The sequence below is a fragment of the Sorex fumeus genome, unplaced genomic scaffold (genome assembly GCF_029834395.1).
Source record: "Sorex fumeus unplaced genomic scaffold, SorFum_2.1 ptg000002l, whole genome shotgun sequence".
Lineage (NCBI taxonomy): Eukaryota > Metazoa > Chordata > Mammalia > Eulipotyphla > Soricidae > Sorex > Sorex fumeus.
The window spans coordinates 60,938,298-61,182,090 of NW_026606059.1; the positions used below are offsets into that span (position 1 = coordinate 60,938,298).

Consider the following 243,793-nt stretch of genomic DNA (forward strand, 5'->3'; position numbering starts at 1 on the left):
AAATCAAGATATGAAAACATTTCCAACTACAGATTAATGGATCAAGAAGTTGTGGCATATATGGAAAACTATACGGTTCTAAGAAAGATCAAAATCACGCCATTTGCCACAATATGGCTGGACTAGAGGATATCATGCTGAGTGAAGTCAGTCAGAAGAAAAGGAATAGAGACAGAATGATCTCTCCCATATGTGGGATTTAAAGATACACAGCCAGCTAGCAACAAAGGGCTAAAGGCAACACAACGGAAAAACTGATCCACAAAACGAAGGCTGGGGTAGAATGGGAGTATTGAAAGATATAGGCCCTTGAGTCCTTTGAGAAGAGAGGTGGGTATACTGGAATGGAAGCATAAGGTGTTGGAATTATGTACATGGAGAACTATCATTAAAAATACTGTACATCACAGTATCTAGGTTGATATTTTTAAAAAAGGTAAAAATAATTGTAATTTTTTAATTATAAAACAATAATTTCAAAAATACTGAAAAAAGGGCTAGAGCAATAGTACAGTGGGGAGGGTGTTTGCCTTGTAGGCAGTCGACCTGGGTTCAATCCCCAGCATGTCCCCTGAACACCACTAGGAGTAATTTCTGAGTACAGAGCCAGGAGTAACCTGTGAGCATTGTGGGGTGTGACTTCCCCTCACACACATATAAAAAAGAGCCCCAAAAATCCTGAAAAAAAGAGGGGGAGGCGGTTGGTTCCACAGCAAAAGCAACCCACCCACTCACCATGCTGGATGATGCTGTGGTCCATGAGCCGGTGGCAAAGCTGCTCCCCTTCTTGCCTGGTGGTGGCTTCACCTTCCTGGACTAACCAATCCAGAAATTCAGATGCCATGAAGGTCCGCTCGTACTTGACTCCTTCCTCTTCTCGGGGCTGAAGAAGTGTGTTTTCAGGACTCATCAGCCTGGAAGGTGAAAGAGAAGAAATAAAGCCTACGCAAACAGGAAAACAGCTCATATTAAACCCAGTGTCATGCTTCTTTGGAGCGTCACAGCTAAGTTATCAGATAGATGTGGTTGTCACATGATGCTGAAGAGAAGGAAGTTCACTGTTTCAGATGTAAACAAAATGCATTTTGTCCTGGTAATGAGAAAAACTGGAAATGTAACCTGAAAGCTAAATCAGTTTAGCCATCTTGAAAAGGAGTTAACAATTTACTAAGCCCCACTTTGCCTTTTAGAAAGGTTACCATTTCAGGGTTGGGGGTAACAGCCCCAAGGGCTGAAGTGCATGTTTTGCATGCAGGAGCCCCAGGTTCTATCCCTGGTACCACATGGTCCCTTGATGACTGCTGGGAGTGCCCCCACCCCCCAGAGCTGTCAGATATGGCCACCAAACAAAAACAACTTAAAAGGCTACTATTTCTTTCTTCTTCTTCCTCTTCCTCCTCCTCCTCTTCTTCTCTTTTTGTTATGAGGTCACACCCAGTGGTTCTCAGAGCTCACTCCTAGCTGTATACTCAGGGATCATTCCTGCAGGGGCTATGGGGATCATGTGTGGCGCTTAGAATGAAAGGCAAGCTCCAGGTTCCTACCATTTCTTTCTTAAATATATTACTCCATTTATTAAATCACTGTGCTATTTAGAAAACTACTTCTATGGATGAACCTATCTTTCCAAACTCATGTGTTGAAATAGTAAAGCCCAGTATGATGTCCCGTCTCCAGATAGTGAGAACAAAGTGTTCAGTTGAAGACATCCAGTCTATGGCATTTCTGGTAAATCAGCTTCACTAAGACAACTCCATGAATCTCTTCTTGACACTCTTTTTCCTCAAAGCGCTTGTTTTTCACCACTACCTTCCGAGGCATTCTTCAACTTTTTTTCACTGTAATCTCACAACTCCTCACCACCTCCAAAATAGCTCCCACATGGAAGATGGGTGCTGAAAGTAAATGAAGGACTCACGATGGTCTCTCAGTATTGCCAACTATAAGGGCCAAAAGTAGAGAGAGAGTAAGAAGGAAATTATCTGCCATAGAGGCACAGGGTGGGGTGGGGTGGGGTGGGGTAGGGTGGGGGTGGCAGGAGGGACATTGGTGGTGGAAAATATACACTGGTGGAGGGATGGGTGTTTGATCATTGTAAGACTGAAACTCAATCTTGAAAGCTTTGTAACTGTATCTCATGGTGATTCAATAAAAAAAAAAATAGCTCCCACCAGGGTTCAGCAAGGACCAAGATAGGTATTTGGAATAACCTCATTCTGACTGACCTGAATGGCTTTAGACCCTATCGAGCACTTGTCTCTGATGTCATCCTCCCCGTGCTCTTGTTTAGCCAATCAGCATGAACCCTGAATGTTAGCATCCTCTGGCTCCCACGTGTCTAGTTCTTCCCGTCTCTACCACAGACCAGCATACCCACACCTCTAACTTATGCAGTTATACAGTTTTCTTTTCTCTTCATTTTTATTAATTTATTTTAATTGAATCACTGTGAGATAAACAGTTACAAGTTCATGATTGGGTTTCAGTCATTATAATGTTACAATATCTGTCCCTTCATACATTTCCCCCCACCAATGTCCCCAGTTTCCCTCCCCCATCACCATCCCTGTCTCTATGGCAGGCACTTCTCTTCTCTTCTCTTCTCTTCTCTTCTCTTCTCTTCTCTTCTCTTCTCTTCTCTTCTCTTCTCTTCTCTTCTCTCTCTATCTCTCTGTCTCCTTCTCTCTATCTCTCACTCTCTCTTCTTTTGGGCATTACGGTTTATAACACAGATACGAAAAGGTTATCAGGTATATCCCTATACCTACTTCAACCTTCAGTTCTTGTCCAGAGTGATCATTTCCAGCTATTATTGTCATACTGGTCCCTTCTCTATCCTAAGTGCCCTTCACCCCACAAACACCTGTGGCAAGCTTCCAACCACTGACCAGTTCTCCTGGCCCCTTGGATATTAGTCTCATATTAATTTTTATATCCCACAAATGAATGCAGTCATTCTATATCTGCCCCTCACTTCTGACTCACTTCATTCAGCAAGATACTCTCCACGTCCATCCATTTACAATAAAATTTCATACCTTTTTCACTAGACATTAAGACAATTTTCTTAATTAGACTACACCCACCACTTAACTCTTGTTCCCAAACTAATCACTAAATCTAAATTCAGACAAAGCAATTAAAAATCTTTTAAAATACTTACACCTAAAAGTATACCACCACTGTTCAAGGCGAACTTTAATGTCTTCTTATTGTTTATAGGCTGAATATAAAATTCTCTCTATGGCCTATAATAAATGCATGCACGACCATGCCTTCTGCCCCTTTTCAACCATTCACTCATCTGACCTTTATGTGCTCCAGAGATGCTGAACTTTAGCAGTAGCTCAAACATCTCATAACCCATCTACCACGGGGTCAGTGGAATTCTCCCTCACTTCTCCTTGCTTCTCTTTCTTTCATCTACCATCCTCTGTATCTTAGTCACTGTCAGTCACTATTAGACCATCCCATTGCTTCCTGTACAATGAGTTTTGATGTTTACAAAACCATAGACTACCTCCCCTCCTTAATCATAAGCACCAATACCATAGACTCCCTGTTCGTTCATAAAACAGATACTCACAAAATTCAACAATAACTAGGCTATCTTCCTCTCTAAAACTATTCCTTGGTAAGTTCCTGTTCTTTTTAAAATTTTTTAAATGTAGAAGTACTGCTTTTTATTCAGCCATTGATTAAGCTGATTGAATTGAGCATGAACTCTGCATTACTTTTTATTCAAAATGTTAATTTAATTTAATTTTTTAATTGTTATTATTTCTTAATCATCATGAGATATAGTTACAAAGCTTTCCTGTTTGAGTTTCAGTCATACAATGATCAATCACCCAACCCTCCACCAGTGCACATCTTCCACCACCAAGGTCCCGAGTATCTCCTGCCCACCCCACCCCTCCCCTGCCTCTATGGCAGACAATCTCCCCCATACTCTCTTTTGTATTATTTATTATGAATAGCATAAGATGTCGTGCAGCTGTCAGAGTGGCTGGGTGCTCTTGGAATTCTAAAATTTTAAATAGTTAGGGTTTGGAGAAATTTCTGCAGTGAGCTTCTCTATTCAGAGATTATTTTGTGTATCTCTTGATCATGGCCATTAAGGATCATAAGTTGAAGCCCAAGGCAGTTTGTGGGCATGACCTCCAGGGTCCCATGAGGTGGGGGGGATGAGAGGGACCAGCCCATCCCCTATCCCTGGAAGTTCCTGTTCTTTAAACTAAAGTTTGTTTCTCCCTTTTAAAATTCATTTCAGGGGCCGAAGCAATAGTAAAGCAGGTAGTGTGCTTGCCTTGCTCACTACTAAGCCAGGTTTGATCCTGGGCACTCCATAGGTCCCCCAACCCCGCCAGCAGTGATCACTAAGCACAGAGCCAGTAGTAAACCATGAACACCACCGGGTGTGGCCCTGGGACGAGGTTGTGTTGGGGGGACATCTCAGTTCAGGCTCTGGCACAGGGCTCAGTGGTTTAGAGCTCCACCTGCCTTGCAAGTCTTAAGGCTGAGAGTTTGAGAGTTCAATTTCCAGTATCACCACACACACAAAGCATGATGCTAGTAGATCCCGCACCACGAGTGATTCCTGGACACACCCCAGCCACTATGTGAAAGCACCACAATTGAAGGTGTGAAACCTCCAATAATCACCACAGTTAAAATTGTGTGAGCACCACAGTCAGGAAGTGTGAGTCATGGCAAGCCAGAATATGTGTGAGCACCACAACTAAAGGATGCCCTGGGGCTGGAGAGATGGTCCCATAGGACCATAAGATGGTCCCTGGAGCCAGCCTTGCATGCAGTCAACCCTGGACGAAGCCCCAGCACTACATAGGATCCCTCAAGCCCTGGGCACAGCTGAGTGCAGCTCCTAAACAGAAGAAAAATAAAATAAAATAAAAGAGTAGCCTGGCTAGGGCCGAGATCAAGAGTGTCTGAACCGTGAAAGAGAGGGACAGACATAAAAAGAGACTGCACTCATTTGTGGAATATAACAGAATGGGAGACCGACATTCAAGAATAGCAGAGATTAATACCACAAGGACTGCTCCATGGCTTGGAAGCCAGCCTCACATGCTAGGGAGAAAGGCAGCTTAGATAGAGAAGGGACAACCAGTATGGGATGCTTGGAGGGCCCGCTAGGGATGAGACGTGCGTGCTGGAAGTAGACTATGGACTAAACATGATGGCCACTCAATATCTCTATTGCAAACCACAACATTTATAAGGAGAGAGAGAGAGAGAGAGAGAGAGAGAGAGAGAGAGAGAGAGCGCAAAAGGGTATGCCCTGCCACAGAGGCGGGGTGGGGAGGAGAGGATGGGGTGGGGGTGGTGGGAGAGATACTGGGATCATTGGTGGTGAAGAATGGGCACTGGTGAAGGGATAGGTACTCGATCACTGTATGACTGAAACATAAGCATAAAAGTTTGTAAGTCTGTAGCTGTATCTCATGGTAATTCGTTAAAAAAGTAAAAACTGAACCAGAAAAAAAAATAAGATAAAAAATAAAAACATCTGACTAGCAAAAAAAAAAAAGGTGTCTTCACCTAAACCTGATGGTGTGACTCCCAAATGAGCATCACTGCCGAGAGGAGTGTGACCTGGTCATCACAACCAACAATGAAGGGAATAAATCAATACCTCTTTTCTTCTCAAATGAACAATAATTGGGATGAAAAAATTGATGATTTCCCTCCAGAGCAGGACAAAACCTTAGGGAACATTGTAATTCAACTTCCGCCACCACCTGAGAAAAATGTAACCCTTGTTGGAATGAGAAAAATTGAATCACAGAACTCAGTTGTGGGGCAGAAACCAAGTTGGGTCACATGAGATGTTAAACTGTTATTTGGGGAGGTTGGGGCCACAGCTGGAGATGCTCAGGGCTTACTTCTGGCTCTGCACTCAGGAATTACTCTGGATGGTGCTCAGGGGACCATATAGGATGCTGGGGACCGAACCTGGGTTGACTTTTTGCTAGGAAAATGCCCTACCCACCGTACTATCACTTCAGCATTTCTAAATAATTTCTTTTGGAGGAAACTGAATCTGCATACTTGAGTGCTTATTCATAGGTGGTCATTTTTTAAGTTGATTTGGAAGAGGTCATTTAAAATCTGCCAGATGTAAAGCAAGATCATTTTCTCTTTTTCTTAGCCTCTATTTCTTCCAGTAAAGTATCTTCACCCAGATGTCAAATATATATACATATAAATATATACAATGTATATACATACGTTATAAAATATATAAATATACAATGTATATACATACATTATACCAGCCTCATCTGTACGCATCATCAGGGTAGCATGAATTTGTTCCCAATTGCTGGGAACTGATGAAAATTAAGAGTCCTGAGTTTTTTCCACTCTTCCCAGTAGGACTTGCCCAGTGCATGCAGATTTATTCCATGGAGCCATCTTCTAGAGCTCCCAAACCTAGATGATGCTTATTGTATGTACTTACCTGGGGTATTACTATAAAAAATTTTGGGGAATCCCACCATCACCACTACCACCACCATCAACATTATTCTAAGTATCTTAAATCTATGTTTTTATTGTAAGAGTATTTACAAATCTACTTGTATTTTAAGAAACTCATTATAAACCTATTTTCATATCACAGTGGTACTCACTTTAAGTTTTTATTTCTGGATGAAGGTATGCACCTCATAGCACTTAGAGGTTGCTTCTGTGCACAGGTCAGGGTTACCCCAGTGAGCCTCAGAGAACCATGCCAGGCATGTCAGAGACAGAACCAGGGACTCCAGCATGCAAAGCATGTGCTCCAGTCCTTTGAGCTCTCTTCTTAGATCAAAAGAAAGAAAAAGAAAGAGAGAAAGAGAGAAGCGGGAGAAGAGAGGAGAAAAGAGGAGAGGGGAGCAGAGGAGAGCAGAGGAGAGGAGAGGAGAGGAGAGGAGAGGAGGGGAGAGGAGGGGAGGGGAGGGGAGGGGAGGGGAGGGGAGGGGAGGGGAGGGGAGGAGGGAAGAGGGAGAGGGAGAAGGGGAGGAGGGGAGGAGAGGAGGGAAGGGGACAGGGGAGGAGGAGGAGGGGAGAAGAGGAGAAGGAAGTAGAAGCTAGGGGAGGGGATCGGAAGGGAGGGGAGGGGAGGGGTGAATAGGAGAGGGGAGGGGTGGAGAGGAGAGGGGAGGGGAGGAGAGAGGAGGGGAGGAGAGGGGAGAAGTGAGGGGAGGAGAGGGGTGGGAACAGAAGCGGAGGGGAGGGGAGGAGAGGGAGAAAGCAAGCAAGCTCAATTTGGAGGCAAGAGGACTAATACAAGAACTCAAGCACCTGCCTTGCAAGCATATGGTCCTGAGCCCGAATCCCTGGTATTCCACACAGACTATGCACGATACTGGAAGCTCTGCTGTCAGTGAGCCCCAGGACTGCAAGAGATTTGCAGCTGTTCCACAGCCAGAAGTGTGTGATCACCACCAAAAGGGTTGTGACGCCCTCTCACCCCCCACAAACAGGACAGTTAGAGTGATGCTCGAGTGACATAACCAGGCAGCCAGCCTCTAGCAAGCACATGTGTGAGCACCCAACCATGATCTGTTTTCGGCCAAGAGTGCAGCCCCAGAGAACACATGTGCAAACACAGCTAAGTAGGATGGAGTCCTGGCTCATCATCAGGGCTGGGTGTGCGAGCATCACAGCCATGGACGCGCAAAGCCCAGTGACCGCAGCAACAGCATCAGTAACAATGAAGAGAAGGGGATGGCAGGCAGGAAGAGTCCTTTAAAAAAAAAAAACTTCTAAAAGGAAAAAAAAGTGAGGGGGCTGGAGCGATAGCACAGCGGGTAGGGCGTATGCCTTACACGCAGCCGACCCGGGTTCGATTCCCAGCATCCCATATGGTCCCCCGAGCACTGCCAGGAGTAATTCCTGAGTGCAGAGCCAGGAGTAACCCCTGTGCATCACCGGGTGTGACACCCCAAAAAAAGAAAAAAAAAAGAAAAAGAATAAGAAATGCTTACATGTGTGTGAAATGATTAGATGGTTCAGAGAAGGTTTTAAAAATCTTATTTAGACTTTTCCCCAAATAAATCCTCTTCTGTAATTTAATCTATCCTTCGAAATAGCTACTAGGCTGCTTTCCCAGGATTAGTAACGACTGAACTGGTCTGAGCAATAAAAGCTATTTTTAAGGCTGTAAAGCCCAGGCCCTTTGCAGGAGGTGGAGAAAACAGCTGCCACATATTCATCATCACGGTGACAGCACAGTCCGCGGGGAATCTGGCAGATGACCACAGCGGTTCCTCTCACGGGTCTCTCCAATGTCACTTCGCTGCTTTTGCCATCAGTAAGTTGAGCCCATGAACAACTAAAGGCAGTGGATGCGACTTTCTATGACACGCAAGGTGAAGTTCTTCAAAGATCTTCTGCCTTCATCCCTTGAAATGTCATAGTGCACTCTCCTTGTAACAAAGGCAATCTGCCCTACAGGAGCGCAAGAGGCTATCAGGAGAAGCAGGTCACTCTAGCAGCGGACAGCACCGCCCTCTCCGCGAGTGTGGGCAAGGCCATTCTGAATGCTTCTGCCCAGCTGGCCCTCCATCAAATGTGGGACTGAGACAAGGTGAAGCCATAGAGAGACCACTACATACCCATTGGATGGGAAGAAATGATACACTGTGTGCAGTGACTGAGCTTTGGAGGGGGGGGGGATCTGTTTTGCAGGACTTGGTAACTAGACTATGTCCACCTCCATGGACAGTGGCGAGATATGGATAATCACATCAAGAACAGCGATGCACAGTTTAGAAAGTACTGAAGGCGTGATGAAATTTGATGGTATTCTGGAAATGATCAGCATGAAATAAAGCCACGCAGAGTGTGCACTGTTTAGGGTTTCTTTCAGAGGGCACAACTCCCTAAATAACACTCTGGAGGGCTCAGGAGGCTCCGGGGGCTATTCAGCCAAGCAAGCCCACAGTACAGGACTCAGGGCTACCAGTGCTGGGTCCCATGAGGACCATGAACAGCAGGGTTGGAGGGGGGTGTTCCATCGAATGCTGGGGATTGAACCTTTGTTCCACAGGTGCAAGGATAAGCTGCTGGTCCCTGTGCTATCACCCTCACCTCAGGACTGCATTGTTGATGGAATTTTATTAAAAAGTGTCAAAGGTCCCCACACTTGTCCAAAGAAACCATGTCATAGTTTGTTTTAATAACATTGAAACCATAAAGTAGACGCATTCTTACAAACCACTGCTACCTCAATAAAAAGTAATAACAAAAGAATGCCACCATTTCCCCCCATTCATTTTGTTCTTCAGTTAAGGTATTTTGGAGCGAAAGAGAGGAATTCCAGGCTTCTCAGGTTTTAACATTGTTCCTCTAAGAAGTCATCTCTGATCCCACAAAGCCAGGCCAAGAGTCACTCGAAGAATTCTCCCAGTTTCCAACAAGGTGTTCATAGGACCCCAAGGGTTTTAAGAAGGAGTCACCTGCTCATAAAACTATCAGCACTTAGCATTCAAATGCTCTACTCCTCACTACTATAAATTAGTTGATGATAAACTCTTGGGAGCCTGGATCCCTGTTTATATATTTTATAGTTGTTTCCTGGTACAACAGGTCCTTGAAGAATAAGAATGAATAAATGAAACTTGGTTCTGAACTAAATTCCTTGCTACAAACACATTATTGTCCAAGCGTACGTCAAAAATTACCCTCTTGGAGATGCATGCCGAATGTCGACTATAGATCCAACACAATGGCCACTCAATGCCTCTATTGCAAACTACAACACCCAAAAGGAAAGAGAGAACAAAAGGGAATGCCCTGCCACAGAGGCAGGGTGGGGAGGGAAGGGATGGGGTGAGGATGGTGGGAGGGATACTGGGATCATTGATGGTGGAGAATGGGCACTGGTGGAGGGATGCGTACTCGATCACTGTGTGACTCAAACACAAGTACGAAAGTTTTAAAGTATATAACTGTACCTCACGGTGATTCACTAATAAAAAAAAATTACCCTCTTGGAGCCAGAGAGGTAGTCCAGTGGATAGGGTGTTTGCCTTGCACATGTCAGACTGGGATTTGGTTTCCAGTACCCCACATGGTTTCCTAAGCACATCAGGAGTGGTTCCAAGCACAGAACTAGAAGTAAATCCTGCTTCTGCTGGTGAAGCCCATAAACTAAATCAAAACAAACAAACTGCTGGGTGAAGCCCATAAACTAAATCAAAACAAACAAACAAACAAACAAAAGGACCCTGTTCAGAATGATGACGGTGGACTAGCGATAAGAAAATAGGGCCAAGGGTCTAGAAATTTTTGATGATGTAGAGGTGAGGAAACTGCACATCAAAAGTCAACATTAGTGTAAGCATGTGACTCAAATTCCAATAAGATATTTTTTTTTAAATAAGTAAGAAATGAGTTAGCTCCACAGAGCCAACACATTGTAAGCATGGGAACCAAGCTGTATCATTGTATCACTGTCATCCCGTTGTTCATCAATTTGCTCAAGCAGGTGCCAGTTACATCTCCATTCGTACCTGCCTCATGCTAGTGTAGCCCGATGGCCTATTGGGGGCTCTTTCAGGGTATCAGGGGAATAAAGACCGTCATTGTTACTGTTTTTTGGCATATCAAGTACACCACGGGTAGCTTGCCAGGTTCTGCTATGTGGGTGGAATACTCTCAGTAGCTTGCCGGGCTCTCTGAGAGGGACAGAGGCTTTTGGGGTGGCCTCTAATCGCTTTTACAGGTGTTCCCAGTCTACCGAATGCAAGCTTTTAGTCGACTGGCATGTTGTAATGATCTGTACACTGACAAACACACACCTGCCTGTTTGAAAATATGTATATAGGCATAAGTAAGTAAGTAAGTACATAAGTAAAGGCCCTCCCGTTGATCATCAATTTGCTCGAGCGGGCCCAGTAACGTCTCCATTGGAGACTTTGTTGTTACTGTGTCTGGAATATCGAATACTCTCGGTAGCTTGCCGGGCTCTCCGAGAGGGGCAGAGGAATCGAACTCAGGTCGGCCATGTTGGCCGCTTGTAAGGCGAACGCCCTACCCGCTGTGCTATGTGTATATATATATATATATATATATATACTTTGTTGCCTATTGTCTGAACCCCATCAAATATGGTGTGGTAATTATGGAAAATGAGTAGAGAGTGTCTTATGATGTGTCCAGGAATATGTTCATTCATGCTTGAGGCTTGGCCCAAGCATGTGGAAAGCGGCCTGGAGCATGGCAGTGGTTGGGTAGTGGAGGTCGGCTGCCAGGACTGGGTCCCTTGGGGCAGGGAGGGCTCTCACCCACCCGCTCTGGGGTACCCTGAGTGAAAACAGCCTGGCACGGAGTCCAGTGGCAGGGTTATGGAGGCCTCATTTTATGCTCCCTTCTGGGAGAAGCAGCTGTATATTCTGGAGGAGATTATCTGGCGCCAGCAGGAGGTGGCTTATGTGTGTGATCCCTGGGCCACCGGAGACTGGGGGAAGTAGGCAGAGGATCTCTGCTCCCGGGTTCTGTTGAGCCCAGAGTCCAAGGTCACAAAGTTCTGCATTACCTGGGGGGAACCAAACTACAATAACAAAACTTAAAAATGTCCACAGTAAGGAGACTGGCTGGTGGGTGGGACAGAAGCTGGAGCACTGGTGGAAGGAAGTTGATGCTGATGGTTGTACTGGTATTAGAACATTGTATGCCTGAAACTTTATTATCAGTAACTTTGTAAATCACAGGCCTTTGAAAAAAAAGTAACTTTTTTTTTTACAAGTAGGATTGTTTTCTGTTTTTTTTTTTTTTTGATTTGTGGGCCATACCAACTGGTATTCAAGGGACTAATCTTGACTCTGTATCCAGGACAGTTCCTGGACATGCAGTCCTAGGGTTCAAATCTGGACCTCATATGTGCAATCTCAACCTGAGGTCATTTTAGCTCTCTGCAATCCTGGAGTGTTTCCATTTATTATTTGAGTATTCTTTCTATAGTCTGTTTGCAATTCCTTCATCAGATAAACGACTTGCAAATATTATTCTCCCATTCCATGAAACCTTTTTTCTCACTTCTAGATGGTATTGCCTGTAGCCCCACAAGTTTTATTTTTAACAGTACAAGTTACTCATTTTTCTCTTTTGTCACTGCACTTTTGGTGTTCCATCTCAGAAATGATTACCTAACCCAAGCCCATAATGATTTGCTTCTGTTTTTGTCTAAGAGTTTTAGCATTTTAGTCCATACATTTATATCTATTTTGAATTCATTTTTCCATAAGGCATGAGGAAAGAATATAACCTTATTCTTTTGCAGGTGGCCAACCAAAACTTATTAATAGGGCTGGAGAGATAGTGTGGGAGGTAAGGAACTGTCTTGCATGCCACCAGTCACAGGTCAATCCCCAGCACCACATATGGTTCCCCGAGTACCACCCACATATGGTTCCCCGAGCACCACCAGGAGCACAGCACGAGTCTCCTCCCCAAACACGCATCATTCCACAAGGCAGGGATGTGATCCAGCAGAAGAGGACAAGCTTCACATGGGAGCAGTCTTAGATCCCCTGGGGAGCACTTTACACCAACACACACAATTCAATCAACCAGGCTGAGGATGGCAACTTCACTAAGTGTCTATAGCCCAGCTCTTTGTGGAAAGAGCAACATGCTCATGTGGGCTGTCACTGTCACTGTCCTCCCATTGTTCAATGATTTGCTCGAGCGGGTCCAGTAACGTCTCCATTTTGAGACTTATTGTTACCGTGTTTAGCATATCAAATATGTCACAGGTAGCTTTCCAGGCTTTGCCATGCGGGCAAGAAACTCTCGGTAGCTTGCGGGGCTCTCCGAGAGGGGCAGAGAAATTGAACCCAGGTCAGTAGACTGGCCACGTGCAAGGTAAACGCCCTACAGCTGTGCTATTACTCCAGCCCTGCTCATGTTGGAAAAGGTGAAAATGTTTGGACCATCTTTAGAGACCAGCCACCATACAACTTCATTTTCACTGGTCATCAGAAAGGCTTTTTGTATTTTTTGCTTTTTTGCTTTTGGAGTTGTAGGGGAGAGTGTAGTGTACCCAGCAGTGCTCAGGGCTTACTCCTGGCTCTGCACTCAGGGATCACTCCTGGTGGGACTCAGAAATTCATGTGGATTCCCGGGGACCAAACCTGGCTGAGTTGTTTGCAAGCAAGTGCCCTACTCACTGCTATTCCTCTGATCCCCAGAAAGGCAATTTTATTTAATTTCTATCTCATTCACAGTTTGTTGGTTTCATTATTTATTCAACTTTTTTTTATTGTTGTTGTGCTTGAAAGCTATTTCTTATAGCATGAGACTCAAAACCAAACAGAGCTTCCAATCCTAGCTCTGGACTTGTGTTGGCTACACGACTACTTCTCCAAGAGTAAACTGGCAATGTTAGTAGTGTTGACTTAGGAAGCTGCTGGGCTACTGGGATAATGTATAGAATGCTTTGACCTTCCTGCTAAGTACCCCAAATACACTGAATGTTTTAGCAATGATGAAGATGATGATGATGATAGCAATGACAAGAACGATCATGATGGAAAGTTAAATCAAATCCTGTTTTTCAGGGTAAAATTTATGAAGCACCTGCATGTATTTCTGCAGACATAAATAACCACTCCCTGAACTGTTCTGTAAGGGACTATCTCCCAGTGATTCAATTAAAAAAATTTTTTAAAACTCCATTTTATTTATTTATTTTTCTCCCCCTTTTTATTGAACCACCATGAGATAGAGTTACAAAGCTTTCATGTTTGAGCTTCAGTCATCAAGATCACGATCATCCTGCTGTTTGTCTATTGCCTCGAGCAGGCACCAGTAACATCTCCTTCGTCCTACCCTGAGAGTCTAAAAAGTGCCACATTCAAGGCTCTTTCAGGGTTAGGAGAATGAGACCCATCATTGTTACTGGTACACCACAGGGAGTTTGCCAGACTCTACCGTGTGAGCAGGTTACATTCGGTAGCCTGCCAGGTTGTCCAAAGCAACAATGAGATAATAAGATGTCCGGGAGCTGGGTTTTATAGTCTCTGGGTCTTGGCCGTTGATAGGATTACACAGCACTTGGGGGCAGTTGGTGGGTGTGACGCCCATCTACTGGAAGATGGAGGATCTGGGTGGAGGATGCTCAGCCCCGATCCGAACAGGCTTGGAGATCTCAGCCCCGGGACCTGCATGCCTTTGTTCCTCTGCCGGTATACCTTCATGTGTGTGGAGAGTGGTCTCAGCATGGTGGTGGCTGGTTCTGGAGCTTCAATCATACAATCATCAAACACCCATTCCTTCACCAGTGCACATTTTTTACTACCCAAATCCTCAGTATACCCCCATTCCACCCCTTCCTTTGCCTGTGTGGCAGACAATTTGCATAATGCTCTTTCTCTACTTTGGTTACATTCAATATTTCTACACCAGTCCCACCACTACTCAAACCTGCCGAAAAGGCAATGCTAGACAATTAGTTTTGTATTGCTTGTTATGAATAAAATATAATTTTTCACAGCCATGCACTCTAGGAATTCTAAAATTTTAATAATTAGAGTCTGGAGAGATCTCTGCAGGGAGCTGCTCGGTTCGGAGAATCGTGTGTGTGTCTCTGGATCATGGTCGTGTGGGAGTTTAAGGAGCCAGTGGCCGTAAAATCTCCATTTTAATTTGGTATGAAAAATGTGTTCAATGCTATGAAGTCCTTGCATTGTATGAAACAAGTTCATTTGCCGTCAAAATTGCCTCATGCTGGCACCTGTCACAATCTCCAGTTGCCCGTCCTAGAAGGTGATGAGCATCACAACTCTGGCCCCTGCAAGACCTTACTAGATTTTGATTGTGTGGGCGAGCTAGGCTCAATTTTTCCTGGCTATACATCTGAGTCAGATTTCCCAGACTCACTTTAATCCAGGGGAAGGGAGCTTCACAATAGAAGGAACTGCTACATTTAGGGGCTGGTACAGGAATAGAAATAAGCTGATAGTGATCTCCTTGCACATTGAAGGAAAATTCAAAAGAGCTGAGAAGGTTCTATAGAACGTGGGAACATGTGTGAATAGTACATCAGGCACAAGCTAGGGAGAGGGAGTCAAATGGCCCGTTTGGCTACTAGGCCAAAATGATGTTTTAAAATTGAGAGGAGAGCTTGAAAAATATTTTCTTTAAGAGCAAAATTTAATATATAATTTAGTATATATAATAAATATATAGGGTTAGAGCAATAGCACAGCGGTAGGGCGTTTGCCTTGCACGCAGCCAACATGGCCGACCCGAGTTCGATTCCTCCGCCCCTCTCGGAGAGCCCGGTAAGCTACCGAGAGTATCTCGCCCGCACGGCAGAGCCTGGCAAGCTCCCCGTGACGTATTCGATATGCCAAACACAGTAACAAAGAAGTCTCCAATGGAGACGTTACTGGGCCCGCTCGAGCAAATAGATGATCAACGGGAGGGCCTTTACTTTTTTTTACTTAATAACTATATATAGCACTGTAGCACTATAGCACTGTCCTCCCATTGTTCATCAATTTGCTTGAGCAGGCACCAGTAACATTGTGAGACTTGTTGTTACTGTTTTTGGCATATCGAATATGCCATGGGGAGCTTCCCAGGCTCTGCTGTGCAAGTGGGATACTCTCGGTAGCTTGCCAGGCTCTCAGAGAGGAACAGAGGAATTGAACCCAGGTCAGGTGCGTGCAAAGCAAATGCCCTACCCGCTGTGCTATCGCTCTAGCCCAAATACATATAATATAATAATAATTATATATAACATAATTTATAAAGAGAAAAACTTAAAACTCTTTATACACTGTAACTATGAAAAATGAAAAATTCATTTATCCAAATAGGGATACTTACCTCTGAGGGTAACTTATGAATTACTTTTATTCCTAAGATATCCTCTTTGGAGGGCTAGTCCAGCAAGCAGTGCACTTACTTTGCACATGGCCAACACAGGTTTGATCCCTGGCAGCCCATATGGTTCCCTGAGCTAACCAGGAGTGATTCCTGTCAGCAGAGCCAGGAGTAAGCCCTGAGCACCACCAGCTCCCCACCCCCCAAACACAAATTCTCTTTTGATCAAATTACTCCCCTAAAGGGATGTACTACATTTGCTACTTCAGAAAAATGATATCAGTAAAAAACTTGTAGAGGAAAGTGGTATGATTGGGTAGGTTTATATTTAATCTCATGACTTTTTCTGAAAAAAAAAAAAATCACAATAATACCCTATATGATAAATACAGCTATCAATGCATAAGCTTAAGCTTAAGGCCCTCCCGTTGATCATCTATTTGCTCGAGCGGGCCCAGTAACGTCTCCATTGGAGACTTTGTTGTTACTGTGTTTGGCATATCGAGTATGTCACGGGGAGCTTGCCAGGCTCTGCCGTGCGGGCGAGATACTCTCGGTAGCTTGCCGGGCTCTCCGAGAGGGGCGGAGGAATCGAACTCGGGTCGGCCATGTTGGCTGTGTGCAAGGCAAACACTCTACCGCTGTGCTATAATGCATAAAATGATATATTTATATCTATGCACCCAATAAATAGTTTAAATATATAAAACTGAATTGCATAATTAATAAGGAAAAATGTTCACATGAACATTTAGGGTAGGGATGAGAGACTGGGCTATACCCAGAGATCTTAGGGGCTACTCCCTGCTCTTTACCCAAAGGGTCACTCCCTGTGATGCTCAGGGAGCTATTTAGTGTTAAGAACTGAAGCCAAATCTCCAGCCCGCGAAGCATGCACAGAAGTCCTTTGAGATATTTACCTGACCCTCTCCTTTTTAGGATTTAAAATCACTAACATCATTGTATATGTATACTCTCTTTCTCTCTCTCTTTTTATAATTTTACAGCCATGCCTGGCTATCCTCGCCAGGGCCCCTTGGAGGGGAGCGGGTTGAGATTTCCTCCGGCAGCCGAAGACCTCCAGGACCAGCCACCACCATGCTGAGACCACTCTCCGCACACCCGAAGGTACCGGCAGAGGAACAAAGCCACGCGGGTTCCGGGGCCAAGATCTCCAAACCTACTAGGATCGGGGCTGAGCATCCTCCACCCAGATCCTCCAAATTCCAGTAGGTGGGGGGGGGGGGGGGCGGGAGGGGTGTCACACCCACCAACTGGCCCCCTGGCGCCGTGTAATCCCATCACCGGCCAAGATTCAGAGACTATAAAACCCAGCTCCGGGAAGCTTATCTTATCATCTCATTCCTACTTTATAGACAAACCGGCAGGCTACCGAATGTAACCTGCCCACACAGCAGAGTCTGGCAAACTCCCCGTGGCGTACCCAATATGCCAAATACCAGTAACAATGAAAGGTCTCATTCTCCTAACTCTGAAAGAGCCTTGAATATGGTACTTTTAAAAAAAATCTCAGGGCTAGGACGAAGGAGACATTATTGGGGCCTGCTTGAGGCAATTGACGAATAACAGGATGGTTGTGATTGTGATTTATAATTTTGGTTTTGAAACACCCCCAGTGATGCCTGCTCAGAGCTTACTCCTGTCTCTACCCTCAGGGATCACTCATGTCAGTACTTGGGGCATCATGTGATATGCACGGATTGAGCCTAGGTTGGCTACATGCAAGGCCAGTGTTCATCTCTTAATTTTCAATAAAGCATTTTAATTTGGAGGTTTTTTGGGCTGGGAAGTATTTTTGTTTGTTTGATTTTTGGTGTGGGGGCCACCCCCTAGTGATGCTCAGAGGTTATGCTTGGCTCTAGGCATAGGCTCCTTCTGGTGGTGCTCGAGGGACCATGCAGCTCAGGGCATCCAACACAGCACGCGAGCCTACAAGACATGTGCTCTAGGGCCTTGAGCCATCTCTCCAGCCCAGAAATAATCTTTGCTCCTTCAGTTAAAATGGAAGCTACTGATGGACAAACGTCATGTCTTAGAAGTTTTTGTTTCTTAGATAACTGAAATGCTACTCAATAAATATCTGCTGATCAACGGTCTGAAAATGAAGAAAACCTCGCACATTAATGGGAGTGTTACTTATCTTTAAAGGATAGAATAGGTTCCTCTTTGCTTGATACTTTAGAATCCACTGCAAGAAAAAAAATGAGTCTTTGTGCTTTGAAGAAACTGATAGTCTGAAGTCTAAGTTGTAAATTTCACATTCTTCAGAGTTCTTAATGTTGTTGTACTAAACAGTTAAGGAATTTGAATCAACACTAGAAGTCGAGTTCCAAGTTTCGTTTCCAAGACCACGGCCATTCTAAAGGGTAAAGCCATTTTACTATGGATTCATAATCTTAAAAATAGCAAAGAGAGAAAGCAAGCAATTTTTAAACCGAATTTAAAAAATAAACCACAGTGAACTTTTTCAATAACTATCAAGTCAGCTAGGCAAGGGATGGAACTGCAGATTGTATGCTTTTCTTGCATGCTTTTCTTGCATGCGCTGATCTGAGTTTGATCCCTGATATCCCACACAGTCCCTTGAGCACCACCAGAAATAATTTCTAAGCACAGAGCCAGGAATCAACCCTGAGCATCACCAGGTGAGGCGCCTAAACAAAAACAAAACAAACAAACAAAAGGAAGCCAGACTCTAAAACATACTGTGAGACCTCTTTTCAGGGTATGGTGATTTTGGATGCTTCCGTAACAACTAAAAAGGTAACAAGACTTGCTGCCAAAATCAAAGATAGTTGAGGGTGAAATAAAGAAATTTAAGACGGGTGAGATGCAATAATGATGAAAACTTGAAGATACTATCTAATAGAGAAAAATAAATGAATCTAATTCAAAGAGGTATGAGATAAAAGAGCTGAATACAATGACACGGACCATTTTGTTACAGTCTAATGGGCTGCTGACACACAGTGAGACTGATCTCCTGCCTAGTTATTGAAGTCACATGCAGAGGGAAGGAAAACATTTTTCAATCTGCGTCTTACACTGTACATAAACCTTCCACTCTTAAATGGATTTTAAAATCACTGCTTAGATACTCATGTGGTCAAAAGATTTCTGACACAGGTGCCAAAGCATCCAACTGGGAAAGGATTAGTCTTTCGACAAATGGAGCTGGGATAATTAGCCACAAGCAAAAGAATAAAAATAGTCCCTTACCTCACGCTTTATACAAAATATATTCAAAACTTACATGTAAGAGCTAAACTATAAAACTTTTACAAGAAAACACAATATCAATCTCTGTCGAATTTTACAAAAGATTCTTAGATTTGACTAAAAGTACAAATGACAAAAATAGGACTGTCTCAAAATTTAAGACTATTATGCTTTAAAAATACCAACAACAACAACAAAAAGAAAAGCTGACTTCTGAAACAGAAGGAAATATTTACACTATATCACTGTCATCCCGCTGTTCATCGATTTCCTTGAACAGGCACCACTAACATCTCTATTCGTCCTAGTCCTGAGATTTTAGCAAGTGCCACATTGGAGGCTCTTTCAGGGTCAGGGGAATGAGACCCATCATTATTTCTGGGTTTTGGCATATCGAATACACCACGGGGAGCTTGCCAGACTCTGCCGTGCGGGCAGGATACTCTTGGTAGCCTGCCAGGTTCTCCGAGAGCGAGAACTAGACAATAAGAGGTCGCGTGGCTGTGAATGCACTGTATATTTCTGATAATGAATAGCCTGACATCCAAGATACATGAAAACGGTTGAATAATAAAGAGACAAATAACACAATTAAAAACTGGACCAATAATCTCAGTATACCAGATAAGATACATGTGCATTTAATCATAAACATATCAAAAGCTGCTAACCATCACTGGTTATTGTGGAACAGTAAATCAAAACCACAATGACATATACTTTATATTTACTGGCTAGCTAGAATTCATAAGTTAGATAACCGAGCCTCAGCAGTTGTTTTTCTGCTGCCAAGGTTTCTGCCACAGATGCAAAAATAAATAAATAAATAAAAGTGCCCTTGAACTTTCAGTCCATCTGATTGTGGCAGCCCAGATAGAATAGGGGAATATAGGGGGAAAAACAGACAATGAATGCAACTCAGAAAACTTGTGAGCAGTAAGAGGTTGTTTTTTCCAAAAGAAGAACCTCAAGCTTCACTTTACCAAGGATATTGAGAAATTACTTTCCTGATCTTGCCTGATTGTACTTTAGAAAGCTAAGGAATTAAGACTAATACAAAGAAATTGAAGCAGAGAATAAGAACATATGGGAGGTAACAGAGGCAAAGGTGAAGAAATCTGGATTCATTGGTGGGCAGATACGTATATACCTAAACCACAGAACTAACAACAGGAAATCTACACCACAACCAAATTTTAAATGTTCCAGTCCAGAGTGATAGTACAGCAGGGAGGACATCTGCTTTGCATGAAGCCATCCCAGATTTGATCCCTGGCATCCCATATGGTCCCCTGAGCCCAAGGAGTGATACCTGAGTACAGAGCCAGGATTAAGCCCTGAGCACCACCAGGTGTGGGTCCCCGCCTCTCAATGCCTGTCAAAGAAGCAGGTATCAGAAAGGGGATGGCCTAGGGACAAAGGTGGAGAGATATTGACACTGGTGGTGGGACTGATGTTGAAACACTGAATGTCTCAAACTCAACTGTGTAAATCACTATGCCTTAATAAACTTTGTAGATCATTGTGCCTAAATAAAAAATAAATCTAAAAAAGTCAAGAATTCTTCCAAAAATAAAAGCCAAATAATAACAGACTGGCAAGGCATGAAGAAATGCAGGCTATACTATAAAAATGTAAAATGGAGCCATTACTTCCATTTTGCAAAACATTAAATGTAAGTTGCCATAGATTCAGTCATTCCATTCCTAGATATATGCCCAGGAGAAATGACAACAAATATTCAGAGGAAAACTTATAAGGAGATATTTATGGCAGCACTTTTCAAGATAGTCAAAGAGAATAAATAACCCAAATATCCATCAATGAAATTTAAAAAAAAAACCCTCATATATCCATATAACAGAAAATAACTAGACTATGAAAAGGAATGAAGGACTGAAACATGCTACGTGGATTGACCTTGAAAACTTTATACTAAATGAAAGAAGAGTCACGAAAGATTGCATAGTATACAAATCCATTCTCGGGCAATGTTCAGAATAGAGTGATGGCAGGGGTGCGGGAGCTGCAAAGTACAAAGAACAGAAGCATGGGCTGACAGCAGACAATAGGTGGGAAAGGCTTCAGGTCAGATAGGTGAGAATTGGAGAAATGCTGAGGTCAGCTATACAATGGAGATAATAAAGACACCAGTATAATAATCCCTGTGATGTGAAATGGCCTTTTTGATTTTTCAGTTATGTTTTCAACTCAATAAATGCACCAGCACTTACTGAATACCCAGCCCAGCTCTGGCGACTGGAAGAATAAGTGAGGCTCCTACTTTGGAGGACCAGGAGTAAACAAGGAACTAAGCTTCTTCAGAGCAGCTTACTCTTCTTTGATTTTGTTCCTCCCTGGAAGTCCTTGTCACTAGTATTAAAGGATCAATCTGGGGGAAACACAGTCTCAGTCAACTCAATATGGACAAGGGAAAGGAATTGGTCTGCAAAGGGAATATGTGCAAGAAAGGATAGACCACAAACTTTCTGAATTTGTCTCAGTGCAGAAAAAAATATATAGAATGAGTACAAAACAATCCCCCTGGAATTAGGGATGATCTAGTGGATTATCTTATTGGTTACTCTCTTCTCTCTTCTTGCCTTTTAACACGAAGGCTTCTGGAGCGGTAGTGCTGTGGGACGAAATATTGGGTTTTATTCTCTGATGTGTGGTTTTCAAGCAGCATCTGGGTTCCATGATGCCGAGTTTCACTCATAGGTAATGTAAATCATGGTGCTTATCACACACACACATACACATACACACATACATTTGTGTGTGTACAAATTCTAAAAATGAGACCCAATCTGTAGAAAGCATCTAACATATTACCGGGAACCATAAGGTAGTGACCAAATGATACATCAGGGCACACATATACCCTTAAGCGTTGGATAATTGGTTGGAAAACTGGTGGAGACAGGTGGCAGTCAGATTAAACAGAAAAGTCAAAAAAGAAGCTTAATTACTTTTTTTTCTTTTTGGGTCACATCCAGTGATGCACAGGGGTTACTCCTGGATTTGTACTCAGGAATCACTCCCGGCAGTGCTCAGGGGACCATATGGGATGCTGAGAATCCAACCGGGGTTGGCTATGTGCAAGGCAAACACCCTACCCGCTGTACTATCGCTCCAGCCCCAAAGCTTAATTACTTAAAAGGAACTTGGTATTCTAAAGGATGTGAACACTGGAGTGAAAGTTAATGTAATTAAGTAGATGGAACCAACATAGAATACAGAGGAGAACTTTTCCTGGAAATATTACTTGGAAGATGGTTCTATACATATGTTCAATTGGTGACAATGCATTGAGCGGCACTGTGAGCTCTCTCTCAATACACTAAATTCCACTCGACAGCTAAAATTTTCACTTTTGTACAGTTCCAAATGTTATCTGGCTTTTCTTTCTTTCTGATCTGAAAGACTCTTTTGTTAGAGACTCTGAAAATTAATAAATGCTTTCTGTCAATTTGGTATTCTTTCTCTTTGGTAGAACAATGAATTTGCTTTCACTCCCAAGCTCTATGTGAAGAGGTCCTAATTAAAAAGAAATGTTTGCATTTAGCAAAAACAAGCAAGAAAAATATCACAGCAACAACAACTACACCTCTTGGCATAGCCTCTGCATTTTAAGACAAAGCCACCTCCCCAGAGAGCGTCTATAAAAAGCCTCCAGTAATAAAAAACTAAGGTCCTTTGGGATGTTCCCAGAATTCCCAGTCATTCTGTCCACTGATATCCATCCCAAAGACCCACTTTTATTCTGCTCTAATACTCTTCACACCCAAAATCCTGCACCCTCTTCTTTGTTGCAGAAATGTTTGCCATAGTCTGTGGGCCCCACCTGCTTGAACCATTTACTCTATAATCTCATCACTTCAAAACAAACAAGATTTTTTTTTCCTCTAGAAAAGTCTTTGAGTTCTTAATCTCTTCCAGATGGAATAAACTGACAGCTGTGTGAGCTAATCGTTGGATTCAAAGCATGCTGGAGGTGATACTCAGTCTCCGAAGATACACTCACGAATTGAAGTTTTTAATTTTTAAATTGTAATGTCACATATTTAACTGAATCCTTTATTTACTTCTGCACAGGCAGAGCCTGGCAAGCTACCCATGGCATATTCGATATGCCAAACACAGTAATGACAATAGGTCTCATTCCCCTGACCCTGAAAGAGCCTCCAGTCGCTGGGAAAAGATGAGTAAGAAAAGGCTGCTATGGGGCTGGAGCAATAGCACAGCGGGTAGGGCGTCTGCCTTGCACGCAGCCAACATGGCCGACCCGGGTTCGATTCCCAGCATCCCATATGGTCCCCCGAGCACCGCCGGGAGTAATTCCTGAGTGCATGAGCCAGGAGTAACCCCTGAGCATCGCCGGGTGTGACCCAAAAAGCAATAAATAAATAAATAAATTTAAAAAAAAAAGAAAGAAAAGGCTGCTAAAATCTCAGGGCTGAGAGGAATGGAGACATTACTGGCGCCCATTCGAGTAATTTGATGATCAACGGGATGACAGTGATACAGTGGAGAGATTCTCACCGTCCATTTACAGGTAAAAAGTAAATTTTATATGACCTAAGTGAATGCTCTACATCTATATGTGCCAAAGTGTGATCTTATCTAAAAATTGCTTATAAGGCAGACTTTTACCTTCCCCACAACTGACTCACAATCAGAACCTACCTGAAAATATGAATAGTGATCACAGAATAGTAAATATCTATTCCTGGTTTTACTCAAGTTTGAAACCTTAGCAGGTTAGTGGACACTAAAGTAATTTCCAATGACTTTGCTTTTAAATAAGAATAACCATCCATTCATTTCTTTATCCATGTGTCTATCTATGGAGCACCCACTATCTGCTGGATGTTAATGGTTCCAAAGTTGCAACCAGCCTCCAAACTCCTGATCTCAAAGAGCCACTGGTCAAGCTGGAGAAATGGAATCATCAAATACAATCACCTTGAATAGATGGGTGTTATGCTAAAACACCAGGTGATAAGGGAGCAGAGAGGAAGGGGTCAAAATAATTCATTATAACCTAACCATACTCCCTATTCTTACAACAGTGGCATCCGTGAGTGTCTCGTGCCAGTTTCAACCATCACATCTTACAACATGTGTGCTTAGAAAAAAGCAGAACGAGCAGGTGAATTTTCCCCTGATAGAGTAGTGGCAGTTCTGCATGTCTATTCACACAGGGAACAGGAGACCAGTCCCTTCAGTTCCCAGGGTCTGTCAGCCACCAACCCAGCAGGAAACCACAAAGAGAGTTTATCAGGCAGCTATGAATCAGGAAAGTACCAATGTTCTGGGCAGGATTAAGGAATATTAGAAGGGAGGGGGGAAATACCAGACTAGCCAACTACCCTGATCCTTAACCTCTCAGGCCTGAAGATTGTTTCAGAGGTTTCCAAATGTATTTGATACACTTCTCCACTTCTTAGGAGAAAAAAAATGTACAGTGCCTCCCTAGAAATGTGCTTTCTTTAAGAGACCAAACTGAAAGCACAATCACCCCCCACACCTCAGTTGCGCCTGAGGCTACTACTGTACCCATTAGAGTTTTTGAAGTCAAAAGAGAGTAAATGGGCAAAAGGAGAGGGCAGTCCTATGGAACTGTCACCTTCAGCTGGAGGCAGCTGAGAAGTACTCTGACCTCACACTCCTCCCTCCCACCTACTTCCTATTAATGTCTTCCTTTTTATGAGCCAAGGTAGGGCAATGGAGCCTGTCGATATGGTGCATGTTAGTCAGCCTTCTGCACCCCACAGCAGGTTGAGAATAGATCTGAAGGGCAAACAGAAAAGTCCTCTATGCAGGTTTCGCATCTCATCACACTGAATATAATTCTACTATATAAAGTACGTCCTTTTTATGCATCTTGAATAATGCAAGGATACTTCGGCCTATATGCATTTCCCCTAAATGGCTGAAACCTACCACGTCCTGCCTCAGATGAAACTCCACGAAACTTCAACTCATCTGGTCCTCAAAACAAGAGGGACAGTCTGTGTTTTCTTACCTTTTTACAGAATTTTTTAAAAATAGACTCTAAAAAATTGAATGTCACAATAAGAAGCAAGAGAATTCCTCTGATGCATGCCTCTTCAACTCAAAATTTTTAATGTTTTTCCACTCTACCAAGTTGGAAAGTAACTGCCATGTCTGGCAAAATCGGCAAGACAGATGCTTGGTTTATAGCCCTGCAATTACTACAGGATTAGGAAACCTTGGCAGAAGTGACTATCAGAGTTAACTTCACCATCAGTGACTTCAGTCCACTGCTGAAGCAATGTATTTACCTGTAAAGCAAGTCATTACCAAATAATCAACAAGCTCAAAATCTATAAATGACAATTTAGGCTGATAACTTTTGACAAGCACAGCTGGCCTGCTTTCTCTTCTGCATATCAGCAAAGCTCTACTCAAGCACTGCCACATATTATAAATGATGAAGAGGTGGGCAGAGCCAAGAAAGAGTAGAGGGAATGTGATCTTCAGAAACCAGATGCAGCACTTAGTATGAGTCAAGAGAGGAATACTTTCTTCAGTTCCATTTAAAAATTCCAGGGCCAGAGAGATAGTATAGGGGTTCAGGTGCTGTTTTGCACAGAACTGACCCAGCTTACTCCCTGACAGCACCATTAAGAGCAGTCCCTGAGCATAGAGCCAGAAATATCCCCTAAGCACTATTGGTTATGGCACTTAAAACCCCAAGGGGAAAAACATATAGATTAAAGCCAGGAACATTTTTCCAAGAGCTGGAATGTATGTTCTGCATGTGACAATGAGAACCCCTAGTTCAATTCCCAACATACTATAGTCCTCTGAGTACCAAGAGGAGTGGTCTAGGGGCAATGCCAGCTATGCCCTCCACACATGAAAAAAAAGTCTATTAAAGTACATGGTGTTTACCATTATATAGTGATGCTCATTGATGCACCAATTTGGAGTAAAGTTGCAGAAGCTTTGGGAAGTACAAGTGGCATACTGAAAAATAGTGAAGATCGTGGGTTAGGGGGAAGATAGATAGTATAGGAGGTAAGGCACTTGACGAGCACACAGTATACATCAGTTTGATCTTTGGCATCCTATATGGTCCCCTCTTCTTGCCAGGAGTGGTCTCTGAGCACTGAGTCTGGAGTAAGCCCTGAGCATTGCCAGCTGTGGCTGGGTAGGACACCTGCCTTCCATCCAGATGACCTTGATTTGATTCCTGGCAAACCCCATTAGAAGTGAACCTTGAGCACAAAGCCATGAGTAATCACTGGGCATAGCTGTACATATCCCTAAAATCCAAAAAAAAAAAAACAACAACCAAAAACCCCTTTTAAAAATAAATGAATCAAAAGAGGACCAGAGTGGTAGTAAGGCAGACAGGAAATTTGCCAGCACATGTCTGACCCAGGTTCAATCCCCAGGATCATCTATGTTTCCCTAAGACCTGTTAAGAGTAATTCCTAAGTGCATAGTCAGGAGCAAGCCCTAATCACTGAAGAGGTGTGGCCTCTAAACCAAAAAATAAATTAAAAGAAAATAGTGAAAAGGGCCAGAGAGATTGCTCGAGAGTGTGGAGTACATGCTTTGCACAGGGGAGATCTAGGTTTAATTCCTGATATCACATTGTCCCTCAAGAACCACTGGTAGAGAGCCCCAAATTCAGAGCTGAAAGTAACCTTAAGTACTGGTGTGTGTATCCCAACACTCCCTAGAAAGAAAAAAAGTAAATAAGGAAGGAGATGATGAGGATTATTGAACAAGGATATAGTTCTATGCCCCAAATTTCCTCAGCATTCCTCATAGATAGAGCCTTAAATACAATCAAACTTTAACTTTTAACGTTTTGCTCTAAAATTATTAAGTGTGTGTATTTGGGGGGGGGTGAAACATACTTTGACAATACGGAGGGATATTCTCAGTTCGAGGGCTTCTGCCCAGCTTTGGGGTTACTTCCGATGGCACTCAGGAAATCATGCAGTATCAGGGATAAAACCTGGACCTCCCACATATTCGATCCTTTGAGATATTTCTCTGATCCTAAAGTTTCCAATTTTGCTGTAGAATTGTTAAATAACCAAGTGAGAAGAAAGGATGAGCCCTTAAAAATAACAGATTTATGCATGTGTACCACTTTAGTTTGACCCCTGCCTTTGCATATGGTTCCTCTGAGCACTAGGAGTAACTTCTGAGCACAGAGCTAGGAATAGCCCCTGAGTACCACTGGGACTGACCCAACTCCCACCCCAAATCTGCCGTTTTAGGAGCTGAAAAGATAGTACTGGAGTTAAGGAATTTGCCCGCATTCAGAGCACTCCAGTTCAATCCCTGGCATCATATGGCCAGTTCAATCCCTGAGCACCACCAGGAGTCAGCCCTGAGCAGAGAGGTGGGAGTAGCCCCTATTTATTACAACAAATGGGAGTAGCCCATTCATTACTCTCACTTATAGTCAGGGTATGGTCACTTTCTGGAATCAATTCCCCAAACATTAGTTTCTACAGAATAACACAAAGAAGGCCTGGATTGGCTACAGAAGAGTAACTCCAGGCTTGAGTAACCCCAAACTTCTATCACAATCTTCAAGCAAACCAACCTTTTTGACTTAGAGGGTGACACTGTCTTTCTTTCATTTATTATTTAATTTTGGAGGGCCTTCCAGGTAGTTCTCAAGGGGCCTCGGGCTTACTCCTCACTGATACTTGGCTGAGCAGGTCAGCACTTCCAATAGAGCGTCCAAGGATGTGTCTGCTCAGGCCCTGTAGCGCCAGGGATAGCGAGGCTACTGGGGTGGTGCTTGAGGCACTCCCGAGGGAGTCTCAAGGGTTCTTATGGTGCCAGGGATCTAACTCCTGTACTATCACTCTGGCCCTGATATTGTCTTTCTTATGCTTGACAGTAAGCAGTCTATCCTTTGCTCCAGTTCAAGCCTCTCTTCATCGTCCAACTCTGCTCATTACACACACATTTGGGAAGAGACTGTCATTGCTTCTGCTTGGAAGAGATGCAGAACTTCGAGAGATGCTAGAGAACTAACTGCCAGCAACAAAACACACAAAAAAAATTCATTGGTCACTGGGCGACCAACCGCTCTCCTCACCAACCCTCTTCCTTCTACATTTTGTATTATTCAAAATTACCTTATGGCTTTCATTTATGGGTTACTTTTATGAGCTAAAGTTGAGTTGTAAACATGATTATAAAAATGGAAATTTCCACAAGAAATTTGAGACTTGAGAAAAGAGGTTAGTTTCCAAAGTTTGAAAACGATGCTTTTTTTGGGGGGAGGGGAGTGTGGGGGGTTGTTGGAGACACCTGTTGGCAATCAATCAGCTTAATCAATGGCTGAACAAATAGCAGTACTCCTACATTATTTAAATAATAAAATACAAATAAAAAGTAAATTTTAAAAAATTTTAAAATTTGAAATAAATTTAAAAATTTTAAAAAAAAAAACCTGTTGGCAAGCTGAGTGAAAATCTCAAAAAATCTCAACTCTTTGTAGATAACTATGAACTATAACTATGAAATATAAGTATGTATGTTCACAATGCCAAAATCATTCCTTGTCCCCCACAAGAGACTGCAAATGTAACTTTCCCCCCACTTACAATGTAATCTCCAGTCACTCTTCAAATAAACCAGGGCAGAAAACATTGCTTGCAAGACTCTATGAAGTTAGTAATTAATTGAGCAACACAAGTAAACTATGAAGATTTGTACAGAATATAGTAGAAAGATCTTTTTTCAGCTTTTTAAAGTAACCACATATTTTGAACATATGGATCAATTTGTAGAACTCAAAATCTCCATTCAAAAAGTACTACTACTACAAATGAAATAAGATGAGCTCAAAGCTGAAGCCTTTTTAAACTCTGGTTCTGTGTTTTGGTTTAAGCCACTAAACCTCCTGCTGGCTTATTTTTCCTAACTCTACGTCAGGATTCATTGTGTCCAGTAGGCATCAGTCACAGAGCTGTTCGGAGGATCAAACAGGTTCATGCTTTGTAAACTCTAAAGAGGAATGATGAGGTAAACCTCTCCCTACTGCTGCTTGTCATTAAAAGCAAGTTCTCTGTGGGGTTTTTTTTCTTCGTGGAATGAGCTCAGCAGTTCATACCTATGGCAGTTTGCAGAATCCTTTGTTCATTCAACAAATATTTATTGTGCCAGGCTACCAGGGGGACAAATGGTAGAGAAGCCTCTGATAAGATAAATCTCATAAAAGGGCTTTGTCCCTTTGGATATAGTTTCTATATCTCCTTTGGCTATAGTTTCTCCTGTATATTTCTCTTCGGTCCTTCCAGAAGATAAAAGAGGCAGAAGGAACACAACAGAGATCTCGTGGCACACAGGCACTTTCAATCAATGCTTCTAAGCAGAATAAATAAGCTATGAGTAGTGGGAAAGAAAAATTCCTGCTGCTGAGAAAACCAACACTCGTTGACTGTTAAACTAAACTAATGATCCTTCATCTTTTTAAAAAAGTTTTACTCTTATTTTGGTTTGGGGGCCATGCCCAGGGGTGCTCAGGGCCTACTCCTGGCTCAGTGCTCAGGGTTCACTCCTGCAGTGCTCTGGGTACCATATGAGGGAGGAAAGATAAAACAAGGCAGGCTGTAAGTGCCTGATTCCTTGTAGTATGTGTCTGGCCCCTAGACTACTGTTTCTATGAAACAGATATAAAAGGGATAGAACTTCATACAAAAGTTGAGATGAAATTTGAATTGCGAAGTCTTTTATGCCTGAAGATAAAAATCATAGGGCTGGAGAGATATCACAGCAGGTAAGGGCACTTGCCTTGCACCAGGCCCATCCAGGTTCGATCCCCGGTGTCCCATATGGTCCCCTGAGTCCTCCAGGAATGATTCCTGAGCATAGAGCCAGGGGTGACTCCGAAGCGCTGGCAGGTGTGGCACAACCCCTCCCACCCACCTCCCCCCAAAAAATCAAGGTTAGTGCAAATATGTTTTCAGGGTTGGACAGCTAATTCAATAGGTTGAGCACTTGCTTTGCATGCAGGAGGTCCTGGTTTAATCCCCAGGAAAACAAGATTTCCTGGACACTGGCAGGAATATCCTAGCTGGGAGCAGCCACTGAGCAATGTCAGGTGTGACCGACAAAACAAAGGATAAATAAGTAAATAAAAATATGTGTTCCGATCGGACCCGGGCTACCATTTCCCCCGCACCTGTGCCCCAGGCGCTCCCTTGGACCCTGAGCCGCCAAACCTCCCTGAGCACCATCCTGTCCAACCCCAACACTGTGGTGAGTTTGTTCCCTCTCCCAGCACTATTTACAACAGCCAGAATCTGGAAAAAAAACCCGAGTGCCTGAGGACAAATAACTGGTTAAAGAAACATCTGTAGCACTGTAGCACTGTCCTGTTGTTCATCAATTTGCTTGAGCATCTCCATTGTGAGATTTGTTGTTACTGTTTTTGGCATATCGAATACATCACAGGCAGCTTGGTACATCTACACAATGGAATACTATGCAGCTGTTAGAAAAGATGAAGTCATGACATTTTCATATAGGTGGATCAACATAGAGAGTATGATGTTAAGTGAAATGAGTCAGAAAGAGAGGGACAGACATAGAAGGACTGCACTCACTTGTGGAATATAAAGTAACAGAATGGGAGACGAACACCCAAGAATAGTAGAGATAAGTACCAGGAGGATTACTCCACAGCTTAGAAGTCGGCCTCACATGCTGGGAGAAAAGGCAGCTCAGATAGAGAAGGGATCACCAAGTAAAGGGTGCTAGGAGGGCCAGCTCGGGATGGGAGATGCGGGCTGAAAGTAAGCTATAGACTGAACAAGATGGCTACTTAATAACTCTATTGCAAACCACAACACCCAAAAGGAGAGAGAGAGCAAAAGGGAATGCCCTGCCACGGTGGCGGGATGGGGTGAAGGGATGGGGTGGGTGTGATGGGAGGGAACCTGGGGACACTGGTGCTGGGAAATGTACTCTGGTGGAGGGATGGGTATTAGAATCCTGTATAACTGAAATCCAATCAGCTTTGTAAGGGTCTAAAATAAATAAATAAAAAAAAATGTGTTCCAGTGTCATATTAAACAGCTCCACAGTCCCCTGGACTGTATATGGTCCCCCAAGCACTACGGAGAGCAGTCCTTGAATCCAGAGACCAGAGCAGCCTCCGAGCACCTATGAGTATGTCCCCCAAGCCAAAATAAATAATTAGAATGAGTTTTTAAATGCATTTCAACTACTGGCTTCAGTTTAAGAAGTCCAATGTGCCCTTCATGCTTGTATTCTAATTTTTTTCATTATTTAATTTGAGGGGGTTTAGGGTTCAAACCAGGAAATTCTCAGGGACTCCTCTCTGATCATTTTTGTTTGTCTGGTTTGGTTTGGGCACAACATCCAGCTGTATTTAGAGCTGACTCCTGGCCCAGTGCTCAGGGATCACTCCTGGCTGTATCAGGAGTGTATCGGGGACATTGGTGGGGGGAAGTGTACACTGGTGAAGGGATGAGTGTTGGAACATTGTATGACTGAAACCCGATCATGATTTCAACTATGTGGTATTAGGGATTGAACTGAGGTTGGCCAGGTTCAAGGCAAGTACCTTAACCCTTATACTATATCTCCAGCTCCAAGTTCAACTTTTTTTCTTAAAGAGAACTGTAGTTTGTAGTTTGAAATATGCAACCAAAATACCGTCTACGATCTGAAGAGAGTGAATACTAATTGAGCGTTGCACTTTTTTTTAACCTTTTTATTGAATCACTGTGAGATAGACCCTTATAAACCTGTTCATGATTTGATATCAGTCATACAATATTCCAACACCCATCTTTCCACCAGTGCACATTTCCCAGCATCAGTGTCCCCAGGTTCCCTCCCATCACCCCCCAGTCCCCCACACCTGCCTGCTTTATAAAGAAAGAAAAGACCCAGGAGAGGTAAGAGAGTGGTAATAGGGCAGCTCCCGGCAGTGATGAGGGTCAAGCAGTGCTGAGGATGAAAGCCAGGGCCTCTGCCAGGCAAGGCATGTGCTCTACCAATTGAGTTATCCTCCTAGCACCTCAATCTTTGTGGGTGGGACATGGGTAATAATGGATACCACACCCAACAGAGATCCAGGCTCTGTGCTCCAGGGGATAGTGCTTTGGGGACCATATGCTACATCTGAGATCAAACTCGGGTCTAGCTATGTGCAAAGCAAGCACCTTATCCTCGGTACTATGTCACTGGCCCACCACTTCAATCTTGTTCTTTTAAGTTATGGATATTTATTCTGTTTACGAAGGTTTTGCTTGAAAACTGAAAATGACTTTGTTTGGCAGAAAGTGTGATGTTCATGTGTTGCTGTGTGGGCTGTTTGTGCTAGCACAAAATTAAGGGGAATGCTGAAGTCCCTCCTGGAAAGATGTGGTGCCCAATTCTCTGCATCTTCAATTTCCCTGCTGGTAACAGTGAAGGTGGATGCACTTCCTGTCGAGTGTGTGTAAATGAATTCCTCAGAGTAACAGTCAGCCTCTAGGTCTAAGAGCATGCGCACTCTTCCCACTCCCTCCAAGCTGAGGGCAGGAAAAAACTGTAACATGCATCCTCTGTATGTTTCTATATTACTCACCACCTGATCCCATCAGAGTGCATATTCCTCGCCCATTTCATCCCTACAACAGCTCTGTGCAGCTAATACAATCAATACTGTAAGGGCGAAACTGACGCCATGACAGGCAGCAGAAGTCAGCTAGGCCTCAGGTTTCTTTACATAACTAAAATAATTTCAGTTTCCCAGCAATGAAACAATGTGTAACTAGCCAACCTGAACCCACCTGGAAAGTTCCTGGGCCCAACAAGTGGGCTCAATCAATCATTATGCCTCAGTAAAAATGCCCCAGAATTTGTCTTTTGTTAACCCTAAAAGAAAAACTAGCATATGTAACCATAAACTGCTAGTGGAAACTATGCCTGACCACTGTTGCCCTAGACACTTGCCAAAGCACCTTTGTTTGGTAACTAAGTAGGATTCTTTTTGAAACAATAAGGCATGTGCTGCTTATGTAATCAAACCCTATATAAACTGCTTGCTGCCTGAAGTTGAGGTCGCTATCAAGAGATCACTCTGTGAGTGAGATAGTTGACCCCACTCTACTGGAATAAAACTCCTACTGCTTTTGCATTATCGAGTTTGTGTTTCTGCCAGTCTCGCCGCTTGGGAAACCAGAATCCTGGGCTTAACAGTACCTCTCAATATCGATCAGATTCATGACTAGAGGAGCAAATGGAGATCCAGATTGGTGAAGGCCCTTTCCCAGGATTCACATGTAGGTAGCCTGAATCTTAGCCACCTGGCAAGGCTATATAACAAAATAACAGGCTAACAAGAAGAATAGGAATGACTTCTGTTATGATTTACCCCTCTCATACTTGCAGGTAATATTTCTAGGGTTCTCATACTGTGCCAAGATCCGTACTTAACATCGAGCAGGTTGTATCTCATTTCATTCTCCCAATAGCCTCATCCTAGTGGGTCCCAGCCTTCTCACCATCTCCAGAGATGTGAAATGGTCTGTTCAAGATCACAGAACAAGCAAGTTGGGACTCTGGAATTGAAGATCAGAACTGTGCAGGGTCACTCACGAAGCAGGGAGACCCATGTCCCGGGCTCCCCTGTAACTTCTTACACTGAAGCAGTCCAGAAAACACTCTCATCCCCCATTAGTAGCTCTAAGCCAGGAGCCTGGAGTACTGCTGATACAAAGAAGAGCAGAGGTGGATGGAGTAACAGTATAGTAGGTAGGGCATTTTTCTGGCATGTGGCCAACCCAGGTTCAATCCCTGGAATCCCCTATGATTTCCCACGTCCACCAGGAGTGATCCCTGAGCCCAAGGTCAGGAGTAAGCCCTACGCATCACTGGTTGTGGCTGAAAAACAAAACAAAAAGCAAAGTCATTGAATTTTGGTTTTGAGACCTAGTTTTGTCCTGCAGAAAAGAAAACTATAAAACCACCGTCAGTTACAGAGCTTGGCTGCACCCACATCAGCGGCTGCAGCTAAACCCCAGTCAGAAACCACAGTTTCGCAAAGTCCTATTAATACCACAGAGCAAATAAGCAAGAGAAGAGACAGAAAGAAACATGGACAGTCTAGCCAGCCCCTCAGGGCTGACGGGGGGATGTGGGGAGCAGGGCCTCCACACCTGTCCCCCCCCCCCCAGTCTCCATCTGCACTCTGCCCCACCACCCACAGGCATGACTTAGCTGCTCCACATCCCAGGTGCCACTTCTGGGAAAATGAGGCAATGATATCACGCCCCATCTGTTTTACACTCTATTTTTTGTTGCATCTACTACACTTTCACTTGGTTGCTCTCCGAGCCACTGGCTGCTCAGGGGCTCCTCCTAGGAGTGCTGGGGAGGATGGTGAGCCTTGTGCTGCCAGGGATCACGTGACCTCCCACATGCAAAGCATACACCCTCACACTAATCCTCTGAGTTCTCTCCTCAGCCCCACTACTAGCATTATTCTTATGATCACCGCTATTCTTCACTCTTCTATTATTCTAACACGAGGTTCAGACAAATTTCGAAGGGACTACGAAATTTGCTTTGAAGACTTTAGTACATCAATCAAAGGCATGGCGGTCTCTTTTTGTATTTTTAATCACATTCAAAGAACATCATATATATTTTCCAAGAAAGAAAATCATTTTATTCTCTTTTTCCCATGTCTATTTTTAAATGTTGGAATACTAATTTGCCAATATGGGGGGCATAGTACTCTTGGCACAGTGCTCAGGGACTAATCCCAGCAGTGCTGGGAGAATTATGTAGTACTGAAAATTGAGCCCAGGAGCCCTTTTATCTATCTCCCTGGCTCTCTGGAGCATCTTTGGTGCAATTTTATAGAAGACACTATACCTAAATATTTACAAACAAGTGATGGCAGGGATCAAACCTAGGTGGATAGCATATAAGTTAAGTTCCCCACCCACTCTATTATTCTCTAGCCCCTATTACTGATTTTTATTTTCTTCAAAAGGAATATAATAGAATAAACAGTTTTTGTTGAGACCTTTCACAAAAGCTAGAAACACTTGAAGCACATGTTCTGACTAAAAGAATATAGGAAGGAAAACTTCAATACTAAAATCCTTGAAAAGATGATTTAGGAACAAAATAAACTATTCACTTCCTAATGTTCATTTTCTGAAAGCATCCCAAATTTACCAAAATAATAGTATATGCTTGAATCCATAGAAAAGATGGGCAGAAAATGGAGAAGAGTAAAGGGTTAGGGTATATCCCCATCCCTCGTTTGGTCCCCAGGATCACAGGTCTCCACCTCTACCCAAAGCAGTGCTGTGGGTGGTTCTGCAGGCCCTTGCATACTACCAAGGTAATGTGGGCAATCCCCTACTCAGTATGCCCTGAGTTGCACCATATGCCAGAGTTCTCACATTGAACCACCCATCTGGCCCAAGAATTGCTTGGGAACATCCCTGCTATCCCCTTTCCTTCAAATGATGGCCAGACAAAAAAGAAAATACTCAACAAATCATTAAGCATTTTTACGAAGCAAAACTGATCTCATCAGTAAAATGAAGTACCATGCCTGCTACAGTAATCAAAAGTGAAGACAAAATTTGAAGGTACTAGGTGGGCCATGCCAGGATAAAGATTGAAATTATTTTTCCTAGTACTAATTTCCCCAGCAGTCTGAAGACATAAATTGATTCAGAATGTATGGCACTGAAGACTCCTGACAGAAAATTAACAGGTCCATAGAAAAAATATTCAAGACTTATCAACTTGTCTGGGGATCAAAACTGCATTCACTGTTTCCAGTAAATATTTACCAGAGGCCAGACTCATGTGAAACCAAAAGAAATTCAAAAGTAAAGCATTCTCTGTACTTAACTTCCTCCAACTAGTCCAGTAAACACACAAAGATAAAACGTTGGTATGGCTCTTAGATAGAGTCAACAGGAAGTTGTAGCATCTAATTCAGTTCTAAACTGAAGCAAAGGGTTCCCAGATAAACTCATCTGAATCTTGATGCCAGGAAGAGTCAAAGGGAGCTAGGAATGGGCTACATCAGGCACAAACATGTCCCAGGTAGAGTATAAGCAAAAACTGCATTGGCTCACCACTTCCCAACTCTCTCCTTTCCACTGACTTTTCCTTAAATATAACACTCTCAAGTTCATTCATTGCCAAACTGGTCTTAAAGAACCTAGCCCTCACCCATTCCCTACTTCATTCCCCTTTACCTCCTATTCCCTGGACACCAAGGCCTCTATTGTCCTAAAATATGCCCAGCATATTCCCCATTCTAGGCCTTTCACTGCTGCCAGAGTTGTTCTTCCAGCAGATGTCTACAAGCCTCACTTGTTCAAATGACAAGCCTTCAAGGACATCTTCCTTGACTCTCAAAATGCTCCTTGACCTCCACGTAGTTTAATGTCCTCTCTAGTACTGAAGTCACCTATACTACTCCTTTCCTCTGCTTCAATGCCTGCCTCTTCTTCAAGCTGCATCAAAAGCAGAAGCTTTGCCTGTCTTTTGTGTCTATTTCCAAAGCCTAGTATTGTGCCTGGCATGTAGTACTGGCTCAATAAATATTTGTTGACTAATGAACTAATAAATGACATGAATGCAGAGAGGAGACTCAGATGGTCCCAAATGGAACAGTTCACAGTAAAGTAGACCATAAATTGAAGAGGAGAAGCAATAGATAGGGGAAATCTGAAGTCTGATTCTACAAGGTATGAGCAACTAAACTTTTCTTGTGTGTCTTACTGCCACACCCTTCCCATTAACAAAAAAAAAAAAAGAGAAATAAATGTGTAATCCCATCAATGGCCAAGACCCAGAGACTATAAAACCCAGCTCCCGAAAGAGAACAGCACAGAGTCTCCTGCCCCCGTGCCTGGCTGATCTCGCCAGGGCCCCTTGGAGGGGGCCGGGTTGAGTTTCCCTCCCTGCCCCGAACAGAGTTCCAGCAGCCGAAGACCTCCAGAACCAGCCACCACCATGCTGAGACCATTCTCCACACACATGAAGGTACCGGCAGAGGAACAAAGGCATGAGAATCCCGGGGCTGAGCTCTTCAAGCCTGCTCGGATCAGGGCTGAGCATCCTCCACCCAGATCTTCTATCTTTCAGTAGGCCGGGGTCACATCCACCATCTGACCCCCAGCGCTGTGTAATCCCATCAATGGCCAAGACCCAGAGACTAAAAAACCCAGCTCCTGGAAGAGAACAGCGCAGAGTCTCCTGCCCCCGTGCCTAGCTGTCCTTGCCGGGGCCCTTTGGAGGGGGCCAGGTTGAGTTTCCCTCCCTGCCCTGAACAGAGCTCCGGCAGCCGAAGACCTCTAGAACCAGCCACCACCATGCTGAGTTCTCAACAGACATTTAAAAATTATCATGATCACCCAGATACCAAGGGAGAACCTATTGGTAGAGAACGAATCCCCTGACTACTTTCCATGGCCAGTGACATGTTGACAACATAGAGTCTTCTGCTTTGATCATAATGAGGCAATCTCAGTAAATAACATGATGAAATTTCAATCATCTGCTCCCCAAAAGAGCTTAAAAAGTCAAGCCACAGACTATAACTGTTCACACAAATGAAGATGGTTATGGATCCTCCCTTTTCAAATTCAGATGAGTCAAGGAGATGAGATATTTTCTATATTTCAACACAGAAAACAAGTGATAAGAGAATCAGCACACTAGTTCTCATTAGTAAATATGCACATATCAGGCACTGTAGCGGTTGGATTGTGCTGATTCTAGAAACAAAATTGGAACAAGCAGAAAGAGAACCCAGGAGAGGCAAGTTCAGTGATGGACAGCAAAAGGTCCACAGCTGGGGCCTGACAACTTACCAGTGATGGAGCTAAGAAGCGAACACAGCTTAAGGGCTTAAACTTCTTTTCATCTCTCCTAGCAGCACTAGACATCAGGGAGGCAGGTATAACGACTGTTCTCATATCACAGAAGACACTGAAGGTTACAAAGCAAGGTGATGAATATGTTTTTCACCTTCCTAAAACCTGAGACAGCAGTTAGAGTTAAGGAGGAGGCTTCTGCATGCCATCCTCTGGGCTTCAACATGTCATTCTCTAATGGTTGGACTGGGAATAAAACAACGAAGGAAGGATGGGAAAGGGATTGTAGAAACAGAAACAGATTGGCTCAGTGACAGAACACTGGGGAGATTCAACACCCACCCACCATGGGTGGAAACTTTTAATGATGAACATAACCAGAGATAGAGAGATGTTTACATATAAGTCGACATACCTTGAACCTCTGTTCTTAATCAGTGTTAGTTCGTTTCTTAAAAATAAATTAATAAATGAAAGGGGAGGAAGATTCGTTAAACAATTCCCAGCTATCCGATGTTCATCTTGTCCCCAAGTTCTGAGAGATTATTTCTCTTAGACATCCTGATAGCTGAAAGTCTCTCACTACTCACCCCTTGACCTGAACTTGAACTTCCCCCTAGACTTGACACTACTTCTCTCACCATTTACAAAACTGAACCTCCAAGTTATACAACAGCGTTTTATAAGGAGAAAGAGCAACCACAGTGCTTGGTGGCAAACATCATGCTCAATTCTTTTGTTTTAACATCTGGAATTTGGTAAAAGTGACTAAAATCTAGGGAACATAATTTAAAATATTTTTTGTTAAGAATCTAGTTAAATCAACTGGATTTCTGGAAAGGAGCAACACAAATGAGTGATAAGAGTTTGTTCATATTAAAAGGAACAGTTATGTAACCATCCCACACAGAAGAGCCAGGCTAAAGTCAAAAGGATAAAAGACTTAAATAGCCCCACTTCTCTCTACAAGTCAGGATGACAAGGAAGATTTCAGATGAACAACATACTTCTCATACAGCCTCTGTCCTCTCATAAAGGCCTTGACTTCATTGTCCAAAGGGAAGGTGCCATCATCCTTTCTGAAGCGGTAGAACAGCTTGACATCCTTGAATTCTTTGTGTTCGTCACACACTGAAACACAAAATACACAGCGAGGCAAGTGAGAAAAAAAAAAAACAAGTAATCTGTTCATGAGTCAAATGTAGTAAGATGCTAAGAATTATTGCACTGTTTAATTTTGCAAGCACACAGATATCTACTCTATTGGTTAAAACATGTAGTTTTTAAACATAGTAACTAGAACAGACTAAATGTGCAGATTTAACAGCTATTGCTAGAGTCATCAGCATCTAGTAGAGGGCCCACAACACATGACTCAGAATTCATTCCACAAACACTTCTTGAATGGGTATTAGTTTCAAAGATAGTAAAGTCTAGTGAGATAAAAAAAAATAAATATTAACACTCGATTGAAATGAAGTGTGATAAGGCTATGAAAAAGGTGAAGGAATTGTGTATAGGAAGATAAAGAAACATCCAAGAACCTAGTGTTAGGGAACAAAAAATTCTTTAAAGCCTCCAAGTGGGGCTCTGAAAAATGGGCAGAAGTTGTTCTAGAAATGAAGTAAAAGGCCATGGTGGACCAAGAGAACAACAACATGTGAAAGGGCTCAGCCAAAGTTCAAGATTTCAAAGAAACAGGAATTGGAATGTTCACTGAGCCACTGAGAACAGCAACAAAAACTTGGAAATGGATTAATGTCCATCAGGAGAAGAATGGATCAGTGTATGATGCCCTAATTATACACAGTATAAGACAGAGCAGTGAAGATGATAAACACAAGAGCTATGCTTCCAACATGGGTGAATCTCACACTGTTGTGAGTTTCAAAAGAATAAACATGCCGGGGCTGGAAAAATAAGAAGGTAAAACACTTTCCTTGCACACAGCCACTTCAGCTGCTACCCTGGTTCAAAACCCCAGCATCACATGGAATTCTCCCGAGCACTGCCAAAGGGCACTCCTGTGCACAGAACCAGAAGTAACCCCTGCGCACTGCCAGCTGTGGTCCAAACCTCCCTGCTACTACGTGAATATTTAAATGACAAACATGCATCTCTAGAGTGATTTAAGACAATACAATATATTCCTAAGAAACACATAACAGAAAGAAAAGTTACAAACAAGTTCCTTGAAATAAACCTGCCTTCCTCAGAGGGAGGAAGGAAGTATAATTGGGGAGAACTATGCAGGAAACAATACAGGGTGAAATGTGTCATTTCGGATTTCTGCTGGTGTTGGGGAGGCAAACACACACACTCGGTACTGTTCAGGGCTTACTCTTGGCTCTGCACTAAGGGATCATTCTTGGCAGGGCTCAGGGGACCATACAGGGTACTGGGAATTGAACCCTGATCAGCTGTGTGCAAGCAAGTGGCCTAGCCGCTGTACTGGGCAGAAAAATTTCTGGTACAGAATCTCTAGTCCTTTGATGCCTCCCAGGGACCTTGACTATGGCCACCTACTCACCATGGTGAATAATGCCCCGGTCTGCTAATTTCTGCATAAGCTTAATTGCCGTCTCTCGGTCCGAAGCCTCCTTGTGTTCAATCAACCAGTCAATCAGTTCTTTGGCCACGAAACAGTTTGGGTAGGTCTTGAGATGATGCCGCCTATCCTTAATGACTTTCTCTTCATGCAGCCTGAGCCTGTAAAGAAAAATTGGCAGTCACTTTTGGAATTCTGATGGTAATGCAAAGTAGTAAACCACAAATCAGTAACAAAATGGAAGCTCTAAATACGTCTGAGCACCCTTCAAATATGTCCCTGGGGATGGATGATTTTCTTACTGTTGGAACCCAGAGACTTGGGACAGAGACTACCCTAAGCAGGAGAAATGAGAGAGGAAAATGGGTGGGAAGAGCAGATCTCCTGACACTCGGGAGAAAGGAAAGCTCCCCTACCCCCTGCTGTGCCCCACACCCCTCACTTCCTCCCTCCAGTACTGGTCTTATGGCTTCAACCAACCAACCAAAGTCTAGCCCCTTGCTGGATCAAGTTCTTCATTACCAACTGCTCTTGGTCCACTACACTCATTTTCATTCACTTATACAACAAAGAAGACAAACTTGATTCCATGTGCTGATTTGGACATATGACATAGATTAACTAAATGCTCATGGCTGGGGCTGGAGCAATAGCACAGCGGGTAGGACATTTGCCTTGCATGCGGCCGACCTGAGTTTGATTCCCAGCATCCCATATGGTTCCCCAAGCAACAGCCAGGAGTAATTCCTGAGTGCAGAGCCAGGAGTAAACCCCGAGCATCGCCAAGTGTGACCCGAAAAGAAAAAAAAAATTGCTCATGGCATTCTCATTGGATAATGCCATTGTTTTGTTTGTTTTATAGCAGAGAGAAAACAGGGACTTCAAAGAATTCTGAGTGACTAGCAGAAGATCACCAGGTGTCAAAAATGAGATTTGAAGCCTAATAATCTGAACTCAGAGGGCCGCTTTCCAATTGACATATTGTTCTGCCTCTAGTGAGGGAAGAATATACAAAGAGATAGATTACAACTCTAGGATAACCATAATTTATTCAGGAGGTGAGGGATTAGCATGGAGAAAAATAATTAACAAATATTTCCTTATTCCTTTCAGAACTGAGACTTTCCCCACAAATATCACAGATATGCCTTAATAAAAGAGGAAGGAGAGTTTCTTTCATTTGCTTTTGTTTTTGTGTTTTGTTTTGTTTTGTTTTGATCAGACCTCCATTTCCTTTTCACTTTGCAGTGAATGTTTTGAATCGATGGACCCTGAGGTCAGCTTTCTTCCTACTTCATCCACACAATGGCTGCAATTCTTTCTTCTGTCAAATTCTTCCTTATGGAGGAGTGAAGAGAGTGCCTTGGAGAACACCACCCATTACACCTCACCCGGCTAACCCTGAATGCCTTTAATTCTCTGTAAAACAAAGACATTTCTTTGGCCATATTGAGATTTGGGAAAATAAAAAGTATTAGTCCAGGAAGCCAGAGTGATAGTACATGTGGTCCCCCAAGCTCCACAGGAGTGATTCCTAAGTGCAGAGCCAGGAGTAACTCCCAAGCATCACTGGATTTGCTCCCCTCTCCCAAACAAAGTATTAAGCTCTAACATAGTGCCTGCCACCTAACAGGTCTACCTCCTTTCTTCTACCCACCAAGGAAGAAACAGCATCCTCTTGCCACCAAAACAGAGTCTAGCTGGGAAAGAGTTTGAATGTTCTTCCTTGATGGATCACTGTTTGGGCTGTATTTGTTGGTGGGGGGATTTCCAAGCAGTCCTTGGGAGGCCTGGGGACACTCCCAACAGCATTTAGCTCATGGGCCCCCTGGAATCAACACTAAATCTGAGAAATTGCCACTGCACAGGCTCCACAGTGCCAGGGGCCACAAGACCTGCCAGCGGCAATCAGAGCATCTACAGCCATACACTGCAGTGCTCCAGGGGTCGGGTGGTGTCTGGGTTCAAACCTAGCTCCTGGATCATAAAGCTATCTCTTCAGATGCTACACTAAAATTCCTTGAGGAACAGGGGAGGAACAGGCACATGCAGAAGAACTTGGAGAGAAGACTGTTCTCTTCTCTGTGCTCAGGGGCACTGCTGGTGGTGTTTAGGGGACCATGTGGTGCTGAGGATCAAACCTGGGTCTCTAGCTCCCTTTTCCTTCACTATCCTTCAGTCTCCTTCTGGTCCCTTCCACTTGCCTAGCCTCTCTTCCCTTCATTTCCCCCCTTCCTTTCCTCTTTGCCCTCCCTATGACATCTGGGGGTGTACACTTGGTTGCAATGCTTTCTGGGAGTACACAGACCACACATGATGAAGTGGGTGGCTCCAGGAACAGAACTGTGGCCTCATGCACACAAGGCCGTCACTCTACCACTGACCACATCCCCAGGCTCCAAAGACCATTCTCTTTTTATTTATTTGGTTTGGGGCCTACGAAGGCCATTCCTCTGTGGTGCTCAGAGTACATTCCTGGTGTGTTTCTCTGGGGTTGTTCCCTTAAGGTGCCTGGAGGACCACGAGAAGCCAAGGATCAAGCCCAGGTCTCACAAATGGAAAGCATGTCCTCAGTCCTTTGCACAGGGACCTCTCCCTGCAGTGCTCGGACAACCAGCGGTGCCAGGGGATCCAACTGGCCCAGTCATCTGCCTTGCACAGAAGGGCCATTTTAATTGAGTCCAATTATTCCCAGCTTTGTCCTGAGCATTTTCACACATTCTGACTTAACTAATAGCTATGATCAAAATGCTGCCAGCCTTCAAAATTCATACCCCCAAATACTGGACCTCCAAATTTCAGTTATGAGAACACGAAAACAGGATATGGAATATGAAGGCTTGATTTTTCATTTGGATGCCGCCCATTATTCCAGACCAACTTTGGAGCATCGGAAAGATGGGGAGATGGTGTCCACCAGATTTCCCGGTCAAGCTGTCACAAATCTCATTAAGAACAACACATGTGGCACTTGAGCCTCTTCGATGTGCTGGGCCCAGTTTGAGTCCTTTCTCAGCATTATTCCTCATGACATCTTCTGTGGCAGGTAATATTAAAACCGCAAATGGTGCTCATGGAGAGATATAATTATTAATATGAAATAAATGAGCCCTCATTAAAAACACATTCGCCTAGGCGTGCTTAAGTCTTCACATGAAACCTTCTAATTAATTCAGTGACAATGACACTGAGTAATTTGTTTAACATGCTCAAAGTGGCAGCACGCGAAACATTAATTCTTAGACGTGATGTCTGTCAGGAATCCAGGAATAAAGAAGACCAATTTATTTAGAAATCAAAATGTGGAACAAACTACTCTATAATTTGGTGGAGGAGGAATATATTATGAGCCAACCGGGGTGTTTCAGTTCCTGTAATCATTCCAACTTAAAAAAAATTATTAGGCAATGTTTATCTTTAAAACCTCTCAGTAACTATCCTTTTGTGAACTCTGGGCTTGGGGCTAATTCTTGAGCACACTGATTCCCGCCCTGCCTGGGGAGAAGCACTTGGACTCTGCTACTGTGGTCCACCAGACCCAGTATCTTTCCATGCTTACAACACTGCATAGCGGATAAGGCGTTTGCCTTGCACGTGGCTGACCTGGGTTCAATTCCCAGCATCCCATATGGTCCCCTGAGCACTGCCAGGGATAATTCCTGAGTGCAGAGCCGGGAGTAACCCCTGTGCTCAAAAAGGAAAAAAAAAACACTGGACAAGATGATCATGGCAGAGAAAGAACTGAGGTTTCAAGAAATGACCTAAAATTTGATCTTTTTAGACTTGTTCCCAGTGGTTGAAAATATTCAGTATGTCAATAACTATTATGTGTTCACCTTCTTTTTTTTTTCCTTTTTTAGCCAGGATTCTAAAACTGAGCACTATAATTAGAATACCAGAAGAACTATCCCAATAAAGAGACAAGAATGTTCATATTGCAAACACATTATCAAGGTTTTTTCCTGACCCTTGGGTACTTAATAAATATTTGATGATCAAACAAATGTACAAGGGCACTGATAAAAATGACACTGTTTACAGAGAAGCAAGGCCCCTGCCCTCTGCCTGTCGTCATGAAATGTATTTAACCTTTTTCAAATATAAAATGATTCCATTTCAATTTTAATCCATTTCCAAGGTTATAATCCCTATTGTATATGCATGGGTAAGTATAAGTAAAGTAAGTAAAGGCCCTCCCGTTGATCGTTGATTTGCTCGAGCGGGCCCAGTAACGTCTCCATTGGAGACTTTGTTGTTACTGTGGCTGGAGCGATAGCACAGCGGGTAGGGCGTTCGCCTTACAAGCGGCCAACATGGCCGACCCGAGTTCGATTCCTCCGCCCCTCTCTGAGAGCCCGGCAAGCTACCGAGAGTATTCGATATGGGTAAGTATATTTTTATTTAATTTGTATTGGGGTTGTTGGTTTATACAAATCAATATAGGTATATAGATGTTCAGGGGTCCAATTTGCATCTCTAAAATCTCTTAACCCCATGATGGAAGTAACAATTTCCACCACAGCCGACTGGACCCCTCTACACTTTGATCTCCTCCTTCCTACCTCCCCTCTGATAACCTCAGTTCTGTAGTCAGAGCCCAAGGATGGGTTTTTATCTGGCTTTGTCTGCTCCTTGTTCTGCTCTCTCACATATGGGGGAGATCATCTGATCTGTGTCTTTTCCATTTGAACTCTTCACTTAGCACAAGACTCTCCGATTCTGTCTACATTGTGGTAAAAGGCAAGATTTCATGTTTTCTTGCAGCTCTGCAGTAGGCCATCATGCACATAGGCCTCATCTTCTTTAAGCATCCATCTGTCACTGAGCCCTTGTGTTGTTTTCAGATCTCGGCTGTCATCAATAGTACCACAATGAACACAGTCACTGTCTGTGTGTTTATTTCTCAAAAAGCATTTCATTTTACTTGATTGTGCCTTGCCAGATTCACAGGTTCACTAGCCTGCGTGGAAAACTCCTAAAAGGGAATAAAGTTCAAGGTCTCGTGATTAAAGGAACAACCCATGGAGTTAGACCTCTTCTTAAAACATCTTCTAGAAAGTCGCATTCAAATTCTGGGAGAGGAGTTAAAGGCCACACGTATTAGTCAAGTTTGGGTTTGTTCTATTGTATTTGAGGAACACCTTAATAATTGATCAGAGCTCATTCTTGACAGTGTTTAGGGGACCACATGTAGTCTGTAGATCAAACCAGGATTGATCATGTGCAAGACAAGCACCTTAACCCATAAATTCTCTCTCCAGGCCAGGCCCACAGTTAACATGCTATATTGCCTGGACACATCTGTCACATTGTGATATACAATATCCTATTGGATTTCAAACTGCCTTCAGCACCCCACCCAGGCCCAGCAAGGTTCAAGACCCTGCTTGTTTACTCTGCCAGGGTGTTACCTACCTCAGAGAGCACTAACCTAAGGTGACCCCTGCACGCACCCACAGGGAGCAATGGGAGACCCACCCAAGACTGAAAACTCTGCTCCCTTCAAGTGATAGAGCAAACAAAAATGAGCAGGAGGGCTCCCTACAACCCTTCAACCTGAGTGCACACCATGGAACACTCTTCTCAAGTGGAAACGTACCCGGGTGCCATGGGAAGTAGAGTCTGTGGGTGTGCCGGGGCTCAGAGAGGGGAGCACCTCCAGATCCAAATATAGGCTGGTTTTTCCAGTTGGTTGCCCCTGTCCCCCCCGTCTTATATCCACATACTAACATGGAATCTCTTGCCCCTGTGTCAGGCTGTTTTCACCCGGGTCCCTCGGAGGGGGGGGGGGGGTTGAGTTTCCCTCCCCGCCCCAAGCAGAACCCTGGAAGCTGAAAACCTTCAGAACCCAGCCACAGCCATGTTCAAGGCCACTCTTCACATGCTCAGACAAGCCTCACGCAGGAAAGAACCAGCAGAGGAGCCCAGGTATGCGGAACCAGGGGCTGAGATCTTCAAGCCTGCTCGGATCAAGACTGGGCCTCCTCCACCCAGATCACCCATTTTCCAGTAGCTTGGCAGTCACACCCACAAACTGCCCCCGGCACCATGTAATCTCATCACGCAGCCACATTTGCGGCCTTAAGACCTCTTAGAGTCTAGCCCACTAATGTACCTAAAGCAGCACACGTGTTTGGTTTTAACATATTTGCTCGTTTTCTCTTATATACAATCTACGTCTCTCTTAGAAAGCCTGACAAGCTACCGAGTATCCCACCCGCAGAGCAGAGCCTGGCAAGCTCCCTGTGGTGTATTCAATACGCCAAAAACAGTAACAATAATGGGTCTCATTCCCCTGACCCTGAAAGAGCCTCCAATATGGAACAATTGGTAAGGACAAGTAAGGAGAGACTGCTAAAATCTCAGCGTTGGGATGAATGGAGATGATACTGGAGCCCACTCAAGCAAACTGATGAACAATGGGATGACAGTGACAGTGACAGTGAACATGGAACTCTTAGGACAATGGTTAGCAATCCCCAGACCAGTCAACTGAGAGTGAAAGGGGGAAGGACAGCAGGCCCAGAGAAGCAAGAGGAAGAAAACAAAGAACATACAATGTGTCCAAAGAGATGTCAAGATCCCTGGCACCCTGGAGCACCTTGGTTCTGCAGCTTGGTATTTCGCCAGCGCCATTTGGCTATGCCAAGGGTCCAACCACTGTACTTAGAGTTCATGGTTCAAGACGAGGGGTCAACTCGTAGAATGGAAATGTGGGAAACAAGCAAAGAAACAAGGTCACAAGGAGGCTATAACGGGAAAAGGTTGATAAATTCTGCTTTAGAATCTTCCAGTTCTTCCAGTTATCAACACCCTAATAACATCCAGATCAGTGACCAGTTCCTTCTGTTGTGCGGCTATGTAAGACACAATTCCTTGGCTCCAAGCTGCCTCATCTTCTCAGGCTGCATGGAGCCTTTCCTGGAAGAGCATTCTCTCCAAAGATCCTCCATCTCAACTAGGCCCCCTTCCAGGACCCCCATCTCTCCCCAACCTCCACACAAGCCGTCCTGCCTTGTTCTCAAACACACTGGCTCTGTTCACCCCCTGAGCCCGCCACCACTCTCCAAGCATCTCATCCAGGGCCCCCTCTGCTTCCAAGGTTCTCTCTGTCTTCAACTCTCTAAAAATTCAACTTTCTCTGTAGCCTGAAAGGCACCCCCTGGGGCAACAGTTTATCACTTTCCTGAGCCAGAGAAGAACGCTTTCTACTCTGTTCTACCATAAGTGGTTTAGTGCTGCTTGCAAAGTGTTCATCCCACTGTGATATTAAGGTAGATATTTGGTTTCTGTGATGCTTGGGCAGAGCATGGAGAAGGAGACTGGCCTGCCGATGGGATCTTCAGATTCAAGTTGTTCAAGTCAGTCCATGGACAGGAAGAAGCTGCTAGATTTTTCCTGCATTTTCATTCCCACTAGCTACAGAATTTGAATACAAAAACACCACCTTCCCATCGTTCAACTCAGACAGCTGATTCACAGGCTTTAGATTCAAGGTAATTCGGTAATGTTCTATTCCTGTCCTGCTAACCAGCAACTTGAAATTGCATCAGACAATTTCCTCTTCCAGCCCTAGGAGAACAAACACCACTGAGTGCACGGTTGTTAATAATCGCTACAAAATCACCGTCCATCTGATAAGAACGACACGTTGAAAATGTTTTCCAAAAAGAAATAAATAAATAACCTTGCAGAGAACTACAGCAGGTTGTGGAACTGAGAGAACAAAAGAGAGAGAAAAAACTACATATTCTCATTTAAAAACAGCGTTATAAATCCCAGCCAAAGTAAACAGTTTAATTTAAAAAAAAAAAAAAACAGGGCAAGGCAAACAGCAGGGCTGAATGAGTATGCCTTGTGATCTGGGCGATGGTGCTGACACCTGCGTGCTCTAAACCCTAGCTATGGCCTTTCCAGATGTTTAGCAAGAGCCTGCCCTGGGGGGCAGAGAACGCAGAGAAAATTGCTCTTAATTACCCACCTTCGAAAAGAACATGAAAAAGAATGAACAAATGAAATCAAATCAATTGTGTTTCCTTCCAGTGTTCATATTCATTTTATTTTCAAAAGATTCAATAATACTTGTGGTAGATAAAAATTTAAATATGTATACTACTACACTGGACATCTTTAAACTGGACTTGGGAGTACCTAGTCACTCTTATGATTCCTGCTTGTTTAGGAGGTTCAGCCAGTAGTCCTCACAGGCTACTCTGGTTGTGTTCTCAGGGGTCACTCTAGGGAGCCGCGGGGACCCTACCTGCCAGGATCACATCCAGGCCTCAAACTCACAAAGCATGTGCTCAGTCCATTGAACAGAAACTGATCATTCTGTTTATCTTTTTTTTTTCCTGTTTTGGTTTTTGTGGCCACACCCAGCAATTCTCGGGAGGTTATTCCTGACTCTAAATTCAAGAATTACTCCTGGAAGTGCTTGAGGGACCATATGGGAGGCTGGGGATCAAACCCGGGTCAGCCCCATGCAAGGCTATACTACTGCTCTGGCCCTAGAACTGATCATTCTTAAGCCTAGGACACAGATGTACATGGGGGTGAGGTGTGGGGAACAGTTCTGGTTTCATTAGTGCTTATGATGTTAGAAAGTTTTCTAAATCCCCACTTTCCAAAGGAGCCCAAAAAGAGTTGAGAGGGAGAGATAGTACAGGGAATCAGGCACTTGCCTTGCTATGCGGCTGATCTGGGTTCAAGCCCTGGCACTCCACATGGTGGCCTTGGGGACCACCAGATGTGATCCTCAAGCACAGAGTCAGGAGACAGCCCGGAGAAGTGCCATGAGTGACCAAGACAAAAGGAAGGAAGAGAGAGAGAAAGAAAGGAAGAAAGGGAGGGAGGGAGGGAGGGAGGGAGGGAGGGAAGGGAGAGAAAGGAGGGGAGGGAGAGGAAGGAGGGGAGGGAGGGAAGGAGGGGAGGGAGGGAAGGAGAGCAGATGGAGGGAAGGAGGGGAGGGAGGGAGAAAAGAAGAGAGGGAGGGAAGGCGAAGGGAGGGAGAGCGGGAGGAAGGAAGGAAGGAAGGAAGGAAGGAAGGAAGGAAGGAAGGAAGGGAGGGAGGGAGGGAGGGAGGGAGGAAGGGAGGAGGAAAAAGACGAAAAGAAAAAGAGGAATGGAGAAAGAAAGAGAAAAAGAAAGAGGAAGGAAGGAAAGAAAGAAAGAAAGAAAGAAAGAAAGAAAGAGAGAAAGAAAGAAAGAAAGAAAGAACAGAATTGGGGTCAGGGATGATGCTCAGGGAAAGAACACATGCTTTGCATGTGGTAAGTCTTGGATTCAGTCCCTGATACCAAAAGAAAATAAGTTAGAGAATATAATTAGTGAATGTAAATAAAGCATATGGAGCAGGTGACTTGTGACTCTGGAGCTGGGATACCCCAACCCCTCCCTCTCCCCCAGGCTCCCCTCCACACACACAATGCAGAAAACTGCAATAAATGTCAAATGTTCCACTTAGCAAGACCACCACCACTTAGCAAGACTCCTTCTCAGGGAGACTGCAAACAATGGTTCTGTTGAAAAGCAACAATGTATGAACCCTAAGTTCTATTCAAAAGCCTTCCAGGACTCAGGTCAAGTGAGTACAAAGCAAAGCCCATGTTCACTCTAAGTCATGTCACTGCAACAAACTGAGATGATAAACCTGCCCAGGAAGGAAGCACATTTGATTCCATGCTCCTCAATCATGCCCAGTCTCTGCAATCACGTGGAACATGGAATAGCTGCAATAATAACCATAACACCTCACAGCTGAACAGAGCCATAAGCAATCAGAGCTGAGCCTAACAATATCCCTGTGAAGCAGGAAAGCATTGTCAGGCTTATTTAACAATAAGAAAGTGACCTCAGAAAAATTAAAGTGACTTTTCAACTTAAGTGGTTTGGTGTGTGTGTGTGTGTGTGTGTGTGTGTGTGTGTGTGTGTGTGTGTGTGTATGGGGTCCAACCCAGGTCCTCACACCTGCAAGACAAATACTCTACCCTGGATCTAAATCCTCGACTCATGTACTTTAAGGAGCAGAGTCAGATCATGGACCCAGATTTCGTAGCACACTTTGGGTGAAATCCAACTGGAAAGGGCAAAAGAAATCACCTGCCTTCTATGCTATGCACTTAAGGCTAAAAAGAAAGAGAACATTCTAATTTGTGGAAGTGTCGTGGATAAAAATGAGAATTTCTTAGTTCACCCTTCACAAAGATACTGGTCCCAACATAACACAGGTGAGGGTGTCAAAGAAGCGCAAGCAGAGAAAGCCACCTAGTACCTCCATGTTTGCACTGGGTCTATGTTGTATGATTTATGAAGTGCCCGGGGCCAGGAAGTGGAGTCTGAGACTGACCTATCCCAGCATTAGTCCAGGAGGGCTGTAATAGGCACAGGTTAATGATGTGTGCACAGATCCTTTTGAGCCTCCCTCCTCTGCTTGTGAGATAAAAGGTAAATACAGGGCCAAGCCAGGAAGGTCCCCACGTATTCCTTCCCTCTCTCCGTAGACCTGGACCCGCATGCGTGACTCCTGCTGTGTGCTGCTAACATCTCTCTCATCTCTCTGAAGGACAACGAGCCACTCTCACCCCCACTCCAGCTTGGATCTCTGCAACGGTGAGTCAGATGAAAGGCACTCTGCCCCCTCACCAAGCCCTTTTTCAAGAAGTGCGGAGATTTTTTTTTTCAGCCAGGTCACTGTTTGTTTACACACCGTCCACACCCCAGCGTCCTGAGTCTCTAATTGCCATCTTCCAGGTGAAGAAACAAGTCCAAAATGGTCTGTGCAACTTGCTGAGGTCACAGTGACGCACGGGGCCCAGGGCTGGTTACCGTGGCAACCGGTCCTTGCAGCCCTTGTAGGAAGGGGCTGAGCGGTGCTCTGAGGGTTTGGTGGCGGCTTCCCTTCCGGGCCCCTGACCGACTGCACCCCTCCTCATGGGAGGATGCTGCCTCCTGTGTCCTTCCTTCAAAAACACTGACCACCCCCACCCCCACCCCCTCAGGGCCGAGCTCTGAGCCTCAGCCTGCACCATCAGACTTGACACATAGCTGGGAATGCTTCCTGGGCCCACTAAGAACGATTTGGGAGCCACGTACCCCCCACCAAAATGCCCCACAAGGGTTTACTTAAAAGAGCAGGTCTGCCAGAGAGGCGGTTCTTGCAGACAGGAAGCTTAGCCTCAACCCCCAACACCTTGGGGCACATGAGCAGGGAGTTATTCCTGAGCACCATTAGGTATGCCCTCACCTACCATGCCACCCTGACAAGAAGAAGCGTCTGTCTCAAGCTAGACATGCAGACATGCACCGGGCCCTCCCTTTACACCAGGATCCCCGCTAAGGCGCAGGCTCAGAAAGATCGGATGCTACACAGGTGGTAGCCAGGAGGAAGAGAGAGAGGATAACTTCCCGGAGGAGGCCCAACTCGGCTGGCTGAGTCGGGACATTCACTTCCCATCCTCTTCACTTGTGAGTCATCCCTTGCTCATGGCAGAACTGCAGAGCCAGACTGGGCGGGGTTTAAGGCCAACCTCCAAGTTCCAGCCATGATCTATGTACACTGTTGGGCCAGGCATCCAGTTGCTTGGCACCTAAATTTTCTCATCTGTAAAATGGAGATAATAAAGAATGTTTTATCTTGTTTTATCTTGGGGCTGGTCACGTAATGAGATTTAAAGACGACCGTTGGACTAGAGCTGTTACTGATTGGATTCCACGGGATGTCAAGAGACCGCGTGGCCGCCCACCTACCAGATGGTCAGACTTCTTCGTCAAGATCATGAACGATCGGTTTGAGGCCCTTCATGTTCCCGGAGCGAACAGATGCCATTGGGCTACACTAGCACACGACAGGGACAAATGGAGACGTTACTGGCACCCGCTCGAGCAATTCGACGACTAACGGGAAGTTAAGTGATTAAGTGATTAAGTTTTATCTTGTGCAAGATGAGAGAAATAAAGAAACTAAGTTCTATATGTGAAGTACACAGTACCTCAGATGTCCTCAATAAATGTCAAATCTTGCTGCTATTATTGATTGATTATTGTCTTTTATTGGCCTGCAGCGTAACGAAATTTCAGGGCTTAACTTTTGCATGTCTGCATGTGTAACATTCTCACCTACCACCAAAGCACCAGTCCCATCCCACCACCAAAATGAGCTGTCCAACCATTCTTTCTTCCCTCAACATTTCCCTCTATTATCACCAATAGCTTTCACTGAGCCTAGGAGTTAGTTAGACTGTTGGGTTTTGGCCAGTTTGTCTGTTTGATAATTCATATTCCACATGAGTGAAACTTTCACTCTTTTACTTCCTCAATTCTCATGGCATCATCTCAAGTTTTGTCAACTTTGTCCTTCAAGGTACGAGTTCATCTTTTCCACAGCAGCATTACTAATGGATTTAGCATATATATCACAGCTACTGTATCCGGTCACCTGTGAGTGGCCATTCAGGTTAACTCCATGACTTAGTTCTTGTGAAAAATGCTCCTAGGAAGTCAATGATGCAAATATTTCAAATTAGCGTGCTTCCCATCCTTTATTTTCTTTAGTAAAATTTTTATTTAGTTTTTAATTGAGTCTGTGGCTTACAATACAGTTAACAATTGTCACATCAGATAAATGCCTAGGAGAGATGTTGCTGGATCAAATATACTTTTTATTTATTTTGAGGTTATTGGTGGGAGCACATCGGGCTGTGATAAGGGGCTGCTCCTGGCCCAGTGTTTGAGGGTTGCACCAAGAGGGGTTCAGGACCCCTGCATAAAATCATGTGCTCCAGTTCTGTAAGCTATTTCCCAGGTCTGCCCCTCCCTCCCTCCCTCCCTCCCCCTTCCCTCCCTCTCTCTTCCTTCCTTCCTTCCTTCCTTCCTTCCTTCCTTCCTTCCTTCCCTTCATCTTTCTCTCTTTCTAAATTCAGTAGAGATTTTATTTGAAGAAAGGTAAAGGTAAGAAAGGTGGGAAACAGGGTATCCTTAAGTAGGAATCCCAGAAAATGTGCTATCTTCTTTTTACTGTGAGAATGGGTGCGATCTCTGCATAAGGCTTAAGACATGCAAAAAAAATTTTTTTTGTACGTACCATTGTTTATTTTTTAAATTTTATTTTATTTTTATAAAGTAGTTCACAATATTTGATTACATTTATTATTCAAACACCAATCCCACCACCATTGCACCTTCCTATCACCATATTTTGGATGTTTCCATCCTGAACCCCAACCCCTGCCCCAAAGCAAAACCAAAATAATTTATTTTGAATTGACAGTGTTATGAATAAATTGCTGAAAATGCTCCAAAATACTTTCCTTAGAGGAGAGTGTGTGAAGATATTTATGTTTCACCAGGGGCCATTAAGTCCTTCTTGTGTGCTTATCACTTGATCACTTGACATCTCATTACTCATCTATTTGCTCGAGCAGGCACCAGTAATGTCTCCATTTGTCCCTGTTGCGTGCCAGTGTAGCCCAGTGGCGTCTGCTCGTCCTAGAAACATGAAGAGCCTCAAACTGATCATTCAGGGTCTTGACGAAGAAGTCTGACCATCTTGTAGGTGGGCAGCCATGCAGTCTTTTGATGTCCCGTGGAATCCAGTTGGTAACGGCTCTAGTCCAGTGGTCATCTCCAAATCTCATTACGTGTCCAGCTCATTTGATTTTTGATGCCTTGGCAAACGAGACAGCGTCCCTGATTCTTGACCACCGACAGAGGTCAGAACTCCAGATTCTTTCTCTCATTTGAGTGAAGCGTGGTAAATACAATGGGTCTCATTCCCCAGTGTGCTTATATATAAAAAATATATTTCCCTCTAAGGTTGGTTGCCTCCTACCTTAAACCCCATCAAATGTGGTGCAGTACTCTTGGAGTACAAGTGGTGTGAGGTATGAGATGTTGTGCAATCCAAGGATAGGTTTACTTGTGGGGGTGGCTCGGCACCAGGGCGCCAGATAATCTCATCAAGGGCCAGGATCCAGAGACTCATTATCCTTCTGTCTCAGAAGAGAGCATAAAATGACACTGTCATAGCCATGCCACCGGACCCTGCGCCAGGCTGTTTCATTCTGGGTGCCCCGGAGTGGAGCGGGTAAGGCCCCTCCCTGCCCCAAAGGACCCAGCCCTAGTAGTCTAAAACTCCAGAACTCATCCACCGCCATGCTCACAACATACAAACATTTCTTAAAGAAATTCTATGCCATTTTTACCTAGAAACTATACCAATTTACACCCCCCACCAACAATGTACCAGAGTTCCTTGTTCTCTGCATCTTCACCAACACTGCATATCCTTTGATACAAACCATTCTCACTAGTGTGAAGTAATTTCACTGTGATTTTGATTTGCAGTTAGCTGAAATTAAATGGCAGTGAGCATTTCTTCAAGTATATGTGGACCATCTATCCTCCTTGGAGAAATGTCTATTTAAGACAAAGCTATTTGCCTATTTGTTATTGAGTTGCTTACTTTTCTGTTGTTGATTTGTGTGCATTTTTTTAATGTAGTTTAGACCCTTTTAAGATGTATGATAAGCAAATATCTTCTCCCAATTACTAAATTGCCTTGGAGGGGGGGCAAGGGGAGGGTTGTCTGGTTGTTTGTTTGTGGACCACACCCAGGAATGCTCAGGTTTTACTCAGGGTTTACTCAGGCTCTGCATTCAGTGGGGCCCAGGGGACATTTTGGTTTGCCAGGGATTAAGCCCAGGATGGCCACATGCAAGACAAGGGCCCTAACCTTTGTACTATAGTTCAGGTCCCACCATTTTGTTTGATGAGAGTTCCTTTTGTTATGTAAAATTTTTTTCTTGAATTTGACATGATACTATTTGTTTATCATTCATCTGGTTCCTGTGCCACAGTAGTTAAATCTAAATACATCTTTGATGCTGAAATTCTAGATAAATCATAATGTTTTCTTCTATGGATATTATGATTTTTGAATCAAATCCCCAAGTATCTAGTCCATCTTGAGTTCATTTTGATGTGTCCTGCTGAATAACAATTGGGTGTCATCTCTTTGCATGTGGCAGTTCGGTTTTCCCAGCACCATTTGGTAAAAATTTTTCTTTGCCCGCTGTGTGGTCTTGGTTTATCACAAAATACATTTCCACATCTGTCTGATTTATGTCTGGGTTCCCTATTCTTTCCCTTGGTCTGTATGTCTGTTTTGGATCCAATACCATGCCATTTTAATTACTATTACTTTATAACATGCGGCTTTCATTATACATCATGTATTTCGTAGTCATGTTTGGCCAGAAGCACTATCCAAAAGCCCATGAAATAGGCACCTTAGTCCCTTCATAAAAGACATGAAGAACTTGGTTACTGGCTACTGTTTTTTACCATAGATGCGGTATTTTGCTCTATATATCTTTCATGTGTCTAATGCTGAATCAAAAACTTTTGGGGTGGTCTGGCAATGACCAGAGAGACATGCCTGTTCTTTGCAAAAGGATGACAACGCCAGTACTGCAGCAAGAGCTGGAGAACTGAAGGCGAGAGAAAGCTCCAGTCCCTGAAGTCAGGCCTTGCTTCCTGTGAGGTTAGCTGTCTGAGAAACAGAAAGAGGCAGGGCAGAGAGATTGTACATTGGGGAGGGTACTTGCTGTGCTTGCAGCTGACCTGGTTTAACCCCCAGCACTGTGTATGGTCCCTAGAGTACCCCAAGCACTGAGCCAAAAGTAATGCCAGAATACTCCTGGGTGTGGCAAAAATAAATAAATAAATAAATAAATAAGAATGAGGGGCTGGAGAAGGAGCAGAGGAGGGAAGGCACATGGCTTCCAGGACTCCATCCCTGCTCTCACTGCCCAGTGCTGCACTGCCAGGAGTGATCCCTGAGCACCATCCCCTGAACACTGCCAGGAATGGCCCCTGAAGCAAAAGAGAAGGAAAATAAAGATAAAGCCCAAGATGGAGTCATTCATGATGGGCTCACACCCAGATTTAGTAGCTAATCTAAGGGAAGGCTCAACTTCTCCCCCAAAGTAGTGTGTGTGTGTGTGTGTGTGTGTGTGTTTGTGTGTGTGTGTGTGTGTGTGTAGTTTGGAGGCATCCAGTGGTTCTAGGGGGCTACTCCCTCCTCTGTGCTTAAGGATTGTTCCCAGACAGTGGTGCTGGAGAGCATCATGCAATGCTCTCGTGGCCTCCCACAGGCAAAGATGCACTCAGATCATTAAGCTATCTCTCTAGCTCCTCAAGAGTATAATCTTAAAACAACTAGAGTTCCCTCATGGATACCAGCAAAACTATCTGCATAAAATCACCCTGCCACCAAGAAGTTGGCTTTACCAGAAATAGTATTTTGGGCCAGAGAGATAGTACAATCAATCGGTCAGGCACTTGCCTTGCACACAGCAAACCCACCTTCAATCGCTGGCACCCCATCTGGAGACAGCCCTGTGCCCAGAGTCAAGAGGAGTAAGTCCTGAGCACCATTAGGTGTGGCCCCAAACCAAAAATACAAAAATTAAAAAGCAATCTTTTCCTTTTGTTAATCACCTTGTCCTATCCTTTCTCACATTCCATAAACCTTCCATTTGGCCTCACTCCTGTCCCCTCCTTTCTTCTTTCTAGACAGGATAACATCCTCCCATGAATCTTCTAATAAAGCCAATTCTATCCCTGCACTTGTGGCTTTTGGTTCTAACCATTAGAAACAATCTTATCCCCCTGCCACAAACACGATGCAGAAATTGCAGACTGTTTTTAACTGGAAAGAACCATCTATCTCTTTGACAATCTGGGTCAAGCCCTCCCTGACATCTGTTTTACAGAAAGGGCCCCTGAGGCTTAGAGACGTGACAGGTCCTGCCCACCTACTCTTGGTGCAACTCAGCCAGGCCTCCTGGCAGACCAGCCTGCAGGACAGTCTGGGATCTGACACCGCTGCCACACCAGGGCTTTCCCCAGGAGCCCCCTGGACTCTACCACCAGGAGTGTTCCCGGCCACGTCTGGAAACACTCAGATCTACTCCGCCTCCACGGCAGCAGTCTTCCAACCCATCATTAGTGCTGGAAACTACAAACTTTGTCTCTGAAAGGAACAGTTCTGGACCCATTTAAGATAAAATAAATAAATAAATAGATAAATAAATAAAAACAGCAAGAAAGATTAAGCACAAAAATAAAATAAATAATAACTAAAACAAGTACCCCAGTGAAATGTGAAAAATCCATGTTTAGGGGGACCCACAGACATAGGGATATGCTCAAGAAGGTGAGACACTGGTGCTGAGGGCCTGCATTAAGGTCAACTGGAGTGGGCTAGGGAAATGTTTCCAGGGCTGAGGACCACACTTGCTTGCATGCAGCAAACCCTAGTTCAAACTCCAGTACTGCATATGATTATTATCTCCAGAAGTCGCTCCACAGCTCTGAGCCAGGAATAGTACTTGAAAACTGCTGGGTGTGAGCCCCAAACTCTCCCCAAATAAAAAGATCATCTGAAAGGGGCAAGGATGCTAACTCAAGGTGCTTGAGCTCAGGTTTTTCATGCAGGAATCCGGCTTGATGCCCAGACATGGTCCTCTGAGCACTAGTCAGGAGTAACCTCAGGCACCAATGCATGTAGCTCCCAAACAAAACAAAGCAAGAGAACAAAAACAAGCCAGAGAAGTAGCTCGACTGGTTAAGCACAGGCTTTGCATGCAGGAGGCCTGAGTTCAATCCATAGTACTATATAAGGTCCCCCAATACTACCAGGAATGACCCTCAAGCACAGAGCTAATGTAGGCCCTGTGCACTGCAGGGTGTGGACCCCCCCAAAAAATCAGAACAAGAAAAAAAAAAACAAGATAACTTAAACAAAGCAAAACCAAAAAAGGCTCATCTGGAGGGTGGTTAAACCACAGATGGCAGGTTCCTTCCCCCAAAGTCTTAAACTCTGCAGCTCTGGGGCTTCCCAGGAATTTACATCTATACCGCATAATGGGATGAAATACAGCTCATCAGGGCACACACTTTGGGAGTCACTGGTTTGAAGTGAAACACAACCAACGTACGAATTAGGTTGAGAATAAAATGAAAAATATGGTGAAGGAAGAGACAGGCAGGAGAGGGGCCATAGCCCAGTGCTGGTCTAGCTGGCCAGAGGCTGGCTGGGGCGGAATCGCCAGGGCACTGTGGCACCCTCCGGGGAAGTCCATATCTTGCAAAAATCCTAAAAGAGTGACCTAAATCTAGAATCAGCTTTTTCTTAAAAGCAAACAAAACAAAACCAAAAAAAAAAAAAAAAAACCATATCCATTTGCACCAGAGAGAGTAGATAGGGGTTCAGGCACTTGTCTTGAACGACACACTGGGTTTGATCCCTGAACCCACATACAGTCACCTGAGCACTAGCAACAGTAATCTCTGAGCACAGAGTCATGAGTAAGCCCTGAGCACAGCTGGGTGTGGCCCAAAAAGCAAGCAAACAAACAAAAAAAGAACTGGGTCATAACTGACCCAGCATGCAAGACCAACAGACAACAGGTACCATAGTGTCTCTAAGAGGTGACAGAGCACCCAGCCGGAGAAATTTCTGTCTGGAACAGGAGGACCCAGGGGAGCTCTTTTACCAAATTAGAACCTCAGTTTCCTCACCTAGAAAGGAGGAAGTGGAAAAGATTTATTTCTTTAACTTCTGTTTTTATAGTTTCTCTTATGATCCAGCAGGGTAAATCCTCACTTGAGACCAAAATAGAAAAAAAAAAATAGAGCAGGCGGGTTTGGGGCACACTTTGTACTGAAAAGAACTACCACAAACCACAAAGCTAAGACACCCCAAACGGCAAATTTCATTTTCTTTGGGCTTCCAAGCAAGGATGAACATCTCGAAGCAATCCTGTGCTAAGCATGCTGTGCAATCCCCATCGAAGGTTACAATCCTCTATTTTCAGCAAATCCTCTAAAATCGAATCCGACCCCGGTTCAATCCTCAGCATCCCATATGGTGCCCCGAGTTCCACCAGGAGTAATTACGGAGTGCAGAGCCGGGAAATGGAGGATTGCAGAGCAGGACAGAGGCTGAAACTGCCTGAGCATCCCGGCCACTGGGGGGTCCAGGTCTCTAACAGCAGATTAAACCAGGTTCCTTTGGGTATCTTTTTTGATGCCAGAGAAGGAACCCAGGTCTCCTACAAGCAAAGCATATGCTCTACCACGGCACTAATCCCTGGCCAAAGTTTATTTGGCTTTAAAAATATCCCAAGTGGGACCAGAGCGATAGTACAGCAGGTAGGGCATTTGCCTTGCATGCGACGGACCTGGGTTCAATCCCCGGCATCTTTTATAGTCCCCCAAGCACCACCAGAGATAATTCCTGAGTGCAGATCCAGGAATCAGCCCTGAGCATTGCCCAGTGTGACTTAAATATATATATATATATATATATATATATATATATATCCAAGCATCCTCAAATGTGGTGTTAGGGGCTTGCTTTTTAAGCCTGTGCTCTCCCTTGAACATGCATCTTGCTTGCTTGTCTCTGTGTGTCTTTGCTTGCTTTTCCAATCTGGAGAAGCCCATGTTCTTTCCTGAACATGTATTTCTTCTCTTTCTCTCCCCTCACATCTTTTGAACTAAGTTTCATTAACTAAAAAACTATCTTGCTTTTTCATTTTTTCATTTCATTTCATCATCCTGTTAATCGTCGATTGCCTCGAGCAGGCCCCAGTAACGTCTCTTTCATCCTAGCCCTGAGATTATATTCACGGCTCTTTAGGAGAATGAGACCCATCATTGTTACTGGTATTTGGCATATTTGGTAGGCCACGGGGAGTTTGCCAGACTCTGCCCTGTGGGCAGGCTACATTCGATAGCCTGCAAGTTTGTCCAAAGTAGGAATGAGATAATAAGATGTCATAAAGAAAAGTTTTGATAAGATGTCGCGCGGCCGCGAATGCGGCCGCGCGGTTCCGGGATCTGGATTTTATAGTCTCTGAGTCTTGGCCGCTGATGGGATTACACGGCGCCAGGGGGCCAGGTGGTGGGTGTGACCCCGCCTACTGGAATTTGGAGGATCTGGGTGGAAGATGCTCGACTCCAATTCGAGTAGGCTTGGAGGTCTCGGCCCCGGAACCCACGTGGCTTTGTCCCTCTGCCAGTACCTTCAGGTGTGCGGAGAGTGGTCTCAGCATGGTGGTGGCTGGTCCTGGAGGTCTCCGGCTGCCGTAGCCCTGGTCGGGGCGGGGAGGAAAGCTCAACCCGCTCCCCTCCAAGGGACTCCGGGAAGGAACACCGAAGCGCGGGGGCAGAGACTGCACTGCTCTCGTCCGGGATCTGGATTTTATAGTCTCTGAGTCTTGGCCGCTGATGGGATTACACGGCGCCAGGGGGCCAGGTGGTGGGTGTGACCCCGCCTACTGGAATTTGGAGGATCTGGGTGGAAGATGCTCGACTCCAATTCGAGTAGGCTTGGAGGTCTCGGCCCCGGAACCCACGTGGCTTTGTCCCTCTGCCAGTACCTTCAGGTGTGCGGAGAGTGGTCTCAGCATGGTGGTGGCTGGTCCTGGAGGTCTCCGGCTGCCGTAGCCCTGGTCGGGGCGGGGAGGAAAGCTCAACCCGCTCCCCTCCAAGGGACTCCGGGAAGGAACACCGAAGCGCGGGGGCAGAGACTGCACTGCTCTCGTCCGGGATCTGGATTTTATAGTCTCTGAGTCTTGGCCGCTGATGGGATTACACGGCGCCAGGGGGCCAGGTGGTGGGTGTGACCCCGCCTACTGGAATTTGGAGGATCTGGGTGGAAGATCCTCGACTCCAATTCGAGTAGGCTTGGAGGTCTCGGCCCCGGAACCCGCGTGGCTTTGTCCCTCTGCCAGTACCTTCAGGTGTGCGGAGAGTGGTCTCAGCATGGTGGTGGCTGGTCCTGGAGGTCTCCGGCTGCCGTAGCCCTGGTCGGGGCGGGGAGGAAAGCTCAACCCGCTCCCCTCCAAGGGACTCCGGGAAGGAACACCGAAGCGCGGGGGCAGAGACTGCACTGCTCTCGTCCGGGATCTGGATTTTATAGTCTCTGAGTCTTGGCCGCTGATGGGATTACACGGCGCCAGGGGGCCAGGTGGTGGGTGTGACCCCGCCTACTGGAATTTGGAGGATCTGGGTGGAAGATGCTCGACTCCAATTCGAGTAGGCTTGGAGGTCTCGGCCCCGGAACCCGCGTGGCTTTGTCCCTCTGCCAGTACCTTCAGGTGTGCGGAGAGTGGTCTCAGCATGGTGGTGGCTGGTCCTGGAGGTCTCCGGCTGCCGTAGCCCTGGTCGGGGCGGGGAGGAAAGCTCAACCCGCTCCCCTCCAAGGGACTCCGGGAAGGAACACCGAAGCGCGGGGGCAGAGACTATCTTGCTTACTTAAAACTATCTTGCTTACTTAAAAACTATCTTGCTTACTTAAAAAAAATAAGACAAAATAAAATTAAAAACTAAAACAAAAAGTGATAAAAGGACAGCGATAGCTAGCATTGTGGCTCCTTTCCACTACAGGGCTTGTAAAAGATTTCTCAACCTACAGACAATTATGGAGCACCAACTGAATGCCAAGTATGACAAATTACTACTGGGGTGGGGGGGAAATCCTAGGACAATTCTAGGACAGTGTCACTGAAAGGAGCATTGTTTCTTCAAATGATAATATTATAGTCCATGTATATAGGATACAGACGTACACCAATACACATGTGCATGTACCTCTCAGGCAAGGTATACACAATGCGTTAAAATGAAATCCATCTAGGTGCATAGAAGCAGATCAGCAGTTAAGGTGCTTGTCTTGCATGTGGCTGACCCTGGTTCAACCCCTGTACAGTATATGTCCCTTGAGCAATGACCCAGGATGAGGAGTAAGTTCTGAGCAATTCCAAGTATGGCCCAAACAACAAGAAAACTGAGTCCACCCAACATTTCCCTCTTCTTTTATTTGTTTGTTTGTTTGTTTGTTTTGGGGCCACACCAAGCTGTGCTCAGGACTGTGAGTAAGGTGGTGCCCTACCAGCTGCTCCAGCCCTCTTCTTCTATCATCTTTGTTTTAGCTAGATGTATCACCTTTCTTTTTGCCATTTTCCCTCAATATGCGCTATTCTTTTCACAGAATATGCTTCTCCCTCTTTTTCCCTATCCATCTGCTAAAGTATAACTCCACTCAGTCTTCAGAATGTCTTTTCTTTTCCAACTAGGTAAGATCTAGCTTCTCTGACTCCCTCCATGTGTTTTTATTATTTGACCTCTTATGTGTAGCATTTTCTAAAGTTCATGCTTACCCATACTTTTTGGTCCTGCTTTACTCTGGTGGGTACTGATCTTTCTCTTCAATAATAATGCAAATTCCACAAGTAAAGAACTTTCCCTCGGGGCTGGACCGATAGCACAGCGGGTCGGGCGTTTGCCTTGCACGTGGCCGACCCAGGTTTGATTCCCAGCATCCCATATGGTCCCCTGAGCACCGCCAGGAATAATTCCTGAGTGCAGAGCCAGGAGTTAACCCCTGTGCATCGCTGGGTATGACCCAAAAAAGCAAAAAGAAAAAAGAACTGTCCCACTTTCACCCACACCTCACCACCCCTGCCATGGATGCTCATCCATTGGCCCCACTTTAGAGACTCACAAATAAATCTCAGAAGAGATCAACTAACTGCAAAAAATCATGGGTACACCAAGTTTCCTGGCTGAAAACTCTGGGGCACCTAGGAAAGGGTGGCCTTGTAGAAGCGCTGTCAGCTGCACTCACCCCCCACAGCTGCTGCAATGTCAATGGCCTGACTCCATTACCCCACAACTAAGCTCTGCAGAGATGCCAAACTGCTGAAAATTCAAGTTACACTTGGATTCAGGCTGAGAATTCTGGTTTTTTTTTCAAAGTAGGGGTGAGGAGCCTCTGCCCTGAACTCTCGTGCTTTGGAAGTCCCAAGCTGGCACACTCGCGTCCCACAACTGCCGCCATGTAAACTGACCCAGTAAAATATGCTAGAGTTTCTGGATCATGTGATCACATTTGTGACAACACGACACCTCCCAATTCTACAATACTGACACCCCAGTAGGAACACACCAAGTCGGATGGGAAAGTAACATAGAAGCCAACTAATCTCAACAAACAAAAACATTAGCACAGAAGGTTCAACTAGCAACAACAGCTTAGTAAATCCTCAGATAGGGATGTAATGACCCCATGGTGAGATATAACAATTTTCACAAATTTTCTTTTACTGAAGTAACTTTTAATCATTCCATTAGCCATTTAACTATAACAAGCAATAGAAAACAAATTACTTCATGCCTGCTAGTGAGCAGGCTTTGGGGTGGGAGTGGGGGGTTGGGATAATGGGAACAATATTGGTGGGATTGGTGTTGGGAAATGGAATGCCCATAGTAAATGGGCATTCCATTTAATAGTAAATCATGAATAATTTTGTAAACCACTGTGTTTAAATAAAGGGGAAAAATAGAGAAGAAAAAAAGAGACTTTAATTTTTTTTTTTAAAGTTGTTCTTTCTTATTTCCCAGTGTCTGTGGCAGACATAAAGATAAGTGTTATTTAATATAACTGTTTTGGATTTCAGCTGGACAGAAATTTTAGCACAGAACAGAAAGCGAAACTTGAGTCTAATATTGGACCGTTCAATGGCTTGCTACCCGTACAGGTTTAACACAACCAGTAGTCTTCATTTTTTTTGCCAATGCCTTCCTATTAATAGGAAGGAATACTTGAACCACTTGTGTGTGTTGGGTTCCCCTGGAAAAAAAATATTAAATACATATAGTTGATTCTTGAGCAACACATATTTGGGTGACTTGGGCATATTTATCCCAGATTTTTTTTCTATGCACAAGTTTCCCATTCTTCAACCAACCACAGATGTTGACAGACTCCTCTGATGTGAAACCTGTGTAGACCAAGAACTGATTACAATTATCCTGAATTTTGACAGTGTTGGTCTCAGTACTCCTCACCCTCCACGCAAGGCAAGAGTCAACTGTATTTCTGTCTTCAGGAAGAACTCACTATATTCTTCACAGAATGTAACATGAGGGTAGGAGTTAACTCAAAGGACTGGGGCACAGGCTTTGCACACAGGAGTTGGGTTTGATCTCCTGCTCTGCCTTGGTTCCCTAAAGCATTTTTGGGAGTGATCTCCTGAGCATCACCAGCTGTGCCTCCTACCAAATGTACAGACAGCAGGGCTCTGAATTTCAGCTCCAAATCTGTCCACTGTCACAGCCAGCAGTTTGGAGCAAACGTAAGCAGCAAAAATTTGCCCTGTCACATTTGCTTTTGGCAAAAGACTAATTTCATAGGAGGAACCCTGAAGACAGAATCCAGGATTTTTCTAAGAAAAAACACCTTGGAACAGATGACTGGATAAATAAACTATGGTACAGCTACACAATGGAATACAACGTAACCATCAGGAATAATGAAGTCATGAAATTTGCTTATAAATGAATGGACATGGAGAGCATCATGCTGAGTGAAATGATAAGAAGTAGAGGGACAGGTATAGAATAAAGGGCTGGAGCGATAGCACAGTGGGTAGGGCGTCTGCCTTGCACGCAGCCAACATGGCCGACCCGAGTTCGATTCCTCCGCCCCTCTCGGAGAGCCCGGCAAGCTAACCGAGAGTATTAGATATGCCAGACACAGTAACAACAAAGTCTCCAATGGAGACGTTACTGGGCCCGCTCGAGCAAATCGATGGTCAACGGGAGGGCATTTATATATGTAAATATATATGTATATGTAAATATATATGTAAATATATATATATATATATATATATATAGAGAGAGAGAGAGAGAGAGAGAGAGAGAGAGACTAATATCCAAGACCAGAGAAAACAGGGGCCAGGAGGACTGGTCAATGGTTGGAAGCTTGCCACAAGAGTGTCTGGGGGACGAAGGGCATTTAGGATAGACAAGGAACCAGTATGACAACAATAGTTGGAATTGATCATTTTGAACAGGAACCGAGTGTTAAAAGTCAGTAAGGGATATGCCTGATAACCTTTCAGTATCTGTTTTGTAGATCATGATGCCCAAAAGGAGAGACAGAGAGGGAGGGAGGGAGGGAGGGAGGGAGGGAGGAAGAGAAAGAGAGGGAGGGAGAGAGGGAGAGAGAGGGGGGAGGGGGAGAGAGACTGAGAGTGAGAGCAAGCCAGAGAGAAAGAGCAGCTGAAAGGGCAGGGGCACATGAGTTCATCCCCCGAACTGCCAGGAAAGACATGAGAACTGGGAGGAGCTCCTGAGCAGCCAGGTGTGGCCCCCAAATAAACAAACAGGATATCACATGTAATGTCTCAGAAGCACCCTCTTTATCTTTTCCTTGGAGAAGCAGTTCTGAAATCTCCAGGCCTCAGTTTCTAGTCCCGGTTCCCTGATAACCTCTTTCCTGACCCTCCCCTTTGTGCCAATGCCTTTCTGGTCTTGGTGAAGGTATTTGAAATCATGTGATGACACTGTGCAGCTTTGCCTGGCCTCTCCCTTGTGTCTGGGAGTTTAATAAACTCTTTTTTCGCTTTTTTCTCATCAATCTGGTTGATGCATCTTTGATTATTTATCTCGTCTGGGGAAATCCCGAGAGTTAAGGGATGAGAGCATTTACTAGTGCCCTGGCAGTGTGTACTCAGGCTGGTGGATATCTTCCACGGGTCCACTGGGAGCTCAGGGCAGAGCAGAGATCAGGGGAGGGACCCTGGGAAGGGGCCCCCATGTCTGGTCAATTCCAAGGACCAGGAAACAAAGCCAACAGTGCTAGCCTGTGGGGCACCAGGCTAATAAACTACTCTTTCTCTTATCTGACACACCCTTGGGAAAGTCCTTATGAACCCAACTGTTAAGAGATCCGGAGTGAGAAGAAACTCACATAATTTAAATTTCACTTACATTTTCTTTTTCGTAGTCTGACCTTTATAGCTGTTCTGTGCACTTAGAGCTAAAATGTTGTGGGTCCCTGAATACACTTAGTGGACTGATTATATTTGATGCGACTTTGATACAGATGACTTTCCTAACTCTAGACACACCTTACCTGGACCCACCCAGGTCACTTAAGCTATTGGAGACTCAGGTGAAGTCTCTTCGATTAGTCAAAGATTAGGTGAAGTCTCTTCACTATTAGAGGTGAAGATAGCACAGAGGACATACGCCTGGCACACTTCTGACCCAGGTGTGGTTCCTGGTGCACAGCTTCACCGGATCCAATCTTGGAGGCCCTCAAGCACCTGTCCATGTGGCCTAGGTATGCTGAGCACTCCAAAACCCAAGGAGCACTGCTTCCTTTAGGCCTTGCATTCAGCCACAGGTTGGGTTGGCTGAAAATTGCCACTGGGGTCCCAGGGCCATTAGCAAAAAACAAAAAACAAAACAAACAAACAAAAAGACCCTAGGTGGTAGGAACCTTAGAGTGTCAAGTTTTCTCTATGTCTGAGTCTCTATGTTAGGTTCTACCTAACACCAAGGCCATACACTTGCTGCTTAGTGCGCTCTGGCTTATCATTCCATCCTTGAAGGGCAAGCCGCCAGATGCCCTGGCAGTGGCTTTCTTGGGAAGCAAGAGGAATTTGCCTTGTCACCCCTCCTGAAGTAGCCCAAAAGCATGAAGGAAGGCCGCAGCCCCTCCAGGGGAGAAAATGAACCACCTCTCACTGGGAGAAGAGAGTAGAGCCCCTCAGAGAAGGAGAAGCTCTAGGGCTTTCCACAGGCTGTGATAAAAATGTGATGACCAACACAAATTCAAAGTTCTTTTCACATGACAACAATGCCCAGGATTAACCTTTATATATTCAGAACTGGAGTCCAAGGCAATTTGGAAAATATCCATATAAACCCCTCCCCCATGGGGCTGGAGCAATAGCACAGCAGGTAGGGCATTTGCCATGCCCAGCATCCCATATGGTCCCCTGAGCACCACCATGAGTAATTCCTGAGTGCAGAGCCAGGACTAACCCCTGTGCATTGCCAGGTGTGACCCAAAAAGCAAAAACAAAACCAAAAACAAAAAACACCCTCCCCTAAAGCCTCTCTTGAGCTCCTCTCGATCTGATTCTTGAATCTCTAACTCTCCCCTGCCCCCATGTTCCATAAATCAAACTATTTTACTGCCTACTATGTCCTCCTTGAATTCTTCACAAAGCCCCTGGAACCCTGGAGGCGGACTGCTTTTCCTTTCTCCTGGAGTCCACTCTCAGTGCCTCTGGTAGTTTGGTTAATATTGTGACTTTGAAACTGTCTCCAAGTGCCACTAAAATACATGACAGCTGTCAGGAGAATGTGGCCAAGGATTGCTTTTCCTTTCTCCTGCAATCCCTTCATCCAGCCTTGGGCCACGGCTTGTGAGATCTCGGGTGTCAGGGAGCAGCTTCCGAGCTATGTCAGTTCCCCTGCCATGATGATAGAGTGGACTCCAGGTCCAGCTTTATGGCTGCCCCATGGACCTGGTACAATGCTGCATACACTCCACACAGGTGGTCTGGGCATTTTTTCTTTGTATTTTGTTTTTTTCTGGGTCATAGCCAGTAATGCACATGAGGTTACTCCTGGCTCTGCACTCAGGAATTACTCCTGGTGATGCTTGGGGACCATAGGAGATTTCAAGGATCGAACCCAGTCAGCCACATGCGAGGCAAATGCCCTACCCTCTGTAATATTCCTCTGACCCTCCAGGCATCATTTTACCAGTCCTAGTTCCCAGGCACTTCCCCCAGGAGACTGAGATAGGTCAAACAGAAGGGGTAGCATCTCTGTCTCTGTCTCTCTCCCTCCCTCCCTCCCTCTCTCTCTCTCTCTCTCCCTCCCTCCCTCTCTCTCTCTCCCCTCTCTCCCTCTCTTTCACCCTCTCTCTCCCCTCCCTCCCTTCCTCTCTTTTTTCTTTCTCCCTCTCTCCCTCCTTCTCACTTTCCATGCCTCCCCGTCCACCCACTCCCTCTCCACTGCTACCTTGCTACCTTTCTCATTCCCCACTTTGCCCACTGACATCAATTGGGGAACCCCAGGAGACCTACATTTGAGGGGGTAACCATCAAAACGCTAGACTGATTCAATTTCACTAGCAAGAATGGGGGCTGTAGGTGGTGCTACTACTGCTTGCATCTTTGTAATACTATTTATATAATTATGTTTTCCGTAATTCTTTCCCTTTGTTTTTCATGCCATATCTGGCGGTTCAGGGCTTACTCCTGACTATGTGCTCAGGGACCACTCCCTAGCAGTGCCCAGGGGACCAGATGGGGTGTCAGGGATCAAACCCAGGTCTGCCGCATGCAAGGCAAGTGCCTTCCCTGCTGAACTATTACTCCAGCCCCATCCTCCATTATTTTTTGTTTCCTCCATTATTTTATGAATACCCTAAAGATTTTGTTGTTTCCCCATTTTGCTCTGGTGGATGGACAGGTATTTGAACCCCACTAATTTACAGCCCCTTGAGTCTAGCATGGTCCCAAACACCTGTGAATACCTTTGAAACATAGCACTTACTAAACCAAAGCCAACCTCCTCTAAAGATAGCAAGATAACTAAACCTCTTGTCAGCTCTCAGCCACATTCTCCTGACAGCTGTCATGTGTATTTTAGTGGCACTTGGAGGCAGTTTCAAAGTCACAGTATTAACCAAACTACTAGAGGCACTGAGAGTGGACTCCAGAAATCAGTAAGATTCTAGGGACCTTTGAGAGACTTTCCTCAATTTAATGTCACCATCCTTCCATGCCGGACTCTGGGGTCTTTCCACTTGAGCATTTGTTTTACTGTGTGGAAGATGTTAGGAAGCAAAACCAACATAACAAACTCTCACTCAGAGGTGCCAAGAAATAAATGATACTTGTGTTCTGTGATTGTGTGGGCTGTCCATCACAGATTTTAAATGAGTCCCAAGCATCTGTTTAAGTCAAGCTGAGCAGTCGGTGGCTGGTAACTGATTTACATCACAATTACAGCTGCCCGGGGGAGCCTATCTGTCTGGTTGTTTTCTAGAGAAAACTTCATGCTCTGGGAATCAATCCCACCCCCCTACCCCAACCTCCACCTCATTTTCAAACTTGTAATTTCCCACTGATTATACAAGGGACAAATATTTGATTTGATTTGACTACCATTTGATTCAATAGCAAGTCAAGTTTTCACTTTCTTTGTTTTAAGGAAGGAGTTACAGACAGAAGGTGAAACCAGTCCCCGATTAAAAAAAAATGTCGCTCTCTGGAAAGAAAGATGGCGGCCGCACGGGAGCCTTGTGGAAAGCGGGTTTGAGCCGGGCTCGGGGAAGCGGCGGGGACCTCATGGGAAGGGGGGCTTTGTGGGCCGTCCCCCACGCCCCACCGAGGTCGCCAGCTGCCCCCCACGAGCGGCTCTCCGGCACGGCCACGGCCCCAGAGGCACAAGGACTTAGCACAGAGAACCAGCCGCTTGGAGCAGAAAAGCAAATGGACTTGTGTTGATCCGCGCCACCAAGCCTGCCCAGAGGGGGAAGGGCGTTGACCGGCCCGCCCGCTCCTCTCTGGAAAGAAAGATGGCGGCCGCACGGGAGCCTTGTGGAAAGCGGGTTTGAGCCGGGCTCGGGGAAGCGGCGGGGACCTCATGGGAAGGGGGGCTTTGTGGGCCGTCCCCCACGCCCCACCGAGGTCGCCAGCTGCCCCCCACGAGCGGCTCTCCGGCACGGCCACGGCCCCAGAGGCACAAGGACTTAGCACAGAGAACCAGCCGCTTGGAGCAGAAAAGCAAATGGACTTGTGTTGATCCGCGCCACCAAGCCTGCCCAGAGGGGGAAGGGCGTTGACCGGCCCGCCCGCTCCTCTCTGGAAAGAAAGATGGCGGCCGCACGGGAGCCTTGTGGAAAGCGGGTTTGAGCCGGGCTCGGGGAAGCGGCGGGGACCTCATGGGAAGGGGGGCTTTGTGGGCCGTCCCCCACGCCCCACCGAGGTCGCCAGCTGCCCCCCACGAGCGGCTCTCCGGCACGGCCACGGCCCCAGAGGCACAAGGACTTAGCACAGAGAACCAGCCGCTTGGAGCAGAAAAGCAAATGGACTTGTGTTGATCCGCGCCACCAAGCCTGCCCAGAGGGGGAAGGGCGTTGACCGGCCCGCCCGCTCCTCTCTGGAAAGAAAGATGGCGGCCGCACGGGAGCCTTGTGGAAAGCGGGTTTGAGCCGGGCTCGGGGAAGCGGCGGGGACCTCATGGGAAGGGGGGCTTTGTGGGCCGTCCCCCACGCCCCACCGAGGTCGCCAGCTGCCCCCCACGAGCGGCTCTCCGGCACGGCCACGACTCCAGGGCACAGAAATCAATCTCTTAACTAGCTAACTTTTAATAGAAATTCTTCCAGGGTCAATAAGTAAAATAGCAGAAATTCAAAACCGCGCGGCCGCTATCGCGGCCGCGCGACATCATTTTATTCTTAAACCAAGTTGTAGAAAGCAAATCATTTCACGACGCTGTTTCAGCATGTCTGATTGGGGGGCGGGGTGGGTCGTAAACTCTAAACAATAATTGTGCATCTTCTATCGAAATAATCTATCTAGTCAAAGTAGATAGAGTATTAACTAGAACTCATCTGCCTCATAAGAATTGGGAGGGGTGGGAGGTGGGGGTCTATTGGGGTTCGGGGTTAAAAATGAGTATTGGTAAAGGGAAATGTGTTCGGTATCTACATGACTGAGACCTAAACCCGAAAGCTCTGTAACTTTTCCCACAGTGATTCAATAAATAAATAAATTATTAAAAAAAAAAAATGTCAAAGTATGCATATTCATAAGGGAACATCAAATAAACCCCCAAAGCAGAGGTTTGGTTAGTGTGATAATAGAAAAAGAAAATGGTGCAAATGCAATCAAGACAGTAAGCTGATGCCATAGCTATTGAGCAAATAAAATCAAATGACACGTCTATGTTCAGAAAATTACAATACTTTAGAGTCCTTTCCTGGATTGTCATGGCTATTTTTTAAACTTTTGCATGTGGAAAAAAGTCTTTCTTTCTCCATAGAGTCTTTCTCCCATTTTCTTCATTTCTTTTCTGGGGGCATTGGGAGTTGGATGACACTGGTGGTATTCAGGGATCACTCGAGGAAGTGTTCAGGGGACCCCGTGGAGAGGAGGGAATCAAACAGTGCTTTGCTGGTGAAAGGCAAGTGCAGAGCTGGGAGTAAGTTCTGGGTACCGTGGGATGTGGCATTCAAAACAAACAAACAAACAAAAAGAAATGCAGAGTAAACATAATATTCATTTAAGTAGAATTCAACAGACCCATGACAACATAAAGCTTAAATATAAGTGAAACATAAAAAAATGGAATTTATTTATTTATTTGTGAAACACCATGAGGTACAGCTATAGACTTACAAATTTTTGTGCTTGGGTTTCAGTTATACAGTGATCAAGTACCCATCCCTCCACCAGCGCCCATCCTCCACCACCACGGGTCCCAGCATCCCTCCCACCCCCTGTCCCCCCATCCCATCCTTAACCTCTATAGGATCTTTAGGGCTCCTCTCCCAATTTTTCTTTTTAATTTTATTTTTTATTTGCTTCAATGACCACATCAATCTAGTTCACTGAAACTTCTCTAACCATTTAATATGGAGGATGGGGAAGCTTTTACCTGATCAAATGCATCCACTGGGATGTTCTCCAGCGTATCATGTACCAATATGTAAAGTCAAGGGACCATCCCGGATGTGTTTATGATGGAACTAACATGACTTAAAAATAAATTCCATTTTTAGTAACCGAGATTAGTACCAGGAATTTTGCTCCATGACTTGAAGGCCAGCCACACGTGCTAGGGGAAAAGGAAGCTCAGATAGAGAAGAGAGTACGAAATAAAGGGTGTTGGGAGGATCCTCCCAGGGTGGGAGAAGCATGTTGAAAGCAGACTATAGACCAAACATGATTGCCACTCAATGCCTCTCTTGCAAAACACAGGACCCAAAAGGAGAGAGAGAGAACAAAAGGGAATGCCCTGCCACAGAGGCAGGGTGGGATGGGGGGCAGGGGGTGGGAAGGATGCTGGGACCCGTGGTGGTGGAGGATGGGCACAGGTGGAGGGATGGGTACTTGATCATTGTATAACTGAAACCCAAGCACAAAAATTTGTAAGTCTATAACTGTACCTCATGGCGTTTCACAAATAAATAAAATTCCATTTTTTTAATGTTTCACTGATATTTAAGCTTTATGTTGTCATGGATCTGTTGAATTTTACTTAAATGAATATTATGTTTACTCTGCATTTCTTTTGGTTTGTTTGTTTGTTTTGAATGCCACATCCCACGGTACCCAGAACTTACTCCCAGCTCTGCATTCAGGGGTCACTCCTAGTAGGCTCAGAGTGCCGAAGGTTGAACCTGGGTATGCCACATGCAAGACAAACACCCTACCCACTGTCTTATGACCTATTCTGCTTTTCTTAAACACAAGAGCTGAATGTCATTAAAAGAATGCCGTGTGGCTTTGTTGTAGAGTGTAAACCTTGCACATATAAAGTTTTGATATCTGCCCCTCTCGGAGAGCCCGGCAAGCTATCGAGAGTATCCCCCCCCACACGGCAGAGCCTGGCAAGCTACCCGTGGCATATTCGATATGCCAAAAACAGTAACAACAAGTCTCACGATGGAGACGTTACTGGTGCTGGTCAAGCAAATCAATGAGCAACAGGATGACAGTGATACAGTGATATAGTGATGCCTGCCAAGGGGGCAAGCTATGGGGTGGCAGGGGATATTGGTGGTGGGTTTGGCATAAGAACAGTGGATGCCTGAAACAAGTCTATCAGCAACAACTTTGTAAACCATGGTGTCTTAATCTTTAAAAATAGGGGCTGGAGTGATAGCACAGCAGGTAGGGTGTTTCCCTTGCATGCGGCCCGACCCGGGTTCAATTCCCAGCATCCCATATGGTCCCCCAAGCACAGCCAGGAGTAATTCCTGAGCACATGAACCAGGAGTAACCCCTGTGCATCGCAGGGTGTGACCCAAAAAGCAATATATATATATGTGTGTATATATATATATATATATATATATATATATATATATATAGTAACTGGCTGAGCGAAAGCACAGCAAGTAGGGCATTTGCCTTCCACGTGGCCGACCCGGGTTCGATTCCTCCATCCCTCTCAGAGAGCCCAGCAAGTTGCTGAGAATATCCCGCCCACACAGCAGAGCCTGGCAAGCTACCCGTTGCAAGTTACCCGTGGTGTATTCAATATGCCCAAAACAGTAACTAACAAGTCTCACAATGGAGATGTTACTGGTGCCCGCTCAAGCAAATCCATGAACAAGGGGAGGACAGTGCTATAGTAACTGACATGTTTTACAATAAAACAAAAAGATTTTTTTTAAAAAAAAGGTCAAAGTCTTGCATTGAGAAATCAGTAGTGAAACATTCAAATCCAGAGAGTTCAACATGAATTGCCCTTGAGGCTAATATTCTTCTAAACTTCCTAACAGCATCACCTGGTTGAGTCCACTGCAATCACAGGTGTTTCTGATCCATTTTCTCACCCCATCCCGGGAAAATTATCTGTCTAGCCCTGGTATTCTGAAAGCCAAGCCCTGCTCCCCAACTCAACCAACTATGATAGACACAAGCCAATATTATGTTAGAGCTCCCGCCTTCCTCTGTACCCTTCTTTCTTCTACACTTCCCCCCATAAGCACAGACGCCTTCTTTATCATTATCTATCAATTCCCCACATTCTAACCACGCAGGCAAGAAGTCTTGCACTGAAAGCTCCTGAAAGACAAAACTGAGAACTTGGTCCCTCTCTCCATATCACGGGCACTCCAGATAGTGTTGATTGAAGTGCAGTAACCCATTTCCCATGCTCGATTTCCTTTCATCCCCTGTAAGTTTAACTTGTCATCAAGTTCTGTTGTGGACACTAGAACTATCCCTGCCTGTTCCCTGATGCTCCACGGTCCAGAGTATCCTCATTTAGTCTCTGAACTCTTACATACTTGTGCCCTGAGTCAGCTCTTCTATGTGGGGACACAGTCTCCCTTTTCAGTTTGCTCTACCATGGGCCCTGAGCCCTTTGGGCAGCAACAGAAGCTCTCAGAAAGTTTTCCTGGTCTCCCTGTTGTCCACCGTGTGGACCCCATTGTCTCAGCTCTTATGTCAATGGAGTGGGGGCACATTCCATGTTATTTCTGTGTCTCTGTCCCTAGAAATCCCACTGTTGGAATTCACCCTCTCCCACTGCTGAAAATTGGCTCATTTTCTCTCATGTCCCACTTTACCAAAAAATCTTTTTCAGGGTCGTGAGGATTTCTTTTCCCGAAACTGCTGCTTCAATGCTGGAGGGTTCTTCACAATATTTTCTTTTCCATTTCCCTCCTTTTATTTACACATTCTTCTATTATTTTTCTGCATAAAATGTCATCTTTCCAGGGGTCAGAGAGATAGCTCAGTAAGCTGGGCCTATGCCTAGCATGCAGAAAGCTTAAGTCAAATCCTGGCACTGAATATGGTCCCCAAGACACTGCCAAGAATGATCCCCAGCACAGCCAGAAGTAGACCTGTAAACAACATGAGTTGTGCTCCGAAACACACAAAAAACTAAAACAGTCATCTTTCTGAGGGAGCTGTCTTGCAATCTATCTTGTCCAATCCACATAAAAATCAGCTCTCTAGACTCCGGATAAATACCTATGGGCAGCTTCACTAAAGATAAAATACTATCAGCATGCACATGGGAAAATTCTCTGGGAGGAAAGAAGCACAAGAATCTGTCCAGGTTTCTCTAGAAATCTGTATGGTATGTAAAAGTATATCATTTAAACTAATCTATTAGAAAATATTCATGGTACTTTAAAGCTCACACGCAGAGTCCTATCATGTGTGTACCCATCTATCAATTGCAGTGTGCTAGACAGAACTTATTTTGGGTGCTGCTCTGTGAAAAAAAGATGGTTCTTAGCTACAACATCCTCGATCTGTGGACTCAAATGCTGAACAGAAAAATGTGCTTTTGGTCTTGTTATCATTACCACTGAGAGCCACGTAGGAGGAAGAATGGGGCTCATTCTCTTGGCCTGCCCAGACAAGGGCTATTTACCATGCTGATAGGCCTTTCGTCAGAGCCAAGTACTTCACAATATCACTTCTATTCATCACTGGCCATCAAGCCCATGTGATGCACAAGAATATTATCGTCCCTTCAGAGCAGCATGTTTGCCCTCAGGAGATAGAGAAATTCTGTGACGAATTTGTCTGTCTTGTGGTGTACAGAGAGAGTCAGAGGCTGAGCTCAAAGAGATGGTGTCCTGCCTCGTCAAAGGCCTGAGAAAAAGTCTCCCCCTGCCAATGAATCTGTTTTGTTTGTTTGGGGTTCATACCCAGCGATGCTCAGGAATTACTCTTGGTGGTGTGCTTGGGGGACCATATAGAATGTGGAGCTTGAACCCGGGTCAGCTGCATACAAGGCAAACGCCCTACCGACGGTACTCTTCCTCCAGCCCCCTGCCAATGAATCCGAGAAACGCTTGTTGCCAGTTCATTATTGAAGGCAGACTCTACTAAAAAATCAACTCAAGGGTGAAGAGGCAGTTCAACAGGCTAAGTGCATGCTTTGTATATAGAAAGGCTTCTGTTCTATCTCCGGGACCACAAAAGCACCACCGAGAGTGACCCCAGCTCCCACAAGCCACAGAGCTTGGAATAGCCCCTGAGAACCACAGGGTGTGACCCCCAATTAAAAGTAAACAAAAATTGAAGACAAACTAAAGATAGATGTCTTAAAAGGTAAAATGATAAATAAATAAACTCAAGGCAACAAACATGTCTTGAGTGCCTACTAATTCTAGTACTGTACCAGACGTGGGAGATACAGCCAAGATTCAGACAGACCTAGCTTCTCAGAAACACCAAGTCTTGAGGTCAGAGAGATATTACAGTGGATAATTCACTTGGTTTGCACATGCTGACTTGGGTTCAATTCCTGGCACCATATATGTCCCACCCAGACAGCATCAGGTGTGACCCCTGCACAATGAGACAGGTGTGGACCCTGAGCATAGCCAAGTATGACCCATCAGAAAGTAAATCCAAACAAAGACTCAGTCTTGAGAGTGACGTGAAAGACCATCCCTTGGGGTAGAGCTAGGACATGTCAGAACACTATCTCTCTAGCTCTTATCTTACCTTTAAAAGGACTTAAATCTCCTATTTCCTGTGTTTATTGTGTATGTGTATGTATATGTATAGTATTATATATACATAATACACTCTGGAAGTTAATATCTCACATCAGGAATCTCTCTGTGCTCCAGATATTTTTGCAGATAGAGATGAGTGAGCAGAAACACTTGAAACCAATGGACTGCGTGGTGGTGGGGATGGGGGGGCATAGTGGGGGTGCTACGGACTTTCTTGAGGGGCCATGACGTTCCAGCTCTCCGAGCCTTTCTACTTGCTCTTTTCTCGAGCTCACCCTGTGCTCACTGTATCCAGAATAGACTCCTTCAAAGCCCAGCTCAGCTGTCACCTGCTCCTGGAAAGCTCCTGGATATCTTCAGCATCCCCTCCCCACTGTCCACCCCAGCTGTCAATCCCTTCCGTCCTGTGCTCCCTAGCACTCATGACAGCCTGCTAGCGAAGAACTCCCAGCGCTCCATGAGAATCCACTGCAGTCCCAGCTCTAACACCAGCCGCCCAGAACCCCCAAAGTAACAGCAGACCAGAGGTCCCAGCTGGGTCTCCTACATGCAGGCATGCCTTACCACGGGCTCACACCCCGCCTGGACCTAGGAAATGTTTATTCCACTGTGCACATGTCTTTGTGCTGAGCAGTGGAAGCCAAGGGAAGAGGGCTGGGAAGGGAACTCTGACAGTACAGCACATACCTCAGACAGGAAAGACCCTGAGTTCCTTCACTGGCACCATATGGACCCCCAGTTACTGCCATCACTGGGAGTGAACAAGCAAGTGTGATAGAACTTCATGTATAGTATTTTTGATTAGAAATCAAGCAAGAAGGAACTAGGAGAGGTGAAGAACTACTGGCACTCTAGAGGTGGGTGTGGTGCAGTAACATTGCATGCACAAAACAGTCACCAATACATTGTGATTAATTAATACTCTTGAAATCTCCACTCATAATCTTCTGAATTTACAGGCTAATGATGGCACATGAAGCATACATAATTTCTAAAAGGTAATATGCTGTTTAAGTGTTAGTTGTTTATTACTTAAATCACAAACATGTTTCATAAAGCCAAGATAAAGGAAAAAAAATTTACGACAGAGTGAAATTTCTTTATATTTTCAACTCACCCCGCAAGTGTTCGCTGTGATCCATGATCTCGCAGATACTGTATGACCTATTTCCATGTTTTTCTGAAGACAGTTCAGCCTCTGATAGTTGCTGTGAATCTGCGAGGCTGACATTATGTTATCTCTTCAACAGCATCAGTGAAAGCTAAAAATACGAATGTTTATGTATCTTCTTACCTGTGACTACATAACGAGCTGACTTTAAAGTAGGATTTTATATTTGTACCAAAATATTTAGCAATTGCAATGGCGTATTTAAGTGAAAGACTAAAATATAAAAAGACCAAAAATGTTACAGGCTCATGATATAATTGCCTGAGTGTCCTTATTCATGGAAGAAAATGAAAATCTTAAACTGCAACCGAATTGAAGTCAATTAAATACAGTACTCTCTGCTTCTCACTCCCGACATAAACTTCAAAGCATAGAGAAATTTAGTTACTAAAAATTTCAGATTGTGTGTGTGTGTGCGTGTGTGCATGCGTGCATGTGCACACAGTGGTGGTTGGGGGATGGGTGTGCAGTGGGAGTGAAATGCCAGGCAGGACTGCCTTTGTTTTTTGTTTTGGAACGACACCTGGTGGTGCTCCTGGCTTATTCCTGTCTCTGTGCTCAGCAGGTTAAAGGAACCAAACAGGGTTGACTGGGAATTGAACCTGGGTCAGTCACATGCAAGGGAAATGCCTTACCCACTGTACTAGCTCTCTGGCCCCAAGAATGCCTATTTTTTGTTTATTTTTGGACTGCATCCAACAATGCTCAGGGCTTACTCCTGGCTCTATGCTTAGGAATCTCTCTGGTGGGCTCAGGGGACCATATGAAGTACCAGGGATCGAATCCAGGTGGGCTGTGTGCAAGGCAAATGCCCTACCCACTGTGCTATTGCTCCAGCCCCAAGTCTGCCTAGTTTTAGAGGAAAGAGGAAAATAAAATTGTTACTGAGACTAAAATCAATTTTATTTTCCACAGGGATCAATAAATAAATATTCATTTCTATCGACCTTAGTCTTAGACATAGACAATGCCATGAGAATTCCAAAATAGAATAACACATGGCCATCTATTGAACAAACTTGGTTAGAACACAAAATTTTCACGTATTAAGGCTCATACAACTATCAGTGATCCTAAGAATGACTATTCTTTTTTTTGCTTTTTGGGTCATACCCGGCATTGCACACGGGTTACTCCTGGCTTTGCACTCAGGAATTACTCCTGGAAGTTCTCGGGGATCATATGGGATGCTGGGAATCGAACCCAGGTTGGCCGCGTGCAAGGCAAATGCCCTATGTGCTGGTGCTATCGTTCCAGCCCCAAGAATGACTATTCTGAGTATAAAATTTATCATAGAGGCTGAATAAATATGTGATGACTGGGCACTGGCCTTGCACACAGCTGCAATAACTGAACCCTGATTGATTCTCCACACCACATATGGGCCCTCGAACACCACCAGGGGTCACTCCTGTGCGCAGAGCCAGGAAAGCCTCTGAGCACCATTAATGTGGCCTTAAAACCAAAAACTAAAACAAATTTACTTTACACCAAGTCTTTGTTTACATTTTTTAAACAGGTAATAATTTTCCCCTCATACTGCAGATTTTTCATCTATATTTAAGTACTGTGATTTATAATATTTTAATGATGGTTTCATGCACACTTGTTCCAACACCACAGCCATCAGAGATACATAATAATTTTATATAAATATCTCTATGTTCTTTTAGCAAAAAAAAAAAAAGAATATGAGGCATGATTTTCACCACATAGGATTTATATGGGTCTGGACTAATAGTATAGCAGTAGGGCATTTGCCTTGCACGTGGTTGGCCCTGCGGACCCGGGTTCAATTCCTCTGTCTCTCTCAGAGAGCCCGGCAAGCTACCGAGAGTTTCCCGCCTGCATGGCAAAGCCTGGCAAGCTACCCGTGACATATTCTATATGCCAAAAACAGTAACAACAAGTGTCACAATGGAGACGTTCCTGGACCTGTTTAAGCAAATCAATGAACAACAGGAAGACAGTGACAGGATTTATAAACCTCATTGGTCGTGCTACTTTCTGTGTCAACAATGGTTATAAGAAACAGAAATTATTTCAAGTTAACTTAAACAAAAAGGGATTTTACGGAAAAGGTAAAGATATTACACATTCAAGAGAAAGCTAAAGAAGGAAGAAGGAAAACACAAGAACTGTGAACTTCTGTGAATGTTCTCGAGAGTATCATTAAGAAACCAGGCGGCACTGCTAAAAAGGATTACAATTAGGTAGGCAAGAAATTTTTAGAGACTTCTAAGATGAAAGCTGCAAGATCCCGAAAGAGGCTAGCAAACGTTTCTGGGCTACATAGTGATTCAAATTATGGTTGCTTCATAATAGATGCGTGATTTAATACTTTTGTTCAAGTTTTACAAAATGTGAGTCATTTCTAGTGCCAATGACAGGAAACTCATTTCTAAAGGCCAGTTCTTTACGAACTGAAATTCTTATTTGTTTGGCTTTACTGGTCCTGTTTCTTCTGCGGGGAGGAGCAGGGGTCTGGGAGGGAAGAGAAATTGCACTCAGCAGTGCTCAGGGCTTCCTCCTGGCACTGTGCTCAGGTGTCAGGTGTCACTTCTGGCAGTGCTCTGGGGAACATATGCGATGCATTGGATCAAACCTGGGTTTGCTGCATTCAAGGCAAGCATTTAACTTCCGTTCTCTGGGGCCAGAGCAATAGTACAGCTTTTCACCCCATATGGATCCCAAGCACCTCCAGGAGTGACTCCAGAGTGCTGAGTACATGCCTGAGAACCACTGGGTATGGCCCCAAACCAAAAACAAACAAAACATTAACCCCTGTTCTCTCTCTCCATTCCACCAACAAATTTGTGATGAACAATCAAAATATATGCAAATTATTGAAGATTTTAAACATTAACTCTTGTTGGCCTGGATTTGGCATCTAAACAAATGCATGCCTTCTGAGTCCAACTGATGGACATTTTTCCCCATGACAAAGACACTGAAGAGAATAAAGGTACTTAATTCCTTCTCATGTCCTGGCACTAACAGCAAGAACTAACAGGGATAGGAAAAGTCTCCTCTACAAGTAGTGAATGAAATAACCAGTCAACAGGTAATATATTTATATATAACGTGATTTTTGGTCTTCTGATGTGAAGTAGTTTGAAATCATAAAAACAAATAAAATAGAGAGGGCCAAGGACCTTGGGTACATCAGAAATGTGAGGAAATGATCTAGCTGTTTATCCAAACCAGTCAACAACACTGGTTTAAGATTCTATACCACTAAACATTTAAGTAAGCATCCTTGATCAAAATGATCAGATCCTTTCCAAGCTCCTTTTTTATATTTTACTATAAAATGTCATTTAAAATGGAAACAATCAACCGGAAGTCCCAGATGGGGTAGGTACCGCATCCCGCCTCCCCCAGATGGAAACCCGGTGACCAGAAGCTTCTACAAGCACAGCTCGAGTATGCGGGAACTAGGACTTTTCCTCAAATCTGCCGGGACTACAACTCCCAGGTAACCTCAGATTCCGGAAGTCACGCCCACAGCCCGCCCCCCAGCGCCATCTTTAAAGCATTCAGCTGAAGAGAAGGACTACATGGAGGGTGGGATCCACAGTTCCCGAAGGAAAAAAAAAAACAGGTTCCAAAAAGAGCTGAGATCATCGGGAAGTCCCAGATGGGGTAGGTACCGCATCCCGCCTCCCCCAGATGGAACCCCGGTGACCAGAAGCCTCTACAAGCACAGCTTGAGTATGCGGGAACTAGGACTTTTCCTCAAGCGCGACATCTCTCTATATACAAAGTGATCAATGGGAAGTAAACCACCCAACGTTTCTCCCTGAAAATCAGAATTAAGTTTGGAGCACGGCCACAGCCCCAGAAACACAAGGACTTAATGCAGAACCCAGCAGCTTGGAGCAGAAAAGTGAACGGACTATGTGTTAATCCAGGCCATCATGTCTGCCCAGAGGGAAAAGGGTGTTGCCCCATTCGCCCTCTCTTCTCTGGAAAGAAGGATGGCGGCCGCATGGGGGACTTGTGGACAGCAGGTATGAGCCAGGGGTGTGGGGGCGATTAAAACCTCATGGGAAGGGGGGCGTTCTGGTCCGTCCTTCACGCCCTACCGAGGTCACCAGTTGCCCCCACGAGCAGCTCTCCAGCACGGCCACAGCCCCAGAAGCACAAGGACTTAATGTAGAACCCAGCAGCTTGGAGCAGAAAAGTGAACGGACTATGCGTTAATCCAGGCCATCAAGTCTGCTGGAGGGGAAAGGGTGTTGCCCCATTCGCCCTCTCCTCTCTGGAAAGAAAGATGGCGGCCGCATGGGAGCCTTGTGGACAGCAGGCATGAGCCGGGGGTGTTGGGGCGACTAAAACCTCATGGGAAGGGGGGCGTTCCGGTCCATCCTTCACGCCCTACCGAGGTCACCAGTTGCCCCCCACGAGCGGCTCTCCAGCACGGCCACAGCCCCAGAAGCACAAGAACTTAATGCAGAACCCAGCAGCTTGGAGCAGAAAAGTGAAAGGACTATGCGTTAATCCAGGCCATCAAGTCTGCCAGAGGGGAAAGGGTGTTGCCCCATTCGCCCTCTCTTCTCTGGAAAGAAGGATGGCGGCCGCATGGGAGCCTTGTGGACAGCAGGCATGAGCCGGGGGTGTTGGGGCGACTAAAACCTCATGGGATGGGGGGCGTTCCGGTCCGTCCTTCACGCCCTACAGAGGTCACCAGTTGCCCCCCACGAGCGGCTCTCCAGCACGGCCACAGCCCCAGAAGCACAAGCACTTAATGCAGAACCCAGCAGCTTGGAGCAGAAAAGTGAACGGACTATGCGTTAATCCAGGCCATCAAGTCTGCCAGAGGGGAAAGGGTGTTGCCCCATTCGCCCTCTCTTCTCTGGAAAGAAGGATGGCGGCCGCATGGGAGCCTTGTGGACAGCAGGCATGAGCCGGGGGTGTTGGGGCGACTAAAACCTCATGGGATGGGGGGCGTTCCGGTCCGTCCTTCACGCCCTACAGAGGTCACCAGTTGCCCCCCACGAGCGGCTCTCCAGCACGGCCACAGCCCCAGAAGCACAAGCACTTAATGCAGAACCCAGCAGCTTGGAGCAGAAAAGTGAACGGACTATGCGTTAATCCAGGCCATCAAATCTGCTGGAGGGGAAAGGGTGTTGCCCCATTCGCCCTCTCTTCTCTGAAAAGAAGGATGGCGGCCGCATGGGAGCCTTGTGGACAGCTGGTATGAGCCGGGAGTGTGGGGGCGACTAAAACCTCATGGGAAGGGGGGCGTTCCAGTCCGTCCTTCACGCCCTACTGAGGTCACCAGTTGCCCCCCACGAGCGGCTCTCCAGCACGGCCACGGCCCCAGAAGCACAAGCACTTAATGCAGAACCCAGCAGCTTGGAGCAGAAAAGTGAACGGACTATGCGTTAATCCAGGCTATCATGTCTGTCCGGAGGGGAAAGGGTGTTGCCCCAGTCGCCTTCTCCTCTCTGGAAAGAAAGATGGCGGCCGCATGGGACCCTTGTGGACAGCAGGTATGAGCCGGGGGAGTGGGGACGACTAAAACCTCATGGGAAGGGGGGCATTTCGGTCTGCCCTTCACGCCCTACCGAGGCCACCAGTTGCCCCCCACTAGCGGCTCTCCAGCACGGCCACGACTCCAGAGCACAGAAACCAATCTCTTAACTATCTGACTTTCAGTAGAAATACTTCCAGGGTCAATAAGTAAAATAGCAGAAATCCAAAACCAACATTTAATTCTTGAACCCAGCTGTAGAAAGCGAATCACTTCACAATGCTTTTTCAGCATGTCTGATTTGGGGGGGGGGGGGTAAACTCTAAATAATAGTGGTGAATCTTTTATTGAAACAATGAATCTAATCAAAGCAGATAGAGTGTTAACTAGAATTCATCTGCCCCACAGGGACTGGGAGGGGTGGGGGGTGGGGTTTTATTGGGGTTCTTCATGGTAAAAAATAAGTATTGGTAAAGGGGAATGTGTTTGATATTTGCATGACTGAGACCTAAACCTGAAAGCTTTGTAACCTTTCCCACGGTGATTCAATAAATAAATAAATAAAAAAGAAAAAAAAAATGGAAACAATCAGGCAGGAGAGAGCTTGAAGGGCTAGCGTGAAGCCTTGCATTTGGGAGCTCCAGCTTTGGTCCCTGGCACTGCCTGGTCCCCCAAGCACTCAAGAGCAGCTGGGCATAGCCCCCAAACAATCCAGTATATTATATTTTAAAAAAATAAAATGAAATGGAGGGGCTGGAGTGATAATACAGAGGGTAGGGCGTTTGCCTTGCACGCAACAGACCCAGGTTCAATCCCCAGCACCCCATATGGTCCCCCGAGCACCACCAGGAGTAAATCCTGAGTGCAGAGCCACCCTGACCATCGCTGGGTGTGACCCAAAAAGCAAAAAATAAAATAAAATAGAATAGAATACTCAACACCAACACTTTCTCGTTTCCTCTTTCTCTATATATAAAGGTATGTGATTTAATATACATATTAAAGCTATACATATATAGACAAAGATATACACCAAAGTTTAAAAGCTTTCCAGATCTTCCAGTCTCATTGAAACAAGCAGAGTGCCTGGTTTTGGTGAGCAGCACAGCGACTAGGTGGCCTGAGTCTCCCATCTATTGGTCTCGTGTGTCTCTGAGAAAATTTCCTAAGACTTTTTTCTTACTGTTTTGGTTTTGTTTTGTTTCTCCGGTTTTTGCCAGGATAGAGCCCAGATTTCATGCATGCAGGGCATGTACTTTATCCCCGAGCTTCCTTTTATACCAGATAATTTTTTAAATTTTATTTTATTTTTAATTTTTATTAGTGAAACACCATGAGGTACAGTTGTAGACTTACAAATTTTTGTGCTTGGATTTCAATTATACAATGATCAAATTTCTTAATCTAAATCTTTGTGTTCCCATCTTTTTTTCTTTTTTCTCCCCACCCCCCCACCCCGCTTGTGGCATCAGAGATCAAATCCAGGGCCTCACCCAAGCAGGGCAAGTCCTCTACTACCAAGCCACAACCGTCACCACATAGCCTCATCTCTGGAATGAGATCAAAAAGACACCTACTGCAGAACTAACTGATAAGCTATACATAAAATAATCATCATCCTACCTGGCACATGGTAAGTACTCAAAAACTACTAGCTATTATTAGACCCTTATTATTGTTATTGTGGATTGAGAAGACCACAAGAAAATGAATGACTGTTAGTTATCCTAAATAACCATAATAAAGCTTGTAATAAAGCGACTTCCAAGGCTGACTGAACCAGTTATCTTGGCTGAAGGGGAACAGTTCGCAGTTTAGTGTAAAGAAATTACTAACAAAGCGGGAGGTTAAATGATGTGAACCTAGTTTAGCCTTTAAACTGAACCCCCTCCTTTCCAAAAGCAGACAAAGTTTAAAGTCCTCATTTCAAAACTTCAGATCAAATCCCAGTGCCTTTGGAGCATTGAAATAATGGTGTACAGAGGCCACAGTGATAGTACAGCAGATAGTGTACTTGTCTTGCATGTTGTTGACATGGGTCCGATCCTTGGCATCCTATATGGCCCCCCAAAGAATCAACAGGAATAATTCCTGTGTACAGAGCCAGGAGCAATCCCTAAGTACCACCAGGTCTTAGAAAGGAGGAAATAAGGAAGGAAAAGAAGAAGAAGGAAGGAAGGAAGGAAGGAAGGAAGGAAGGAAGGAAGGAAGGAAGGAAGGAAGAGAAAAGGAGGGTGGGAGGGAAGCAGGGAGGGAGGGAGGGAAGGGAGAGGGGAGGGAGGGAGGGAGGAAGGAAGGGAGGGGTGAGGGAGTTATAAAATGTATCCTCCAGGCCTGGGGAAGGGCAGCTCTGGACAGAAGAATGAAGCCAGCAGCATGCCACCCCTTCCAGAGAGCACAGCCTAGCCAGCTGGGGTGTCACCCATATGTGCATGGGATCTCACAGGCCCATGTGACACTAGGCTTGGCTTGACCTGGCAGGAAGCACAGCACACAAATCCCCTTTCTCCGGGAATGCTGGTCTTATTCTCCCAGCAGTTTGTGGCTTCAACCCAGGCCCCAGGGACCCTGGAGTTTCCCGACACACTCTCCCGGCTCTCCCACCCCCCCTCCCCCGCCTCCAACTTCCATGCCAGAGAGCATAGCCCCTGGTCTCTCATGATAAAGTCAGGCAGGCAGGGTGCCAGAGACCCTCCTGGGCATGAGAAACCCACCGACTGCCATGCGCCTTGGGGCTCACCAGGCCCAGCTCTTGGCAGACTTATGCAAGCTGTGGATATCATATATGTTTCTTTTGGTTGACCCTTTGCAATGATGGGTCCCCAGAAAGGTGTCCTTTAATACCCTAAAGCATTCCATTCACCATCACCCCTCTAACCACACTGAGGTGGCTGGTCTCTGAGCATAACAAGTTTAACAGCTAGCTGGGCTTCCCTTCAGACACAAGACTGCTGACGCCTCCCATTCCTGAAAGCCTGAAGGGGAAAAAGGGCACAAGCCTGAACCCCTTTGAACTCCCGCCAGGAGAATCAGCAAGTTGCACAGCGGCTCTTGGAGAAGAAAATATCTGCGCTACGGGACACACACTTCCCTGGAACAGCCCTCCTGCCACGGGAGGTATTTCGGGTCATGGATATCAGAGACAGTTTAAACATAAGAATAGAGGCTGGAGAGACAGTACAATGGGTAGAGCATTTGCCTTGCATGAGACCGACCTGGGTTTAATCCCCGGCATCAGCATCCCATATGGTTCCCCGAGCACCACCAGGAGTGATTCCTGATTGCAGAGCCAGGAAGAACCCCTGAGACTCGCCGGGTGTGACCCAAAAATCAAAAAAAGAAATAAGTAAAAATAAGAATAGTTTTTCTCGGCCCCCTCTCTCTCCTTCATTGTGGTTGATGTCACTGCAATGACTGGGGGTGACACATATGCATGCATACACACATACTTATGTGTAGAGGCACAAAACATACACACATGGACTTACCATGCTCATGTATGAGTGCTTGACTGTGGTGCGTGAAGATTTTATATTTTAGCGGTGCTGCTTGCCAGGATGACCCAAGAGGCCACAGTGCTTGCATGTGGGGCCTTGGTGTTCCCTGTGGTTTTCTGCGCCCCTACAGTCACAGTGCTTAGGGGCTGCGGACCCTGGTGAGGCACACATTCCGCCACTGTACACACACACACACACACACACACACACACGAGCTTGCCAGAGGTGCACATCCTTGGCCACAGCGCACACACATCTTTTTAGTGGTCACACCTTTCAGCAGTGTCCACAGAGACGGCTGCAGTTTGGCCAGAAATTGCAGTGAATCAGAGAGCAGAGATTCCTTGGAGGGGCCTGCAGACCACCAGGAATTTGAACTCATGACCATCCGTCTGTGAGACAGGCACTCTCAGTCACTGTGCTCACATTCCCTCAGACCTGAATAAGGCACGGTTCTCGTGACTGCATGCCGTAAAAGGTCTGCAGTCAAAAATATCCAGCTTTAAAGGACCAAAAAAATGTCTCAGCCTTTAACCTTTGAATAATGCACCTCTGAGTAGATGAGCAACCTATAATTTTAAACAAATGTTTTCTTTGTTCTATGGAATAATCTTCCATCTCCCGCTTGCTCTTTCCAGCCTGTGTTCTCCCTTGAACACGTACCTTCTCTGTCTCTTTGCTTTGCTTTCTCCCAGCTCGTGTTCTCTCTTGGACATGAATTCCTTTTCCTTCTCCTCCACTCACATCTAAGTAAACTTTGTTCAATAAATACTATCTTGCGGGGCCCAAAAGATAACACTAGGAATGGTGGGTAGGGTGCTGGCCTTGCCATGTGGATGGCCCCGAATCAATCTCCAGCACTGAATATTGTCCTCTTGTCCTGTGAGTCCACCAGGAGTGATCCCTGAACACAGAACCAAGAGTAAGCCCTGAACTTCACTGGGTGTGTCCCCCCAAAAACAAAAGAAAACAAAAACAGCAAAAAAATTATCTTGCTTCACTAAAAATCATCATCATCATCATCGTCGTCTTCTTCTTCTTCTTCACCTGTCCCCAGGCATCTAGATTACCAAATTAATTAAATATATGCTATTCAGCTCTACAAAAATGACATTGGGAGGTTAGGGTGATAGTCCAGCAGGAGAGCACTTGCCTCACTTCTGTGAGGCCCTGGGTCTGATCCCCAGCACTGAGGGAGAAGGTTATGTTTTGTGGGGTGCTCAGGAGGGAGCATTTGGTCAGGATTCATCCTAGGCCTCCTCCATGCAAAGCATGTGTCCCTGTCTAACACTCTCTCTCTCTCTCTCTCTCTCTCTCTCTCTCTCTCTCTGGCCCAGGATTGATTTCTTCTTTTTTTCTATTTTTTTTTTAACTACAAAGCAAAACCAACTCACATTTTATTTCAGAGTGATGTTCTTTCAAAGTCTACTGGGTAGAATTTCAGAACAGGGTTTCCTTTAACATAAGCCACTATTAAAGGCTGTGACAACTGTCCAAATATATTGAATTTGAATTGGTGAGCAGGCCTGTTGTGCTGACCGTGGCCTTACTCTCTCCACCCACGTTTAAAACTCACCAGAGATTGCACCCTGGTCACTGTTCAGTGTTTTTCTGGCAGAAGATGGAGGACAGCAGAGGGCTGGTAAGGCAGGAGAATGACAAGTCCAAGATGATGCTTCTCTATCTCATGACTGAAGGGAAGATTCTCTCAAGTACCTTCAGGAGGTCTGACTCCAGCCAGAAAAATCTCAGAAGACACATGAAAAAGGTGTAACAGGAATGAACTGGAAAGAGCCAGATGACCCCAAAACTGTCACAAATTTTCAAATTCTTCCCTGAATAAACATTCTCCTAGAAATGCTGACAAATAACCAAATCCACTTCCTCCCCCTTCTTACAGGGAGACTGTGTTCCCCTTTTGGAAATGAAATGATCTAGCAGCAAAACAACCACCCAACCACTCAACGTGGAACTAACAGGAAGACAATTGAAGAAATTCCCTCTGGCTAATTAAGCATGTAATTAATCAAACTGAATTGTCCCCTACAAACAAATGACTCAACAAACCCCAGTGCATTGAAGTCATGTTTTCTGAGGAATTCCTGGCTCAAATCACTGCACCTTCACTTGCAAGATGTAATTGTAAATTAAAATAGAGTCCTGAGTAATCAGACTTTGCTCTTCTTGGCTTAAAGCCCTCGGCAGTGCGAAGTCAGCAAGTGGCAAGCGTGTAGACAAGTGTGTTGGCTCCCATCCCAGCTTCTTAGATTTCATGGCTGCTTCTCAATGGGTTTAACTGGAGCTTCTCACTTTTGTAGTCAACACATGTACAAGAAAAATCATGCTTTTTCTATCACAGTTCCTTGGCAGTACTTGAGTACAAAAAGATTTGCAGCATCTATACAAGTGCCACCCATTTCGAAGAACAAAAGGCTAACTTCGTGCACTGATATCCGTGCACTAACTGCTTTTATATTTGTTCTGATTGCCATCAGTTATCTTTTATGCTAAGATGTGGTACGAAACCAATGCCAAAGTAATGCCAGTGTAATGGCAAACTGAGAGAGAGGATTGTCTTCCCATAGAAGAAAAAAAACCTGTCACCTTGATAATCAAAGGTAGCTCCCCTTTTTCGTGTATGGAGAAGGGAGAGAAGAAATGGACAAAATGTACTGAAACATGTGACCTTCAAGACCTTTCTTCGTTGAGTTATGTAAGGAAAGAGCTTCCTACAACTTTCCCAGAAAGTCTGCAGCTTAATCATTTCAAAAACAGGTTTGTTTAAACAAAGAGAGCACTTTTAGATAGCTCTGCAGCTGGGATTCTATTTTGGGGTGGAGGTGTTTCTTAGAAACACATCAAAACCCAAGTGATACAAAACTTATTCTTTGCGATCTCTTACCATGTTAGCATACACTGAATGCTCTGTATTACTCCAATAACTAAGCAAATCCTGAACACCGGAGGCACATCTTCCGAATTGGCAATGGACAATGTAGGGGTAGAGGGAAGGGGTACAGGGGTGATAAAGAAGTAATTGCCATGGTGGGGAGGTTTATGCTGAAGATGAACGATGAAAGCAGTGTGGTACAAGATGAATGCCAATACACTCAAACCATTCCATGCTCTCTCTTTCTTGGGACTTTTCTCTGGATACTTTCTTCACTGTAACTTCCCAGCTTTAAAAGTATTTACTTTGAAATGTTGCCATCATTGAACTGGGGATGATTCATTAGGTCTGATACTCCAGGAAATATCCTGATTCCATGGATGCATTATTATTTCAGAAGGAACAAACTATATATCCAGACAGTGTCTCTTGGTTATTCTATCCAGGGGAGGCATTTCTCTCTCTCCTAGATGGAGATGTTGTTCTCTCTGTCCAATGAAACCTACTATTTTAAAATATATTCCATGGTCACTTTAAGAAAACAGTTGTTAAAAAATGCATGAACATTTTTCTTCGGTTCCCTTTTTTCTTACCGCTAAGTATAATGCCGGGCTTATTTCCCACGTTAGGGTTTTTCGTTGTTTGTTTTGCACTGCCAAGGGATCAAACCCAGGCATAGACTTTATTACTATGCTACATCCCTGGCCTTTATTATGCCTGCCATTAGTGTAATATGATTTCAGACTATTCAGTCTAGGTATATACTCTTCTTACAATAAGACAGGATATCTGAGGGGCTGGAGCAATAGCACAGCGGGTAGGGCATTTGCCTTGCACGCGGCCAACCCGGGCTCTATTCCCAGTATCCCATATGGTCCCCTGAGCACTGCCAGGGGTAATTCCTGAGTGCAGAGCCAGGAGTAACCACTGTGCATTACCAGGTGTGACCCAAAAAGGAAAAAAAAAAGAAGACAGGATATCTGAGAGAACTAAGAGCTTCTCCCAGAGCTGGGGAGAGTCCATGCTTTGCACGCAGTAGACCAGACTTTGATCCTCTGTAACACCGAGTTTCTCCCAAACCAAAACCAAATAAAAGAATCCCAAGATTTTCTTTTATTTTTTTTTTCTGTTTGCTTGTTTGTTTGGGGGCCACTCCTGGTAACACTCAGAGCTTACTACTGGCTATGCACTCAGGAATCACTCCTAGCAGTGCTCAGGGAACCATATGGGATGCCGGGGTTGTCAGTCATGCCAGTCAGCCATGGACAAGGCAAGTTCCTTCCCCACTGTACTATCGCTCAGGCCCCATGCATTTATTTATTTATTTATTTATTTCCTATTTCTTTATTTATATCTTTCATAGTAGTTGGCATTCAGTAAATGTAAGATGCAAAGAAAGAATAGCACCTACTACAATAGGGTAATTTAAAGACATTCTGGCAAAATAAAGTGTAGAGCAGTGAGTGCGCTGGCTGGAGACCTGAGTTCAATCCACAGTGCTGCCAAAGCAAACACGAAGAGAGCTAGAAGAGTTATCTGCAATCACTGAGTGCTCAAGTCTCCTAGCTTGGACTTTCTGAATCAAAGTTTAATGTTTGAAATAAATAAAACATGTGTAATCTACCTATACTATTTTATTTTTCCAAACAAACTGCATTACTGAATATTTTCCCTTCAGCAATGTAAAAGAAAATTCTACAAGCAGGTCAAGAACTTCTGGAAGTGGTTAGAGATGACTTTGTGTGAATTATGTTTTAACCAGAGTGTATGCATGTGTGTGTGTGTGTGTATGTTGGGGGGAGATCTCTGGAGAGTCTGTGTCATCCACTCCTCTGCGTGCGTGTGTGTGTGTTTGGGGGAGATCTCTGGATAGTCTGTGTCATCCACTCTTCTAATCTTGTCTCACGGGTTGGTGAGCAGGCATGTGACTTCAGCAGTCAAATTAGGGTGAACTTCAGGAATTGTGTTAGAATCCTAAGAAGAAACATTTCCTCTCTTCTCTACCTACTACCCATCCCCTCACACATCCACACAGTTATGGGCATGTGAGAACTGAAGTTCCTACCTACAACTGGCTGGACGATAAAATCAAGCAGAGAAACGGCTCTCTCAGAAGGAAGCAACTGCTCCATAATTCATTAATCAATGCTTATGGCAAAACATTTCCTGGACTTCTAGTTATTTTGGGGGGGAGGGGCAAAGGGAAATAAGGAGGAAATCCATAAATTTGGCACCTGAGGGTGGAGGGTGAACATACCCAGCAGTGCAAAGGGGCTATTCCTGGCTCTGTGATAGGAGTGTCCCCTGGTGGCACTCAAGGGACCATGCAGTGCTGGGTACTTAAATCGGGGTCAGAGGGATGCAAGGCAAGCAACTGGACTTCTACTATACTAGCTTTCTGACCCAATAAAAGAGTTAAGCTGATTTCCTTTTTGTTATTCTTTGTTATTGTTGCAGTGCCGGGAATTGAACCCAGGGACTCATACATATAAGGCATGTGCTCGCTACTGAGCCACATTACTGGTCCTGATTTTCTTTCCTTATAGCCCAAGCATTCAAAACTATCAACTCGCAGGAGGTTGGAGAGGGGGTCTGGGAGTTTGCTTCCAGAGATGTCTTTACCAATATCCATCAAGTGTGGAATTAAGTCTCTCTTTAAAAAATAGAGAACACTTGGTAGTCAGCTGCATGTTGAAGGCTTTAGGGGAAGTCTATTAATTTCTTCAGCTTACTACAAAATGTCTGAAAAATAATTAATTGATGGCTAGATAGGAAAAATAGAATGACATTATATGATGTAAGGTATTTACTATAAACTAAACTTTCTATATATTTGAAAATGTTCATAATAAAAAGTTGGAGAAAATTAAGTTCCAGTTCAGTGCCCAGAGAGCTAGTTCGGGATTTGAAGGTACTTGCCTTGTATGCAGTCAACTGTAGTTTGATCCCTGGTACCACATATGGTCCACTGAGCGCCTCCAGGAGTGATCCCTGAGCACAAAGCCAGTAGTAAGCCTGTATTGCTAAGTGTGGCCCAAAATATCATAAAAGAAACATCTCTAGTTCATTCTTGTACTTTATATTTGGATGCCCTTAAGACCTTGGTGGTAATTTCAGGCTCTTGCAAGTTCCGGCAGCAGGACACTTAATTGATCTTTATCATGACAGTTAAGATCTATTTATCTTCTGATCGTCTACGCCCACTGCTGTGTTTGACTATCAGATTCTACAAACCAGTCATTAATAAAACAAATTCTAACAAATATGAGGGGCAATGAACCATGGCTATGCATTAGATCACTAGCATAACACCTTATCTTCAAAGTATTTTTGTTGTTGTTGTCCTTCCTTAAGAGGAAAATAGTAGATAAGTTGGAGCTTTAGTAAGGTGTGGGTCTAACAATCTTGTGATATCTTAAATAAAGATGCGTAAGGGGTTCATTACACCTCGGTGTAAAATACAGTCATACAAAACCACAAAGAATAAACCCTTGCTTTCTGCAGTGAATCCATACTATGGAAGTCACTTCATCTATAGAAACATTAAGGCAATACATTAAAGAAAATTTTGAACTTTTATTTATTTGTTTAAATAACTTTTTAAAACAAAATCAACAAAAGACGGGAAAGACAGCTCAATGGGCTGGAGCACACCCTTAGTGTATGAGAAGCCCAGGTTTGATCACTGCCTGGTCCCTGAAGTACTGCTAGTAGCAACTCAAGGATGGAGCTAGGCATATTGGAGCCCCTAAGCACCACTGGGTGTGGTCCCCAAACACTCACAGCATATTGGAGCCCCTAAGCACCACTGGGTGTGGTCCCCAAACACTCACAACAAAAATTAATGAAAACAGGGCTCAAGTTTATGCCAGGAAACAAAATAATATCTCCACACTCCAAGTCACTCATGCTTTTCCAAGATAAAGCAACTTATCTGAATATAGAAAATTGCATTTTAAGTAGCAATCTAATCCAGGATCCCCAGTGGAAATATGTTAAATCCTTCTTTAGTGTAGAAAAGTGATCCTTTCTTAATATCTTTGCTTTGTGCATTTGAACTTTTATATATTAATTATGCTGAGACCAGTACAAAATTAAATACCTCTGCATTACTAGTTTCTTCCTTGCTTTTCCTGTCAAAAAAAAAAGTGGGGGTAGTACTAAATTTCACAAGTCACTGAAAAATCATCCCACTTCACGCAGAATACAAATGCCAAAGGAACCTAACCTTAAGGTAAACATGACTTAAAACAAAAACACTTATAATTGAGAAATTTGTTATGAAGAAAAATTAGTAGCTTCTTTAAAGACTGTTTTTAAAATACCGGGCCAGAATGATAGTATAGTGGGTAGGGTGTTTGACTTGCATGCAGCCGACCCGGGTTCAATCCTTGGCATCCCATATGGTTCCACCAAGCCCGGCCAGGAGTAACTCTTGAGTGCAGAGCCAGGAGTAAACCCTGAGCATTGCTGGGTGTGACCCCTCACCAAAAACAAAAAGACCAAAAAAAAAAAAACTTTTTAAAATACCAAGGAGGGACATGACCTCATTCAATCCCCTGAACAGCCTATCTTCCAAGCACCATCAGCCCCTTTTTACCCACCACCCAAATAAAATAAAATACCAAGAGGACAATCCACAATCCACAACAGGACAGTTACAGCCAAGGATACTTAAATTGCTAAATACAACCTAAATTAAAAAACCATAATTCAAATTGTCAAGGATAATCTTTGTGTTGCGTTAGAAGCTGCTCTCAGTTAACCTGTCAATAAACGACCTCAGCCTGAAAAGTGATGTTCGCTCCTAGGGAGAGGATATTCTCCAGAGGGTCGCTTGTTTCTAGTACCTTAAGTCAAAATCAGAGTAACTTTTTAGCATCCTGTGCTAGGATTGATTCTTCTGAATTCTGCCCAATCTGCCAGGAAGCCTGAGCATGGTGCAGTTTCCCGGGGCTGTATTGGATTCAACAGCCACAGGGAAGCCTTGGCAGAACCGAGACCTGACCCAGGTGGGGATGCTTGTCTCAATGAAAGAACTTTTACTTCTGGCTAAACACCAGTATCGGAAGCCTGCAGAGTAGAAGGATTGTAGGCTCAGACACTGCAGGGAGACAGTGTCATCAGGAGTAACACAAATAAGCAAAACCCACTAACATCAACAATAACACAATCACAAGCGAGCAACAGAGGGTCAGGAGTGGAACGCGTGAGTCTCTAAGGACACTGTCTGCTAAGTTCTTCCTCTTCTGCAGCTGTCATGGGCTTTCCCAGGCTAGCAGCCTGGGCAATTGTCCCTTTTTTTTTGCCTAGCAACAGCTGTTACCTGAAAATCGGATACAAAGGCCTAAGTGATCCTATGCTCATGGTTATGCCTTCTCTTGCCATCTCTCCTCTTGCCATCTCTTCTCTTGTCATATCTCCATGCAATCTTAAAGATACTTTAAAAGCTATAAAAAAAGTGAGAGTGTAGCCCTGAGTAAGTCAGTGCATTCTATCTGCACTCTTCCAAGATCCAACCATCCAAGCCATGAAATTGGAGTCCCCAGCTCCTGTTTGTTGCACTGCTGAGGAACAGCTGCTTGCAAGCCTGCAGTTGCCTCCAGAGCTCTCTGCCCACCACCCTCCTCCCCCTCACCACTGTTGTCCTGCAAGAATCGAATAATTCATATCAACAGTCATTAAGTAGGTTCCCAAGGTGGGTTGAGAACATTAAATACAGGAACAGGATCTCAGGTCTGGAACTGACCTCTTTCCTCGGTGGCTAATGGGAGGAACACAAAATGTGATGACTTGCTATGTAGGAAGACTGATCCTTTGTCTTTTTCTAATCGCTAAAACCCATCGGTTTCGAAGTTAGCACCAATGAAGAGGAAAGGAGTTTCCATCTAAATAAACATCAGAAATAACAGGAGAATCAGCTTTTCCCCTAATCAGAATCTGTTAATTTGAAAGGTCAGATCTTTCTAGGACACTGAAATGTAAGTTAATATTGCCTTTCTCCTCTCCTTATGTCTTTTGAATTTAATGCAATGTCCTTTTTGTATAGATACAGGAAGACAGTTAATATTATGCTTTGTAACTTAGGATTTAATTGGCTTTGAATATTATTCACTCCAGCGCATCTGCTTTCTCGACTTAATCCTCAGTTGCCCTTAGTTCCTAACACCCCAAAAGCAGGGTCCTGACGAGTGACTGAATGGATCCAGGGCAAGCTGTGAGTTATCCTGGCATCGAAATGGGCCAGGCCAAAGTGCCAAGATTATTAACTATAAGTTAAGAGTTTGATCATAGACAAATGCTGTCATGATCCAAAAGTAATGATGAGACTAGGACCCTGCTAGGGATAGGAAAGACTATCTGGCCTGAGCACTGTAGCCTGAGATAGAGATTGCCCTAGGAGTACAATTCTATAAGCTTAAGATATTTCTTACTGTATCCATACAAAAAGATTTATATTATGTATGCTCATATGTTTGTTGGACAAGGAGAGGAGAAACACATCCAGGGGATTCCGCTCTAGGGTGGGTCAGCCTGCTAATGAGAATCTGTCCTAGAAGCGCCCCCCCACCCACCTCCCAGGGAAAGAACTCTGTTCCTATTGATTGTGACCACACCTATGTGTAATTGTTACCCCAACCCCTCATCCTGGGGGATATAATAAGACTGTAAGAGTGGGCTGAGGGCACTCTTTACAATAGCCAGAATCTGGAAAAAACCTGAGTGCCCGAGAACAGATGACTGGTTAAAGAAACTTTGGTACATCTACACAATGGAGTACTATGTAGCTGTTAGAAAAGATGAAGTCATGAAATTTACATACGAGTGGTACTACATGGAAAGTATCATGCTAAGCAAAATAAGTCAGAAAGAGAGGGATAGACATAGAAAGATTGCATTCATCTGGGGAACATAAAGTAACAAAATAGGAGACTAATGCCCACGAGTGGCCAAGATTAGTACCAGGAATTTTACTCCATGGCTTGGAGGCCAGCCACACATACAAGGGGAAAAGGGAGCTCAGATAGAGAAGGGAGCATCAAATGAAGGGTGTTAGGAGGATCCGCTCAAGATGGGAGAAGCATGCTGACAGTAGACTATAGACCAAACATGATTGCCACTCATTTCCTCTTTTGCAAACCACAACACCCAAAAGGAGAGAGAGAACAAAAGGGAATGCCCTGCCACAGAGGCAGGATGAGATGAAGGGATGGCGGGGTGGGAGGGATACTGGGATCCGTGGTGGTGGGAAATGGGCACTGGTGGAGGGATGGGTATTTGATCATTGTATAATTGAAACCCAAGCACAAAAATTTGTAAGTCTACAACTGTACCTCATGGTGTTTCACTAATAAAAATTTTTTTAAAAAAAGAGTGGGCTGAGGGAGGCAGAGATGAGAGACAGGAATGAATGGAAAGAGGATTGGAATAAACTGCAACTAAGACCAACAGAACAAAAAGAAGGGGAATGAAGGGAGATCGAGGAGGAGCATGAAGTAGCATGGGGGAGTAAGAAGCAGGAGGAGAATCAGAGGAGAATGGAGGGAAAGTGGAATGAACTGCAACTGACAACAACCAGCCTGGCCCTCGTTTCCTTCCTTCGCCTTCCGCCTTCCCATCACCATCAACCTCCCCGCGGTGGGGAGACCAGCGTGAGACTACGAACGCCAGCTGTGGGAGAGATAGACCGCTGCTGTCTTTTTTGTTTACACAATTTTAACTAGGTAATCTTGAATTGCTTTTACATAAATAAATCAATTTTATAACCTTAAAAAAAAAAAGACTGGAGTTGGGTTCCCGGCACTGCCAACAGCCAAGACCTCAGTTAGAGCCCTAGCTGAAAGGGTTTAGCACATTTAAGAAGTCCAGGTGTGCTTCCTCAGTACCACACAGTCCCCTGAGCACTGCCAGGAGTGACCTCAAATACAGAACCAGGAGTAGCCCCTCAGCACCACTAGGTGTGACCAAAAACCAAAATAAAAACAAAAGAACAACAACAAAATACTATTATTCAAAGGCAATTCAAGGACTGGGAAGAGGACATAAGGCTGGAGTGGGTTACCCTGATTTGAGCCCTGGTCTCCAGCACTGCATGGTCCCCCTCGGCACAACCACATGGCATCACTAGGGATGAGGGATCACCACTACCCCCAGCACCGAGCAGGGAGTAGTCTCTGAGCCCATTGGATATACCCTCACTCCTCCCCCAAAAAGCAATTCAACATTATACTCTCCATTTTCTAAAAGCCCCCTTCGCTCCTGACTTTATCGTTTCCTGACTCCAGGTTTGGTCTCTCCTGTTTAGAAGCAGAAAGTGTATTCCTCTGTGTGGATCTACCCTCATAACTTTGGAAGAGTAAGAAGCTTTCCTGCTGTTCTCCTGTATTATAAAGTCTAGAAGAGTTAATCCATTTTAAAGGTAATAGGGGTGACCCACTATGACATCCTCCAGGCTAATCTTAAAGTTCCTAAGGTTCAAATTTTAATGAAAGTAGTTCTCCTTTTGCTATTCTGTACGTTTGAGGTTTTCTCTCTCATATTTACTTTCTTGTAGCTAGGTCATCAGTTGAATGGGCTGATTTTCACATGATTTGGTTTTGTTTTTGTGTGGGGGACACACTCAGCAGTGCTCAGGGCCTATTTCTGGCTCTAGACTCAGGAATTACTCCTGTTGGGACACAGGGAACCATATAGGATGCTGGGAATTGAGCCCCAGTCAGCTAGCTGCAAGTAAAGCAAATGTCCTACCCACTGTATTATCACTCTAGCCCATTATTTTCACATATTATCTACATACTTCATTAATATCTGTGCAGCAAGTTCAAGAAAGCAACTCAATATTTATTAAGCATGCTGTTATGGAGAAGACCATAAGACCCTGAAAAGGCTGTTTGAGAAAAAGGCAGATACATCAAACAGTTTGAAAGAACTGCAGTCTCCTACAAATTAGCTCAAACTCACTACCGTTAGGAAGCCAACTCAAGTGACTGAATAGTATTGGTGTTATTAGCATATTTAGTTGAGGTGGTTGAACGTAACTGAAATGCTGGAAATGTGTTCCCTCTTAATTAAGCATTCCTCATTACATTTTTAATTCTCCTCCCCACCTGGCTCCCAACCTCACATATGGCAAAAGAGTGAACTGTAATTTATCCTCACATTAAAATGACTGCAGATTCACAGTAAGTACAGTTCAAATGACATTTTTAAAACCAAATGGCAAGGAAGACCCTGTTGAATGGTGAGGAAAGGTACCATCCTATCTTGTCAAAATACAAAGACTTCCAGGAATGAACTAGATTTTCATCACAGAATGAAAAAAAAATTACCTACCTCTTGGATTGCCAAGTTGCCTTCTTTGATTGTGATATATCTATATACATGATTCTATTCTACATTTTCCTCATTTTATTTATTTTGTGGTACCAGGGATGGAACTCAGAGCCTCACACATACAAAACCTGTGTTTTACCCATTGAGCTGCATTCCTATCTGCTACCCTGTGTTATTTTATCCTTTAACCCTTTAACTTTCTAGTTAACGTAGAATCCTGCTTAAAAGCAAGGGATCTCAGTTCTACCACTTTTTTGCTAACAAATGAATAATAAGTTTGAATGCTCTATTCCTCAGTTTTTCATTTGTACAATGAGGACAATATACATATACTCCACAAAACTTTCTTTAAAGGGACTGGGAATGCTCAAAAGATTATCCAAATAAATGAAAGATAATAGCATTTCCTGCATCATCCCCCATTGACCCTCTATCCCCCACCCCCCCCCCACATATAAATTATCAAATTGGGAACATTTTACTATTATAGAGTGAGGGAAACCTGTAATAATCTATGGTCAATTATCTTGACATTTAAAGCCATTCCTCTAGATGACTGGTTAAAGAAACTTTGGTACATCTACACAATGGAGTACTATGTAGCTGTTAGAAAAGATGAAGTCATGAAATTTACATACAAGTGGTACTACATGGAAAGTATCATGTTAAGCGAAATGACTCAGAAAGAAAGGGATAGACATAGAAAGATTGCATTCATCTGGGGAACATAAAGTAACAAAATAGGAGACCAACACCCAAGAATGGACGAGATTAGTACCAGGAATTCTACTCCATGGCTTGGAGGCCAGCCACACATGCTAGGGGAAAAGGGAGCTCAGATAAAGAAGGGAACACCAAATAAAGGTGTTGGGAGGATCCTCCCAGGGTGGGAGAAGCATGCTGAAAGTAGACTATAGACCAAACATGATTGTCACCCACTGCCTCTTTTGCCAACCACAACACCCAAAAGGAGAGAGAGAACAAAAGGGAATGCCCTGCCACAGAGGCAGGGTGAGATGGGGGGGTGGGGGGTGGGAGGGATACTGGGATCCGTGGTGGTGGGAAGTGGCCACTGGCGGAGGGATGGGTATTTGATCATTGTATTGTATAATTGAAACCCAAGCACAAAAATTTGTAAGTCTACAACTGTACCTCATGTCTCATTAATAAAAATTAAAAATAAATAAATAAATAAAGCCATTACTCAAACTTTCTTGATTATTTTTGTGCTTCTCTCTGATTTTTATTGTTTGCATGTTTGTTTATTTTTCTTGGTTTTCTTTGAGGGCCACACCAGCCATGCTCAGGGTTTACTCTGGCTCTTCCCTTAGCAATCACTCCTTCCAGTGTTCAGTGAACCATATGGGGTGCCTGGAATTGAACCCAGTCAGCCACGTGCAAGTCAAGCAACCCTTCCTACTGTCCTATCACTCGCACCCCTATGCTCTTTTTGTACCAAAAAAATTATTATAAAATATCTATGTAGATCCAGGTCCACATCTCAGACCCGCTGCAGATTAACTTCCTGGCTGACATCCTCGGGATCATTTTGGAACCTTGGGACCATTTTGGAACCTTGGGACCTTTTTGGAACCACGGGACCTTTTTGGAACCTAAGGCAGATTCCTTTCAGTTCCAGCTGGGTCCTCACAGCCTCCCCGCCTGACCTCTGCAGGCCCACCTCCATATCCCAGACTCTCTTCTCACTTTCCCCAAGCATAACATCTCTTACACTTCCAACAGAGAAGGAAAAGGACAACACCCAGTTGAATCCCTCAGAGACTCCCACAAACAACAAAGACTCACTCAGAACACAGCAGAGCACAGCAAACAGGGCAAGCGGGTAGAAGCCCATCAAGCTAAATGAGTGAAATAATATGATTGAAGTTTCTACCAATACCAAGCAGCTCTGTAAACTCTTCTTAGAGCACACCTTTAGTGACACGGGGGTTGAGGATGTTAAATGAGCCCTAAGAAACAACAAGCACACCTTGTCACTAGCAAACAGAATTGAGAAAATTATCATAAGAAATTAAGAGTATGATAGGTGATTTAGAAATCTCAACAGAAAGTCTAAGCAACAGAATAACAACAGCTGATCCGTGAGGAAAGATCAGTGAGCTCCAAGATGGATTGTACAGAACCTCTAAAAAATAACAGAAGATTGGGGCTGGAGAGATAGCACAGCAGGAAGGGCATTTGGCTTGCACGCGGCTGACCCGGGTTTGATTCCCAGCATCCCATATGGTCCCATGAGCACCGCCAGGAGTAACTCCTGAGTGCAGAGCCAGGAATAACCCCTGTACATCACTGGGTGTGACCCAAAAAGCAAAAAATAAATAAATAAAAAATAACAGAAGATAGGAAAAAGTCTGAAAAGAAAAGAACTGCACACACAAGAACAATGGGATGAGTCCAAGAGGAACAATAGAAAGATCATAAGAGGCCCTGAAGAACAGGGAGGTGAGTTTGATGAAGATTCACTAGTAAAAGAAACCATAGAGAAGAACAAATACCCAAAGGCAACAGAGACTGAGCGCTGATCTTTAACAGGAAACATATCACTGTAGGGACAATGAGGGAAAGTGGTGGGTTGGGGACACTGGGATGAGACATGGTGGAGGGAAGTAGACATTCCGGTAGAGGTGTTGAGAAGTTATTTTTGTTATGCTTTTTTTTTTGCATGAAACGCTGCCATTATCAGTATTGTAAATCATGTTGCCTAAAATAATTTTTTTTAAAAAAAGGGGGGGGGGCTGGGGTTATAGTACAGAGGGTAGGGCACTTGCCTTGCATGTGGCTAACCCGATACCCTACATCCTCCAAGCATACCAGGAGTGATCCCTGAGTACAGAGACAAGCGTAAGCCCTGAGCACTGCCAGGCCTGTGCACCTCCCCACCGCCCCCGACTCAACCCCCGCCCCCCGGCAATAAATGCCCTAAACAAAGGCAATTTATTCATTGGGGTGGGCAGAAATAAATCATAGATAAGAATTTTTCTAAAGTTGGAGACCACAGAGATAATAAACTTGCCTTATGCTGCTTTGAGTGGTCCCTAATTGCAGAGCCAGGGTAAGCCCTGAGCATTGCCTAGTGTAGCCCAAAAACCAAAAGGAAAAAAACTCTCCCAGAGTTGAGAAATGAAGGCACCAAGAGCTCCAAAGTGTCCCAACAAAAATAATCCCAAACAGAAAAATTCCAAGATACTACTAAAATCAGAATGATAAAAGACAAAGACAGAGATAGAATATTGAAAGCAGCAAGATCAGAACAGAAATTACTGGGGAAAGTACATGAGATTTATAACAGATCTATCAATTGAGACTCTATGAGCCAGACGAGAATGGTGAGATAGTGTAAAAACACTCAATGAACACCTCATCAAGAATACACTATCCAGCTAGATTGTAATTCAGATCTGAATGAACAATGCAGAGCTTCATGGACAGGCAACAGCTTAGGAAATGCAAAACCTTGAAACCTGTTTTGCAAGAAGCTTTAAATGAGATTCTTTGAAAGACAAGACAAATTTCTCAGCACTCTGACACTGACTACACCATTCACTTACGGCACTTCTGATTGTCCATACTAGGTTAGGAAAGGTCTGTTGAGGGGCCAGAGTGATAGCACAGCAGATAGGACGTTTGCTTTGCACAAGGCCGACCCGGGTTCGATTCCTAGCATCCCATATGTTCCCCTGAGTGCATGAGCCAGGAGTAACCCCTGTGCACTGCCAGGTGTGACCCAAAAAGCAAAAAAAAAAAAAAGAGCACCAAATAAAGGGTGTTGGGAGGATCCTTCCAGGATGGGAGAAGCATGCTGAAAGTAGAATACAGACCAAACATGATTGCTACTCAATGCCTCTTTTGCAAACCATAACACCCAAAAGGAGAGAGAGAACAAAAGGGAATGCCCTGCCACAGAGGCAGGGTGGGATGGGGGGATGGGGGAGGTGGGAGGAATACTGGGACCCGTGGTGGTGGAAAATGGGCACTGGTGGAGGGATGGGCACTTGATCATTGTATAACTGAAACCCAAGCACAAAAATTTGTAAGTCTACAACTGTACCTCATGGTGTTTCATTAATAAAAATTAAAAAATAAAAAAAAATTTTTTAAAGTCTGTTGAATCCTAGCTTACTAAGGTTTTTTGAATGCTTTTTCAACAATGAATTAATGTTTAATTTACATTGAGTGTTCTGTCTATTCAGATACTACTGCATCTATAGGTTTTTACTTATTAGCGTAGATACTTAAGCATAATCTATATCACAATATTTTCCAACATAAAGTCAATATTCCATTTTTTGGATAATAATACACACCTTTATACTTTTATAGTTTGATTCAGATCTTCCTCTAAAAATTTTTAAATTCTCCTCTTTACTAAATTCTATAGTTATTTAAATTTTTAAATGCTTTAAATTTTTAAATTTTCCTCTTTACTAAATTGCATAGTTGTGGGATTCATCTATTTAATGTAAATGTTTAAATGCATTCACATTCACACAGTAAATTTTTAAATTCATTTAAAATTTTACGTGAAATAGAATGCATTTACAATGTATTTTAAATGCACTTAAAATATATAAATTTCTTTAAATTTATACATCTGCATATACATTTTACATGCATCTAAAATGTATAATTTTTGTTTAATTTATACATTGGTAAGAAAAAGAAAGATACACAGTGTGTGGGAAAAAAGATTATAAGCTTATCATTTATTTAAAATGTTGTGGAACTTGTGGAGTTCATGCCCAATTCAATCAGCTAATCAGTGGCTGAATAAATAGTAGCACTACTACATAAAAATAAAATAAAATAAAAATAAAATGTTGTGGAACTTAAGGAGTTTAGCTTTATGCACCTATATGTGTGTAGGTGTCACGTACACACAAGTCTTTCTCATATGAGGGATATAAAGAAACATGGTATACTTCTGGGAATATACCCTGGGGGCCCAAAAACACACAACAGAAACACCATCTGCATGCCTATGTTCACTGCAGCACTATTCACAATAGCCAGAATCTGGAAGCAACCCGAGTGTCCAAGAACATACAAATGGGTAAAGAATCTATGACACATCCACACGACGGAATACTACACAGCTGTTAGAAAAAATGAAGCCATGAAATTTGCCTATAAATGGATGGACACGGAGAATAATATCATGCTGACTAAAATGAGTCAGAAGGAGAGGAATAGATATAGAATTACTGCATTCATTTGTGGTATGTATTAAAATCACACACATATATATATACATACATACATATATATATAGATATATATATATATTTGAAGACTGATATCCATGGCCAGGGAAAAACAGTGACTAGGAGGACTGGTCAATGGTTGGAATTAACCACAAGTATGTGTGGGGCGGAGGATAGGTAAGATAGAGAAGGGACTAGTATGACAACAATAGCTGGAAATGATCACTCTGGACAAGAATGGAGTGTTAAAAGTAGGTAAAGGGACATACCTGATAACCTTTCAGGAGGAGGAGGAGGCGGAGGAGGAGGAGGAGGCGGAGGAGGAGGAGGAGGAAGAGGAGGAGGAGGAGGAGGAGGAGGAGGAAGAGGAGGAGGAGGAAGAGAAGGAGGAGGAGGAGGAGGAGGAGGAGGAGAAGAAGAAGAAGAAGAAGAAGAAGAAGAAGAAGAAGAAGAAGAAGAAGAAGAAGAAGAAGAAGAAGAAGAAGAAGAAGAAGAAGAAGAAGAAGAAGAAGAAGAAGAAGAAGAAGAAGAAGAAGAAGAAGAAGAAGAAGAAGAGAGAAGAAAATCACCTCCCATAGATTAGATGCAGGCTAAGTGTGGGGTGGGGGGTGATGGGAGGGAACCTGGGGACACTGGTGCTGGGAAATGTACACTGGTGGACGGATGGGTGTTGGAACACTGTATGACTGAAACCTAATCATGAAAAGCTTTGTAAAGTCTATCTCACAGTGATACAATAAAAAAATCTTTTTTAAAAAAGAAAGAAAGATGGTATGGAAACAACAGTGGTCAAAGACATCAGAGCTGGAGATTTATTCTACAGAACTGAGTTTATCTGGGGAAAGGGGTGACTGGGTGGTCCACTGGAACTCTGATAGAGAAAAGCATGCACTCTTGTGATGTGTGTGGTGTTGGAATGAAGTATACATAAAATACATATAACAGCATTGAAAATACTGCTACCTCAACAAAAATGATAAAGGAAAAAATCAATGTAAAATACCAGTCCCAGCTGGGGCGGTAATAATGTATTACTGAATTAGTGATAAAGACCTTTGAATTCTTTGGCCAATCAAAAAGGAAAGTAAACTCTTTATTAAAATATTTTTAATATGTTGTTTTTATCATTCTAATATTTCATCAAATTCATGTTTATGATTCTTTTGAGATTTAATTCACACTTCACATAATTCATTCGTATAACATGTACAATTCCATGTTTCAAAACTCTATCCACAGGTCTAGTGAGATGATTTAAGGACAGGAACACATGCTCTGCAGTTCAGAAGGTTCTGGTCCATCCCTGCACCATATGATCCCCCAAACTCTATCAGGAGCAACCTTGAGCACTGAGCCAGGAGTAGCCCCTAAGCACTGCCAGGTATGGTACCAAAACCAAAACAATGAGTAAAAAAATATATTCACAAAGTTATGAGACCATCAGCACAGTCAGGCTACAACAGTATATTATCCTAAACAGAAACTCTGTACCTCTTAGCAAACATTCTATATTCCCTCCCCACTATCACTGGCACCTCCTTTCTGCAGCTAGATTTGCCTATTCTGTGTAGCCACAGTATTCCAACATGTGGTCCTTTATGACTGGCTTCTTGTATTTGCTTTATAGGTACAATACTTGATTCCTTTTTAAATGACCATATAATATTCCTCTGTATAGATTTACCATACTTGGGGAGGAGGATTGGGCCAGACCCAGCAGTGCTCAGGGCTTACTCCTGAGTCAGTGTTCTGGAATCATTCCTGGTAGTGCTCAAGGGACTAAATGTGGTTCCAGGGATCAAACCAGGGTAGGCTGCTTGAGACCATCTCTCTGGCCCTAGATATACCACATTTTTATCCACTTTTCCACTGATGGATATTTGTCCTAATTCTCTTTTGAACTATTATAAACATTTGTGCAATTTTTTTTGCAGTACCATAATTGAACCCAGGACTTCACCCACGAAAGGCAAATGCTCAGGATCAGAGTTATAGTACAGCAGGTAGGGTGTTTGCCTTGCACGTGGCCAACCTGAGTTTGATCCTCGGTATCCCACAGTGTCCCCCAAGCACCTCCAGGAGTAATTCCTGAGTGCAGAGTCAGGAGTAATCCCTGAGTATCACTGGGTGTGTCCCAAAAAAGAAAAAAAAGACAAACGTTCTACCCCTGAGTCATATTCCTGGCTCTGTATGAAATTCTTTATGTGGACATAAGTTTTGGGGATTAGAGGGTGTGGTTTGGGCTTTCCCAGTGGTGCTCTTAGTACCATGCAGTGCTGGAAATTAAACCCATTCCTTCCAAAAGCAAAGCACATGGTAAGTCTATTGGGCTATCTCTCAGGCCCTGAGCATATGTTTTTCTTTCTCTTAAGTGTATACATCATGGTATCACGATCCTCCCATTGTTCATCGATTTGCTTGAGCGGGCTCAGTAAGGTCTCCATTGGAGACTTTGTTGTTACTGTGTTTGGCATATCGAATACATCACGGGGAGCTTACCAGGCTCTGCCGTGTGGGTGAGATACTCTCGGTAGCTTGCCGGGCTCTCAGAGAGGGGTGGAGGAATCGAACTCGGGTCGGTCATGTTGGCTGCGTGCAAGGCAAACGCCCTACCGCTGTGCTATCGCTCCAGTTCCAGCGTATACATATAAAATTAAAATTAATTAAAATTGCAAATAATTAAACTGCTGCATTTTCAATGAAATGTACACTAAGTCTTAGATGAAATACCAAAATATTGTACAAAATGACAGCCCTTTTCACCTTATCACCAAGCAGTACATGAGGGGTTCCATTTGGCCCACATTCCCACCAACAAATGTTATCATCCTTGTTTGATTATAGTCATCTCAGGGGTATAAATTAGTGTCCACATACACTCTTATATATAGAAACTGGTCTACATTTGGTGGATTGGAGATGAAGTAACTGCATCCACACTGTCAGAATCAGGTCATGGGTGGAGAGATGCTGACAATGGGGCTAGGTTTGGAGTTGGAACATTGAAAGCCCAAAACTCTGTTACTAAAAGCTTTGAAAATCATGGTGCCTCGATTACAAAATAAATAAAGACGCAAAATATGGAAATGCTTTGGTTAAGGAAATGAAATCTTTCCTAACAACAGAAAAGCATGAAGAGATAAGGGAAAAGATCCTTTGGTCAGGCTGAGGAAGAAAGATGTTCTTCACGTGGTGTTCGATGTAGATCCTAATACAATTAACTGCTCTGAGCAAAGGGTCAGAATAGAATTCTATTTGGGGGGGGGGGTATCTGGGGGCACACTTAGTTGTGCTCAAGGCTTATACCTGGTTCTATGCTTGGTCTACTGAGGTCTACTTCCAGTGGGCTCACTGTATGTGGTGCTGAAGATGGAACCCAGGTCAGCTATATCCAAAGCAAGAGGCTTACCTATTTCCCTATCTCTCTGACGCCAACAGCCTTAAATTCTGTTCTCTGAATTTTATACTACTTTGTACTTACGGTAGCATATTTAATTACATACACGACTCATTCAAATGCATGAGTAACCACTATATACGAGACACAGTGCTAAAACAGTAGAGATTAAAAAAGCAATGATTTCCATTTCCCAAAGTAAAATGGGATAGCTTACACTGCCACGTTGCATCTCATTTAATTGTCACAAAACGGCTGCTAGAGAAATGGAAACCGAGGCACAGAGAAGTGAAGTGAATTGGCCCGAGTCATAGAAATAAAAAACGGACGGGAAGAGTAAGACCTGAACAGCCTGGTTTCACACCCTGTACTCTAAACCTCCACCCAATCCTTCCTGCCACGCACACTCCTGGAAGTCACATGTGGTGCCACCTGGGGATCAACAACACTAACCCATTCCAGGAACCATTTGTTGAATGCTCATGAATACAAGAGCCGAGGGGCAAATTCTCATGAGCCGCCAAGAACTTTACAGGTACTTTACTGGTACATTACAGGTGAGGACGCAGCTCAGAAAGGAAATGAAATTGTTCAAGGTCATGGAGCTACAGGAGCTAACGCCAATGGTGCGCACTATTGTACACCAGGAGCTTTCACCGGGGAGTGTGAACGCCGGGGAGTTTTCTGGCTTCCAGTCAAAACAAATTAATGCCGACTCTTGGCTGCAACGTGGCCAAGCAAAACTCCCAAGTTCGCCTAACTCTTGAGAAAGAGCTCTGGATTTTCTGACCCACATGCTGCGCACTTCGCTCAAACTGGCTGCAGTGCACAGGGCTGCCAAAGAAAGCGCGTGTGCAAAGCATCTCGAAGCAGCGCTGCTGCACCGAGAAAGAGAAAGGCACCAGGAAACTTCGCATTTTCAAACGAAACGAAAGTGCCCCGTGGAGGACGTTGAAAAAGTCAATGCAGCAAGGAGCAACAAAAAAATTGTTACATGTTTCGAACAGTTAGAAAACCTTTCCTTTTTTTTCCCATAAGAAAACACCTTGATGAAGGAAAACAAGCTTCGCCCCCCTTTTCCTTCTGACCCCCACATTAAAATAGCAACAAGGAATAGAACAGTGCAATTAGCCTTTTGCAGCCTTAAACTCTATTCTAACTGCCAATATTTACTTCCTCCTCACGCTGGTGAGCAAACTTGCAGAGATCCTTGTAAGATTCTCTCTCCCTTCGGGTCCTAAAACGCGGCGTTTAGAACCCAAGCTGAGCCTGGAATCGGCCGAGAACGTGAAGGCGAGAGAGACGCGTTTCTGTCCAGCCGGGCTAGGGGTCGGCGAGGAACCTGTTCTCTAGGGCCACAGAGCCTGGGGGGCTTTCCTTGGCAAATAGATGGGTGCCCACACGCAAGGCAGCTGCGGAACCGGTCAGACCGTACATGCAATTCTCCAACAAGAATCCAAGGAGAACCGGGAAGAAACAGGAACGGTTAAGAGGGGACCTGGGAGGAAAGGGGGCGGGAGGGGGCAGTGACAGTCCCAAATGCAGTCCCCGCGACCTGTCAAAATCCTGGTTCTGGCCAGCTCCCGGGGCCGCGGGACTCGGCCGCCGAAAACGTGCGCGCGGAGGAGCCGATTGGCATCGCGGCCAGGCAGCCACAGAGGGTGCCTCCACGCCCCCTTGCGGACCCAAATTCTGATGGATGAGGATGTGCCATCTAAGTGATAGGGACAGTATTTCGGAACTGATCTCTCATTAAGCCTCCAGGAGAACCCTGGCAGGGCGAGACGCAGGGGATTTGCTCCATTCTACAGATGCAAGCGGCGAGGCTCGGGGGAGTCAAGCCAGACCCGCGAGCAGAAGGGAAACCCTCCGGTGAAGGCCACCGGCAGGGCTGGCGCCTTTGCCCTGGGACCTGCCCTGGCCCGGATGCTCCGGGCACTGACCTCGCGGGGGGTGTGGGTCGCGCGGCGCTCTGCGGGGCGCTGGGCAGTGCAGCCGCGCCCGGGGAGAGCGCGCACCAGGCGCGCCCGCGTGCGTCTCGGAGCGCGGAGTCCACGCGGGCGCCCCGGCCGGGCTGCAGCGCGCACCCACCGCCCAGCCGCCAGCCACCAGCCACGGGGCGCCGCCGCATCCGCGCGGGACTGCTGCGGACACGGGCGGGCAGTGCCCGCACTGCCCCTCGCCTCACCGTAGTTGCTCCCCGGTGACCAGGACCTCAGCCATGCGCTCCAGCTCCCTTTGCTGCACGCCGCCACTCCCGCTCGTGTTGCCGTCGCTGCCACCGCTGCCCGCGCCGCCGCCCTCTTCCATGGTCGGGCCGTGCCGCTACCACACTGTCCCTGCGGTCCGCCGCGGGTTCGGGTGTTGAATCAGCCTGCCCTCACCGACGCCTCTCGCGCCATCTTTCTTAGGGGCAGGCCTATGGCTGCGACGTGATTGGCTGGAGAGGGAATCCCTGTGGGTGGGCTCAGGCGCTGGGCGAGTCCTCCCCAGGAACTCCGCCTTAGGGGGCGTGGCCGAGGGCCCCGCGTGGTTGGTGGGCGGGGCCAAGAGAGGAAAATATAAACATCGGGGCGGGGCTCTGGCTTTGCTCGGGCTGCGCTGGTGGAGGTCGAGCTTCCTGAGTTACCTTTTCCCTTACCCACAAATCTCATACCTGGCGATGCTGGACACACACTGGCAAGGCCCTAGACCATTGTGGGGACGTCTTTTATTAGATTATTCCTCCAAATAGCCAGAGCAAAACTATTGCGATATTATAAATAGTGCAGAATGAAAAGTATTCTCATCGCTGCAGGACTCTTCTTAGCATTCTTCTCCCCATAATCCTGTCAATCAAAGACAGCTTACCTCCTTTATGCTGTACTCAATAAAGGACGCTGACCTGGGAATTAGATCTGAGACCCAGCCCCACACCTATAATTTCCTATCTAAATTTGTCTAATCCTCGGTGTCTTCCTTTACGAAATAAAAGTAATTGTGTCTACCACTTGTTGACATCTGCTGCACTAAACATGCCTCACGTAGTTGCTTCCTTTTCTAATTATGGGAGCAAATCATAAAAATGGGTATTTCCTGGTTTGCATCAGCAAGCAGGAGAGATGGGAACACTGTCCAAGAGAGCAGGAAATATATTCATGAAGCATATATTTATGGTTTCACCTTTGTGCCTTTTTAAAAAATTTGAATCGCCCTGAGACACACAGTTACAAAGTTATTCACCATTGGGTTTCAGTCATACAATGTTCCAACATCCTTCTCTTCATCAGTGTACATTTCCCGCCATCAATGTCCCCAGTTTTCTTCCTTTTAAAAGACCTGTCTTTTCACATAAGAAGCAACCAGTCCAGGTCAGGGGATTAAGGCACAAAGGTGATGTTAATGATGTCTTTACTGGAGGGACTCTTGAATTTCTAGTACATGAAAGGCCAGTCTAGCTATGATTTGGATGTGGAAATCTACATCCCCCTCAACACACACATAATGTTTGCTAATGCTTAAAGCTTAAAACAGTAAATAATTAAGAGTGATTGGAAATAAATCAAGGGATTCTGAACATAATCTTTTCTAGATCTAGAATTAGTAATTCTAGATGTCATATGATCTTGTTTCTATTTAAATGATGGTTGTTTTGTAATAAATAAATAAATAAAAGTGATGCTAAGGAATGATAGAGCTAAATATCCAAACTCTAGAGTCAACAACAATGAAATCAAGAGACCCAAACATTTACAACAAAACTTGGAAAGGTCTGTGAAAAGGGCAGACTGGTGGGAGCACGATGAATATAGGAGCAGTGGGGGGCGGGGGCGTGGGGAAATTGATGGAAGGAAGAGATGGTGCTGCAATATTGTATGTCTAAATCTCAACAGTGAATAACTTTGTAAATTATAGTGCTTTAATGAAATTTTGTAAATTTTCAAAAAAATATGTCTTTTTACATTGGCTAAGAAGACAGAGCAAAAATACGCAAATGAGGGGCTGGACCAACAGTACAGCGGGTAGGGTCTTTGCCTTGCCAACATCAATCCAGGTTCAATCTTCGGCATCCCATATGGTCCCTTGAGCACTGCCAGGAGTAATTCCTGAATGCAGAGCCAGGAGAAACCCCTGAGCATTGTTGGGTGTGACCCAAAAGGACGAAAGGAATACACAAATGGGACTACGGCAAACTAAAGTGTTTCTAAACTGTGAAAGAAATAAAAGGCAAAGCCCAAGAGATAACTCAGATAGTGGAACCCATACTATGCCTCCTCGAAGCCTCCTTCCATCTGCAGCACCACTGTCAGTGTGACTCCAAAACATGAATAAATCCAAAATGAAAATACACCCTAATGACTGGAAAAAATAGTGACTCACCACAGATATGACAAGGGACATAATCAAGATACTAAAGCACACACAAAACTCAACAAGCTCTATGGCATGGATGTGGGGAGAAAGGGACTCTCCTTCACTGCTGGTGGGAATGCTGACTGGTTCAGCCCATTTGGAAAACAATATGAACGATTCTTAAAAAATTAGAAGTTAAGCTACCATTTGACCCAGCAATACCTCTTCTGGGAATATATCCTGGAGATGAAAAAAAGTATAGTATAAATGACATCTGCACTTGTACGTTCATTGCAGCGCTGTTTACAATAGCCAGAATCTGGGGGAAAAAAAAAAACAAGTGCCCAGAAACAGATGACTGGCTAAAGAAACTTTGGTATATCTACACAATGGAATACTATGCAGCTGTTAGAAAAGATGAAATCATTAAATTTGCATGTAGGTGGATGGAAAGTATTATGTTAAGTGAAATGAGTCAGAAAGAGAGGGACAGACATAGAAAGATTGCACTTATTTGTAGAATATAAAGTAACAGAATGGGAGACTAGCACCCAAGAATATTAGAGATAAGCACCAGGAGAATTACTCCACAGCTTAGAAGCCAACCTCACATGCTGGGGGAAAAGGCAGCTCAGATAGAGAAGGGATCACCTAGTAAAGGGTGCTAGGAGGATCTGCTCGGGATGGGAGACACACGCTGAAAGTAGACTATATACTGAACATGATGGCCACTTAATACCTCTATTGCAAACCACAACACCCAAAAGAAGAGAGAGAGCAAAAGGGAATGCTCTGCCACAGAGGCGGGGTGGGGTGGGGGGGACAGATGGGGGTAGTAGGAGAGATGCTGGGACCATTGGTGGTGGAAAATGAGCACTGGTGGAGGGATGGATACTCCATCATTGTATGTATGACTGAAAAGCAAGCACGGAAGTCTCTAAATCTGTAACTGTACCTCATGGTGATTCACTAAAACAAAACAAAACAAAACTCAACAAACTCTAAAAAAAAGCAAACTCTTAAAAAATGGGGAGAAGAGATCAGTAGACATCCCCCCCAGCCACAGAAGACATACAGATGGCCATAACCATATGGAAAAGTGTTCAGCATCGCCAATTGTTAGGGGACTCCAGGTGAAAATGACAATGAGAGCTGGAGAGATAGAAGAGCTTGTAGGGCATTTGAATTGCTGTCAACCGCCTGATTTTCATCCCTAATACGCTAGAATTTCCCCAGAGCTCTGCCAGGAGTAACCCCTAAGCACAGGACCAGAAATAAGCCCTGAGTACCAACAGGTGTGACCTCAAACAAACAAAACTATGTTTAACTAACAAAAAATTTAAAAAAAAAGTAAATGATGGAGAATGGGCACTAGTGGAGGGATGGGTACTGGATCATCATATTTCTGAAACCCAAGCACAAAAATTTGTTAAGTCTACAACTGTACCTCATGGTGTTTCACTAATAAAAAAAACACAGAAGTAAAAAAAAATTTATATGACAATGAAGGTCTGGAGTCATAGTCAGCAGGTATGGCATTTGCCTGGTATGTTCCAGACCACAGTTCAAACCCATATGGTTCCCCAAGCACTTACGAGAGTAATTACTGAGTACAGAACCAGGAAAAATCCTTAAGCATTGCTAGATGTGACCTAAGGACTTTATAAAAGAGATGACAATACGGCATCACCTCATACCAGTGAGGATGGCCTATTTTAAAAAGTCCACCAGCAGTGGGTAGGGCTTTTGCCCATCACCAGACAGACCTGGGTTGGATCCCTGGCTCACCAGATGGTCCCCTGAGGATGCCAGCAGTGATCCTTTAGAGCACAGTCAGGAATAACCACTGACCACACCTGGGTGTGGTCCCAAAACAGGCAAACAAAAAAGTTCACCAGCAAAGAGACCTGGCAAGGATACAGTGAAAAAGGAACTCAAACTTGATGGTTCAGCCTATATGGAAAATGTTCTGCATATTTTTCAGAAAATTAAGGATAGAGTCCTTGGGCACTGCTGCCTGTGACCCAGCAGCCCTGCCACCACTCCCCCCAAAAGAGGATTTCCTTAGATCAGAATCAACAGTGACACATGAACACAGAGCCAAAAGTAGTCCCTGAGCATTGCTACTGGGTGTGCCAATCCCCGCCAAAAAAATAAGATCAGCATTTCTCTCTCTCTTTCTCTCTCTCTCTCTCTCTCTCTCTCTATATATATATATATATATACATACATACATATATATAGTGTATAGCACTGTAGCACTGCACTGTCATCCCATTGTTCATCAATTTGATCGAACAGGCACCAGTAATATTTTCATTGTGAGACTTGTTACTGTTTTTGGCATATTGAAGCACCACGTGGAGCTTGCCAGGCTCTGCCATGTGGGCGGGATACTCTCAGTAGCTTCCCTGCTCTCTGAAAGGGGTGGAGGAATCCAACCCGGGTCGGCCGCGTGCAAGGCAAATGCCCTGTGCTATTGCTCCAGCACATATATGTAATATATATACATATATATACATATATATTATAATCTAAAGATTCCCCTCTGTTTTTTTTCAAAGATTCTACTTTGGGGCATCTACCTCAAGAATACAAAAAAACTAAAACATTAGTTACATTAATTCAAAAATGTATTTCACTCCTATGTTCATTACAATTCTACCCCCAATAGCCAAGATCTGGAACCAATTCAAGTGCCTAACACATAGATGAGTGGATAAACTATGGTTCAGATATACTAGTCAGCTATAAGATGAAATCTTGATGCAATCTAGATAGAGCTGGAGGCTGCCAAGCGGGAGAAGGGCGGACTTAACTAAGGGCCTCACTCATTTGTGAAAGCATCATAAAGGAATCAACAGTAGCCATGGCTAACATACTCTAAGAGATGTGATAGAACTCAGTCTGTGACAGGAGAGAAGGTGGGGAATGTACATATTTATTACCCAATATCAAGAAACTGCATGGACTTCTGCTAATAGGACCTTTCCATTTTGATTCTGCCATTTATTAACTTTGCAATCTTACTCTCAGTGGTGCTCAATTTCTTATTAATAAATGAGTAATAATTTCTACCTTGTAGTAGATATGTTATGAATCTTAAACAGGGAAAAAGCATGCAGTGATTCCATTTATATGACATTTCTTCAATTGCTTTTTTTCTTTGATCTTATAATGTGAAGAAGGAATCTCCCCATTATGAGTTATTGATGCTAAACAAAGCAATATTTTGGGATATCTTTAATTTATTTTTAAAAATCTCACTAACCCAGGGCCAGTGTGATATGACAGCAGGTAGGGCATTTGCCTTACACCTGGCCCACCTGGGTTCGATTCCCGGCATCCCACATAGTCCCCCAAGCACCACCAGCAGTGATTCCTAAGTGCAGAACCAGTAGTAACCCCTGAGCATCGCTGGATGTGACTCAAAAAGAAAAAAAAATCACTAGCCCTTCAAAGATAAGAAGAGAAGTACACACCTTGCCCCCTGCATATTCCTTTGCTTAATGGTTTTAAGCGTTTGGAAAGCAGAGAATGAAAATAATTTGTTACACATTTCTAATTATCCTTTGCTCCATCCAAAGCTGTTGAAAAATCACATCAGTGTTGTAACTGTTTTTTTCCTTTCTCCCTTTAAAATCCGTCATGTTTAATTTAAATTCAAGTATCATTATATATATAAAAAAATCAATGCTTACATGTAAAACTTTGTTTCAATAGTCTCTGATAAAAACAAGTGAAATATTTTTTATCATAAAACTTTGTGTGATTTTAAAAATCCACTTTACTTTGTGGGGAAAATTAATTTCAGGCAATAGTACCAGGCAATATCTGAATTTAACTTCAGATATTGCCTGGTACTATTATTGCGATGGTGGTGGGTGAGCAGAATTGCTTTTTCTTGTTTGACAGGAAGAGTTCTTGTGTATGTGCAGATGTGAACAGGAACCGGGAACGGGTTTTCTACCCTTGTTGGCTTTGCTATTGTTTTCAACTTTGCTTTGACGTAGGAGACATGACATGCTTGACTGAGTTAGAACAGATTCTCTTCCTTACTTAGGGAAAGCTCCGCAAGCCAGAGCTAGCGCCTGTGTGAGCACCAACGCCGGAACCGTGAACTCCAGCAACTAATCCCAGAATACTCTGGAATCAACCGGGAGTTGGTAGAGAGGGGACATTGGCCATTAGTTAACCCAGTATGAAAATCTGAGAAACGCAGGAAAATCAGGCCCCCTTTGGACTCCTGACTCCATTGGGGTGAATTTACTATCTTTTATGAATATTCTGTTTTCCGTTGTGAAGTCACACTCTCAAACCCATGTAGTTACTAGGAGGCTGAAATAAAATTTAAGAAGCACACCTGAGTGGCTGGGGCAATAGCAGAAAGGGTAGGGCACTTGCCTTGCACGTTCTGACCTGGGTTCAATCCCTGGCATCACACATGCCTTCCCCCCACCCCCACCCCCACATGGCCAGGAGTAATTTCTGAGAACATCATGATTACAACCATCCTGTTGTTCGTCGATTGCCTGGAGCAGGCCCAAATAACGTCTCTTTCATCCTAGCCCTGAGATTTTTTTTTTTTAAAGTGCCATATTCAAGGCTCCGTCAGGGTTAGGAGAATGAGACCTATCATTGTTACTGGTATTTGGCATACTGGGTACACCAGAGGGAGTTTGCCAGACTCTGCCGAGTGGGCAGGTTACGTTCAGTAAGAATGAGATAATAAGATGTCAGAAGCAGAGTCTCTTGCCCCCGCACCTGTCTGTCCTCACCAGGGCCCCTTGGAGGGGAGTGGGTTGAGTTTCCCTCCCTGTCCTGACCAGGGCTCCGGCAGCCGAAGACCTCCAGAACCAGCCACCACCATGTTGAGACCACTCTCCACACGCATGAAGGTACCGGCAGAGGAACACAGGCATGCGGGTCCCGGGGCTGAGATCTCCAAGCCTGCTCGGATCGGGGCTGAGCATCCTCCACCCAGATCCTCCATATCTGAGAACAGAGTCAGTAATAATCCCTGAGCATCACCAGGTATGGTCTCCCTCCCAAAAGACCAAACAAACCAAAGACAAGCACATCTGTTCTGGGAGAAAGTGTTCATATGAGCCTCCACCTCCAGCTGGCTCCTTTCACCTGCTCTGGGTCCTGAAACCTTTTGTGGGAAAGGACAGTGTGTGCACACGTATGCATGTGTCTCTGTGTGTATTCAATCCACCATAGACTAATACTTTGGTAAATATAATAAAAAACTAAATTTGGAAATCCCATTTTTTTAATTATTGTGGTCAACAAGCAAAAAATTGTCAAATGTCTGCAATGTTTCTAAATGCTTCCCCTCCATGTCTGCGTGACACAATGCTTCTCATTGTACCTGAGGTTGACCAGATGGCAGATGAAGCTTTGCATAGAAAAGGGTGAGCTGCAATGTGAGATGAGCACCAATGAAAGATGTGGGAGAAAATTATTAATCCTGATGCTCAGTAACATCTTAACAATATGGTCTCGGCAACTCTCTCTGCACACGGGTAATTTGCATGTCAAGTCTTTTAATTATTTATTTTTTTATGGTGGGGTGCACAGCGGGCAATGCTCAGAGCTTACTCCTGTCTCTCGGCTTACTCAAATACCACTCCTGGGCGGACTCAGGGAACCGTTGGGATGCGGGGATTGAACCGGGGTTGGCCGGCCAAGTGCCAAGCAAGCTGCTTCCTCAATGGATTATCACTCCAGCCCCATCCTGCCTACCTTTAAAGACTGACTCAAATCCCACATTTTCCATGATAATTTACTTGCACTTCCCTAAGTAATTTTCTGGTCTTGCTGATGAATTTTTATGGTATCAGGAAATTTTCATTATCCTTCACCTGTAATGGAAATCTTGCTTGCCCAGTTACCACCATTTTTAATTCTCTCTGCGTGAAAGAAGGTGAATGACTTGCCAGGACGCTCGCCAGACATTTCTGTATAAGAAATTTATCCAGAAATGTGCACACTCTGGATAAATTTATAAATGTATGCTCACCACTCATACCTTTTAAAATATTTTTTATGCATTTAATTAACTATTTGGTAAAGGTAAAGGTAAAGGCCCTCCCGTTGATCGTCGATTTGCTCGAGCGGGCCCAGTAACTATTTGGTAGTGATAGAAATAAAGAAATAGAAATATAGACTAAGCCTCTTATCCTGCTCACCTCCCAGAATTCTGACTCTTTTCTTTTGGGGGATGTTGGTTCATATCAGGATTGAACCAGGTCTAATTCGGGATAAGCACATTAACCCTCATGCTATCTCTTCAACACAGAAGTAGTTTTCGTCTTAAACCTGAGCTTTGCCATTTTTGTTGCTGAAAGCCAAAGTCAGGCAATTTGTTACATTGGTATATGCTGCCATCTACTGGTTTCTTTGTAGTCACTTTTATTTGTGGTAAGAGGGAAAGATCAAAGGGACTAATTAGTTAACTGGGTCTCCAGACAAAGTTATTACGTTATTGGAGCTGCTTCTGACTTTTAGTTGGAAAGGACTAGGAGTGCACATTTTTTGAGAACTGTGTCTTCCACTTAAAGTTTTAACTATTTTATTTTTAAGAAACATAATAAATACAATGAAATTATACTATATAGTAAAGTACCACATACTATTTGTTTCAAAATAACCAATACAGAAATAGGATACAGATGAAACAAATTTGGTCATAATTTGATAATCATTAAAACTGGTAAGTACATATTAAGTTCATTACATTGTTATTTATTCCATGTGAAGTTCAAAGTTTTCCATAAGCTAGAGAGAAAGTACAGGAGGTAAGGTTAAGTACAGGCTTGCAGGTGGCTGCACCCAATTCCAATCCCTGGCACCACATACGGTCCCCCAGGCACTGCCAGGATCACTCCTGAGCAAAGAGCCAGAACTAGGCTCTGAGTACTGCCAGGTATGGCCTCAAATCCCTCCTGCCCCCAATTCTGGGGGGGTTTTTTTGTGTGGGGGGTTGGGGACCCACACCCGGCTTAGTGCTCAGGACTTACTCCTGGCTCTATGTCCAGGGATCACTCCTGGCAGGGTTGTTCGATTCCCAGCATCCCATATGGTCCCCCAAGCACTGTCAGGAGTAATTTCTGAGTGCAGAGCCAGGAGTAACCCCTGTGCATTGCTGGGTGTGACCCAAAAGGCCAAAAAAAAAAAAAATAAATAAAAAAAGAAAGAAAGAAAACCATACTGATGTCAGCGATGGAACCAGGGTTGGAGGTGTGCACTGACCCATTGTACATCAATTATATATAATTTTTCCTGCCTTAGTTTGCAAGAGTATACATATTTATGTGGTGGTTGTTGTTGTTATTGGGCCACAGCCAGCAGTGCTCAGTACTCACTCCAAATTCTGCACTCAGGGATCACTCTTAGCAGAGCTCAGGGAATCATCTGGAGTTCCAGGGTTGAATTCAAGTCCACAAGACAAGTGTCCTGCTGCTGTACTCTGTGCTCTATACTCGGTACTCTGGCCCCCAATACCTATGTGTTTTAGAGGTACAGTGTTACCCTGCCACACCCCCCGCCCCACCAAGACGTCCCTGTCCTTCCACCACAGCACGCAGACCCTTGCAGTCCACTTGCACCCACCTGGTCCACCTCAATTCTGTCATCAGGGCCCAGAAGTTTGTTTTCAGTGGACATTGTCTATACCTTTAGTTGGCTTCTTCATGTTTCAATATGAGTGAGATCATCCATATTTGTTTCTCTTTCTGGCTTTGCTTAGCTTGACCTTCTCAAATTCCATCCACGTTTCATCAAAAGGAAATATTTCATCTCTTCCTAAGGGCCATCTATTTGATGGGTCACTGCCAGTGGATCACAGGTGACATACAGAGCTGGGGCTCGAACCCGGGCCTCCTGCAAGCTGGCGCAGCCTGTGGAGCCCTCTCCAGCCCTTGTCTGGTGGCTGAGTTGTTTTCATGGTGTTCATCTGTCACAGCATTGGTCTACTTGGGTTGCTTCGGGATCTTGGCTATTAAAATAGCACTGCACTGAACATCTCCTCCGATATATGTGCAGATACCCTTATGAATGAGTGTTTTTGTGTTCTTTGATGCCTCCAAAAAGGATTGTTGGATCATGTGAAAATACCGTGTTTGATGTTGTTGTTTTTTTTTTTTTTTTGAGATAACCCTCCCCTGCCAGACTGTTTTCCACAGAGACTGAAGTCATTTCCATTCCCACTAGCCTATATGGATTTCAAGGCCACTTTTTTCCTCATGTCTCCATAGAAACCGGTCGTCAGACCCAGCGCTCCTCTCCTCGGTCGGTCACGGTGTTTGGATGGTGTTTACGTGCATGACTGGATTTTTCACTGAAGCCTCATAACATCCTCAGAAGTAGGTAGTATTTCTTCCAGACTTCCTAGCAGCTGGGAATCCCTTCTCTCTTCTCTCTTTTCCTCCACAGGAAACAAAGTGACAATGCCCCTCCCCCTCCTTTTTTTTTGTCCTATAGGAGTGATTTTTATTCCTCAAAGGCATGAGTTGAGAACATTTATCAGGTTCCATTTTTTTTTAATTAAAAAAAAGTCTTTTTGTTTACAATACTATTCATAATGCTTTCTCCGGACTATTATCGTTCTGAATTCCAGTCCTCTGCAGGCATGGTCAGCATTTACTAGTTACAAGCAAAAAAAAAAAAATGCAGGGAACTGTGATGGCTCCTTCCCCCCAGCCCTTTCACATTGCTATACTCCTAGTTATATTATATTATACTATACTATTATATTATACTCTATTATAGCCTCATCACTCTTGACCCAGCTGGAGTACGAGGGTACCTGGTTTGTTTATTACGTGTGAGAATAAGTGTGTAAGTATGGAAGAGCTTTTCAAATTTGGCAGGATCCAGCTAAAGTAGGTTTATAGGTAAATAAATAGTTTTATGAATCTATATTTGAAAGAAGAAAGGCCTAAAACCAATAATAAGAAGCCAATGAAGGAAGAGGAAATAAAACCCAATGTAGAAGTTAATATTGGAAAATATTGCTTCTCTTTGTTTTTCCTTTTTCTTCTTTTTGGTTTTGGGTCACACCTGCAATACTCACGGGTTACTCCTGACTCTGCATTCAGGATTCTCCTGGTGGTGCTCAGGGGACCATTTGGGACATAAGGGATTGAACCCAGGTTGGCCACAGGAAACACCTTACCCACTGTACCATCACTCTGGCCCTCTTTCTTTTTCTAAGGGGACATAAGAAGATATTTGGAGGTAATGAGAAGAGCATTCTACATTTCACTGTGGTCATAGTTTTACCTGTATATCAGATTATGCACTTACCAGAACAAGTGCAGTTTGGTTAATTTAGCTTACACCTGAATAGGTTTATTTTATCTCTCTCTCTCTTTTTTTTTTTTGCGTGGGGCAAGGGGTGCTAGGTGCTCAGGAGCTACTCCTGACTCTATGCTCAGGGGTCACTCCCAGCAGTACTTGGGGGATCATGCAGGTGGCTCACACCAAGGTCTCTTGCCCATAAGCTCATTCTCAGCCCTTCCAGTTCTTCCTCGGGCCCAGTAAAGTTTAAAACAAAGAATCCCCAAAGTAGAAGTGTGTGCTATGAATAAAGTTTCAAGGTTTGGAGGCAGTAATAGAGACTTTTGGTATGAAACCTCAGAGGCTCTGATTAGGACTTTGGTTTTCATGCTGATGGACAGGAGAATTCATTGGAGGATTTTGAATGTGTTCTGACTCACACATTGCAGGAATTGTCAGGGATTATTTATATGGGTACTCCATTCACTGCTTGGCTCAAGAAGTATTAGTAGATCTACCTTTCAAAGGGTAGTGAAGACTTAGGGATCCCAAAACACACAGCCGAAAAGCCATCTGCACTTCTATGTTCATTGCAGCACTATTCACAATAGCCAGAATCTGGACAAAACCCGAGAACATATGACTGGATAAAGAAACTATGGTACATCTACAAAGTGGAATATTATGCAGTCACCAGGAAAAATTAAGACATGAAATTTGAAGTCATAAATGGATGGACATGAAGAGTATCATGCTGAGTGAAATGAGTTAGAAAGAAAGAAACAGAAATAATATGATTGCACCCATTTGGAGGACATTATGTATAAATATATATGTGTGTGCGTGTATATATATATACATACACACACATAGTATGAGACTAATATCCAAGGACAGTAAAAAGGAGGGCCAAGAGAAAGAGGATTAATCCAAACTCAGAGGGTTTCCACGAGTGGGGGTGGGGGGAGGGCAGTTAGGACAGAGAAGGGACCACTATGACAATGATGGTTGGAAATGATCACTCTGGACAAGAATTGTGTGCTGGAAAGAGGTAAAGTGATACATATGATAATCTTTCAGTACTGTGTAATCACCAGGCGACTAGGAAAACTCCTGCGGCTCTCTCTCACCACCTGCATTTGGTGGTCTCAAACCATTTCCCTACCCGGGGTGACCGATGCCATGGGTGGATGAAGGAGGAAACGAGGGCCAATCTGGTTGGTGATCAGTTGCCATTTATTCCATTCTCCCTACGCACCGATTCCAATCTCACTAAGCTCCCCATTCTGGTCTCACACTGGCCCTCATTCCTGTCTCCTCCTGTCTCTCCCGCTCATCTCTCTGTGCTCATCTCTCCTTGTGCAGACTAGCTGCCTTGCTCTCTCTCTAGTCTCTCTCCAACTCCCACCTTGGCTGTTGCACAATCAACATATGAAAGTCCTTCCTCTGCTCAAGGGCATAATACCACTTAGTGTTATTTTCTCCTTAGTCCAATATAACATCTTAATCTACATCTTAATTCTACTTCTTAATATTAGTTGTTCTGTATGGAAACAATGAGAAGACACATTAAGCTTGTAGGGTGGCTCTCCTGGGGACATCTCACTATAGATCTCAGACTACAGTGCGCAGGCCAGATTAATCTTTCCTACTCCTGGCAGGGTCCTAATCTAGTTGTGACTTTTTGGATCATGACAGAATTTGTCCATGACCATGCTCTTAACTTACAGTTAAGTATTATGGCGCTTTGGCCTGGCCCATTTCGATGCCAGGTAGCTCACAGCTTGCCATGGATCCACACAGGCCCTTGTCAGGACCCTGCTTTTGGGGTGCTAGGAAGTAAGGGCAACTAGGTCTTAAGTAGAGAGAACAGATCCCTCCCCCCCCCCGAGTGAATATTATTCGGAGTCAACTCCTAAATTATAAAAGCATAGCATTAACTGTCTTCATGTGTCTATACAAAAAGAACATTGCTCTGAATTAACTATGCGAAGGACTTAAGAAGAGAAAAGCAATATTGATGAGTTAACAGAATCTGATTGGGAGATAAAGGTGATTGACCGGTTGGGGAAGCAGAACACAAAGAAAGAGGTTACAGGTGAACACAGAGGAGTGGGAGCACTGTGATGGGAGTAACCCAATAAACCTAAGCTCCCTGTGGCAAAGCAGAAAGGACAAACCAGTTTTATCCTACACAGTACCACCAATATTGCAATCCAAATGTCAAAAAAGGAGAGAGAGAGAGACAGAGACAGAGACAGAGACAGAGACAGAGAGAGAGAGCTTGCTGCAGAGGTTACAAAGTGGGGGTGTGGTGGAGGCAGGAGGAAACTGGGGACACTGGTGGTGGGAAAAGTACAGGGCCCGCGCTCGTGTGGGTGAAAATTGCATGACTGAAACTCAATCATGAACAGTTTTGTAACTGTGTATCTCATGGTAAAAAGTAAAATAAAATAAAGGGCAGTGGAGAATAGAACAAAGCCAGCTGTGGAGAAACATGAAGCAATACTGCCATCTAGTGGGGAGATATCTAACTCTCATAAGCACAACCTTGAAAGTTTAACAAAAGGTGTGTGAACATTGAAACATGCTTTATTCCCCCTGTAAGATGAAACACGTCTTGCTGAAAAAAATCAAAGTTCCCTTTTCTGACTTTTTAGTGAACACAAGGGAATTAAGATTCAAGACGTGGACACTTGCATGTAGTCAACCCAGTACCACTTATAGTCCCGTAAGCACCACCAGGAGTGAGCCCTGAGCACAGAGCCTGGAGTAAGCCCTGAGCAGAGCTGGTGTGACCCCAAAACAAAACAAAGGACTTTTTATTTTTTCCCTGTAACTAGAATGGTTGGGGAAGCCTCAAATGTTTAAGAAAAATGTGTAGAGTTGTCTAAGGTCAATTATATTGGCACTTCTGACCTCCATTCAGTGTTGGTTGGTCAAGAATGGGACAAACAAACACTTCAGGGACAAAAACAGAAGGGATCTCCAAGCTTTAAACCAGTGAGCTCATAGGCTGGCCATTTAATCAATTCAATATCGCTCCCTACCTGTAAGCTGCTAGAGACACTAAAGACAGTTAACTTCGACATCAACAGCAGGTACTTAAGAGCAGACGCTATTTCACACAGCCAATCAGAGGCAAAGGGTTAAAATGAAGAGCAGAGTCCTAACAATTTCCTATTCTATTCTTGCCAGTATTGCCCTCTGCATCTAAAAGACCCTAAACTGTTTCTGTTCTCTCCTGGGTGCATTATTGCTTGTCTTGATTATATTTTAAAAGACCTAACTTGTTTTGCCCATGGGGACTATCTGACTTTGAGGTTATTGTTGGTGTTAGTGTGAAGTGGGTGATTCCTCTGGGATACTTAAAAGCCAATGAGCTTTTCCTTTAAAAGTTGGATTTCTCTTTGGTTCAATTCAGATAACACCTTAGAGAAAGCTGAATGAACATGTATATAGGCAGTAGTGAGTTTGCCTACCCCCCAGAAGGTGGTTTCTGAACCCCAGAAAGTTTGAGTCTCAACCCACCATGTGGTAGGAATGGATGGATCTAAGTCCAAGCCATTGTCCCGCAGTATGATTGTCCACACCCTAAAGAAGTGCCAAGTCCTGGGCTGGAGAGAGTACATAGCCCAGCAGGTAGGGACGCTTCCCTTGGTGGCTGAGCTGGGTTCATCCCGGCACCCAGTGCTGCTAGGAGTGATTCCTCAGTGCAGGGCCAGGTGTACCCCCCCCCCCAAAGTGCCACGTCCTGTCCACTAGGACCAAGCTCGGGTCCAGTTATGTGCAACACTATCTGGGTGTTAGAATACTGGGAAGCTGCCAGTTCCAGGCTGTGCGTCCAAAGGTTGCACCGTTATTTGCAAATAATTAAAATAAACAAGGGTGTACCGTGCGGGGAGGTGAAGGATTTTGTTGGATTATAGGTTTACCAAAAGAACCTGCGGGGGTGGGGGTGGGGGAGAGAGAGAGAGAGAGAGAGAGAGAGAGAGAGAGAGAGAGAGAGAGAGAGAGAGAGAGAGAGAGAATAGAGATGCCTACCATAGAGGCAGGCTGGGTCTTGGGAGGGAAACTGGGGACACTGGTGCTGGGAAATTACTCTGGTGGAGGGATGGGTGTTGGAACACTGTATGACCGAGTCCCAATCATGAACAATTTTTTAATGCTCTGTCTCAAGGTGATTCAATAGAAACATTTTTTAAATAATAGAAAGAAAGAAAGAAAGAAAGAAAGAGAGAAAGAAAGAAAGAAAGAGAGAAAGAGAGAAAGAGAGAAAGAGAGAAAGAAAGAAAAGAACCCGCCACAGGCAGAAGGCGGGGCTGTTTTCATCGAGGCCTCGGGGTAGAGGCTGGAAGCAGGCGGTGGGGGAGGGGTGGAGGGAGGGAAAGTAGGTGGCAGCGCTGTGTGGCACCCGCGGGTCGCAGCTGGTCTCCACCGAGCTTGGGACGAAGGGTGCCGTCGGGAGAGCGGGATAGGGCACGCAGCGTGTGCATTTTCCCGGGCTCTGCCCCGGGCGCGCCCCGCCCCGGAAACACGCCTCCGAGCCGCCGGGCGCGCTTTGCAAAAGTCTCCCCGCCTCCGTGTGTGTGTTTCCCGGGGCTCCCGGAGGCCGGCAGGGCTCGGTCCTGGAGTTCTCGAGCCGGATTGCTTCCCCGAAGGCCCGGCGGAGCGATGATGCCGAGCAGCAGGACCCGGGAGGAGGTGGACGCCACGCTGCAGATCGCCAAGCTGAACGCGGCCGAGCTGCTGCGGCCCGTGCACTGCCTGCGCTTCGGGGCCAGCGCGCGCGGCGCGGACGCCGGAGACTTCTGCCTGCTGGAGCTGGACCCCGCGCTCTGCCCGCAGCTGGAGGCCGGCCACAGGTGAGCCGCCGCTGCCCAGCGAATGGACCGGGAAACGTGGGCATCGGGAAGCCGGGCCGGCCGGAACGGTGCATGCATTAAACCAGAGGGATGGGGGGCGGGGGGGTTGCTGACCTGACCCCCAGCACCCTGCAACTCTCCCGGGGTTAGGCGAGGTGGGGGTGGGTGGGGGTGGGGGAAACTGGTCCCGCTGACCTCAGTGAAGGTGGGGGACTCTGGTCGTGATGCAGTTCCCGGAGACGCACTTGACCTTCAGACGCAGTGTTGATAGCTGAGCTGGGGAGAGTTTCTGGCCTTTTATTCAGACTACAGGCCGGACTGGAGGGGATCCGTTTAAGGCCGTCATACTACTCTGGTGAGTTGGAAACGGTTCAGGAAACAGACTTGATTGCCACCACTCCCGGGCGGCATCTGCGGCTGTTTCTAATGGAAAGTCCTGCTCTCTTGCTCTGAGACTAGCTAGACCATCAGTCTCGATTGGCGGCCGCATCTCCTGGACATGAAGCCTTAGAGGCCTGATTCTCTTCGGCCCTGGTCCTTCAAGCCAACACTTATTATTTATTAGGTCTTTGGTTTCTTCTAAGTTCCTTTAAACTGAACCTCTTGATTTGTCTTTTTTTTTCTTTTTCGCTTTTTGGGTCACATCCAGTGATGCTCAGGGGTTACTCCTGGCTCATTTATTCAGGAATTACTCCTAGTGGTGCTCGGGGACCATATGAGTTGCTGGGAATTGAACCGGGGTGGGCCGTGTGCAAGGAAAACGCCCTACCTGCTGTGCTATCGCTTCAGCCCCTTGATTTGTCTTTTAGCTTTCATGCTTTACCCATCAGAGTGTTACGGTCCACTGGGCAAACTAGTCACAGAATATCTCTAAAGGAACAGGAGGAAAAATTTTTACTTTTTTTTTTTTTTACTGGGAGAGGGCCATAGCTGGCAGTGCTCAGGGATCATCCCTGGGCCTGTACTTTGGGGGTCACTCCTGGTGGTGCTCTGGTGTCATGTGCAGTGCTAGGGGTCAAACTGAGCTTCCTGCATGCACAGCCTGTGTTTAACCTGCCAAGCGCCCTCTCTGGCCTCTAAGTCATGACATCTTTTTTGTTTGTTTTGTTTGGGCCATATCTGGGGATGCCCAGGGTTTACTCCTATTGTTGTGCCCAGGGGTCACTTCTGGTGAGGCTGGGGGGCTGTATGGCGATCACAGAGGATCTAACATGGATTGGCTGAGTGCAAGACAAACACTTTCTCCACTGTATTGATTTCTCTGTCCACAACATGACTTGTTTTCTATTTGGGGGCGGGGGGCTGCTCTGTGGTGCTCAGGATTTACTCCCCATTCTGTGCTCAGGAATCACTCCTGTCGGTGCTCAAGGGACCCTATGGGTTGCCACGGATCGAACTTGGGTTGACTGGGCGCTATGCAAGTGTTTTACTCACTGTACTCTCGCTTGGGCCCCCCAAATCATGACATCTTAATGGAAACATCTGGATTCTTTGCCTTGTGCTCTTCCCTGCAGGCGGCATGGACGCCAGGTGTTGGCATTTGGCCTCTTGGCCTCTTTGGGTCTTGCTCACCCATGTCTAATTGTTTTTTCATCTGACGCCCTGGGTTGCAGTGCCTGAGGCTGGCACTCTGCCCATCGAGCCCTCGGTGCAGGGCCTGAGAGCTGGCGGCAGGCAGTTTCAGGCCTTTCAACTTCATCCAGGTCAGGATTTTGTAGCTGCTGAGAGAGGCCCATCACAGTCATAATAAGACTGCCAGTAAGCCTGGTTAATAATGGTGTTATTGGTGATTAATAATTAAAATAATAAATGATAATAAACATCAACCAGTAAAGCATTAATTGATAATAAATACTATAATGAAGAATTACAATGAATCACAATCACAATCACAATCATCCTGTTGTTCGTCGATTTCCTCGAGCTGGCACCAGTAACGTCTCCTTTGTCCTAGCCCTTGAGATTTTAGAAAGTGCCATATTCAAGGCGCTCTCAGGGTCAGGAGAATGAGACCCATCATTGTTACTGGTTTTTGGCATATCGAGTACACTACGGGGAGTTTGCCAAACTCTGTCGTGTGGGCAGGATGCTTTCGGTAGCCTGCCGGGTTCTCCAGAATAAGAACTAGATAATAAGATGTCTTCCGGGAGCTGGGTTTTATAGTCTCTGGGTCTTGGCCACTGATGGGATTACATGGCCCTGGGGACAGTTGGTGGGTGTGACGCCTACCTACTGGAAGATGGGGGATCTGGGTGGAGGAGGCCCAGTCCCAATCTGAGCAGGCTTGGAGATCTCAGCCCTGGGACCCACATGCCTGGGTTCCTTCATGCATATGGAGAGTGGTCTCAGCATGGCTGTGGCTGGTTCTGGAGGTCTTTGGCTGCAGGGACTCTGCTTGGGACGGGGAGGAAAACTCAACCCGCCCCCCTCCAAGGGGCCCCGGTGAGGACAGCCAGGCGTGAGGGCAGTTGGTGGGTGTGACGTCTGCCTACTGAAAGATGGGGGATCTGGGTGGAGGAGGTCCAGTCCCAATCAGAGCAGACTTGGAGATCTACGCCCCGCGTCCCGCACGCCTGGGTTCCTCTGCTGGTTCCTTCATGCGTGAGGCTCGTCCGAACGTGTGGAGAGTGGTCTTAAGCATGGCTTTCGCTGGAACTGGAGGTCTTCAGTTGCCGGGGCTCTACTTGAGGCGTATTAAAATAAATAATGGTTAATAAAATTATTAAACATCTTATTAATAATTAAGTCTTAATAATGTTTGTGGGTTTTTTTTTTTTCTTCTCGCCTTCCTGCAGTCTGGTGATTCGTGGGGATAAGGACGAGCAGGCTGTCTTGTGCAGTAAAGACAAAACCTATGACTTGAAAATAGCAGACACTTCCAACATGTTGCTTTTCATTCCTGGTTGTAAAACACCTGAACAGCTGAAGATGGAAAGCACCCCCAGAGACATTGTTCACGCTGAGGTACGATCCTGAGTCCTGCGCTGCTTCACTGTGAGAAGAACAATACGTGTGCTAATCTTGTCTTTAGCTCTGAACTTCAGGTTTGGGGCCAGAGAAGTAGTATGGGGGTAGGGTGCTTGCCTTGCGTGTGGCTGAGCCAGGATTGATTCCTGATCCCACATCTGGCCCCCCCCCAAGCATTGCCCGAGTCAGCCCTGAACACTGCCCTATGTGTCCCCCATACCAAAACAAACAGTTCCCTAGAGTATATATCATGGACAATTGAAAAACTTCTCTAATGGGACTTGAGAAACCTTTATGTTTCATTCATGTGGATTCTTGTGACGTTGACTTCATATTCCTAATTTAATTTTTTTTCTGATTTACCCACTTTATCTCATTTCATTAATTTTTTTAAAAAATATATATGTATTTTAAACTGCATTACAGTGAGATACACAGTTTCAAGGTTGTTCACGATTGGGTATCAGTCATATAATGTTATAACGCCCGTCCCCAGTGTACATTTGCCACCACCAGTGTCCCCCAGTTAGCCTCTGCTCCCCCTACCCCCACCTCTATGGCAGGCATTTCTCTCTCCCTCGCTCTCCTCTCCCCTCTTCACCCCTCCTTCCTTTTGGACATTATGGTTTGCAATACAGATACTGAAAGGTTACCATGTATATCCCTTTATCTACTTTCAACACTCAGTTCCTGTCCAAAGTGATCATTTCCAACTATTATTGTGATAATAATAGCTCTCTCTCTCTCTCTCTCTCTCTCTCTCTCTCTCTCTCTCTCTCTCTTTGGCCTCTAATTTGATTTTTAAGCCATAATCAAACATTTTCTCTCTTTCTTTTCGAGTAAAACAGGAGGTTTTTATTTAGGAGATGTGAAAGGGAAGAGGGAGGCTTGGAGTGAAAGAAATTAACACACGCACCCTCAAATTGGGAGGAGGCAGTTCTTCACTTGTTTGTTTTGTTTTTGGCACATACCTGGCTGTGCTCAGGGCTTACTCCTGGCTCTGTGCTCAGCGATCACTCTTGGTGGGGCTCAGGGGACCATCTGAGGTGCCAGAGATCAAGCCTGGGTTAGCCGTGTGTAAGATAAGTAAGCAGCCTTACCTGCTATATTATCTTTCTGACTCCATGGCTTCGCTTAATTATTTGCTGTTACGTGACTAACTTGAAAGATTTATTTTTAAGGCATTTTGCTATGAATATGTTTTAAAAGGAGATACCTCCAAATTGTAATTGGCACATTTGGTGGTCTTTCTGTGGTAGAGAGATGAACAGATTTGAGTGTTTGAGGGAGATGTGAACAGATTTGAGTGTTTGAGGGAGATGTGTTTCTCAGGTTTACAGTCAGATTGGTTTATTGCCAGTGAAAACTAGAACAAATTCTAAAGGATTTTAGAGAGTGCTGATGGCAGGTAACCAAATAGAAGTCTCTGTTTCAGGTAGTTACATATATAATACTCACTTTGTTGCCCTTAATGCTTTTTATGATATACAGAAGTGGAATTGAAAGAAGGAAAAAAGAGAGTAAAAGAGACATGACCGATGGAGTGATTGTACAGTGGGTAACGTGCTTGCCTTGCACTCAGCCAACCCAGGTTCTATCCCCAGCAGCCCCTATAGTCCTCCAAACACTTAAAGGAGTGATCCCTGAGCACAGAAGTAGAAGCAGGAATGAGATGAGCATAGTGCAAGGAGTAAGTCCTAAGCACCACCAGCAGTGACCAAAAGCCAGCACCCTGCATCCCCTCAAGAAAGCATGTGGCCCAAAAGATAACTCAGTGTGGGGAGGACATGCTTTGCATGCAGGAGGTACAGACTGTCCCTGCTGTCATCTGGGTCCCTAGGAACCACCAGGAGCAACCCCTGCTAATTATCCCTTAGCAATGTCACACTTTCCCCAAAGGCCAAAAACAAGAAAAATACTCCAGAAATATTAGTGAATCATATGGTACTGTAGCAGAAAAAAAAAATGGTAAAAAAATTTTCAATAAATATTTTAATTTTTATAGGACTCTTTAGTCTCTGGTTTAATTAACCAGAAATATTTTCAGCAGAAGATGTTATCTTTGTAAAGATACTATTTTCTCATCACGTGCCAATTAATTTTTATTTATTTATTTTTTTTGCTTTTTGGGTCACACCCGGCGATGCTCAGGGGTTACTCCTGGCTCATGCACTCAGGAACTACTCCTGGCGGTGCTCGGGGGACCATATGGGACGCTGGGAATTGAACCCAGGTGGGCCATGTTGGCTGCGTGCAAGGCAAACACCCTACCCGCTGTGCTATCGCTCCAGCCCCCACGTACCCATTAATTTAACAGTACCTATGTATCCTTTGAGTTCTTGCTATGGAAATTCTGAGTTAAGCCTAAGGGAGCCTACTGATCCGCTTCATCTGTGATTGCACTGTGCATGCATCGCATTGCTGGTAAGGGATGCACATATGCCAAGCAGATGACATGGATTAGGGTAGTGGGCGTGTCACGGGAGTAATAAGAAATGGTAGAGCCTCTGGCCCATTGCAGAGCCATGTGCGCCAAGCAAGTGGCTGAGCACCACCTGCTCTGTGCAGCCTAAATCCAGCATTGCCGCGACTTCTGATTTCTTTTTTCCCCCAACTAAAATTCAAACTTTAGATTTTGGAGCCACATCTGATATTGTTTTCCCCAACACTATCTGGCAATTTACTTAAACGCTATCCTAAATCTCTCTTTTCTCAAGCACTGATGAACACACCTACATTGGTATGTTGGAAGCGGCCAGTTGGTGAGCTCTGGACAGTGTCAGCAACCTGGATTGGTCTTTTTTTTTTTTTAAATTAAATCACTGAGACACAGTTACAAGCTTTCGTGTTTGAATTCCAGTCATACAATGATCAAACACCCATCCCTCCACCAGTGCACATTTTCCACCACCAGTGTCTCCGGTATCCCCACCCCCCTTTCTAACCCTCCCCCTGCCTCCATGGCAGACAACTTCTCCCATACTCTCTCTCAACGTTGGGGCATCATGGTCTGCAATACAGATACTAAGAGGTTATCACATTTGGTCCTTTATCTACTTTCAGCACGCCTCTTGATTGGTCTTTAAAGCACAGTTCTGTGGGCTTTAGATTCACTGCTGTTCCTTCAGGGCTCTGGCCATCCTTTGACTTCCATCTTAGAGTTTGAAGGCAGGCAACGATGATCCTCAGGGCCCTTTTACTTTCTCCACTGAACACTTACCAGACACCAGCTCTGTGCTAGTGCTGGTCACCTTGCTAGTCCCGGAACCATTAGGCTATTTTTCCCTACCTATACTGGATAGCTATTTTTCTATCAAATGGCCTCTGCCGACTGGATTTCTTTGGATGAGGTCTCTCACTCTTTCACATGTTCCATTAAGGAACTAGGTGTGATTCTTAAGAATGGGAAGTTGTTGCATTGAATAGAATGCTCTCTCTCTGATGCTTGCTTTTGTTTGTGTTTTGGAATCGCACCCAGCAGTGTTCAGGGACTGTTCATTGCTTTGTGCTTGGGCTTCAGTCCTGGCAGTGCCCCAGGGATCGAGTTATGTTTGGAATTGAACCCTGTACCAGCTAGTACTCAGTATTTTGAATTATCTTTCTGGTCCCTAATGATGAATATTTTTTTGGGGGGGGGAGGGAAGGAAGGTGTTGTTTTGTACTCAGGAATCACTCCTGGCAGTTCTTGGGGGACCATCTGAGATGCTGAGGATGGGACCCAGGTCAGCTGTGTGCAAGGCAAACACCCCACCTGCTGTACTATCACTCTGTCTCCCCAATGATTAATTTTGACTAAACCACACAGAATGAGGGTACGGTCTCTTCCCTTCCCTATACTTTTATTATTGATTTATTTTGGTGTTTTGGGGGGACCTTGGCAGTACTCAGGGGCTCCTCTTAGCCCTGTACTCAGGAGTGGCCCCTGGTGGCATACGGTGGAGTCGCAGTCTCAGCCCATGCAAGGCCTTACCTCCTCCTGGACTATCTCTCACCCTTTCCCATGATTATTTAGAGACTGAGACTGTCTCGATTTTTTTTTTTAGCCTGAATATATTTTTAAAATTATTCCTGCCTAGTTTACACAGTCATCCTCAACTTCCTTCTGGAGATATTCTAGTATCCAGAGTATACTTGAGACCAGGGACCTCAGCTATTGGTTCTCACTGAGTAGACAGGCTCTTTTTCACTGGGGTTTGAACATTGTTTCCTGCAGACACTCAGCTGTCTGCTTGAGATGCTGGCTGGCTGCCTTCCTGACAAATCACAATAGAATCACTCTATGAAATACTTTTGTCCGGGGTTGGACCAAAAGCACAGCGGGTAGGGCGTTTGCCTTACATGTGACTGACCCGAGTTCGATTCCCAGTATCCCATATGGTCCCCTGAGCACTGCCCGGAGTAATTCTTGAGTGCAAAGCCAGGAGTAACCCCTGTGCATCGACGGGTGTGACCCCCCCCCCCCAAAAAAAAAACAACTTGTGTCCCTTTTCTTGTGGATGGGTCAGTTGAAATTTTATATAGATTTTCTTACAATGATATTAGGAAGATTCTCTCTCTGTGATTTCCAGATCTTTGGTTTTTCCAATAATTATTGGGAGTTGAGAAGATGTAGACCTAGGTTAAAGAAACTAAAGAAACTGTTGATGGAAAATGCCTATGAAGGCCCGGACAGTCAAAAAGAAAAGGAGTCAAATCGCTCTAAGGTAAATCTTTGTTTCACTTTTAAATACGGAATAAAAAATAGAATTAATATTAGAAGCACCTAATGTTCATTCTTGGTTAGGTTGTGAAAACTCTAAAGCTTCTCTGAAGGAAATGACAGTACTCCAAAGAAGAGGGTGCTTTGTAATGACTCCTGTGTATCATTGTGCAGTTGAACATTTATTAGTCTCATTCCTGCTATTCTTCTCATTCTTTCTTCCCTCCAGCCCTACGGCCTCTTAACCTGAAGTATTTTAAAACAAATCCTGGGGACCAAAAAGAATAGTTCAATCCTTTGGAGAACAGGCTTTGCATGCAGAAGGCCCAGGTTTGATCTCTGGCCCCACATGCTTCTTCAAGCACTGAGCTGGGAATAACCCCTGAGCATCACTCAGTGTGACCTCAAAACCAAAAACAAACAAATCCTAGATTTCATAATTCTGTTTATATAACTGGATGCTTCTCATGTTTCTATCTATGAAATAATAGTTTTTTTAAGAAGTTAAATGTTCTTAAAAATTATAATTAGGTACCCCAAGAGAAGGCATTATGAAAATGAAAAATAGGGGCCTGAGTGATAATACAACAGGTGGGGGGTTTGCCTTGCATGTGGCCAACTTGGTTTGATCCTTGGCATCCCATATGATCCCCGAGCACTGCCCGGAGTAATTCCTGAGTGCAGAGCCAGGAATACCTCTGAGCATTGCTGGGTGACCCATAAAGTGAAAAAAAAAAAAGAGAAAAGAAATGAAAAATAGACTAATACCTGAATTGATTGACTCCTGAAGTATGGAAATATTTACAGGCCGATTAAAAAAAAAGTTTGTAATGTAATTCAAAAAGATAGAACACTACTGATTTTCTAAAAGTTACATTTGTATTGGAAGTTCTTTTTGTAAAACTGATTCCTCTTTTTTAAAAAAATGTTTTTGTGGGTGCCATAGATGGTGGCTCTTGTGGGGTAGAGGGAGGGAACCATGTGGTACCACAGATCAAACCCAGGGCTCAAACCTAGGCTTATGTCTGCAAATATGTGGCTCCCTGGTGCAAAACGTATCAGCTTAATCATTTTCCATGTACAGTTATTTGGCATTAAGTATATTCACTTTGTTCCTCCATCATGACCACTTACTTGTAAAATCCTAATCTAATCTCCTCTGCCTTTGGTAAACACTTTTAATTTCTCTCTCTGAATTCAACTACTTTAAATACCTTATGAAAGGAGAATCATATATTATTTGCCCTTTTGTGTTGATTATGTTTTCAAGGACAAAAGTTCTTATTTTAATTAATATCCAATTTATATATTTTTCCTTTGTTATTTATGGTTTGGTGTTCATGCCTAAGATATCATTGCCAACTTCAGCATCACAAACATTTCCCCTACGTTTTTTCTTTTAGGATATCTATTGATTTCATGTAAAATTATTACCTACTAACAGAAGAAACTGAGCCAGTATACAAATTCTGCTTTTATCTGTCCTGTGTATTATATTTCTCAACATTTAGAAAGAATATTAAAAAAATATTTTTCTGCAAGTAGCCTTAAACCATTTCGTTATTGTTGTTGTTTCAGTATACAACAGAAGATTTGCTTGATCTAATTCAGGCAAGCGAAGAAGAAATCATGACCCAATTACAAGTTCTAAATGCCTGTGAGATTGAAGGTAAGCATTCCTTACTCTTTTTATTAATAATAATGGAATTGGTTGTATGAAAGAGAAAGAAACAAGCTTTTGGACATCTTTGCCTTTTGCATATTTGGGGTACATGAGGTTTGCATATTTGGGGTACATGAGATTTATGTGTGACTAGTGCCTACTCATAATGTCTCCCCTCCCCCCGCCCCGTGGTAATAGAAGAATTATGTCAGGTAGAGAAAGGTCTTTGGTTATCAATATGTTCTTCATTGTTTATAATTAGTAAAAGAACTAAACCGACTTATTCTAGGCTATATGTTGAGTTATTTAAGCCCTCCTTAAAGAAGAAAACTCCAAGTATGGATTTTAACACATCCCTCTGTATTATTCACTTACTGCTTAGGAATGGGTAAAAATCTTGGTGAGGGATGCATGGATTTCTAGCTTTCTTTGTAATTTTCACATGACACATTCCATTTTTTTAAAAAGTTGCCTTTATTTTACTAGAATACAGCAACAGCATTTTCCCTTTGGAATGTGTGTTTGATTGTTTCTCAAAGGATAGTGGTTCTATCTTCGAATAGAAAATGGTATTTCATGGTTGGGGGAGAAGGTAGGGATGGAGCTTGGGACTCCTGCATGCCAAGCCCTTGTGCACTCAAGCCCTTTCAGACATCTCCTTCACCCTAGCATTTCATAATTTTTTATGTAACAAGGAACAATATTTTGTGGAATTTTTTTGTCCTTTTTTTTTGGGTCACACCCAGCGATGCACAGGGATTACTCCTGGTTCATGCACTCAGGAATTACTCCTGGCAGTGCTGGGGGGATCGTATGGGATGCTGGGAATCAAACCCGAGTCGGCCTCATGCAAGGCAAACGCCCTACCCACTGTACTATCGCTTCAGCCCCAGGAACAATATTTTGGTGCTCAATCTTTTGCCACTGATCCACTTTGTACCCCTGAATCAACTGTTTCTTAAAGAGGGGTTTAAGAATTTGGAAATCTCTCTGCAAGAGTTATGATAACAGATAACCAGGGCTATACACAGAGATAAACAGTGAGGGAAATCGAACCTATGACCTCATCTGTCTGATTTCCAGTGAAATGATATTACCAGCTTCAGGCTCCCACGTTTCCGCCTAAAATGAGAAGATTCCTGTGAGATAATTAAGTATTAGAGCATTTGCAAATATATAAAATTACTCATCTGCAAAACACATTTGAATTAAAGAAAAGCATTAAAGGAAGGCTATTGAAAAAATAAGGTTTTTTTCTTTTTTCTTTTTTTAATTTGGGCAGTGAGAAGCAGTATACTGCTACTTGATCAGTTTATAAATTTGCTTAAAATGTTTTTTGGTAAGCATAACTTTTGGGATTTGTAGGTTACTGGAGGATTCTTGAATTTGATTATGAAATGAAGCTTCTGAATCATGTGACTCAACTTGTGGATTCTGAATCTTGGTCTTTTAGTAAAGTTCCTTTGAATGTGTGCCTTCAGGAACTTGGGCCTTTGGAGCCAGAGTAAGCATTTTAATTACTTGTCCCTCCAGATTTCCTTAAGGGGTAGAGCACTCTGACTATTGGGTTGATTTAGGAGGAAGTGGGATTTGGGTCATACCTGCTGGTGCTCAGGGTCTAACCCCACCTCTGTGCTCAGAAGTGACCCCTGGTGGTGCTGAGGGGATTGTATGCATATTTACTTTGGGGAGTGTCTTAAACCCTGTGCTCTCTCTCTCTCTCTCTCTCTCTCTCTCTCTCTCTCTCTCTCTCTCTCTCTCTCTCCAGCTACTAGAAGCACAGACTATTTAAATGCTGATATCTTATATCACTAAAGGTATAATCAATGAAAAAGAACTTGGGAATTTTGTTCACTGTGTTGAATAAATATATAGCATCTTTTTCCTACAATGAAAATACTATAAAAAAGTAATTTTTAAAAATAAATAAATGTATATCCAAAACATTCCCATGAAAACTTAAGCACATAGTAATTCCCCAGTATCTTTTAATTTCCAGTTTAAATAACTATCAAACATATCACTTAGAAGTTAAAAACTCAACTTGATATCTAATTTCTGATTAGCAGTCAGGTTTAAATAGCATGCATAAAATGTTGGTAACTTTTCAAATGCATGGCTTGTATTTTTCAGGGAGATGATTGAACACTGCCTTAAATGTTATGGAAAGAAATATATAGAAGAAGGTAAGATTTGGAAAGTATTCTGATAGATATTTTAGCTCCTGTATATTGAAAACTGTATGCCCTTTTCTGAAGTGTGTTTGTATTTAAAAGAATTGCATGATGTTGGGACCAGAGAGATAGTACAAGGGTGAGAGAATTACCTTGACCAGGCCTGCCCCAGTTTGATCCCTGGTATCACATATGGTTTCCTGAGCACTGCCAGGAATGATCTCTGAGCACAGAGCCAGGGGTATCCCTTGAGCACCACAGAACCAGGGGTATCCCTTGAGCACCATGGGTGGTATGACCCCAAAACAAAACAGAACAAGTACTCCATGGCTTTGTGGGATGTAAGTTGTGTGAAATTCTGTGCAATTGTTTTAAGGAAAATGGAATGTAAATAGTATATTTAATTGTAAGACAATAATGTGAAACTACCTGCTACCTTTTTCTTAGGTGAAGTTTATTTTGAACTGAGTGCTGACAAAATATGCAGAGCAACAGCCCAAATGCTACTGCAGAATGCAGTGAAATTTAACCTCAGTGAGTTTCAAGAGGTGTGGCAACAGAGTGTTCCTGAAGGAATGGTAACCAACCTTGATCAGCTTAAGGTAATGACAACAGTTTATCATTAAGTACCAGGGAACTCAAACTTCGAGTGGAACTGAGTTTGGAACTGATTAATTTTCCAGGCAACTCGTTAGGAACGCACTGTTCATTCAATCCATCACAAAATCCTTCGAAAACCTCAACATTTATTGCAGTATAATTTTATATATTATAAAATCCCCCGTTTTGAAAGGAATTCTTGTTAATTCTTTATGTACCACCTCACTGAGAGCCCTTGAGCCCATTGATCCTTCATGATGACTCTGGCTTTTGCTCAGGGCTCACTCCTAGTAGGGCACAGAGGACCAGATGCAGTGTTGAAGATTGAGCCTGGGTATCTGCTACCAGCTGAAGCATCTCTCTAGCCCTGTTGAGACTGATGTTAATATTCCAAGATAGTGACAGTGGAGCAAATGGGCCAGGAAACTACAGCATCAATTCCAGAAGAGATTCATTTCTTCTTGACCTCAAGACCGCCACATCAGAAATAGAAACTCAAAGAGGAAGATGTGATCAGCATTAGCAAAGGAAACAGAGCTAGAGAGATGAGTTCAAAAACCATCTTGATAAATGGGTCATGGTAAAAACGAATGTCATCGCTTAAAGGAGCTCTTGCTATGGAAAAGCACATTCTAAGTCTCTGCAATTAAAAGTTTGTGTGAGCTTTAAAATATTGCTGACATTTTAAATGCCCTGGCTAAGTGCATGACACGTAACGGTAAAAGAATGAGTCGTCTTTAGACATGAGATCATGAAACCAATATTTTAACTGTCCTTTTCCTTCTCTTGTAGGGGTTAGCCTTGGTGGATAGACACTCCAGGCCAGAAATCATATTTTTGCTTAAAGTAGATGACTTACCTGAGGGTAATCAGGAGCGTTTTAATAGTCTCTTCTCTGTACGGGAGAAGTGGACGGAGGAAGATATTGCTCCATATATCCAGTAAGTAATCTATGAAAATGTATTGGGGGACTGGAAGAGATGGTCCTTTTCATAAAGAGTGATAGAGGACTCTCGATTTATTATTCGAACATAATTTTTAAAAGTAGGCAGGTATATTCCCTAAAGTCACAGCTTCAGTTACACTTCAACATTGTCAAGTGGTATCTCTCTTCTCTAGCATTCTCCACATCTGTTTCTGGAAGTGGGCTGTGTGTCATCTTTTTGTTTTGTTTTGCTTTGGGGCCACACCTGGCCCTGTGCTCAGGAATCAGTCCTATGGTGCTCAGGAACCATCCATCTAGGATACCAGGGATCTAACCTGGTCAGCGTCTTACCTGATATGCTATCTTTCCAGCCCTGTTTGTCCCTTTTCTTTATGAGACCACATCTGTCTGTACTCAGAGTTTTCTTCCGACTCTTTGCTCAGGGATCATGTTTAGCAGGGCAAGTAAAAGTACAACCGCCTGCTGGTTCCATGCCCTCTGCTCTCTGTCACAGAGGCCATCCTTTCTGCTTTTCTCAAAATGACATCTTTCTCTTTTTTAGTAGTATTAGTATTTGTTTAGGTTTGGGGTCCATACATGCGGTACTCTGGAGTTGCTCCAGGCGGTGCTCAGATGACCATGCATCAGGTGTGAAGGGGATTGAACCCACACCTTAATGCAACACATGTTCTCAACCAGTTCAGCTCACATTCTGGTTGTCTTTCCACCTTCCACGGTCAGTTGTCTGTCTTTGATTGATTGGTCTCTTACTATCACTAGTGTGTGTGTGTGTTTGTGTGTGTGTGCATCCACATGTGTGCACATGTGCAGGAGTGAGGTGGTTTGGCATATACATGGTGGTGCTTGGTGTCTACTCCTAGCTCTTGTGTTCAGGGGACCATGAGGTGCCCGGGATCAAACTAGGGTTGGCCGCTGCAAGGCAGCATTTTAATCTTTTTTGGGGGAGGGGGGTCACACCTGATGATGCTCAGGGGTTACTTCTGGTTTATGCACTCAGGAATTACTTCTGGCGGTGCTCAGGGGACCACATGGGATGCTGGGAATTGAACCCTGGTCGACCTCATGCAGGACAAACGCCCTACCCGCTATGCTATTGCTCTAGCCCTGGCAGCATCTCTGACCTTCACTGCCACTGTTTGACACAGCAGACTCTAGATGCTTGCATTAGGCCTAGATTTAAGTTCTGTGACTACCTATTTTTTGTTTTATTTTTGTCTCTACACTCAAGAATCACTCCTGGTGGTGCTTGAGGTACCATATGGGTTGAGGTACCATATAGGTTGATGGGGATCTAACCCAGGCTGGCCATGTGCAAGGCAAATGCCCTACCCATTGTACTATTGCTCTGGTGCTAGCACCTTAATACTTTAATCTTCAGACTTGACCTTTTGTAAAACAAATATCTTACGCAGTCGGGGGAGGGATGCAAAGATGATGATGTGTTGTTGGCGGGCTCTCTGAGCAGCTCTCTCTCGCTGCCCGCATTTGGTGCTCTCGAGCCTCTGTGTATGGACCGGACTGGGATGGCTCCTCCTTTGTGCTTTGCTTCTGTGCGTGCTGCTGTGCTCTCTTCTGTCTATTTCTGACTCTGTCTCTGTAGTCTCTTCTCTGGTCTCTTCGATCTCTCTCTATGGAGCCCTTCACTCTGGATTCTGACTCTGCCCCGCTCCGCTCCTATAGTCTTAGTTTATATAGCAATCACATAGAGTGGTGAAACAAAGGAGGGTTGAACATTAACAAATCAGCAAAGAAGTGTAAGACCACTCCTCCAGGAGATTAACTCAAGGATAAAATCTCATCTAAAGAGATTACTCTGGATTACTAGGAGATCTGTTTAAGGGCAGGATCCCATTCAGGGTGTGTCACTTTCTTCTTTCCTCAGCTAGTAATCCACTTAAATAGTTGTAGTAAATCTACTTCTAATATTTCTAGCAGTGTCATTCTTTATGAGCACAGTAAGAGATATATCAACTTAAAAGTTTGGTTCTTCATGAGGACGTCTTACTATATATTCCAGACCACGGTCCTTAGGTCAGATTAGTCTTCCTAACCCCAGCAGGGTCCTAGTCTCATCGTTACTTTTGGATCATGACAGCATTTGTCTATGATCATGTTCTCAACTTATAGTTGAGTCTTGTGGCGCTTTGGCCTGGCCCATTTCGATGTCAGGGTAGCTCACAGCTTGCCCGGGTCCATTTAGTCTCTCGTTGTGACCCTGCTTTTGGGGTGCTAGGAGCTAAGGACAACTGAGTCGAGAGAGCAGATGCCCAGGAGCAAATATTATTGGAATCAATCAACTCCTAAGTTACAAAGCATAATATTATTGTCTTCCTGTGTCCATACAGAAAGGACATTGCTTTGGGTAAACTAAGTTCCCTGCGACAAGGCTGAAAGGACAAACCCACTGTTATCCTACAACCTTTCCCATTGGCTTTCCCCATGAGATGCTCATACCAAAACCACTGGTTCTCTGTCTGCTTCATCTTTCTCACCTCAGTAAAGAGAGCTGCCATTAATCTTGTTACTAAAGCAAAAGGTCTAGAATTACACTTGTATTCCTCCCCTCATTCAAATGTAAACAGATCCCCTATAGTTTTTTCTCCTATTTCTGCCTTATTTTCTTTTACCCCCCTTTGATTTATTTTTCAATTAAAATTTTTTGTTTTGTTTGAACTACACCCAGCTGTGCTCAGGGCTTACTCCTGGTTCTGTGTACAGGGGTCATTCCTGGTGAGACTTTGGGGACTAGATGGGGTGCTGGGGACTAAGCTTGGATCTGCTGCAAGGCAAGTGCCTTACTGCTGTACTGTCTCTCTGGGCCCATTGTTTCCCTCTTTTAAATATTATTTCAGAGAAAATTTAAATACTCAAAAGTAACAATGTATCACGAGTAAAGTCTCCATTGGAGACTTTGTTGTTACTGTGTTTGGTATATTGAATACATCACGGGTAGCTTGCCAGGCTCTGCCCTGCAGGAGAGATACACTCCGTAGCTTGCCGGGCTCTCCGAGAGGGGCGGAGGAATCGAACTCGGGTCACGCCATGTTGGCTGCGTGCAAGGCAAATGCCCTACCGCTGTGCTATCGCTCCAGCCCAAAAGTAACAATATAATAATAAACTCTCCTGGTCACCCAGCTTTCATAACTGTCAACCCAATTCCCCCGTTGTCAGAGCTTTGATCATCTTATGCCTTTCTGCTCATCAAAAGCCACTGCTAATGGCTTCCCATTTAATCAGAATTAAATCAGAGTCCATTGCTCCTCCCTCAGCCTCTTGTATATAATCTGACTTTCTCTTTTTGGGGATACAAAATATGCTGAAATTCAGGGAACCTCACAAGCTCACAAGTAATCTAGAAAACAGTTTCTCTGAGACTTCTCCCTACTCTGATGACATTCCTTGTATTTGCAATTTAGAAACTGAGTGATGGCATGGAAGAATCACCAAGGTTGAAGCATATAGGCCTGGCTATCACTGTATCACTGTCATCCTGTTGTTCATCGATTGCCTCGAGCAGGCCCCAGTAACATCTCCTTCGTCTTAGCCCTGAGATTTTAAAAAGTGCCACATTTGGGGCTCTTTCAGGGTCAGGAGAATGAGACCCATGATTGTTACTGGTTCTTGGCATATTGAATACGCCACAGAGAGTTTGCCAGACTCTGATGTGTGGGCAGGATACTTTTGGTAGCCTGCCAGGTTCTCCAGAGTAAGAACTAGATAATAAGATGCCAGGCTATATGACTGTACTAATTGTCTGAGCTCAGTTTCCTCAGATCAAATATGCTATTAAATAAGACAATAGCACTAAACTTATTGGGAAGATTAGGTGAGATAAAATTATAGATGTAATGCATTTAGTTCAGTTAAAATGTAATTAAGAACTGGGAATAGAGCAATGGGGGAGGATGCCTGCCTTGCATGCGGCTAACCAGGACTCAATACCTGGCACCACATAGGGTCTTCTGAATACTTCCAGACCAGGAGTGATCCCTGAGTGCAGAGCCAGGAGTAAGCCCAGAGCACTGCTGGATGTGGCAGTACCCCCGCCCCCCCCCCAAAAAAAAAATAAGAAAAAAGTATTTGAGGCTGAAAAGAGAGCAGTGGACTGACTGATTGCTTTGCATTAGGTGGACTGGGTTTAATCTCTAGCACTGCATGATCCCCTTAGTATATCTGGGAACAACCTCTGAGTACAGGGCCCTGGAGTACCCCTTGAGCACTCCCAAATGTGCCCCTCCCTACTCCCCCTCAAAAGGATTAAGTTCAAGTAAGCTCTGTCCTATACTTTTGTTGGAAAGATGGATTAATGGGAGAAATAGCATACTGTGAATATTGTTAGGTTCCTTAAAATATTCATGCCACTCATTGTTTAATTCTTTTTATTCCTACAGAGATTTGTGTGGGGAGAAGCAAACCATAGGCACATTACTTACTAAATATTCTCGATCTTCGATGCAAAATGGTATCAAAGTTTATAATTCAAGAAGACCCATATCTTAAAAGAACACGTTTTTTGGGACTATTATTGCTTTATAAAATTGCTCGTTATGAGAAAATTATTTTTTTTACGTGTATCACAAGCTTTAAAAGTCCGGTATTTTGAAGCATTTTTCTCGTAAGCATTTTGAAATGCCACCCTTCTTTTTTCTTAACCATAGCAGGATATTTTTATGCTTTTCAGGTTGTTTATATTATGTGCACAGTATAAGCAAGGACAAATGACAGTGTTATTTCCTATGTTTAGTATATCTTTGTTTCTACATATTTATAGAAAACCTTTACCTGTTTGTTGTACAAATTTTAATTATATGTCTTTAATCAGGATTTGATATTCTATTCATTAGAAAATTCAAGGGTATTAAGAGAACTAGTTTGTTTTTTAAAAAAAAAGTTATTTATTCATCTATAATTTTTCAATTGGCTTCCCCTCTACCTGCAATACTTCACCAAAACACTTGGTATCATCTAGTGATAATTATCTAAATTAGTTGTCCCCATGACATCAGCTCAGTACTCCCATATCCCCTGATTAGCGCAGATACCCACTTTGGGATGAAATGGATTTGGTGAGCAATCCTTTGTGAAGAATATTAATAGTGCAGTTTATTACCTTATAAAGGAGAACACTCACACAGGTAACACATACTAGAAAACAAGTAGTTCTAATTAGTGTTGGAATGCTTCATAAAGTTCCTTTATAGCGTTGCTTTTTCTAATTTATTATCCAGGGCAGAGTTCAGATTAAATTTAATTTAGTAATGAACTTGTTACCAAAAGTTTTAACTTTACTACTTAGGTAGATCTAAGTTAAAACTGGTCCAAGACTTAACAAACTGTTAATGGATGATTCACCATTAAAATTTAACTGCTGTACCTCATGGTGTTTCACTAATAAAAATTTAAAAAATAAATAAATACAAATAACAATAGCAACAGCAACAAAAGAATAAAATTTAACTGCTACTGAAATCGACTGCAGTGCCTATTCTCAAGCACATGAAATGTTAATCCGGTGGCTTGTAAATATTTTCCCAGCTTGCAATAAAATTTTCGGGCGTCTGTGGACTTTTTATTGGGAGAGGGGGCAGGGATTTGGACCACACCCTTCCGTGCAGGGATGTAGGTGCTAGGAACCCTACCCTGTGGGCTGCTTGCAAAACTAACACTAATCTACTATCTGGGCACCTAGATTATTTATTTACCTTATTCCTGGTGGCACTGGAGTTGAACCCAAATCCACTGCATACCAGAAAAGTGATTTAACCCAGGACTCTTTCCAGCTTTGGAATTTTTTTTTTCTTAATTTATTCCTGCCTCCTATTTTAATTGAGGTACTGTGATTTTCAGTACCATTAATGATACTTTCATGCATGCACAGATCCACCCCACCCGCTCTCCACTGAAGTTCTCACTTTCCTCCACCAAAGTCCAGCACCCCTGAAGCCCTGCCCCCTCTCCAAGTAAATTGTTTTTGGCCATCTGTATCTACCTTAATTTTCAGAGATTAGAAACATTCATTCTGGAAATTCTTTTTTGTTTTTTTCAAGTGTTTATTTCCATATTTCTGTTTGTGATTTATTTATTTTTTTATTGAATCACTGTGGGAAAAGTTACAAAGCTTTCACGTTTAAGTCTCGGTCATGCAATCAAACACATTTCCCTTCACCAGTACTTAGTTTTCACCACCAAGAACCCCAATATAACCCCCCTCCCAACCCTCCCAATGCCTGTGAGGCAGATGAATTCTAGTTAACACTCTATTTACTTTGATTAGATTCATTGTTTCGACAAAAGATGCATCATTTATTAGAGTTTACACCCCGAAATCAGACCATGATTGTGGTCTGATTGTGATTTCTTTTGTGTGTGTGTGTGTGTGATTTACTTCTATTTTCAATGCATCATGATTCTGAAACAGCCGGCTGGGCGTAGATCCTGAACACATCCTTATATTGTCCCCAAGCTAAAAGTGATAGAATTAAAAAAATATTAAGGCCAGCAGTGGCTCCGCCAGCAGAGGATAAGTCCATCTGGAGTCTGACCTCCCAGCAAAGGGCTCCCAATTGCAGGCGTCCCAATTATCAGCCCCAGCCCCTGGCTCTCCCCAAACCGGGTTTTCACACTCACGTGTGCTTGCAGAGCACCTAGCCCTAAAATTGAATAAATCTTCCTGCTGCTTCCCCCTCTCCTGCCACTAAAGAGCTGTAGCCACGCTCTTAAATGCTTAACAACTGTCCCCCGACCCACAGTACTCGGCGTAGCTGCAAAACCAAAAAAAAAAAAAAATCGCCGGGTGCACGCCCGCAGCACGTCGCTTCCGGCACCGCCCCGCTTCCGGTGACGTCGGAGGTCAGAGGTGACGGCAAGATGTCGTCCGACAGTTTCTTTTGATCAGTTGCGGAGCGGAGCATCCCCGCAGTAGGAGCCGGGCGGAGGCGGCTCAGGGGCGCCAAACCCCCCACGCACGAGTTCGGGGCGAAGGCGGCGGCCGATCGGGCGGGTCGCCGAGAGCCCGGGGCCCGGGGGGCAGCGCGGAGAGAGGTGCCGGGACCGGGCATGGTCCTGGGAACCCCGGAGCCCAACCCCGCCGCAGCGCTTCATGCCGCCGACGGGGATTGAGTCCGCCAGAATGAACAGGAAGAAGGGAGACAAGGGCTTCGAAAGCCCCCGGCCGTATAAATTATAAGTATTTTTCCTCTCCCGGGAGGCCTGTGCTGGTTTGAGTTTTCTGCCGTGCTCTTCTGTGATCGCTGGAGCCCCACGCGGCTGCTGCCACCAGAGGCACCTGCGTGGGCGATAGATCCCGAATCGGGAGCCTGAGAGGATGGAGGGAAGAGTTATAGAGCCACAGTACTTTTCACTAGATCGAATTGCCCCCCCCCCCCCCCCCCCCCCCCAGGCAGATTGTTGGGCATTTTCTTGAAGTTCCGAGGCTGTTGCGTTGTTCAGAGAAACCTTTCCGGGGTGTCTGCAAAGTTGTCGACAGTCCAGTTCTCCCCCCCCCCGCCCCCCACACCACCCCACTTAAGTAAAAGGGTTTGCATTTTGGCCTCCACTATAAGCACCTTACCAGAAGGTCTCGGAATTGTGGATGCCACTATTCGCACAAGGAGAGTGTGCTATCGCCAATTAAAAAAAAAAGAAGTTCTAGGGAAGTCCATTTAAAAAAAAAAAAAGAAAGAGGGTTTGCAGCGGAACTTGACATAGATTTGGGCACGCAGCCTTCGTCGGTGCCTTGGATTGTGTTTCGGTTGAGTAATCGATGTTCTCCTCTCCGTCTCTTTCCATGTACAACCCACCAGGTCGTTTGCATCAACAACATCAACTTCCAGAGGAAGTCTGTGGTGGTGAGTAGAGCCGCAGCCAGTAAAGGGACAGTCAGTAACTGCACCCGGGGTGAGATTTGGGATCTTTGTTGTCACCTGACTAGGTTTTCAAGAGTAGGGAAGAATAAATGTTCAGGAGCGATGGTACAGCATGTAAGGTACTTGGCCTTACAAGCTGCTGGCCTGAGTTTGATCCGGGCGTCACCTGAGATCCCCCGATCCCCCAACCACACCAAGAGTGATCCCTGAGGTCAGAGCCAGAAATTAGTGGAGAGCACTCTTGGATGCACCACTCTCCCAACTCCATCCGAAAAAAGAAAATGGGGGGAGTGCTTATCCCTCATTAACTGCAGGCTTATGGGCTTGCAACCAGACTGCAGGTTTCTTCAGTTCTCTTTCCCCTTCCTCTTATTTTCTTTCTTATTTTTCTGATTAAAATTGTATTCCTCCGAATTTGTCATAGAACAGGAAAATCGGTCCTAACCTAGTGTGCATTGGGGTTATGGTTTGAAATGACCATTAGCCCATCAGAGAAGTTTGTTGCATGCAGAAGCTAAGGCTTGTGGGCTTGCTGAGTTCAGTTGGTATCTCATTCAGTAGCGTATCTCATTAGGTCCGTGTGCCTCTGGGTACATGGCCGTGCTGGAGAGCCACTCGTGGGGGGCCCATTCCTACCTTTGTTGGTAGGACTGTCCACCATACAGAGCCCATGGTCCCAAACAAGAGAAACTTTTTAAGTGGCTTTTCCGGGACAATAGTGGAACTGTAGAACTGTGTTCACTGCTTAATTCCGGGGTCTCTTAGCTCTGGAGAGATGCCCCTCTTTGTTAGTTAAACGAACTTTCTATTGAAAGTCTCTTTGTTGGTGCTTTAATAGACTGCAGCAAGTGATCATGCAGCCTTCTTGTGTTTGAGAAGCACAGAGCACAAGTAAAATGATTAAATTTGCGGTGCAAGAGCCCATTGCCGCATTTCCTGTATTCTTGTTTGGAGACAGTTATGGACTGTTGTGATTGTGACTTTCTTTATAGTGCAATTAGGGAAGGAAAATCAAGGAAAGTAATGTAATACAGAGAATTGATAATTGGCAGAACAGAAGTTAAAGTTAAGGATCCTGGGTGAAAGAAGGAGTAGCTTTACAAGCCCGAGGAAGGTGTGTTGTGAGCAACTAGAGGTATAGAGCAGAATGTTGTGTGGTTGAACGGGAGAGAAGGAAAAGTGCAGCTTTGTGGGCTTTGTAGACATTCAAGTAGTGGAAGTGGAGATTGTAGGAACTGGCCAAGGAGATGGCCCAGAGGCTGGAATTTGAGCCCTGCCATTGCATAGTTCTCTAGGCACTCCCAGGAACAATCCTAGCACACTGAACTGGGTGATGTACACGGGGAAATTTAAAGTGGTGCTAATAGATGAGTCCAACATGTCTGTCTGCATTTGTGTCATTTAAAAGTGATGGTGGCCAGGGATGAGAAAGGGAGAGTGAGAGCCTTCCCTTGAGAGCCTTGAATGTTGGGGAGATGTTAATAAGGCATAATGAAGACTGGTGTCCTTTTTAACTTTGAACACTAGAGAAAAGAAGTGGAAAATCCTCAGAGTTTATTCATGTCAGTTGATGATTTTAAGGGCGTTCTTTGTGTTACAGTGCTTAGCTATCATAACAACATCAAAAGTTAGGAAGTGTCCTTATTTTTAATAAAGGCGCAGAGAACTAAGACAAACTCAAGATCATACACTTGGTGAAGCTGGAGTTTGAGTGCCGGCAGCATGGGCTGTGAGGTGACTGAAAGGGCAGGAGCGCTGGCTTTGCATTTGTGCCCCAGGTTAATCCTGAGAATGTCTTGTCCCCCAGTGCCCCCACACCTCCCCTATAACCACTGCCGGCATTTGCAAGCATTAAACAACAAAATTATCTTTCCCTGGTTCTTCAGTATAAAGCAGTGGTTTTCAGTGGTTGGTTTGAGTGTTGAAGGCAGGCATAGGTTAGGACTCTAGGTGGTGTCAGAGATGATGCAGAAGACTGGGGCGTTCCCTGTCATGAAATACACTTTACCCATTATTAGTGGGCACTTTAGCTCGCTAAGCCAGGCCCTGTTCTTATGTCCTGCTAGTATCTCTAACTTGGCAGTATTTGCCTTGGTAATTTATCTTTTAGTTCGCTTCTTTGGCTTGTGTTTTGTACCGGGAGTTACTTAGTGCCTCCCACATGCAAAGTCTGCACACTAGCCCTTTGAGCTATCTCCCTGGCTCCCTGCGCTCACTCATTCTGTTGTTCTGGTTCTGCTTGCTCTCTTTGATTTCATTCAAGTTTAGTTATGTAGCTTCCTCACTGTGTTGCTGATAATTTAATTTAGAGAATTTTTGTCTTCCTCCCTAAGGAAATTCAACACACACTTTTGGCTCTGTTCTTTCTGTCCCCCTCTGCTTACTCAGGAGTCTGTGCAGATTGTCTACTTTCGAAAGTCTGACTCTCTGTTTTGGGAATTGGAGGAAAGGGCACTGCAAAGTCTATATACTTTTGGGCAGTTAGATGAAACCTTTAAAACTTCTTGCATATTATTTAAAAGCCTTCTGTGAATGGCATTGTGGTATAATGGGAATCTCAGAAACATCTCGATGTGGGTTCTGATCTTAATGTTCTGCTTACAGTTATGCAATCTTCATGTTTTTTTTTACTTACCTGTAAAAATTATAAAGTAATACCCACACTTAGGGTTGTTATGGGTATTAGTGAGAACATATGAAAGTATCTGGTGTATGGTCTTGTGCATTGTACTGCTCATTCATTATTATGATCTAACTCTCTGGTTGCTACTTGTATTTCACTTTCGATATTCCTCTTAACATTTTATAGTCCCTGAAGTGTTAGTTTCATGCCTTCCCATATTTGTTGATTAAATATATCAACTTTCAATCCAGGATGTTAAAGTGGCAGCACATAGAGTAATGTTTCATTATTCTGGTTTTCCGTTTGACTAACACCGAGAGGTGTGGCAGTCCGTGTAATGAGCTGTCCCTTTGATTGTTCACATAGCGAACATGGTAGAACTATATACATATATGACTTGTGAAACTACTCAGAAGGAAATCAGCCAAGCTCATGGAGGCAAATAATGACTTTTTTCTTGCCTGATATCCCCTGTAAGTTCTTGCTGTATCATGCCTCCTGATTTACCTCCCATGACCAGATGATCAGACATATTTGTAGCTTTAATGGTGTGGCGTTTTTTTTTTTCCCCCGTTTGGGGCCAGATTCTTTCAGTTGGTAGCCTGATTGTGTTTCATTGTTTTTTCCTTCATCCTAGTTTAGGTTTTAGTTTATCTAGAAATTATATTAGGAATAGTGAGTTTTTGGAAAAAAAAAGTTTGTATGCAGATTGTCTAATTTTCACTGATAGTGAGTGTGGTCCACTAAGATGATGATACATAATTTACATTATTTGGTTTCTTTTACGAGTGCATTTGAAATGAAGGTGCTGTGATGTAGGCAGGATAAGGAAGGTCCCTTCCCAAGGTAATGGCAAAGATTTCCTGGGAAGAAACAGCCCTGAAGTTAAGACCCGCAGAAGAAAACAGGAAAAAACAGGAACCAAGGCCAATAAAACCCTCACCCACTTACAGCAACTGACCCAGAGAAGCTCCTGAAGAAACAAAAGGCCAGGAAAGAATTTCAAAGACCATCACCACTCCCAATCCCCCTGGTAACCACCTTAGCAACAGACTTTGACTTAGGTAGACGCCCCGCATGGGGACAGATTGAAGAGACACTATAAAAGCCACCTTGAACAAAGGAAGTGCGCACATATGCTGGCCGAGCCCATATACTGCTTGCGCCCATCTGTCCGAGCACATGTGGTGCCTGAGCACATGCGTCACCCTCATCTTTCTTGAGATGTGTACTCTCATGCTTTCGTCTCTAATGCTGGGATGTGTGTAGTGGCACTCTCCGCCCTTGGAGAAGCCCAGGTTCTCTCTGTAGCAGGTTACTCTCTACTCTTTCCTACTTTTTCTCCCTCCTTCCCTTCAAAACCTTCAAATAAAAAGTGTAATCTCACTACTCGCCTACTCCTGAAATTCCTTTCTGCAAGGCGAGACAAGAACCCAGTAACAAGTGTCAGAGGTGGATCGGGAGAAAATCACTGTTTTTCTCCTCCCCACTTCACATGAGTCACCCGTGGGGCCCACTGACGTCACTTGGAGAACACATCCATATATAGCAATTTGGGATTCTGTCTCGAGTGGCATGTAAGTAGAATTTTAAAGATCTTAACATATTCATCTTAATAATGTGGCATTTTTATTCTTCGTAGGGATTTGTGGAACTGACAATATTTCCTACGGTTGCAAACCTGAATAGAATCAAATTGAACAGCAAACAGTGTAGAATCTACCGAGTAAGGATCAATGATTTAGAAGCTGCTTTTATTTACAATGATCCGACCTTGGAGGTTTGTCACAATGAATCAAAACAGTAAGTTAAAGACTTTAAAGCTTTATTTCTAATCATCTTTATATGATTAGTTTCATTTTGGTTTGGTTTTGGTGTTTGGGCCACACCTGGCTATGCCAGGGGCTCTTTCTCTCTCTGTCTCTCTCTGTGTCGTCCCCCCCCCCCACCTCTCTTAAATTGAATCACCATGAGATACAGTTACAAAGCTTTCATGATTGAGTTTCAGTCATACAATGATCAGGAGCTATTTCTGGGTCTGCACTCAGGAATTGCTCCTGGCAGTGCTTGGGGAAGCTTAGGTGGTGCCAGGATGAAACCAAGGTCAGCTTCCTGCAAAGCAAACTTCCTACTCATTATACTATCACTTCCACCAGCCCCTGATTAGCTTCTAAATACTCTCAGGAAGCATTTCTTAGATTAGCATTGGGCTCTGGATCCAATTTTTTTTTCCCTAATTATAGTTTCTGTTGCTTTACCATTTTGCTTCGTAAAATTTACTAACCCTCAGCCACCCTAGGGGGGAAAGGTGTTGTCCCTCCTCCTGCTCCCCCTAGGTGGCTCAGTGGCCACCATCCTCCAGAGGCCATTGGGCAGTCAGGTTTGGGCCCTCAGTGACAAGAAATGTGGGGCCTCATGGGATAGGGCTGGAGCTGGCTCCTTCCTCTCCATCCCAATGAGACTCCAAGTTGCCACCCATGAACGGCCTTTTTGGATCCTGATCAAGCTGCTTAACGGCCATGATCACAGAGACTCAGGAACAAATCTTGGAACCCACAGGTTTTGGCAGAAATTCCTCCGGATTTAAGTGTTAAAATTTTGGAATTTCCAATGAGATATCATTTCACACCACAGAGACTGTCCCACATCCAAAAGAACAAAAGCAACTGGTTCTGGCGTGGATGTGGTGAGAAAGGGACCCTCCTTCACTGCTGGTGGGAATGCCCACCAGCCCTTTTGGAAAACATTATGGACGATTCTCAGAAAATTAGAAATTGAGCTCCCATTTGACCCAGCAATACCACTCCTGGGAATATATCCTAGAGAGGCAAAAAAGTATAGTTGAAGTGACATCTGCACTTGTTTGGTCATTGCAGCACTGTTTACAATAGCTAGAATCTAGAAAAAACCTGAGTGCCTGAGAACAGATGACTGGTAAAAGAAACTTTGGTACATCTACACAATGGAGTACTATGCAGCTGTTAGAAAGGATGAAGTCATGAAATTTACATACAAGTGGTACTATATGGAAAGTATCATGCTAAGCGAAATGAGTCAGAAAGAGAGGGACAGACATAGAAAGATTGCATTTTTCTGGGGAACATAAAGTAACAAAGTAGGAGACTAACACCCAAGAATAGCAGAGATAAGTACCAGGAGGTTTACTCCATGGCTTGGAGGCCAGCCGCACACGCTGCGGGTAAAGGCAGCTCAGATAGAGAAGGGAGCACCAAATAAAGGGTGTTGGGAAGATCCGCCCAGGATGGGAGATGCATGCTGAAAGTAGACTATAGACTAAACAGGATTGCCACTAAATTCCTCTTTTGCCAACCACAGCAAACAAAAGAAGAGAGAGAACAAAAGCGAATGCCCTGCCACAGAGGCAGGGTGGGATGGGGGGCTGGGGGTGGGAGGGATACTAGGATTCGTGCTGGTGGAGAATGGGCACTGGTGTAGGAATGGGTCCTCGATCATTGTATAACTGAAACCCAAGCACAAAAATTTGTAACTCTACAACTGTACCTCATGGTGTTTCACTAATAAAAATTTTTTAAAAATAAATAAAAAATATAAAAGAGATTTCTGCTTAAAAAAAATTCGGAATTTCAAAATCGCGAGGCCACTACTGCAGCCACGCGACATCATATGTTATTCATAACCAGCAATAGAAAACAAATATATTTCTGAGTGTTTTTAAATTTTTTTTTAAAAAAAAATAAGCTGGAGTTCATGCCCAATTCAGTCAGCTAATCAGTGACTGAATAAATTGCTATACTCCTACATAACAAAAATAAAGATTACTGAGAAAATCTGCTTATGAAAAAAATTTACTAACCTCAAAATAAAAAAAGAAAAGGTTTAATTTATTTCTTTTCTTTAGAGCACAGTTCAAAAGTAGTGTCTAAGAACCTTAGGTCAATTTTCTTAGCCACTTTTTACTTTTCTTATTTTCTTTTAAAGTTTGTTATAGGCACCATGGTTTATGATACTGTTATTGGTAGGGTTGGGTGCATAAAACATTCCAGCATCGCAGCTTCCACCAAAGGTCTGCTTCCCTCCCCGTTGTCCCAGAGTTGCCCCTCCCGCGCCCACCTGCTAGTAACTTCTCACTAAAGACCACTTCTGTGTTCATGACTTTGGGTGTTTGCTGTTTCCTTCTTTATATCGTATATGTGAGGGAGGTCAGTCACTGTTTATGTTTCCTGACTAACTTCACTCAGCATGAGACTCTTTGGATCCATCCACATAGCAGCAAATTGCATTGATTTCATAAAATCTGGAAACAACCCAGGTTCCAGGAACGACTGACTAGATAAAGAAACTACGGTTCCTGTACACAGTAGAGTACTACTCAGCCAAACTTAGTGTTTTCAAAAAATAATTAACTTCAGGGTTGGAGAGATAGTACAATGAGATGGGAACTTACCTTGCACGTGGCCAGCCGGGGTTCTATCCTCAGCATCCCATATGGTCCCCCAGAGAACCACCAGGAGTAAGCCCTGAGCATTGCCGGGTGTAGCTCCAAAACAAAAACAAATTACTTCAGCGTATATTAAATGTGAATTTTAGTGGGTTGGCTCTTTCTTCACTGCAATGTGCAGACCAGAGGCAGTTTTTTTCTCCCATTTGTTTTTTAGGCCACACCGGTGGTACTCTTGAGCCATTTGCTACTCAGTGCTTACGGGACCGTGCAGTTTCGGAGACTGAGCTTGGCCGCCTGCATGTGAATCATCCATCTACTCTATCGAGCTTTTTTTTTGTCTATAAAATAGTCTATAATTTTTTTTAACTACTTCTAGAATCTGGTATATCAAATACTCTCGATGTGCCAGACACAGTAACAACAAAGTCTCCAATGAAGACGTTACTGGGCCCGCTCGAGCAAATTGATGATCAGCGGGAGGGCCTTTACTTTACTTTACTTTTACTTCTAGAATATTGTACAAGAATATTTTTTTCTAATATAGCGTATTTCTTCACCTAAAATATTTCCTATTTTGAGATCACTTTTGATCCATTAACATTGTGATGAGTCTTATTTTTACTCTTAGAATTTCTGTTCGTAAAAAAGTGAAAAGCTTTCACTTTTCCACATACAATTACAGGTTTCACTTTCCCCCCTTTGGTAGTGAAGTCACTGTAACTTTATTCACCAAAGCCATGAACATCAACACTATTATAATCATGTGATAAAAACTAAAATAAAATATTCCACTGTCAGATTTTAAAGTTTGTTGATGCACTCAAATTTTTGTCAAATTGGTAAAGAATAATTGCTGCTTTAATTTTACATATGTTCTTTATTCTTGTATTAGAAAAACATAGTGGCTTTGACAATCCAAAATGAATGGAGAATGGAGTGATCATTGTAATTAATAATTATACTGCATATGTGGTGAGGGGACCATGACATTTATAATTTTTGTCATGGGCAATAAAGCAGCAGTTGACTTATTTGAAAGAATTAGGTAAGAAAATATGATTATAAGTAAATGGTGTCAGATATTTGAGAAAATAATTGGTGAAGCATTTGACTTGTTGCTAAGGTTTGCTTTTTCTTTCCTTTAGGAGAAATCTTAATTATTTTTCCAATGCTTATGCAGCTGCAGTTAGTGCTGTGGATCCTGATGCAGGAAATGGAGAACTTTGTATTAAGGTTCCTTCGGAGTTATGGAAACATGTCGATGGTAAAGCACCAAGAATATACTCGCTGTCCAGTTAAATCACGTTAGTTCAGAGACTAGAAGCATTTATGTGAAAATTGATGTCGATTTATAATTAAATATTTTAAATCATTTGGGCATTGGAAGCCTTCTTGAAGCTCACTGACTAATATCAGAGTGAAAGACTGATGAAAAATGAGACTCATTTCACTGTTGCTTTTTAGGTGAAAGTTACCAAAAAAGATTGGGTGCATGGAACAATTTAAGATTTGAGAAGCTCACACAATATCAAGTTAGTTTACGGTTACAGCATTGTGTAGCATGAATGATAAGAAACATCCTGGTTAAATCCCTTCCTTATGTAGAAGACTGATGTAAAATCCAAAGGAAGTAGTGACCTGCTCAATAGACGAAAGTTAGAACATAGTTTTGAACCTACTCTTTTTACTTTTGAGAGTACTCATAATTTTCTTTCTCTTGTATAAACTTACTGCTCTTCTAAATATTCTAACTTTATTTTATATACATAACTACCATTATATAAACTAGCTTTTAAAAAAAACTGATCAACAAGAAAAAAATTACTTTTTAAAAAAAAGTAGGGTTTTTTTTTTCCCTTTTGTGGGTGGTGGTTGGTAAAGGTAAAGATAAAGGCCCTCCCGTTGTTCGTCGATTTGCTCGAGCGGGCCCAGTAACGTCTCCATTGGGGACTTTGTTGTTACTGTGTCTGGCATATCGAATACGTCACGGGGAGCTTGCCAGGCTCTGCCGTGCGGGCGAGATACTCTCGGTAGCTTGCCGGGCTCTCCGAGAAGGGTGGTGGTTGAAAAGGGTACAAATTAGGAGACAAGCAGGGAAGGATCATTACATGATCTGCTACTAGAGATCTAGTAATTTTAGTATAGAAAATTTAAAGTCAGCTTTTAATCTAACTATGAAAGCAACATTTGTTACAGAGAAAGATAACAGATCATCTATAGCACTGTAGCACTGTCCTCCCTTTCATCGATTTGCTCAAGCGGGCACCAGTAACGTCTCCATTGTGAGACTTGTTGTTACTGTTTTTGACATATCGAATGCACCACGGGAGCTTGCCAGGCTCTGCCATGCGGGCAGGATACTCTAGCTTGCCAGGCTCCCCTGAGGGGCAGAGGAATTGAACCCGGGTCGGTCGCGTGCAGGGCAAACATCCTATCCACTGTGCTATCGCTCCAGCCCAACAAATCATCATAATGAATAATATAAATTCTTGAACATCTATTCTCCCTCTCCTCTCTTACTCCCCCATTACAGTTAACAATCTGCAGGGGCATATAACTAAAGGACAAACTTGAAAAGTAAGTTTTAGATTGGATCTGGAAAGCCTGAATGTGTCTTATGTGAGAATTTTAAACCTTTTCCTTAGGCAGTCAGTGTAGCACTGTTAGAAATGTTGTCAGGAACACCTGGCATGACCAGAGTTATATTTTGAAAGAACAGAGCTAGCAGTGACTAGAATTGGGGGGTGATCAGGGCATCAGTCGCTGCTGCTTGGGTATATAGGTGGAGAGATGGTGAGAGCCTGAACTGGCCTGTGTGGTTTCTCATGTGAAGCTAGGTGACCTGCTGACCACCTCATTTTCGATTCAGTAGGTCTTTGTTTTTATTATATAGGTCACTGTTAGCTAAATTATGTATTTTTGTATCCAATGAATTTGCTTCTTTTGCAGAATTGAAGGTCTTAAAGATACACATCAATTTTTCTTTGGATCAGCCCAAAGGAGGCCTACATTTTGTGGTACCCAGTGTAGAGGGAAGTATGGCGGAGAGAGGTGCTCATGTTTTCTCTTGTGGGTATCAAAATTCTACAAGGTAGATTTTGAATTTTTTCTTATTTAAATATTATTTCCAGCTGCAGTTTTCCTACATATGTGCAATACATATTTCACTATAAAATAGGGTTTTATGCGCTTGATTCTCTCAAACAAGTTACATTTTGGGAGTTGTGGGGGTTTCCACAACTGAAGCGCTTAGGGTATACTCCTGCTTTGTGCTCAGGGATCACTCCTAGTAATGCCCACAGTTCCGCTTGCAGTGCTGAGTAGTCTTTATATTAGATTTATCTCTGTTGTTAGCATGTGTAATTATAGCTCATTCTCATAAGTATAGTTCACTACATGTTATGGAATTGGTATTTTGTAGTATGGTACTCTGCGGTGATTAACTCCTTCCACAAGCCAGAGATGTCTTGTTTTCTGTAGATCCTAGAATGTAATACTTCCCCTAAACTGATGGAAAGTTTTTATCTGAGTTGACCCATTTGATGCATTGCATAGTCCAGGAAACAAAATTTCCTGTCTTAGGGAATAGAATTTGAATTATGTTTTTTAAAAATTACTATATATATTTTTTTCATACTGAATCAAGTAAAGCATTAAACAGTAATGTGAACACACAACTGAAAATTACATTTAATTGAAAAGTGGAAACTAAGAATTGCTTACCTCTTTAGAGTTTGGATTGAGATGACCACATGATATACTTTCTTTGTATTGCCAAATTATAATTTTAGAAAGGTTTCGATTTATGTGACATATGGGGAAAACAAATGTCCAGATTACACTTCCAGCATTTTAATACTGTCAACTCTCTTTCCTAGATTTTGGTTCCCATGTGTTGATTCATACTCTGAATTATGCACTTGGAAATTAGAATTTACAGTAGATGCTGCAATGGTGGCTGTTTCCAATGGAGATTTGGTGGAGACAGTATATACCCATGATATGAGAAAGAAGACCTTCCATTACATGCTCACCATTCCAACTGCAGCGTCTAATATCTCCTTGGCCATTGGACCTTTTGAAATACTTGTAGATCCATACATGCACGAAGTAAGTCACATCTGCTTGTTCTTTTCTTTCCTCCCATCCTGTCATTCCTGATTAAAAAGAAGGGCATTATTGAATACCAAGTTTTTCCTGATTAAGAGTATCAGTAGGGAGAAAAGATTTCCTTATGTGATATATTAGTGGGTGAATTCTGAAATGAATTCCTTTCAAAATGTTGCCATCTTGAATTACAGTTTTTTTTTCACCTGAGAGCTTGACATTTAAAATAAGCGTAAGAAGTTTAAATTGATTAGAATATAAATAGAACTCTAACATTTCTTCATTATTATTGTTATCTTTCTGATTTATGAATATTGCTGTTCCATCTTTGTAATCTGAAACATTGCAATTTCAAAATTAAAAGTAAGGTTACTTCTCACTTCAGTATATGCAGAATAAAAGAGAAACTGGCCAGCAGACATCTGAGAGAGTTGGGTTTCTTCTTTTCTATATTCTGTGCCACGGATAATATAATCTTAAAAATAGGGCATCTCTAAGCAATAAGATTTCTAGGTGAAAGTCATTTATTGTTTATTAATCTTTTTGGTTTCTACATAAATTTTTAAAAAATTATAGATGAATCTCTTGTAATTCTAGTGTTTTTATTTATTTTTTTAATATAAGGCTTATAGTGTGACCATCTCAACAGCATTTTTTTTTAGTTATATGAGCAAAAATTGAAGGCACCAGATTTAGACTGATGTGAGCTCTGAGCTCCTCGATCTACAGCTTATGATTGCTTTCCTGAAATCCACAGGATTTATAAAATCACTCAGCAAATATTCGATATATATTGTGAATAATTTTGTTTTTACTGTCTGGACAATGACTCCTAAACTGTATTCACTGCTAAAACTGGCAGTGAGTTTAATTGTCTTTGGTAAATGATCAACTTTAAAATCAGTATAGATTTGTATACATTATGTGTTTTGGAAGGATGTTTCCTTTTGAGCCACTGGATGGGAGAAAAGTAAATGAAAGTCACCAGTGTTTCTTTTGAATATTTAAAGCCTATGACTTAGTCTTTTTCTGCGTCAGATAGCTTTACCATGTTATGAATCAATGAACTATCATAAAACTTTGTTTATAGTGAATCTTTTCTGATGAATGTAAATATTGGCTTCTTTTTGTATGCCAAAGACATATTCTAATCATTATGTAAGTTTGCCTTGATTATTAGTACTATATAGATGGTTGTCTTTTTGCTATTATTCTTATTGCTCTTTTTATATCTATTTTCTGATTTGAAGCTTCACAGTTTACAGGACTGCTACAGTAGCCTTCGTGCTATTCTAGTTACTGATCTTTCATGATCCTTTTTTAAAATTTAAAAAAATTTTTTAATTGAATCGCCATGATGAGATGATGATGAATTGAATGATGATGATTGAATCTACATGATGAGATAGCCCATTACAAAGCTATTCATGATTGGGTTTCAGTCATGTAGTGTTCCAGCACCCATCCCTCCACGAGTGTACATTTCCCAGCACCAATGTCCTCAGTTGTCCTCCCCCCACCCCCAACTGCCTCCTGACCCTCAGCCTGCCTCTATGGCAAGCCCTTTTCGTGATCCTTTTCAAAGAGTATTTTCATCGTGTAGTTTTCCTTTACCATCTGGCTCTAATCTGAACTCTTTTACCTCACTTTGGCAGTCTTTTTAGAACTTGCCTTGAAGTTTGCTTTCCAGTTTTTCCCCAAATTACTTTTCCTCTTTGTGGTTATGCTCTATATAGTTTGCTTAGATTTTCCTGATGGACCATATTATTTTTTTCTATCTTGGCCTGTCCTTTTTTTCATCTTTGTACCAGTCAGACTTTTAAAAGGTTAGCTCGGCTGGGAGGAGAGTTCAGGTGATAGACCACTCATAGTCTAGATGGATCCTTGCCCCCCGTGCTGCTGGTGGCCCTTTTAAAGAAATAAACCACTAAGAATTCAGTTAACTCACATTCTTTAGTCTAAATGAAACCTTAGTATGTAATTTTTTTTTTTTTTTGGCTTTTTGGGTCACACCTGGCGATACACAGGGGTTACTCCTGGCTCTGCATTTAGGAATCTCTCCTGGTGGTGCTCGGGGGACCGACCACATGGGATGCTGGGAATCGAACCTGGGTTAGCCGCGTGCAAGGCAGACTCCCTACCCACTGTGCTATCGCTCCAGCCCCAGTATGTCATTCTTGTAAGAGTGGTTTCTGTCATTGATCCATTAACATGCCATGGGATCAGAACACGGGGCAAGATTGTGATAATTTTGTGTCTGTGTTCAAGGTCCAAGAATATAATCTAGTAAGAAATTCAGAATGGTTCCTTTTTCTTTCCCTTTCTCCCCTTTCACTCTTCTCCTCACCTGCCTCTTTTCTCCCTCTTTTCCTTTCTCCCTTTTTCCCACATATGTATATTTCTGGCTCCCTATGAACTTAATTTTTAAGTGCAATAATTATTTTGTAAACATAGAACAAGTAATCACTTTTATAAATCATGCCAGAATTTCCTTCTAGTGCATTGAATGTATATTTTTTATTAATAATGTGGTTTTGTTCATAATTGAGCTATTTCTAGAATTTAACAAAATTAATGCTTAATAGATCTTCTCTACTTTTTTTCTAGGTTACTCATTTTTGTTTACCACAACTTCTTCCATTGCTTAAACACACTACATCATACCTTCATGAAGTTTTTGAATTCTATGAAGAAATTCTTACGTGTCGGTATCCATATTCTTGTTTCAAAACCGTGTTCATTGATGAAGCTTATGTTGAAGTGGCCGCTTATGCTTCTATGAGTATTTTTAGGTCAGTATCTCTTCAGAAGATAGTAGGGCAGAGAGATAGTTCAATGGGTAAGGCACTTGCCTTGCATGCTGCCGGCCCAGATTTCATCCCCAGCACCCCATATGGTCCCCCAGGCCCCACCACAGGTAATCTCTTAAGTTCAGAGCCAGAAGTTAAGCCCTGAGCACTGCCTAGTGTTGCCCAAATTAAAAATTATTTTTGAAATGTCCATATTAGGGTGATATGACGCAAAAACCTTTACCCTAATATTGTATATGATTTGTGTTTTATATTGATTTTATAGTTTTATAGCATAGGTTTTTTTTTTAAATTTTTATAGTATATTTAACCATTTTTACTTTGGAATGGTGGGCTTTGTTGAGATTTTTAGTGATTATACAATGTTAAAATGTAGAAAAATTATTTTAATATAACCTCAAAGATTCATTATCATTCTTTAGAATTGATACCTGTATTTTTCATATATTTTATAGTTTCTTTTCTGCTTAGGCTTTTTTTTTTATCCAAATTCTTCTATGGATCATGGGGGAGTTAGTTTTGGTGGTTTCAGTACTATTTAAGAATATATTGATCCTGTTGGAAATTTGTTTGAAAACTCTACCCTCTCATCCACTCACATTTTCTTTCTTATTATTTAATAGTTCCTACTTTATAAGTTTTATATCTCAGGGTCACTCAGTTTACCTTTTTTTGTTTTTTAGTGTTTGGTTTTATTTTGAGGCCACATCTGGTGATGCTCAAAGGTTCTTCCTGCCTCTGCACTTAGGAATCACTCCTGGCGGTGCTCAGGATATCCTATAGGATGCTAGAGATCAAACCTAGGTTAGCCGCATGCACGGCAAGACCCCTACCACTGTACTATCACTCTGGCTCCTCAGTTTACCTGTTTGGGGCCTAAATTTATAAAATGGTGTCAGTACTGCTCTTGCACACTCCAGAGTGATTTTAGAAGGGCTGGGTAGTTGATTTATTTGGAAGTAATAGTGAGGCATAAATACAATATTACTAGGAAAAGACTTAGAAAACCCTTCATACAAAGTTTGGTATCTGATTGTCATCTGTTTGTGGTTCCTTTTATTCCCCCAAATACCTGTTTATATTTTTCATGGAAAATAATGCATTCCTTGCTTTAAGTGAAAGTCATTGGAGGTATTGATTTCAGCTTAATTTGAAAATATGCGAAAGTTCTTGTGAAAGCTCTTAGAATATTCTGATTTTTCTCTTTCATGTCCAGGAGATCTCTTTATTTTAAAAGTGCAATTATTTTGACTGAAGAATTGTTTATTTCTTGATTTTAATTAGTTGTCTCTTCTGAATTCTAGCACGAATCTCTTACACAGTGCCATGATTATAGATGAGACTCCTTTGACTAGAAGGTGTTTAGCGCAGTCCTTAGCCCAGCAGTTTTTTGGATGTTTCATATCAAGAATGTCTTGGTGAGTGATTTCAAAGTTTGCAGTTGATGAGAAAAAGAATCAGGAGAATTTAATTTTATTTTCCTGTAAATGTAAATGGAAAAGAAAAGTGTAGATAATTAAGAGACACAATTCTGTAAATAGTTGAAAATAATGAGTATATAAATTTCATGTTTGCAATGAAATCAGTATAGGTACTCTCACCTTACAGTCAAAATGAGGTAAGGAAATTTTGATGAAAATAATGTTTTTGGTTTGCTTTGGGCCTGTTGGTGACCAAGACTTATTCCTAGCTCTGTGGTCAGGATCACTGCTGGTGGTACTGGATATAGAACCAAGGTCAGCTTCATGCACGGCAAGAACTTTTATCTCTTGTACCATCTCTCTAGCCCTAATAGCTTTTATTCCTTAAAAAAAATGAATAAATAATGTAGATAAGAGGGCTTAAATATGCAGAAAGTATAATTAGAATTCTAATATCAGTGTTTGAAATAATTGGTAACATTCAGGGTAGTAGTTGATGAACCTTCATAGCCCTTTAAAATAATTGTCCTCTACGGCAGTGGTGATGTGGGGATTTTTCTGCTGGTAATTCACTGTGTCTTAATGTATTTGAAAGATATGAATGGCTAGAACAGTTACTATGAGATGAATTTGAAAAAAAAAATGTCCAAAGCTCCTTGAAGATTCTATTAATAGGGACCAGAAAGACAAGGGAACAGAGGTTAAGGCACTTGTTGTGCATGCAGCCAACTACAGTTTGATCCCAGCACCATGTATGGTCCCCCAGCACTGCTGGGAATGATGCCCCAGTACAGAGCCAGCAGTAAGCCCTGAGTGCCGCCAGGTGGGGCCAAAATATTATAATTTCTAATTCTGACCACTCCGTGCTTTATGTAGTATGTGAATCTTGTTTTTCTTTTCTTGTTGAAAGGGAAATGTTCGAGGGGAAAAATACTGATTTTTAAGTTTCCTGACATAATGGTTCCAACAAGAATAATTCTTGAAGCATGACAGGCAAAATGGATAAATTCATGAGTATATAAATGAATAAATGAGCAAGTTTTCTTGTTCATTGTATTCTCTCTTAATGAGTAACTTTAGACCTCAGAGTTCCACTGGTAATTATGCACTGAATTGAAACTGAGATGGCAAACTTGAGTTGAGCAGCGCACTCCTGGGTACAGGCAAGTAATTACTTCAAGGCAAGGACTGTGAGCAAAGATGGGAAGGAGGAAAACAACTCCTCCTCGGGAGCAGAATGTGAAGGAGTTTCACACTTAAATTAGGTAGTGCCAGGCATGAGGGGAGTTTCAATGAAAGGACAAGTTGGACTAAGTGGGAAACCAATCATTTGTTAATGATTTTAAGAAGCAGAATATTATACATTCCATTCTTCTTTTGTCCTCTTTGGTCTTCTCTAAAGATTTTATGTGCATTAAAGGAGTTTATATTTCAACTTTGGTTTAGGTCTGATGAATGGGTTCTAAAGGGAATTTCTGGCTATATTTATGGACTCTGGATGAAAAAAACTTTTGGTGTTAATGAATATCGCCATTGGATTAAAGAGGTAAAGACTGCTGCTTCATTATCCACTAAGAAAGTCAAGAGGACAGGTTGGGGTTCTGATTTCAAAGTTGCACGTTCTTTAATAATTGTTATATATTTACTGTCATGTGAAGGTCTCTAATTGTTCTTTTAAACATAAAATTTGCCTCACTTACAAGATGACTGATGACTGTTTTGGGGTGAGTGTTGTAGCCAGGGGGGTTGTCCCCAGGGCCTCACGCATTGGAAGTATCTTCTCTACAGCTAGGTTCTACCTCTATCTAGAATGATCTGTTCTACTTAGGTTTTTGTAGTGTTGGCTCCAAAGACTTTTTCTCGAAGAAAGAGATCATTTATGCTCTGTATTCATCGAGTTAGTCTTTAGATGAAGCCTAGGTCCTTTTAGTCATTTATAATACAACTTTGTACTTCCTAAATTTGTTTAGATTTTACAACCCATATATCACTATGAGATCACTGATATTTGCTTTACATGTTTATAAGCTTTATGATTTTGGTTACTCTTTCCAAGTGTCAAGTGTATAATGAATAGCATGTGCTGCATAGTCTATATCAGTGGTTTTCAACCTTTTTACACCTCCTGTTGAAAACTGTTGTGAGTTAGGCAACAATAACTTTCAGAGGTGATTTTTACAGAGAATTTCTGTGGACAGACACTGGTGCATGGACTGAACTGGTGGTTGAATAGGACAAGTTATGAGATGTCATACATGTAGTGTGCTTTGTGTATATTGGTAGTGTTTATATATCTTCAGTGTTATTACCCCTTTTTCCTGTTTATTTAAAAATCTGTCCAAAAAGGATCTGGGCTTATGTATTGCTTAGCTTGTGTTTTGCTTAGTCCATTGTGGCCATGTCTGTCTTCATTTGGGGGAGGAGGATGGGTGTTGGGCCCCGCTGGCAGTGTTTGTGGTGCTCCTGGCTGTGCTCAGAGAATTCTGTGGTTCTCAGGATCAAACTTAGACCTCCCACATGCAAAAAGCATTTGCTAAACTCATTGGACTCTGGCCTGTATCTACATCTTAGTTTTTATTATTGGGGCAATCCTTGTAAATAGTGCGCAAGAGCCCAGGGGTGCCTCTTGAGGATTCTCAGCTAAGTCGACTCTGGCAGTTCAGTGTGCGGGTCCAAGGATGCAGGCTCAAAGGCTTACAGGACCATACCCAGGGCTGTTTGGGTCTCCCCGTGGCACTCACTGGAGCTTAGGGAACACTGTGGTATTAGGGATTGAACTCGGATCGAACGAATGAAGGTATTTTTACCTTCACCTTAACCCCTAAGGTATTTTTATGATGGGGGAAATAGCTGAGCGTAGATCCCATGCTTGGCATAGGAACCTTGAGCTCTATCTTTGGCATAGTCCCAAATTCTGTTGGGAATGACCCCCAAGAACTGAGCTACAAGTAGCTCCCAGCACTGCTGGGTATGACCCTAAAACAAAGGGGAAAAATATATACATATATTTTACATATATATATGTAACATATATTACATATATAAAGGTAAAGGTAAAGACCCTCCCGTTGATCGTCGATTTGCTCGAGCGGGCCCAGTAACGTCTCCATTGGAGACTTTGTTGTTACTGTGTCTGGCATATCGAGTACCTCACGGGTAGCTTGCTGGGCTCTCCGAGAGGGGCGGAGGAATCGAACTCGGGTCGGCCATGTTGGCCGCGTGTAAGGCGAACGCCCTACCCGCTGTGCTATCGCTCCAGCCCATTACATATATAATGTATATATACATATATATACATTATAGTGCTGGGGCTTGAACCTACAGCCTCATGCCTACAAGACATCCACTCTTCCTCTGAGCTACAGTTGTCTGGAAAACATAATACAAGAGGGGATCAGTAGCTTTGTACTTGCAATGTATCAGGCACTGCTAGAAACTTTGTAATCCTCCCCACCACTCTATTACTGTTCCCATTTAATAGATGAAGAATCTGGTTGTTCTTTGTTCAGTTCATAGCTAGTAAGTAGCAAAGCCGAAATTCAACCTTGACTAACCTCTTCACTATGTTGTTTATTATGTCTTTCTGCCACTTTATATAAATTAGGCTTGAGTTTCCAGCACAATCCTTTGCCTTTCTTCCACCTTTTTTTTTTTAGTTTAATCTCTTTCGTATACAAAGTGACTATAGAAGTTTCAAAGTGATGGATTTTCTGTCATAATTTTATCCCTTTTTTTACTTGCACAAATCCCTAACACAAAGATAAAATACAGAATCTGAAGAAATAGATTTGGAACATTTGTTACAGAGATTAGGTTGATTCAAACGCTTCCAGACTACTGGCCTCACACAGTCAGTGTTGAGGCTTGTTGGCTGCACGGTTTCAGCCACTGGTGGGCTGTTTTGTATAGGAGAACATTTGTCTTCAACTCCTTTTTATTTATTTCAAGAAATTTATGTTCTGATTCCTGGAAACAAATTTCCTTAGTTCAGTTATTAAATTTGATATGTAAAAATATTTTCACTGAAGCCCTATTTTTTTATGTCTTTTTTTTTTTTTAGGAATTGGACAAAATAGTGGCATATGAACTAAAAACTGGTGGAGTTTTACTACATCCTATATTTGGAGGAGGAAAAGAGAAGGATAAGTATGTTTATCGTCCAGAGATGACATTATAAACCATGTTTTATGGGATCACTCTTTTAGGATCATTTAAATGTATGCTGAGGCCCACCTAAGAAGTCCTAATAGTAGTGCATAATATTGAGCTGACCAGCGCTGGCAATACTTTCATTACTCTTTTCATTGCTTTACTATTTTTATTAAGTGTGCTGGTTATAAATGGATAGAGAACTTTTTAAAAAGTCTTAAAAAACATGGCTTTTCTTTATCTTTCCCATGTTAATTTTCTAATGCTACCAAAGCTGTTTCCATTTGCTTGTAAGTTTAAAAATAATTAAAACAGATACTATCTTAATAACTACTGATGTAATTTCTATAAATCTCAAGTGGACTACCATACTTTCACTACCAGATGATTTCAGTGTCAAAACTTCCTAATGATACCTGAATAATCCACTACTTAGACATTGGATAACATTGGTTTATTCCCACTCTCACCCCTCCTGTGCTGCAGGCAGCTTATGTTTATTGAGTTACAGCCATCATAGTGCTCCGGAGGCACTCCCATTCCTCCATGTTTATCTTTAATTTCTCTGTGCTCTGCTTTTTTTTTTCTGTCTTTATGATGTATCTGGCATTTTTTAAATGTAATTTAACGAAATATTACTTTCTTTTTTATGATGTTGCTATATCTACCTGTGGTAAACATTTCATTTAACTATATATGAGTTAATTGTGCTATTTAAGAGCTATACAGTACTGTTCCATAAGTCTTGCAATTTGTTTAGTCTTTTCCATATTTCTGTTCATTGCTAAAAACCATAAACTCTAAAGCTTAGAAGTACATCTGTTCTTACCACCAGAGTGTAGTACAGGGTTAGGGCTTGCGTTGCATGCTGCCAGCCCCAGTAGCTTCTCACAGTTTCCCCTCTACACACACTGCTGGGAGTGACTTCTAAATATAGAGCCAGGAGTAGCCCCCAGGCATCACCACTTACAGACTCCCCTCCCCCCTCCCCAAAAAAGGGGAATGAAGGTACTACTTTTTTCCAACATTTGATTGACAGACTTTTTTTTTTTTCTTTTTTGGTTTTGGGGCCACATCTGGCAGTGCTCAGGGGTTACTTCTGTCTCTGCACTCAGGAATCACTCCTGGCAGTGCTTGGGGGACATTATGGGATACCGAGGATCAAACCCAGATCAGCTATGTGCAAGACAGGCACCCTACTATCACTCCAGCCCCCAGATAATTATGTCTTGTGTTTTTATATGAGCGATAGCACAGCTGTAGGGCATTTGCATTGTTGTCAGCCAGCCCGTCCGAGCCGGGTTCGATTCCTCCACCCCTCTCAATAGCCCAGCAGGCTACCGAGAGTATCTCGCCCGCACAGCAAAGCCTGGCAAGCTACCTGTGACATGTTCGATATGCCAAACACAGTAACAAGTCTCACAATGGAGACGTTACTGGGCCTGCTCGAGCAAATCGATGAACAACGGGAGGAGGGTGTTTTTATTTGGTTAGGATTTTGGGGATTTTTTGTTTTGTTTTGTTTGGGAGAGGCTTTGCATACCTAGTGCTGTAGTGTTTTAAGGACCAGACTTTGATCCCATGGCTTCGGCATGCAAAGCTTGAGTTTCAGCCCTCATAGCATCTTTGTTATCCAGTATCATTGTTTTCAAAGAGGTTTAATGAGCGCGCTTACACATTGATTGTGAGAATTTGATAGTCTTTCTGAAGGTAATTTGGTACTAAGAATTCTTCCATGTTTTTTATCATAGAAATTTATTTCTCAGCTTTTACCATACTGAAATTCTTTCACATGTGTAAATGTTATTTTATAAAATGCTACAGCATTATCTGAAAAAGTCAAAAATTACAAATGTTTTAATTTTTCACATACATTGTAAATATTTTCTTTATTAGATTATACTTATAATTTACTAATGTTCTCTCTTATATCCTATCTCTTCTATTTTTAAAATTTTTTATGTAGCCTGGGTTTTATGTCTTTTTTATAAAACATTGCAATTTTCTTGTGGCTGAATGTCTTAGCTTTACTACACTTAAGCTAAAAAAAAATTGCTAAGGTTTTTTTCCATGAGGTTTTGCTTGTCTTGATATGACTATGGGATTTATTATTTATTTAATGTTAAAGTTTGTGTTAAGCCAGTTCGTTTCTTTTTTAGTCCAGCATCCCATTTACACTTCTCAATAAAGCATCCACATACACTGTCCTGGGAATACTACACGATGTTTCAGTGTAAAGCTCACCTTGTGATGAGGTTGATTGAAAATAGAATCAGTATGGAATTTATGCTACAGGTAAGTGTTATGACTAAGAACTTAACAATTCTAAATCCTAGCGGCCGAGCAGGTCGGGCATTTGCTTCGTACTCCTCTGAGCTGGGTTCAATCCCCAGCATCCCACATGGTCCCCTGACTACTGCCAGGAGTAATTCCTGACTTGGCTCACTACAGTGTTATTGTAAAAGTAAAACTTGAACCTAGCAATGAAAGTTCAAACTTTGTGCATGTGATTTTGTGTTTGTCATTATTTAGAATATTTAAGTTGAAGCAAGCACCATTTAGAAATATTTTCAGTAGAAAAAAAAACTGTCCGTAAGCCATATTTGTGCTTGTACTAATAAATCGTACATAATTCTAAGCAGATTTTGGTATAAATATTTGAAATGTAATAGAAATCACTGCATTAAGATCTGATCAGGTATTTATTTTCTATTCATAGTATCCTCTGAGATCCATGAAGAACAATTTTTAGTAATCTTTTTAAAAGATATTTCAAGTTAGTCTTGAAGCAGATTTTTTCTCTTTGTTTCCAGAACTTGATTCAGGGGCCAGAGAGATGGTACAGGGGTCAAGGCATCTGCCTTGCCTGCTGTTGACCTGGGTTTGATCCCAGCACCAGATATGGCCCGTGAGCCAGGCTAGGAGTGATCCCTGTGCACAGGGCCAGGAGGAAGTCCTGAGACCTGGTGTGGCCCCCAAACCAAACAAAGCATGGGATTACTTCACATTGCTTCACAAATTTCAAACTACCACTGGGCTAAATCTCTGGCCCCCCAGTTTTTTAAAAATCTTTCTGTTCTTTATTTTTATTTTGTTTGAGGACCACTTTAGCAGTGGTTGGGGGCTCTTCTGGCGCAAAGAGGTTGCTCTTTGTGGTGCTCATGGTACCGTGAGGGTCCAGGGGTCAAATCCGGGGCTCTTGATATCCAACATGCACTCTAGCCCTTTGAGCTGTCTCCGGCCCCTCATCCTCTTCCCCCTTGTCTTTCCTAACAAGAGCAGAAATATCAAGTCAGGGATCGTTCATAGTCTGAGAGTGGTATAAATCATAATGAATATCCTCAAATTGAAAAATGGCTAGGTTTTATGTAAAGCTTGTGACGTAATAATCATAGGTATTGTAAAGAATTCTTTCAGGAGGAAGGGGACTCCAGGCTGCAGTTTGGGGGACCCCAGGGCAGTTTTCCTGCTACTTGGGATTGTTGGGACATTCACATTTAGTGCTCGGGCCATGTTGGATGACAGTGCTGGGGGCCCCCAGGCCGCCCGGCAGGCCTAGGATCCGTCCTACTCTGGTCCTGCCATCAGTGCTGGGGTTTAGTTCTGAGGCTTGTGAGCCCTTCGGGCTATCTCCCAAATTCTCTGTAGTGTTCCTAGTGTAATTAATAATAGATACATTATTCTTCTTTGGCCAGTGCATTATGAAAATGCAGTTATGTTTATAGGGAATACAGATTTATCATCTAAATCTTATTGGCCAGTAGTCTACTGAGAGTACTGTACGCAGTAGGATGTAAAATTACTCTCTTGTGTAATTGACAGTAAATGTAGAGTACAGAATTACAAAGCAATATGTACTATGTTATACAGACTTAACTAACTTCTTCTTGTAGGTTTTCAATAAACTGCTAAGTTTGGCCAGTACTGCGTCATCTCAGAAGTTCCAGTCGCATATGTGGAGTCAGATGTTGGTTTCCACATCTGGATTTTTGAAATCTATCTCAAATGTCTCTGGCAAAGACATCCAGCCTTTAATAAAGCAATGGGTGTATCCTTTTTAATAGTACATCAACCAAGGGGAAAAGAATATGGGAGTGTGTAAAGGGAAGGAAAAAGGAAATTTGGGATTCAAAGGAGGTAAGAATTATTTCAAGTTTCAAAAGAATGGTAGAAATAACTGGGAAGTCATTTCCACTAACTTAAGTTTTATCTTGGAAATTTTAAATTTTTTCTATTTTAGATCATTGTATTAAGCAGCCCAATTGAGTTTTTTACTTAAATGAAATCACAAATTTTTAATATTTTAGAAATTTTGTTTGAATTTTTGTAAACGTTTTTTAGACTTAAATTTTTTTTTAATTTGTATTGTATTGAGGTAACATGGTTACATTAGTGCTTTAACAGTTTTGATATATGAAGTTAATGACACCTTCACCACCACAAAGTGCCCGCCCTACCCCCTTGAGAACATTTTGTATATGAATTTGGAATACCTGCCACTAGTTTACAGTAAAGAATATTCCCAAACTTTAAACTAGGGGATGCATTTTAGAATTATTGCGGCCTTAATGAATTCATTTCCCTGTGTTTCAGTATGTTCAGTACATGCTCATTTCAGTATGCAAAAGTCCTTTACAGTTCTTCAGAGACCAGAGTGGAGTGGTCAAGTTCTATGGAAGTTTTGCATTTAATAGAAAACGAAATGTCTTGGAATTAGAAATAAAACAGGATTATACATCTCCTGGAACTCAAAAATACGTGGTAAGTTATTTTCCAAAATGCTCTTTCACACTGCTTTCTCATGGTTCAGTGCAGAAGGAGTTTATATAAAGTACAAAACTGGTTAGATGCTTGGTAATAAGATTGTGTTTGCAAAGGATGAAATTGATTTTGTGTGTTTGTTTTTTGTTTTTTTTTTTGTTTGGGGGCCACATCCAACAGTGCTCAGAGCTTATTCCTGCATTCGGGGATCACTCCTGGCAAAGCTCAGAGAACATATGTAGTGCCAGGGATCAATCTGGGTTGGCCCTGGGCAAGACAAACGCCCTATTCATCGTCATATCTCTGTAGCCCCACAAAGAAATACCAAGTGTCATTATGAAGGAATGTGAGAGAGATATATACACACACACATACACACACATTCATGTGTATAGGTTTATATTTACATATAAATGTTCCTGTGTACGCATATAAACATAAATGTATGTTTATATGTATGTTAAATGTGTGTTTGTGTATGTTTTCAATAAACTGCAAACTGGCTACTACTAACTTATTCGTGTGTATGTGTGTCCGTCCTGATGGCTCCCTGCACTGCTGAAACTCATCACTGCTCCATTAGTTGAGCCCAGTGTATATACATGTATGTGCATATATACATGTGTGTAAGTGTTTGTAGATGGATGGATGTTACAGAGAACCTACATTTTCCCAGTTCTCCCCTCGCATTGGTATCAACCTCTTTCCTGGGCTTTCAGAAACACATTGATCTCTTGATATTTATACTTCTCTATTAGAATAAATACTGGGCTAACCCAAACATGAAAGCTTGTAACTATCTCATGGTGATTCAATAAAATTAAAAAAAAAAAAGAATAAATACTGGCCTTGCCTTGCAATATCTTTGAACACATGCTTCATTTTTAAAGGGACCACTTAAAGTGACTGTGCAGGAGTTAGATGGATCCTTCAATCATACATTGCAAATTGAAGAAAACAGCCTTAAACATGATATACCCTGCCATTCCAAAAGCAGAAGGTAGGTATAAGTATTAACTACCAAAAAAAGAAACCCTTTATAAACTAGACTATATAAATCCTCACAGGGTAGATGCTAAAATAAAATCCAATTGAATGCCTGATTTGGGGGAAATGGTACCTTTTTTCCCATATTCCTTCTGTTAATATTATTGAACAATTTGTTTTCTGAACTTGATGATATTTGCAGGGAGGGATACATACCCACAGAAGCTGGGGGCTATTATTCCTGATTCTGAACTCCAGAGCAACCAGTGGCAATACTATTTAGGGTTTTTTTTTTGTTGTTGTTATGTAGGAGTACTTCTATTTATTCAGCCACTGATTAGCTGATTGAATTGGGCATGAACTCCACCTTACTTTTTTTATTTAGGTATTCTTTACTGTGCAGAATACAGAATGACTTTTCTCTGCCCCTTTTTTTATTCATTCTCACCCAAGTTTCTGATGTTTTATCCAGTAAATTATGATTCGGGGGTAATTGATATAGAAGCTTTGCCTTTTTTTTTCTCACTTTTTGGGTCACACCTGAAAATGCTCAGGGGTTACTCCTGGCTTTTCACTCAGGAATTAGTCCCGACAGTGCTCGGGGGACCATAGAGATGCTGGGAATAGAATCTGAGTCGGCTGCGCGAAGGCAAACTCCCTACCCACTGTAACTATCGCTCTAGCCCCTTTGCTTTTTTTTAATCTGCATTTTTTTACATATTAAATACTTGTTATTAATACTGTTGTGTGTTATTTCATACAGGATTACTCTTTGTCTCTGTAGTGCATACATAGATTTTTTTATAGGATCAGGTTAGATATGGAAATTTCAATGAACACACATAATTTTATATTTAATATAAATGAATAGCTGTGCTTAGTTAAGGACATTCCAATTTTATTTGAACCATTTTCTTATTTTTGAAAAAGTATTTTTGTGGGACATGGATTCTGGTAATAGTATCTTCCAGTTTTCCTTCACTGAATGTATTATTTGTATAATTAAAAAATTATTTAAAAAATTATAAAAGTTTTATAAATATTTGTGCCTCCTTCCATTCTTATTTTTTTCTTTCTTTGTAAAGTATTTTTAAATTGATGTATCTTATCATTTCTGTATAAAACTGCAGCTCTTAATCTCTGTATTCCTAGGAATGACAGTGTGTAGACGTCTGCTTCTGTTAAATTTTGAACAGGCAAACATTTCATGATAGTTTACTCCACTCCGTTTACCTTCTACCCAGACAAATTTGGGCTGGGGGTGGAGGATGGTTTGGGGCCACACACAGACCTAACTCCTGACTCTGCACATAGGAATCAGTTCTGGTATTTTCTTTTTAAAGGAATTGCCTTTGAAAACTCTGAATGTCACAGTTTTCTTTTTTTCTTTTTTTCTTAACTGTAGGAATAAAAAGAAAAAAATTCCACTGATGAACGGAGAAGAAGTTGACATGGATCTTTCTGCAATGGAGTAAGTTATTAGTTACTTAATTTTAAGGATATGTTTTCTACAGTCTTATGTATCTTTTATTTCTATCTGAAAGTAAGTAACTGTCCAAGAATTAATGCTTTTAAAACTTTTTTTTTCTCTTTGGATCATACCCAGCGATGCACAGGGGTTACTCCTGGCTCATGCACTCAGGAGCTACTCCTGGCAGTGCTCAAGGGACCATATGGGATGCTGGGAATCAAACCTGGGTCGACCACATGCAAGGCAAATACCCTACCCGCTGTGCTATCGCTCTAGCCGCTAAAACTTTTTTTTTTCTTTTTGGGTAACACCCAGCGATGCTCAGGGGTCACTCCTGGCTCTGCACTCAGGAATTACTCCTGGCAGTGCTTGGGGGACCATAAGGGATGCCCAGGATCAAACCCGGGTCGGCCGTGTGCAAGGCAAATGCCCTACCCGCTGTGCTATCGCTCCGGCCCCCGAGCCCCTAAAACTTTTGTTTTAAAACTGTTTCTTTGTCAGGCAGGGGTTGCTCCTGGTGCTGCAGTGGGGAATTCCTCCTGGTACTCAGGGGACAGTATGGCTTGCCGGGAATCAAACCTGGCTTAGCCGCATTCCAGGCAAGTTCTCTACATGTTCTACTATCTCTCTTGCCCCAGTACTTTTAACACATTAGAGTGACTAAAATCTTAAGTTTTAAGTAGATCTGATGTGAAAATTACAACCAAGAGAGAATAGTTCAAGGAACCCATTTGAAATAAAGAGGAAATGCAAGCTAATCATCAGGAAAATGGAAATCAAAGCAACAATAAAGTAGCATCTCACACCACGGAGACTGGGACATCAAAAAGAACAACCACGTTGGCATGAATGCAGTGAAAAGAAGACCCTCATTTACTGCTGGTGGAAATGGTTGACTCGCCCAGCCTTTCTGGAAAACAATATGAGCATTCCTCAGAAAACTAGAATTGCACTTCTGTTTGACCCAGCAATTCCACTTGTTGACATTACCTAATGGGCCCAAAAGCACAATGGAGAAAAGACATTTGCAACCACTATATTCTGTGCACTATTCCCAATAGCCAAAATCTGCAAACTGCCCAATTGTTTAAGAACAGATGGCTGGATAAAAAAACTACGGTACATATGCACACTGGAATATGACACAGCTGTAGCACTGTCACTGTAGCACTGTCCTCCCATTGTTCATCGATTTGCTTGAGCGGGCACCAGCAGCGTCTCCATTGTGAGACTTGTTACTGTTTTTGGCATACTGAATACATCACGGGTAGCTTGCCAGGCTCTGCCATGTGGGCGGGAAACTCTCGGTGGCTTGCCAGGCTCTCTCAGAGGGGTGGAGGAATTGAGCCCGGGTCAGCTGCATGCAAACTACCTGTTGTGCTATCACTCCAATTTATTTACAGCTGCACCTGTTTACAGATGCAGCTGTAAACAAAGATAAAATTGTGCAATTTGCTACTGCGTGGATAGATCTGGAAAATATTGTGCTAAGTGAAGTTAGAGGGAGAGAGAACCACAGAATTATCTTTCTCATTTGCTGGATATAGTGAAACACAGCGGAGTAACATACCCAAAGGCAACAGAAATGAGGAGTATGAGAATGCTTCAGTGGGATGCATGCCACTTTGAGGGTGGGGTGGGAAAGTGAATAGGGAAGAGAGCACTTCAGTGGAGGAGGGAAGTGGTCAACTAGGAGGAAGAGAGGATGCTGACAGTTCATGCATGAAACCTGACTAGTAACAGTACTCTAAACCACAGAGTGAAAGTTATGTAGAAAATATAGTGCTCCTGGTGCTGCAGTGGGAGGAGAGAGGACAAAGGAAGTGGGGTTGGGAGAGGGGCATTGGTGGAGGGCAGTGGACACTAGTGAAGGGACTTTGTACTCCTGAAACCCAGTCATGAATAACTTTGTAATTCACGGTGAATTGATTTTTTTTAAGTGTTAAGAAATTGGGGCTGGAGCGATAGCACAGCAGTAGGGTGTTTGCCTTACAAGCGGCCAACATGGCCGACCCGAGTTCAATTCCTCTGCCCCTCTTGGAGAGCCCGGCAAGCTACCGAGAGTATCTTGCCCGCACAGCAAAGCCTCGCAAGATACCCATGATGTATTTGATATGCCAAATACAGTAACAACAAGTCTCATGATGGAGACGTTACTGGGCCCGCTCGAGCAAATCGATGAACAACGGGAGGACTATGAGGACCGTTAAGAAATTGAGGAAGTTCACGCTGGTTGTGGAGGTGGGCGCAGATTGCTGGCCCAGCTTTGTTGTTCGTATGTGCTGTGGATAGGGACCTTCTTTGCCTGTAACATGCCTTCATGAGCTATCTGGGGCACCGACCTGGTACTCCCCTCTGGTCCTGATGATATGTGTTACTCACAGTCTCCTGGGTAGTTTCAGATTCCCTTTTCTGGGAGGTGGGAGAGCACTTAGATGGGGGGTCCACAGCTGGAGTCTAGGGGGCTAGTTGGTGGGGGTTCATTGGTAGGATGGGGGGGGTGGAAGCACTATGGGAAGGAAACAAGTGGGAAGGAGGCCAGGTTTGGAAAAAGACACTGCTCTCGGGCACTTTCTGACTTCCGTGCTTCCCAGAACAACTTAGCTATCCTGTTTATCTACAATTTGTTGATTTGTTGATTGTGCTACAGATTAAACTCAGGACCTCCAGACAGATGGATGCACTCTACCCACTAGCCCGCATTTCCAGCCCAGGAAACACAATCAGAATACCATGCTTAATTTCACGGGTGCCGTTGTGTTTCTCTCATTCTCTTCGTTGTTGCCTTGTATATTCTGAAGCTCTGTACTACATGCATCCATGGCTTAGTTACTTGTTTTTGGTTTGGGGGCCACACCCTGTGGTGGTTAGGGGTTCCTCCTGGTGGTTTTGGTGGGTGGAGTGGGGGCAGCTGTATGTGATGCCTGTGATCCTGCTGTACGGCCTCGCAGCCCCTCATCCACAGTTTTGTTTTTTTTTTTAATGATGAGTCACTATTTATTTATTTATTTATTTATTTATGCTTTTTGGGTCACACCTGACGATGCACAGGGGTTACTCCTGGCTCTGCACTCAGGAGTCACTTCTGGCGCTGCTCAGGGGACCATATGGGATGCTGGGAATCGAACCCGGGCTGGCCGCGTGCAAGGCAAACACCCTACCCGCTGTGCTATCTCTCCAGCCCCTCATCCACAGTTTTATAGTAATGTCTTCCATATTAATTGAGCCTTTTATTAATAAGAAATGCCCTTCTATTTCTCTGAATGTACTCTTTATCTTGAAATGTATTTTAACTCACATTAGTGTACCCTTCCACTTATCTTTATTGTTGCAAAGCTTTATTTTGCCTTAATCTGAAAAGGATATATTCACTGATAGTTGTCTTATTGCACATTTTTGTGGTGAAATTTATTGGTTTATAGTGTTTCGTATGTAGCACTGTAGCACTGTCCTCCCGTTCATCCATTAAAGGACCAGAGAAATAATATGGGTGAAAAGGTGCTTGCTTGCATGTAGATTTGAATTCCTAGCACCAAATATGCTCCCCTGAGCACTGAGCTGGGATTCATGCCTGAGCACAGATTGATGTTGCCCAAAAACAATATTAAAAGTCAGTTGAATCATATTGATTAGTGATTCTATTTTTTGGTCACAGGTTTCTAGTAAAGAGTGGCACTTACAACCATAGTCTAATATTAGACCCCCTAGCAAGTGAAGTGAAGAAATTCGACCTATTATCCTCTTTCATATCATGTGTCACAATCTCAAAGCCTCCAAATGAATAATTTGCGATGAGATATCTAATGATTGTCATCATATCCTTGGGGATCTCTTCAGTGAGATTGATATGAGGCCAGAGAGATGATACAATGGCTAAGGCTCTTGCATGCTGCCAAATCCGTGTTTGGTTTCGGCATCCCATATGGTCCCCCAAGCTCCAGCAGGAGTTATCCTGAGTGCATAGCCAGGAGTAAACCCTGAGCACTGCTGTGGGTGGCTCCAAACCCAAAAATAATAATATTAAGATAGATGTAGATTAGACATTCTGAAAAAGCTGAAAAAACTAAAGTGCATTAAACAAAAATAAGGAGGTCCTCGGTGTCATTTTAAAACTAATGAATACAATAAAACTCCAGGCACTCTTAACACTCCATACTGGAGAAAATCTGATGAATAGCTGCCTTGGTTTTTAAACATACAGAGCTGAAGTAAATGAGGAAATTGTATTTCCTTCCAGTGCTGATTCTCCTTTGCTGTGGATAAGGATCGACCCTGATATGTCGGTCCTGAGGAAGGTGGAGTTCGAGCAAGCCGACTTCATGTGGCAGTATCAGCTCCGCTACGAGAGGGACGTTGTCGCGCAGCAGGAGTCCATTCTGGCCTTGGAGAAGTTTCCCACTCCCGCATCCCGCCTCGCCCTCACTGACATCCTGGAGCAAGAGCAGTGTTTCTACCGAGTGCGGATGGCAGCTTGCTTCTGCCTCGCCAAGGTGAGCGCATGCAGGGTCGAAGGCAGGCGGGTGCTACAGCAGACTCAGAACACCAGCTCGTGCGCTGTGGGGGGCGCTCCCTCCACCGGTGGTCCGCACGCACGGAGTTGGGATTAGCACCCGAGGATTCTGTGTGTGACCCAAAATCCAAGAGTTATATGAATTTAAAATTAGGTGGAGCTCTGAAGAGTATTTAGACTTAATCCATCTTTAACTTTGCTTGGTGTTTCGTGCTTGCAAAGCCTGTTGGGGCCACTCCTGGCTGTGCTCAGGAGCACTCCTAACTCTGCACTCAGGAGTGACCCTGGGAGTGCTGGCCTGGGCCGGGGGTGCCATGTGTGGTGCCTGGGATTGGATCCCCGGTCATATACCCAAAATGCGTGGCAAGGCGAGTTCTTCCCCTGCCGTGTTCCTGCAGAGACCTCTGGCCCCTTTGACAAATGCTTTTAGCAAGACTGATAGAATAGAAACACTTTTTTTTTTTTGCCTGAAGATAGATATACTCTAAAATTTAATAGTTAATCAAACCTGAAAACTCAGATTTTCAAATCAAACAGTTTGTCACCTTTCTATTGATTTGCCAACCAATTGATTTTAGGGCTAAGAGTATATTGATAATAAATCACTTTGCTTTGAGTGGTGTCTCACATTATAGTACATAATATAAGTTCATCTTTATTTTTCCACTGTGCTGACTGTGTTGGTTTGAGATTAATAATCAATATTAGTGATACATAATTAGAAAATGATAGGACCTATAACTTGACATGCTAGAAAAAATAATTTATAAAGAAAATAAAAACTTTTAAGATGCAAAAAACAAAAACAAAAAAATCCAAAAAACTGAAGGGAGTACAAATGAATACCAGAAAAGCACAGGCAAAAATTTTGCCAGAAAAATGGTTTTCAGATACTTCAAAAATATCTTGATAATAGGTTCATTCTATATACTGACTCTCTTGTCTTCCTTATTGCTAAACCCTTTGTCCAACATTTCAGTGGGTTATAATGGTTTAGATTTGTTTTATCTTTAGTGATAGTTGAATTCCTGTGTCCTACTGAGACCTACAAGGAAAGCATACATTTCCTTGTGAATCATCTGCTAATGATATAATTTAATTCTAAACATTTTGTGTTTTAGATCTGCCTAAAGTTAATTATAATTTTAATGTTTTAGACATGCTTTTTTATTCTATAAAAATATCAACTGCAAGTAATTCTTTTTAGTAAAACATTCTGTTGTTGCTTTGTTTTTGGGTCACACTTTGCTCTGAATTCAGTAATCACTCCTGGTGGTGCTTGGGGACTGTATAAACGCTGGTGATTGAACCCAGGCCCATCACAAGCACGGCAAGTGCCCCACCCACTCTGATATTGCTCTTACCCCAATAGAGCATTATTTACAGATCTGATTAGAAGTTTTTTTACTTTTGTTTCAGTTAGGTCAGATTGAAAAAATTATACTTAAAATGCACGGTGATCTTTCTGCCTCTAAAATTTAAATACAAATTTTTTTTTCCTAAAGGGGAAGGACATACTCAGAAGAGAAGCCTTTCGAAGGCATATTTTCTTTAAAAAATTAAATAGTGCTTCAATTTAGACAACAAATTGTAGACATAATTACAGGTGCACCCGAGAAGTTGGGAAGGAAAGTTTGCATATTTTCCTGGAAATAATAAAAGACAGATATATTAATATATTACATTTCTGAAAGTTGTATTTAGAAATATGTTTGCAATAATGATGAAAAGGACTTTGTCTTCAAATTTGCAGATTGCAAATTCAATGGTGAGCACATGGACTGGACCACCAGCTATGAAGTCACTCTTCACTAGAATGTTCTGTTGTAAAACTTGTCCAAACATTGTGAAAACAAACAACTTTATGAGCTTTCAAAGCTATTTCCTACAGAAGGTACAGTTTATACTCTGATTTTCTTCTCATTATTTTATGCCATTATCTTCTCAGTTTATTTGGGGACCATTTTAATAACATACTTATATTATAAGGGGTGGAGCAATTGCACAGCGGGTAGGGCGTTTGCCTTGCATGCAGCTGACCCTGGTTCAATTCCTCTGCCTCTCGGAGAACCCGGCAAGCTACTGAGAGTATCTCGCCTGCACGGCAAAGCCTGGCAAGCTACCTGTGATGTATTCAGTATGCCAAAAACAGTAACAAGTCTCACAATTTGTTGTGAGATGTTACTGGTGCCCGGTTGAGCAGATCGATAAACAATGGGAGGACAGTGCCACAGTGCCACTTATATTATAAAACATTTACCCTTTATTTCCTTTTGTCTTCTGAACTTTTTTTTTGGAGTAGGAGCATACCTAATTATGCTCAGGGATTACTCCTGGCTCTGTGTTCAGGGATCACTCCTGTTGGGCCTCGGGGGACCATATGCAGTGCCAGACATCTAATCCAAGTTGGTTATTGTAGGATGTGTATCATATAGTAAGTCTTTTATAAATGGCAATTTAGTAGTAATGTGATGGAGTGGCTTTAGGAAGGAAGGTGATAGTGCTCACAATTTGGGCAACGAAAGTCATTTGCTCAATTCATTAATGTTGAAACAGAGATTGGGATAACTAGACTAAAGTAGAGAGAGGAGAATAATGCCAGAATCTTGAAGCTAAACAGCACAACAGGTATAAGACATATTTCTATGGAAAAGAACATTTCTTTTGTCCTTTATGTTGCTTATTGTTGTTACTGTTGCTTTGGGGCCTTCAGGCACCACCCTTCTTCATGTCTGTCCGATATTTTGAGTTAATAGGAGATAGTTAATTGGGTTAATTTTTTTGTTTTCTGGGACCGTATCTATTCTGCTGTAGTCTATTCTCTTTGAGTCTAACTTGCCTGATTTTACTGGTGGAGGTTCTTTTCCATAGGATTATTTGTCCTACATCTGTTTTTTACAAATAAAGACAAAGTACATGGCTCCACAGTGCATCCGTCTGTGCAGTTTTCACCCCTGGGTTTTCTTCCTCCTAGTTCGTCTCTTATGTTTGAGGCATGTTCTTGATAGTTGGGGTGGTTGGTGTGGGGTGGATTGAGCTCCATCCATTGTCAACCCCTGAGTAACTCGGCTACATATACTTCAGTGAAATGTAATAATGACAGTGTTAAAATTTATGCTTGATTTTGTTCATAGACTATGCCCGTTGCAATGGCCTTATTGAGAGATGTTCACAACCTTTGTCCCAAAGAAGTCTTAACATTCATTCTAGACTTAATCAAGTACAATGACAACAGAAAAAATAAGGTAAGGTACCTTTCTTACTTAGTACCCAGTCATCTTTCTAAGGAAATATTTCATCTATGAAACCGTTGTTAAATTCATGGTAATTGAAATGGCTAGAGATAGAAACATACAAACATGATATTTTTAGAATGTAATACCTGTTGGAACATAGTGATAGTAGTGCATCAGATTTGGTAAAGCAGTTGAGTCTCATTTTTGTGGAATCTGACAGCCATTTTTATTTTGAGTAATACCCAGGAAGCACTTTCTCTCAAGGTAACTTTATTGATGTTTGACTTTTTTTTTCTTAACATGTGTTCATTTATTTAGCAAATAAATATTGAATGCCTTGCTTCAAAAATTATTTCAGAATACTTTCATCTCTTACCAGCCTGCAGATACATATTGTGGCAGAATAGCCTAGTAAATAGAAGAGATAACAAATGTCTCCAGAGATTTTATTGTAAACATGTTGGTAATTGATGTGTATCACAGTCTGATTCTGAGTCCTGAGGGTTCAATCTGATGGAGAAGTCATAGCCTACCTAATTGCTCCAATGGAGATACACATTGACAGTTTCTTGGGTAGTGGTTTTCAGCCAGTGGTCCACTCACCAGTGCTGTTCACAGATACTGAATGGTTGAAAATCCACTGGTCTTCCACCATGGACCTGTGGCATGCATGTGTAGGTCCTCAGGTGACAAAAAAAGGTTGACGAATGTTGATCTAAGGGAACTCAGTAGGAAAAGAGCCTCCTCCCAAGGAATAGAAGCAAAGCCTCTGGAAAGCGTTATAAACTTGGTGTCTCTCTCTCTCTCTCTCTCTCTCTCTCTCTCTCTCTCTCTCTCTCTTTTGGTTTTTTGGGTCACACCCAGCGATGCACAGGGGTTACTCCTGGCTTTGCACTCAGGAATTACTCCTGACAGTGCTTGGGGGACCATATGAGATACTGGGAATCAAACCCTGGTTAGCCACGTGCAAAGCAAATGCCCTACCCGCTGTGCTATTGCTCCAGCCCCAAACTTGGTCTTTTGACCCTGAAACTGAGTGATAGAAATAACTAGAATTTTCTGATTTCTTTATAGGGACACTCTAGGAAGCTTGTTCTACACAGAAGGCACAACACATACAAAGACACACGGAACTGATGTAACCTGTAATAAATAGTTGAAACATTATAGAATTAAAAGAAAAAGTCTTATATACACTTATATATACTTGATTTATAATTCAAAACTTTTTTTTTAAATCAAATGATGTAAGCTGGGTAGAATCTTTTGAAAAGCAGGACTGAAAAGACTAAAGATGATATATGTGTTTTAAATACTGATTTCATCTCTGGTACTTTATAAGCGAACAAATTTACCTAAGCAGACTTTTGTAAAAAGCATATGCTTTATTTTTTTTAAATAGGGGTTCCAGCCAGTAGTACTCAAGGGGACAACAGAGCCACACCCAGTGACAGTGACATGAGGATGTGTGTGCTGAGCATTGAGCTCTGGCCTCTTCTTGTACTCTGCTGACTTCTTATTTTTAATCTCTTCAAGTGGTTCAAATTTTCCATCTTTTTTTTTTTTTTAAAAATCTCAGCACTTACTAAGTAGTTCTTATGGTAATTTTATTAAGGATTGTGTAATTGATTGCATTTCCAAATTCTTTTTTCCTTCAGACTTACAGCTCAGGACCACTGTGTTGGTCTACTCCTACGAAAACCCTCAGATACATCAGGAAGTGAAAACTTTTGGTATTTTTTTTCCATGTTGAAGTTGGGGGATTTGGCTTCAAAAATTACATTTCTACTTTTTGTTTATTTAAAAGATATTTTAGTTTTGTTGAAGTAACATGGCTGCAATAGTATTTACATTCATGTTTGTGGTGTACAGAATTATTGTCAGTACCCCAAACTGTCCTGATGTCCCCTAATAGTCTGGTTCTTCTGCTCCCCACCCCTTGGTCACCTTAGTTTCATTTCCAAAGTCGAAGAAATTGTCCTCATTAGATGCTTTGCTGTTTGATTTTTGATTAGAGGGCCAGGCCTGGCTGTGTTCCTGGCTCTGTGCTCAAGGGATCACTAGATTTTGATGAATTTTTTTTTTAATGATATTTACCTTTCGGGTATTTAGTCTTGAGTGAGGAGACACCAGAGGAACAGCATTTTAATAAGATCCGAGCATGCTTGGAGATCTCAGCCCCGGGACCCACATGCCTTTGTTCCTCTGCTGGTACCTTCATGCTTGTGGAGAGTGGTCTCAGCATGGTGGTGGCTGGTTCTGGAGGTCTTCGGCTGCCGGAGCCCTGATCAGGACTGAGCATCCTCCACCCAGATCCTCCAAATTCCAGTAGGTAGGGGTCACACCCACCAACTGGCCTCCTTGGCGCTGTGTAATCCCATCAACAGCCAAGACTCAGACTATAAAACCCAGCTCCCGGAAGAGAACAGTGCAGAGTCTCCTGCCCCTGCACCTGGATATTCTCGCCGGGGCCCCTTGGAGGGGAGCGGGTTGAGTTTCCCTCCCCGTCCCGACTAGGGCTCCGGCAGCCGAAGACCTCCAGAACCAGCCATCACCATGCTGAGACCACTCTCCACACCGCATGAGATCTCCAAGCCTGCTCGGATCGGGGCTGAGCATCCTCCACCCAGATCCTCCATATTCCAGTAGGCAAGGGTCACTCCCACCAACTGGTCCCCTGGCACTGTGTAATCCCATCAACGGCCAAGACCCAGAGACTATAAAACCCAGTTCCCGGAAGCATGCAGCTACATTTGCGGCCGCGCGACATTTTATTATCTCATTCTTACTTTGGACAAAATGGCAGGCTACCGAATGTATCTGCCCACACTGCAGAGTCTGGCAAACTCCCTGTGGTGTACCCAATATGCCAAATACCAGTAACAATGATGGGTCTCATTCTCCTAACCCTGAAAGAGCCTTTATTATGATGCTTTTTAAAAAATCTCAGGGCTAGGATGAAGGAGACGTTACTGGGGCCTGCTCGAGGCAGTTTTAATAAGATGGGCTAAATATTCTAAAAAGAGATACTTTTGACTATTGAGGAAGCACTTGGAGATTGAGAGTAACCCGTGTTGCAGATGGAGAGGCCAGAGAAGACTCCGGAGCCAAGAGGGCAATTTAGTAAACTCCTGAGCTGGAGTGACAGGAGGGACCTGGTACATGGTAGGCTCTTGGAGAGGCCACAGGGCAGCTCTCCCAATTGGCAAGGTTCAAGAAGGTCATCATTTTCAGAAGAATAATTTTTATATCTTTTGGTATATTTTCTTCAAAAGATCTTTTATGTTTTCACTTACATGGGATATAAATACCCTGATTTCTAATATGACTCTGATTACTGTGATTGTATAAACAGATCAGTATAAAAGGGTGCTGATATGTTAAGTTTTCTGAGGGGGGAATATGTTAAGCAATAAAACTGGAGAGAATGGGTTTGAAAAATAATTTTAACTAAGAAGAAATGAGGAATTCATTTAGAATGTAGGAATTTATGGAAAGTTTGGCAATTTTTATCTTGGAATTTAATCAGCAAACTAAAACCTTAAGCCTTCTTTATATAAGTAGTGTATTTGTTAAGGAGTAGCTTAACAAAACACTGGAAAAGAAGGATATAATCTACTTATTAGGTAATCACTGTTTGATTTTGCAGCCTCTTTTTTCTTTTCCTTAAAAAGAGAACTTTTGGAAGAATGCGACAATGATTGTTTAATTGCTTTTTGAGAAAGTTTAAGCCGCTTTTTTCAATTATAATGCTGTGGGTAATGGTGTTCATTTATTCAACACTTGGTATTTCTTAGTACTGAAGTGCTCTTCCAACATTTTTTTAATTTAAATCATTTTTTATTGTTATTTCATAATACTTGGAAATTTTAATTTTTTTCCTTAGGTACTTTTTATGTCTTAAAACTGAATCATATGATTAAAAGATTTTCCAGTATACTTATGTTTTTGTCACTTTTTAGGTTTTTTCTTTTGCTTCAGTTTTTTTTTTTAATTATATTTCAATTCAGTTCTGCATAATTATTTTCAGGACATTTTGTTCTGGACCTGGAGTGATAGATACAGCCTGTAGGGCACTTGCCTTGTATGTGGCCAACTTGGGTTTTATTTCCAGCATCCTGTATGAGCACCACCAGGAAGATCCTTGAGCACAGAGCCAGGGAATAACACCTGAGCACCACTGGGTGTGGCCCCAAAACCCCCAAAAATTAATAAATAAAAGAATATATTGTTCTTGTAGAAGCATCACTTGATCACTTGATATCCCGTTACTCATCGATTTGCTCGAGCGGGCACCATTTGTCCCTGTTGCATGCTAGTATAGCCAAATGGCGTCTGTTCATTCTAGGAACACGAAGAGCCTCAAACAGATCGTTCAGGGTCTTGACGACGAAGTCTGACCATCTCATAGGGGGGTGGCCACACGATCTTTTGACGTCCAGTGGAATTCAGTCAGTAACGGCCCTAGTCCAGCAGTCATCTCCAAATCTCATTACGTGTCCAGCCTATCTAATTTTCAGTGCCTTGGCAAACGAGACAGTGTCCCTGATTCTTGACCGTTGACGGAGGTTGGAACTCCAGATTCTTTCTCTCATTTGAGTGAAGTGTGATACTCCAAGCATAGCTCTTTCGATTCCTCTTTAGGAGACCCGAATAGCGTTCTCATCCTGTTTTCATAGGGCCCAGGTCTCTGAGGCATATGTTAATGCAGGAAGAACAGTGGAATCGAAGAGATGTGCCCGGAGTCAGAAGTTCTTCGTCCTCTTAGCTATTTCTTCAACGTTCTTAAAGGCGTTCCAAGCCCCTCTCTTCCTCCTTTGCAACTCAGGTGCCATGTCATTAGTCATGTTGACTTCTCGACCTAGGTACACATAACTGTTGCATTCGAAGATGTTCTTTTCATTGAGAGCAAATGGAACGTCAGGAACGAGACTGTTTCTCATAAGTATTTTCTTCGTGAGATTCAGCTGTAGTCCAACCTTTCCACACTCACGGTCGAAGTCGGCCAGCATTTGTGCCAGTTGGCTAGTGTTTGGTGTTATTAGAATGATATCATCAGCAAAGTGGAGGTGGTGTAGTCGCATGACGTTCTCAAGGGTGGTACTGAAGAGTTTTGGTGAAATGGTATCACCCTGCCAAACCCCTCTCTTGACATGGATGATCACTTCTTTGTAGAATGGTGAGATCCTGGTAGTGAATCCGTAGTAGAGTTCATGGAGGATCCTGATGTATGGAGTCCTCTGTTTGGCTAGGGCTTCGATGACCACTTCTATCTCAACAGAATCAAAGGCTTTCTTTAAATCAGTGAACGTTAGACAGAGCAGCATCTTGAACTCCCGAGAAACCTCAGTGAGCTTGGTTATCGTGTGGATATGGCCAATGGTGCTGAATCCTTCGTGGAACCCGACTTGCTTGCATGGTTGTCCATCTAGTGTTCTGCCAATCCTATTCAGGATGACTCGAGTGAACAGCTTGTAGATGACAGACAATAGGCAGATCGGGCGATCGTTCCCAATATCGTGGATGTCTCCCTTCTTGTACAGTAGTACAGTCCTGCTGATTTTCTATTGGGATGGAACCTTGCATTCAGACAGGTACCATGTGAAGAGCCGAGCCAGTGTATTGATGAGTACCAACGGCAGATTCTTCGGTGTTCAGGTCTGACCTTGTCTGGGCCAGGTGCTGTTCACTTCTTTACCAACGAAATGGTGTGTCGGATTTTGGAAGGGAGAATGTTGGAAATGACATATCCATCCTGCCGAATTTGGTATGTGGGCAGGTGGACGTGGCTATTGAAGAAATCCGAGTAGAAGTCTTGGATAATCTTCTCCGTTGTCCTTCTGGAAAATGTGATAGACCCATCAGGACATCAGAGAGCAGTCGTCTTGGTCTTTTAGTTGGCGAAGGACAGGAGGGTGTTGTGAAAGCTTTTCCCGGCTTCTGCCACATCTGCCAGCACTGCTGCTCTTCTCTCTTTGAGGTTTTCCTCTGCACTGCTTTGCCAGCTCGGACGTTGCTCCAAGCCACATTGGCAAATAACCTCAAGAGTTTTCGAAGATAGGCGTTTTTTTGTGGCTATCTCGCTTGGTGTTCCTCGCACAATCATGAAGGTGCCAAACCAGTCGATCATTTTCCTCATCAATGTTGTCAACGACGGCATCTTTCCATGTTGCTACAATAGTGCCAAAGAGCTCCCAGTTGGTGGTCTTTCTGGGAGTTCTCTTCTTAAATTTGCAGCCCTTTTTCCCGACTCTGTGAAGTAGAATTTTGCACAAAGGAGATGGTGGTTTGATCCCGTTTGGAATTTTGGGACAAGAGCGACATTGGTCAGGCAAATCCGCCGATTGAATATGATGTGGTCAATTTCGTTGTGGAACTGTCCACCGGGAGACTCCTATGTCCTTTGTTTAGATTCGGCCTTCTGGAACTGTGAGTTACCATGAATGGTCTTGGTCGACATGATGAACTCAGATAGTCTCTCACCCTGTTTGTTCCATTCTAGGCCATGGGTCCTCATGTGTAGTTCTTCAGCTGATCTTTTCAGTCCTATCTTGGCATTAAAATCACCAACAATGGTCTTGTAGAAGGTGTGTTCTTTATATAACTTCTCCAGCTCCATGTAGAATTTCTCAATTTCTCCATCATAATTGGATGTTGGTGCGTAGACAACGAAGATAGAAACTGCTGGCAGTGAGCCACATCAATTCGAGTGTAATCATCTGATTTCAGTGGTTAGGCATTCGAATGAATCAGTGCTCATGGCCAAGTTCGTGTTGACAAGGACATCGACACCTCTGATGCCACTTTTGTCACATGTTCCAAGGAGCAGTTCTTCTCCAGTGTCAAAAATGGCACGATGTGATTGATGCCTTCCCGTCTTGGTCAGACCAATGATGTCGTACTTGATCTTTTGTGCTTGTTCCATCAGGACCTTGATGGATGCATCTGATGCCAGCATATGTTCATTGAAAGTACAGACAGTCATTTTTGTCTTTCTTCGTTTTGGCAGCCTAGGTCAGCCTTGAGATTTTATCAGCCTCTCCTTCTTCATCCTTCTTAATGCTGCCGTAATGGTAGCTCTTTCATGGTCAGGGGAATGAGACCCATTGTATATAGTGGTTTTGGCATATTGAGTACTCTACGGATAGCTTGCCATGTGCAGGCGCGATACTCTCAGTAGTTTGCCAGGCTCTCCGAGAGGGATAGGGACTTTTAGGGTGAGTTGTAATCACCCTTGCAGGTGTTCCCATGGTTCAAACCATATTTGAAGCATAGCCTTCATCATTTCTTAAATAATAAAGATTTTTAAATTTAGCCCCTGCTGATTTTCTTTTCTTTTCGTTTCTTCTTTTTCTTTTGGTTTTTGGGCCACACCGGTCAGCACTCAAGAATCAATTCTGGCTGGGATTAGGGGGGATCATATATGGTGCCAGGGATCGAACCTGGGTCAACTGTGTAATAGCAAGTGCCGTACCTGCTGTATTAATCTCTTCCCCCCTTTTTTCCTTTGTGTATTTTTATGCCTCGAGGTTCCTTCCCCTCTTCTCCCCTCCTTTGTTCTGATCTCTCTTTTTTTTTTCCTTTATTTTGGGAAAAGAACATCCAGTCATGCTTAGGGATTACTCTCTGTTATCCTTGGGGACCACGTATTGCTGGGGTGAACCAAGGCTCTCAAATGCTTTGCATGGGCAGTAGCCTTTGAACTGTCTCTCTAACCCCCTAGTGTGTGTCTCTCTCACTCTTTCGCTCCCTCGCTCTTGCTCTCTCCAAATAATAATGCTGATCATTGTGTCTACATATTCATAAATGTGAGGATGATGCTAAATAGCTAATAAGCTCTGTCCTACCGGGATGATTTGAAGACTGATTTTCCTTTCTCTAGAATCTGGATGGTTTCTTAGGTGACTATGAAAAGGTGCCTTTCATGAAGTAAATAATTCATCAACTAATGTATCGCTAATTAGAGACTCTCTTTCACCTTGAAGTCTAATCTGTGTTTTTACACAAAAGATAGAGTTGAATATCAGAAAACTTGCTTCTGTCTTCAGATAAGTCACAAAGTTGTCACACATACTTTATTCCATTTTCATCTGAAGTATGAATTTTATAATCTTACTGTAATTATTTTGTGGCTTAGTTTTCAGATAACTATTACCGTGCAGAAATGATTGATGCCCTTGCCAATTCTGTTACGCCTGCAGTCAGTGTGAATAATGAAGTTCGAACATTGGATAACCTCAATCCGGATGTGCGGCTTATACTTGAAGAAATCACCAGATTTTTGAATATGGAAAAACTTCTTCCAAGTTATAGACACACCATCACTGTCAGGTATAATGATTCTTTACATTTCCTTTAAAATTATTTTTGTTAATTAAATATTAATATGAATAAAAGAACTTTTCTTTTTGTGATTGTGTATTGGGAAATAAGACAAATGAAGAAAACTAAGATCTTAGGTTCTTTTGTTTTTATTTTTTTGGTTTTGGGGTCACAAACTGGTTTGGCCAGTACTCAGGGGTAGCTCTCCTGAAGCACTGCTTAGATCATACCTGGGCGTCCTGCATGCAAAACATGAGCACTAGCGGGGCTGGCCAGAAGTATAGCAGGTAGGATGCAAGCCAGGATTAAGTCCAGAGTACCACCAAGTGTATCCCCCAACCAAAACATCTTTTTTTTTTTCCTTTGCTTTTTGGGTCATACCTGGAAATACGCAGGGGTTACTCCTGGCTCAGGCAACTTAGGTATCACTCCTGGCAGTGCTCAAGGGACCTTATGGGATGCCGGGGATCAAACCCAGGTTGGCAACAAGCAAGGCAAATACCCTAACCGCTTGTGCTATCGCTCCAGCCACACCAAAACATCTTTTTAAAAAACCCAGAAACATATGCCATAGCTCTTTGAGCTATCTATCATCCCATCCTGTAACATAATGGTTATTATATTCTATTTAAACGAAAAGCATTTGATGTGCCAAAACTTCTTCATAAATACTTTTCTTTTCTTTATAACTATTTTTGATCCTGGGCTGGAGTGATAGCACAGCAGGTAGAGCATTTGCCTTGCATGTGGCCGATCCGGGTTTGATTCCTCTATCCCTCTTGGAGAGCCCCGCAAGCTACCGAGAGTATCCCGCCTGCACGGCAGAGCTTGACAAGCTCCCTGTGGCGTATTTGATATGCCAAAAACAGTAAAACGTCTCACAGTGGAGACGTTACTGGTTTGTTCCCGCTCGAACAAATCGATGAACATTGGGAGGATAGTGCTACAGTGCTATTTTTGATCCTGATCTTCTTTTATCTGATTTGAACTACTGTAGATATCCTGCTGCTAGGCTTTTCTGATGCCTTTTAATTCTGTCAACATTTTTTTGTATGATTACTGAAAAGTTCTGCCAGTTTGGGAGTTAGCTAAAGAAGACATTTTATTGATTCACTGATTGCATAAGTGTGTTCAGTAAATGTCAAATGTGCCTTTCTTAAGTGTGTTTGTGTTAGGATACCTAAAATTCAATTTTTAAAAAAATTTTGAAGTTTGATTTCTTGAATAGGGTTTAGGTATTCTAAGTTATTCCAGTCATTGCTAACATTTGCTATCTCAGACTTTAAGAAGTTGATTTAGTTTGGTCTTTCAAATCTCTGTTCTCCCCTGAACATGTGTCCCTCTTCCTCTCTCCCCTCACATCTAAGTAAAGTTCATTCAATAAAAACTTGTTTTCACTTAAAAAACAATTCTCGTTCACATTATCAACCTTTCGGTTTCTTATCACAATTAAATCGATTTAGAGCATCCTTAACAAGTATTTCAATGTTTTTCACAGTTGTTTGAGAGCTATCCGAGTGCTGCAGAAGAATGGGCATGTGCCAAGTGACCCGGCTCTGTTCAAATCCTATGCGGAGTACGGCCACTTCGTGGATATAAGAATTGCAGCTTTGGAGGCTGTTGTGGACTACACTAAAGGTAATTCACAGAGATGTGCTTGGCATTTTAGGAAGGAATTCTTACTATTTTCTGGCCAGTATAGATGTTTTATATTTTTGGGTTCTCTGGTTTAGAAGTGATTTGGGGGGGGCGGGGATGTAAGTAGAGAACTGCATCAGGGCCCGAGGCCTGTCGCTTGCTCCCCGTCAAGAAGAGGAAGAAGCATATTGTGTATTATGCGCGCGCATGTGTGTGTGTGTGTGTGTATGTGGCCTAGTTTCAGATTGTTGTTTATTCTTGACATTGAGAGCCAAATTTTCCTTTCAGAGACGATGCTGAAAATTTTGTATTATTGGCTTTTTAAAATGAATTTCTTGGCAAGAAATCGAATCCTATGTCTCTCCAGTTTTGTTCCGATACTTTACTATTCTTGAAGTCTCATGTCTTCCAATAAGCCAGTATCCCGAATTTTCTTTCCCAGAGTTCATGAGTTTTCATTGACACACAGTGGTAGGGCGCTTGCCTTACAAGCCGCCAACATGGCCGACCTGAGTTCGATTCCTCCGCCCCTCCCGGAGAGCCCGGCAAGCTACCGAGGGTATCTCGCTTGCACGGCAGAGCCTGGCAAGCTACCCGTGACGTATTCGATACGCCAAACACAGTAACAAGTCTCACGATGGAGATGTTACTGGGCCCGCTCAAGCAAATCGATGAACAATGGGAGGACCATGACCGTGACCTAAATGTATCCTAAATGAACACCATTCAAAATAAAACAAAGCACCAATACTACAATTTACAGAAGAATGCTGGTCAAGTGTTATCATTTAAAATGGTAACGGTTTAAATGGGATTGTTAAATCCAGATCATTACAAAAATGGAGAAAATGAAAATAATAGAATAAAATCTGCAATAAGATTTTCAGATCACAAAAGCAAAACTTGAAAGTATAAGGGAGGAGATGGGGTGATAGTACAGCAGGCAGGGCTCTTGTCTTGCATGCAGACAACCCAGGTTCAGTCTGTACAGTCCCCCGAGCTCTGCCAGGGCAGCTTCCTGAGTGCTCAGCCAGGAGTAGACCCTGAGCAGAGGGATGTGACGCCCAAAAATGAAAGAAAGAGTAAGTAAAAATAGCTAATGATAGCTAATGTAGTTCATTTTGTTGATCAGTAACATTTATAGTAACACTGTAAACCCTTTTTATATTGTGTTGTCAAGTGAAGGCTGCTCTTTAATCTTAAAGCAATCTCATATGAAAGCATTTTAACGTATTTATTTAATTTTGGTTTGGGGCCACATCCAGCAGTGCTTAGAACTTACTCTTGGCTCTTTGCTTGGAGATTGCTCCTGGCCAACATGGGAAGTGGGAGGAACCCATACACAGTACCAGGGATGGACCCCGGGTTGGCTACAAGCAAGGCAAGTGCTTTACCTGCTGTACTATTTCTTTGGCCCTGGAAAGAGGTTTATCATCCTGTGTGAGTAAGCGGTCAGAACTCTCTGAAAATAGATTTCAGTCTTAGAAATAAAATTTTATCCAAACTCATCTTGTCCATTTAGAATTAATCATCTCTAACTTAGGATTCCTAATAAATCAAACTTTTCTTGTTTTGTTGTTTTTACCATTCATTTGAGCTTTAGTGGGGAAAAAAAATGCACTTGTTCATGCTTCATGTTACATATTACATATACATACATCAATTACATATCACATATACATACAGCAGGATACTATATGATAGATTGGATAGTAAAATTTATACTAACCTTTTACATAAAAAAGTTTTCCACAGCCGGGGCTGGAGCGATAGTACAGCGGGTAGGGCGTTTGCCTTGCATGCAGCCGACCCGGTTTGATCCCCATGTACCACCAGGAGTAATTCCTGAGTGCAAAGTCAGGAGTGACCCCTGAACATTGCTGGGTGTGACCCAAAAAGAAAAAAAAAAGTTTTCAACCAGCATTCAGTGTATACTTCCTCTTTACATTTGGTATAATTAACAATAATTGTATTTTCTTTTTCAAATTTTTAGTGGACCGGAGTTATGAAGAACTACAGTGGTTGCTTACTATGATTCAGAATGACCCTGTACCCTATGTAAGGTTAGTTTTGTGCTTTTTTTTTATGTTGTTAAGTCTGAAAATGGGGCTGGAGCGATAGCACAGCCGTAGGGCGTTTGCCTTACACGCAGCCAACATGGCTGACCCGAGTTCGATTCCTCCTCCCCTCTTGGAGAGCCCAGCAAGCTACCGAGAGTATCTCGCCCGCACGGCAGAGCCTGGCAAGCTACCCGTGATGTATTCAATATGCCAAACACAGTAACAACAAGTCTCATGATGGAGACGTTACTGGGCCCGCTCGAGCAAATTGATGAACAACGGGAGGACCGTGACAGTAAGTCTGAAAATAAATTGAATAATTTTAGAATATCCTCTTAAATTGTTCCCGAAAACTAGGAATGATTCTTTATTATTTTAAAAAATAATTGCCAGAAATAGTTCTTAAAATTTGGATTGTTGCTTTTAGACATTTATGTGCCTGTCTATATGTTTTGCATTGATTAGAAGGACCACTCATTAGACTGGATAGGATTGTTTTCAAAATAGCATTTAGGGGCTGGAGAAAGTGTACAGTGGGTAAGGCACTTGCCTTGCATGCATTCACCCAACTTCAATGCCTGGCACCCTGAGCCCCACTTGGAGTGATCCCTGAGCACTGCCAGGTATGCCCAAAATCAAACAAGAATTTAAAATAAATAAAAGTGACACTGATTCCTTCCGGTCTTGTAATTAAACATGCTTGTGATCCCAATACATTCATCAGTTCCTCAAGTGGTAAACTTGTACAATCCTTTTTTCCAGAGAGAGTTTGAACAGTGTTTTGGTTCTGACCAGACTCCATTTCATATCTATGTTAGTGGACCATAGGGTTCGGATAACTTGAAACTTGATGTTTAATCTAGAAAAAAAAAATGATTCCAATTCTTATGGTTTTCCCTTAAACTTAAGCCCATTGAGTATTCTTTTGAATGTTTAGTCTTGTAAAAAAAAAAAAAGTCTTTCTGCTGTGTAAACTGTAAAACAAAACTTTAAAAGAAATATTTAATATCCCAAAAGAAACGAGTACTCATTTTTACTTTTTTTGTAACCATTTCAAAGCTATTTCCAGAGCACCCTTTGCCAAGAGTTTGTGATCATCTGAGTAAATAAATACCATAAAGTTTTATTAGTTAGGTCTTGTGACTTTGGTATTTAGGGTAATTGGGAAATCAGCCAGATAGAGTTTCGCTCTTCTGGGGCTGGAGTACAGGGGTGTGGCGCTTGCCTTGCTTGCTGCTGACCAGCCCCTGTTGCTGCCTGTGTCCCCCAATACTTGTAGGAATGACCCCTGAGCAGCCCTGGAGTACAGCCCATTCACCAAAACAAACACAGTTACCGTTTATCCAGACTAAAATTGTAGCATTATAACATTAATACGCTCTAAAGTGGTGATTTCTAACTGCCTGTCAGTGAGCTGATGCCGTTCCCTAGGCGTAAAAAGGTTGAATGAACACCCAAATTTATCTGTAATGCTCATCTACTCTTACAAAGGTTGGAAGCTCTTTCAGAGCCATAATAGTGTGTATCCATACAGATATGGACATAAGGATGAGATTTATAAAGATAAGTATTGTATATTACCTCCCTGTAATTTTCTTTCATTTTACTTTTGTTCTTCTAGTTTTTTTTTTGTTTGTTTTTTTGGTTTGGTTTGGTTTTGGCAATACCAGGAATTGAACCCAGGGCCTTACATGTGCAAGGTAAGTGCCCTGTGACAGAGCCACATCCCTGACCAAATGTTCTCACAGCCTTTCAGTAGTCTTTGATAGTCTTGGAGTTTCAAAGCGGAAGCTGATGTTAACAGTGAGAGAGAGCCTATTGTCTTCAGTTTACAGGACTCAGATGGAAGTGAAACAGGACAGAATGACTGAAACCACAGCCGCCCGGTTTCTTTTCCCTTTTTTTCAGCAGTTCAAATCTGATTTAATCTTAGTAGTAACTGAACGTGAAGCTTTGCCAAACACACCTTTAAGGTTTTGCTAAAATGCCAATTGCAATTACAACCTAATTTTCTTCCTTATTACCAGCGGTCTGTTACTGAGTCTTGAATTTCTTAAATTCAGCCAGACCTGGCTTTTGTCCTTTCACTAAATGGCTGGACATGGCTTTTATGGCTTGCTTTCTTCTCTTTATCTTCTTTTCTGGATGGGAGAGAGAGTTGGTGACCTGCCCCAGCAAGCTCTGTCTCCCTAGGGCCACTAGGCCTGAGCCCCTACAGTATGGCACTAGAGACCACCAGAGCCGCACCTAACAACTCAGGGGGACCACGTGGTGCCAGCCTGATTGAACTCAGGCGCTGGTACATGGCAGACTTAGCTCCAGCCCTTTCAGTCATCTGCCTGGCCCGTTCTCTTTGTAAAAGGGGGAGTGCGGTGTTGGGTGACAGCAACCGTGCTCGGGAGTCACTCCTGGCTGTGTGCTCGGGGATCACTGCTGACGGTGCTCTGGAAACCATTTTGTGCTATGCCAGGGAAGTCAAACCAGGACTTGCTGTGTGCATGACAAGTACCTTGACCCCTGTGCTGCCTCTTTTTAAAAAAGCAAAGTAACCTACCAATAGTACGATCGTCTCCCCTTTTCTCCCTCTCTTTTTCTTTTTTCTTTTTTTAGGGGGGGTGGGGGTTGGGAGGAGAGAAAAGAGGGGCTCACATGCCTAGAGCTTAGAGTCTACTCCCTTCTCAGTGCTCCTTCCTGTGGGGAGCATGAGGTGCTGAGGATAAGCCTGGTGCTCCAGCATGCAAAGTGTTTGCACTAGCCCTTTTAACTATCTCCCTGATCCTGTCCTTAAATTAGGGGTGGCCGTTTATTTCCCTTGGATATTTTTGCCAGTTCTTTCTTTGGCTTATTTTGTGTGAGCTTCTTTGTAGTCTTGGTATATGATTTGTATGTTTCTATGCTCTCATCAATACTATGCTAATGAAGTCTATTCATGTTATTTCAATATGTTGGACTTCCTCTTGGCTGTTACATATGTGACTTTTATGCCCTTTTTATGGATTTACATATTTACTGACCAGTTTTTGTTGTAAATTTTCACTAACGAGGAAGATGTTCATTTTTGGAAGTTGATGGAAAAAAGCATTTGGAATGATAGCCAGGTTTTATTAGCTGTCTTGGTACAATTTGAAAAAAGCATAGACCCATTAGAATGTTTGGTAAAAAGACAATAGAAAATAAACATAAACATCTCTTTTCTATACTGAAGGGAACATAGTCACAATGCTATGAAAGTTTATGTTCCTGATCTACAAAGTTTGCCTCACCCCCCCACCACCAATGTGCTTGACCCCCCCGCCAGAGCCCTTGTCATCTGTAGTCTGATCTCTCCTGCCCTTCATCTTTGAAATGGAACTAGATCTAAGAAAGATGATAAACTAGGAAACATATGATAATTTTCAAATGCTTTTATTTAAAAGCAAAACACTACTTTTTTTACTTTTCCAGGCATAAAATTCTGACCATGTTGACTAAGAACCCACCGTTTATTAAGAATATGGAGTCTCCCTTATGCAATGAAGCCCTCGTTGATCAGCTTTGGAAACTGATGAATTCTGGTGAGATAGCAATGGTGAAATTTTGACCGTTGTTTAGAGTATTTTTTATTTTCTCTGGATCTGTATTTTTTTATCACATCTGGCAATGTTCAGGGCTTACACCTACCTCTGCGGTCAGAAAGTTTCTGGAGAAAGTTTGGTTCTCTATCTGATGAGAACTAATTTTTTTTTTTTTATGTAGGAGTACTGCTATTTATTCAGCCACTGATTTGGCTGATTGAATTGGGCATGAACTCCACGAGAACCAATGTTTTAAAGCTGTGATACTGGCTTTAACTTCTAAACTCAGTCAAAATGTTAGGTTGAAATGCTTATTTTATTATTTGTTGGTGCAAAACACAAAGCTTAATTTTTATGTTAGCTATAAAAACTGTTTGCTATAGCAACTTTTCCCCTTTTAGTTTCTTCTTTGTAAATATTGTGATACTGATACAAAATATTTTGAGACCCTCCTTCTTTGTCTTAATAAGCATTTACAGGTTTTATTTTGTTCTATCCAGAAGAATTTGTAGACCTTTTTTCACTTGTCTGAGGTTTTCAATCTCAACTCTGCGAACTGCCCTTGTGTTCGCAGGTATTAAAAGGGTAAAAGATGTTCTTCTTGCTGGCTTTATTCTTGATATTGGGGTTTTCCAGCAGTGCTGGGTGGCCCTGTGCCAGGGACAGCTCCCATGATACTTACCCTAGCCGTGAAGACGTGACAGTTCAATTGCTGGCACCCTGCTCTATGGTGCCCAGAGTGCCACTGCGGCCCCACTTGGCAGTACTTGAGGGTTATTCAGTGGTATTCACCACAGTATTCAGTGCTGCCAGCCTCTAGGGCTAAGAATCAGGCTCAGGGCAAATGAGCCAGATCCCTTGTAGTCATCGTAACTACGGAGACCCTGGATAGAGGAGACAGTCTAGGACAGACTGCCCAGAGCCTCGTGCATGCAGTGTGACCGAGACAGTTGCCCACACAGGCCATAGGCTCCAAGCATATTACCAAGTTTATTAGAAATCCTCATGGTTAAATAGAAACTGAGGGAATGTACCTACGTGCACTGGCAAGCTGGTGTTGAAGGGAGGCTTATTATTGTTAGGATTAGGAGGAAGCTGCCGGAGCACTGGCCTTGACGCTCTAAGGCAGCGGCAAGGCTGAAGTATTGCTGATACACAGAGATGCCTGTTTCTCACGTCCTAAACCACCAGCCGCCGCCAGTAGATCAAGGCCACTTAATCTATGTGACTACGAGAATGGCAGGCTTCCCTGTCAACAGCCTGGTTCCCAAGAGGTAGGGACCCAGGGTTCTGGGACCCTATGGGCTCAGCGACCTCTAGTGGTCAAAGGGTTGTGCCAGGGAGAACTCCCAACAATCCCTGTTCTGTAAAATTTTTTTTTTCTTTTTGGGTCACAACCGGCAATGCTCAGGGGTTACTCCTGGCTCATTCACTCAGGAATTACTCCTGGTGGTGCTCAGGGGACCATGTGGGATGCTGGGAATCGAACCCAGCTAGCTGCATAAAAGGCAAATGCCCTACCTCCTTTGCTATCGCTCCAGCCCCTTCCGTAAATTGTTTTAATTTTTGCTAGAAACCATGGAGATAAGCCCCAGATGACAGATTGATCTTATCAATCATTTTTGTTTGATGATGATAATCCATGTGGGAATCTTCTACAGGGTACAGTGTGCGGGAAAGTGCATGTGGGGCTGGAGAGATAGTACGGGGGTTTTACCTTACATGGCTGGCTGAGCTTCAGTCCCCAACACCACCTGTGGTCCCCCAAGCACCTCTAGGAGTGATCCCTGAGCACAGGACCAGACATAAGCCCTGAGCACCACTGTGGCACCCAGTCCCCAAAATAACAAAAGTGAAAAGACTTACACGAATGTGCTCTAGTTTGTCTTTGGTACAGGGTAAGGTATAATTTTGGAAGTGAAAAATGAGACTCATCAGAGAAATTAAGAAATCTTGACTTTAGTGTTGTTCAGCTATTTTAGACTGAATTTCTGTACAGACACTTCTGGTCAATTTTGTTTTACTGCTTTTTGCCATCTCTGGAATTTGCTTATTGTTGTTATTTGTTTGTTTGTTTGTTTGTTTGTTTAAACAAGTACTATAAGAACAGTGCAAAATAGAAATGTGTCTGGCAGAATATTTCTTCTTCTATATCTGGAGCATTAGTATAATAGCATGTTTGCCTTGCACATGGCCGACCCAGGTTTGGTCTCCAGCATCCCAAATGGTCCCCCGAGCACCACCAGGAGTAACAATAGAGCATTGCTGGGTGTGACCCAAAGAAATATTAAAAAAAAAAAAAACCCTACTGTACTAGGACTGATTTTAGAATTTTGGCATTTTTTAAACCCATATATAAAAGCAGGACACTTTCTGGAGATGACTGTATTCTGTCATGCTTCCTCTTGAAATTGTGATTTAGCAGGATTTTAGAGATGCAGGTTTTTGCTGCACTTACTAGAATGGATATTTTTAAGTTTAGATTAAGAAAAACTTTTTTAATCAATAACATGAAATTCACCCACAGAGCTTACACATTTTTTAGTTTAAATTTCTGATTTAGTGAATTGAGATCTGGAAAGTTGGCAGTATTTCACTTGTCAGTAGGATAAATAAAAGTGTTAAATTTTATAAGTATGCAATAATTGGGCTGGAGTGATAGCACAGCGGGTAGGGCGTTTGCCTTGCACATGGCCGACCCAGGTTTGATTCCTCCATCCCTCTCAGAGAGCAAGCTACCAAGAGTATCCTGCCCGCACAGCAGAGCCTGGCAAGCTCCCCATGGTGTACTCAATATGCCAAAAACAATAACAACAAGTCTCACAATGGAGACATTACTGGTGCCCACTCAAGCAAATCAATGAACGGGAGGACAGTGCTATTTTTAAAACCTGAAAGTAGTAATAATTTCAAGGGTTAGAATTAATTTCAAGAGGTAAGACACTGAAATACTGTGTTCACCAACAGAATATTGAAGATCAGATATGTAAAGAAAACAAATGAAAGTGGCATGATTACCAAGGCAGAGAAATTAAGTGAAGATTTAAAACCAAACGAACAAACCTGCTTTTGGAATATTAGATTTTTAATAGCTATTTTGTACCTATTTTGTAAGGGACTGAGTAATAGTACAAGGTAGGGCACTTGCCATGCATGGAGCAGACCAGATTTGATCCCTGACATATGGGAATGGTTCCCCGAGCACCAATAGGAGTAATTTGCTGAGTGCACAGCCAGGAGTTACCCCTTAGCACTGTAGGGTGTGGACCCCACCCCAAAAACAAAATACAAATAAATATATATATATTCTTTCAAATATATATGTGTATGTATATTTATATAAATACATATATACAAAAATATGTACATATATTTGTAAAAATGGAATGAAGTAAAAATTTTTTAGTTAAAAACTCCATTAGTTGATTCATTCATTCACCATTCACATCTGTTCATCATTAGAACAAAGGGTTTCCAGTGGGGCCTTGATTTCTCAAGGTATTTTTTTTTTGGCTTCCTTTTATCTTGGGAATTTATGCATAAATGTGCTCATTGACTTTGATTTCTCCGTATCTCAGGCACCTCGCATGACTGGAGATTGCGTTGCGGCGCTGTGGACCTCTACTTCACACTTTTCGGGCTCAGCCGACCATCCTGCTTACCCTTGCCAGAGCTTGGGCTGGTTCTTAACCTAAAAGAGAAAAAAGCCGTCTTGAACCCGACCATAATTCCAGAGGCCATTGCAGGCACCCAAGAAGCTGTGATTAACCCCAGCACTCATGCACAGCTAGTTGGATTTCAGAACCCTGTAAGAGTTGCATGCATGGACTACAAAAAGCTTCGGTCTGGTAGAGCCGTCTAAAGAAACTTGTGGCTTTCAAAGCTGCTATTTCTTTTACTGCTTTAATGATTGCACACTAACTATTACTCCACACTTAATAATTTATGAAGTGCTCCTGACAGCTACTTAGCTGCACGTAACTAATGATGTGCTGCTAGTTGATTCACTCCTTCAGTAATGACCTGGTTTTTTGTACTCGAGAGTACAGTTTCTCCTTTGACTAGTAGAAATTGAAATGAAAAATTTACTTATCACTTACTCACGGCTCTCCATATATGTTCATTAGCTGTTGGAATCCAGGAACTTAATATTCTGCTGCTTTATGCCTAATACAATCCTAAACATTCTTAAGTGCCTGGCAAATGCTTGTTGACTTAAATGAATACGTAAATATGACCCTGGTCAGATAAATAAATAATCTTCCTGATTTGGGAGAACATTATACATTAAATTTTTTTTAAAAAATCTTATGTAAGGTGATTTTAGAAAAATTTGTTTCTTTCATGTATGCATTATAAAATTACCAGATTTATGTAGACAGGCCTTTAAGATACATATTAATCATCATACAGTGTTTTCTTATCAATGACAAAATCTTCCCTGCTTCATGCTCCATTTTTCACTAGTATTTAGACCAGATACTTGCCTGGCAGTTCCCTGCTGGTGTTTTGAAACTTTAAAATTCACATTTTCTCTAACCTTGGCAGTCGTATTAAATTGCTTACTCACCTAGATTTACTGAAATGCAGTCATCTTTATGTGTTGCAAATTTAAATATATATTAGAGTTTGGATTATAAAGAAATAAGATTCATAGACTAGAGTCTCATTAAAGAACTCTCTGATCTGATAATTTATAAACCTGTGGAAATTCTATATTTGTAATTTTCAGTTTATGTTCATTTATCCACATTCAGAATTAAAATCTTCAGAATATACATGGCACCAAGAGATAGTCTTTTGAAAAAGCACTAGAAGAGATTGCTGAAATGCTTCCCTTCTCCCCTAAAGACCAGCAGACAGAATAAAAAACAGGAGGCCCATTTTAAGCCCATGACTGATAACTTTGAGGCACTGGGCATGCTTTACCCTGCACGGTTACTGTAGCTATTAGTTTCAGCTATGATATAAGTTACTTATCCTCAATAATCTAGTTTTGATCTTGAATATTGCCACAGGAACATGATCTCCTTGCCCAGGAAGCATCATGTAATAGATCAGCTTCCAGCAGAGAGTGAAGAGGAATGCTGACACACCACTGGGATCCCCACTAGAACCCATCAAAAACAGTGACCATAGTGTAAAGTTAAACTCAAAATCAGAGTAAGAAATACAGATTTAAAACTGTATTAAGTAGTGTAGGATATTCACCTTCTTTAAAATCTTTTTGAATCCTTGAAATTATCCTTCCTCAGCAGAAACACCTGGGTCAGAGCGAATCATAAAAGAACTCCAGTACCCAGCTAGGACACCCCCACCAACAGTTTAACCTCTGTTACACGTACTCCACCGTGTACACAATCTTATCACAGGAATTTCTCTTCGTGATTTAGGAGTAGATGTTAGTAGTGTCGTACGCTTTCAGTAATTGCCAGTCAGCTCCTGTTGGAGGCTGGGGTATTTTCCATTTCTTAATGCTTTTTGAGAAAAGATGATTACTCTAAAGATCACTTTGAAGATTTTTGGGAACTGCATCCTATGGTGTCTCCGCTACCATTTTTCCCACAAGCTAAGATCCAAATACAGAGTGACATGATGGCTCTTTTTTCCTTTTTTTATCTTGAGTAGTTTTCAAATTCTCAAGATGAAGAGGAGATTGACATGGATACTGTGCATGATAGTCAGGCATTCATCTCCCATCATTTGAATATGCTTGAAAGACCATCAACTCCAGGTAAGATTCATGTACAAGGTACAGCGGTCACTGGGGTAACGGGCAGAAGCCTCATAATACCGTCCTAAGGTGTTGCTTTATTTTCAGAGTTTTAGTCGTAAATATAATAGATTATATCAGATTAGAACATATCAGCAAAGGACTCAGTCACTGTCACTGTCCTCCCGTTGTTCATCGATTTGCTCGAGCGGGCCCAGTAACGTCTCCATTGGAGACTTTGTTGTTACTGTGTTTGGCATATCGAATACATCATGGTAGTTTGCCAGGCTCTGCCTTGTGGGCGAGATACTCTCGGTAGCTTGCCGGTCTCTCCGAGAGGGGAGGAGGAATCGAACTCGGGTCGGCCATGTTGGAACAATAGCAGAGTGGTAGGGCATTTGCCTTGTGCACAGCCAACATGGCCAACCCGTTCGATTCCTCCGCCCCTCTCGGAGAGCCCGGCAAGCTACCGAGAGTATCTCACCCAGCAAAGGACTACATTTAAAAGTATTTGTAGGGGGGCGCTGGAGAGATAGTGCGGTGGGTAGGGCAAGGAAAGTGCCCTACCCACCTGGTAGGGCCATCACAGGTTCAATGCCCATAGGGTCCCCTAATTCCCATCAGGAGGAATCTAGCACCTGGAATAAGCCCTGAGTACCACCAAGTGTGGCCCAGAGACAAACAGGCAGACAAAATAACCCTACAAAAATAGTGATTTTCTTTAAAAGTACTTAGCATACTTCAAAGATCGCTCATTGGACTGAGTTCATGCTCCACAAGCTCAGCGTGCGGCAAGAGGCCTGCTCACTGTACACTATTTCTCCAGCGCCTTGCATGTTAGTTTTGAATTTCATTGAAATGATTTATACACAATGACTTGCTTTATTTTTTTCTCACTAACTAAAATTCATGTTAAGATGCAATTCATTATGACTTACCATTTTTCTATGTCATACTGGTCATTTGTACAGCGAATAGAAATTAAAAAATAAAAATTCCAGTTTATGCCACATTTTTCTTATGGCTGTGACTTTTTCTCCTATAGTACTATGAATATCATCTTTTAAATACTTTGCTGTATATCACCCCTTTGTCGTTCAAGGGCTCTCTAAGTATCGGCCAGCTAGCTCCAGGCCTTCTCTACTACCCCAGCACTTGTCGGGTGGTGACAGCACACCAACCACCAAACCTCCGTGGAATATGGAGCTTGCACGGAAAGGAACAGGTAAAAGTTGACTATTACTACTCCTCCAGGAAAAGCATCACTCCTACTACTGCTACTCTTGCTGCAGCTTTTGCTCAAGGCCAGTCTGTACACTTCATAAAGTTTAGGCAACCTAAGAATGCATTTAAAAATCTGGATGAAAAGAAAACTCTCCCTGACCCCACCACCCTTACGTTTTCTTTTGTTTTCAGTTGTTGGGCCACACTCAGTGGTGCTCCAGGCCCTGTGCTCAGGGATCATTTCTTGCCGTGTTCTTGGGACATTATGGGGTGCCAGGGGTTGAACCTCGTTGATCACGTGCAAGGCAAGTGCACTATCCACAGTGCTATCTCTTTGGCTCTGGTACACCTCCTTTTGCATTGCGTTTATGTTATCTGATACACAGATTTCTATAAAATAGACTAAGTTCAAAAGTAATATTCTCCTGTTGTTAAAAACTTGGAAATAACAGAAAAGTAGAAAGATAGGAAAAATCATCCCTCATTCTACCATTTAAAGATACCCAGTATATTAGCACTTTACTTTTGTGGTTTTCTTTCTAGAATACTATATAATATGAAAAATATAAGCAGGACTAGAAACATTACACCTGTGCCTTTATACAGAAAAAATAGGTCTTTTTTTCTCATCCCCAAAACTTTTATAATTAATTGATAATTCATGAAAACTTGATACTATATCTAGAAAGCACGTTCTCTTTCTTAAGTGAGTCTTCCTCAGCCCTTATATACCTGCAGACAAGCACTTATGTTCGTACTGGCGCACAGCCTGGTGGTTATGTCTACTCCAGTACTTGGTCATTCAGTTTCAGCTTTTCTACACCTGTGGATGGTCTACAGACCAACACTTCAGAACCACTGTCTTAAATTATTTCATACTGACTTGTAAGTTTGTGACAAGTAGCTCAGTTCAGATGTGTTTATTACTAGTCTGCTTTTTTACATTTTATCTGCACAGTCTTTTCTCTGAAGAGACAATAAAATCCACCTAAGAAGTAAATATTTGGATATTTGGTGCTGATACTCTACCATGAAACAGAGACCCAGTCAAGTTTAATGAAACAAGAAATTAAAAAACCATGTATCAGCAAAATCATTTTTAAAAAAATAGTTGTTCTAAAGTTAATCAGACTTTAGAGCTCCATCTGATGGATTTTGCTTATATGAGCCATGTTTTTCTCCCATAAACAGAAGAGAGAATATATTGTTTTGAGGAACCGAGGGATCAACAGTGATTAAGAGGAGACTTCAGTGGAAAAACAAGACCTCAAAATATTATGTTGTTGAGACCCCAGACTGTCCATTGCCTGTTTATTGCTCTTGTATGATCTCTATCATTACTGTCATAGATTCAGACAAAATATATTTCAGAAAGGAACTAGTACTTAATTTGAAAAGTGTTTACTTTTCTTGGTCCTTGTTCTGTATTTGCTTGGAGTTTTTTGGTGGGTTGGTGGGGTTTGTTTTTGTTTGGGGGCCACACCGACCAGTGCCAAGAAGCTCCAACTGGCTCTGCTCCAGGGGAAGACAGGCAGGGCCAGTGATCAAACGCCTGAACCCCTGTACTCTCTCTCTGAGCCCAGCTTGGTTTGGTTGGGATGTAATTTCATTTTATTATCATTACACTTACCAGATTTTATTAAATATAAATTTTTTTTCTGTGTTTAAAAATCATAAAAATTTTAGTTTTAAATTCTTCTTTTAAGTATCGTAAAATATTATTCAGTTTTGTTTCTGGGCCACTCCCAGCTGCACTCAGGCTCTGAGCTCAGGGATCATTCCTGACTTGGGGGCATAGGAGGTGTCGAGTATTCAACCCTGGTAAGCAGTGTGCAAGAGGAGTCCTCCCTGCAGTACTACCTCTCCAGCCCCTATTTTGAATTTTCAATCCAGTTTCTCCTTAGACATGTCATTATATTTCCCAAACTAGCCAGCAGTTGCCTGCCGTGCATTGCGATCAGGTATAATACTATTGCTGAGAAAGGGATCACTTGGAGTTCCTTTTTTTCCTTTTCCTTTAGCATTTCTTTTTTCTCATTTTGAAGTGTTAGAAACATGGCTTTGGCCCAAATAAAGCTAGCGGTAGAAACTAGAAATGTCCTCTCTTACTGCCCCTCATCAGAAGCTGGGGGACTCCCAGCTACTTTGGCTTGGAATTGAGAGTTGGGGATCAGAGAATGAGACATAGAACAATGGTGTGAGAAACTGGGATCTTTCAAGTTTCTAATGTTTCTGCATTAGAGTTTGTAAACCGGCCTTTCTGATCTTATTAAAAGTTCTTCAACTGGGCTGGAGCCATAGCATAGTAGGTAGGGCATTTGCTTTGCATGCAGCCGACCTGGGTTGATTCGCAGCATCTTATATGGTCCCCTGAGTACCGCCAGGAGTAATTCCTAAGTGTATGAGCCAGAAGTAACCCCTGTGCATCGCCGGGTGTGACCCAAAAACAAAAACAAAACAAAAAGTTCTTCAGCTGAGGCAGCTCTACTTTTGCCCCTCAGTGTCTTGGAAGAACTTTGAAGTATGGGGCCGGAGCAGTAGTACAGTGGGTAGGGTGCTTTCCCTGCTTGCGGGCCTTCTGTGATGGTTCGATCCCTGGCATTCCATATGGTCTCCTGAGCCTGGGCCGGGAATAAACCCCTAAGCATTGCTGGGTGTGGCCCCCAAACTTTTTCTTAATCTTATTTTTAAATAGTTGACTTAAAAAATGAGATTATTTTCAAAATCTAAATGTTACTTTCCTCAAAAAAGTATTAACTAGGAGACCCAAATCTTAGACGGCCGTGTTAGAAACAGCAAGCCAGGTGATAATTGAGAACAGGAGTGTGCTCTGGATAACATCTGTAAAGGGCTTTAGATAAGATAGTCTTTGTTAGAAAATAGGTCATGATCTACTTTGTAACCTGATTTTTCTCCCCAGATTTTCTCTTGACTGGCATTTGAGAGTGAGAAGAATTGTTTTTGGTGGAGATGAGTATGCATGAGATTAGTGGAGGGATGAATGAATGGTAGAATGAACCCTTCTGGATAAGAAAAGGGAAAGAACCATAGCACTGGCCCTCATCACTATTTCCCTTCCCCCAGTATGGAGAAAGGGCTCTCTGGTCCCCATGGTGACAGGGTTGTGTTGCCTGTAGAGGCCTGGCACCATCACTTCATCTCCCAAGTTGCTGCAGGGGTCATGGTGATAAAGCAGAGAGGAGTGACAGGAACAGGGCGTGAGGGAAATCCCTCGTGGTTTCTGTGGGGAAAAGAGAGGGAGAGTTTCTGAAGTGGCCTCCATGGGATTACTGTATTATGTAACATCTTGCGTAAGTCAGAAAAGCACAAATTTGGTGTGTAAAATCCTTTAAAAAGGGGGGAAAGCTTGAGAGCCTCAGACTTCTTTTGAAAGTCATATGAAAAACAGATGTTTTTTTTTTTCCTTAAATGACAATATTATTCTATATTTTTTATGGTAGTAATAGAGAAAAAATAGTAAAAAACCGCCAACTTTTCCTTGAAGAAAAATGCAGGTTTTGTGTAAAATTTAAGCATATACTTAATTTAAATAAATTTAATGGAATTAGATTATTTACAGTTTTCAACACTTTTATCAGATGGGCTTAAAGTCATCCACATTGGATTTACATAAAGTACCTCTTCTGTTTTCTTGGATTTTTGGTTTTTGTTTGTTTGTTGGTTTGTTTGGAGGTGGTAAGGGTTGGGCTGTTTTGGGGGTTTGCTAAGGTTTGGGTTTTGTTTTTATGCATTTGTTGACTGCAAGTAAACACCATCTATAGTGTACTTCATTAGGTCTCTAGGAAAGATTTTATATGGAAGAGAAAAACAGAATTGAATCTCTATTTGGTTCTTTCCACCTAAGATGAAATTAGGCATGTTACAATACTGAATTTTATCTCCTTTTGGCTTTGGGTCTCCTCCCACTGACATCATCAATAAGAAACGTAGGGCCATAGAAATAGTATAGTGGGTTTGGTTTTAACCCACTTGTGCTGACCCAGGTTCAGTTTCCCAGCACCACATACAATCCCCGAACCCCTTCTAGGAGTACACAGAGCCGGGAATGGTCCTGAGCACCTAAAGGTAAGGACCAAACCACATTGTTTCTTCCTACCCACCCCCTTCCTACCCTACCTCCCCCACCCCCCAAAAAAAAATTTACTAGGTTTTTTTTAATAATACAAAACTTTAACAAATTTATTTATAATTTAACATGTTTATATTGCTACAAAATTCAGCTGCTAAAACATTTTACTAAAACACTTTGACCTATATTAATGCTTTCACTTTTGACTTACATTAATGCTTTATATCTCCTCGATTCTATTAAAAATTCACAAATATATATAAATGGAAAAACTTCCACTGCTTGGTTCTATCCCCTATTTTTCCACTTGCATTCACATACTTAAGTACCTTTGGCACCATGTGGGGGTTGGGGGAGGGTAGATTCTAACTTTCAGAACTATCAATAGCAAGGAGAAGGAAAATGTGTGTGTTTTTAGAATGAAATGTTTCTCATCATAGTAGATTCCTAAGCACGATCTCCATGTACACAGCGTGCTTGCTGGATCCCTTTTGGCATAAAGGTTACACGTTTGGCACAGGTAGCACACAGGTTGGTGCCTTTCAGAGACAACTAGATGGGCCTCATTTTCCTCCTGCACTCTCAGAGCAAGTCTGTTTCTTGACGTCAGGAGCAATTTCTTAAACCTGCTGGAAGGGGGTTTGTGAATCAGGTGGCCAGCGGACTTATGATAATGACTGATTCCTCTGAGTGCCTGAGCACCAGCCTTGGGACAGTGAGGCCTATTCAGCCCTCTTGGGGACACACTCTTGTGAGCAGCTGTTGTAGTCAGTGGTTTCTTTTTGTGTGAGCCATGGTTGGGAGGCCGTCCTTACTGTACCGTCCTTTGGCTGGAGCCGGGTAAGGCAGAGGCAGTCCTGGCATTGAAGAATGTCAGAGGCACAACCTCAATTTTTGTCTCTGTTGAAATTAATCAGTCATATCTCCATTTTCTGACACATCTGCTCTCTCTGGTAAAGACATGTATTTTAGGTCACTGAAAGGATTTTCGTTAAACTTGGGGGCACTGGAGAGATGGTACGAGTGATAGTGTTTACCTTGCATGCAGTCGACCCCTGTTCAATCTCTGGCACCACATATGGTCCCCTGAATGCCATCAGAGGTCACTCCTGAGTATTAAGCCAGAAATAGCCCCAAGCATCATGGCATTTTATGAACCCCAAAAAATCCAAGCAAACTTAAACAGTGGTATCTGACTAACTCTAGCTGTGCTTGTTCAAGGTCCAGCCATCTCATAAACCCTGAAATTCTATATATAATGAAATTATGTATTTGACTGTTAGATTCTCAGTGAAGGCTCTATAGCTTATCTCATGTTGTTAGTGTGAATGTCAACTCAAGCATCCCAGAATTTGACTGTTAATACAGTTCCACATGAGAAAGAATTATGCTTTATCATTTCAGATTAGATTTACAAACGATTTTTCAGACAATAAAATAAAAATCTACATTTTTATTATAAATAGAAGCTTAAAAGCTAAAGACTGTTGCTGGAGATAAGAGTAGCATTAGGTTTTATCAGTCTATTGCAGAAAACATTATTCTTTTTATATCCCACAGATGAGTACAAACATTGCACATCTGTCCCTCTACATCTGATTCATTTTACTCAGCATGATACTCTCCATGTTAAAAACATTATTTTAACATATTTTTATGTGTTTTGCACATTAATAAGTTAAACGTTTTTTATAAGTTATAGTTCTAGAAACTAGCTTTCTAAATAAAAAATAAAGGCATTTGGGGCTGGAGCGATAGCACAGCGGGTACAGCATTTGCCTTGCACACGGCCAACCCGGGTTCAATTCCCAGCATCCCATATGGTCACCTGAGCACCCCCAGGAGTAATTCCTGAGTGCATGAGCCAGGAGTAACCCCTGTGCATCGCCCGGTGTGACCCAAAAAGAAAAAAAAATTAAAAAATAAAATAAAGAGGCATTTAACATTTGCAGGAAGAGTGCAAATTTCCTAAACTCCTTTTTAAAGGTGGAAGATAATAATCAGACTAATACCATGAATCCTCAGAAGATAATAATCAGACTAATACCATGAATCCTTAGCTTCAGAAATGGTTAGTGTTCTTGTTTGACTAATTTCTACCTTTCTGAGTTCTTTGAAAACAAACCTCATATTATCACTTTATTCATAAATAATTTGGTATGGATCTCTAAAAGATAAACTTAAAAATGTATAGATATTTAATTTATTATACTTTTAAAAATTAACAATTTTTATGAATAAAATATTTAGTGTAGATTTGTTGACTCATGCTATTTTTAAAAGCAGTGGTTTGAATCAGTGTCCACATAAGGTCCACACTGAGGTTGGCTGATATTGCCGTTGCTTTTGTTGTTGTTGTTGTTGTTTAGCTTCTAGTCCATCTTTTTATTCCCTCTGCCCCCTATCTGTAATGTATTTGTTGAAGAAATCAGGCTTTGATCTATAGTTTTAAAGTATATATTTGCTAGTCGTATTGCCAGTAATATAATTGACAAGTCAGAAACTTTTGTGTTTTCATTGAGTTCGTAGCTATTATAACAAAGCTTAATTGCATTCAGACTCATAGGCTGTGGCTTGTTCTTCCTTCTGGAGCCAGATAGTGTTTGGCTGGGTCTTGTTTTCTGAGATTAGCCTCGAGGAGTTGCAAGATAGCTGATGTTCATCTTCCAGTTTTATGTATAAGGTGAGTTGTTTCCATAAAGCTGAATTCTCTTTAGTATCCAGTGCTATGGAGTGTATAGGAAAAGAAAACTCAATTCTGTTTAATAACGTTTAAATAGAATATTATTTAATATTATTATCACTGGAGCGATAGCAAGCGGGTCGGACATTTGCCTTGCAGGCCGAGATGGGTTCGATTCCTCCGCCCCTCTCGGAGAGCCCTGCAAGCTACCGAGAGTATTTCGCCCACACGGCAAAGTCTGGCAAGCTACCCGTGACATGCTCAATATGCCAAACACAGTAACAAGAAGTCTCACAATGGAGACGCTACTGATGCCCGCTCGAGCAAATCGATGAACAACGGGAGGACAGTGCTAACGGTTAAAATAGTGGCTCAGTAGTAGAGCACTTGTTTTGCTTGTGGAAGGTTCTGGGCTCTACTCCTGGCACCACAAAGCAAAAAAAATGAAGGTCAGCTTATCAGTGTTTAAATGCAGACTTGGTGCAGGTGATCAGGCACTTTTTTTGCATGCAACCAACCTCTGTTTGGTTCTCAGCACTGCGTGGTCTCTGACTGTTTGCATGGTCCCCGACTGTTACCAGCAGTGATGTCACCCCTCACCCCCAAGCACAGAGCTGGGAGTAGTAATGCCTAAGCATTGGCCACTTGTGGCTCACTGTCCCCCGGGATAAATAAAATGCACTTGGTCGGCCGGGAATGCAGCTCAGCCAGAAGAACACTTGCTTTGTATGTATGAAGACCTGGATTTGATCCTCGGCATTGCAAAAAAATAAATAGATAAACAGTGCTAACTGGTATCCTCCAGCGTGATTAGTTCTAGTCTGTTGTTGTTGTCCTTATCGATATTCAAGTCATCCATCTTTGAATAGTAGGAACCTTTTAAGGTTACTAAGACTGTTCTGGAAGACTTGAGTTTCCTTGTTACTATACCAGACTTGCGCTTCCTTATTACTATACTTTTCAGTATGTTTCAGGCTTGCTTTCTTAATATTCTGCCCAGATATTTTGTTCAGCTTTTTTCCTAGGAGTTTTGGTTCCTTGCACTATGGTTATCAGAACTAGCTTGCCCATTATAATTTTTAGTAGATTTCATGCAAATCAAGCAAAATGCAAATAAATATATATTTGTAATTTATGCACAGTATAAGGCTGGTATGTAGCACAGTACAAATAAGAGATTGTGTTCACATTTGAAGTGGTTGTAAGAATTCCTAGGAAAGGAATATTCCCATTTATACCCAGCTGTCCGTTTGGCAGTTACATCTGCTGGGATGTGCGCTTTTCCAATGTAATTATTGGCTTTTCTGTAATCCAAGTAGCTTGGCAGGTATTTAGGAATAGCTGACGAAATTTCTTTTAATGCAGAAAAGAACCTCCGACTTCCCCAAAGTGCAATTTGAAAGTGGCAGGCAGCTGCTACATGCTAAGGAGATAAGGAGTGAGGAATTTGTTCGTGAGATTTTTAAAGGTCTCGTTGCTCTTTCTGACCACTGGGGTTTGTATTCTTAGGTATTGACCTGTTTTTCCATATCCATAAAATTGATGTAATAATTCGCTTCAAATCCAAACTGGAGGGCCCTGGTGGTCCTTGGCTGCTCAGGCTCCAAGCAGCGCCACATCCTCTGTCTTGAGCATGGAGCTGGCCAGCATGGTTGGCCTTTTCTCACCAGGATTGACTCCTGGGTGCCCGGGGGACTGCTTGGAAGCCCCACCCCCTCCCCAATACAGCAAATCTTATTTCTGTATGATGATACTTCAAGTTAGATAACCTCAAGCAGTTTTTTTTTTCCTCAGTATCTGGCTACCAACTTGTTTGGGGGGTCACCCCTGACCAAACTCAGGCATTACTCCTGACAGTGCTGGGGGACATGCGGGGATATGGAGTGGCGGGGGTCAAACCCAGATTTGCCTTGTACAAGGCAAAACACCCTGCCCAGTATACTATTGCTTCCATCCCTGTTTACCAATCACTGCTTGCCAAAATGGTACACTCGCTTCTGTATAAAAATAAACCTTTGTTTAGCTTTTGTAATATTAGCATTAGCTCTGCTAAAATCATGAATGTGAAAAGTATGATTTCATGATAATCAAATGTAAGTGTCTGTTACAACAGAAGCTTTGTCTGATCTGTTTACTTGTTTCAAAATATTGGAGCAGGGCTTGACACAAAGAGGCACAGTAGTCAGTACCAGTTGAAATAAATGATAGATTTCTGTGTTTCATCCCCCAGAGAAGTGGCTTTCAGATTGCATTTAGTTAGACACTAAAGTTAATTTTATGCATGATTACTGATTACATGATCCTGTTGTGTCTGTTCCTTTGTTCAGCAGGTGTGGGCAGAGGTGGGGTTGTGGAAGTACAGACACTGGGATCCGAGAGGAAAGGAATCCCCAACCTCAGAGGTTGGGTCTACTGGAATATCCAGAGAGGCTTTTTGAAGATGTGCTGCAGCACTCACCGTGTTGTGTGTGATGCTCGAAGTGATTGCTAGTGTGGTCTCGAATTAGGCTCCATTGGTGGCAGTTCAGATCCGCCAGTACCACTTTGAATAAGTCACTTAATTTCCTGATTTGTATTTTTAAAAAATGATAAAGTCAATTCTGTTGGGGCATTTGGGAGGAAATCTTCCCAAAGAAGTGACACTTGAACTGAGTTTCTGATTCTTTTATTTTGGGCTTGGGGCAGTGCTCATGGGGTGGTTGAAGCTGGGCTCCACCTACAGGCTTCTGCTATGTGGTGCACTTCTCAGCCTGGTGGCACCTTTCTCAGGCTCTCCTGAGCGTGACGTTTATTAAAGAGATGGAAACTTCTTTTTCCCTTCCATTCCATTAGGATACAATTTTCTTCATATTTTCTTGGTTTTGTTTTTGTGCCATATCCACAGTCCTCAGGGTCTACTCCCGCATGGTACTTGGGGATCGCTCGTGTGTGTTGGGAACTAAACCCAAGCCACTGTGGGGAACATGTGCAGTGGCCCTCAGCCATCGCCCTGGCCTTTTAGGATACAGCTTCTTTATGGGAGCCACAGCTGGTGTCTGGAAGCCAGGCGTGCCAGGCTGGAAATAGGAAGACATTTGCCCTGCCCCTTGGGCCAAATCCATGGCCCATATATATTTTTATTTATTTATTTATTTATTTTTACACAGGTGTTTGGAGGTGTACCTAGTCATTTTCTCACGTTTTTGGGTTTGGACCAGAATTCATGCTAAGGGCTGAGGGATGACTCAGAAGGCTGAAGTGCATGCTTCGCGTGCGGGAGCCTCAGGTTTGATCCAGACACCTGTTATCCCCTAAATTCTGCTAGGAAAACATCCCCTCAGCAGTACACAGTTGGTTCTCCTCCTCCATCCCTGTTCCCCAACATTAGGACTGAGAATGTAGTATTCGTTTGTTTTTAATTTGGTGCCATACAAGCCTATGTATGTCCGGGGCTTACTGCTGGCTCTGGGTTCAGGGATCCCTCCTAGCGGAGCACTGCCTTACGTACTGCCGGGAACCTCATCCGTTGCACTATCTCCGAGCCCTGAGAACTGACTTTGTGAATAAAGAAAAACAGCTACTTTGAGATTTGTTTTAATGAAAAGCCTGTTTTGTTTGCTTTTATTTGGTGGGGACAGGCAGCTAGTTTGAATTTAAAAAAAAAAAAATTTTTTTTCCAGAAGCTTCTGCATTGGAATGCAAAGAGTTTGGATTTTATTTATTGTTAGTAGATCCGTTTTTAAAAGCACATTTTTTCGGGGCCAGAGTGATAGCACAGTGGGTAGGGTGTTTGCCTTGCAAACCCAAAACCTGGGTTCGATCCCCGGCATCCTACATGGTCCCCCGAGCACCTCCAGGAGTAATTCTGAGTGCAGAAGTGCAGAGTGTATAGCCAGGAATAACCCCTGAGCATAGCCAGGTGTGACCCAAAAATAACCAAAAAACCCACATTTTTTCACTTTGTAGGATTTTTTTGTTTGTTTGTCTATTTTTTAATTTGGTCTTTGGCCACACCCTGCGATGCCCACTGTGCACTCAGAATGTACCATATGGGGTACCAGGGATTGAAACTGGGACAGCAGTGTGCTAGGCAAGTGCCCTACACAATGTGCTACACACTCCAGCCCCTCACTTTATTTTCAGAAGATGACTGTGCAAAAGATTGTCTTGTTCTCTATAAAAATTGTTTTGTTTTGGGTTTGGGGGCCACACTGGCTCAGGGTTTACTCCTCATTCGGTGCTCAGGAATCCTTCCTGGTATTGCTCAGGTGACTGCATGCAGTTTCAGGGATTGAAGTGGGGTCAGCTATGAACAAAGCAAATGCTTTGCCCCACTGTACTCTGTCTTTAGCCGATTCTATGGTTTTTAACAGCATCCCTAATAGCTGTTACCTACAGGTTATCCAAAGTATTTCTTCACTACTGCCTAACTCCACCCGTAACAACAGAAATGTCTCCAGGCATGGCCAAATAGTTCCATGGAGCAGAATTACCCCTCATTAAGAACCAGTGCTGTAGGCAAAGTAACCGGGTCCTAGGGGATTTGTACTGTTATCCATATGAGGTGAAGAATGAATACATTTGCAGGCAGGATACTGGACTAATCTAAGAGATGTGTGTGAGATTTAGTAAGATCTGATAAATGCAGAAGGAAGGGTAATTTGAATGCTTTTTAGGCATTTTTCTTCTGTGACTACATGTGAAGCAATATCATTAGTGTATAGTGATATAGAAAGAATTCTTTCTCAGGATGTAGTCCAAGGTCTGGAGGAAGCAAGAAATGTTTGTACAGTATACAAGTCTGAGAACTACAATTATAGGTTCCTAGACAGGTAGGAGGATATAGGGCAAAACCTTCAAAGACATTTACTTGATTGATTGGGGTGAAATAAAAGAGAGCTAAGATATCTGTTGAAAGGAGACTGGAGAGATAGTCCAGGGTCTAAAGTATTGGCCTTGCATGTAGCAACCCCAGTTTCATTCCCCACATCGGGGGCCCTCAGCAGTGCCAAGAGTGATCCCTGAGCATTGCCAGTGAGACCCACAAACCAGAAGTTTTAAAAAATCTGCTGAAGCTTAGTAGCAGAACTTTTGCTGGAACCTGGGTCTCCTAACCCTGAGTGCCCCTCCCCCACCTTTTTAAAATTCTGATTTTCTTACAGGTATTCTCTTATATACTTGCCACCTTTTCAGGGTTTCCTAACTCTGTATATTAAATATACAGTTTGCTGCTTTATGACCAGAAACTGTCTTAAGAAACTTTTGGTTTTTTTTTTTTGCTTAGATCTTGCTGATAACTTATATGACATTTTTCTATGTGGGTAAGAGCCTTCAGATGGCACAAATAAAATATCATTTTCCTTAGAGCAAAGCTGGTTAAAGGAGCTGTGTTTTCCTTTGTCATTGTCTCAATCTGTAGCACACATAATCATTTCATCATGTCATGGATCTCTAAGCTAGTAAATGTTAATTTTTAGGAGATGTTTTAGTAACACCTTCACACTTAATAGTTCCTGTAACATAGAAGGAGCTCAAATACCCAAAGGTCTTTGACCACATTGCTGAAAACTTATCCATGTAGCCCGTTGAGAATCTTACATAGATACTTCTTCCAGCCTAGTTACTCCGTGGAAGGAAGGGATAAAACCCTCGGCATTCCTTTTGTCTCCGATGTCTTCTGCTCTCTCTCCTTTTGCTCTTCCTCTTGCCTATAGGAATTCATTTGGGTGTTTTTCATCTTGAAGGTAAAGAACAGTCCCCATTGGAGATGAGCCTCCATCCCACAGCGGCAGCGCCGCTCTCCATGTTCACGAAGGAAACAGCATCCTCCAAACACAGTGACCACCACCACCACCATCACCACGAACACAAGAAGAAGAAGAAAAAACACAAGCATAAGCACAAGCACAAGCACAAGCACGACAGTAAAGAGAAAGACAAGGAGCCTTTCACCTTCTCCAGCCCCGCCAGCGGCAGGTCCATTCGCTCTCCTTCTCTGTCGGACTGAGGCGTCTCCCGGGACCTTTCCCTCTGATCCAGGGCAGCTGGTCCTCGGCCAGAAAGGATGGACGGGCACGTACAGAGTTGCCACGTAAATTTTGTTCGCCACTTAGGTTCTGAACACCGATTTATTTGTACACAGTTGAGCGCTAATTTTAAAATGTGTTTTATGGTTCTGAATAAGCCGTTTCATCCTGTTTTCCTCTTTTAAAAATCCACAGATTTCTTTTCCTTTACGCTCGCCCCACTGGCAGTCCCCATTCACCCATGGCCCCCATGTGTTCTGCCAAAGTCAAGATGGTCTCAAGCCTCTGTTATGGGGCAAAGGTATGTTTTCCAATTGCAGCCACTGCCGAATCTGTTGTGAAACCACTCTTGCCAGTGAAATACGGTATGAGGCTCTTTGGAACTACTGAAGAGCGAAAGTTCAGTTTCCTCTTGCACTGTTCTTTTTTGTTAACTATAAACTTAACATCAGGTTTTATGAATGAGAACACATGGCCCCTTCTTTCACTCTAAAGTACTGAAATTTTCAGGAGCAGCTCTTTTAAAAAAGAATTAACTGGTTTTTGATAGCACAGTGATTATGATGTTAGAATGAACAGAAATGTCAAATCCGCAATTGTTCTCAAATCAAGCTGTTTAATGAGTTTTTCCATTAAATGTGAGGATGTTCATATGTAGAATATGTTTTGCACACATGATGTGGACAGTATACACCTGACGCATTTATACAACAGTATAATACCTTAAAAAGGTGACTTTAATACTGTTTAACTTGGACATACGCAATTCAGGCCGTGTGTGAGTATACTAAAGAAGCATTGAAAACCATGAAACATTTTTGTTTCATGCTTTAATCTGTATGTATGTTTTAATTTTTATCTGTGGATTTACTGTGTGCTCTGTTTAAAATGTTTTTCATATCTGTTTTTATTATTTTCCTTGTCATTAAAAAGTTTGACAAGCTACGTTTCCCCAAAACAGGTGCTTCAAAGGGGTCTAATAATGCTGGACTTTTCTTGTCTCTTTCTTTTCACTCTGCCCCCACTTCACAGTGACATCATCCTCCTTCCCCTTGTAGTATCCTGCTCAGATAAAATCTACATAAGATTATACAGGGGCATTTGGTGCTGTTCAGAGCAAGAGCTGATTTTAGGAGTTCCCTTTAAAAAGAAACCTATAAGACCTTCCAGTGGGGACACCATGAGTGCTTGTGTAGTACTTAGGAATGATATGAAGAGTGTTCCCAGGTTAGGAAGTTGCATGGGAAATCCTTGCATCCGTGGCTGTGCTCTGGAACCCTGAGGAGAGGCACTGTTAAGTAAGGCTGGATTACTCAGAGTTACATTCTTGGAAGAAAAAGAAAACTTTTTGTTGCATCTGACTTGTTTAATAAATAACTTTACATTGGTTATCCTGCCTGTGTATCTTTTTACATTCTTTTTTATTTTGCGTTTCACTCTCTTTGTCTATTTAAAATATCAACAAAGTTTGCTTTGTAGATGAGATTTAAGATGGCCGTGTGTGTGTGTGTGTGTGTGTGTGTGTGTGTGTGTGTGTGTCTGTGTCTGTGTGTGTATGTACATAGTTTTGGGGCCTGGCAGTGTTTAGAGCAATATTATTCTGATTTCCTCTGGCAGGGCTTGAGAGACTAGGTGGGTGCTAGGGATCGAATCCAAGTCCACCACATGCAGGCCCAGCATCTTGCCAATGGTCCTATCTCTCGCCGCGAGTTAATATAATTCTAGTAGGCGGAAGTGGGTCAAATTCTCTTAAAAAGAAAATTATTTTCAAAATACAAAAGAAAGCAAGGATATGTTTAAGGAATTATAAAGCAATATAGCTGGCCTGGAATCTGAGTACAAAGGGAATGTGAACCAACATGGAGAGTTATTTCAATCATTTGCCAACATTGTTTGCAAATGAAATATGTTATATCAGTATGTGTGTTAATGCCACACAGAGAGTATTTCCAGCTTTGAAAATAGAAGGGAACATTTTTAAGTTATTTAATGTTTTCGAAGATGCTAATATCCACCTACAAAATTTAAGAACCTTTTGGCCAGAAGAAGAGTAAAGGAGCCGAGAGCACCTGCCTCAAAACTCAGAGTCCGAGGTGCAAATCCCTGGTGACCCGATGTTCTAAGCATGCTTCTGGCCCCACACTTTTCTGTTTTGTTAATATTTTGGCCGCAACTGATGGTGCTTGAGGATTACCCCAGGTTCTGGGCCCGGCAACTGCATGCAAACAAGGTGCTACTGAGTCAATATTTACACATAAACAGTTGTAGTGTTATTTTCCAGGTCCCCTTCCCTCAATATAGACACTGTTGCCAGGATTACGTTTCTCTTTCTAGTCTATACATGTATTTATACAGTGTTCACATTTTTAACAAATGATAGTTTACAGACATGTTTTGTGTGTATAATTTGCCTTCGGAGGGAAGGTACCACAGTTTTATCTTTTAGGTTTAAATGTCTTATCCACTTAGAATTTGTCAGAAATGTTTGCTGGGTTACTTTGTTGTTTATTTGGGGGTTACATGGGGTGGGAGTTCTCCCAGCTGGGTTTTGTACTCATCCTGCCAGTGCTTAGGGGACTGCATCATCTCAGGGATTAAAACAGTGCCAGTGTGCAAAGCATATACTCCAGTCCTTTGAGCTACTCCCCGGTCCCTGGGATTTATTTCTATGAATAGAAGAAGGTAGGAATTCCAACCTTTTGTCTTTCTACATTGCTACCAAGTTCTGTGTACTTTAAAAATCTACCTGTGGGCTGGGGAGATGCATCAGTGGACTGGAACACGTGCTGTGCTTGCAGGAGCTCCAGGTTAAGTCCCCAGCATCACAGGATCCCCAGGCATTGCTGTGTATGGCACGAACACAAAACAAAAATCCATCTTGTCAGGTCAGGGATGTGACCCCATGACAGAGTGTGTACGTGGGAGGTTCTGGGTTCAGTTGCCAGCTCCATAACTAAAACAGACTCATCTTTCTTGATTTCACCTGTTGCATATTAATGTATATACTTGGGTCTATTTCTGAACTTTGGTTGTTGTTTTTTTTAATATTTTAGTTGCTTATTTATTTTTGTTTCTTTGGATTTTGAATCACACCCCGCATTACTCAGAAATCCCTCCTGACGGATCTTGGGGAACTACATGGGGTTTGAACCCAGGTTAGTCATGTGCAAGGCAAGTGCTCTACCCCCTGTGCTGTATCTCTCCAGCTCCCCATTCCTATACTTTGTACTTAGCTTCTTACATCTTTTCCATTCGTCTTCCAATACTGCACCATTCAGGTTATTGTCCTATAATCCATTTTGATATGCTAGAACTAAGTTTACTTTTATTGTAGCCTTTTTCCTTTAGGAGGGGCCTGGGGATAAGAGGCTGTTCTGAACTCTTTTCTGATGTTTATTTTTAGTTGGGGGACCACACCCAGCAGTGTTCGGTGCCTCTTCCTACTCTCAGGAGAGATCCCTGGTGGAATCTTATATAGTGCCAGGGATTCAAACCTGGTAAAGCCACATGCAAGGCAAGCATCCTACCCTTTGTACTGTCTCTACCCTACCCATTGTGCTGTCTTTCTGGTCATCCTATCTTATTTTATACACAGTAAAGCTCATTCTTTTGGTATATATTTCTATCGGGTTTTTGTTTGTGGGGGGGGGGGGCATACCCAGCAGTGCTCAGCACTTACTCCTGACTGTGCACTTGGGGATCACTCCTGGCAAGGTTCAGAGGACCTTATGGGATGCCTAGAATCAAACCCAGGTTGACCATGTGCAAGGTAAGTGCAGTACCCACTGTACTGTTGCTCCAGCCCTACTTCTCTAGTTTTGCTAAGTGTTTAGAGTCTCTCGTGACACTTTCATCACCCTCCCATGTCCTTTGCTGCCCCTTTAGAGTTTGTTCTCCCTGTCCAACCCTGAGCTTCCATCAATTGGTTTTCCAACTCTACAATATAATTTTACTTTGCATGGACTTATTTTCTGTCTAGTATTATAGTTGGTCATTCTAACCTGTCCCTAAAATTGTTTCTGTAACTAGTTTTTGTATTTTTGTCAACTTAGACTTGGTACTGCTTGTTCCTATTAATGATGACTATTGCCACATCAAGGCAATCACCCTACCCACTGTACTGTCACTCTAGCCCTATAGTTTTATTATTTTGATCACAAGTGTGAACATTTTTTTGATTGTATTCTTATGTCGGGTTGGAGCAATAGCAGAGTGGTAGGGTGTTTGCCTTGCACGTGGCCAACCCGGGTTCGATTCCTTCGCCCCTCTCGGAGAGCCCAGCAAGCTACCGAGAGTATTTCACCCGCACAGCAAAGCCTGGCAAGCAACTCGTGACGTATTCAATGTGCCAAACACAGTAGCAAGTCTCACAAAGGAGACGTTACTGGGCCCACTCGAGCAAATCGATGAGCAACGGGAGGACAGTGCAGTGCAGTGCTATTGCTATCAACTTAGTTTTAGTTTTTTATTTGGAGGTGTTGTTGTTTTGGGGGGTGGGACACTGGCAGTACTCAGTGCTCTGAGGTTAGTCCTGGCTCTGTACTCAGGAATTACTCCTGGTGGGTAATTGCTGCCTTTTTCCTTTAGGAGGGGCCTGGGGATAAGAGGCTGTTCTGAATGTATTTTTACATTTATAAGAAAGACCTTGATGGTAAAGCAACTTCTCTGTTTTCTCTTTAAGTTTCATCCAAAAGAAATAAAGAAGAAACAAATTGTAAACTTCTTTGTTTTGAGGCCACACCTAGCAGTGCTCAGAGATCACTTCTGGCAGTGCAAGGATTGAAACCAGGTTAGCAGTGTGCAAGATAAGCACCCGATCCGCTGTACTATTGTTCTGGTCTCTACTATTTCTTTTTTACCTTCATTGGTGTGATGATCTATAAATGGTAACTTCATTATGAGGCATTTTATTAATTTATACTAATTTTGTGCTTTATCAATAAAATTCATCAGACAAACAGAACTTAAAGATTGATGCATTTCCCTGTTTCAGTGACCAGCTTTCTCCTTTTGGTTCTATGCAGACTCTCAACAGATTAGGGACCTGCTCTGTTCCTAAATGCAGCAATTCAAATATAATCTCTTCTTGAAACATCACCACAGACACACCTAGAAATAATGCTAAACCAGCAATGAGGATATGCCTTGCCTCAATCAAATCGACAGGGAGTATGATCACAACTACATTTAACTACATTTGATTTTTTGCGACTTCTTTTTTTACTAAGGTGATTTTGGTTTATAGTGGTTTTAGGTTTGCAGCTACACAGCAGAACAAATTTATGCTCTGTGCTAATTTTATTTGTCTGCTTTCTCATTGGCCCTAGAGCTACAGTCAATATCTTCCTGCACCTCGTTCTATTGTCTGCATTTTGGCAGCTTGCTCTCATGTGTTTTGGGTTTTTGTTTCAGGTAAGTATTTTTTTCTTAGAAGTTGAAGTTTGGGTCTGGAGACGTAGTACAGCAGATATGGAGCTTTCCTTACACTCGGCCAGCCTGGGTTCAGTCGGTGGCACCCCATATGGTCCCAGCACTGCCAGAAGTGATCCCTGAGCACTGCTAGGTGTGGCCTCAAAACAAAGACGTTTACAGTTTGTTTCTTCTTTATTTCTTTTGGATGAAACTTAAGGAGAAAACAGAGAAGCTGCTTTACTCTCAATGTCTTTCTTATAAATGTAAAAATACATGTCTGTATTCATCTGGGTAACATAAAGTAACAAAATAAGAGACTAACACCCAAGAACAGCTGTGATAAATACCAGGTTGTTCACTCCATGGCTTCGAGGCCAGCCGCACACTCTAGGGGTAAAGGCAGCTCAAATAGAGAAGGGAGCACCAAATAAAGGGTTCTAGGAAGACCCGCCCAGGATGGGAGATGCATGCTGAAAGTAGACTATAGACCGAACATGATTGCCACCCAATGCCTCTTCTGCAAACCACAGCACCCAAAAGGAGAGAGAGAACAAAAGGGAGTGCCCTGCCACAGAGGCAGGGTGGGATGGGGAATGGAGGGGGGTGGGAAGGATACTGGGATTGGTGGGGGTGGAGAATGGGCACTGGTGGTGGGATGGGTACTCGATCATTGTATAACTGAAACCCAAGCACAATAACTTGTAAGTCTACAACTGTACTTCATGGTGTTTCACTAATAACAAATAAATTAAAAGAAATTAAACAAAGACATTAACAAAACAGTATATACATACAGTTTTGGTAGAGAAAAGGACCAATGCAGTCCGTGAAATGCAATAAAAAAAAATAGAAGAATGTTTTTATTAAAGTACCTTGTTCCGTCAAAATTCTTGATGGAAAATAGCTGGGAAGGCCACTTATTTTTCCCATCCTCACCTTCCATTCCATGTCCCCTATTTCTAAAAAATAAGAATCCAGCAACACCAAAAATCCAACATATTCTGGAGTTTTAATTATAATGTGCCCATGTCGGTTTTTTAATATTGTCAAATGTACTGTGGTAATCACTCTATGGCTGTCATCCCGTTGTTCATCAATTTACTCAAGTGGGCACCAGTAACATCTCCATTTGTCCCAGCCCTGAGATTTTAGCAATCTCTCCTTACTTGTCTTTCCCAACACTGCTATATTAGAGTCTCTTTCAGGGTGAAGGGAATGAGACCCGTTATTGTTACTGTTTTTGGCATATCGAATACACCATGGGGAGCTTGCCAGGCTCTGCCATGCAGATGGGATACTCTCGGTAGCTTGTCGGGCTCTCCAAGAGGCATATGTGTATGTATGTATGTATATATGTGTGTGTATATATATGTATATATATATTTCCCTCTATGATTTGTTGTCTACTGTCTGAACCCCATCAGATATGGTGTGGTAATTATGGAAAATGGGTAGGGAGTGTTTTATAATGTGTCATGCAGCCGCAAAAGCGACTGTGCGGTCCAAGAATGTTCAACTGGGAGAAGCAGGCAGAGCATCTCTGCTCCCAGATCCTGTGGAGCCCAGAGTACAAGCTCGCAAAGTTCCGCATTACCTGGGTGCCGTGGGACTTCACTCATGCATAGGGCTCCGCCCAAGTGTGGAAAGTGGCCTGGAGAGTGGCAGCGGTTGGGTAATGGAGATCGGCTGCCAGGGCTGGGTCCCTTGGGACAGGGAGGACTTTCACCCGCCCCCCTCGGGTGCCCCGAGTGAAAACAGCTCGGCACAGTCGTATAAATCCTGTGGCACTGTGGCATTCCCGTTATTCATTGATTTGCTCAAGCAGGCACCAGTAACGTCTCAACAAATTGTGAGACTTGTTACTGTTTTTGGCATATCGAATACGCCACGGGGAGCTTGCCAGGCTTTGCTGTGCGGGTGAGATACTCTGGGTAGCTTACCAGGCTCTCTGAGAGGGGTGGAGGAATTGAACCTGGGTCGCCCACGTGCAAGGCAAATGCCCTACCCGCTGTGCTATCACTCCAGTCCATATAAACCCTACCTTCTATTTTTTTTTTTTAAGTCTCTAGCTAGATGCTGTAAGAATGAGGTTGGGTAAGTCGGGAAACTGTATTTCCCTGTGGGGTTTCATTGTCCCTCTCAGGATCCTTTCATAAGTTCCGAGAAATCCTTCAGCACAGAAGCCTATTCAGCACAATTTTTCCAGTCACTCTACTCTGGAACCTTTTCCTATCGTATCTGTGGTCATATAAGATGTTAATAAGAAAAACTAGGTAAAGGATAAGGATAATACTTCCCAGGAGGGACACAGGATTGTGATATCATCCTGTTGTTATTTTATAGCCTATAATTTTTACTTCTTGAAGAGGTAGACGGGGCCAGAGAGATAGTACAGAAGGCAGGGTCCTTGCCTTGCATCAACCGACCTGGGTTCTTGCCCCAACATCCCATATGGTCCCTGAGTACTGCCAGGAGTGATCCCTGAGCACTGCAGGATGTGACCCCCTCCCCCTCACACACACACCACCACCATCCCTGCCAAAAATAAAAATAAAAACATAGAAAATATCATTGCTGTTTCCTCATTATTTTAAAAGGAAATTTATGTACATACTGGAGGGCTGTTTAGAGAGAGAGAAAACAGTGACAGAAGCAATTTTGTCAGAGAAAGCATGACAAAAGGTCAAAGCTATAAAGCATGAAGAGCAGTAGAAAAGAGCTTCCTCTTAATAGAATAGACTGAGAGGTAAATCCTACCTTTTTTTTTTTTTTAAGTCTCTAGCTAGAAGCTGTAAGAATGAGGTTGGCTAAGTCGGGAAACTATATTTCCCTGTGGGGTTTCATTGTCCCTCTCAGGAGCCTTTCATAAGTTCCGAGAAATCCTTCAGCACAGAAGTCTATTCAGCACAATTTTTCCAGTCACTCTACTCTGGAACCTTTTCCTATCATATCTGTTAAAATCTTAAGGACCTGGGCCAGAGCGTACAATGGGTAAGGCGTTTGCCTGGCATGTAACCAACCTGGATCCAATTCCTGGCACCGCATATGGCTCCCCCAAGCACCACCACCACTTCGTATTTGTTTTAAGGGCACACCCAACTGTGCTCAGGATTTACTCCTGGCTCTCTGCTCAGGGATCACTCCTCCAACGATGGTCACCATATGTGGTGCTGAGAATTGAACCCAGGTTGACTGCGTACAAGGAAAGTATTGTTTCTGTATTTCTCTGATTTGAAAAAAAAAAATATTTTTTAACTGAGTGTCTCACAGCAGCATTTCAAGTGCTCAGTAGTCATCCATGATTAGTGCCTGCCATGTTGGACAGCGCCCATCTCTAAAACACTTCCAAAGTATCTGGACAGTGCTGACTCTGACAAGGGGTCACTGTATTTTTAGCTTACACTTTGGGTTGAGACAAGCTCATGGGACAAAATGTATAAACACGGGATTTGACTTAGTTCTCTCTGTTAGTTTTAAGATTGCACTCACATGATCAATATCTTCAAGCTGGTGCTTTTGGTGTGATTCTATGAAATGGTTTTCTGCTTGGTGAGTTTTGATTTTTTGATTCTATGAAATGGTTTTCTGCTTGATGAGTTTTGATTTTTTGAGACACATAACTCCCTATGTAAACTACATTGTGTCAAAGTATAATGAGGGCACCACTGTCCCTTGTGAGATTGATACCATCCAGCACAGGTTCTAAGTGAGAATATCGGCGTCAGTTTGTTCATGTATAAAATATAAGGAGGTAAGTCTTTAGCAAAGCTCTAATGCACATTCTTTGTATTTGTTGCATCTCCTTAGAGAATGCAGCCTCCCTACTTGGGAGGTCCCTGCTCCAGATCTGTGATTTTACTTTGCTGACCTGTTTATCCTTTGTGGTGCCTGGCTCTTTAAAAAAAAAAAATCATTGTTCCTCTGTCTTCCTCTTTGCAAAAGAATAAGCAAATCTCTGGGCTAGAGACCAGCAGGACTGTATCCCAGCAGGGGAACTGAAATCTTAACAGGACACAGATGTTTACTGTATGGGAGACAAGGCCAGAAGGAGACAATAAATGAAAGGATAAAAATATGAGTTCTTCAAAGTTGCTTTCTTTGATTCTCAAGAAAAATCTTGGTTGCTTCTTTGGCAAGATTAAAATCCTTCTGAATGTTTCTTGCAAATATATTTTCTGCTTGTAGTGTCACGTTCTTCTGTTTGATTTACTATTTCACTAGAACTTTGTTTCCTCCATAAAAATGAAGGGAAAAAAATCTGGGGCCAGGGATGGTTATAGCTTAGTGGTAGCGCACATGGCTTGCCTGTGTGAGCACCTAGGTTTGATTCCCAGTACCGTACACACAGAAATACACACACAGGATCCAAGAGACACCTCAGCAGGCTGAACAGAGGCTTTGCATGCAGGAGGCCTGGATTTGTTCCCTGGCACCTCATGGTCCCTGAGCACTGCCAGAATCAACAACGAGCACAGAACCAGGTGTATCCCTAAGAACATTGGCATGGCCCAGAGTCTAACAAGCTAAAAAACAGAAAACAAAACCCTAAAACTGAACATTTTCATTAAATTTATTTTATAATGTGATGGGGCCCAGTGTGTGTTTTATATGTGCATTAAAAATTTCAATTTTTTTGCAAATACTTTGCCAATAATTGCATATAAATAATGTTTTAAAATAAGTTGGAAATAATCATGCTAGACAAGAACTGACTGTTAAAAGTAGGTAAAGGAGTATACATGACAACCTTAATACATGACAGCCCTGGCTGTCCTCGCCAGGGCCCCTTGGAGGGGAGCGGGTTGAGTTTCCCTCCCCGCCCTGACCAGGGCTCCGGCAGCCGAAGACCTCCAGAACCAGCCACCACCATGCTGAGACCACTCTCCACACGCATGAAGGTACCGGCAGAGGAACAAAGGCATGCGGGTCCCGGGACTGAGATCCCCAAGCCTGCTCGGATCGGGGCTGAGCATCCTCCACCCAGATCCTCCATTCGCGGCTGCGCGACATCTTATTATCTCATTCCTACTTTGGACAAACTGGCAGGCTACCGAATGTAACCTGCCCACATGGCAGAGTCTGGCAAACTCCCCTGGCGTACCCAATATGCCAAATACCAGTAACAATGATGGGTCTCATTCTCCTAACCCTGAAAGAGCCTTGAATATGGCACTTTAAAAAAAAAACCTCAGGGCTAGGACGAAGGAGACGTTACTGGGGCCTGCTCGAGGCAATCGACGAACAACAGGATGGTCGTGATCGTGATCGTGACGACAACCTTTCAGTATCTGTATTGTAAACCACAATGCCCAAATAAGGGGGGGGGGGGAGAGAGAGAGAGAGAGAGAGAGAGAGAGAGAGAGAGAGAGAGAGAGAGAGAGAGAAGTGCCTGCCATAGAGACAGACTTGGGGTGGGGTGGGAGGGGATGTGAGGTAAACTGGGGACACTGGTGCTGGGAAATATCCACTGGTGGAGGGATGGGTGCTGGAATACTGTATGGCTGAAACCTAATTGTGAACCGTTTTTAAAGGGTCTATCTCACAGTGATTCAATATATACTAACATGAAAGTTATAAAAAAAAATCTCAAAGTCATTCATGTAAAATGCCTTTGTAAGCTCTACTAGCATAAATTGTTACTAAAACATGAAAAATATAGGACCCAAAATTCTTTTTCCTCTCTACTGTAACTATTCAATACCTACACTTAAGTATGAATAAACAGAATTTTTTAAAAAATTAAAAATTAAAAAAAGAAAATTTGAAACAATGTGGTTACCAGAGAAAAATAAGATTACTAATTGTGTTAGGTGGATTTCACTTTTTATTAGGGACTACATATGTATTTCATTATACTTTTGGTATATAATACTTATTTTATAACTTTTCAGAGTAAATATTTAGATCCAAGAATAAAAGTTAAATAGAAAAATTAAAATGAAAGGTTGGAAGGACTTGTACACGCCATAGACATCGTATCACTTAAGAGTGCTGTGGTTCGGGCTGGAGCAATAGCACAGCCAGTAGGGCATTTTCCTTGCATGTGGTTGACCCAGGTTCGATTCCCAGATTCCCAGCCATCCTATATGGTCTCCCCTGAGCACCGCCAGGAGTAATTCCTGAGTGCAGAGCCAGGAGTAACCCCTGTGCATCACTGGGTGTGACCCAAAAAGCAAAAAAAAAAAAAAGTGCTGTGGACAGGGTTACGTGCCCATCAAACCCTCAATTGCTCAATCTCTAGGGGGAACCTCCTGCACATGTCTTGGGAGGCTCCTTCATTTCAAATCCATCTTTATCTCCCCAGGTACCTTCCTCCATTCGGAAATAAAGTGCTGTCCTTTTCAGTGGGTGCTGTCCTTTTCAGAGGGTATTTTGTGACTGTCCTAATTGTTACCAGCTCTTTAACCTTCTGGTCAAGATGCACTAAACAGGCCTGGTCATTGGAACCTTCATAAATTCCTTTCCTGGTCTTCAAATGTCCATTTCCGGTGGACAAGGCTCAGGCTGAGAACTGTCAGGTTAATCGTTGTCCACTCAGATTCTCATTACTATCTCAGCTTGCAAGAAAGATTACTAAAGGCTCTACTTGAAAGTGGGATTTTAAAAATACTATTCCAAATACAAAACAAAACCTATGGTTTCTAATGGCTCCTCCTGATTCAGCATCTAAGCAAAGTACCTGACGCTTTGCTACAAAATTATGTGAATAACAATTATGTGTATTATGGGTCCAGGAAATAGCTCAAAGGATTGGAGCACATGGGAACCCCAGGTTTGATGCCTGGTACCATGTGACACCAGGCATTGCCCAGTGTGACACCCCGCCCCCCCAAAAAAAAACTTCCATAAACCATATGTGTTTTTTCTCATTCCCTACTTACTCATGATATTGAAATGAGTAACTATATTTTACAGACGAGGAAACCATTAAGTACCTACTGTATGACTATAACGTATCCTCCAATATCTGTTAAGTGTGTCCTATGCACTCGCCCCCAAGATAAAATTCACAAACCAGAGAAACACAGGTTTAGCCATCACAGAGCTTTGATTTAGTTTAGAAATCTAAGTAAGGTGAAGCATCAAGACTTTAACCAAATTTATCATTTCTAGAACTACCTCCTATTTCAACCACCACCTCTAAAGCAGATTGTTTCGAAGAAAAATGTAGCCAGCCAAATGAATCATGCAGAATGAACTGTAAATATCAAGCACTGAGCAAGGTAGTTTCCCTTCTGATGTTCCTCCTCTGAGCTGCTGAAATCTGTACCAACGATCCCCTGGAGTGCAGACTAGCCTGCATGGCCATCAGGGAGCAGTGCCCAGTCTCTGCCTAGGGTCCTTTCCCCTTACCTACAGAATCCATTCCTGTCTAAGGTAGGAAGGGTCTGGAGTCTAGACTCCATGAAAATATTCTTTGACTTGTGGGCTTTTAAAGTTCCCATCCACCAACCTTCCTCCCTCCCTCCCTCCTTTCTTCCACTCATGTATTCAGTTAATTTGGAATGCTCATATACGTGGAGTAGGGTGATAGAGTCAATTAAAAAGATGGTCCTCATGGGACTGGAGCGATAGCACAGCGGGTAGGGCGTTCGCCTTACAAGCGGCCAACATGGCTGACCCGAGTTCGATTCCTCTGCCCCTCTCGGAGAGCCCGGCAAGCTACTGAGAGTATTCGATATGCCAGACACAGTAACAACAAAGTCTCCAATGGAGACGTTACTGGGCCCGCTCGAGCAAATCGACGATCAACGGGAGGGCCTTTACCTTTTACCTTTACCATATACGTGGAGTAGGGTGATAGAGTCAATTAAAAAGATGGTCCTCATGGGACTGGAGTTATAGCACAGCGGGTAGGGCATCTGCCTTGCTCACAGTCAAGCCGGGTTTGATTCCCAGCATCCCATATGGTCCCCTGAGCACCACCAGGAGTAATTCCTGACTGCAGAGCCAGGAGTAAGCCCTGTGCATCTCCAGGTGTGACCAAAAAAGAAAAACAGAAAGAAAGAAAGAAAGAAAGAAAGAAAGAAAGAAAGAAAGAAAGAAAGAGAGAGAGAGAGAGAGAGAAAGAAAGAAAGAAAGAAAGAAAGAAAGAAAGAAAGAAAGAAAGAAAGATGGTCCTCATCAGTCATCACTCAGATTGAATCCTTGGATCCTTTTATGCCTTTTATGCCTCTCTCATTCAGACCTCTGGCATCGTGCTCATGGTGTGTCAGGTACTTGCATGCCCTTCAGCGAATTTTCAGGTGATAGCACAGCAGGTAAGGTGTTTGCCTTGCATGCGGCCGACCCGGTCAGCCCAGCCAGGTTCGATTCCTCCCCCTCTCTTGGAGAGCCCGCCAAGCTACCAAGAGAATCTCACCCGCACGGCAAAGCCTGGCAAGCTACCTGTGATGCATATTCAATATGCCAAACATAGTAACAAGTCTCACAATGTTACTGGGCCCGCTCGAGCAAATCGATGAAAAATGAGAGGACAGTGCTGCAGTGCAGTGCATTTGTTGAAAACATACGGAGCAATAGTGCTTCAAGTTCACTTGTGACTTTGGGAAAGGGAGGCATACCCATTCAGGGCTTACTTTTGGCTCTTCATTCAGGTATCACTCCTGATGGGGCTCCCGGGGTCATACTGTTTGGGGGCCATACATAGCAGTGCTCAGGCTACCATATGTGGTGCTGGGGATCAACCCTGGGTTGACTATGTGCAAGACAAATGTCCTACCCACTGCACTATTGCTCCCGCCCCTCAGGAGATCATATTGAATGCCAGGGATCAGTCCTAGTCCAGCTACTTGCAAGGCAACCAACCTACTGGTTGTACTGTCTTTCCAGCTCTTAAGTAACATTTTTATTTAGTCAAGTATGATCGTTTACATACTGGTCCATGACCATGTGGGCCATTGTGCAGGATTTTGTAGAAAGCATCATAGCATCAAATGTATTGTTTCCCACCCTCATACAACTGAACTGTGGGGTCTATTGGGCTTTTTTTTTTCCCGCTCTTACTGGTGCTAACTAGTTGCATGTGCTAGCGATTCTGTGTGCCCTTCATATGTTAGATATTATGAAGATATTTAGATATGTTAGATATTAGTAGAGAAATAGGAAAGGACTCAGCAAGTTTGGGTGGGTCAGAAAGGTTCAGAAATATTTCCTAAGATAAACTTTTACCCCAAAAACATGTTCTTTGGATGTGTGAAGTCCTTCCCATTTGATTCTGAGTCACTGAGGGTGGAGGATCAGATCATTATCCTGTTTTTGGAGCTTGTTCTTCTTTAACCATCTAGTGCCCCTGCAAGATACGGATGGTAGTTTCTGTGATCTAAGCTTTGACTGAGCTGAATATGAGTACAAAAGGTGATTTTTATTAATCCGAGAACAAACATTATTGTGGTGAGCTCATGGTTGTGGAGAACAGGAAACCTGGGTTCTAGGTCTCAGCTTCTCTAGTGCCTGGTGGAATGACCTCAAATCACCCACTTTGTGGGACAAGGTCTTGGAAGCCAGAGAGGACTCGAATCAGTCCTAAAGTTTGTTGCAAGCTGCCAAACCCTTACTGTCTTCCCACTACCGCTATGCAGTGGCTAAGTAATGATGGTTAGACAGGAGGTAGGAAACTCATTACCTCCATTTTTATTTTTATTTTTATTTATTTACTTTTTGCTTTTTGGGTCACACATGGCGATGCTCAGGGATTACTCCTGACTTTGCAACTCAGGAATCACTCCTGGCAATGCTCAGGGGACCATATGGGATGCTGGGAATGGAACCCGGGTTGGCCTCGTGCAAAGCAAACGCCTTACCCGCTGTGCTATCACTCCAGCCACCCCCTTTTGTTTTTCACCTACCCTCTCAAAAAGAAATTTCGGGAAAGAGATGAATAGCGAAGGTAGGTAAATTTCTTTGGGGAATATGAGGGGAGAGAGAGATACTTGCTAAAGAGCCAGACAAGCTTCTCCAGAGTAGAGCCAGCCACATGTGCATCCCAAGCAGAGGTGGAGAGTGCGCATCATAAAGTCAGGGAGGCAGAGATCAGGCAACTTCAAGACTAGGAAAATGCATACCTTTGCCTCTGTCACAGGCAGAACACCCCCAGTGGTACTCGGGGCTCACTCATGACCCTGTGCTTAGGAGTCACTCCAGGAGATACTTGGAGGATTCTATGTGATATCAGGGATTGGACTGGGCTTGGCTGTGTGCAAAGCAAGTGTTTTAACTCCTGTATTATATATTGAACCCCAAAATTAGAAAAAAAGGTTTTTTTCTTTTTGGATTACACCTAACGATGCACAGGGGTTACTCCTGGCTGTGCACTCAAGAATTACTCCTGGCGGGGCTCAGGGGACCATATGGGATGATGCTGGGAATCGAACCCGGGTTGGCTGCGTACAAGGTAAATGCCCTACCTGCTGTGCTATCACTCCAGTTTCCAGAAGTTAGTTTTTATACAGTTATCCAGACTGTCCCCAAAGTCTGTTACTAGGGTGTGGGTGTATAGTCAAGGAGAAGAGCTTGGAGCTGTGAATGTTCTTCTCTGATTTTTCTTAGCATCGCATTTGATCCACATCGAAGCCTTCTTGGTCCAGCTAATGCTCTGGGCTTGGAATTCTGAATCTCAAAGACTTTCCTCACTTTGAAGATGGATCCTTGTATTCAGAGGCCTCCGTGCCCCATTTGCGTTCCAGACAGTGGCTTTCCCAATACACAGCCCCCCCCCCCCCACCACCACCCCTAGATCTCTACCTGCAACAATTACATTGGTTGTCAGTTTAATCCTCTTACTTGGCAAGGTTGACAGTGATAATCTTTGCATTCCATAGTCTAACCACCAGTACCGTCAGTGCTTTGGAGTGAGAGCTCGTGTCTACATGGAACTTCTTTTCTGTTCTTTCACCCTCTGGAAGGGAATAAAGTCAGTAATACACAGCTCATTTTATGGTTGAGCAAACAGACTTGGAACCATGTGGTCTTCATTTTCTATTAATGCAATGCAGACTTGTCCTGGCATTGACTGAGAATCTGCTCAGCAGACACCTCTGGACACAGGAATCATTTGCATTGAATTATATACATGAGGTCACCAGCCTTCACATGTTCCTTACACCTTACAAATACGGACCCAGGTCCTTTCGTGTGGTCGCGGGAGGCCTCATTTTCTAAATACTGTGGCTTTAATTAGCTACGGTAATTTTTTTTAAAGTGAAAAATAGAGATGTCTGTTTTCCTGGCAAATGCTTCTAACAACTTTGGAATATCTTGCTTTGAGGGGACACTACACATCGGGTTTTGATTTGCCTACAGTTATTTTCCATTCTGAGAGAAGCCAACTATTATCCTAAAAGGTCAGTGTTGGTTTCCACGCTTCATCAAACAATCAAGCTCCATGGCTATTTTCCTGTTAAATACAGAACTTTTGTTGAATGCAGATGTCCTGCTGTCTCTAAGGTGGTGGCCCAGTGACGCAGAAGACTCAGTGCAAGAGACAGTTGCTTCTTTCTTCCCCTTGTTCTGTGAATTTCTTCACTTCAGCAACTTCAGCAGAGGCGTACCTTAGCGTATCCATGAAGGAAAACAAAATTGTGGGAATCTTTAGGAAGTAGAAGTAATTCAGAAGCTAGAGAACCTTTTCCAAATCTCCACCCAGATATCATAAGGACTGGTTTTTCCATTGTGAATACTTGGATCTTAGCTTCCATGGGGCTGTCTTTGAATCTGGTTTCTGTTGTATGGGAAATGTGTGATTCTGGTAAGTTGTTTAACCTCTTCACTAGTAAAATAAAACAGCTCCCTTTCCTTGACCTTGATGAGGAGGCCAGGCTGTGTTAAGTACTTAATCATGAATTCTCTCAATCCTCCCAACAACAGGAAGTAGCACAAGTGACATAAGTGAAAATGACCATTCATATTCACTGGTATTCATGCTTCTGGAAACTCAAATGTGAATGGGTGAACATGTGTCTCCTGCATATATGCATCTATATCTTGAGTCACCACAGATGACAGTGCTCTGGCTCTGGAGACAGCAAAGGATGCCATTTGCTCTCTCCTTGTCCTTCTGTTCCCCTTTGAACACAGGAGGATTGGCTGGCTGTAGCAGCAGCGGTGTCCTCAAAGAAAGGCTGAAAGAACCTCTTCTACCAAGCCTGACACTGTTGAAACGCTAAAGCAACATCCGCAATCTTCTTTCAATTACATTAGAAGAATAACACCCCCCTTTTTTTAGTTGAAGCCACTGCAGTCAGATAGTCCTTATAGAAAAGCATGTTTCTGCCATGATTACTCCTGATAATTTCTGTGATAAGAGTGAGTGAGAGAGAGGATAGAGATATAGATAGATAGATAGATAGATAGATAGATAGATAGATAGATAGATAGATAGATAGAGAAAGTGCCAGCCACAGAGGAAGCCTGGGGAGGAGGTGGGAGGTGATGGGAGGGAACCTGGGGACACTAGTGCTGGGAAATATATACTGGTGGAGGGATACTGTTGAAGCACTGTATGACTGAAATCTAATAATGAACAGCTTTGTACGGGTCTATCTCACAGTGATTCAATTTTTAAAATATATTAAAATTAATGGGCTGGAGGGATAGCACAGTGGTAGGGTGTTTGCCTTGCACGTAGCCAGCCCGGCCGAGCCGGGTTCGATTCCTCCGTCCCTCTCGGAGAGCCTGAGAGTATCTACTACTGAGAGTATCTCACCCGCATGGCAAAGCCTGGCAAGCTACCCATGATGTATTCAATATGCCAAACACAGTAACAACAAGTCTCAAAATGGAGACGTTACTGGGCCCGCTCGAGCAAATCGATGAACAACGGGAGGACAGTGCTACAGTGCTGCTGAATTAAAATTAATAATAAAAAAGAATAATTTCTGTGATATTATCTGTGATAATTTCCAGAGAGATAACTGAGGCCCAGAGATGTATAATTGGCCTAACTTATATAGCTCATCATTGGTAGAATTGGAATTCAGCTCCTGCTGACTCAAAACCTGAACTTTCAGTCTTAGAGTGTTTTGGTGGGAAGGGAGAGGGTGTGAAATAAAATCACTTATGCCAATCGTTTTATTTTACTTAATTTTTTTTATTTAGACGCATGATTTATATAGTTGTTTACAGCGGGTTTTCAGGCATGCAGTATCCGCCCCCTGCCCAACACACACACATCCCCTCCATGGTTTACACCAACTCTTACCCACCAACTTGACTCCATTGGGCCCCACGCTTTTGATAGTGTATATATATATATATCAAAAGTGTATATATATATATATATAAACAATCACAATCATCCTGTTGTTTGTCGATCGTCTCGAGCAGGCACCAGTAACTTCTCCTTCTACCTAGCCCTGAGATTTTAAAAGAGCCATTTCAAAGCTCTTTCAGGATTAGGAGGATGAGACCCATCATTGTTACTGGTGTTTGGCATATTGAGTACGACACGGGAAATAATATATATATATATATATTTATACATACACACATATTTTTTACCTCTCACCATAAAGGGACCAAGGCTTGAGCCTTCCAGAAAATGATCCCTGACCACAGAGTCAGGTATGCCCCCCCAAATCACAAACCAAATAAAAGACACTCAGACAAGCCAGAGAGCATTATACAAAAGTGGATCAGGGAGGGGACAGGCGCCAGCTAGTCTAGTTAATCCAGCTGTATTATATTTTATTTAGAGTCCAAGAGGATCATATGGGGTGCTGGGGATCAAAACTGGGTCATCTGAATGCAAAGCAAATGCCCTCCCTGCTGTATCCTGCCCCCTTCCCCATCTGAACATCTTAATGAGCATCTTGATAAATATATGCCAGCACTATGCTAAAGTAAAATGTCTTAGATGCCAAAGAAAGAGCAATGGAGGAGGCATTTAAATAACCCCCAGAACCCCCAAACCACCTCCCTGCCCACATGGAAGAAAACAGTTATCAGTGAAGATGGGGAAGGGGACTCTAAATAAAATATAAAACTAGTCTTCCCAACTCCAGCCTCCTTTGGATCTCTCGCCAGTGCACAGAAGGACACAGTGACCTTCACACATGCCTGACTGGAGAGCCATGTAGAAGCCAAAAGGGGGAAAAGAGCAGTGGTTAAAGGACATGGAGAGACAGAGAGTGAGGGGGTTGGAGAGATACAGCAGGTAGGACACTTGCTTACACGCTGCAGACTTTGGTTCAGTCCCTGCCACCCTACTTGGGTCCCCCCAAGTCCCATCAGGAGTGATTCCTGAGCACAAAGTCAGGAGTAATCTCTGAGTACCACTCAGTATGCATCATCCCCCCACCCCCGAAACAAGAGAAGCCAACAGTGGGTCCATGGCAACCAAAACATTGGCCCTTTGTGCAGAGGAAGGAGGGGGGCTGTCTGACTGCAACTCACACAAGGAAAATATCTGCCTACACTGTTAAGGAACTGTGATACCAAAGACCTTTGGAGTCCTGTGTGCAGATTTTACACAGTTTCTCAGGGACCCAGCAAGCTAGCCAAACTTGCTATGACAATGGTATAGGGTTTAGTGCACATGCCTTGCATGTGCCGACCCTGGTTTTATCCCCTGCATCACATGGTCTGCAAAGCATCTGAGTACAGACTGGGTACTTCCAGGACAGCCCAGGTAATACACAGCATGGCAGGGCCCAGACAGCACCACATCCTAGGGCTTTCACGTTGATGGACTGACCTGGCTGACCAAGTAAACACAGTGTCTCTTAGGCACTGCATGGGAAGTTAACCCAGAAATTTAGTAAATGAGAGGCTGGAGCGATAGCACAGCGGGTAGGGCATTTGCCTTGCATGCAGCCGACCTGGGTTGCATCCCTAACATCCCATATGGTCCCCCTAGCACCACCAGGAGTAATTCCTGAGTGCATGAGCCAGGAGTAGCCCCTGTGCATTGCCAGGTGTGACCCAAAAAAGCAAAACAGCAACAAAAAAAAACAAAAAAATTAATAAATGAAATGTTAAGACTTTCTCGACAGTCACAGATCCTTGTCAATACTCAATAATGCAACTCTCAGATTGTGATTCTCATCTAGTGCTTTTCTACTTTGTGAGGAATCTTTTTTTCTCTTTTTCTTTATTTAAACACGTGGTTCACAAAGTTGATCGTAATACAGTCATTTTGGCCATTCAGTGTTCCAACATAAATTCCACCACCATGTGACTGTCCCTCCACCACTGTCCCCAGTCTCTCACCAGGGGTGCTGTGGGGACCATGCGGTGGCCCTCGATCACACTTGTGGTTCCTCCATGCCAAGCCCAGCTCCAGCTCTTTGCATCTCTCCCCAGACCCCAATATCTGTAACTCTGAGTTGTGATTGTATAAAGCCACACATACAAACAGCTGGAAGATTCCTCCTTAACCTGAGCTAGTCATGATCTACCACCAGGTTTGGGGCCACTATGTGGGCATGCGCGTGTCCAGATGATGCATCCCCGGCAGAAGGAAGAGGAGGATTGGCAGAAGGGAGGAGCTGGACCAGGATGACCTAAATGAAAGTCTGCTGGATGGCTGGACTCGGGCTTCCCTGGCTCACGGGATGCTGTTTCTCAGCAGCATCTGTTTTGCCTTAAGCCTGGGAGTCCCTGTAGGGAATGTTTTTAAAGGAAGCCGATCTCTTCCTCAATTTATCCACCCCCCCCCCCCCCCCCCACAACACACACACACTCGGTCCTCTGGTTCCACAGCAGCCAGTGATGTTCAGAATCTGTGCTCAGGCAGCTGTGCCTTCTGGGGGCTCCAACTTATACAGAGCGAGCACGGACCACTGCAGGCCGTCAGGAGGGAGCCATTTCCCCCATCAGGCCAAATAGACAGCAAATTTGAATGAACGCCCTGGAATTAAAAGCCAACCTCTCTCCAGGGGAAAAGAGAGTAAAGCTTGCAAATGCAATTTTGAGCTGTTGCTTGGATGGGTTTTATGTTGCAACGGACCCTTCTCTAGAGTGCTAAATGTTTTATGAAGATCTGCTGGCTGAATAGGTACCATCTGGTTTGGATTATGTTTTAGTGCAATTCTGGCAAACGTAGTCCCCATTCTAGTCTCCCGAAGCATGGATTGCCTACACCTAGAAGGACCAGCTTTCACATTTCCTCAGTTCAGTACTTTGGTACTTGCAAATTAATCACTTGGAATTAAATAGCTTTTAATGAACTTAAGGGAAAGGAGTATGCTAGGTAAGCATCTGGGTGATGAAGTCAGAAGGACAAATTCCAGCTCTCCTTTACCAGAATGACACTCCCAGAAGCCCTTTCCCTTTGCGGGAGCTCCCTGGCTTCTCTGCTCAATGAGTGTAATAACAAGTTCTCATCTGGACTCAGCTGTCAGGAGCTTAGAGGATCTAGTGGGGTAGCTCAATATCTGGGAGCGAGGGTTGTCCTGGACCCTGCCTGCCATCCCCTCTTCTCTCAGAAGCCCCATGAACCCCATGAGGAGCCAAAAAGAATGAACGGTGCGGGGCTGGAGAGATGGTACAGTGGGTAGGACGTTTGCCTTGTACACAGCCGGGTTTGATCCCCGGCATCCCATATGGTCCCCCAAGCATCACCAGGAGTAATTCCTGACTGCAGAACAAGGAGTAACCCCTGAGCATCGCTGTGTGGCCCAAAAAGGAAAAAAAAAACTGAATGAATGGTGCTCTACAGCATGAACCAGCAGTGTCCGGTGTCTGGTGTCCAGTGTCCAGCATCCTCAGTTCAGAAGGAACACTGGAATGACAGCAGTTTTCCTGACACAGGAAGAGCGATGGGCAACCTGGTCCATGGGAAACGAAGGCCATCGCCATTGTTTCTCATGTGCCAGGGCTTCCCCAGGTCTGTGGTCAGCATTGGACAGTGCCAGATCAGACCCAACTGCAAAGGCCAAGGGAAACCAGACACCAGGAGGAAATGCCATCAGGCAGTGGCTCCCGAGTGGCCCCAGGAACTCAAACTCTCCAGGCACTTGCAGCCTGGTTGCAAGTCCTGTCTTGACTGTGAGTCCTGTCCTGACTGCAAGTCCTGAGAGCCCGTCTGGATTTTCTGCCTTTATTTCTAGCCTCCACCTGCCCACCGCCACTCAGGGGACCATGCCGAATAGGTACCATCTCTTTTGTTTTGTTTTGGTTTTTGCTTTTTGGGTCACACCCAGAGAGCTCGAGGGTTACTCCTGACTCCTCACATAGGAATTACTCTTGGCGGTGCTCTGGGGACCATATGGGATGCTGGGAATCGAACCCAGGTCAGTTGCGTGAAAGACAAAAGCCCTACCTGCTGTGCTACCGTTCAGGCCCAGTACCATCTGGTTTTGATTATGTTTTAGTGCAATTCTGGCAAATGTGGTCCCCCTGGCAGTGCTCAAGGAGGGCTTCCTCCTGCCTCTGTGCTCAGGAATCACTCCTGGTGTGGCTCGAGAGACCTGTGAGGTGCTGGGGCTCAAACCCAGGACAGCTTCATGCAGGGCAAGCACTCTGCCTGCTGTCCTGTCTCTGGCCTCATGACTTCATTTCTTCTGCTGCTTACAGGGGTCTGAGCATAGCCCCAGATGACTGCCTGCCTTCTTTTCTTTATCTGCTGTGACAACCTTGGGTGTCCTCTGTTTCTCTGGGTGTTTCACTCAGCCTCCTCTGTCTCTCCCTTGCATTATAAGGTCCCCTTCTGGGAGAGGACAGTTGGTGCCTTCTGTGTTGTCACATTGTACCTGCCAGGAAGATGAGGTAGAGGATGGGGGCCTGGTTTGGAAAGAGATGTGGTACCCGGCACGTGATCACAGTAAGTCTTTTAGTCACTGGGGCCGGAGCAGTCACACCACACGCCCACCTGGTTTTCTTATTAGAAATTCAGATTTCTGGGGCCAGAGTGACAGTACACAAGGTAGGGAACGGTCTTGCAAGCAAGCAGCTGACCCTGTTCTTTCCCCCAATATCTCATGTGCACCCCAAGTACAGAGCCAGTAGTAAGCCCTGAGTGCAGCCCCTCAAATAATAATAATTAATAAAGGTAAAGGTAAAGGCCCTCCCGTTGATCATCGATTTGCTCGAGCGGGCCCAGTAACGTCTCCATTGGAGACTTTGTTGTTACTGTGTCTGGCATATCGAATACTCTCGGTAGCTTGCCGGGCTCTCTGAGAGGGGTGGAGGAATCGAACTCGGGTCGGCCATGTTGGCCGCGTGCAAGGCAAACGCCCTACCCGCTGTGCTATAATGGGCTGGAGCAATAGCACAGCGGGTAAGGTGTTTGCCTTGCAAGCGGCCAACAAGGGCGACCCGAGTTCGATTTCTCCCTCCACCTCGGAGAGCCTGGCAAGCTACCGAGAGTATCTTGCCTGCATGGCAAAGCCTGGCAAGCTACCCGTGACGTATTCGATTTGCCAAACACAGTAACAATTGTCACAATGGAGACGTTACTGGGCCCGCTAGTGCAAATCAATGATCAACAGGAGGACAGTGACAGTGACAATAATAATAATAAAAATTCATATTTCATTATTCCCAAATCTAGGACTCTAGCATAAACTCTCAGAGTTTTTGATCCCAGTCTTATTTAACAAAATAAAATAAATTTTGTTTTTGGGTTATACCTGGTAGTACCTGGGGCTTACTCTGGGCTCTTGTTCAGGAACTACTCCTGGTAGTGCATGGGAATCCTAGATGGTGCATGAGATTGAACAGGGGTCAGAGCACGCAAGGCGAGTGCCTTAACCCATGTACTCCCTCTCCAGCTCCTGAAGACAGCAGTGTCTGAGGCCTCTGCTCTGATAGGAAGGGCACCCAGAACGGAACTGCCCACACCTCAAAGAAGCCTTGTGTGTAAGAGATTTGCGGACACGGTTGTCCCTAAAGACTAAATACCTCTAGGTGCCCTTTTTTGCTCAAGCACAACCTGGTGTCACTTTTCTCTGTCATGACCGGGAGACCTTGCCCCTGCTGACTGAGATGGGACAGCGGTTGCTGAAGGGCCGATGCTTTTCCTAACCTCCTCCACCCCTCTTCATATCTGACCCCAACCAAAGCATTCATCCCAGAACAGAAATATTCTTGTCCTTGGATCCCAATTGTGTTCAGAAAAAGCACCGCTGCAAGCACGTCGGAATGGTTTTGTTTGGAGATTCGAGTCATTTTGTTTGATGAGGAGAGATCCTCAGTACACAGAGAAGAGACCTGCATCGAGGGAGCATGACCACAATCTGCATGAACTCAGAAGCGCACTAAATCCCTTTCCGGTTGTGTAAGACTAGTTTGTGTACTCTGGTAACTTCGGGGGGGGGGCGCCCTTTTTGTTTTATTTTGGCAGAACTGAAGGAAAACTGTAGCAAGGGTTATTTTCCATACTTCTACTATCAATTTTAATTTATCCACCAAAAAATAAAGCTGAAAATTGACTGTTCTGTTCTTTGAAAAGACAAATGCAGAGTGATGGGTGACAGAAAATCCTTAGAAACTAGCAGTTCTGCTCGCCTGGCTGAATTCAGTTGGTGTCTGAAGGAAATGAACCATGACCTGTTTTAGTGTGAGAAAGGACAAGAGATCAGGAATAGCTGCTTTTGCTGGACACCCATCCTTCACTGCAAATTGAAATAAATGGCATGAATTGTTTTAGTTATGTGAGGAGTCATCTCCAGTGGTCTTCATTTTTTTTTTCATTTATGATTAAAAAGTTCTTGTTTCCGAGAGAGCTGGCATCAAGGGCCTCCAAGCATTCCATCTGCTCTTCTCTCCATTTACGGTTATTTTCAGGCTCTGATTGCAGTTGACCCACTTGTGAAATAGTTGTGTAACTGTCTGTTGGACCATTACTCTCCTGGTTGTATTCGCCATTCATCACTCCATCAACAACATCGGGACCCCAGCGGCTTGCCTGCAGCTGCGGCCTAGGGCACCGCCATCCAGGATGGCGAAGACCTCATCTTTCTCTATTCCTGCGATCTCGCTTTCCTGCTGCACCAGGAAGGCTGTGGCCTGGTCTTCTACCCCCCACGAGGGCCACCCCGTTCCCCAGCAAGGGGCTACTGGAGGCACCGGCTGGGGTACCAAATGGATCCAACCCAGCCATGACGAGCAGTTCAACTGCACCAACACCACACCTCGGCAGTGGCCGCTACTCCCAGATGGGAGCATGAAATGAGGCCCCCGGAACCATGCCACCAGAAGGCTGTTTTCACTAGAGATGCCCCAGGTGGGGGCGGGCAGGAGCCCTCCCCGACCCAAGGGACCCAGCCCTCGCAGCCGACCTCCACTACTCAACTGCTGCCATGCTCCAGGTCACTTTCCGGATATAACATAAGACACTTCCTACCCGTTTTCCATAATTACCACACCATGTTTGATGAAGTTCAGACAGTAGGCAACAAATCACAGAGAGAAAAATATGTCTCTTGGAGAGACCGGCAGGCTGCTGAGAATATCCTGCCCACACGGGCAGAGCCTGGCAAGTTCCCCGTGGTGTATTCAATATGCCAAAACCAGTAACTATAACAGACCTTATTGCCCTGACCCTGAAAGAGCCTCCAATCATTGGGAAAGATGAGTAAGGAGATGCTGCTAAAATCTCAGGACTGGGAAGAATAGTTGCCAATGTCATGGATGTCTCCCTTCTTGAACAGTAGTACGATCCTGCTGGTTTTCCATTGGGACGACTAACGGGAAGTTAAGTGATTAAGTGATTTAAGTGGGAAGAATAGAGCCGTTACTGGAACCCACTTGAGTAAATCGACAAACAACGAGATGACGGTGATACAGTGATGGTTAAAAAGAGAAGATTTTCTTTCTTTCTTTTCTGTTTTGGGACTATACCCCAATGCTCAAAGACTACTCCTGGCATTATTTAAGCGATCATATGCAGCATCAGAAATCCAGCTAAAGTCGGCCACATGCAGGTTAGTACCTTACCTCCTATTCTCTCTGACCCCGGGATTTTGTAGCACTGAAAAAATATTGGGAACAGAGAGAAAGAGAGAGTATAGTGGGTAAGGCACATACCTGGCATACAGCTGACCCATACAGCACTGCATGGGCTCTTAAGTACTGCCTGGAGTAATCTCTACGCACAGACCTGGGAGCGACCTCGATCATAGAGCCAGGAGTATTCCCAGGTGTGACCAAAAACTCTCTCTGACCCATCCCCCAGTTTTAAAGTGACAATATATAAATTTTAAGGGTCAAATTGTGTATATGAAGAGTGCTTATGGTAGTTTTTATGGATTTTTTTTTTTACTGTGAAGTTTCTTACAACTTTTGGGGAGGGAATGGCCCAAACCTGGTGGTGCTCATGGCTTACTACTGGCACTGCTCAGGGATCACTTTCGGCAGTGCTAGGGATAGAATCAGGGTCAGACAGATGCAAGGTAAAAACTCTGTACTTGCTCTTCAGCCCCCTCTCATACCTTATATTTTGATTTTTTTTTCAAAGCAAGATTATATCAAAAGGTGTGTGTAGGCACTGGAGCGCTAATACAGCAGGTAGGGTATTTGTCTTGCACGTGGCTGACTCAGGTTCAATCCCTGGCATCTCATATGGTCCCCTGAGCACCACCAGGAGTAATTCCTGAGTACAGAGACAAGAGTAACCCCTGATCATCACTATGTTCTGTG

The 243,793-nt window shown here is 43.3% G+C and overlaps 3 protein-coding genes and 1 pseudogene across 4 annotated transcripts in view; 2 read left to right on the forward strand and 2 right to left on the reverse strand.

Annotated features, from left to right (window-relative positions):
- The window catches only part of DEPTOR (DEP domain containing MTOR interacting protein), a 190,956-nt gene extending 80,922 nt beyond the window's left edge, over nucleotides 1-110,034 (reverse strand). Inside the window, exons 1-4 of the mRNA XM_056111533.1 lie at nucleotides 109,808-110,034; nucleotides 40,504-40,682; nucleotides 38,981-39,104; nucleotides 736-914 (exon numbers count right to left, since the gene is read on the reverse strand). Of these exons, the coding sequence (XP_055967508.1) occupies nucleotides 736-914; nucleotides 38,981-39,104; nucleotides 40,504-40,682; nucleotides 109,808-109,929 (604 nt within the window). The 5' untranslated portion in view covers nucleotides 109,930-110,034. The remainder of the gene's footprint in view (nucleotides 1-735; nucleotides 915-38,980; nucleotides 39,105-40,503; nucleotides 40,683-109,807) is intronic.
- A 15,805-nt stretch (nucleotides 110,035-125,839) lies between these two features.
- On the forward strand, nucleotides 125,840-144,693 carry DSCC1 (DNA replication and sister chromatid cohesion 1). The gene is made up of 9 exons (XM_056110543.1): nucleotides 125,840-126,101; nucleotides 128,897-129,065; nucleotides 133,637-133,771; nucleotides 135,346-135,436; nucleotides 136,796-136,934; nucleotides 137,564-137,616; nucleotides 138,052-138,206; nucleotides 138,997-139,145; nucleotides 143,542-144,693. The coding sequence occupies exons 1-9, from the start codon at nucleotides 125,911-125,913 to the stop codon at nucleotides 143,648-143,650; spliced, it is 1,191 nt and encodes a 396-aa protein (XP_055966518.1). The 5' UTR covers nucleotides 125,840-125,910; the 3' UTR covers nucleotides 143,651-144,693.
- A 1,437-nt stretch (nucleotides 144,694-146,130) lies between these two features.
- On the forward strand, nucleotides 146,131-218,191 carry TAF2 (TATA-box binding protein associated factor 2). Of its 2 annotated transcripts, none has more exons than XM_056110495.1 (26): nucleotides 146,131-146,332; nucleotides 146,943-146,997; nucleotides 151,281-151,441; nucleotides 155,207-155,325; nucleotides 157,011-157,152; nucleotides 157,940-158,171; nucleotides 160,776-160,960; nucleotides 162,283-162,396; nucleotides 163,846-163,945; nucleotides 166,460-166,545; nucleotides 168,708-168,843; nucleotides 170,442-170,596; nucleotides 171,195-171,309; nucleotides 172,200-172,309; nucleotides 173,702-173,767; nucleotides 178,005-178,257; nucleotides 180,031-180,171; nucleotides 181,412-181,522; nucleotides 189,651-189,844; nucleotides 191,334-191,473; nucleotides 193,467-193,536; nucleotides 196,978-197,087; nucleotides 200,666-200,895; nucleotides 202,716-202,821; nucleotides 203,903-204,025; nucleotides 216,491-218,191. In XM_056110495.1, the coding sequence occupies exons 1-26, from the start codon at nucleotides 146,250-146,252 to the stop codon at nucleotides 216,781-216,783; spliced, it is 3,630 nt and encodes a 1,209-aa protein (XP_055966470.1). In that variant the 5' UTR covers nucleotides 146,131-146,249; the 3' UTR covers nucleotides 216,784-218,191. The 2 variants fall into 2 exon arrangements, with proteins under 2 accessions (XP_055966470.1, XP_055966471.1); XM_056110496.1 differs by having other exon boundaries at nucleotides 216,521-218,191.
- Nucleotides 218,192-241,814: 23,623 nt separating this feature from the next.
- LOC130040499 (clathrin light chain A-like) lies at nucleotides 241,815-242,255 on the reverse strand (annotated as a pseudogene).
- Nucleotides 242,256-243,793: the final 1,538 nt, after the last annotated feature.

Bases quoted from the DNA above. Each gene is read 5' to 3' on its own strand.
- DSCC1 (XM_056110543.1), top strand. From the start codon at position 125,911: ATGATGCCGAGCAGCAGGACCCGGGAGGAGGTGGACGCCACGCTGCAG. The intron at 136,935-137,563 runs GTAAGCATTTTA...TGTATTTTTCAG, and splicing joins CTTGGGCCTTTGGAGCCAGA to GGAGATGATTGAACACTGCC. The intron at 138,207-138,996 runs GTAATGACAACA...CTTCTCTTGTAG, and splicing joins CCAACCTTGATCAGCTTAAG to GGGTTAGCCTTGGTGGATAG.
- TAF2 (XM_056110495.1), top strand. From the start codon at position 146,250: ATGCCGCCGACGGGGATTGAGTCCGCCAGAATGAACAGGAAGAAGGGA. The intron at 146,998-151,280 runs GTGAGTAGAGCC...TATTCTTCGTAG, and splicing joins TCCAGAGGAAGTCTGTGGTG to GGATTTGTGGAACTGACAAT. The intron at 191,474-193,466 runs GTAATTCACAGA...TCAAATTTTTAG, and splicing joins TGTTGTGGACTACACTAAAG to TGGACCGGAGTTATGAAGAA.